Below are 288,358 nucleotides of genomic sequence, written 5' to 3'. Positions count from 1 at the left end.
GGTGCACCCCAAGGCCTGGAGAGAGAGGGGCCACGGTGTGAGGAAGAGAGTGTCACACCTGAGTGGAGCTAATACCCAGATGCGTCCATGAGGAGGCACCACTAGTGGTGAGTCAAACCTGTCTCTCACAGGCTTATATATCTGGAAATTTGCCCCCTCACCTTGGCAGCTTAAGCTTTGTGTAGGCAGCTTCTTTATTTGGTCCTGATGACACTTCATGCCTAGAAGCTACAGGGGTGATTTTTTTAAGTCAGCAAAACTTTGCAGCAATTAACTGCTGTGTCTCTGTACCCTTGCAAATCCTCTGGCATTGTCTGAATGGGAGGGAGGAGAGAGAGATGTGTTGCACTCTTGGATGGATGCCCGTGGGGGCACTTCAGTGCTGGCAAGAACTAATAAGAATGCTGCAGTAGCCAGAGACTTCGGGGGCTGGGGGAGGAGGAAGTGGCTGAAAACAGAGTATTGTGACAGGGTCGGGCCAGATGGCTACAGGAAAGTGATAAAAGGCAGATATATTAGCCCCAGGTTAAGTAGGTCCCTTTTCCCTGGGTAAGGTAAACAGGGAAGGTTCCAGAACAATCAGGAACCTTCTGGAAACAATTAAGACAGACTGGCTGCAGGTGTTCTAATCAGCCTATCAAGAGGCTGCTAGAATCAATTAAGGCTGGCTAATCAGGGCACCTGAGTTTAAAAAGGACCTCACTTCAGTTTGTGGTGTGTGCGAGGAGCTGGGAGCAAGAGGCACTAGGAGCTGAACGTGAGAAGGCGTACTACTGGAGAACTGAGGAGTACAAGCATTATCGGACACCAGGAGGAAGGTCCTATGGTGAGGATAAAGAAGGTGTTGGGAGGAGGCCATGGGGAAGTAGCCCAGGGAATTGTAGCTGTCACTCAGCTGTTCCAGGTGGCACTCTACACAGCTGCATTCCACGGGGCCCTGGGCTGGAACCCAGAATAGAGGGTTGGCCTGGGTTCCCCCCCAAACCTCCCAACTCCTGGTCAGACACAGGAGAAGTTGACCTGGACTCTGGGTTCACAAAAATGGCCAAACTGAGGGCTGCCATGAATCTCCGAGCGAGCAAATCCACCAGTAAGCACAAGACCCACCAAGGTAGAGGAGGAACTTTGTCACAGTATATTAAGCTGACCTTTTAGGGGCTATTGGAAAAAGTACCCAGCTAATTTTTTCATACACACATGCACTCACAACTTTGGAGTGCATCCATTCTGAGCCTCCAGTGGCAATTTGCCCTCTTCTTTATCTCTCTTCAGGGTGTGCTCTGATGAGTTCTCTTTGAGTTCATTTGAGCTTTTATGAAATGGAGTTGGAGGGAAAAGTAGCTAAAGCAGAGAACAGTTGGGATTATTTTTTCAACATGCATTACTTTGCACTTAGCATTGAATTTCATCTGCCATTGTGTTGTCCAGTCACCCAGTTTTGTGAGATCCCTTTGTAACTCCTCACAATCAGCTTTGGACTTAGCTGTATTGAGTAATTTTGTGTTACCTGCAAATTTTGCCACCTCACTGTTCTTACAAGGGTGTTAAATTTAATTACATTATGATTGCTGTTTACTGAGTGGGAGCAAGTCTGAAGTGGAGCACCTCTTGAACCAGATCCTGTGCTCCACTTCAGACTAAATCAAGAATTAAATCCGCCCCCGCCCCCCCCGGTTGTGAGTTCCAGGACAAGCTGCTCCAAGAAGCAGTCATTTCATGTGTTTAGAAATTTTATCTCTGCAAAAAGCTCTAGCACTGGTATGTTTGTGGGACACAATGTGAGAGGCCACCTGAACTGAAATGCAAACAAATATTCAGGAAGGAATTTTCCTGTACCCACTCTGTTCTAACTTATACAGTTTTGTCAACCTGACTCAAATGCTGGTAGATCTGTGCACTGGGTTTGCCCAGTGCCAGGATTCTGAAACAATGGCAACCCTAATTCTTGGCAAGGGTTGACCTGGTATTTCTCAGAGGTCGCTGTTCCAGTCCTTGCAGACTGTCAAAGGGCAATGCCGACTTTTGACATCAGAAGTAGCCCAGGGTGGTTTCCTGCTGTCAACATTGTCACTGGTTGCTAGCAGTGGGACGGGTTTTCTTTTAAGAGGGGAATCCCTAACATTGCTATGTGTGTGAGGGAGAGATTGGGCCATGGATGGGGGCTAGCTGGTTTAGATTTATTCCAGATAAAATAGAGGAGAGCAATTGGAGGATATGGCACCAGTAATTTCTGCCCATTTCATCGGAAGGTGCACATCCACCATGTGTGGGTCAGCGACATCATTACATCTGGGGACCTGGTTAGACTCCCAGCTGCTACCAGTAGCCACAGCCAGGTTGGCTTTTATTGTTGTTTCTGATCTATATATCCATAGCACCTAGGAGCCCCAGTCATGGACTGGACCCCATTGGGCTAGGCACTTTGCTCCCCAGTTGGCAGCCAGATGGTAGGCACCATCACTTTTGGATGCAGACGGTGCCACTGTTACACACCATGTCTTTGTTACCTTGAGATTAGACCACCGGAAACATGCTCCACTTGGGGCCACATCTTAAAGCCATCTGGACATTGCAGAATTTGCCAACGTGCTTGTTAAGTGGCGCATCCGTCGGTGCAGCCATGTTAAACCTGGGCTCTGCAATCTGCCTGTTGATTTCCAGGTTGACTTTAAAATGATACTTTTTGACCATTTATAAAGCACTGGATGGCCTGAAACATGCCTCACCCTGATGGCAGTGTCTCCCGGGGAGAGCAGCAGAGCCTGTGTTGATATAAGAGTGGGGAGGATGCTAGCCATGTCCCCATTAGCATCCTGGATCTTTGTCCTTGCCTGCCCTCTTTCTGTGTCTGTCCACATTAGTTACCCTTCAGATGCTCCCCACCGGTAAGGAGACGAGAGTGATGGAAGGCTGGGAAGGAGGTGACTCAGGAGATCCTGTGGAGGGATATACATTAAACTTTTGGTCTATTTATGCTGTTATGGTCTGGGGTAGACGACAGCTTGTTTATTTTAAGAAAAAACAAGGAGGAATCCTTGTGGCAGTTTAGAGACTAACAAATTCATCTGGGCATAAGCTTTCGTGGGCTAAAACCCACTTCATCAGATGCATGGAGTGGAAAATACTGTAGAGAGGTATAAACACACAGCATATGAAAAGATGGGAGTTGCCTTACCAAGTGTGGGGGGGGGTCAATGCTAAACAGTCAACAAGAAGGTGTGAGTATCAGCAGGAGGAAAAATAGTTTTTGTAGTGACAATGTTTGAAATGGGCCACCTTGATTACACTGAACTCATTAGCACTACAAAAGTGATTTTTCCTCCCTTCTTGTCGACAGTTGAGAATAGCCTACTTCCACCTTAATTGAATTGGCTCATTAGCACTGACCCCCCAGTTTGGTAAGGCAATTCCCATCTTTTCATACGCTGTGTAATTATACCGCCCTACTGTATTTTCCACTCCATGCATCTGATGAAGTGGGTTTTAGCCCACGAAAGTTTATGCCCAAATAAATTTGCTAGCCTCTAAGGTGCCACAAGGACTCCTCTTTGTTTTTGCTGATACAGACTAACATAGCTACCACTCTGAAACTTGTCTTTATGTTAAGATATTACCATCTTCTTTGGCTAGAGTGACAGAAATTGAGAGATGGGTGAATAGATGTTTTGTTTACTGACCTTGTCTATAATTTTTCTGAGGTTGGGATGCTTTTTTGATTAGTTAAAGAGAAATTGTCTTTGACTGTTGTTCAGAATCCCCAGGCCTTTAGCAAGGGAGTGGGTGCTTTACAAATAAAGCTGCTATTGTAATTATTATTAAAATGTTAGTGCTTGGCACTCTCCCAGAGAGATCCGGAACAATCCGTTTATCTTAAAACTGAGGCTCTGGGAGGGAATTCCAGTTTTTCTAGCTCTAGAATTCACAAGACACTTCCCTGTTTATGCCCAAGGCAGTGAAGCTGAACAGAAACCTCCCAGCTTCAGTCTGCTAGCAAAGTGGATTGATAAGGTCTTGATCCTTGGAAGATTTGCATGTATTCAATAAGGACAAATGCAAAGTACTCCTCTTAGGAAGGAACAATCAGTTGCACACAAACAAAATGGGAAACGACTGCCTAGGAAAGAGTACTGCGGAAAGGGATCTGGGTGTCATAGTGGATCACAAGCTAAATGAGTCAACAGTATAACATTGTTGCAAAAAAAGCAAACATCATTCTGGGATATATTAGCAGGAGCATGGCCAATCAGAGGTGGGGCCCAGGAGGGCCATTTGGCCTGGGCCTCAAGCTCAAAAAGGGCCTCAAATTTAGACACTTGTTAATTTTTTGGCATTTGATAAGTTTCACAACTTGCTTTTATGCGTATCCCTATCAGACCAAAATGTGACACTCTCTCAGCTTAGAGAGGCAAATTTAAGCAAATAAGAGATGTGATTTGGTAAGACACCATTTTTTTGTTAACTGATATAGATTTTGTTAGAGTTAAAAATGTTAATCAATATTAATAAAAATATATCGGTTTTGATGGCACAAGATTAGACCATGTGTCGTCATTTTTAATTTTTATTATGACTAGGGGCCTCAAAAGCTGGAAGGGGCCCGGGCCTCTCTGGACCTCTGAGAGGGCCTGAGCAGTAGTATTGTAAGCAAGACACAAGAAGTAATTCTTCCTCTCTACTCCACGCTGATTAGGCCTCAACTGGAGTATTGTCCAGTTCTGGGCGCCACATTTCAGGAAAGATGTGGACAAATTGGAGAAAGTCCAGAGAAGAGCAACAGAAATGATTAAAGGTCTAAAAAACATGATCTGTGAGGGAAGATTGGAAAAAATTGGGTTTGTTTAGTCTGGAGAAGAGAAGACTGAGGGGGGACATGATCACTGTTTTCAAGTACATAAAAGGTTGTTACAAGGAGGAGGGAGAAAAATTGTTCTTAACTTCTGAGGCTAGGACAAGAAGCAATGGGCTTAAATTTCAGCGAGGGCGGTTTAGGTTAGGCATTAGGAAAAACTTCCTAGCTGTCAGGGTGGTTAAGCACTGGAATAAATTGCATAGGGAGGTTGTGGAATCTCCATCATTGGGGATTTTTAAGAGCAGGTTGGACAAACACCTGTCGGGGATGGTCTAGATAATACTTAGTCCTGCCCTGAGTGCAGGGGACTGGACTAGATGACCTTTCAAGGTCCCATCCAGTTCTGTGATTCTATGATTGTTATGTTTCAGAGTAGCAGCCATGTTAGTCTGTATCCACAAAAAGAAAAGGAGTACTTGTGGCACCTTAGAGACCAATGCATCCAATGAAGTGAGCTGTAGTTCGCGAAAGCTCACGCTCAAATAAATTTGTTAGTCTCTAAGGTACCACAAGTCCTCCTATTCTTTTTATGATTGTTATGTAAGCTTGGAAACTGTCAGGAATTGATGTTCTAATGCTGAGACCTCCAAATCAGCCTATGGGATTTGGATGCCCCATCTCCATTTAAAAGAATCAGGCATCCAAATCCCTTAAGAGACTTAAAGGGGCAAGTCAGAGATCAGACAAGCTGCTTAGCTTTCTTCTCACCCCATTCCTAGTGCATAACAAACATTCAATGGGACCAATTTTGCCACCATAACTCAAAGCAATGTCCTTGCTCACAGGGTAAGGTGCTACTTCGCAGGAATAAGGATGGCAGAATCTGGCTCAGTATTATTTAAGGGTAGTCAGCATGGCTAGATCCCAAATTTGTGCTGCTTTTTATTTTTTTCTCATCAGTTTTCCCATCTTTCTATATGAATGCTCTCAAAACAGCTTATTTAATGGTCTCCCCCATCCCCATCTGTCAAGAGGAACCCTACAATAACAAAGGAATGAGAGGTAGGCTTTCAGGAAGAAAACAACCCCCTCCCTCTTCCAGTTTCTAAACAAGGATTTGAAAGAATGATGGTCAGAACAGTCCAACCCCAGGGGGCTGTTCCCCCTTCTCCCACATTATCCTTCCCGGAGGAGCTGCAGTGTCTTTGGAACGAGTGCTTTCTCCCTGTTGTGTGCTTTGCAGGTGCATTGCCTTTTTCCTAACCTCCAACTTACTCAGCATGCAATACAGCATCAGAAGGACTTATGAGCAGTAACCCTTTCAGTCCTGGGGGGAGACAGAACTGCTGTTTGTGCTGTTGCATCTCAATAACCCCAACTGCCAGTCTCTAGGGTTAACAGCCTAGCATGAAATTGACTGGCAGTGAGTAGGCGAAGAAGGAAATGCTGGATATACCATGCAGAGAAAGGAAAATAGTGCCCTCCTATTTAATCATGACATCGGCAATTAGTTAATCAAAACTGGCCAATGAAGTGTGCCAGATGCAACCCTCCCTTGCCCTCTTTCTCTAGCTCCTTACTGCGATGCACACTGCATTGCTTATCAGTCTTGCACCTGCACTGCTGCAGGCTAGGTCTTCACATAAAGCAAAAGGGAGCGCTCAGAAATGAAATCACTCCTAAATCTAGCCCCAGCAATTCATTTTTTCCCCAAGTATCAGAGGGGCAGCCGTGTTAGTCTGTATCCACAAAAACAACAAGGAGTCCAGTGACACCTTAAAGACTAACAGATTTATTTGGGCATAAGCTTTCATGGGTAAGAAGTGTGTGTTTTACCCACTAAAGCTTATGCCCAAATAAATCTGTTAGTCTTTAAGGTGCCAACTCCTCGTTGTTTTTTCCCCACTATGCTTCTTGCAGGCGGAATTTAAACCTTTTCAGCTGCAATCCAATGTCCTTTTCTATAAAGAAAAGTAAGCAGGATTGCATTGCTGGCTTTATTTTGGTATTGCTGGTCTCCACCTGTGCATATTTGGGAAGTCACTCTTTAAATTGTAAATGGCTAAAAGATTAAAGCCTTTGACTCTGCTTGATTGCAGACATAAGCCTAGGAAGAGAGCTATAGTGTATTGCACTGGACCTTCAAGTCCAACAGACCCCTCTCCCTCGATGGTAAAACGCAACAATTGGCTCTTCAGTAGTTTTTTGTTCTTTCCACTGAGAGGTCCCAACAGGGAGTGCAGGACCATTGCTCATATTCTCAAGGATTCTTACATGCAAGGACCTACAGGGTTACACACTATTATCTGTGTTAGGTATGTGCATAGAGCCATCATGGGAGATGGCAAGAGACTTTTATGAATTTGTTCATTATAGAATCATAGAGTTAGAAGGAACCGCAAGGGTCATCTAGTCTAACCCCCTGCCAAGATGCAGGATTTGTTGTATCTAAACCATCCATGACAGATGAATGTCCAGCCTCCTCTTGAAAACCTGCAGTGAAGGAGCTTCCACAACCTCGCTAGGCAGTCTGTTCCATTGTCCTACTGTTCTTACAGTTAGGAAGATTTTTCCTGAGATTTAATCTAAATCTGCTTTGCTGTAGTTTAAACCCATTGCCTCTTCACCTGCCCTCTGTGGCAAAAGAACAACTTTTCTCCATCTTTTTTGTGGCATCCTTTCAAGTATTTGAAGATGGCTGTCATGTCCCCCCTTAATCTCCTCTCTTCCAAACTAAACATACCCAGTTCCTTCAGCCTTTGCTCATATGGCTTGTGTTCCATCCCTTTGATCATCTTTGTCACTCACCTCTGGATCCTTTTCAGTTTCTCTACATCCTTTCTATGCAGTGGTGACCAAAATTGGACATAGTACTCCTGCTTGGTGCTGGTTAGGCCTCAGCTGAGCGGTACTATCACCTCCCTTGACTTGCATGCTGTGCCTCTGTTAATGCAACCTAAAAGTGCACTTGTTTTTTCACAACAGCCTCTCATTGCTGACTCACGTGGAGGTTGTGATCCACCACAATTCCCAGATCCTTCTCAGCAGTACTGCTGCCAAGCCCATTATCCCCCACTCTGTATTTGTGCATTTGGTTTTTCTTCCCTAAGTGTAGCACCTTACATTTATCTTTGCTGAATTTCATTGTGTTGTCTATAGCCCACTTCTCCAATTGATCAAGATCCCGCTGAATGTTAGCTCTATCCTCCAAAGTGCTTGCAACCCCCTCCCAGCTTTGTCTCATCTGCAGATTTGATCAGTGTGCTCTCTATTCCTACATCCAGGTCAATAATAAAGAAGTTAAACAACACTGGACCCAGAACAGATCCCTGTGGAACCCCACTTGAGACCTCCCACCAATCTGATATAATTCCATTCATAGTTATTCTTTGTGGTTGTTTAACCAATTATGTATCTACTTAATGGTAGTTCTGCCAAGCACACATTTCTCCAGCTTACTTATCAGAATGTCATGTGAGACTGCATCAAAAGCCTGGCTGAAGTCCAAGTATATGATGTCCACTGCATTTCCCCCTGTCCACCAAACCAGTTACCCTGTCAAAGAAGGAAATCAGGCTGGTTTGGCATGGTTGGCTCTTAGTAAATCCATGGTGGCTGCTAGCAATTACCCCATCATCCTCCAGGTATTCACAAATGGAGTGTTTTATACATTTCTGTAATAGCTTCCAGGTATCAAAGTCAGGCTGACTGGTCTGTAGTTTTCCAACTCCTCCTTTCTCCCCCTTTCTAAAGATGGGCACTACTTTAGCCCTTCTCCAGTCTTCCACGATCTTTCCTGTCATCCATGAGTTTGCAAATATTATTGCCAGTGAGTCTGAGATTTCTTCAGCTAATTCCTTCAGTACCCTCAGGTGACCTTCTTTACTTATCCCAAGCTGCATCCCTTCCCCTTCATTGTCTATGATAACTTTGCTAGTCATCTGGTCATACGTTGTTTTTTGTGTGAAGACTGAGGCAGAGCTGCTCAATGCCTACTTTGCTTTTCTAACATCTTCTGTTACCAGCTCATCTTCTTCACAGAGCAGTGGACCATACCATCCCTGATCTTTCTTTTTTGTCTGACATATTTGAGGAACCCCTTCTTGTTGTCTCTAACATTCCTAGCCAACTGTAACTCATTCTTTGCCTGGGCTTTCCTGATTTTGTCGCTACATGGACAAAATCCATGGAAGAATTAGGTAAAATTCTTCCACCATCTCATTCAAACATTTCAGCCTAGGAATTATTTGTGAGCTTCAACTGTTTGTGTTCACGAGTTATTGCTCACACTGTGTGATTAGTTATGTTGATCAAATAGTATTGTTTCTTTTCCCTGATTGGATGACTGAAATTGCTGTAAACCGGAGTACGGCTAGAACAAGTCACTTCCACTCTGAGCTTTCATATGAATATGTATTAGGGCAAGTAACAAACCCACTTGTCTGACCTGATCCATGAAGATTTGTTTTTTCAGACATACCACTGAAGTAGTTTCAAGAGTTTTTTGTTTGAATTGTCTACCCCTCTGCCAAATGAGAGCAATGTCATAAGAATGGTCATGATGGGTCAGATGGGTCCATCTAGCCCAGTATCCTATCTGACAACAGTGGCCAGTGCCAGGTGCTCTGGAGGGAATGAACAGAACAGGTAATCATGGAGTGATCCATCCCCATCATCCACTCCCAAGTACTGACAATCAGAGGCTATGGGACACCCAGAGCATGGGGTTGCATCCATTTGACTAATAGCCATTGATGGACCTAGCCTCTATGAACGTATCTAATTCTTTTTTTAACCCCACTATAGTTTTGACCTTCACAACTTCCCCTGGCAATGAGTTCTACAGGTTGACTGTGCGTTGTGTGAAGTAGTACTTCCTTATGTTTGTTTTAAACCTGCTGCCTAGTAATTTCATTAGGGGACCCCTGGTTCTTGTGTTATGTGAAGGGGTAAATAACGTTTCCTTATTCACTTTCTCCACACCATTCATGATTTTATAGACCTCTTATCACATCCCCTCTTAGTTGTGTCTTTTCCAAGCTGAAAAGTCTCAGTTTTTTTGATCTCTACTCAGATGGAAGCTGTGTATTCAAGGTGTGGGCATACCATGGATTTATATGCCAGCATTATGATATTTTCTGTATTATTTATCCCTTTCCTAATTTCTAAAATTCTGTTAGCTTTTTTGACTGCTGCTGCACATTGAGCGGATGTTTTCAGAATAATATCCACAATGACCCCAAGATCTTTCTTGAGCGGTAATGGTAATTTAGATCCCTTCGTTTTCTATGGGATTGGGATAGTTGGGATTGTGGTTTCCAATGTGCATTACTTTGCATTGATCAACATGGAATTTCATTGGCCATTTTGTTGCCCAGGTGCCCAGTTTTTGAGACCCCTTTGTAGCTCTTAATTAAATGCAGAGCAAACTTCAATCTTGAGTAATTTTGTACAGTCTATAAATTTTGCCACCTTACTGGTTACACTTTTTTCCAGATCATTTGTGAATATGTTGAACAGCATAGTGCCAATACAGATTCCTGGGAGACACAGCTCCATTATAAAAATTGACCATGTATTCCGACCCTTTCTTTCCTGTCTTTTTTAATTAGTTATTGATCCATGAGAGGACCTTCTATCTTATCCCATGACTACTTACTTTGCTTAAGAGCCTTTGGTGAGGGACCTTTTCAAAGGCTTTCTGAAAGTCCAAGTACACTATATCCACTGGTTCACGCTTGTCTGCATGTTTTGACCCCCCCTCAAAGAATTCTAATAGATTCGTGAGGCATGATTTCCCTGTGTGTCTGTTCCCATTGCAGGAGAAATCAGTGATGTGAAGTTAAGTATATTTTTATTGTAACTTGTTTGTTTACACTATGTATACCATTCCTGGAACAGAGATGCTCCTAAACATCATGCAGGCAGTCCTCTGTTTCAGGAATCTCTGCCTGAACACCAATGCCTGAGTTCTCAGGGAGGAATTCTGCCCCAATAATTGACTCTAGTTAGAAAGATTAAGGCAGAGGGAAAACTCTGTTGCTCTTTGCAACAGCTTCCCCACTGAAACTGCATCACAAAACTAACAATATATGATTTCTTTGAGGACTCTATGCTGTTCACACACAGAGAAAAGAAGTGCAGCCTGTAGAAGTATGTGTAACTGTCGTCTGGTGGCACCTTCCAGAAGAGGGTGACCAATTACGGAACAACTTCTTGTGATTGCCCAGATCTGCTTGGTACTCTGTCACTGTTGGAAATGAAATCTGGATTAAAGTGTAATACGGGCAAAGTTCAAGGGTTGGAATTTTTGGTCTGCAGTTGAATAAGATCCTCAAACTGCTTAAATTTCTTGAATCTGCAAAATTTATAGATTCCAAGTCCAGAAGGGACCATTGCGATCATAGAACTTCCCCCAAATAATTCCTAGGGCAGGTCTTTGAGAAAAACATCCAATCCTGATTTTAAAATTTGTCAATGACTGAGAATCCACTATGATTCTTGGTAAATTGTTCAAATGGTTAATTACTTTCAGTGTTAAAAATGTACGCCTTATTTCCAGTCTGAATCTAGCTTCAACTTCCAGATATTGAATCATGTTACATCTTTCTCTGCTAGACTGAAGAGCCCATTATTAAATATTTGTTTCCCATATAGGTACTTATAGACTGTAATCTAGTGACTCCTTAACCTTCTCTTTGTTAAGCTAAATTGATTGAGCTCTTTGAATCTATCAGTATATGGCATGTTTTCTAATCCTTTAAGTAGTCTTATGGCTGTTCTCTGACACTGGACCCAGTATTCCAGCAGTGGTTGTACCAGAGCCAAATACAGCAGTCAAATAATCTCTTTACTCTTCCTGAAAAAGATTCCCCCAAATCTTTTTCAGAGTAGCTGCTTCCCAGGATATACCCCTCCCCCTTTGTGTATGTAGCACCTAAATTGCATTGCAGACTCCTGGGAACATCTTTCTAATAGTATTCAGGGATTTCATTATGCAGTGTAGGCTGGAACCTAGCCGTTCAGAGGTAGGCATAATTGCAAAATGTAGCTGGAAGTTTTCATCAAAATTTTAATAAGGAGCAAATGAGCCAGACTCTTTTTTTCTTCTTTTTTTTTTTTAACCTCAAACTGTTTTTGGTTTAGGCTTGAGTGCAGGTTTAGGGAGATTCTTATCCCACCCCTAATTAATATTGGTCTTAGATCACAGGTGTAGTAAACTAGCTAGTTCTTCTGAAAATTATTGTCAATATCTGATCATGTGAATCAAGGAACTAGAACAGCTACAGGTCTGCCAGTTATGGCATTAGAAATATGCAATATGGGTGAAGGGAGGATTAATATCACAGGGACTACTTAAAGTCAAAGGGCTCCCCTTACTGCATAGAATGCAGTGTGGCCTAATGGATAAAGCCTAAATGGATATAGTTTCATCTCTGACCCTGGCCTGCTGGATGACCATGGGTAAATCACTGTGCCTCAGTTCCCCAGCTCTTAAATGGAGATGATAATACTGACCTCTACTGTAAAGTGCTTTGAGATCTGATAAGTGCTCCTTAAGAGTTTGGTGGTATAATAATAATTCCCATCTTTTCTTTTAACTCCCAGAATGCTGAGTGGCCAGTGTTTTTTCCTATATTTGATGTCCTAGCTCAGCTACTTTCCATTCTGGTATCTAGCCAGATTGATGAAAATTACTATGGACGTACCTAAGCGGCTGGTTTTTCAGAATTTCCTGATGGTAACTCTTAGCATAAAAGAGTAAACAGCAGCTTCCCAGGACCCTGTAAAATGAAAGCTCTAGCAAAAGAGAGGAGCATATGGATCTCATCCAGATAGCAAGAGCTCTCGAGCAAGGGCCAGGCTAATAAAAGGAGCATTTTTACTGCGCCATTTGCAATTTGATTTTCAATTGCAGGCAGTTTTAAAACTGGAGCAAAATGAGATCAGGCAAGAACGGTGCCCTGCTGAAGGCATGTATTATTACTGTTTGTTTATTACATGACTGTTTATTATTTGTAGAACTGTAGTGCCTCCGAGCCTACAGTCCTGGACCACGACCCTGTTGTGCTAAGTGCTGTACAGACACTGGCTAAGATTTTCAAAGCCGCGGAAGGAATTTGGATGCTTAGGTCCCATTTTCTCATTCTTATAACCTTAACATGTCAAGCAGACCAGGAGGAGTTGGCTTCTGCAGGTAATTTCCTTGTGCCAAGAAATGATGAGCAATAGATCGCATTTCAGCTACATTCTGAAATGTTTGTCCATCTGAAACCGGCAAAAGAGAAAAAACCCACCTTCACTTAATAGATTTTGTAATATTTTAGGGCATGTTTTTTTAAATCTAACACTCTTTTCATCCCCAGGGAAATCATGTTCCCCCAAATTATATGGGGTTCCTTATGAACATTTATAGCAATGACTATATGTTGAAGGTGAGAATGTTTCATCCAAGAGAAAGGTGTTCCTAGCAGAATACAAATACAGTCCTACAGACAGCTCATCTCTCTCTGTTTATTTTGTGACTCAAAGAGGATGCATGGCACATGGAGAATCTCTCTGAATGAAAATGTATGGAAATCTATGCACAGCTTCTGGGCTTCCATTCTCCGGAGGTTGGGGCTTGGCAAACCACCTGCTGTGTTTTGATTTGAATTTTGTTTTCACCAAAGTGAGACTGATCTCCAATGTGATTTTACTGGGGTGAGGATTAAGCCAGCAGGGCCAGCTCTACTGTTTTTGCCCCCCCAAGCAGCGCACTGAATTGCCGCCACCGCGAGCAGCTGAAGAGATGGGAGCTGCTGCTGAATTGCTGCCGTGGGCACTGAAGATAGAGGCTGCCGCAGAAACATCCTCACGGTACACGGACTGCTGCCTCTTGCAGATTGACATCCCAAGCACCTGCTTGGAATGCTGGTGCCTGGAGCCGGCCCTGTAAGCCAGGCAAAATAGCAGGACACCCTGTTTTTGTTAGTGGTTTCAATCTGAAACCCCCAGGAGATAGATTGGGTTTGCATGAAATGGAGCCCAGGCTCAACAGGTTTTTGAACCTGGTCCATCTTTCAGGACTGTAGCTATATGCAAAAAAAATTGGCACAGTGACTCACTATGGCAGTATCTGACCAGTTGCCTTGACACATGATTTCTGCTGGAAACAATCGTTCCAAGGTGAACCGATCCCTCGTGAGATCATTGACAGGATAGCTCAATGATTGATTGGGACACTGATCGTGGTAACCAGATCTTTAAAGTTTTGGATCCAAATGTTCAGATGCTTCTCTGTACCTTCAACTGATACAGACCATGGAGTCCTCAGCACTGAGCTAGAAACTCTTCCTGCTTCTGGTCAGGCCAGAAAGAGTGTGGGAAAATGTCTTTCTTGCAGCTTTCCAGCACTTCTGGTCCATGCCAAGAACAGGAAACTTAGGCCCAACTGGAAATAGATGCTGCCCAGGCTTCTGAACCTTAGTGGAGATTTGGATTCCTGATTTGGGCAATGGCAGGGATCAGTCGCTCTGGGGATCAGTTCTTTCATCTTAGCCAAAGTGGCTCATCCAGCCCTACAAACAAATTGTGCTATAGGACCAGCATGAGTTCCTTAGTTGGGGTTGGTCCTGCTTTGAGCAGGGGGTTGGACTAGATGACCTCCTGAGGTCCCTTCCAACCCTGATATTCTATGATTCTATCTGGGTGGTCTATTTGCAGGCAGCTCTTCCAGGTAAGCAGTAACAGAGGCGTCTTACTCTATTGTTTCTTTTATGGATCACTGAGTGCTGTGGTCTGCGGGGACTGCTGGTGTTGCTCATACCGTTATCAGCACTAGCAGTCCAGTCGCAGTGTATTAACAAGGGAGATGCCCCTAAAGACAGTTTTTAAATCAGTCTCTGCTCTTTCCCTTCCTCTTGCTGTTCACCTGTCCACCCCCGCCCCTCCTTCCCCCTTCCCCAGAGTCTCTCCCCCGGGGCAGCGAAGGGCAGATTCTGAAATGCTGACTGTGAAACTTCTTGAAAGCTGGCTCTGCGGCCCTCTGAGAGTGAAACAGACAAATGCCAAACTGTGGCTCAAATTACCTGCCAGAGCAAAGTCAAATGCCACAGGCAGGGATCACTCTGACCGGGCTGCTGCTAGCTGAGATTTGCTTTTGGTGAGCAGCCAGTGAGCTGCCAGTTCAAGGGGGGAAATAGCTTTATTCAACTTCAGGCTCTGAATTCTGCATTCTGTATAAGCAGAGGGGATGAAATCCTGGCCCCATTAAAGTTGATGGCAAAATTCCCATGGACTTCAGTAGGGCCCGGGTTCCATCCCTGGTATCTTTCAAGTGTCTCCCTGAGTAGCACGCGTGATGGCTGTGGCAGCTAGAGATGGAAAGCTGCCAAGGTGCGCATCTGAAAGGAAACAGTCAGATGAAAACTGAAGTGTGATAAGATCAGTGAGGTCAGACTAGATAATTATAATGGCCCTCTTCTGGCCCTACAATCAATTAATCTATCTCCTGGCAAAGGCCTCTTGCCCTAGGTGGCCAAACGGGAATTTCCTGGCTGTGTGAGTTTCAGTGAGATCTTTCATGTTCTTTTACCATAGTCTTGGGTATGTGTTTAGGGTGACCAGATGCCCGGTCGAAAAGGGGACCTGACAGTGTCCAGTCAGATCAACTGACTGGATGCTCAAAGTCTGGTTACTGTGGGCAGGGGAGGTGGGGAGGAGCCGAGTCACCACCTGCACCATCCCCTACTCAGCCGGGGTTGCCTCCTACCTGCATCAGGCAGCTGCAGCTCCCAGATCCAGTTCTGCAGGTGAGTCCCTCCCGACCCGGGTAGGGGAGAGCGAGGGGAAAAGGAGTGAGTGACAGGAGGAGAGGGGAAGAGGAATGAATGGGGGTGGGGCCTTTGGGAAAGAGGCGGGGCAGGAGTGTGGCCTCAGGGGAGAAGAGGCACGGTGAGGGAGGTTCCAGCACTCCTGCTGGAATGTCCATTTTTTAAATATTACAAAGTTGGCAACCCTATCTCTATTATACTGCAGAGCTTCACTTATCCATACTAAGAAGGCACGTGGACTGAAATAATACAAAGCTGTGAAGATTTACTTCTTTCCCAGCCCAGCGAGGAAACATGCCAACGATTGGCAGGAGTTGGTTTCCAATCAGCTACCACATGCCTCTAGATCCGGGGGCTGTGAGACTGAATCCTTGTACCAGGGGACTGGAGGAGGCAGGGTGCCAAACAGGGAAATGAGGGAAGGTAGAAATGAATGCCAGAACCCCTCGGTCTGTTCAAAGTGTGGGTTCTTGAGGAAAGCTGAGCCTGGACTGTTTGGGGTTTTGATGGCATTCACTCTGCTGCCTTTCCATGAGGCCTTTGAACAGAGCAACTTTGAGGAGAACAAATTAATTTTCTTTCCTCCTCTGGGAGCTACTTTAAATCTCTTGTGCATTGTACAGAATACAGTGGGTGTATTGTTCCATCCTGCCCTGAGGGAAAATGACAGAACCTTTTATAAATCCTAGCACATTCTTTCATGTGCAGTCTGTGATTGGCCATTTCTAAGTGAAGAAATAATCCTTGCAACAAACATTCTTTGGTGCAAAGCAGCTGCTTGGGACATAACTCTTCAAAAGCAGCCATTGTGCTGGAGGTCTCTGTGCTAATGGAAAGTGGGTTAGATGTTCTGCCTGGGGATGCAGCTCCCTTGATTATCAGGTGTCCCGACTTGTCTGAAAGTGCACATGCAGAGTCATTGCTCTGAACCGTTTGGAGGCACAAGGACTCTCTTGTTCATAAGCCTTATTTTGGCTGCCACCTTTGGGCACACTGCTCTGTTTCAGTCACCAGTGGCACATGGCTCAGGGAGCTGAATTGTGCACGTCTTCAAAGTTAACCTTTGACCCCAGATGTTCAAAGGCAGGCCATTCTGACAGGAATTCAGTCTCCATGCTGAGGTAGCTTTGCACTGTGCCCCGCATCCTTAGGAAGTGTGGCTTCAGTGACCGTCTTCTGTGTCCTGACCAGCTCAAAGCAAGTTCAGCCACCTCATGTAGACAGGATTTTCTTATCAGGGGGGCATGAGGCCCCAAGGCAGGCACAGGATTGGATTTTAGCAGAGTTGCCGTGGGGAACTCCATTCAAAGGCAATCCTCCCCAGGGAACTAGAGGTCACTGTGTCAGTGATGAATGATGTACATTTTGCATTGATACAGGGTTACTTCAGCATCCTATTTAAAGGGCTTTCTTCACCAGTTTGGCACTTGGGCATAAAATATATAAAGTTGATTAGGATTAATATTTTTATTTACTATAGTAAAATAAGTATCAAAATACCCTTCCTAAGCCATCAGGTGTAAGTAGGACCCTACCAAATTCACAGTCCATTTTGGTAAATTTCAGTCACAAGATTTAAAAAATCATAGATTTCATGATTTCAGCTATTTAAATTTGAAATTTCATGGAATTGTAATTTTAAGGGGTCCTGATCCAAAAAGGAGTATGTGGGCAGGGTTGCAAGGTTACTGTAAGCGGGGGTTGTGATCCTGCCACCCTTAGTGCTGCCTCTGGAGAACAGCGGCTGCTGGCCGGGAGCCCAGCTCTGAAGGCAGAGCTGCTTCCAACAGCAGCGCAGAAGGATGGCATGGTGTGGGATTGCCACCCTTACTTCTGCACTGCTGCCTTCAGACCTGAAGCTGGAAGAGGAGACTGCCTGAGACAGTGTCTGGACAGCTTGTCCGATGGGACTTTGTTATCCCAGAAGGGGGAACTCTTAGTTGCCCGTGTACTTTATCTGTCCATTTGTGCAACACAAGTGAGTTAGGAAGTGTTTGGGGGTGCAGCTGGGAATCAGAGTAAATGCTCAGAAGAAAGACCTGAAAGAAGAGGATGGAGTGGGGTTTTCAGAAGCAATTCAGCCTTGACTTGAGCTTGCTTCCATTGACCTCAGTGGGAGCAGAGTTAGGCAAATGCTGAGAGCTTGTGAATATCCACCTTGAGCTGCCAGTGAGACTCACAGAGGCTGTGTCTACAATGAGGCCTGTCAGGAATTCTCCCATCATTGGCCTGGCAATCTTGGCCATGTGAGCGTAGACCAGCCGCCTGCCTTGTTACCCCCATGTCACCTGATTCTGCTCAGAGAAGGTCGAGACCAACAGGTAGTAAGATCACTGGTGGCCCATCTAACTAATGCTTGTACTGTTGCTAATACCCATGGAACTGCACTGGAGTGAGACCAGTGGTGGGAGAACTCCTTCAGATTCACAGCAGACATGACCCAGCCCAATCTTTGTTTGCATTCATAGGAGTAAAACATCAGCCTGAGTGGGGTTGGGGCTGGGAAGGAGGGCAGAACAGTAGGTCTCCTTGGTCCTGGCATGTGAGGAATTTTGGAACTGCAAGATTCAAAACACAGACAGGCCGAGACTGTAAAGGGGAACTGAGGAAACTCTCTTGATCTGGGATTTAAGAGCTAAGACTTTGCTGAGACTTAGTCTGGATTTGCTGGAGCTGTACTTGTCAATCAAAGGATTCTCTGACTGCTGCATAGGAGCTGGGGTACTTAAATGTGAAATGGATTACCCTGAAACTTGAGATGCTGATTTTTCCTTTTAACTAGGTCAGTTATTAAAGCTGACAGTGCTGTAACCACCTTGGAGATTTGGCTTCTACTAGCAAAGGCAATGCTAGTAACCCTAAGAGGCAGTCTGCAGTTGGCTATGTACAACATAAAGCCCCCAGGTTGTTAACCAGACAGTCACTGAATGAAAACAGTGCAGCTCTGTAATGGACTCTTGTTATTTCAACTTGCATGAAGTATCTGGGAGTTCCCAAAATAGCAGGCCTTCGGGAATTTCTTCCCATCAGCAGCGTTTTGTGTCACAGATGAACTTTCTGCAAATTCCACTTGGAGAGACTTAGGTCTCTTATTTTCTTTCACTATCCAGAACTAATTCCATAACAGCTCTGCACTGCTGTTTAATCCTTGCTCATCACAACCAAGTGGTCTTCTCGTCCATCCTCCCTGTGGAAGGAAAAGGCCTGGGCAGAGACCATTGAATCATGGAAGTCAACGAATGGCTACGCAGGTGGTGTCGGAGAGAAGGCTTTGGATTCTTTGACCATGGGATGGTGTTCCAAGAAGGAGGAGTGCTAGACAGAGACGGGCTCCACCTAACGAAGAGAGGGAAGAGCATCTTCGCAAACAGGCTGGCTAACTAGTGAGGAGGGCTTTAAATTAGGTTCACTGGGGAAAGGAGACCAAAGCCCTGAGGTAAGTGGGATACCGGGAGGAAGCAGAAGCATGTGAGAGGGCAGGGCTCATACTGAGAAAGAAGGACAATAAGCGAGTTCTCAAGTGCCTATACACAAATGCAAGAAGCCTGGGAAACAAGCAGGGAGAACTGGAAGTCCTGGCACAGTCAAGGAATTATGATGTGATTGGAATAACAGAGACTTGGTGGGATAACTCACATGACTGGAGTATTGTCATGGATGGATATAAACTGTTCAGGAAGGACAGGCAGGGCAGAAAAGGTGGTGGAGTTGCACTGTATGTGAGCTCTGAGCAGTCATACTGCTCCCTTAAGTATGAAACTGCAGAAAAACCTGAGTGTCTCTGGATTAGGTTTAGAAGTGTGAGCAACAAGGGTGATGTCGTGGTGGGAGTCTGCTATAGACCACTGCCCTCTGTGGAGAAAGAAGTGGTTCGGGACTATTTAGAAAAGCTGGACGTGCACAAGTCCATGGGGCCGGATGCGCTGCATCCGAGAGTGCTAAAGGAGTTGGTGGATGTGATTGCAGAGCCATTGGCCATTATCTGTGAAAACTCATGGCGATCGGGGGAAGTCCCAGACGACTGGAAAAAGGCTAATGTAGTGCCCATCTTTAAAAAAGAGAAGGCGGAGGATCCTGGGAACTACAGGCCAGTCAGCCTCACCTCAGTCCCTGGAAAAATCATGGAGCAGGTCCTCAAGGAATCAATTCTGAAGCACTTAGAGGAGAGGAAAGTGATCAGGAACAGTCAGCATGGATTCAACAAGGGCAAGTCATGCCTGACTAATGTAATTGCCTTCTATGACAAGATAACTGGCTCTGCGGATGAGGGGAAAGTGGTGGATGTGTTGTTCCTTGACTTTAGCAAAGCTTTTGACACTGTCTCCCACAGTATTCCTGCCAGCAAGTTAAAGTAGTATGGGCTGGATGAATGGACTATAAGGTGGATAGAAAGTTGGCTAGATTGTCGGGCTCAACTGGTAGTGATCAATGGCTCCATGTCTAGTTGGCAGCCGGTATCAAGTGAAGTGCCCCAAGGGTCAGTCCTGGGGTCGGTTTTGTTCAATATCTTCATAAATGATCTGGAGGATGGTGTGGATTGCACCCTCAGCAAGTTTGCAGATGACACTAAACTGGGAGGAGAGGTAGATATGCTGGAGGGTAGGGATAGGATACAGAGGGCCCTAGAGAAATTAGAGGATTGGGCCAAAAGAAATCTGATGAGGTTCAACAAGGACAAGTGCAGAGTCCTGCATTTAGGACAGAAGAATCCCATGCACCGCTACAGACTAGGGATCGAATGGCTTGGCAGCAGTTCTGCAGAAAAGGACCTAGGGGTTACAGTGGACAAGAAGCTGGATATGAGTCAACAGTGTGCCCTTGTTGCCAAGAAGGCCAATGGCATTTTGGGATGTATAAGTAGGGGCATTACCAGCAGATCGAGGGACGTGATCATTCCCCTCTATTCGACATTGGTGAGGCCTCATCTGGAGTACTTGTGTCCAGTTTTGGGCCCCACACTGCAAGAAGGATATGGAAAAATTGGAAAATGTCCAGCGGAGGGCAACAAAAATGACTAGGGGACTGGAACACATGAGTTATGAGGAGAGGCTGAGAGAACTGGGATTGTTTAGTCTGCAGAAGAGAAGAATGAGGGGGGATTTGATAGCTGCTTTCAACTACCTGAAAGGGGGTTCCAAAGAGGATGGATCTAGACTGTTCTCAGTGGTAGCAGATGACAGAACAAGGAATAATGGTCTCAAGTTGCAGTGGGGGAGATTTAGGTTGGATATTAGGAAAAACTTTTTCACTAGGAGGGTGGTGAAACACTGGAATGTGTTACCTAGGGAGGTGGTGGAATCTCCTTCTCTAGAAGTTTAAGATCAGGCTTGACAAAGCCCTGGCTGGGATGATTTAGTCAAGGATCGGTCCTGCTTTGAGCAGGGGGTTGGACTAGATGACTCCTGAGGTCTCTTCAAACCCTGATATTCTATGAACCATATGCTGAATGACAGTGTGGCATGGAATAAGAAAGCCAAGCCAAATGCATGCGAGCAAAGAGTTCTGAGCTTGGGGGGGCCCATGTTGGCCAGTCTCACTGTTACGTTTCTTCTGAGGGTCACTTCTTCCAAGAGTTTAGGATGTACTGACTTAGATGCAGGTCTGGTCAGCCAAGTGCTGCTGCTGCTGCTGACCAATGGACATCTGACCTCTGAGGGTTTGCAGTGACTCAGATGCTGTGGCTTGTTTATGCAAGACAGGCTGTGCATGGGCAACCAGATTTTTCAAAGGGGAAAAACGAGGCCTCCCTATAGTGGGGAGGTGGAAAGGGCCATGGGTCAGTGGTTTTGGTGGCGGTCAGGGACAAGTAACAAGTAGAGACATGCTGACTCCTCCCTCCTGCCCTTTCTGTCTTTTCTCCTTTACTGCACCAGCCTGCCTTGCTGTCTGTATTTAACCGGCTGCTTTCCCTTGCCATGGCTGTGCTGTTTGTAAGCCCACCTCTCCCCGATCTACCAGAGGACTGAGCCAGCCTCTGACTCCAGCCAGGTTCACCTCTGGGAAGGGTTGGCTCAGCCTTTGGGGAAGTCGGTGGGAGACCTCGGGGTAAAGTGACAACATGTAACAGCCCTAGTGAAGGATAGGTCTGGAGGCCCACATTCACTCAGCCACCTGCTGTCAGTTTCACCAGGCAGTGACTCCCTCGGATGGCCAGTCTGCAAACGAGCTGGTAGAAAACACTGGAGGGTTCCCAAACCTCCAGGAATCCCAAGACAGGCCCTGAAAAGAAGGGCCATGCCAGGTCTTCAGGGACTCGTGGTGACTGCCCTCTCCCACTCCTTCACACTTCCCAGTGTGGGTGGGGGGTGTGGCTGGAGTGCTCTGACTTTTCTGGGGGACACAACAACCATAGCAGCTCAGGGGAAGGTAGCGGGAAGTCAGATTTGCCTCCAAGTCTCTACAGTCTGGCATTGGTTAGGCAAGTGACTTCTGCTTTTCTGTGCAGCTCTGTTCTTTTAACCTCATCCTAGCAAACCACCTCCTCTCCACCCGTCTGGTGCAACATCTTGGACATGTAGACATGCACTTGTCTGTACAGCACCTAGCACACTGGGGTTTTGATTTTTGATTGGGGACTATGGTCCTATAAATCATGTGATCTTAAGGGCCTTCCCTCCCATCCCCTCAAAACTACTATGACCTTTACTTGTGACTACAGCTGGAGGAAAGTCAGGAAAGGGAAGAAGCTGGTTCCTCAGAGTTGTGCTGAGAGATTGCTCAAACCCGGGGAAAAACCGAGAAGATCCATAGCTTTTAAAGCAAGCAGGATGGGAAACAAATCAAATCTGCTGCTCTATTCTCAGGTCAGAAATCCAGGTAGCATTCTGAGGACCACCGGAGCTTCTCCAGCAAAATTCTCCAGCCTTCTTTCTTCTGCCAAGCACACGTGTCTCTTCCTCTTCTGCAGCAAAGGACCCAGAAATGCAGGCGCCTGAAATCTCTGCTTTTTAGTGGGTATTAAAGTGTCAGTGAAGAAATCCACAGAACATGCTTTGCCTTCTGTTCCTTCGCACACTGTATTCTTAGGGGCAATCTGGGCAGCAGTGGAATTGCAGTGATCTGGTTTGAAAATGCTCTGACTTTCATAATCTTCTTTTGTGCTCCCACCACGAGATCATCATTTCTTTTCTAGCTCAGTTTTGTATTAAACTTAGACGTCCATCTTTTGTTTTAGTCATGTGCCCTGTAATCTACTGGCGCCTGCTGCAAGTATATACTGTTACGTTCTAATCCAACTGCCTCGAATGCAAAGCAAGAGAGCACTGGCAGGCAGTCAGGAAATGGCACTTTTGTTTCTGTGGCAGAAATCAACGCTAGTTCTATGCAATACACTCCGAATGCTCTGCCTTTTATTCACCCAGGCAGCTGCATGATCCTAGTTTGGAGATGGGCAAGGACATGGCTGCCAAGTTCTGCACAGCTCCGTGTGTGTCATTCTATGCCAATTAGTCCATGAGACAATTTGCATAATTGTCAGTGATTTGCATGAAACCCTTGCATGAGCTTTGTGATGTGGATTTAGCACTGATGAAAGGCACTGGCTTCAGAGCCCTGATGAGTGAAGTTCTCTGTTTATCTACAAGGCAGCAGGATGGCAGGCTTCTCACACACACTGGCCTGTCAGGACACCCAGTCATAAGAACATAAGAATAGCCATACTGGGTCAGACCAAAGGTCCATCTAGTTCAGTATCCTGTCTTCCAGACGTGATGCTTCAGAGGGAATGAACAGAACAGGTGATCATCAAGTGATCACCATCCCGTCGCCTATTCCCAGCTTCTGGCAAACACAGGCTAGGGTCACTTCAGAGCATCATTTTGCATCTCTGCCAAGCCTGGCTAATCACCATTGATAGACTTATCTAGTTCTTTTTTAACCCTGTTATAATCTGGACCTTCACAACATCCTCTGGCAAGGAATTCCACAGGTTGACTCTGCGTTGTGTGAAGAAATACTTACTTTTGTTTGTTTTTAAACCTGCAGCCTATTAATTTCATTTGATGATCCCTCATTTTTGTGTTAGAGAGTAAATAACACTTCCTTATTTACTTTCTCCACACCCCTCATGATTTTATAGACCTATATCATATCCCCCCTTAGTTGTCTCTTTTCCAAGCTGAAAAGTCCCAGTCTTATTAATCGCTCCTCATATGGAAGCTGTTCCATACCCCTAATCATTTTTGTTGCCCTTTTCTGTACCTTTTCCAATTCCAATGTATATTTTTTGAGATGGGGCGACTACATCTGCACACAATATTCAAGATGTGGGCATACCATGGATAGAGGCAACATGGTATTTTCTGTCTTATTATCTATCCCTTTCTTAATGATTCCCAACATTCTGTTTGTTTTTTTGACTGCCGCTGCATATTGAGTGGATGATTTTGGAGAACTATCCACAATAACTCCCAGGTCTCTTTCTTGAGTGGTAACAGCTAATTTAGACCCCATCATTTTATATGTATTGTTGGGATTGTTTTCCAATGTGCATTACTTTGCTCCGTGCTGATCTGGGGGGCATCATTCCTCTCCCACGCTCTCTGCTCGATGACCATCGCTAGTACCAGGACTTGCTCCAGAGGGTAGCAGCAGACTTGGGGCTTCTATTAGAAGAAGTCCAGGACCCATAACAGCAGCTCCTGGACTTTCTTCAACCCCAGGAGCTCACTTAGGTGGCTCTATCCATTCTTCAACTGGTGCAGGCAGTATGGTGCACTCCTGCCTCCTGTGCCCCCACACCAAAGAGGGTGAAGAGGTGGTATTTCATGCCTGCGAAACAGGCAGATTTTCTCTTCACACACCCACTCCCAGCTCTCTTGTTATTCACGTGGCAGCAGAGCAGGTACGCCAGCACCCACAGAAGTCTACTCCTCCAGACAGGGTGGCACAGAGGATGGACCTGCTAGGCAGAAAAGTATATTCCTCAGTGAGACTACAGTTCTGGATTGAAAACTACCAGGCTCTGCGAGCCAAGCATGACTTTAATAATTACAGTAGGCTAGTAGAGTTCAAGGACAACCTGCCACCGGATCAACAGCAGCAATTCTAGGCGCTGGTAGAGGAGGGGTGAATGGTGGCCAGGTTGGTCCTCCAGGCTGGTGGGGATGCAGACAATATGTCCTCTTGTTCTCTAGCCACTCTGGTCATTATGTGCTGAGACTCATGGCTACAATCGTCCGGCTTCCCCAGGCATGTCCAAAATACAGTCAAGGACCTGCCCTTTAATGAGAACAAGTTGTTCCACGAGAAGATGGACAAATCCCTTTATTTGCTGAAGGACTCCAGGGCTACACTATGGTTCCTTCGTATGTACACCCCAGCCCCAAGATGCAGGCAGCAGAGACAACCATTCCATCCATGACCACACTCTCCCTACCTGGACTACTACCAATGCCAACAGGAGGTACCACGTATGCAGAATGGTTCAAAATGGCCGTACTTGCCCACCTCCACCACAATCACCTCTTCGACTCTTTCCCAGCAGCAGCCAAAACCTCAGTTTTGACATGCAGGTTGAGACCCATGAACCTTCCCCGATGACACCTATGGTGCCCTGTATCATCTTTGGGAGCCATCTTCCCTATTCATCCACAACTGGGGAGAAATTCCCATGGAGAGTTGGGTACTGGAGATCATCCACCACAGATACTCCATAGAATTCCTCTGGTTCTCACCTCATCAACACCCCACCCTGGACTTCCCCAACAAGAAGTGGACACTCTGCTCTTCCAGGGGGCCATAGAACCTGTCCCACCTCAATACAAGAGAAGAGCCGCCTTCTCACTCTACTTCCTCATCCCAAAAAAGGGCGGAGAGCGCCACCCCATTCTAGGTCTTCGGATGCTAGACACCTTTACCAGAAAGTCCAAATTCCATATGGTAACACTGGCATCGATTATTCCCTCCATCCCCCAGGGAGTCTGGTTTGTGCTTCATATTGAAAGGCACACTTACTTCCATGTAGATGTTCATCCTGCCCACTGCAAGTTTCTCCATTTTCAGGAAGAACACCAACACTACCAGTTTTGGGTCCTTCCGTTTGGTATATTGACATCTCAACAAGTGTTCAAAGAGGTCTTCTCTGTGATAGCAGCCCAAATGTGCCATTTTGGCCATTCAGTATACCCCTACCTTAACAACTGGCTCCTCCTGCTGCTATCGCACCAGGAAGTAACCTCTGCGATCCTCGTCCTTCACACGCTATTAGCATCAATGAAGAAAAATCAGTATCGAAAGCTATACAGATGATACACGCGCCAATAAAGTGTCTCGACTCCATCGTGGTGAGAGTTTTCCTTCCAGCAGACCACTTCACAACACTGACGTCCTGCATCGAAGACCCTACACCATGGTCCGCCACTGTCTCTCTCTCCTTGGCCATATGTCTACCTGCTTCTATGTGACACCACACTCAAGTCTCCATATGCGTTGCCTCCAGATGTGGCTCCTCTGTCTACAGACCCAGCACAGACCATATGCAGACCAGAATTCCCCAGACCGGGCTAGCCTCCCTCACGTGGTGGGCAGATCCTTCCAAGGTCATGACCGACACCCCCCTTGTCGCTCCCACACCACAGGTCACTATCACAATAGATGCCTCCCTCATGGGTTGGGGAGCCCACCTGGACCCGCCACATGACCCAGGGAGGGTGGATGCCATGGGAGGCCAGGATGAACATAACTATGCTAGAGCTCTGAGGTGTCCAGGTGTCACCAGGTGTCCTGATTAGTCTGCCTGTCACAATTGATTCTAGTATATTCTTAATTGGCTCCAGGTGTCTTAATTAGCATGCCTGTCTTAACTGGTTCTAGCAGGTTCCTGATTGCTCTAGGGCAGCCCCTCCTCTAGTCACTCAGGGAACAGAAAACTATTCCTCTAGTGGCCAGTATATTTGCCTTCGACGAGACTCCTGTACCCTACTGGTCTGGTCTGTCACAAGTATAATCAGTCTGAAAACCATTAGCCATCATTGTTTCATGATCAGTTCTACATTTTCAAATATATTTATTTCAATTTCAACACAGAATACAAAGTGTACAGTGCTCACTGTATTTCATGTAGAGCTGATCATGAAATAAGCTTTCTAAAAGTATACCTTAGCTATGATAGTAATTTAAATGTTATTACACAGTCTGCATTACAGTCTGAATTTACTTAGACTGTAAGTTCTTTGGGGCAGGGATCATCTTGGGGAAATGGTAATACGAATAATAATAATTAATAAACAGCTGCGTATCATCAGGGGCCTCATTTCAGAAAAATTCCTCGGGGCAGTAGAAGTTGTGTCAGCATGTAGAACATGCTTAACATTATATCCTGCAAAGTTGGGGCACTGGGCGGGGGGAGAGGGAGACAAAAAGTGGAAGACATAATGGATCATATAGACTAGGGGTTCTCAAACTGGGGGTCGGGACCTTCAAGGGGTCGTGAGGTTATTACATGGGGGGATCACAAGCTGTCAACCTCCACCCCAAACCCCGCTTTGCTTCCAGCTTTTATAATGGTGTTAAATATATTAAAAAGTGTTTTTAATTTATAAGGGGGGGTTGCACTCAGAGATTTGCTATGTCAAAGGGGTCACCAGTAAAAAATGTCCTGCAGCATTCTAATCAATGGGAGTTTTACAGTTCACTTCAATAGGCACAGGATCAAATTCGCACAGTTTCAGCCTCTTAATATAGCAACTCTGAGAGCAAAAGTCCTTTGGAACACAGATCAAATCATTTAAGATTAAAACTAGCTCCCATAAAGTTTCTATAACCTGGAAAATCTGACTGTTGCTTCACTGTGGAGAGTGCACAAAAAGAACCAGAAGCAGAACAAACTAAAGACAGTACTCCAAACAGTCAGTAACATGAGCTGTTCAGTTGACACCACCATTGAATCAAGTTGACTGAAGGAGGTCTGATTTTTCTTGGCACCCTTGCAAAGTGCAAATGTTTAAATAATAGCATCAAGAAGCTAAACGCACATTGTTTATAGAGAAAGCAATCCTTTTGTGTGACTTGAAGCTGTATTTTTTTTTCTTGTACGTGCTGGCATTTTTAACACCAGAACAAAGCAGTCATTAATTGATCACAATTTACCAGAAATAACTTTCTCTCAGGGTATTATGGATTTTTCTTCCTCTTTTCTTTCCATACAAATAAGGTAATTATTTTCTTTAGACCAACCAGGAATCCTGCATTCTTTTGCCAGACATAGAGTATTCTGCATGCTGCTCCTCTTGGAGATTACAAAACAAGGCTGAAATATTTCTCACTACTCAAGTTGCAGGTGGCCTGTACGTTACTTGGGTAAAATATATTACAAGTAGAAGCAGAGCAATTCCTACAGTCACACACAACTCCTGCTGACTTCACTGGGACTTTACCTGAGTTAGGAGTGAAGGATTTGAGAAGAAAATGCAGGGTGCTGGTGACCAAGACTTGATATTTTTAATAGCTGTCTATTTAGAAAGTATAAGCCATTTTACAAATCATTGCCAGGCAGGTTCCATGAATGCAATATTAACAATGACAAAAATGAACATATCACTTTTTGAGGAAGAGACACACAATGCAATGACATTGCCCAGTGTCTCTACAGGACATGGTAATACCACATTAGAGGACTGACTTCTTTCCATCACTATGGGGGGCAAAATCCTGGCTCTGTCGAAGTCAATGAGAGATTTGCCATTGATTTCATTAGAGCCAGGATGTCACCCTTTGTTTCTAGGAATTTTCTTAAACTGCAAAACAATTCACTCTTTGCTCATTAACAAACTACAGCAGGTCTATTATAGTAATCAATTTTGCAAAAAGACAATCCAATGCAATTGGTGGAGGTTTTTCACAGATGAGTTTGCAATATATCTGAGCATTGTATAAATGGCAACCAAATATCAGTATCTCTGTCTATTTTGGTGGGTGTACTCGATGAATGAATATTATTTTTACCATAACCACGATCTTCCATATTTTTTGGAACCATTCCTCTAATGTGGGGGATTTTTGCTTTGCCATTGAGGAGCCATCAATTTAATTTTTCCTTTTTAGTATATTTCTTGTATTTAATTGCCGAGTACAGAGCTAAAGGTGAAGTTAGCAGGTGATACGAATACAATTAACAGAAGCTGTGAGTATTTGTACAGATTAGCTCCATGTTAGAAGCTTTATCATCTGCCCTTGGAGAGGTAGGTAAGAGTGCAGTCTATTTGCCAGTGCAATTTTCACCTGGGTGAGTGCTGTGTTAGGATAAGTTGAAGGACATTTAGAACATTAGCACCATTTGGCTGGAACCAGGGTGAAATCAGATGTGAACGAACTGTGGTCCCAAGTATGAGACAGGTGGGAACCATGCTATTGTTGCCTTGAAGTTGTGTCAAAGAATTTGCACATTTCTAATAAGAGGGAGAAAGCAACTGCAGATACCACAGACGTAAGGGTAGGGGTCCCACATAGATCGGAGGCCTCGGAGGCAAGAGGGCACAGGGCAGGGAATACTGTCTCCTATAATGGTTATTTCAGCCTCAGAGGTACCCAGCATCCACCCTCCCTGCTCCCACAGTCCTTATGTTAAACCACAGTGGCCAATGGAAAGCTTTATTAACGTTTATTTATATACAAATACCCATATGCATACATTTGGGGATAGCCACCATCTTGGATAGCAGCAGGGATTAAATCAGGGGCCTCTGGAGCTAAATGTCTGATTCGCTTCAGCTGGAGCTAAAAAGCCAGGCTCTTCAGCACAGAGTTGTAGCAGACTCAGACTCTGTATGATTCAGGCACACAGTCACGTGCACAAGGACCACAGTTCTATTTCCACAAGTATTGATGGTGGCAGTGTTTGCCTGGTCATTTGTGGGGTGGGGATTACCTGGGTGAGTGTGCAGAAACAATAACCTAACAGCAACCTATCTGACCAGCCACCCAGTGCGGACGGAGTACTCAGAGCACTGACTGTGACTGTAAAATGATGAGTCATCCCTGACCTAGAGCCTGATTAAGACACATGCACTGATGAGTCATGCTGTGCTGGGTTCCAGCCAATCCACAAGCCAGGAACTGGCCTGGTGACTCTTAGGGCGAGTATAGAAGCCTCACAGCAGCTTAGTTTGCTCAACATCACTCTAGGGCTTGGAACGCTTCCTTGTTTAACAGTGGCAACAGCATCCGCAAGCCTTGCTCTAGCCCTGTTCCTTGTCCTGCTCCATCCTAGCTCTCACTCCGGCCTCATTCCAGCCCCGCTCTAGCCTCCTAATTCTGGCTTTGATCCCTGACTCCAACTGCAAGGCCCGACCACCCCCATCATGCTTTCTGACAGTGGTAAATCATTAGTTCAGGAATGATCCAAAAAAGGGGTTTTTGTCAAGTAAATTGTTCACTGCAATTCAGTTGCCGATCTCTAAAATAGGCACTGATTCAGCAGAGCACTTAAACCTGTATTTAACACCCATTGAAATCAACAAAACTTAATGAGATGCTTAAATTAGTGCTTTGCTGAATCAGAGCCCAAAGACTCACCTTTCTTTAAAATCCCCCGTCATGCCCCTCGATCTGTTTTGCCCCATGGCTGTCAGCCCCGGGCGGCTGGGGGTTCAGTTAATACAGAGAGCTGGATAATGGAGGCTTGAATAATCTGGGTTCTACTTCTTTATGTTTTTATTTTTTCATAAAATGTAAAAACTAATGATTCTCTGTAAAAATGGAAATTCCATGTTTTTCTGTGGCAAATGGATTTCTAGGATCCCAGGTAACAAGTTCACACACAGTCCTGTAGTGTTCCCCCATGTCATGGACCTATGCACATACACAGAAAATATTGTTGTGCACCCTATGGGACTGGATCTCTTCTTTCTTTCAGGCAATCAATGGATTTGTCATTGCAGTCACGGCAGACGGTTCTGTCTTCTACGTCTCGCCTACAGTTCAGGACTACCTGGGATTTCATCAAGTGAGTAGCATTTTTTTCCTGATTTAAGAAGAGCGTGGTGTAGTTTAAACGTGATCAGTTGCTAATGTCCATTACTAGCTGAGAGGCTGTTTCTTCTCTTGGAAGATCATAAGATATAATACACACCCACACACACATATGTATATTAGAGCTGTTGATTAATCACCATTAACTCACACAATTAACTAACAAAAATTAATCATGATTAAAAAAATTAATCGCGATTAATCGTAGTTTTAATTGCACTGTTAAACCATAGAAGACCAAATGAAATTTATTAAATATTTTGGATGTTTTTCTGCATTTTCATATATATTGTATTTTGTGTTGTAATTGAAATCTAAGTGTATATTATTTTTATTACAAATATTTGCACTATAAAAATGACAAACAAAAGAAATAGTATTTTTCAGTTCCCCCATACAAGTACTGTAGTGCAATCTCTTTGTCATGAAAGTGAAACTTATAAATGTAGATTTCTTTTGTTACGTAACTGCACTCAAAAACAAAACAATGTAAAATTTCAGAGCCTACAAGTCCATTCAGTCCTACTTCTTCTTCAGCCAATCAGTAAGACAAACAAGTTTGATTACATTTACAGGAGATAATGCTGCCGCCTTCTTATTTACCATGTCACCAGAAATTGAGAACAGGCATTTGCATGGCATGTTTGTAGCCAGCATTGCAAGGCATTTACATGACAGATATGCTAAACATTCGTATGCCCCTTCATGCTTCAGCCACCATTCCAGAGGACATGCTTCCATAAGGATGATGCTCATTAAAAAAATAATGTGTTAATTAAATTTGTGACTGAATTCCTTGGGGGATAATTATATGTCCCCTGCTCTGTTTTACCCGCATTCTGCCATATCGTTCATGTTATAGCAGTCTCAGACGATGACCCAGCACATGTTCATTTTAAGAACACTTTCACTGCAGATTTCACAAAACGCAAAGAAGAACCAGTATGAGATTTCTAAAGACAGCTGCAGTGCTCAACCCAAGGTTTAAGAATATGAAGTGCTTTCCAAAATCTGAGAGGGATGAGGTGTGGAGCTTCCTTTCAGAAGTCTTAAAAGAGCAACACTTTGATGCGGAAACTACAGAACCTGAACCAGCAAAAAGGAAAATCAACCTTCTGTTAGTGGCGTCTGACTCAAATAATGAAAATGAACATGTGAAAATGAACATGTTATCGAGTCCTCAGCATGAACGTATGTCCCCTGGAATGGTGGTTGAAGCATGAAGGGACATATGAATCTTTAGCGCACCTGGCACGTAAATATCTTGCAACGCCGGCTATAACAGTGCCATGAGAACACCTGTTCTCACTTTCAGGTCACATTGTAAAGAAACAGGCAGCATTCTCTCCTGCAAATGTAAACAAAATTCTCTGAACAAGTAGGACTGAGTGGACTTGCAGGCCCTAAAATTTTACGTTGTTTTATTTTTGAATGCAGATTTTTTGTACATAATTCTACATTTGTAAGTTGAACTTTCATGATAAAGAGATTGTACTACAGTACTTGTATTAGGTGAATTGAAATATACTATTCCTTTGTTTTTTTACTGTGCAAATATTTGTAATCAAAAATAAATATAAAGTGAGCACTGAACACTTTGTATTCTGTGTTGAAATTGAAATCAATGTATTTGAAAATGTAGAAAACATCCAAAAATATTTAAATAAATGGTATTCTATTATTGTTTAATAGTGTAATTAATCGTGATTAATTTTTTTAATTGCTTGACAGTCCTAAAATAAATATTTGTGTGTGTGTATGTATGTGTACACACACACACTAAATATTTCCCTCTCATACTGTTTAAATAGGTAAATAAAATGATGAGTTCACACTATTGTGGCTCTTTTGGGTAATGTTGATGGCTAATTTGTCTCTGGAAGCACTGAGGTCCGAGTATCACTGCTACAGAATTTAAAAGTATGTAATTATAGCATTAAACTGCACTTCACTTGCTGTACATTTTGCCAGATTCATCATTTTCCTGTGCAAAGTGAGTGTGCATGCTTTGCACTGGTGGAAATGACCTAGGTCAGGTGTAGGGCACCAGCAAAGCAGCTCTGTTAAGTAAAGCAGAGTAATAATGAACATTTGCTGGTGTGTTTGTAGCCCAGCTAAGTGGGCTTCAGGGTGAACTCAGCCATCCCCAGAATTGCAGTTAAGGAAGGGGGGATAACTCAGTGGCTTGAGCATTGACCTGCTAAACCCAGTGTTGTGACAGCCCTAAAATAAATATTTTTATGTATATATGTGTGTATATGTATGTATGTGTATCCTTGAGGGGGCCATTTAGGGATCTGGGGCAAAAATTGGGGATTGGCCCTGCTTTGAGCAGGGGGTTGGACTACATGACCTCCTGAGGTCCCTCCCTATGATTCTAAGGCAGCATTTCAAATCCAAATGCAGATGTGTTACCTTCATACTTACAGAGTGAAATCCTGGCTCATTGACTTCAATGGGGCCAGGATTTCCCCCAGGGCATTATTTGAGAAAAACAACATGCTTATGTCATTAAAGATGGTGTTGTAATACATATGCATAAAGGGACAGAAATAAAGGTGTACAATGAAGCCTTCAAGTTAGCAATTGTATGGAGTATACATGTATATTCTCTTTACACAATTCCTTCTTCTGAAAAATATATTTTGTTTCCTGCCACAATGTAGTTATAAAAGCACTATCCAAAGGTAACATATTTTTTCCCTGTGTCGGTTTCTGAAATAAGCCGTCTGCTTCATCTCAGCTGGAAAAAAGCAACAACCTCAGTCAGATTTTTTTCTTTTTTTCTGTAGTTTGTGAAATGCCAGCTCCGATCTTAGTGCCTATTATGTTTCCCAACATAAACAGAGGTAGACAAATACATTGTTTGTTTGTTAGCAATTCTCTTTCTCATCCACACACATACAATCCCAAAAACCAATTGTTTGGGGTCAAACCAAACCCAACATTGTTCAAATTTGTCAGGAAATCAATTAAAAAAAATATTGTGGGTGAAAATAAATATTTCATTTGACAAAATAAAAATGTTTTGTTTGGATTCCAACCATTTACAACATTTTTATCATGTTTTTGAATGAAAATTAAAGGACCTTCTGAACCAAAAAGTTGAAACCTTTTTGTTCAGAAAATGTTGAAACAAAACATTCCATTTTTTCAGAACTTAAGTGTTTTTTCAACTGAATTAATGTGTTGAAATCAACATAAATTCACAGAATGTTTCCATGTTGCCATATCTGCATTTTTCTCTGGAAAAAGTTATTTAAATTGCAAAAAATTTCACCAGCTCTGAACATAACTTGCTTTTCCCCTCCCCAGAAGCAAACAATTTTTATTGACTATTCTTAGCAGTAGGTGCAGTGTATTAACACCCTACCTCACTTCATTTTATTCTCCAAAGCGTTTCCTTCCTTGATTGGCATTTATGTCAAAAATAGCTATCAGATATCAGTATGTAGTACTTCAGGGGTTGAAGAATGGCACGCTCCTACTTATTCTCTGCCCCATCTCTTGTCACTATCGTTTAGCATGATTAGGTTCTGTTTACAGTAAATCCATTTTCTTCCCATTCTGTTTGTTTCCAAGTTTGCCACTGCATCATGCTTTGAATGCTAAAGACATAGTAGCAAGTATAAAGGATTTTTAATTTGAGTTCCTATACAACCAGGGAGAAAAGTGAGGTCATCTTAGGTTTAATTAACTTGTCCCACATTTTGTAAGACAGCTGAAGGGTCTTTAAATACAAGCCAGCAAGCCAAAACACTGGATACACTGCATACATGAAGCCTGGTAAATATTGTGAGGTGCTTAGATACTACAGTAATGTGACTATATAAGTAGCTAAGATGTGATGGTCAGCATAGTTTTAAGTCTCTTTAAGTCCCAGCATAGTTTTAGTCCCTTTCCTAGCCCCAAACAGGGCAACTCTGAAAAGACCTCAGACCATGTTGAGGCTGTTAATATCAACAGTGGGGCATTCCCTGTACTCCAGCTGGTGCCCTCTTTCCCCAAAAACCCGTCCCATGGATTGGTGTGTGGGAAGGGACAAGAATCTCCTTGCCAGCCCCTGAAGACCGAGGGGTTAGGAGGTACAGGCCAGCCAGTTATCCCCTAAAAGGGGGAGGGCACAGGAGATCATTTTTTTGTCCCCTCTATCCCCAATCCAAGGAGACACACAAGGAGATCAATCGTGTGGCCAGAATTTGAGGAAGGCCCCTGACCCTGCATCTGTCAAATGGGAGCTGCTTTGGGGAAAGGATGGTCCAAGACTGGCCTTACGAGAGTTTTGAACGCCACCCCCAGCAATTTCAAATTGTTCCCTCTTGTACTTTCTCATTTGGCTCTGAACGTTTAGCACAGCCCCTCACCATACTGTTGGGGACACTGGGGCATGGCCACTAGGTAACTCGAGGGGATGGAAGACCACGAGTGTCGATGAAGCCCCCTCGCACTAGGCCCCGGTGTCCTTGCCCCCCCCCCCCCCTGCCTGGAGGCACTCGCAGCAGCTCTGCGTACTAGGCCCAAGTGTCCTTGGCCCCCCTGCCTGGAGGCACACACAGCAGTTATGCTGAGAATCTGCAACAGTATGTTGCAGAGTCAGACTGCCTGAAACTAAGCAAGGCCAAACAGGGGAGATATGGAAGAACAATGCTGAATAAAGCAGCTTTATGTATAGTTTAACAAATGATACAGAGAATCAGGGAACTAGCTGGGAACTGGATTGGCTGGCTATATGGATACTTGGGGCAGCTTGCTATTGGATAAGTATGCTGAGAAAAAGGATGTATAAAAGCCTGTGTAACTTCCTGCTCTGTTGTGCAGGATTTGAGATTTTATTCTCCCTGTACCTTTTTGCAGCTGCAAATAAACTTTTCTGCTTCTCCACCCCGTTGTGATTATTGGGTGTAGCACACCGGGTAACGAACCACTCAAGCTGTTGTTCAGCCTCTCGGCACTGGGTGCCGGCAACAATACAACCAGCATACGGGTCATTTTAAAATTTTTAAACATGTCTGTCTTGCCTTTTGATGGAGGGAACAACTCCAAACCAGTTGGGGTGTGCTGCTCCGTTAGCCCATGCATATGGAATCCTTCATACATGTTATGAAGTGGGTTCTAGCCCACAAAAGCTTATGCCCAAATAAATTTGTTAGTCTCTAAGGTGCCACAAGGACTCCTCGTTTTTTTTTCACATAGCAGAGTCTGGAACAGAATCCTGGATCTTAACACTCCTGACCCTGGGAGAGTCTCAACCTGAAAAGGCACTTGGTGGCCTATGCTAATAGGTAGTTTTAAAGATTGCTGTGTAAAGTTTTTGCACAGCACATGGCCTGGGAAGATACTATGGACCAATCGTTGAACATGGTGCCAGGAGGGAAATCAGGTAGTGTTTGGAATGTTTATATTTATTTTTCTGTTGCTATCCTTTGGCTTTCAGCTGAAACTGTTAATTCTTTGATGCTGAATTAAAAAGTAACCCTAAAAGCCACCCAAACTGAACTTCATGAATGCCCTCCACCATGGCCTAAGCAGTGGGAGAAGGGGAGAGATTCATTAAATGGAAGAGTCTGTTTGATTTCCAGGAGGCGTGGGAGGAAATCCTCAGGCACCCTGGTTTGAAAGTCGTTTTATATTTTGCATAGCCTGATGGATTGATTCAGTCCACATGTCCCTTGTACGAGGTCCAGGAGACTGTTTTCTCCTTTCTGGTGGGAATGCTTCCCAGCCAGGTGGCCTCTGGCTTTGAATGCCACAGTAATACAAGTCATAAGATTATAGTCCCACTTTCAGAGCCTTCATGTCTTAACAACCATGTAAAAGAAGCGGTGAGAGATAAAAAGGCATCTTTTAAAAAGTGGAAGTCAAATCCTAGTGAGGTAAATAGAAAGGAGCATAAACACTGCCAAATTAAGTGTAAAAATGTAATAAGAAAAGCCAAAAAGGAATCTGAAGAACAGCTAGCCAAAAACTCAAAAGGTAATAACAAAATGTTTTTTTAAGTACATCAGAAGCAGGAAGTCTGCTAAACAACGAGTGGGGCATCTGGACAATCGAGATACAAAAGGAGCACTTAAAGATGATAAAGTCATTGTGGAGAAACTAAATGGATTCTTTGCTTCAGTCTTCACAGCTGAGGATATTAGGGAGATTCCCAAACCTGAGCTGTCCTTTGTAGGTGACAAATCTGAGGAATTGTCACAGATTGAAGTGTCATTAGAGGAGGTTTTGGAATTAATTGATAAACTTAACAGTAACAAGTAACCGGGACCAGATGGCATTCACCCAAGAGTTCTGAAAGAACTCAAATGTGAAATTGCGGAACTATTAACTGGTTTGTAACCTGTCCTTTAAATCAACTACTGTACCCAATGACTGGAAGATAGCTAATGTAACGCCAATATTTAAAAAGGGCTCGAGAGGTGATCCTGGCAATTAAAATGATCAGTACCAGGCAAATTAGCTGAAGCAACAGTAAAGAATAAAATTGTCAGACACATAAAAGAACAAAAATTGTTGGGCAAAAGTCAACATGATTTCTTTAAAGGGAAATCGTGTCTTACTAATCTGTTAGAGTTCCTTGAAGGGGTCAACAAACATGTGGACAAGGGGGATCCAGTGGACATAGTGTAATTAGATTTCCAGAAAGCCTTTGACACAGTCCCTTACCAAAGGCTCTTACGTAAATTAAGTGGTCATGGGATAAGAGGGAAGATCCTTTCATGGATTGAGAACTGGTTAAAAGACAGGGAACAAAGGAATAAATGGTAAATTTTCAGAATGGAGGGGGGTAACTAGTGGTGTTCCCCAAGGGTCAGTCCTAGGACCAATCCTATTCAACTTATTCATTAATGATCTGGAGAAAGGGGTAAACAGTGAGGTGGCAAAGTTTGCAGATGATGCTAAACTTCTCAAGATAGTTAAGACCAAAGCAGACCGTGAAGAACTTCAAAAAGATCTCACAAAACTAAGTGATTGGGCAACAAAATGGCAAATGAAATTTAATGTGGATAAATGTAAAGTAATGCACATTGGAAAAAATAACCCCAACTATACATACAATATGATGGGGGCTGATTTAGCTACAACTAATCAGGAAAGAGATCTTGGAGTCATGGTGGATAGTTCTCTGAAGATGTCCACGCAATGTGCAGCGGCAGTCAAAAAAGCAAACAGGATGTTAGGAATCATTTAAAAAAGGATAGAGAATAAGATGGAGAATATCTTATTGCCCTTATATAAATACATGAATACTTAGAAGTAAATACAAGAAGTAAATCTTGAATACTGTGTACAGATGTGGTCTCCTCATCTCAAAAAAGATATACTGGCATTAGAAAAGGGCAACTAAAATGATTAGGGGGTTGGAACGAGTCCCATATGAGGAGAGATTAAAGAGGCTAGGACTTTTCATCTTGGAAAAGAGGAGATTAAGGGGGGATATGATAGAGGTACATAAAATCATGAGTGGTGAGGAGAAAGTGAATAAGGAAACGTTATTTCCTTGTTCCCACAATATAAGAATTAGGGGCCACCAAATGAAATTAGTGGGCAGCAGGTTTAAAACAAATAAAAGGAAGTTCTTACACAGCGTACAGTCAACCTGTGGAACTCATTACCTGAGGAGGTTGTGAAGGCTATGACTATAACAGGGTTTAAAAGAGAACTGGATAAATTCATGGAGGTTAAGTCCATTAATGGCTATTAGCCAGGATGGGTTAGGAATGGTGTCCCTAGCCTCTGTTTGTCAGAGGGTGGAGATGGATGGCAGGAGAGAGCACTTGATCATTACCTGTAAGGTTCACTCCCTCTGGGGCATCTGGCATTGGCCACTGTCGGCAGACCGGATACTGGGCTGGATGGACGTTTGGTCTGACCCAGTATGGCCATTCTTATGTTCTTATTCTCCAGCTAGTCTGAATGACTCGAACATGTGGCTGATTTAACCACTTTGCTATGCACTTGTCTCAGTGGCAGTTGTCAAAGGGTCTGCCAGCTACGCTTAGTCAGTTTGGCAGTGCTGAGGAAGCCAGACCATGCACAGGTGTTGAGCCACAGACAGGGGATACGGGCTGCAGAGCAGTGCTGCTGCGATGAATTAGTTGTGCCTTTCAGTTCTTGCTCCATGTGGCTCCCAGCTGAATGGGTGTTCAATGGTGCATTCCCTTTGATTTCTTTTCAGTCAGACATCTACCAGAGTGTACTGGGGCTGATCCACACGGACGATCGAGCCATGTTCCAATGCCAGCTGCATTGGTCCTTAAACCCACCTCCATACAAAGAACTGGAGCAGGGCACAGACGGTGAGTGACCAGGGCTGAGGGAACACAAGACTGTTTGTGCAGTGAGATCCATCTTCATGACTACTGCTGCCTGAATGAGCTCTACGGGAAAAGCCCTATGGAGACTGACAAGCCCGAAGCGCTGAGACGTGCTAAAGCAAACAAAGGGCTGTAAAGCACAATGGGAATTGTAATCCCATTGGGAATCCTGTCCTTACATTAGAGCCCAGCTCACGAAAGCCAGGTGGTGGGGGAAGGCAATGTAATTTGTGGCTGCTTTGTGCTGGATGCTGTTCTGTTGTTCTAAGTGGAAGAATCAAAGCTGTTTTGATGGGCAATGGAGAGCCAGACCAGTTAGAAAGGCCAAGGAATGGAGGAACCAGAAAACTCACCCCAGTGTGTCTAAGCTGTGTCTACCAGCTTATTTAAAATGGAAAAAAACCTCTCTCTAGAGAGAGTGCCAAACCCACTCTTCCCTTCTCAAGGTGGTACAGGGTTTCCATTCATGGCCTCCCACAGAATGGGAAGCTATACCTCCACATATGCCTCTGAGAAGAGAGGGGCAAGAGCCAAGATATAATATCTGCTTGGCTCCATGCCAGACCCACTGCCCATCAGAGTCAATGGGAGTTTCTATCCCAAGAAAACCTTGAAAAAATCATGTGGCTGCAGCACCTAGATCTGATGCATAATATTGACTTTCCATCAGCATGAAGGTGGTACTGCTGCCACCCAGAACTTCTCATGGCCTTTCCCAGCCCACCCCCATACACAGCGCAGATCCCTGTGAGCCAAAGGAGCCATTGCACAGCTCCACCTCTGGCAGCTCCCACAGGGAACAGCCACTGCGGCACCGAATTATAGGTTTAAGGCCAGAAGGGAGCACTATCTAGTGTGACTTCCCAATGTGGGTATACAGACACGCGCCAACTCTGTTGGAGATGGCACGCTAAAAATAGCAGTGTGGCCATGGTGGCACGGGCAATGGCTTGTGCGTACCACCTGAGTACAAACCTACCCCACCCTGGGTACATATTAGGTGACTATACACCCTTGGAAGCACCCTTCCAGCTGGGGTGTAGACATGCCCTAAGACAGTAGAAAAGGCTAGCTGATGTAGCCATACTGGTATAACTATATTGACAAATCCTTCTCGTGTAGATGCAGCTTATACCATCCAAAAGAGTGCTTTTGCTGGTATAGTTTTTACTGTATTTACACCAGGACTTTTGTCAATGTAGATATGTCATAAAAAAATCACCTGCTAACCCTGATTACTGTACTGACAAATATCTAGTGCTAGCCTGGCCTTACTCTGCGTTTCCGATGCTTGTGTAGATCAACACCGTGAGAGAATTTACTCCAGGGGTCTTTTTAGAATTGAGGCTCTCTTTATTAACAAAAAGGAGAGAACAACAGTGACTATGTGTTCTCCCTCATTGGCATCGCTCTGTTAATATGTGGTATATGCCTGCGAGGCAGGAATTGCTCCCTGTCTGCCTTTAAAGCCATGTTTATTACAACACTGATGAATTAGTGTCTAAATACTCTTTGAGATGCCTGCTAAAAATGCTTGCAGCACTAGCACTGGGACTGACTTTAATCATGTATGTTTGGCCATATTTTTTTTGAAATAGGGAAAAATTATCACACCATATGCTAATATCTCTCATCTCTCATATCTCTCATCCATATGCTAATCTCTTCTGACAGATTTCACCGCCTAATTTAAAGCTTCTGGATTCACATAAGCAAATAAGCAGTCCACTGGATGTCTAGAGCTGATGTAAGAAAAAACAAGTCTCTTGCCTTCATTGGCTGGCATCCACCTACCCTAGCTTAGATCATAGCCTGTAGGCCCATGTCAAGGTTCCTTCCCCACTCTGAGCTCTACGGTACAGATGTGGGGACCTGCATGAAAGACCCCCTAAGCTTATTCTTACCAGCTTAGGTTAAAAACTTCCCCAAGGTACAAACTTTTGCCTTGTCCTTGAACAGTATGCTGCCACCACCAAGCATTTTAAACAAAGAACAGGGAAAGAGCCCACTCTTCCCTCAAAATATCCCCCCCCCCCAAGCCCTACACCCCTTTTCCTGGGGAAGGCTTGACAATCCTCACCAATTGGTACAGGTGAACACCAAACCCTTGGATCTTAAGAACAATGAAAAATCAATCAGGTTCTTAAAAGAAGAATTTTATTTAAAGAAAAGGTAAAAGAATCACCTCTGTAAAATCACGATGGTAAATACTTTACAGGGTAATCAGATTCAAAACATAGAGAATCCCTCTAGGCAAAACCTTAAGTTACAAAAAGACACAAAAACAGGAAGACACATTCCCTCCAGCACAGCTTATTTTACAAGCCATTAAACAAAAGAACATCTAACGCATTTTCTAGCTAGATTACTTACTAACTTTACAGGAGTTGTAAGGCTGCATTCCTGATCTGTTCCCAGCAAAAGCATCACACAGACAGACCAACCCCTTTGTTCCCTCTGCCCTCCAGATCTGAAAGAATCTTGTCGCCTCATTTGCCATTTTGGGTCAGGTGCCAGCAGGGTTACCTTAGCTTAACCCTTTACAGGTGAAAGGATTTTGCCTCTGGCCAGGAGGGATTTTATAGCACTGTATACAGAAAGGTGGTTATTCTTCCCTTTATATTTATGACAGGGGCTGTCATAAATATAAAGGGAAGGGTAAACCCCTTTAAAATCCCTCCTGGCCAGAGGAAAAATCCTCTCACCTGTAAAGGGTTAAGAAGCTAAAGGTAACCTCGCTGGCACCTGACCAAAATGACCAATGAGGAGACAAGATACTTTCAAAAGCTGGGAGGAGGGAGAGAAACAAAGGGTCTATGTCTGTCGATATGCTGCTTTTGCCGGGGATAGACCAGGAATGGAGTCTTAGAACTTTAGTAAGTAATCTAGCTAGGTATGTGTTAGATTATGATTTCTTTAAATGGCTGAGAAAAGAATTGTGCTGAATAGAATGACTATTTCTGTCTGTGTCTTTTTTTGTAACTTAAGGTTTTGCCTAGAGGAATTCTCTATGTTTTGAATCTAATTACCCTGTAAGGTATCTACCATCCTGATTTTACAGGGGTGATTCCTTTACTTCTATTTACTTCTATTTAAAAGTCTTCTTGTCAGAAAACTGAATGCTTTTCATTGCTCTCAGATCCAAGGGTTTGGGTCTGTGGTCGCCTACGCAAATTGGTGAGGATTTTTACCAAACCTTTCCCAGGAAGTGGGGTGCAAGGGTTGGGAGGATTTTGGGGGGAAAGACGTGTCCAAACTACGTTTCCCAGTAAACCCAGTTAGAGTTTGGTGGTGGCAGTGGATATTCCAAGGACAAAGGATAAAATTAATTTGTACCTTTGGGGAAGTTTTAACCTAAGCTGAAAAAAGTAAGCTTAGGAGGTTTTCATGCAGGTCCCCACATCTGTACCCTAGAATTCAGAGTGGGGGAGGAACCTTGACAGCCCCCATCCTGCAAAGACTTACGCACGTGCATGCTGACTTCAGTGGTCACAAACAGTATATAAAGCTAAGCAGGTGTCTCAGTCTTTGGAGAATCAGAGTCTTAGGGTGCATCTGTGCATACGCATGATATATTATTCACAGGCATGAAATTTTAAAAGGGCTGAATTAGTTTTCAATGTAATCAATTTCAGCACCTTATTCTATTCTGGGTGGAGACAATGCCTGGCAAGCTTGATTCCAGATCATCCCTTTAAAGCCAAGTGACAGACCCCAGAAAAGAAGCACTTGTGCTGGGAATGCCAACAGACCCTCACACACTGCTATAATTAGAGGTCTGCTCAGCTTCCAATGTGCTCGTGTGTCTTCTGAGAAGACGAATGGGAGCTCTGCACATGTATGGAGGGGAGAACCAGCTCCAAGAGGCTCGTGCATTCCAAACAGCATTACCCAAGCCTTTCCTCCATGCCTGGTGGACATTAAGGACTCAGCATAACAGGAATGTTCTGAAGCGGTTTCAAACCAGATGAATACATCCTCTCTTGTTTTGGTTTGGTTTCTCAGCCATGCCTCATGTAGGCAGCAGCACCACCACCATGGATGACCCCCAGCACCTGCCACCTGAGAATTCCTCTTTCTTAGAAAGAAGCTTCATCTGTCACTTCCATTGCTTGTTGGACAACTCCTCAGGATTCCTGGTAATCCACACAGCAAGGCATTTGGGCTCAGATCCCCAGAGAGATTTAGGCACCTACCTGTCGATGGGAGTTAGGTGCTTAAATGCCTTTGAGGATCTAGGTCTTGCTTCCCTGCTGCACTTGCCCCATGACAGCCACACCTCAGGGAACAGACTCTGAGCCTAGCTTCTGCTATGGGGTGGTGCAAACCTGACCAGAGATGATGGGAGTTGATGGGGAAAGGAATATTTCACTCCATGCCACTCTGTGGGGAGTCCACAGAGCTCTGCCAGGCTCTGAGCTTCCTCTGGACAGTTGGGGTTTTGGGATGATATACTAGAGAGGAAGGATGGCCTGGTGGCTAAGGCCCTGCCCTGGAACTCAGAAGAACCATGTTCAACTCTCTGTGTGCCCTGGGGCAAGTCTCACTGTGCCTCTGTTTCTCATGTGCCCAATAGGTATAATGGAAGGATGATGAAACAGGGATAATTTTCCCCAGCTCACGGGGGATATATTCAGTAATGTCTGTGTGGTGCCCATATACTACAGTGGTGAGGAGTTGAATGGAGAGATTCTGATATGAATGATCCATGTCACTAGTGTATATGTTTGTCATCCCCACTTTTTCCTTCTTCCCCAAAGGACTTGAATTTCCATGGCCGTTTGAAATTCCTCCCTGGGCAGCAAAAGAGAACAGAAGATGGGACCCTCGGGCCTCCACAGCTGGCTCTGTTTGCCATCGCAACTCCACTCCAACCGCTTTCTATCCTGGAGCTTCAAACCAAGACCTTCATCTTCCAAACAAAACACAAGCTGGACTTTATCCCCATGGCCTGTGATTCAAGGTATGGCACAGAATAGGGGCCGAGATGCCACTTGCTCACAGCTCTTGTTAAGTTTGCTGAGGATATAGGCAGGCATCATGCTACAGCAGATGTGAAATGCGAAACAAGAGCCACTAGTACTGCTGTTGTAGAAATAGAAAAAACAGTAGATTGTAACCCTGGCCAAATGCTGGATTAAGTGAATAGAGAAAAAAAATCTTCTATGAAAACTTTTTCCGTTGCATTACAAATAACCAGCATTAAACATAAATACATTCAAAGGGACATCATCAGGTTAAAACCCACTCTGTCTCAAAACATATTTCCAGCTAGTGGTATACGCTGGGATTATCACAGCAGCATAAAGGATTTAGGTACCTGTCCGTGGGCCAGCTGCCTCCTAAGTGCTCCCTCATGGTACGTGGTCATCCCTGCTTCAGTTTCCTTTTTCTTCAGTTCTGGGCCAATAACTCAAACTATCAGAAAAACTCTACTCAAGTTCAGCAGTTCTCCCTAGACTCCCAAAACAGAGTTCTCAAATCTTCCACATGTTCCCACTCCTTGTCTTTCCCACCAGGGCCTCCCAGACCTTCCCTGCCTCAAGTCTTTTCTTTAAAGACTCTGGGTCCCCTCCCAAGCCTGCTCATGCTCAGCAGCCTCTGTAGTCTTTGCCATTTCCCACTGTAGTCTCTCAGTTCCCACCTGCTACTCCTGGGTTTCCTGCTGGAGCCTATTTACACCCCACAGCCATTCCTTGCCTTGGCAGGCTAAAATCTCTCCCTCCAGCCTCACTCTTGTTATTTCCCTCCCTGACTGAGCAAGCTAAGCAAGCATGCGGACATGGAACCCCCTGCTTCCTGCTGCTCCTTATAGAAGAATCAACTCCTCCAAACCCTGCTGGTTCTACTAATGAAACCCCATGCCGCATCCCAGGTGTGAAAGGCAGGGCTAGCTGGATGGGCCTGGCCAGCTCCAGACCTCTGGCAGTTAAAGGGGCTGGCCACCCCGTTACAGTGCCCAGCTCCCACTGAAATGCAGTGGGAGTTGGGCAGCTAACTTGGGCTCCTTTGAAAATGACAGTCATGGTTACTTAAGGGCATTAATTTTACTTTACAATTATTATTGCTCTTCTACCTTTCCTTCCATGTAGAAGGCATCTTGCTACAAATTCTCAGCTTGGAGAATATCCAGAAACACCTTTAAAGCAGTGGTCCCCAATCTGTGGGGAGCGCCTCCTATGGAGGAACATTTGGGGGTGGGTATGTGGTGGGCCAGCCCCTACAGGGGTAGGGAGGGAGCACCATGCTTCTGTCCCCACTCTGCTACTAGACCAACTCCACCCCCAGCCTCGCTCCTCCCCCAACCCTGTTCAACCCTCAGTCCTGCTCTGTATCCAGGCCTGGCCAGCCCTCATAGGGGGTGGGGAAGCAGCACCATGCCTCCAGGCCCAACTCCGCCTCCAGGCCCGATCTGCCCACAGTTCCGCTCCACCCTCAACCCCATCTCCACTCCAGCCCCTGCACCGCCCACATCCCGGCTTTGCCGCCATTCCCTCTCCACCCCAGACCAGCTCCGCCTCTAGGCCCACCGCTAGCCCCAGCCCCTTCCCTAGCCCCAGTTCCTCCCCCAGCTCCGCCTCCAGCCCCCGCCCCTCTGCGGAGGGAGCCTTGGCTGTGCAGTGACGGTGGCAGGGGAGCAAAGACAGATTCCATTACTGGTAAGGGAGGCACAACTGGGAAAGTTTGAGCACCATTGCTCTAAAGACAGAGGTGCAGGGAGAACATACTGAAGATGACTCTTCCCAACTGTTTTTTTGTGAAGAGAGCAGTGAGTAGAGTTGGATGGAGCTTTTTGACTGGAACGTTTTTCTGCTGAAAAATGCTGATTTGTTGAAATCAAAACATTCTGCAGGAACTTGACAAAATTCCAGTAGAACCCAGCCAGGGTTCAATCCAAAACTTGGTACACACCAGCTCAGAGGTCCTGCTCTTCAGCAGCCAGTCTGCTGGGCTGAATGGGAGCTGAGAGGCTCGAAACCCAAGCTCATATGTTGGCAGTTCCTTGGCAGCCCAGGCTTCCAGGATCCCCAGTCTGGGGTAGCTGGCTGGGCAGGTTTCCAGCTGGGAACCAGCTGGGGGGCCGGTTTCCTATCTGGGGCAGCTCCCTGAGGACCTGGACAGCCCAGCAGGCTGGCTCCTTGGGTAGGCAGGTTGCTTAGTTTCCCAGCTGAAGCAGTCATTCTGCAAGAAATTTTGAGTTGATTTTTCTTTGGTTTGTTTTATCCTACTGGGGACTGAAACATTTTCCCAGAATTCCCAAAAATCCCAGAATTTTTCACAGAATGGAAAATGCCTCTTCACTCAGCTGGAGGGATAACTGTGGGTGGGCTAAACCCACCATAGTTTTCCCTGTTATCAGATAACTGCACAGATTAGGTTAAACCCTAGCTAATGGACCGACATAGCTCTGTTCTGCATTCATCCTTGGTCCTAAAAGTTTTGTGAACTCTATTTCTTTTTTGTTTGTTTTATTTTACAGACGTAAAGTTGTGCTGGGATACACAGAAATGGAGCTCTGCATGAGAGGCTCTGGGTACCAGTTTGTCCATGCAGCAGACATGATGTACTGTGCAGAGAATCATGTGAAATGTGAGTTAGGTGTCAAGTTGTTAGATCAAAGATCCCAACTCAGCTAACGTGATTGTATTGTCCTATTTTATGCAGGGCTTGTCTACTCAGGGAAAATTACTGGCATAATTATACCAGCATAATTATAGTTCTTCTTTGAATGCTGGTCCCTTTGCGTATTCCAGATGTTGGGTGTGCATGCGCCACACAACTGAGCCTGGAATTTTTTCCAGGCAGTGTCCAATGACCTGCATGTGCACAATATCTTCCCTCATACTCCCCAACAGACAGTATAAGGGGCAGTGCGGGTCGACATCTCTCCAGTTCCCTCTTTCGGCCGCATGGCCTGAATCAGAATCCTGTTCTCCTTTGCTCTTGCAAGCTCAAGAAGAGTTATATTTGCTGCAAATAATTATCCTGTAGTTTAGAAATCTTAGTTGTACGTCATATAGTTTAGAACAGCTTAATAAAGCCCTCCCCCAAGTCAGGGACCGTCTTTGTCTTGGGGACTATGCCCAGGTTCCCGGGCTTCAAGAACTGCATCTCCTGCCTCCCCTCTTTTTCCATCAGTGACGATCATCCACGGTGCCCCTACCATCTGGGTGAGGCGCATAGTCTGAGAAGTGTCCTTCCCCCCAGAACCAGAGAGGCCCAAGGAAGGGCTTAGGCTGAAGAAGCACCTAATGGAAGAGGCTTGGAGGCCGTGCTTTGATCCAGGCCAGAGGGACCTCCCTGTAATTTGGCCTCAGCTGACCAGCAATGCCCGTCCAAGCATGAGCCATGGAGTAGAGCCGCTGGCACCAAAGCCCAACAACTCAGGACACTGGGTTCCCCATGCTAATAAGAAACACACTTATGGGCATAAAGGCAGATCCCTGCAGTTGACTGCCCACAAGGAACATGTTTGCTTCCCAAGCCACGTCTGGTCAGGCGAGACGTTGTGTACAGATCCCATGGAACTGGTGCCAAAGCCCCTTGGGCTGGAGGGTAAGGCAAAGAAGAAAAGGGATCCATCAGTTCCAACAGTGAGTGCAGTACCAGGTCAGAAAGACAGGCCAGTCCCATCCATGAGTGCAGGTCCAGATGTACCATCAGTACTGCCTCGGCAATTCAGAGAGTGACCAACTCTGATGGATGAAGTGTGTCCCTCTGGTTCCTTAGTGGGAACTCTGCAGACTTTGGGCCATATTGAGAATTTTATGACACCAGAGGATGTCTTTCTCCCCAACCCACAATCTCCACTTCTGTTGGGCCCTGCAGTTCTCAGGGAAGTTCTTAGCCTGTTGCTGCTGTCAGAGGAGAGACCCCATCCCGATCCATCGGACAGGAGCGTCTCAGTACCAACAGTGCCACCATTTCCAATGGAACCATCTTCAGACTCGGAGGAGTCAGAGGCAAAAGCTCCACCGATATCTATGGGAAGGCGCAGGAGCCCAAACAGACAGCTGTAGCACCCCGATCCTCTTGACTGTGACTCCACCCTGCCCAGGGATACCTGGTCATTTCCCGTGGGGATCACCACAACCAATAGATTCCTCCTTCTGGCTGTACTGGGGCCCTTGGGATCCTTATAGCAGACGCCCGTAACTTTCGCAAGGGTCCTACCATTCGTCCCCGTCTCGTCAGCCAGCTCCATCCGTGTGTGAGGAGAAAGAAGCAGTGTCAGCAGCTCCACATCTTACCGGAGCCTTCTCATTACCGGATAACATGGCCATCCAGTTGCCACCCTCTCTTCAAGATCTATTCCAAAGGGTGGCCGATGACTTGCAAATCCCACTGGAGAAGGCCCAGGACCCCCAATACCATCTCCTGGACATCTTACAGCCACAGGGACTATCCCTTCCAATAATGAGGCCATCCTGGGACCAGCTAGAATGGTTTGGCCCACTCCAGCATTGTGTGGCCCCACCCTGCAGTGAGCCAAGAGGGATTGTTTTGTATTGTCTTGTGAGATGGTGGGGATCCCTGGACACCCCCCACCCCAGGTCCCACTGTCTGTGGTTTACCTTCTTTTCTCTCCAAGTTGGTAGCACTTGGGGGAGCTCTATTAGGCAACTGCACATGTGCAGAGGGTTGGCTCCTTTCTCTTCCCTTCTCCTTGCAAAAGAGGAGGATCTGTCTCTCAGACAGTCCCTGGATATTCAGCTGTAAGGGGTTAATCTCCTAGAGTCTATTGCTTCTCTTGCTCCTTCACAGGGTTTACCTTCTACCACTCTTCCAGAGCCGTACTGCTTTCCTGTCAGTCAGGGCAGCTTTGGGAGTGGTGCGTCTCATGGCTGTTTCCTCCTTGGCTAGAACCAGCAGTCTTTGGGTGGAGCAGCCTTATTCCTGATCACTGCCCCTTGATCACTGCCCCATGGTAAATTCCCCCTTTTAAGCTCCTCCTTCTCCAGGCTGAACAAGTTTTGAAGGTGCATCTTGTTACCACAGAACAGGCCCATAAGAGCTCGTTAGTTTCCTTCATATCAGAGTGAGGGTCTGTCCCTTCACCTACCCCACCCCTCAAGATTGAAAGGCCATTCAGGGTTCGGTTGTCTCCATCCCCGATCTCCTGTGAAAAGAAATTGGGGGTTATGTGGTGCTTTCCCGCCCAGGGTTGTCCTCGGAAACTATGGTGTTATAGTGCAAGCTACTATCTCATCATAGGAGGGTTCATATCCCCCGTTGTCTGAATCCAGCGTAGAGGCATGTAATCGGTGATCAGGGAAAAGGGGCTACACAAGTAATACCTGAAGGTATCTACTATCCATTGGAAAGTTAATACCTCCTTGTCAATAATTGAGTATGACTTTTCCCTAGGGAATAACTTCCTACTTAGGTACTGTATAGGACCAGATGTTTTTCTCCTTCACCGTCTTGTGAGAGGATGGCACCAAGGCTGACATTTGAGGCAGCTGTGTGTAGTATGAATTCCTGAGAAAAATCGGGGCTGAAGAGTACAGGTGCCCAGCATAGTCATATTTTCAGTTTGCTGAATGCTTCCATGCATTTCCTATCCGAATGGATCTTCTTAGGATCTTCCCTTATGGATCTTCATAAGTGGGGCCACAAGTGAGGTGAGTCTGGGGATACACCTCCAGTAATATCCTGCAAGGCCAAGAAAACATCTGACTTGCCTCTTCGTGAGGGCTTGCACCTTATCAACCACTGGCTTCACAAGGCTACCTCCTACACAGTACCCCACATGGGTTACTGCACTCACAGCCAAATTACATTTCACCAGGTTGGCCGTAAGTTCTGTTTCCTTTAGGGGTTTTAACTCCGCCCTTATATACTGTAGATGGTCTTTCCAGGTGAACTGTATATGACAATGTCATCGAAGTCAGCTGCTGTATATTGATGGTGGGGGTTGTGGATCTTATTCATAAGCCATTGGAAGGGTGCAGCAGCCCCGTGGAAGTCGAAAGGCATGATCTGAAGTTGGAAGTGCTGGTCCCAGCTGTTCTAGTAACTTGTCCATTCTTGGTATTGGGTAGGTGTCAAATTGCATTGACCTTCCTGAAGTTGATGCAAAACCAAACCGTACCTCTCTTTTTTGATGAGGCCAATCTGTTCAATGAAAAGATGGATGAATCTCTGCATTCCCTGAAGGACTCGAGATCCACCCTGAGGTCTCTGTGAATTTCCACTCTAGCCCCCAGAAGAAAACATCCATAACAGCCCTTCAGACCACAGCTTTCTTCCTCCTGTCCTCATACTATCAATGTCCACCTGAATCTCCTCACAAGTGACCCAGATCTCAGAGAACCTGTTTCCAGGCTCCAACCCCTACCACAGGGGTAGCCAATTATTTTTTGTCAAGGTCCAAATTTCTTGGTCAAGGTATAGTCATGGTTCAGACTCCAGAGAAAATAACAATAATGATAATAATTATAATAAGTAAATAAAAAGATTTGAGGTCTATTCAAAAGAAGTGAGCGGTCCAGATTTGGCCTGTGGTCCATTTATTGAGTACCCCCATCCTGCCACATCGTCCACTTACTTCCAAATGCAGACCAAACGCCACTTTTTACATACAGGTTGAGACCTGCATACCACCACCGATGCCACCTAATGTGCCACCCATCATCTTTGGAGGCTGCCTTTCTTTTTTCATCCACAGTTGGAACAAGATCACCACGGACAGTTGGATTCTAGAGATTATCCATTATGGATACTCCATAGAGTTCCTTTCCTTCCCTCCTCACAAACCTCCCATCTGCCCCCCCCCAGGAGACCCCTCCCACAAATTGATTCCTCAACAAGAGGTAGACTCCCTATTACACTGGAACACAATAGAAAGTGTCATGCCTCAATACCAGGGAAGAGGGTTCTGTTCCCTATATTTCCTCATCCCACAAAAGGGCAGAGGGCGGAGACCTATCCTGTATCTTTGACAGCTGAATATCATTATCAGGAAGCTGAAATTCAGGATGATTACACTGGCATGAATAATCTCCTCCCTTCAGGAGGGAGTGTGGTTCAGAACTCTTGTCATGAAAGACGCATATTTCCATGTGGACATTGACCCATCGCACAGGAGGTTATTACGGTTATGTCTCCTCCCCTTTGGTCTTGCAACATCACCCAGGCTTTTCACAAAGGTGTTCATGGTAGTAGCAGCCTAAATGCAATACCAGTGACATATGGTGTTCCCATAGTTGGACCACTGGCTTTTGGTGGGACAATCCCGACAAGTAGTTGTCTTTGCAATAGAGACTCTTCGGTGCCTCCTTGCCACCTTAGGTGCATAAACAAAGATGAGTCCACTTTGTCACCCATACAGACAATACATTTCATAGGAGCAAGGCTGGACTCAATCTTGGCACAAGCTTTCCTTCCCATGGAAAAGTTTTGCATGATGAGCAAATTCCAGACCCAGTCTGATTTCCCACATTACCCACAAGCCCCAAACTATGGTGCATTGGTACCTTTCCCTCTAGGGCCATATGGCCGCAGACACCTCTGTGACACCTTTTACCAGGCTCCACTTGCGGGGCCTACAAGCTTGGCTCCACTTGACCTACTGGCTGACCAGGGACCACATTGACTCCCTAGTCACAGTTTCCTCAGGATTTCTCGCCTCTCTTACTTGGTGGTCAAACCCAAACAGTGTCATGGTGGGGACCCGCCTCACGCCTTCTATACTGAGGGCCACCATTGTGACGGACCTCTCCCTTACAGAATGGGGTGCTCATTTGTATCACTGCACAGCCCAGAACACATGGACACCACAGGAGGGCCAGACTACATATAAACTCACTGGGACTCAGAGCAGTCTGCCTGGCCTGCAAAGCCTTCCTTGCCCTCATTCGCTCACTCCATGTGCAAATCCTATCAGACAATATAAACAAACAGGGAGGAGCGAGATCTCGTCCCCTCTGTCTGGAGGCAGTCAGACTGGGGAACTGGTGTGTCAGAAATCAGGTTACCGTATGGCTACTTACTTCCCTGGCACTCAGAACTCCCTAGAGGACAAACTAAGCAGAAGTCTCTCCACAGACCATGAATGGGAAATACATGACACAGTTCTGGCCAACATCTTTACGCAGTGAGGTACTCCCCTTATGGGACCTCTTTGCATGCCAGACAAACAGAAAACTTCCCATGTATTGCTCCAGGGGAGCCAGAGGCAGTGACTCACAAGGTGACACTCTCCTGCTTCCCTAGACAGGTGACCTCAGGTATGCCCCAGACTGCAAGTTCTCCAGAAGACTCACCAAGACAGAATCTCCTCCTAGCTCCCTATTGGCCCAGACAATTCTAGTTTATGGATATATCATATATAACTCCGCTGGTTGGAAGGCATGAGATGTGATGTCCTGAGGTTGGGGGTTCCACGACCACCACTCCCAAGAGGAGAAGGCGGGTGGTGGTGGTCGGGGACTCTCTCCTCCGGGGGACTGAGTCATCTATCTGCCGCCCTGATCAGGAAAACCGAGAAGTCTGCTGCTTGCCAGGGGCTAGGATTCGCGATGTGACAGAGAGACTGCCGAGACTCATCAAGCCCTCGGATCGCTACCTCTTCCTGCTTCTCCACATGGGCACCAATGATACTGCCAAGAATGACCTTGAGCAGATCACTGCGGACTACGTGGCTCTGGGAAGAAGGATAAAGGAGTTGGAGGTGCAAGTGGTGTTCTCGTCCATCCTTCCCGTGGAAGGAAAAGGCCTGGGTAGGGACCGTCGAATCGTCGAAGTCAACGAATGGCTACGCAGGTGGTGTCGGAGAGAAGGCTTTGGATTCTTTGACCATGGGATGGTGTTCCATGAAGGAGGAGTGCTGGGCAGAGACGGGCTCCATCTTATGAAGAGAGGGAAGAGCATCTTTGCCAGCAGGTTGGCTAACCTAGTGAGGAGGGCTTTAAACTAGGTTCACCGGGGGAAGGAGACCAAAGCCCTGAGGTAAGTGGGAAAGCGGGATACCGGGAGGAAGCACAGGCAGGAATGTCTGTGAGGGGAGGGCTCCTGCCTCATACTGGGAATGAGGGGCAATCAACAGGTTATCTCAAGTGCTTATATACGAATGCACAAAGCCTTGGAAACAAGCAGGGAGAACTGGAGGTCCTGGTGATGTCAAGGAACTATGACATGATTGGAATAACAGAGACTTGGTGGGATAACTCATATGACTGGAGTACTGTCATGGATGGTTATAAACTGTTCAGGAAGGACAGGCAGGGCAGAAAAGGTGGGGGAGTAGCACTGTATGTAAGGGAGCAGTATGACTGCTCAGAGCTCCGGTACGAAACTGTAGAAAATCCTGAGTGTCTCTGGATTAAGTTTAGAAGTGTGTGCAACAAGAGTGATGTAGTGGTGGGAGTCTGCTATAGACCACCGGACCAGGGGGATGAGATAGATGAGGCTTTCTTCCGGCAGCTCACGGAAGCTACTAGATCGCATGCCCTGATTCTCATGGGTGACTTTAATTTTCCTGATATCTGCTGGGAGAGCAATACAGCGGTGCATAGACAATCCAGGAAGTTTTTGGAAAGCGTAGGGGACAATTTCCTGGCGCAAGTGCTAGAGGAGCCAACTAGGGGGGGGCGCTTTTCTTGACCTGCTGCTCACAAACCAGGTAGAATTAGTGGGGGAAGCAAAAGTGGATGGGAATCTGGGAGGCAGTGACCATGAGTTGGTTGAGTTCAGGATCCTGACGCAGGGAAGAAAGGTAAGCAGCAGGATACGGACCCTGGACTTCAGAAAAGCAGACTTTGACTCCCTCAGGGAACGGATGGCCAGGATCCCCTGGGGGACTAATATGAAGGGGAAAGAAGTCCAGGAGAGCTGGCTGTATTTCAAGGAATCCCTGTTGACGTTACAGGGACAAACCATCCCGATGAGTCGAAAGAATAGTAAATATGGCAGGCGACCAGCTTGGCTTAATGGTGAAATCCTAGCAGATCTTAAACATAAAAAAGAAGCTTACAAGAAGTGGAAGGTTGGACATATGACCAGGGAAGAGAATAAAAATATTGCTCGGGCATGTAGGTGAAGGGTTCATGTTTAGCTATTCCACCTGGAAGCAGGCAGGGCACACCCTGACTGTTCTGTAGAAGCAATGCACACATTGCTCTATCCAAGGACAAGGGCTAGATATGAACCATGAGAACTTGATTGTTGGGACAGCAACTGTGGGAGGCTTTCTTAGCCTGGGCTCAAGGCCTGAGAGCCAGGATTGTAGTAGATAAAGGATGGCAAATAAGTATATTAATCAACGTCATACATTCCTTTGTGTATCTTTTTGCGGTAGCAGTGTGTAATACTTAGGGGGGAGAAATATAATAAAAGGAGAAGGTGGAAGGCGGGGGGGCAGAACAGCCCATCTCAGCTGACCAGCCTGCTTGCTTGCATAAAGCTGTGTTCTGTCTCATCATTGAACCGCCACAACTGGCGCCCAAACGTGGGGCCCTCAGCACTCACCTCGCCCAGCAAGGGTTTCAGACGCATCACTCATCCGCTTCGTGGATCCCGGTGAGTATTTTTCATTGTGGTAAGTATGGGAAGCTCCCTCTCTGCTTTGCAAGTGCAACACCGCAATGAGCTGCAGTATTTGCTGCGTAAGGCTCAGCATGACTGCCCGGCTCGAGCACTTACTCTCCTGCTACAGGAGGTGTGTGCCCAGTGCCCGTGGTATCCTGAAGCCGGAAGCCTTAAGGTAGCGGACTGGGAGCGATTGGGCCAGACATTGCACGAAGAGCCTCGGGCGCCCGTGCAGGCTTTACATGCCTGGCACCTCTGTCACGACGCGATACTGCGTGTCACCTCGGATAGGCCCTCTTTCACGAGGCTGGTGATCTCGCCACGCCCGTCGGCTCCTGTAGCCATCCCCGTTGCAGCTCTCCCCCCTTCTACTGATGCAACCCAGCGTGTCGCTTCGGAAAGACCCTCTCCCGTACCCACAGTCCCCCCTCTCCCTGCTTTGCCCCCAGTGTCTTCATTACCACCGCCTCCCTTGCCTTCCCCACCGGAGCCAGTGTGTGATCACCCTCCCTCCGTGGGGCCCCATGCTCTGGGCCCCCCCGGAGGGTCATCTGTATCTGCTCAGAAGCTTTCGCTGGTGCAACAAATGGTTCACGCAGCGAAAGCTCGATCAGATTTTACAGCGGAGGAGCTGGCTGATCTGGTCTCAGTTTGCCCGGTGACCTGGCAGAATGATGACCAGGGCAACCCTGTGGGCACCTGGACCACTTTGCCATACTCGGTGATTAGAGAGGTAAAGAAAGCAATTCGTGAATTTGGCCTGACTAGCACCTTTGTGCGTGGTCTCATTGAAGGGATAGGTACTGGGTACTCCCTAATCCCTGAGGATTGGAAAACGCTGCTGCGCATGATGTTGTCACCCAGTCAGTATGTTATTTGGCTTAGTGAGTATCGGCAGATGGCAGAACGCCAAGCTCAGGTACATAGAGAGCACGGTATCATTTATGAGCATTTGGCAGGGGAGGGCCCGTTTGCTACTATTGAGATGCAGTCTCAACTCCCTCAGGCCGTCTTCCCCATTATTTCCACCTGTGCCCAGCATGCTTTCAAGAAGGTCCCGGATTCAGGCAAGCCTACGAAAAGCTTTGTCAGTATCCGTCAGGGCGCCTCAGAGTCCTTTTTGGATTTTACCAACAGATTGCATGAGGCTATCCTCCGACAGGTGGATAACACTGAGGCAGCTCACGAGCTCCTGTTAAAATTGGCAGTTGAAAATGCAAACGAGGATTGCCGCCGTGCTCTCCAGGCAGCACAAGCCTCTGGTATTTTAGAGCTCTCAGACATGCTGCGGGCGTGCCAGAACATTGGCACACAAGCCCACAAGGCTGGAGTTCTGGCTGCCGCCCTGAGAAAAACTGGGAAGGAGGGGAAGCGTTGTTACCACTGTGGTAAGGAGGGTCATTTTCAGCGGGAGTGCCGCTCATCTAAGGCACCAGCCCAACCCTCAAAGAAGTGCCCCAAGTGTGGGAAAGGTTATCCCTGGGCTAATCAGTGTCGTAGCGGGTCGGGAAACCGCGCGACGGGTCCCCCCCGAACCCAGGGCCAAACGGGGGTGTTTCCCACTCAGACAACCGCTCCTCTGCCTTAAAATCCGTAGACTCTATGAGGGCGGCGACTGCTGGAAGTGCAGGGCTTGATTTGATCATGCAGGAGGACACTGACTTTCGGCTGCCAGGGGAGGTCTGTGCCATACCTTCACAGGTGACAGGACCTCTCCCTGCCGGCTTTGTAGGTCTTGTTCTCCCTCGCTCACATGCTGGGAAACAGGGCTTTTTTGTCATTCCAGGGGTCATTGATGCTGATTACACTGGCATTATTAAGGTTCAGGTGTGGACTCATCTTCCACAGTCGCTCCCGCGTGGACGGTCAATTGCACAATTGATTTTAGTCCCCTATCAGGTGCCAGCTGCCGAGGATCGAACTCGGGGCGGAGGCGGCTTTGGATCGACATTGTCTCACTCGCCGTCTCACAGCGCGTCTTCTCCACTTGTTGCTCTGACAATGTCAGTCCGCCCCTCGAAACCTCAGTTAACACTTCTCTTAAATGATGTTCCTTTTACAGGGCTGGTGGACACTGGAGCTGACGTTACGGTGATTCGTGATCTGGAGTGGCCAGTTAGTTGGCCTACGGTTCCTTCTAAAGAATTGTGGGGGATCAGGGGTAGTAAACCCGGGCACCACAGTTTGTCTTGGGTCACAGTCTCTAAACCGGGAGGCCGTACCCTTGCTACTATCTGCCCTTTAGTACTCCCTGTCCACCTCAATATTTGGGGCCGTGATTTACTTACAAAGTTAGACACCACCTTCGATATTAACATCTGATGGCCCAAAACCCTCCCTCACCCACCATGCCCTCCGCATTACCCTTGGTATGGCAATCCTTAGAGCCCGTATGGATTGACCAGTGGCCCCTCCCTCTAGAAAAGCTAAAAGCACTTCATTCGCTTGTGCAGCAGCATTTGCAAGCACAGCGACTGGAGAGCTCCACTAGTCCCTGGAACACCCCGGTGTTCGTTATTAAGAAAAAATCGGGTGCTTGGCGGCTGTTACATGATTTAAGGGAAATAAATAAACGCATCCAACCTATGGGCCCCTTGCAATTTGGCTTACCAAATCCAAATTTAATTCCTCAAACCGATCAACTTTGTGTGTTAGATTTAAAAGATTGTTTTTTCACCATCCCCCTTTGCCCTCAAGATCGCGAAAAATTTGCATTTACGGTGCCACAATATAATAATCAGCGACCCTCTCATAGGTATCAGTGGAAGGTCTTGCCCCAGGGAATGCAAAATAGTCCAACCTTGTGTCAGCTTTTTGTGGATCGGGCCCTTGCCCCTTTCCGTGCCCGGTACCCTTCGCTAAAGGTCTACCATTACATGGATGACATTTTGCTAAGTGGTCCCCGGGTCACGGCACAACAGCTTGAATCTTTATCTCAGATTCTCGGCCAAAATGGCCTGTTAGTTGCACCAGAAAAAATCCAACGCTCTTATCCCTACCACTACCTCGGATATAAGGTTTTACAAACCTATGCTGCTCCGGTTCGTCCGGAATTAATTCTACCTCAACCCCTAACCCTTGTTAAATTACAACAGATTTTGGGCCATTTAAATTGGATTCGGCCCTACTTTCGTCTCCCCACTTCAATGCTGCAGCCGTTGTTTGAGCTCCTGCGTGGAGCCCGGGCACCGGGTGCAGTTATTGCCATCACTGAAAAGCATACTGCCTGCATTCGACAAATCAATGCAGCACTGAGTCAGCAGTTTGTGGACAGACTCCCAGATGTCCGTCCCTTGCGATTGGTTCTTCTTGCCACCCCTCATACGCCAACTGTGGCTCTGTTTGTACCCCGTACAGACACAGCCGTCTCTATTATAGAATGGCTATACCTTTCATCCACCCCTCCTCGAAATATTTATCCGTATTTAGATGCCCTATCTGATCTTGTTCGTAAAGCCCGCCACCGTGCAGTGCAACTCACTGGCACTGATTTAGTTGCCATTGTGCTCCCCTTGTCCCGTACTGAATTTGACTCTTTGTGCCACACCTCCTTGGCCTGGCAGGTTGCTCTTTGTGATTATGTGGGAGAGATTTCTTACAATCCTCCAAAAGATCCTCGGTTGGTTATTACCCAAAAGGTGCCCCTAGTTGTTCATCGTCTTAGCCGCTCTCAACCCATTGTTTCTGCTGTCACTCTTTTTACTGATGGCTCTCCCCACCGAGGTGTAGTCACTTTTCAGTTGGGTGACCCCCCTCGTTGGCATTCTCGTTTTACACTGCCTCAGCGTTCTGCACAGCGTTCAGAATTAGCTGCTGTTATTTTGGCCTTTCAACTTTTTGCTGATTGTCCCTTTAATTTAATTGTGGATACCCATTATGTTTATCAGGTAATTGATCATTTACCCCTTGCCCTCATTACCCCTCAGGTTGATGCAGACCTCCTTCGCCTGTTTTTGTCTTTGCAGCACCTTCTTGCCACTCGTCATTTCCCTTACTTTGTTGCTCATATTCGCAGTCATACCCCTCTGCCTGGGCCACTCACTGAGGGCAATGCCCACGCCAATCGTGCGGTGCGTGGTCAGGTAAATTCCCTTTTTTCTGACCCCATTGAAAGCCATGCCTTTTTTCATCAGTCTGCCTCTGTTTTGGCCCGGCAGTTTCACATTCCTGCTGATCATGCACGTTTCATTGTTCGTTCCTGCCCCCACTGTGCTGCTGCTGCTCCTACTTTTTCTTATGCCGTTAACCCCCGAGGTACCGCAGCAAATCAGCTGTGGCAAATGGATGTTACTCATGTGCCACAATTCCGCCCCTATTCATTTTTACATGTTTCCGTTGATACTTATTCAGGCTTTCTTTGGGCAACCCCACAACGTGGGGAAGCCACTAACAAAGTTATTCACCATTTGCTGGCCTGCTTTTCTGTTATGGGTCGCCCCTGCCAAATTAAAACAGATAATGGCCCAGCCTACTGCTCTGCAGCCCTCTTCACCTTTTGTGCCCGCTGGGACGTCCGTCTTAAACACGGAATCCCTTATAATTCCACGGGCCAAGCCATTGTTGAACGTGTCAATCGCACACTCAAAACCTTGCTAGATAAACAATTAAAACAAGGGGAGCTGCGTCTCCGAACCTTAGGAGACATTCAACAACAAATGCATATCCTCTTGTTTACTTTAAATAATTTAACACTGAATGCAGATCAGCAGACCCCTGCAGATCGGCATTTTCACAAATCTGAGGTACTGAAAAGACCGCGTGTCTTTTACCATCAGCTGCCTGATCCACAGTGGCTGGGCCCAGTACCTCTAATCACTTGGGGTCGGGGATATGCTGCTGTGTCTCTCCCTGCAGGACCGCTGTGGGTTCCAGCTCGGTGTGTGCGACCGGCACTTAAACAACATGGCATGGCACCAGGGGCTGTCGAATCCCATACCAGAGTTTCAGCTGACCTTGGAGGAGACCGCGTTGCCCCCCGAGTCGACAACGACGGGACGGAAACGGAGGAGGCGTAGTGTCCCAAACCGGCCCGTGACATGGGGAGCAGTAAAAGCATTGGTCGCCGCGGCCCAACGAAGACTGGCAGCAGATCAACAGCCAGAGACTCCTGAGACTTTGTTTGTGGCGATTCTCGCCCAAATCACTGCTAATTCTGTGATGATTGTGTGCCTTTTGTGCCTGCTATTTCCTGTAGGGGTTGGCTCGGAAGCGCTTCCCCCGTTACGAGCCCGAATGGCATATAACATATGGGAAAGATTGGCTTCAATAGCAAATGTTACCCACTTTTGTCTATCTAATTCTGTAGCAGCCGGAGATTTGTTAGGTACATGCCTTATTCCAGTATGTCATCACCCTGAGGAGATGGAGAATAAGACACTGTTCTCTGCTTATGCGAATCTTTCCTCCCAGTACTCTAGCATGGCTAATTGGGGCCCGACCAACTATACTCTGCCTCGCACGGCTATATCCCTTCACACACCGTACCCGGCCGGAGCTCACAATGTCACCTGTGCACGTGTAGTTAACTGCACTAGTACAAAGGTGCCCTTGGGCTGTCGAAAAATTTCTCAACCCCTTTTAAATTGTTCCCATGCTGTTAATGTTTCATATAATTATGGCCATATCATCCTACCATCAGGATGGTTTTTTACTTGCGGTTCACGCACCTTTAATTATATTCCTGCAAATTTAAGTGATGGCACCCTTTGCTGTCTTAGTAGAATGACACTTAAATTGCCTTTTGCTGGTCAAAATCGTAGTAAAAGAAGTGTACCCCTTTCAGATGATTGTATTGCAGATGTTGAGCTTTTTAGTCGTGCTGAGTATATTGCCTTAGCGGCCTCTATTGTTGGGGTCCCCGCGCTTGCCATGTATTCAGCCAGAACCTTAAATAACCTGGCATGCTTTGCAGCAAAGGCAATTAATACAACATCCCAGGCTATTGCCTTACTTAACACAGAACAACACGAATTAAGGGATGCAATTTTGGATAACAGAGCAGCCATTGATTTTCTGCTCCTGAAACACCATCTAGGCTGCTCCACATTTCAGCACATGTGTTGCTTTAATTTAACTGATAATAGTCGCTCCATAGAAACTAGACTGGCTGAATTGGCCAGTTTTACAACACACATACGCCAAGATCTGGGGTTTGAGGGGTTTTGGAATTGGCTTACAGGTTGGCTGCCCTCTCTAGAATGGCTGCGACAGCTTTTTGGTTATGCTGTGTTTGTAATCATTGGGCTTATTTTTTGCTGCTGCTGTGTACAATGTATTCCTTCCTTGTTAAGACTTTGTAAAATTTCGCCCTGGAAAGCTCCCCAGGTTATGTCCTTGTCTGTCTGGGAGTTAAATAGCATGACAAAACAAATTGATGGCTACCATGAGATGGCCAAATATCATTAAATAAAAAACGGGGGGATGAAGGGTTCATGTTTAGCTATTCCACCTGGAAGCAGGCAGGGCACACCCTGACTGTTCTGTAGAAGCAATGCACACATTGCTCTATCCAAGGACAAGGGCTAGATATGAACCATGAGAACTTGATTGTTGGGACAGCAACTGTGGGAGGCTTTCTTAGCCTGGGCTCAAGGCCTGAGAACCAGCATTGTAGTAGATAAAGGATGGCAAATAAGGATATTAATCAACATTATACATTCCTTTGTGTATCTTTTTGCGGTAGCAGTGTGTAATGCTTAGGGGGGAGAAATATAATAAAAGGAGAAGGTGGAAGGCGGGGGGGCAGAACAGCCCATCTCAGCTGACCAGCCTGCTTGCTTGCATAAAGCTGTGTTCTGTCTCATCATTGAACCGCCACATGTAGGAATATCAGGAGGGCCAAATCGTACCTGGAGCTGCAGCTAGCAAGAGATGTCAAGAGTAACAAGAAGGGTTTCTTCAGGTATGTTGGCAACAAGAAGAAAGCCAAGGAAAGTGTGGGCCCCTTACTGAATGAGGGAGGCAACCTAGTGACAGACGATGTGGAAAAAGCTAATGTACTCAATGCTTTTTTTGCCTCTGTCTTCACGAACAAGGTCAGCTCCCAGACGGCTGCGCTGGGCATCACAAAATGGGGAAGAGACGGCCAGCCCTCTGTGGAGATGGAGGTGGTTAGGGACTATTTAGAAAAGCTGGACGTGCACAAGTCCATGGGGCCAGACGAGTTGCATCCGAGAGTGCTGGAGGAATTGGAGGCTGTGATTGCAGAGCCATTGGCCATTATCTTTGAAAACTCGTGGCGAACCGGGGAAGTCCCGGATGACTGGAAAAAGGCTAATGTAGTGCCAATCTTTAAAAAAGGGAAGAAGGAGGATCCTGGGAACTACAGGCCAGTCAGCCTCACCTCAGTCCCTGGAAAAATCATGGAGCAGGTCCTCAAAGAATCAATCCTGAAGCACTTGCATGAGAGGAAAGTGATCAGGAACAGCCAGCGTGGATTCACCAAGGGAAGGTCATGCCTGACTAATCTAATCGCCTTTTATGATGAGATTACTGGTTCTGTGGATGAAGGGAAAGCAGTGGATGTATTGTTTCTTGACTTTAGCAAAGCTGTTGACACGGTCTCCCACAGTATTCTTGTCAGCAAGTTAAGGAAGTATGGGCTGGATGAATGCACTATAAGGTGGGTAGATAGCTGGCTAGATTGTCGGGCTCAACGGGTAGTGATCAATGGCTCCATGTCTAGTTGGCAGCCGGTGTCAAGTGGAGTGCCCCAGGGGTCTGTTCTGGGGCCAGTTTTGTTCAATATCTTCATAAATGATCTGGAGGATGGTGTGGATTGCACTCTCAGCAAATTTGTGGATGATACTAAACTGGGAGGAGTGGTAGATACGCTGGAGGGGAGGGATAGGATACAGAAGGACCTAGACAAATTGGAGGATTGGGCCAAAAGAAATCTGATGAGGTTCAATAAGGATAAGTGCAGGGTCCTGCACTTAGGACGGAAGAATCCAATGCACCGCTACAGACTAGGGGCCGAATGGCTAGGCAGCAGTTCTGCGGAAAAGGACCTAGGGGTGACAGTGGATGAGAAGCTGGATATGAGTCAGCAGTGTGCCCTTGTTCCCAAGATGGCCAATGGCATTTTGGGATGTATAAGTAGGGGCATAGCGAGCAGATCGAGGGACGTGATCATTCCCCTCTATTCGACATTGGTGAGGCCTCATCTGGAGTACTGTGTCCAGTTTTGGGCCCCACACTACAAGAAGGATGTGGATAAATTGGAGAGAGTCCAGCGAAGGGCAACAAAAATGATTAGGGGTCTAGAACACATGACTTATGAGAAGAGGCTGAGGGAGCTGGGATTGTTTAGCCTGCAGAAGAGAAGAATGAGGGGGGACTTGATAGCTGCTTTCAACTACCTGAAAGGGGGTTCCAAAGAGGGTGGCTCTAGACTGTTCTCAATGGTAGCAGATGACAGAACGAGGAGTAATGGTCTCAAGTTGCAGTGGGGGAGGTTTAGATTGGATATTAGGAAAAACTTTTTCACTATGAGGGTGGTGAAACACTGGAATGCGTTACCTAGGGAGGTGGTAGAATCTCCTTCCTTAGAGGTTTTTAAGGTCAGGCTTGACAAAGCCCTGGCTGGGATGATTTAACTGGGAATTGGTCCTGCTTCGAGCAGGGGGTTGGACTAGATGACCTTCTGGGGTCCCTTCCAACCCTGATATTCTATGATTCTATGATATCCTAAGGCTGTCCACATGCCCACCCATCATGACCCACCCATTCCCAGATCTCCTAACCCACCCTGAGCTCACTCCACCTCACGGCCTGTGTTTGGATTGGCATTGGAAATAGAATGCTCATGCTCCGCCTCGGTCCAGGAGATCATTAACCAAAGCAGAAAAGATTTGACCAGAGCATGCTACCAGGCTAAGTGGCATAATTTCTCAAGTTGGATGCATCACCACCACCAGTCCCTCGGCACAGTAGGCATTTCAGTTAGCCTCGACTGTCTCCTTGCCCTAACATCAGGCTAGCCTTTAGTTCCCTTTGTGTACACCTAGCAGCGATTAGTGCCTTCCTTCCCTGGATGGAGGGACGCTCTAGCTTCATGCACCCGACTACAGTACGCTTTATGAAAGTCTTGATCAGGACTTTCCCACCAGTCATCAAATCCATACCTCAATGGAGCATTAGCCTCATCCTGTCAACCCTCACAGGCCCATCCTTCAAACCCATGGCAACATGTGCCATGACCCACCTGTCCATGAAAGTGGCATTCTTCATAGACATCCCTTTGGCCAGAGGGGTCAGTGAACTCACGGCGATGATGGCACACCCACCTTACATAGTATTCCGTAAAGAGAGGGTCTTCCTCCAGGTACACCCCAAATTCCTCCCCAGGATTGTGTCTGAATTCCATACCAACCAATCAATTCACTTACCTCTATTTTTTCCAAAACCTCATGCTTTTTCTGGGGACAAGAAATTGCACTCCCTTGACATCAGATGCGACCCAGTGTTCTACCTGCAGAGAACCAAACCCATTAGAAACCTCTGAGGTTCTTTGTCGCCATGGTGGAAAGTCAAGGGGCCAAGCCATATCCTCGCAGGGAATTTCTAAGTGGGTCTTAAGATGAGTATTAGAATACTATATGACTGCAAACCTCCTCCTCCTCGGGTGTTACAGCTCACTCCAGGCAAACACAAGCAGCCTCCACGGCATCCTTATCAGGGCATCCTATTGCAGGACATTTGCGAAGCCACAATTTGGTGATCAGTCCACATGTTTATGGCTTACTATACCCTGACTCAAGTAGCACTGCAGATGCATCAGTAGGAGCAGTTTCCTCTTATCCACCTCTGCACTGATCACTGCTCGCAAATCACCCACTTGTGGAATACACGTAGGGACCAGCACTTGAAGAAGAAGAGGTTATTTACTGTAACTTGAGGTTCTTCAAGATGTGTAGTCCCTATCTGTATTCCAAGCCCCCTCTCCCTTCCCCTCTGCTGCAGACTCACTTGTATTGTGGTAAGAGGAGGAACTGGAGAGGCGTTGACCTACACCGCCCCTTATGCCCTCGGTTGGAAGCACAAGGGAAGGTATCATAGAATCATAGACTATCAGGGTTGGAAGGGACCTCAGGAGGTCAACTAGTCCAACCCCCTGCTCAAAGCAGGACCAATCCCCAATTTTTGCCCCAGATCCCTGAATGGTCCCCTTAAGGATTGAGCTCACAACCCGGGGTTTAGCAGGCCAATGCTCAAACCACTGAGCTAGCCCTCCCCCCTGCAGGTACTGCACATGTGCAGGTCAATGGACACTACTTAGAAAAAATTCCAGACCCAGGCATATGACACACGTGTGCCCACATGTGGAATCCAGATAGGGACCGCACATCTCAAAGAGCCTCCCCTTACAGTAAGTAGCCTCTTCTTATACAAGTGTAACTTCCCAAAGAGTGCCTCTGAGTATGAGCTAAACCAGGTAGTTATACTGGCATAACTATGGTGGTACAGTCAGACTGGTATAGTTATGCTGGTAAATTTCCACATCTAGACAAGCTCTGAATTCCGACTTGCAGCAGCCCATGTTAGTTTAGTCCTAACCTCCTATCCAGAAACTGCCCGTTAAGCTGCGCTGTGTTTCTGTGGTGTAAACAGACATCCACTAGGAATCTGACTGAACCTTCTGAAATCACTCATTTGTGATCCAGGTTTGATTTGACCACAGCCCTCCAGATATGAAAAGCTAACGGACAAACATGTCACACCACCAAGACTCAAACATCCCAAAGTCACAGAGAAAATTCATAGGAACATAGGAATAGCCAGACTGGATCACCCCTGAAGTGCATGTAGCCCAGTATCTTGGCCAGCACCAGATGCTTCTGATAGGCAATTGTGTGGTAATCTGCCCAATGAAGGTCTCATTCTCATCCCTAGTAGTTATAGGTTGGTTTAAACCCTGAAACATGAGGTTTTATGTCCTATCTGAGGTTTTATATCCCAATGCTGATCCCAGGCAATGAACCCAGGACCAGTAAGGATTTCCTTTAACATTATACACTTTGCCAACTAAGGCCAGTGTGTGGCTATACAAGTCTCACTGTAAAGGGTTTGCCTGCATGGTTTGTGAGTTGGACCGTGACGTGGTTCTGCAGATCTCTGTTGGTAATTTTTTTCTGGATGTAATAGACAGGAGCAGGCTGAGGGCTATTTCTTGCTGCATTTTGCTGAGCTTAGACTGCTGTCCTCTTCTGTTTGCCCTAGTGATGAAAACCAGAGAGAGCGGAATGACCATTTTCAGGCTGCTGACAAAGAAAGGAGGCTGGGTCTGGGTCCAAGCGAATGCATGACTGGTGTATAAAGGAGGCCAACCGGACTGTATCATTTCCAGGCAGCGGGCCCTGTCGTAAGTGTCCCTGCAGATGGCAAGCGTGAAATCCTGCCCCATTGAAGTCAATGACAAAACTCTTACTCAGTTCACTCAAGTCAGGATTTCACCCCACAGCACCCATTTCCTCAGGGCTTGGACAAAATCACCTGCCTCGCTGAAATGCAGCTGTGTTGAAATTGTTCCTTGTCACAAGCCGCAAAGATGGCATCCAAGTTTCCCCAAAGTTTAGGGGTCTTCAGATCTGGGGCAGGTCTCTAGAACGTAGTCTGGAAAACTGTCCGGTGTTCTGCAGGTCAGACCAGCTGCTCATAATGGTCCCTTGTGGTCTTAACATCTGTAAAACCAAAACCTATAAAAAACAGAGCTATGTAAGCCACACTGACACTCGGCACAACCTCTGGCTCCATTTATCTGAGTTGGGAGCATTTCCCATTTCAGAGCAAGCCAGACAACAAAGCAACTTGTCCAACCCCATCCCCCAAAAACAAACCACCACCCCCCAATTGTAGGGTTTTAAATAGATAAAACACCCAGACTGATGCCAACTTGTTGGCTCTTGTCTCACTATCTAGCAGCTGTTTTTTGCCCAGCCCTGTGTATTTCATTGTCTTGTCACCCTCTTCTTAATGTCCCATTCATATACCTGCAGGAATGAAGAAGGAGAGGAGCATTTGTGCAAGCGGAGCCTGCAGCTGCCTTTTCACTTTGCCATGGGTGAAGCAGTCCTGTATGAAAACAATCCACCAGGGTTCCTGGACTCCTTGCACACCAAGAAGGTCTCAAAGGCAAAGAGAGACACCCCTGTGGGGCAGGGTTCAATAGATTCCAACTTGCTCCTAGGGGCCATGATGAACCAAGACAAATCCGTATACATCTCACATGCCGATAATATGCCACAGTTCTCCCTGGCAGATATTGTTGATGTGCTGGAAGAGCCATGGCTGGATTACGGAAACAAGAGAACTGTCAAAGAGAATGACTCACTTCTAGCCGTCATTGAAACACTCTTTGAAAAGAGCAATGTGGATGGTGACATCTCTAAGACTCTGCAGAGCCTGGAAATGGATGACCTGGAATTAAAGCAATGGGAGGAGATCTTGCGCAAGATGGACACCAAGGAGCCTGTGGCCCAGGCTTTCCAGGAGAGGCTGAATGATGAGGTGACCTCCTGTGTGGAGGAGATATTGTTTAAAAATGATAATGGAAAGAATCTGGGGTCCCCATGGTATGATGTGACGGCTTCATCTCAGGCCCTTATTCAACAAATTCCTCTGGAACAAATTCCACAAAGCACTCAGCTAAACAGACTTCAAAACCAGCTTGTCAATAATAGGAAATGCAATCAGCAAAGCAATCCTCTGGTGAATTGTCACCATTTCTGGGGGACTAATTCAGCAGCCTCTACACCATCTGGATTCCAAAATCCAATGTATACTCCACAGCAAAATTCACTAGACCATGATCCTCAGGGTCCTTTAGTCACCAATATGTCCCAGGATATCACTTCTAAACCAGAAAAGCAAGCACCTTTTGATCAAGCAAATTTGCTAAGTGGGAATATACTAAGTACCTTGGGTTCCAATAACCAGTGAACTACGGAAATTAATCTAACAAATCCTGTACAGGTATTTCAGCCAAAGGCTCCTGCATCAGTTTCCTGGGGGAATGTTATTCCTAAAAATCAGATACATCAGGGCTCAACTCTGATTGACTCAAATCATCCAGCTCCATTAAAAATTAAATTCACAAGAGAGTCATTGGCCAGACCCATTGGTTTCAATGAATCCAGTCATCAGTTTCAATCAGAATAATTCTCCAAGAGGTGACTCGTTAGATGTTTGGAAATCTGACACTCCAAATCAGCTGGGAATCAAATCAATGGAGATAGAGTCACAAACTCTACTGGCAACTAACCAACAGAATCTTTTTGGATCACAAGTAACAAATCCATGGATTTCTTCATTACACTAACTAGGGCATGCAAGAATTCAGCATAATGCAGGTGTCTCCAGTGCAAGCTCTACAGAATGAAATAGCTGGTTCTCTTGTGCAAAAATCTAGTCCATTAGAAGCTGGCCACCTGTCTGGAAGTCATTCCTTTCCCCAACATACATCTTCGCATGGACCTCACTTAATGCCACATTTTTACAATAAAGAGCAGCAGCAGATGCTTCAGAACAAACAGTTGTCAACACAGCAGCAGCAACTGATGCAAGCAAGGATGCATCCTCAAGCTCATTGCAGGCCAACTCAAATGCAACACAATGGACTTCCACTGGCCAGCTGCTTGGAGCCAAGTAGCTGGTGTCACACTTGCTCCCGGGTGGGAAACCAGCAAATGGACAATGTTCTTGAAAACTCATTGAAGTCCTTATCATGTAGCATGTTATCTAGTAATGTCATGTTAGCTTCATGGGAATATGAGAACAGTGGCTTATCCTTTGAAAATGATGTTACATTTCCTAAAGCCACTCACGTGACATCCCTTCCCCAGCAACAAAATACCATGCCCTGTCATGGTGAGAGCAATCCAAAACTGTGTAACTACCAAAGGCATAAGGAACCCATTCTGAGTTCCTCAGTGACTCCTCCCATGGAAGCTGGTTTGAGAGGATTTTTCTACCAGTTGGAACCAAATTTTCCTCCCATGTTATTAACAGATAGGAAAATGAAGAGTCAGCAGCAGCTCTTCACTTACAATATTTAAGTTCAAGGTGAGGTGAGGGGGGCATATGTTAAGGTGTGAAAACTGGACAGACACAAGAACAACCAAGCTGTGCATGTTAAGTGATAAGCTGAGACATATGAACATTATATAAGGTTTGGTTTTGTAATTATTGTAGTTATATCAACACAATGCAGATGGATTTTGAATATGTGCAGATTCATTTTGAAATTTGCAACTGAGAGCCGAAAGCTTCCAACCCATTTAGGAAGGAAAATGTCTGGTATATCAGTATTGTTCTATAAAAATGGCTTTAAAAATGCAAACAAGCCCACTTTTTACCTTAACAATGCCATTTCAGCATATTCTTCTTCACAACCCCTTACACAGACAGCGTTCAAAGCAGTATTTGAAAAGTCTATTATAATAACAATCCTTGAGCCAATAGCACAAACTATTTTTGGCCTACGAGCCAAATTTTGAGAAGTGGCTAGAATGTAGGCCATGCTTACAGGATGGGGGAATGCTATCCTGGGAAGCAGTGACTCTGAAAAAGATTTAGGGCTATGGTAGATAATCAGCTGAACATGAGCTCTCAGTGTGATGCTGTGGCCAATGGAGCTAATGTGATCCTGGGGTGAATAAAAGGGGAAATCTTGAGTCGGAGTAAAGAGGTTATTTTACCTCTATATTTGGCATGAGTGCAACTGCTGCTGAATACTGTGTCCAGTTCTGGCACTCACAATTCAAGAAAGATGCTGGTAAATTAGAGAGGGTTTAGAGAAGAGCCATGAGAATGATTTTAAAGGATTAGAAACCATACCTTATGGTGATAGACTCAAGGAGCTCAATCTATTTAGCAGACCAAAGAGAAGGTTAAGGGATAACTTGATCACAGTGTATAAGTACCTACATGAGGAATAAATATTTGATAATGGGTTCTTCAGTCTAGCAGAGAAAGGTATAACACGATCCAATGTCTAGAAGTTGAAGCTAAGACAAATTCAGACTGGAAATAAGGTGTAAATTGTTAATGGTGAGAGTAATAAACCACTGGAACAATTTACTGAAGGTCGTGGTTGGATCCTCCATCGCTGACCATTTTGAAATTGAGATTGGACATTTTTCTAAAAGTTCTGCTCTACGAATTATTTTGGGGACGTTCTCTGGCAAGTGTTATACAGGAGGTTGGACTAGATGATCACAATGATGCTTCTGGCCTTGGAATTTCTGAATCCTCCCCTTTCATCACTCTACTGAGATGCTGATGGCACTGCTTCTCCTTCTTTCCTTGCCTGATTGTGATTCTAACTCATCTCTCCTTTTTCTGCTCAGCAGTCTCACCAAAATGAAGAGAATGCCTCCGTGGAATTTACTCCTACAATCACTAAGGACTGTGTGGGTTTCTCCAAGTACTGAGAGCGAATGTAGCAATAGAGAAAGAAAAGACCCTGCTCCCAGCTGTGGACTGATTTCATGGCCTTGGATTGGCAAGCCTTTTTTTTTTTTCTTTTACTGATGATGTGTGAATATTTCCATATTATTATAATTGTTGCGGCTGGAGGCTTTTTCTAAGTGAACACACACACACTCCTGAGACACTCTCCTGTAGGTTCCACAGAGACGGACTTGAACGCTCAGGCATTTTGTACTGACGAAGCTATAACCCTCTCAACCAGTTGTCTTCTGCTCATTCTTCTGAGCAGAACCAAGGAGAATTAAGCACCAATAATTAGGGTTGGATTAGGCACTAAAGTAACTGAGCCACAATAAGCTTTAAAAAATCAGGAACAAGTACTTGGAGTTTCCAATGAGTTTTCCAGGTCAGGTAATTAACAAGACAAAGGACACAGATGTCAAAAAGTGGCTGAGATGCTGCAATAGAAATTCCATAAGACTCTGTCCGATCTCCGGCTTGAACACTATGGCCCAGCGTTCTAATTAAAGGGGGAGAAGATATGGTTGCAGTCTTTGCAAGCATTATTTGTTCATTTGCTCTTGTCCATTGGGAAGTCGTGTGTGATACCATCTGGATAATGAATGGGGGCACTTCTAAATCCAAACAGCATCTACCCTTCGAGTGACTGTACATGACTAAATGACTGAAATCAACCCAAGCGTATCAGTGCTAACAAAAATGCCTATATGCCCGTTACTGACTTATTTTACTTTTCCGGCGGGTTCTCAAATTTCCTTGCACCATGATCCCCTTCTGACAACAAAAATTACTATACAATCCCAGGAATGGGGACCAAAGCCTGACCCCGCCCAAGCCCCACTGCCCTGGATGGGGGGCCAAAGCCTGAGCCCCACCACTCCAGGTGCTGGGGTCAGGGAGGGGCAAAGCTGAAGCCCAAGAGCTTCAGCCCCAGGCAGGGGGCCTGTAACCTGAGCCCCGTCGGCCAGAGCTGAAGCCCTCAAGCTTCGGCTTTGGCCCAGGGCGATGGGACTCAGGCTTCAGCCCTGGGCCCCAGCAAATCTAAGACAGCCCTGATGACCCCATTAAAATGGGGTCACGACCCACAGTTTGAGAACCACTGCTTTACCTGTACTGGCCATACAGTTGTTTTCCCCACATAAATATAGCGAAGGCTTATGGTAACTTTTCTATGTACTATTCTGACTTATTTGTCAAAAGCCATGAGAGTCAATAGATAGGGTAAGCTGCATATTGTGTTGTCTTATATTTTATGCAGTATCAATGACTTTGGTGAAGTTGCACAAGTTGTAGTTCATCCCAGAATTTGGCTCAGTTTTTATATAAGGACACTGGGCCAGATTCTCCTTGTTTCCCCAACCCAAACCCATTGAAAAGTAAATGGGAGAAGGATTTAGCTCAATGTGTTATTTGCTGGTGTGTGATGTTCTATACAGTGGCTGGGTGCTGCCAAATCCCTGAACCTGATTGGAATATAGTTGACTTAGAGCCATTGCTCCATGTGGCTGCTTCAACACCCTATCTAATCATTCCATATAAATATATAATGTGTGGCATTATGATGTGGCAGGGGATAATTATCAATGTAGCAATGTGCTATTGCCTGGCAACAGGCTTATTTGTATACTAATGTGTGTTTTATTTGTCTATCCCTATCTGCCTACAAGATACTTGAGCATATCGCCTTAGCCCCTATTAGGGCGTGCAGAGAAAATACCATATTGAATACTGTATACATTTGTAACTTATCCCTCTGGGATTCCAATTGAACTCAACTAGTGACTCAGAAGGCTCATACAGAGCAATCTACAATCAGGGATTGAGTGCATGTCTTTTTGATCACTCAGCTCAGGAAGATTTTACCCAATCCGAATTCATTTTCAATGACCCACCAAAGGATTTTTTTGTTTTTCCCCCCTTGCCTTTTTCTAGTTATGAAATATGGAATCTTAAAGCCAGGTGTCACTTAGTTCAACAGTTTATATTTTTGGCATGTGTCATAAATATAAAGGGAAGGGTAAACCCCTTTGAAATCCCTCCTGGCCAGGGGAAAGCTCCTCTCACCTGTAAAGGGTTAAGAAGCTAAAGGTAACCTCGCTGGCACCTGACCAAAATGACCAATGAGGAGACAAGATACTTTCAAAAGCTGGGAGGAGGGAGAGAAACAAAGGGTCTGTGTCTGTCTGTATGCTGGGTCTTTGCCAGGGATAGACTAGGGAGTCTTAGAACTTTTAGTAAGTAATCTAGCTAGGTATGTGTTAGATTATGATTTCTTTAAATGGCTGAGAAAAGAATTGTGCTGAATAGAATAACTATTTCTGTCTGTGTATCTTTTTTGTAACTTAAGGTTTTGCCTAGAGGGGTTCTCTATGTTTTTGAATCTAATTACCCTGTAAGATATCTACCATCCTGATTTTACAGGGGGGATTTCTTTATTTCTATTTACTTCTATTTTTTATTAAAAGTTTTCTTGTAAAAAACTGAATGCTTTTTCATTGTTCTCAGATCCAAGGGTTTGGGTCTGTGGTCACCTATGCAAATTGATGAGGCTTTTTATCCAACATTTCCCAGGAAAGGGGGGGGTGCAAGTGTTGGGAGGATTGTTCATTGTTCTTAAGATCCAAGGGTCTGGGTCTGTAGTCACCTAGGCAAATTGGTGAGGCTTTTTACCAAACCTTGTTCAGGAAGTGGTGTGCAAGGTTTTGGGAAGTATTTTGTGGGGAAGGACGCATCCAAACAGCTCTTCCCCAGTAACCAGTATTAGTTTGGTGGTGGTAGCGGCCAGTCCAAGGACAACGGGTGGAATATTTTGTACCTTGGGGAAGTTTTGACCTAAGCTGGTAAAGATAAGCTTAGGAGGTTTTTCATGCAGGTCCCCACATCTGTACCCTAGAGTTCAGAGTGGGGGAGGAACCTTGACAGCATGTCATTGATTATTCATTATATCAAACTTCTGGATTTTCACAAAACTTAATACATTAGTGCCTTCACTAGGGTTCTGCCCCCAAGCAAAGTTATCTATGTCCCAGTACAAATCTGTTGTCCTTTTTCTGGCCCCAGTTCACCAAACAAATTACCCACACGCTAAAGTTAAGCATGTGTTTGTCTGACCTCAATACGACCTAAGCACCTAATTAACTTCAGCATGTGCTTAGCTCCATCTCTCTTTAGAAAAGAACTTAAATGCTTTGCTCAGCCAAGTCCTCTGTATTTAAATGGAGCCACAATGACCCAACTACTGTAAGTTAAGTGGGAAAAATATTGGGAAGTTTTGTGTATGTTTGGGCTGGTCAAAAATTTTCTGTCGAACTGTTTTTGATGGAAAATTGGGGTTTTGACAAAATTCAGCTTTACATTGAAAGTGTTTTGCTTTCCATTGAAATTTTTGATTTTTCATTGAATAACCAAATGCCAAACAAATGAAAAGTTTTCAGATTTTGGCCAAAAATTGAAATATTTTATTCAGCAGTACCTTATGGGAGTCGTAATTTGGGTGACTCATGTCTCCATTCTCCTCTATGGACTATGCTCCCCAGCCAGATTTTATCACCCATGATGCACCATGCCCATGAGCCTCCCATGATGTATCCTGGGTAATGTAGTCCAACCAGGGAGCCAGGCCTGTAGACGAGAATGGGAACACCAGGTACCAGAACTACAGTTCCCAGGAGACACCACGGTGGCATTTCTAAATGGAAATATTTGGGGAGTTGATTTTTACACCAAAAAGTCAAAATATTTCATACTTTGAGTTTACTTACAATTCCTAAATTCACCCTCCCCTTGGCAGGTCAAAGCTGTGTCAAGGGTCTGACTCCCTCCCCGCTGTGTGTGTGTGCCTACCTCCCTTTACTACTAATAGGAACGATGTCAGTTTTGCCAAAGCACTCAGCATTGGGCAAACTCTGCTCCTATTGAAGCCAACAGGAGAAGAGTTAGGGCAGTCCGGACTTTGGGGATGTGCTTTGTAGAGTGCTGTAAAGTCTTGCCCTCTAGCTGCCCCAGGTAGACCCTACTGGTGTGAACTAAAAGATATCTAGTTTGCATTAACATAGTTCCATACTAAGCACTTTTTAAAACCCTTCCTTCCTTGTACACCCCATGGCTTTGTCTATACATAATAGTTGTACCACCAACTATGCCAGTCTAGTTAAAGCAATACAATGCCCCTAGTGTGGGTGTAGTTATACCAGTATGAGCACATTTATAACTTCATCAACAGCAGAGGTTGGACTGGTGTAACTCCTTGGTATAAAAATCAGCCCCCTAGTTGACATAATTATACCAGTACAAAAACTGTGTGGTGCAAATCTAAGAGAAGAATAGAACCCTAAATTCTGTAGGAGTTACAATGAAGACAATACCTCTTTTAATTAAAAGTTCTGTTCATCACCCTATTGCAGCACACGTGTGCAGCCAGAAAGAGACTGTACTGTTGATCAGGGTTCAGAGAAGATACTTTCTGTGTATCCAGTGCCTAGCTCTGTTACTTATGTCTTGCTCTATATATGTTATATATATTCATATGTATATGAAATGTTGGGGTATACTTTGATTATTTTATGCTTCATGATTTCCTTGCATGTTGCAGGGAGATGGATGAAATTTGGAGAAAAAATGTTAACCTACTTTGTTATACATTAAAATGCAGTTTGCTTTTTGTTGTTGGTTCAAAGCATTCACAAGAGAGGTGCATGACTGAGAAATGCCAGAGAGACTGAGCTGTGGTTCCAAGGAGCTGCTTGTTTTGTTAATATCCAATGAGTCCAGTTAGCAGGTATCCATTTACTTCACCAAATACTGAAATCATTAGACCTATTAAATTGACCCCTGGTGGATCGATCACCGTGTGTTGATCCCCTCATAAGTGGAGACAAGCCATCAGTTGGCAAGTCCATTGATCATGCATAGCCCCAAAGAATCCAACCCCCATCCCATAGCTGTGTTCATTTTTCCAGTGCTAACAAATAAAAAGTAATCAAGATTTAAGCTACGTCAATCCAGTCAACAGCTATGACTCTGGATACTCACAAGGAACAGATTTGTTGTGCGTGAAGGGGCCAGGCCAAGAGCGTCCTTTGGCGCACCATAAAGGATGAAGCAATGGTGAGGCCAGGCTGCAATGCGGGAAGAGGATACAAAAAGCATATGCAGAGCTTCCATCTTCTCTTGGTAGCTTTTCCTGCTATGTTACAGCTTTCCCACCACTTGTGAGGAGTATGTTACACTCTGAGGCTGCCTTCATGCTGTGTCACTCCAGTGAGATGAGACCGTCCCCTCTCCTTTCACTCCCCATAGCTGGGTATGATAAGGACGAAAGAGGGACTTCCCCACTCCAGCATGGAGGGTGGTGCCAGCACAGTCAATGCTGACCCTCAGCCCTCCTCTCCAAGACCCTGTGAAGGCCCCTGGGAGTCCAGGAGGCAGCAGGAAAAGGTGGCAGAGACAGGGCAGGTAGAGGGTGGGCACCCGTTGCCCTTCCTCCAGCCACTGGTACAGCATGATGGTACATTATGTGTTGCCACCCTGGCAGACTCAGGAGCAACTGTGACTAGGGAGCTAGGGGGTCCAAGGGAAGCCAAATGCCAGGATCGTGTGCCCATTGTACACATGTGCAGATGAATACAAGTATGGAGAGCTGTGAATTAAGGACCACAGAGTACTGGGTGCAGAGACACAAACTAGCTCCTCTGTTTGTCATCCTGGCCTGTACCCATCTGGCCAAACATCTGCTACACATACTCATGGTGTTTGTCTTACCTCTAGGTCGTTGTGATGTACAGCATAGGGCTGGGAGGGCATATTTCTACAGGCATCTGCTGAAAGTCTGGGACCATTAAACTGAGCTAATGGACAATAAACAGAATTCCTCCAGAATGCTTTCAAGTCAATCTTGCTGCAGGAACAATCATTGCATGAGTGTGTGAGAGACCTTTGGACCATCTCCTCACTGTCTTAAAAGTCATGGTCAACTTTCATTTAGCCAGGTTCCTTAGGAAGGCTCCCTTAAATCTTTGATTTATTGGCCATGTGAATGCATTTGCCATGAGCTTAACCTTCCTGCCTTTCTGAGTATATTAGGAAATTTGTCAGGGATGCAAATAAAAATATCTTAACAGGACAAAGATTCTCTCTCGCAACCCATATTTAATTCCCACATCCTGTATAGCAGAGATCCCTGGCTGCTAATGGAAAGCAAGAGTTTCCTAGAGCAGAAAGCAGATCTTGGCAACATCCAGTCCAAAGGGACAGAGAGAATATTTACACCACTGTTTCTATTGCCGAGCTCTGAGCTATGAAGCTTGAGCTGCAGCCAAAGTCAGGTGCGGTGAGATCACTGAGGTATTAAGAGCCCAGCAGCCAATTTCAGAGAGAAGGAACATCTTCCCCAAATGTGCTGGCAGAACACAATGCGCCTCTGGCAGAGCCTGGCAAAGCAGAGCCATCTTCTTATAAGATCCCTGACTGCTTGGTCTCCATAGAAAGTCTTCATCTCAGCCACAGGATCAGGCAAGAGCAGAACATTCTCTTCTAGGATGATGCAGGGAGGAAGTTCACCAAATGGCCTGCCTGGCTCAGCTTGCACAGGAGTTCCCACTGGCGCTCACTAGTTATGTCCTGAAAAGTTAACATACAAATGGACAGCAGGGATGGGCCTGGAAGCTGAGACAGGGCACCCAGCAGTTCTCATTGAGTTTGTTATTCTCATGCAGCCTGGGTTCATGCTTGCTAGAAGTCACCTTATGGCAGCTCTTCGATGTCTTATATGAAATCTCTCAATGTGATTCTAGTGGACCAGAGTCCACAAACCTGAAGCCACCCTGACTGCCATGACTTGGCTTTCCTGGGGGCCATCTCAGTAATGAGGCAAAGGACTGACCGGAACTGGATAGCCCCTTGGAATAAAAATTTTGGAAAGGAAAAGATGAACCAATAACAAATTACTCTAGGCAGGAAAGTTATCCCCTCTTCTGCCATCAGAAGCATGTGAATTGCCCACATAACTAGTGTGACGGGGTCAGTCCAGATGGCTACAGGAGAGTGCTCCTATTGGGTCCCAGGAAGAGGGAAGTACAAATATTTGCACTGTAAAAAACAAAAGTAGTAGTTTTCAATTCATCTAATACAAGTATGGTAGTGCAATCTCTTTATCATGAAAGTTGAACTTACAAATGTAGAATTATGTACAAAAACTAACTGCATTAAAAAATAAACCAATGTAAAACTTTAGAGCCTACAAGTATACTCAGTCCTATTTCTTGTTCAGCCAATTGCTCAGACAAACAAGTTTGCTTACATTTACAGGAGATAATGCTGCCCACTTCTTCTTAACAATATCACCTGAAAGTGAGAACAGGTGTTCACACGGCACTGTTGTAGCTGGCATCCCAAAATATTTACATGCCATTTGCTCTAAAGATTCATATGTCCCTTCATGCTTCAACCAACCAGGCAAAGTACTGACAAGCTTCAATAGGGCTTTATTTTCAAAGTGGAAACCTCTTTACCAAGCTGCTGCTGCACCCTCTGTAGCTCTCTCCCAGCCTCTCAACTCCTCCCCACTCCTTCATGTTTTCTGTCCTTTCAGACTCCCAAGAACCAGTGCTCCCAATTCTAACAATTACAAGCAACATCTAAACACCACATTCCCTCCTCGCTTAAGAAACTCTCCCAATTAAAATAAACATTATTGTTCTAACCACAGGAACAAATATGAAACAAGACACTATACCGTTGGCAGAAATATTACACTGAAAACACTGTAGATACTACATAACATAGTCTCTAGTCCAGACAGGTGGTCGTCTGGGTCTGACGGGTCATCTGTCAAGCCCCAGTTCCAGTGCAATGTCTTGTTGTGTTGGTACTACAGTGAAGTCATCCAATGCAGACTGGGTGTTGACATAATCTCCTCTTGGTGCATAGGCAGGTGCAAGATAAGAAGCATTCCATACCCACCCATGAGAAAGTTGATAGGTGTAAGGTCCCTTCTTCTCTATGATTTTAAGAGGAGCTGTGAATTTATGGTCCCCTTTGCATAAAATTCCAGGTTTTCGTATTCTAACAAAGGAACCACACTCAAACTTTGGTTGCTTAGCACCCTGCCACTTGTCTGTGAAAGCCTTAGACTTCGCTTGGTTTTATTCAACTGTTTTTCTCACATCATCCTCGGTTAGGGCAACAGGTCGTGCCTTCAACAATCCAGCAATGTTTAGTTTAGTATTCATCTGTTTCCCATGCAGTAACTCTGCGGGTGATCTTTGCATTGTGGCATGTCATGTAGCCCGGTATGCTTGCAAGAAATCAGTAGTGAAGGGTATCCAAAATCGCCCTTCCAGTTTAGCCGTTCGCAAACACTCTTTCAAACTTTGGTTAAACCGTTCGATTTCCCAATTGGCTTGAGGGTAATATAGGGATGACCTTCTGTGTAAAATGTTCCTCTGTGCTAGAAAAGTTTCAAACTCCAGGGAAGTAAATTGACTGCCATTATCTGAAATCAGTTCTTTGGGGTTACCGTCCCTGCTAAAAACCGAAAAGAGGAACTTAATTCCTGTTGCAAAAGAGATTTGCAATGTAAACGCTACCTCAAGCCATTTACTGAAATAGTCTATTAAAGTGATGGCATAATGGCAGTCAATTGGAGCAGTATCAAAGGGTCCTACAATGTCAATCTCCACTCTTTCCCATGCAGACTCAGGAAGAAGAACAGGCTGTAATGGAGGGGTACATATCACTGCTGTCTTATCATGCATTTGGCAAGTGACACAGGATTTTATGAGTGCTTCAATTTGAGAGTCCATTCCTGGCCACCAATACATATCCCATAGTCGTTGTTTGGTTCAGACAATTCCTTGATGAGTATCGTGTGCCAGGTGTATGAGTTTTGATTATAATTCTTCTCACACAAGGAGCCAGTGTGTATCTCATAGCACACAGCCATCAAGCAAAGAAAGTTCATCCCAAACTCTAAAATAAAGCAGCAAAACTGGGTCAAGGTTTTTAGGGTGACTGGGCCATCTCTTTCTCAGAAATTCCCGTAGTTTTCGTTGAATTGGACACGCTGAACAAGCAGCTTGAAATTGTTCTTTTGTAACTGCAGTGAGAGTGCTTGTAATAAGCGCAACCACTACATCCTCATACTCTGGTGGACCATTTGGTGAAGGCAAAGGCAGGTGAGAAAGGCAATCAGCTACCACATTTCAGTTTCCAGGCTTATATTCCATTTCATAATTGAAAGAGAGTAGTCTTGCAGACCGAGCAATACGATATCCTGCTCTTCTCAGTCCTTTCATGGTGAGCAACATTGTCAAAGGGCTGTGGTCTGTGCACAACTTGAAGATGCAGCCCCACAGGTAAGTTCTCCATTTTTCAGTAGCCCAGACACAAGCAAGTGTTTCTTTTTTAACTGTAGAATATTTTCTCTCAGCATTACTTAGTGTCCTTGAAGCAAATGCAACAGTCCTCTCTGAGTTGTCCTCATGAAGTTGTGTGTGAACAGCCCCAAGTCCATAATCAGAAGCATCAGTAGCTACAATTGTGGGCAATGCAGGACTGAATAGTGCAAGTACTGGACTATGTACAATCCAGTCTTTCACCATTTCTGTCAAGGTTCCTTCCCCACTCTGAACTCTAGGGTACAGATGTTGGGACCTGCATGAAAGACCCCCTTAGCTTATTCGTACCAGCTTAGGTTAAAAACTTCCCCAAGGTACAAACTTTGCCTTGTCATTGAACAGTATGCCGCCACCACCAAGCAATTTAAACAAAGAACAGAAAAAAACCCCACTTGGAGATGTCTTCCCCCAAAATATCCCCCCAAGCCTTACACCCCCTTTCCTGGGGAAGGCTTGATAATAATATCCTCACCAATTGATACAGGTGAACACTGACCCAAACCCTTGGATCTTAAGAACAATGAAAAATCAATCAGGTTCTTAAAAGAAGAATTTTATTTAAAGAAAAGGTAAAAGAATCACCTCTGTAAAATCAAGATGGTAAATACTTTATAGGGAAATCAGATTCAAAACATAGAGAATCCCTCTAGGGAAAACCTTATGTTACAAAAAGACACAAAAACAGGAATACACATTCCCTCCAGCACAGTGAATTTTACAAGCCAAAAAACAAAAGGAAATCTAACACATTGTCTAGCTAGATTAAGCTTACTAACTTTACAGGAGTTGGAAGGCTTGCATCCTTGATCTGTTCCCCGCAAAGGTATCACACAGACAGACAAAAACTTTTTTCCCCCTCCAGATTTGAAAGTATCTTGTTCCCTCATTGGTCATTTTGGGTCAGGTGCCAGCGAGGTTACCATAGCTTCTTAACCCCTTACAAGTGAAAGGATTTTGCCTCTGGCCAGGAGGGCTTTTATAGCATGGTATACAGAAAGGTGGTTACCCATCCCTTTATATTTATGACAGTTTCGAAACTAGCTTGTGCATCCGTTGTCCACACTAAGGTTGAACTTCTCCATAGTAATTCCCGTAATAGTTCAATGACAGAAGCATAATTGGGAATAAGGTTTGCAGATCTGTTGGAGGAGGAGCATTTGAAATTGCCAGGATATGATCTGGATCAGGTTTTAGACCAGCCTGTGAAATTGTATGCCCCAGAAAGGAGAGTTCAGTTTGTCTAAATTTGCATTTGGATCGATTGAGCTGGAGGCCTGCTCTGCTGATGCAGTTTAGTACAGACTGCAGGTTATTTTCATGCTCCTCAGAAGTATTTCCAAACACGATAATATCATCCAGATAGCACTGAACTCCATGTTGATTCTTCAGAATCAATTACATCATTTTTGGAAGCAATTAGGGCAGATGCGAAAAGGTATGGAGCACGTTTAAAACAAAATAGTCCCTCATGTGTAATAAATGCTGTGAAGTCTCTGCTATCTTCATGCAACATAACCTGGTGGTTGCACTCTACAAATCAAGAGTAGAAAACATCTTTGCTCCATGGAGTTCTGCAAATACTACTTCTATGTGAGGAAGAGGATGGCTGTCAATCACAATAGCTTTATTTGGCTCCTTTAAGTCCACATAAAGGTGAATGCCTCCACCCTTCTTCTGCATCACTGCTATAGGTGAAACCCATTCCAAGGAGTCGATCTCTTCAATAATGTCCTTTTGAACAAGTTTTCTAAGTTCCTCTGAAACAGCTTCCCTGACTGAAAATGGTAAGCGCAGTAACTTCTGTCCTACAGGCATCACATTATTCTGCATTTTAACTTTATGCAGAAACCCATAAGCACAGCTGAGTTTCTCCTCAACCTGGTGTTGTGTCCCAGCTGAAACTGGTGTGTGTACTGCAAGAGTGCTTTGCTGAGGAAGATCAATTCATCCATTAACTACCCTGAGATTTAAAGCAGCCACTAAATTTCTGCCAAGGATAGGAGTGCCTTTGTGGACAATGTAGAACTCTGCAGTTACACAGCAATCACCAAAAGTAACTATTACTGGCAGACAGCCATGTACTGGAATATGTTTTTTCAAATAGCACACCAAGTTAAGTTTGGGTTCAATAAGAGGTACATCTTTAAAATAATGCAGATAGATGGAATCAGGTAGTATAGATACTGCTGAGCCAGTGTCCAACATTAGCTGAATAGAGTGTAGTTTGCCTGAGGGTATGGCAAAAACATTTACAGTGCACTTTATCTGTTCTGGAATATGCGCAGTAGTGATTTTGTCCACGCTCAGCACAGTAACCTCTGGTATTGTAACTGCATGCACCTGTTGATTGAACTGGCTGCTGTGACATACTTTAGCAAAATGTCCAATCTTTCTGCAATGATTGCACTGAGCTACTTTTGCCGGACATCCTGTGTAGCTTGCAAGGTGTTGTGGGGATCCACAGCGAAAACATGCTCTTACTGTATTTTGAATTTGCTGATTCGGTGGTTTTTCATTAGTTTTCCTCTTGTAATCATTTGTCTGCAGCAATAGTGAACTTTTCTGCAAAGGAGTCACAGCCTTGACTGTGCTTCCTATATCCATGCTCATTATTTTGGCTTCAGCTGTAGCTGACTCAATCTGAGTAGCAGTGGTTATTGCTTTTTCTAGTGTAAATTGTGATTCTAGAAGTAAGCGTTCTCTTACACGAAGCATGGTTTTTTCTCCATAAACTGGTCTCTAATCCTCTCATCTGCCAAATTCCCAAAGTCACAAATTACAATCAGACTCCTCAGGGAAGCAATATACTGCCTTATAATTTCCCCTGGTTTCTGCTCACATTGGCAAAATCTGTAGCAATTAGCTACTACATTCACTTTTGGCACAAAAAAAATTATTTAATGCCATGAGTTCAGTCTCATATTTAGAGAATCTGCAAGGGGAAAAGTGTAAAATATATGCTGCCCTTCTGCTCCAAGGCAGTGGATTAGCAGAGCACGCTGTCTTACTTCAGAAATCTCTGTAGCACTGATTGCAAGCAGATAAGTCTCAAACATATGGATCCAGACAGTAAAAGCAATTGGAGGCTCACCTGGGCTTGCAGAAAGGGTGCAGGTGGGTTCAGAGGCAGAAGATCCATCCTCATCACCAAAATGTTGTATCAACCAGGCAAGGTACTAACAAGCTTCAACAGGACTTTATTTTCAAGTGGAAACCTCTTTACCAAGCTGCTGCAGGACCCTCTGTAGCTCTCTCCCAGCCTCTCAACTCCTCCCCCCTCCTTCCTATTTCTTGTCCTTTCAGACTCCCAACAGCCAGTGCTCCCAATTCTAATAATTACAAGCAACATCTAAACACCACACACCATTCCAGAGGACATGCGTCCATGCTGATGAGGGGTTCTGCTCAATAATAATCCAAAACAGTGCAGACCGACCTGTCATAAATATAAAGGGAAGGGTAAACCCCTTTGAAATCCCCCCTGGCCAGGGGAAAGCTCCTCTCACCTGTAAAGGGTTAAGAAGCTAAAGGTAACCTCGCTGGCACCTGACCAAAATGACCAATGAGGAGACAAGATACTTTCAAAAGCTGGGAGGAGGGAGAGAAACAAAGGGTCTGTGTCTGTCTGTAGTCGTCTTGGCCGGGGACAGAACAGGAATGGAGTCTTAGAACTTTTAGTAAGTAATCTAGCTAGGTATGTGTTAGATTATGATTTCTTTAAATGGCTGAGAAAAGAATTGTGCTGAATAGAATAACTATTTCTGTCTGTGTATCTTTTTTGTAACTTAAGGTTTTGCCTAGAGGGGTTCTCTATGTTTTTTTAATCTAATTACCCTGTAAGATATCTACCATCCTGATTTTACAGGGGGGATTTCTTTATTTCTATTTACTTCTATTTTTTATTAAAAGTCTTCTTGTAAAACACTGAATGCTTTTTCATTGTTTTCAGATCCAAGGGTTTGGGTCTGTGGTCACCTATGCAAATTGGTGAGGCTTTTTATCCAACATTTCCCAGGAAAGGGGGGGTGCAAGTGTTGGGAGGATTGTTCATTGTTCTTAAGATCCAAGGGTCTGGGTCTGTAGTCACCTAGGCAAATTGGTGAGGCTTTTTACCAAACCTTGTCCAGGAAGTGGGGTGCAAGGTTTTGGGAAGTATTTTGGGGGGAAGGACGCGTCCAAACAGCTCTTCCCCAGTAACCAGTATTAGTTTGGTGGTGGTAGCGGCCAGTCCAAGGATAACGGGGGTAATATTTTGTACCTTGGGGAAGTTTTGACCTAAGCTGGTAAAGATAAGCTTAGGAGGGTTTTCATGCAGGTCCCCACATCTGTACCCTAGAGTTCAGAGTGGGGGAGGAACCGTGACATGGTGGCACAGTGGTGGGATTAACCTGAAATCATTTTGAGATCCAGTTGAGATTTTTTGAACTAGAAATACAGATTTTAAAAAGGAATTTTTAGGAAGTCCAGAAAGCAGCTTTGAAACTGAAAGCAGCTTGGTTTCTCTCTGCTTTGTGGCCAAGCAGAGACAAAAGGGGATTATCCTGTGAATGGCAGGTTTTCTTTGCCTGGAGGCAGGGTACTTAACTCCTGCAGGGAAATTCACAGTCTTCCAACCCAGAGGTTTTTTTTTTCTTTTCTTCCTAAAAGTAAATAGGGGGTGTGTGCTCTACCCATTTGCCTGGAGACAAAAGTGGCAGGGTTTTTTTTAGGATTTTGATTTTTTTTTGTTTTACAAGGAGCACAGGTTTGAAAAGAATTTTTTTTTTCTTTGGGCTGGGTAAGCAGGTTTCCAAGTAGTTGGAGGTTTTTTGCTTTAATTTGGGCCCAGAGCAGAGACAAGGGAATTGTCTTTTTCTGTAGGCTGACAATCACTATCAGAGAATAGGTATTCTATTCCAGCACAGCAAAATTTTACAGCCACGTTTTGTTTGTTTATTTCTAAACCTCGGGTGTAAAGTTAGTTAAAAACAGAGAGGTTAGAATGGCCAAATCCTCGGCTCGACTACAGCTGGAATTAGCCAAATTTCAGGCTGAGGAAAAACAAAGGGAACATGAAAGACAGATAGAACTCATGCGGCTGGAGAAGGAGGTACAGGAGGCTGCCCACAAGAGGGAAATGGAGGCAAGGAAGCATGTGGAGGAGATGGAGAGGATAAAGGCCCAGCAGAATATACCAACAAACCCTAGCAATCCTTCTCCAGGTACCACTTCCCATCCCAGAAAGTTCCCCACCTACAAGGCAGGTGATGATACTGAGGCCTTCTTAGAAAACTTCGAAAGGGCCTGCCTTGGGTACAACATCTCTACTGACCAATACATGGTAGAGCTGAGGCCACAGCTCAGTGGACCCTTAGCTGAGGTGGCAGCTGAAATGCCTAAAGAACACATGAATAAGTATGAACTGTTTAAATCCAAGGCGAGAGTCAGAATGGGGATAACACCCGAGCAGTCTCGTCGGAGGTTCCGAGCCCTAAGGTGGAAACCAGACATGTCATTTACCCGACATGCCTACCACATTGTGAAACATTGGGATGCCTGGATATCAGGAGCAAGTGTTGAATCTCCAGTAAATTTGCCCTTCCTAATGCAAATGGAACAATTCTTAGAGGGTGTTCCTGAGGAAATAGAAAGATACATCCTAGATGGGAAACCCAAAACTGTAATTGAGGCAGGAGAGATTGGAGCCAGATGGGTGGAGGTGGCAGAGAAGAAGAAAACTGGTCGCAGTTGGAGCGGAGACCAGAAGGGACCACCCCAGACCACACCCTATTACCGGGGGCCGCCCAAAGCCCCACCTACCTCCCAAAGAACCCTCCAGACCCCTTATCGTCCCACCACCCCGTTCTCCAGCAACCCACCTCGCCCCGGTGACCCGTCAGCTGGACGATGTTTTAAATGTAACGAGCTGGGGCATGTAAAGGCCAACTGCCCCAAGAACCCCAACAGATTACAGTTCATTGCACTGGAATCACACCAGAGGTCCACAGGCCCAGATACCTCCCAGATACTCTTGGAGCGGAGGGAAACTGTGAGTGTGGGCGGGAAGAAGGTCACCGCGTGGAGGGACACCGGAGCACAAGTGTCAGCTATCCATGCTTCCTTAGTGGACCCCAATTTAATCAACCCAGAGATCCAAGTGACGATTCAACCCTTCAAGTCCAACTCTTTCAATTTGCCTACAGCCAAGTTGCCTGTCCAGTACAAGGGCTGGTCAGGAATGTGGACTTTTGCAGTCTATGATGATTATCCCATCCCCATGCTGTTGGGGGAAGACTTGGCCAATCACGTGAAGCAGGCCAAGAGGGTGGGAACGGTCACCCGCAGCCAGGCTAAACAAGCCGTGGGGCCTAGCTCTGTTCCGGAAACTTCTATCAGGGCCCGGTCAGAGGTGATGGACCCGGACCCCAGGCCAATGTCTGCAACAGCAGTAGTGGATCCAGTCCCAGAGACCCAGACGGAACCAGTCCCAGAACCGGAACCAGCCGAACAACCAACACCAGACCCCGTGCCAGCACTGAATCCAGTACTTGCAACCTCAACACCAGAGGGCCCCACCGAACCTGAACTGGCAGCAGCCGATAACCCTACACAAGAGGCTCAGCCGGAGCCTGAATCCCAACATAGTGCACCAGCGGAGAGCGGTTCACAGTCAACAGAAACAGCTCCATCCCCTATATCGCTTCCAGAGGGACCAAGCCTATGTCCCCAATCCAATGAGGAACTGATGTCTCCAGCATCAAGGGAACAGTTCCAGACCGAACAGGAAGCAGATGAAAGCCTCCAGAGAGCGTGGACGGCGGCACGGAGCAAACCACCGCCTCTCAGCTCTTCTAATCGATCCAGGTTTGTGGTAGAAAGAGGACTTTTATACAAGGAAACTCTTTCTGGGGGACACCAGGAAGACTGGCATCCTCAGAGACAGTTGGTAGTTCCAACTAAATACCGGGCCAAGCTCTTGAGCTTAGCCCATGATCACCCTAGTGGCCATGCTGGGGTGAACAGGACCAAAGACCGTTTGGGGGGGTCATTCCACTGGGAGGGAATGGGCAAGGATGTTTCTACCTATGTCCAGTCTTGTGAGGTGTGCCAAAGAGTGGGAAAACCCCAAGACCAGGTCAAAGCTCCTCTCCAGCCACTCCCCATCATTGAAGTTCCATTTCAGCGAGTAGCTGTGGATATTCTGGGTCCTTTTCCGAAAAAGACACCCAGAGGAAAGCAGTACATATTGACTTTCATGGATTTTGCCACCCGATGGCCGGAAGCAGTAGCTCTAAGCAACACCAGGGCTAAAAGTGTGTGCCAGGCACTAGCAGACATTTTTGCCAGGGTAGGTTGGCCCTCCGACATCCTCACAGATGCAGGGACTAATTTCCTGGCAGGAACTATGAAAAACCTTTGGGAAGCTCATGGGGTAAATCACTTGGTTGCCACTCCTTACCATCATCAAACAAATGGCATGGTGGAGAAGTTTAATGGAACTTTGGGGGCCATGATACGTAAATTCGTAAATGAGCACTCCAATGATTGGGACCTAGTATTGCAGCAGTTGCTCTTTGCCTACAGAGCTGTACCACATCCCAGTTTAGGGTTTTCCCCATTTGAACTTGTATATGGCCGTGAGGTTAAGGGGCCATTGCAGTTGGTGAAGCAGCAATGGGAGGGATTTACACCTTCTCCAGGAACTAACATTCTGGACTTTGTAACCAACCTACAAAACACCCTCCGAACCTCTTTAGCCCTTGCTAGAGAAAACTTACAGGATGCTCAAAAAGAGCAAAAAGCCTGGTATGATAAACATGCCAGAGAGCGTTCCTTCAAAGTAGGAGACCAGGTCATGGTCTTAAAGGCGCTCCAGGCCCATAAAATGGAAGCATCGTGGGAAGGGCCATTCGTGATCCAGGAGCGCCTGGGAGCTGTTAATTATCTCATAGCATTCCCCACCTCCAACCGAAAGCCTAAGGTGTATCATATTAATTCTCTAAAGCCCTTTTATTCCAGAGAATTAAAGGTTTGTCAGTTTACAGCCCAGGGAGGAGACGACGCTGAGTGGCCTGAAGGTGTCTATTACGAAGGGAAATGTGCTGGTGGTGTGGAAGAGGTGAACCTCTCCATGACCCTTGGGCGTATGCAGCGACAGCAGATCCAGGAGCTGTGCACTAGCTACGCGCCAACGTTCTCAGCCACCCCAGGACTGACTGAACGGGCATACCACTCCATTGACACAGGTAATGCTCACCCAATTAGGGTCCACCCTTACCGGGTGTCTCCTCAAGCTAAAACTGCTATAGAACGGGAGATCCAGGATATGTTACAGATGGGTGTAATCCGCCCCTCTGAAAGTGCATGGGCATCTCCAGTGGTTCTAGTTCCCAAACCAGATGGGGAAATACGTTTTTGCGTGGACTACCGTAAGCTAAATGCTGTAACTCGCCCAGACAACTATCCAATGCCACGCACTGATGAACTATTAGAGAAACTGGGACGGGCCCAGTTCATCTCTACCTTGGACTTAACCAAGGGGTACTGGCAGGTACCGCTAGATGAATCTGCCAAGGAAAGGTCAGCCTTCATCACACATCTCGGGCTGTATGAATTTAATGTACTCCCTTTCGGGCTGCGAAATGCACCCGCCACTTTCCAAAGACTTGTAGATGGTCTCCTAGCGGGATTAGGAGAATATGCAGTCGCCTACCTTGACGATGTGGCCATATTTTCGGATTCCTGGGCAGACCACCTGGAACATCTACAAAAAGTCCTTGAGCGCATAAGGGAGGCAGGACTAATTGTTAAGGCTAAGAAGTGTCAAATAGGCCTAAACAGAGTGACTTACCTTGGACACCAGGTGGGTCAAGGAACTATCAGCCCCCTACAGGCCAAAGTGGATGCTATCCAAAAGTGGCCTGTCCCAAAGTCAAAGAAACAGGTTCAATCCTTCTTAGGCTTGGCCGGTTATTACAGACGATTTGTACCGCACTACAGCCAAATCGCTGCCCCACTGACAGACCTAACCAAAAAGAAACAGCCAAATGCTGTTCAGTGGACCGGAAAGTGTCAGAAGGCCTTTAACAAGCTTAAAGCGACACTCATGTCTGACCCTGTACTAAGGGCCCCAGACTTTGACAAACCGTTCCTAGTAACCACAGATGCATCTGAGCGTGGTGTGGGAGCAGTTTTAATGCAGAAAGGACCTGATCAAGAATTCCACCCTGTAGTGTTTCTCAGCAAAAAACTGTCTGAGAGGGAAAGCAACTGGTCAGTCACTGAAAAAGAATGTTATGCCATTGTCTACGCTCTGGAAAAGCTACGCCCATATGTTTGGGGACGGCGTTTCCACCTGCAAACCGACCATGCTGCACTAAAGTGGCTTCACACCGTCAAAGAAACTAACAAAAAACTTCTTTGGTGGAGTTTAGCTCTCCAAGATTTTGATTTCGACATCCAACACATCTCAGGAGCTTCTAACAAAGTGGCTGATGCACTCTCCCGTGAAAGTTTCCCAGAATCAACTGGTTAAAATCGTCCTTGAGATGTGGAAAATATTGTTAGTCTTTATGTACTTGGTAGTATATTTAGAGATGCATGTGTCTTATTAACTCTGTTTTCCTAGAGCTCCAGGAAGAAATCCCAGCCAGTGTTTCACCCTAGCTGAGATTTGGGGGGCGTGTCATAAATATAAAGGGAAGGGTAAACCCCTTTGAAATCCCTCCTGGCCAGGGGAAAGCTCCTCTCACCTGTAAAGGGTTAAGAAGCTAAAGGTAACCTCGCTGGCACCTGACCAAAATGACCAATGAGGAGACAAGATACTTTCAAAAGCTGGGAGGAGGGAGAGAAACAAAGGGTCTGTGTCTGTCTGTAGTCGTCTTGGCCGGGGACAGAACAGGAATGGAGTCTTAGAACTTTTAGTAAGTAATCTAGCTAGGTATGTGTTAGATTATGATTTCTTTAAATGGCTGAGAAAAGAATTGTGCTGAATAGAATAACTATTTCTGTCTGTGTATCTTTTTTGTAACTTAAGGTTTTGCCTAGAGGGGTTCTCTATGTTTTTTTAATCTAATTACCCTGTAAGATATCTACCATCCTGATTTTACAGGGGGGATTTCTTTATTTCTATTTACTTCTATTTTTTATTAAAAGTCTTCTTGTAAAACACTGAATGCTTTTTCATTGTTCTCAGATCCAAGGGTTTGGGTCTGTGGTCACCTATGCAAATTGGTGAGGCTTTTTATCCAACATTTCCCAGGAAAGGGGGGGTGCAAGTGTTGGGAGGATTGTTCATTGTTCTTAAGATCCAAGGGTCTGGGTCTGTAGTCACCTAGGCAAATTGGTGAGGCTTTTTACCAAACCTTGTCCAGGAAGTGGGGTGCAAGGTTTTGGGAAGTATTTTGGGGGGAAGGACGCGTCCAAACAGCTCTTCCCCAGTAACCAGTATTAGTTTGGTGGTGGTAGCGGCCAGTCCAAGGATAACGGGGGTAATATTTTGTACCTTGGGGAAGTTTTGACCTAAGCTGGTAAAGATAAGCTTAGGAGGGTTTTCATGCAGGTCCCCACATCTGTACCCTAGAGTTCAGAGTGGGGGAGGAACCGTGACACGACCCATATTCATTTTCATCATCTGAGTCAGATGCCACCAGCAGAAGGTTGATTTTCTTTTTGGTGGTTCGGGTTCTGTAGTTTCCACATTGGAGTGTTACTCTTTTAAGACTCCTGAAAGTAAGCTCCACACCTCATCCCCCTCAGATTTTGGAAGGCACTTCAGATTCTTAAATCTTGAGTCAAGTGCTGTAGCTATCTTTAGAAATCTCACATTGGTACCTTCTTTGCGTTTTGTCAGATCTGCAGGGAAAGTGTTCTTAAATCGAACATGTGCTTGGTCACCATCTGAGACTGCTATAACATGAACTATATGGCAGAATGCGGGTGAAACAGAGCAGGGGACATACAATTCTCCCCCAAGGAGTTCAGTCACAAATTTGATTAACGCTTATTTTTTTAACGAACATCATCAGCATGGAAGCATATCCTCTGGAATGGTGGATGAAGCATGAAGGGACATACGAATATTTAGCATATCTGGCACATAAAACTTTGCAATGCTTGTTCTCACTTTCAGATGACATTGTAAATAAGAAGCAGGCAGCATTATCTCCCATAAATGTAAAAAAACTTGTTTGTCTTAGCAAAGAAGTAGGATTGAATGGACTTGTAGGCGCTAAAGTTTTACATTGTTTTGTTTTTAAGTGCAGTTACGTAACAAAAAAAATCGACATTTGTAAGTTGCCCTTTCACGATAAAGAGACTGCACTACAGTACTTGTATGAGGTGAATTGAAGAATATTATTTATTTTGTTTATCATATTTACAGTGCAAATATTTGTAATAAAAATAATATAAAATGAGCACTGTACACTTTGTATTCTGTGTTGTAATTGAAATCAATATATTTGAAAATGTAGAAAATATTTAATACATTTCAATTGGTATTCTATTATTTAACAGTGCGATTTAATCACAATTAATTTTCTTAATCACGATTACATTTTTTGAGTTAATCGCATGAGTTAACTGCGATCAATAGACAGCCCTACTTTAAATCTTATTAAATTATGTAGAATCTGTTTGACCCACACAAGGTTGTGCTTAGGTGTCGTAAGGTTGGGCACCACTGCGCTAGAAGATTGCTGTCACAAGGTAACTGTCCCTTTCAGGGTATGGATCACAGCTCCACCAATGGAATAGTGAGCTCTCCTCTCCCCAGGGGTGGGAAATGATGTCATGTGACTGGTGGGTCATGTGATTCCAGAAGGGGAATCTTGTTTTAAATAGTTTAGTCTGTGAAGAGTTACTGGGAGAGCCAGGAGACAAGTCAGGGTGGGGTGTTGTAGGACCACCTCAGGGGGAGCTTTGGAGGCAGGGTCCTCACCACAGCTGCTCTGGTGCTGTGAGGCTGAGTCCATTAATGCTTGTCATGCATTTTGCGATCCAGACAGAAAGCCCTGAAGCATTTGTATTTCAGCAGGGACTCATTTCAGGGAAGTGTTGTGGCAAGGCCTCGAGACAGGATGCTGCTGACACAAGTTTGTGGCCACACTAGTTGCCCCACGTGGAGCTGACACATTCCTTGGAATGGAAGCTCCACACTGGAACCAAGTTCTTTTGTCTGATTTTTCTTATCAGGCCTGACCCTGCCCTGTGTGATCCTCAGTCCAGTGGTCATGTAGTTATTCCCAGGGAGAATTATAGGATTTATGCAATATAAAGGCGGTGAAGTGAAGGTGTAGTTAAGAGTGGACTGTCCACTCAGTTCTTGCCTGGAGCAAGACTACTATGGGCACCTGCTGGAACATGCTCACTGGAACGAGCCTCTCACTTTTGAATTTGCAAGCACCTGAGTTACGCCGCAAAACCTGGACAGAGAGAGCATGTTGATTGGGGGAGGGGTTGTCTGCACAGAGGAGAGAGAAACTGCAGACATTGTCCATTTCTCTGTCTGAGCTCCCTCTTCAAAGACACTGAACAGTATGACACAGGCTCTTCCAAACACAGTTCTAGTATCTGTTCTTGTTGTTCAGTGCTACAATGCACTGGAATCTAAACAGTGTTGCTTTCTTGGTCTTATCTCTACAATTATTTGATTCCAAACTCTTCACTCCTCAACTGTCCTTAACAGATTGCACTGATGATGATACTGAGAGGTGGGAAATGATGTAAAGGCAAAGTCTGACAATTTAGCAAGTTCCCACAAGGTACAGTATATCACACAATACAATGTTTTATGTACTAAATATTTTCCCTCTTAAGTAGAAGGATTTAGAGAGCAAAATGTGATATCTTGAGATATTTAAGGCATTATAGGTTGTTGTTGTTTTTTTAAACGCACAGTTTTCAAATGTGGTCCCCAGAGAAAGCTGTAAATTGAATTCAAGCACCAGGTAAGTGACACCAGAAAGATTTTTGCTCCAGGTGATCAAAATATTGAGGGAGATACTCAGAACAGGGATTCATTGTGAAGGCAGATGAAGCTGCAGAACTGACATAGCTGGTCTGTGGGGGAGTCAGCACTCTAAGCATGAACACCTCTGCCAGCCATGGGATTTGCTTGCTATTGATGCAGATAGTTTCTCCTTAAGAAAGGGAGGGTGGGGAAAAGGTGGAAAGGAGCAGTAGCTCTAAGGTGTGTGTTACGGGTGCTGATCCCTGTACAGATGTGCACTTATTTATGCATAAGTACGCTGTTCAAAGTGGGGTTCTGGAATAGAATGATGATCCAAAGCCAGCTAAAGTCATTGGAAGTCTCTCTACTGACTTTAATGTGCTTTGGATCAAGCATGTCTTTCATAGATGCATGTCATAAAGATGACAGCCCACCAAGGGGTTTGTTCCATTACAGGATGTTCAAAATGTATTTGCAATGCATTTTTTCCTTTATTTTTCTGTTTCAGTTAGATCATAAGCACTTACACCGGTCTCTGGGTGCTTGTCCCAAACATGAATATATACAGAAATTACATACAAGGACTACATACAAAGAATGTTACTCTGGTTTCAAAATTAAGAATGTAAAAGATGGGGAAATGCCAGATTTATAGTTGCCCAGGTGTCCTTAATTCAGCTGCCAAACTCTGGAGTCTGGGTCCTGTGGAAAAAATATTGTACAAGGGGGCTGGATCAAGGCTGCATGGTTCGCAAAAGTTGAGGATGTTTTAAAAGTGCCAGAAAGTTGTTCTTTTTCTTTTGCTACCTTGCAACTTTTCCAAAGTTGGAGAAGGTTTGAAAAGTTAGAGAGGAAGAAGGAAAAAGTTGGAGGGACATTGCCTGGACATTATTAAGTTTATTGCACTCAGTGGCAAAAAGATGGAGAGAGGGGAAAATTAAAAAAAATCATTTTTTCAAAATAATATTTTGTGAAATGTCTTGAAAACAAAAAAAATTCCTTTTGCACAAGCAGCCAAGGACTGTGCTTTCAGTTCAAGCAATGAAGAGAATAGGTCTCTAATACAGAGCGATCTGGACCACTTGGCCAACTGGGCACAAGCAAACAACATGTGTTTTAATACCGCTTTGTGTAAATGTATACAGCTAAGAAAAAAGAATGTAGGCCAAGAATAGGGGTCTCTATCCTGGGAAGCCATGACTCTGAAAAACATTTGGGTGGATAGTTGAACATGAGAGCCCAGTGCGATACTCTGGCCAAAAGGGCTAATGCAATCCTGGGGTGCATAAACAGAGGAATCTTGAGTAGGAGTAGAGAGGTTATTTTACCTCTGTATATGGCTGCTGGAACACTTGGTCCAGTTCTGGTGCGGAGAGGATTCAGAGAAGAGCCGCAAGGCTTAGAAAACCTGCCTTAGGGTGATAAATTCAAGGAGTTCAATCTATTTAGTTTAACAAAAAGAAGTTGAAGGGGTGACTCAATCACAGTCTATAACTAGCTCTGTGGGGAACAAATATTTGATAATGGGCTCTCCAACTTAGCAGAGAGGGGTCTAACATGATCCAAGGGCTGGAAGTTGAAGCAGGACAAATTCGAACTGGAATTAAGGTGTACATTTTTAACAGTGAGAGTAAGTAACTGCTGGAATAGCTTACCAAGAGTCGTGGTGGATTCTCCATCACTGACAATTGTTAAATCAAGACTGCTGGAGGAATGATGTTGGGGCAGGTCTGTGGCCTGTGCTATGCAGGTCAGACTAGCTGGTCACAGTGGTCCCTGTGGCTATGAAAAAGCATTCTTGCATCCAGTCCTAATACAGCGTTCAGCCAGGGGCATTATTTTCAGTTGGCTGGCTTGCCTTTTTTCCATCTCTCGCCTGGCACAAGTGTGTGTGTGGAGGGGGCTCAGCTGGCAACCAGCCCTTTCAGGGACTTTCAGTAGCAAGCGAAACACTCCAGTCTCCTCTCCTAGCCTCGTTGCGCTGGGACTTTGCTCTTGCCCCCGCAGCCCCAGCGCAACAAGGTTCCTGCTCCGACCTCGACCCGCCTGCGCCAACAGCAGCCAAGCCTGGAGGCTTCACTCAGCCCGAGCCGGAGCCGCCGCCTGCCTTCCCCGCCTTCATCCCTCCTCCTCCTCCTCTCCTGCTCAGCGGAGAGGGAGGCGCAGCCCGGCTCCCAGGAGATGCCCGGCGGCCGACTCTCTCCTTGCTCCCATTGGCCTACTGGGGGTCGCCTAACGTGCTGCGGCGGCGGCTGGGTGCGCTAGCCGCTGGGAGCGCACTTGCAGGGGGCGACAGGCGGGGCCGCTTGGAGCAGCAGCATAAGCGCGGCTGGCTGGCGAGGGAGTTTTGCAGCCCGGCGGCAGCGACCGTGTCTGCGCCCTGCCCAGCGATGAGCAGCCCGAAAGTCCCGGCCCGGCCAGAAGCGGCTGCGGTGCCCCGGAGCTAGGGCTGCCTTGCCCCCTGGCCAGCGGCTCGGAGGTCAGCAGCAGCCGGCCGCGGAGAAGATGCGCCCCCGGCTGGCACGGCCCCTGGGCGCCCTGGGCGCAGCGCGCTGAGCCAGGCGCAGCCGGCTGCTGCCCTGAGTGGCTTGGTGCGGGCGGGCCGGGGTCCCCCGGTTCTTCTGCGCTGAGCCGGCAGGCAGGCGGCTCCGAGGAGACAGGGACAATGTACGCGGGGCGCAAGAGGAGGAAGCCCGTGCAGAGGACGTAAGTAGGGAGCCGGAGGGGGAGGCTGGAACCTGCCTCGCTGGCTCGACCCCCTGGCAGGGAGCTCTCCCTTGGGGGCAGCAGCACAGGGCTGGCGGGGAGGTGGGTGTCTGGAGCTGGGGTGCACGTTCGGGGTGGGGGCGAGGTGGCATTGCTCTCCAGGCAGCACTCTGCCCCTTTAGCTCCCAAAACTTGACAGAGCATGTGTTGGGTTGGAGGGAGAATGAATCCAACCCGCCTGCCAAAGGACTCTGCCTCCCACCCCAGTGCCTGCCCCGGAGCTACCGGCGGTCTGCCTCCTGCGGACTTTCCCCCCATTGCAGCATTCACAAGCCGACTTCTCTCTCTTTTTTTCTTGAAACCCCTCGTTCATTTCATCGCTCCCTAGCTCCGCTGCTACGGATTTCCGCTGGGCAGCGGTTGAAACTAGATTTCTATGTGTATTTCCCAGCTGTGGATGTTCCTTGCCAAGGAGGAAAAGCCAGAGTTTGAGCCTGATGAGGCCCTGTGATGCAATGCCAGCACGGTGAAATTGCCTTGGTAAAATGGTGCCAATGAACTCCCTCCCCAACCTTAAAAAAGTCCTTTTCATGAGAACCTATGCAGGATATTTGTTGAAAACATAGGCACGATCTATGGTCTGCGTACATTTGCATGTTGTATGGTCTGCATACATATGGCTATTGCACCATATGTCACATCTTCCGTACAAGATAGGCTGGAGCTATCACCCACAGTTGGTCTGGAAGTTTTATATAAAGGTTTCAAAGACTTCACATGGGGCATGTTATGATAAAGAACTCTTTAAATTATCAGTAGCCTCCATTTGAAAAAGATACTAGTGAACAATAGTTGTCCTTTCAAGGGCTGACCTATTTTTAGTTGATAACCTTCCCAAAGATTAATGATGGAAAGGGTGGCTTTTTAAGTTGTCCCATTGACCAGATCGGATCCTGTGAACATGCCCTAAAAGAAGTTACCATGGCAGATATTTGGAATCAAAAGAGGTGCCTTAGTTATTTTATTGACTTTAAAAAAAAAACAAATGTTCTTTTTGTAACTGGAGCGTGTGGATTTCAGGTTATCCCTTGCCTTTTCTCGTGGTGAGACTCCGAATTATTTTATAATTGATAAAATAATGTGGTACATCTTCAGAAGGCTACAATGAACTTCAGGTTTGTGCTTTCTACCCACATGTGTACATATGGCCCTTGCCCTCCCGCTGCCCTTCCCCCCCACTATTGGCAGGTCTTTGACTGGGATCATGAAGAACAACTGCAGCTCATTCTTGTTTTGATGCAAAGGGGTTAATTGTAAGTGCTTGGGGCAGGGACCATATGTTATTCATCTGGGGATCAGGGTGCACGGTGCTAGAAACATATGAATAGCAGGAATGAATAAGGGCTTGAAGTAAGAGTTCCCATTCTGTTAAGAAATCAAGAGTGGAGGTCGGCAGTCTGGCAGCCCTCGCAGGAATGCCAATTGTCATAGTCCCTTCTCACACCCTTGCTGTGTGCTGGAGAGTGCTGTGAACTCTGCAGGTGTGTTTGTGATGTGTCTTCCTTTGCTCCTCCCCCCGGCAGAGTGAAGCCGCCACCCCCAGAAGGTGTGAAGTTGAACCCCTCCAAGCGCCATAGGGATCGGCTGAACTCGGAGCTGGAGCGGCTGGCTAGCTTGTTGCCTTTCCCCGAAGAGGTCATCTCTACCCTGGATAAACTCTCCATCCTGCGCCTCAGTGTCAGCTACCTCAGGGCCAAGAACTTCTTCAACAGTAAGAGCAAACTGTGGGAGGGTGGGAGACTGGAGTGGGCCCTTTCCTATTAAATACACCATTTTCCCTTCAGCACTGCAACAGGACCAGCAAGGTACACACTGCAGGGAAATCTCACCCTTTGTGTTAACATGCTGGCAGAAGAAGATTGTTTCATTGCATAAGGGAATGGTTATTGTGAAAATCTGATTCCTGTATGTTGCCGGCACCTTTCACTCACCCCCACACCTGCAGACATTAAAACGGACTTTCACCACCAACACAATGTAATGTGGATCTGCCACTTCACACTCATATTAAGGGAAGCTACTGGGAAGGTAAAAAGCCCTCTGAAACTTCATGCTTATCTGGTGCTACATTTTCCTGCATTGGAAAGCAGAAGTCCCAGAAGACTGAGCATGTCCCTTCCATCAGATCTCTTATATCTGTTCTGTATTTAGCCTTTTATTTGAAATATGGCACATGGAATCTTGTCTAAAATCAGTTAGCTCCAGGATCAGATGTGTTTTAGCTTGATTGAATTTTGGCGAGAGAAGCACTCCCTGTTTCTGAGGACAGCATGGTAATTCCCTGGCAGTACAATGGCATCTCCTGCCGCAATAGTCTTCAAATTGGGCTTGTCCTCTTCTTACTTTTCAGTACTAATTTTTATCTCTTGAGCCGAAGAGCTCAGAGGAGCAGAATCTGTTCCCATTCAGAATACTATACTGGAACGAGAGGAATCAAATCTATTAGGAAGCCTAGATAGCAGACTAATAATACCAGATCTCAGTGCTCAGGATGCATCTAATTGAGCAGCGTTGTCATAGCTGTGTTGGCCACAGGATATAAGAGAGTCAAGGTGGGGGAAGTAATATCTTATTGACCAGCTTCTGTTGGTGGAAGGGACCCGTTTTCAAGCTTTGCAGAGTGCTTTTTCAGACCTGAAGAGCTCTGTGGAGCTCAAAAGCTTGTCCCTTCCACCAACAGAAGTTGGTCCAATAAAATATATTCCCTCCCCAACCTCGTCTCTAGTTTAGTAGTCAATTTATTGCCTGTTAAAGTCAGAGTTCCTGATCAAAATGAGTGTAGTTTTTGATGCATTTGTTTACTTAGGGTGTGTCTACACTGCAGCATAAGCCCATGTTTAAGGCCCGGGCTCAGGCATAACTCCCCTGGCGTCTACACTGCAATTGTGCTAACCCAAGGCTTGGACCCAGGATCCCAGTTAAGCTGGAACCCAGCATCTGAGCCCTATTGCTTTGCAGTGTAGATGCAGTCCCGCTTGACTCGGGTCCCGGGAGTCAGTTGAAAATATCCCACAATTCTATGGGACAGCTTCCTTAGTCCTCTCTATCCCAACAATCTGCGATCCACTCTTTTGAAAATGGAAGCCACCTTCCTTTGCTAAGAGCAGCAGCTCAGGGCAGCATTAACCCATTCTCTTCTGATCACCGATCTGCAAGCACAGATCTGTCAGAGAGCCTCCTGAGTTTGCAATGGAGAGCAAACCCATCAAGCCTTTTGCAAAGTGAGCTGCTTCCTGATAACGTGCAGGGCAGGCAGTAAAGTTTCCCCACAGTGCACCATCATCCTAGGGCTAGAGCAGCTATATTTTGAGGGGCACTAGGGACTCTGCAATATGGTTACTTGGCTCTGTGCATTATAGTGTGGGTGCCAGAGTCCTAGGTTCAAACATGGGTTAGAAAAGTCTTAGCATAGGGTTAAAATACAGTGTCGACACTCATACCCAGGGTTCCCTAACTCAAGTCCCACTAAACCTGGGATTACATTGCAGTGTAGACATACCTTTACACACACATTTGATACTACTGATGGCCAGAGGTGAAAGTAATTTAAAGGACTTACCGGTACTCCGGAGCCCTGAGCAGGGGGTGTGGCCTTGACCTGAAGATTTAAAGGCCCCAGGGCTCCAGCTGCAACTGGGAACCCGGGAGCCTTTAAATCACCCCCAGAGGCAGCTGGGAGCCCCGGGACTCAGGGGCGATTTACCACAGCGGAGCTCAGGCCCTTTAAATCACAGCTGGAGCCCTGCCGCCACTACCCCAGGGCTCCGACAGCAGGGCTCAGACGGCGCTTTAAAGAGCCCAGGGCTCTGGCCACTGCGGGGAACCCTGAGCCCTTTAAAGAGCCAGCCTGGGGAAGCCGGTCCGGCACAGTGTACTGGCTCTTGCCGGTACGCCGGACCAGACCAGCTTACTTTCACTTCTGCCGATAGCACTTAAACAGTTTCAGATTAAAGGTTTCAGGTTTTTTCCCTGTTATACTCTTTAAGTGACCAACTTAATCCTGGATACTGAACATAATTTAGCTGTCTCTGCATCGATTGTTTTAAATTAGCACTATGTTTTTGTAGCTTTTAAACTAAACTGCTTCAAGATAAGTTTCATGGCCAACAAAAGTGTAGCCTTAGTCATTCTTGTTTAAAATATCCTCAGTTGCTTTCATTTTATTTGGCACTGTTGGCCCATGCCGTTAAAATACACATAATAACTGATTCTCAGTGGCATAGAACATAGGTGTTTTATTAATGGAGACAAATAGAAATGCATACAGAATGTGTTTTATCTTTTCCTCACAGTATATTTTTGAGATACTATTTTATATTAAGATTTTTCATTGTTATGCCAATGAGAAAAAAATGAAGTGTGTGAGCTGTTCATTTGCCATGTTTTGACAGAAGCATTTTAATACCAAAGCACATGATTGTTTGGAATTGCAGGGCTCTTTAAAAATTGCATTGGTTTTGTTTGAGGGTTTGTGATGGGGTGGGTGTCCCCATCCAATGCAGGGTGAGTTCACCCTGACCCTCCAGCTGTCCTTTACCTTGAGGTGGTAAGACCAAAGGACTGAAATTTATGGGGTAACCCTGGTTTGCAGGGCAGCCCAGCCTAACAGCCAGGTGTAAGTGTATTTGGGACCAGTTTGGTTTAGAGGCTGGGACCAGCTCCCTTCAGAACAGGGTCTGACTACATCCGGAGTCAATCAGAGCCACCATGGGTGTTCCATTTACATGCACGGGAAACCCGAGCTTCCCTGGGGCCTTCTTCTGGGCCCGTGGGCTAATTACCCATCCCTATCTGCCGTTATAATCTATATAGGGGCAATCCCTTCAGAAAATGCCTCTTGTCCACACTCATAACAACGGTCTCAGGTCCACTTTCACCATGCCAGTCCCTGCCTGGAGGACTTCACCCTGCCAGGGCAGGACTCAAGTAGCTATCAGCCTCTGTGTCAAGTCTGAGTGATTGGTGGGGGTTCTGGATGGGCGTCAGTATCCTCTGGGCTTGTTCCAGCCAGTTTATCTCGTACCACTGACACTTCAGGCTTTCAGTATCGTGGTTCCCCACTTCTGCTGCCAAGTAATCTTCCATCAGCCCTACAGCATCCATACGCGTTACAGACTGGTGTTGTCGCACCCATTCCTTGCCCCTGCAGGGATCTGGGTGAAGTGCAACAGGACTATGGTTTCTGCTACCTGGGCCCCAGACCACTTGTCAGGTTCCAACCACCGCCAGGCGATACCTCTGAGGCGTTGGCCCACTGCTCTTGGTCTGGCCCCAGAAGGATAACACTCTCGACAGAAACACTGTCGCTATGTTTCATGTCTGATGCCAGTTTGGTTGGGATTGCTGCCTTCACCTTATCATCATCTAGTGCGTCCAAGTGGTCAAGATTGCGATAAACTGACGGGGCAGGCCCAGTGTGGGTGGCCCAGTGCCCTGGGAGCCAATGTGTGGTGGTGGGCACCCACTCAAAGTCACTAGGAACACTTCAGGGTCATCCCCAGGTCCCATCTTGGTAAGCTACAGCAGGAGTCCAGATGGCATGGAGCCAGGGTTGGATTCTGCTAGTATGGTGGTCGGAGTGCCCCCTGGCTGCAGTAAAGCCGCCATCTGCTGCACAAGACTCTCCTGCTGGGCTTGATGATGGGGGGCTAGTCTCCACATCATTTGTGGTTGTTGATTGGCAGCTGTACCTGTTGCTATTTGTGTGCTTTTTGTTGTTGGCTCTCCAAGAGCCATTTCAATACTTTCTTTGACTCCATCTCAAGGCCTAATATTCCCCAAGTGGAGAGGTACAAGTATCCATGGTGGAAATGGTGTCTTCCCTCTTCCTGGGCTTCTCAACACAGGCCTCTCAGCAGGCCCTCATCACTGCCTGCATTCTCCACCACGTGCAATGGGGTGGGTGTCCCCATCCAGAGCAGGGAGAGTTCCCTCCCATCCCTCCAGCTGTCCTTTACCTTGAGGTGGTAAGACCTAAGGACTAAAATCAACAGGGTAACCCTGGTTTGCAGGGCAGTGAGACTTAGTGGCTGGGGTCAATAAAGTACCCATGATTTACAGGGCAGTAGGGCCTAGTGTCTGGAGTCAATACAGTTACCTGGCTTCTCAGGGCAGTGGGGCCTAATGGCCAGAGCCAATAGGGGGAGGGATAGCTCAGTGGCCTGCTAAACCCAGGGTTGGGAGTTCAATCCTTGAGGGGGCCATTTAGGGATCTGGGGCAAAAATTGGGGATTGGTCCTGCTTTTGAGCAGGGGGTTACTAGATGACCTCCTGAGGTCCTTCCAACCTTGATATTCTATGATTCTATGAATAGAGTTACCCATGTACACAGGGCAGTTGGGCCTAATGGCCAGAGCCAGTAGAGTTACCCTGGTATGCAGGGAAACCCAGCCTAGCAGCCAGAGTCAAGGGGGTTCACCCTGAGTCACAGGGCAGTAAGGATTACTGGCGAGAGTTGGTAGGTTGCCATCTGGCGGAGCTAGGGTAGGGGGACCTGGGCTGACCCTGCTCCACCGGGTCCCAGTCCAGAGCCCTAACAGTGGCAGAGTGTTCCACCACTGAGTCATTGGGGCTCCAGCTGAAACACGCCAACTTATAGCCACAGGACTATAGCTAGTCCCCCCTGGGCCACTTCCTACCATATCTTTTGGAGCTACAGTTGAGGCATCGTCAAGGTCTCCAGGTTTTTCAGCGTGTGCATTTCCCGGTGACTCTGATCCCTTTCGGACGTCTGCATGCACCTGGGCGTTGGGCAGGGTCTCCATGGCTCTGGCTTCCACAATCAGGGGTTCCTGCTGCTCCCGGGCTGGAGCCAGCAAGGAGCGTCCTTCCTCCCCAGTGGTCAGCCCAGACTGAGCTAGGCTGCTCCCTTTTATACTAGTGCTGCATCTGGAACATGCATACTAGTGACATGGGAACATGGCTTCGTCAGCCCACAATGAGGAGTTAACCCTTCCCCATCCAGTGTGGGGTGAGTTCATCCTGTCACAGGGTTCCAGAATATTGAAGTTTAGGTTTATGGGTGAGAGGCTATGTCTGTGGCAGACACCTTTGTGGACAAGTAAAGTGTTATCTAGCACAGATTAGATTTGATAGTTTCAAAGTGACTTATTTTTTTCTCTATCGTCAGATGAAAGGGAAGTACTCTTACCTGTTCTGCTTACAAAGAGTACTCGTTTGATATTGGTACATCTAATTAAAGATATTTTAAAATATGTTAAAGAATTCATCTATCATGCCATTGTAATATAACATTCTTAGTTAATATATTCCATTCTTGTCCCTCAAACTCTGACTGCCAGATGCTGGGACTGGATAACAGGGGATGGATCACTTTATAATTGCCCTGTTTTGTTTTTTTCCCTCTGAAGCATGTAACACAGGCTACTGTCAGAAGACTAGATGGACCATAGGTCTGACCCAGTATGGCTGTTTTTATATTTAGAATTTGCTTAGACTTCTTCTATACAAACAGCATCAGTTTGAAAACGATACTCGTTTGACTTACTATAGAAACATTTGCAAGAAGTTTTATTTGAATTCCATTTAGTTTTTCTCTGTTAAAAAGCTGCTTTAAACATGATACAGTGCTTATAAGAATGGGAAGGCTGGTGAAATGGAAAGCTAATGTTATTAGAAAGCAGTTATTTTACTCTGCAGTGCCAAATCAGTTGACACTGAGTTGATAACTATTTCTAATTTATTTTTAACTTCGACTTTTCACTATTAAATAGTTCCTATATGTGAGCCCTCACTGTACTGAACATATCAAATGCAACATTTTTAGCAGCAGCATTGTAGGCAAAATTCAGATCTTCAGAGGTTTTCCACCTCTATTATAATCTTCTGACTCTCTGAAACAATGGCAACAGATTTAGAGAAATATAACTTGGTTTGGGTTGTGTTTGTTTGTAAAGGTTTTCATATTGCAGAAAAATGGCTTGTTTTGACAGTGAACTGATGATGTCTGCTGAAAATCAATGGTGCGATGCAGGCATTGCATTCTCTTGAAGCATTAATAATTTAAAAATCTCAGCTTAAAGAAATTATAAAATGGAGGCATGGGAGCCACTCTTTAAACCTTTAGCCTTAAAATGGCTGGTCTTGTCACAAAGAATCAAAACCTAAGTTACAATGCTTAGAGACTCCTTGTCTAAGAATTTCAAACGAAATTCTGCCAAGATACTGCAGAAATTGAATTTGGAAGAAGAAGACAACAGTCCATGTCATGGGGAGAGTGTGCACTTCATGGATTATAGACACCCAGAAACTTGCATAACTATTTGTTCATTTTACATTTCTGGATCCCAGTTTTTACGTTCTTGGTGCATTTGGGCATATTGGCCTCTCTATGTTTGCATCAAAGGAAACCGTAAAATGCCTTGTTTAAGGTTCCTAATATATTCTTGTGTCTCCCCTGTACTGGAATTTAATTTGTTTTTTAGCTACCAGCATTCAAAATGCTAAGCATAAAATAGTGTACTCTTCTTGAAGAGCACCTAGGGTTTTAGAAGTATACCTCCCTCCATAAAGACAACAGCTTAGTTTGAGGAAGCATCCTTGGTTATGTGACTGGCTCAGTCAGATTAAATCAGCATTAAGGAAACAAAAATCCTTATAGATGAAAGTGCTACCACAAACCTAGAGATGTGTTTCTTAATTAGTCCTGCAGCCTTTAAAATGTTTAGTATTAAATAGTTAGCTTTGGACATTGCTGCAGCAAGTACTTCTGAGCAACTTAAAGAACCCATATTTAAAGAATTTTCCAGCATTATTCATTATCTCTGGTCAGATTCAGCTCAACTGCAGTGTGGTTTGTTTGTGAAGATTCTTGTACTCTGGTTTTATACCCTCTTCCTAAAGATCATACTGAGAATGCCTTCTGCAGAGAAACATTTCTAGTTTCCATATTTTTACTTTCACAAGCATTAAGCTTCTCTTCGCTTACCCCTAAAGTGTACACTGACCCATACAAACCCAGTATTACCTACTTTTATTATTAGTCTAGATTATGTACACTAGAAATACTGACTCTTACAAGTAATGTTATTTATATTAAAAGAGATAATGTGACATTACGCTCCCTACCCTTGTGTTTTTCTTGTGCTCTTGAATTTGGGTCCGTTCAATGTCTGATCTTGGCTGAAGACTGTGGATGCTAGTTTTTGACTTTGGATCTAACCCTATTCCCATTGAAATCAATAGTGTGTAGCAAAACTCCTTCTGCACATTTAAGGAGGTTCTATACAGCAAGGGTAGTGGTTAGTAGCATAAGCTGCTCTGCTTCAGGATGTGGTCGTCTCTGCCTACGTGAGCTTTGGATCTGACTGGCCCCCACTGATAGCACCCGATAAGGGTCCCTGCTCAGAGTAAGGAGTGATGGCCAACCATGGATCCAGTGGATGTGGGCCAAGTTCCCCAACGGCAGTGAATGTGGACAAGCTACGATGGTGGATGTGTGGACCACACAGGGAGGAGAACAGAGAGATCTTTGAAAAGGCTATCCAGGCCCTACAGAACCAATGGCGTCTGTCAGAAGAATTCCTGGGGAAGGGGATGGTGTGTGTGGTCACCCCAAAAACAAGATACCCTCTGCACCTCCCCAATCCCAAGGAAGAAAAGTGAAATGAAGCACCATGACAACAGCACCAGGGTTAGCACCCCTGCTACTGCCAATTCCTGGAGGATGGGCATGTTCCGCATGATCAGGACAGGTGTGGCCTAAACCACTCTCAGAGAAAGCACATCCCTGATAACCCCAACTTCCTGGAAGTCCAGACCAGACCTTAGTCATGTTCTGTCTCGCCACATGGAATGTGTTTATACTGAACAGCACTGGCTGCAAGACAGCTCTTGTCAAAGAACTCACTTGCTACAAGATGGTAATCGCTGGCATTGAGGAGGCTTGCCTGCCACAAAGCGATCAAGTTGCTACGGAAGGAGCAACCTTCCTCCACTTCGGTGGTCCACACCATACTTGAGGTGTGGCACTTGTCATGAGACAGCCTCTAGAACAGACTTTAACCATATGGAACCCCATTTCTCTACACTTATTTTGTGCTCGGCTTCAATGCCATCTTGTCATTTGTGGCCTTCGTGCCAACATAAGATGTATCAGCTGCAGAAAAAGACACCATAACTATCTCTTCATTATACATTGCGTTACTGGGCTGTTGGCCACCAGCTAGCAGCAAAAATCCATTCTATTCTACCACATGACACACTGCTAGTGCTTGGAGATTTCAATTCTGCAATCAAACTGGGTATGAAACTGTGATGGGTTTCCAAACGCCAGCACCACTCGGCTTCTGAACTTGTGTGCCACTGAGGGCTTGTCTGTTATGGGCGCCTGGTTTTAGGTGCCACAATAACCATTGCTGGACCTGGATCTCGACTAGTGGACGTGCCATGGAAGAAACTGATCACATCCTTATCAGAAATTGCTGCATAGTGAAATCTCACCGGGTCTTTGGCAGCAGAGAAGCACCAGCATACACAGACCTTGGACTAGTTGTTGTTCATCTTTCACTCTCTTTTCCAACTCTGCGCAAGCCTGAAGTTCACCAACAATACAATATTCAGCATTTGTCTGAGGATCGTGTTGAAGCCATGAAATACATAGGTCTTTGAGGATCACATACATAATCTCAGTACCCTCTCTGACTACTTGGAGATCACCTGGATTGGTATACGTAACACTGTCATGCACTGCCACCGAAACAGTCAGTTTCAGATGGTCACGTAATAGGGTTGCTATGTTTCTAATGGCTGGTAACATGGTAATGGCTCCGCCCCCAGCTCCACCTCTCCCCTTGAGGCCCCGCCTCCTTCTCCAGGTCTTCCCCTAGATGAAGAAAAAAAAAAGACATCAGGGCTTGTCAAATGGCATCCAGACACACAAGCTGACACCTGGACTGTCCAGATGAAAATCAGATGGGTGTAGGCCTCCCACCCCACAACACCCAAAGCAATAGGGACAGCATCCATGTACATTTCCCCTCCAAAGTTTTGCTCTCCAGGTGCAAAGCTCTGGCTGTGAAATGAGTGGATGAACCGGGATTAGATCTGGAGCAGTCTCTTTAGAAAAGTACTGAAGTGTGTGTGGGGGAGGTCAGCTGCATCCTGGGCACCCCCTCATGGCCAGGGTGCCTCTGCAGTGATTTTCTCCCTCAAAGGGCTTCTTAAACAAATGCCACCCAGGCTTTTCTTGTCCATCCCCAATCCCTTCTCAGGGGCCAAGTTTATTCACGAAAATAATACTCCAAGTCCCAAACACAGTCCATTGGTTTTACCCTCTTGCTGGTTCACTCCCAGGCCTTTCCTGCCTGCAGTCTCAGTAGGGAAACCCCATGTCAAGGTTCCTCCCCCACTCTGAACTCTAGGGTACAGATGTGGGGACCTGCATGAAAACCTCCTAAACTTACTTTTACCAGCTTAGGTTAAAACTTCCCCAAGGTACAAATTAATTTTACCCTTTGCCCTTGGAATTTCTACTGCCACCACCAAACTTTAACTGGGTTTACTGGGAAACGTAGTTTGGACACGTCTTTCCCCCCAATATCCTCCCAACCCTTGCACCCCACTTCCTGGGGAAGGTTTGGTAAAAATCCTCACCAATTTGCATAGGTGACCATAGACCCAAACCCTTGGATCTTAGAACAATGAAAAAGCATTCAGTTTTCTTACAAGAAGATTTTTAATAGAAGTAAAGGAATCACCTCTGTAAAATCAGGATGGTAGATACCTTACAGGGTAATTAGATTCAAAACATAGAGAATCCCTCTAGGCAAAACCTTAAGTTACAAAAAAGACACACAGACAGGGATAGTCATTCTGTTCAGCACAGTTCTTTTCTCAGCCATTTAAAGAAATCATAATCTAACACATACCTAGCTAGATTACTTACTAAAAGTTCTAAGACTCCATTCCTGTTCTGTCCCTGGCAAAAGCATTATACAGACAGACACAGACCCTTTGTTTCTCTCCCTCCTCCCAGCTTTTGAAAGTATCTTGTCTCCTCATTGGTCATTTTGGTCAGGTGCCAGCGTGGTTACTTTTAGCTTCTTAACCCTTTACAGGTGAGAGGATTTTCCCTCTGGCCAGGAGGGATTTTTATGGGGTTTACCCTTCCCTTTATATTTATGACACCCCACCTCCCAGGGCTTTCTACTGGAGCTTGCTTATTCCCAGCAGTCTCTAATTCACCCTACTCCCTGGCCTTCCTGCCCAGGGCCTTTCCTGCTTTGGCCGGCCACCCGCAGACCCTGCCTGGCCTCCCTGACCCTCCCTATGTCAGCTGATAACTATGCATCATGGCTTGTTACAGATAGCAGCTGCTTCCATTGGTGAACAAATTCAACTTTATTTCCATGCAACAGAAATAGATATTTCCTTTTTCCTTTAAAAAACAAACCCATTCAGCATTATACAGGGCTTTCATTTTCAACAGGGCCTCACTAGTTTCAAGAGCTCTGGGGCTTGCTGCTTGCAATTTGTGGGAAGCCATTGACTATTATCACCACTCATAAAAGAGTATTTAAAAACAAAAAACTAAAATTTATTTTAGCTTTTGTTTGGCGAGGGCTCAGCCTTTCTGTAAGGCTGTTCCCAATAAGCTAGACAAGAGTTATGGAGAGCCAGATTCCAAGGTGACGCATGCATCTCCACTTCCCATGAAAAAGCCACTAGTAAAGGAAATAAAAGACCGTGCTTATTTTAAATGTCTTTTAATTGCAAAACAGGGAGCAATAGCCTAATGCTGCAAATAGGGAGGGGGGGAAACAGGCTAGAAATCAGAACAACTTTTAGCTGGTGGAGGGTGATAAAAGATTCCAAAGCTCCGTAAGAGACTTAAGGATGGAATGGACAGGGTAAGCATGGGGGAAGTGGGCAGAAGAGTCCACTGGAGCACATACCTCTACAGAGCCTGAAATGGAACACAAGATCCCTGAGTTTCACCATTCCTCTGCTGTTGGGAAATATCTCTGAAACCACTGGCAAAGCGTCTCCTCCCCCTCTAGTGCTGATCCACAGAGGAGATGACAGCCTACCACTGCGATCAGGTCTGGTACTTCATCAGCTCAAGTGGCAGAGATCCATGTGGCAGGACCCATGTGGGTGTCAATGTGATGGAATATCAATGCACTCAAAAGTCAGGAAATGTCAGGATTAAGTTTGCCTCTGCAACTTTAATTTGTCCCCCTGTATCTGTTATAGTGCAGTCTTGAATTCCATACTATTTTTTTCACAGGACCCCTGCCTCATTCAGTGCACAGGATGGTTCTGCTCAGGGGATGAATCAGGGTGTGTAATGAAGGAGACTGTTGTCTGTAGGTTCCTCAAAACTCTATTCTGCCCTCATGTCTACAAAAACTTTGACAGCAGTCAGGCTGCTGGTGTGCTGAGAACACTGCCTGGCATCCTGACCAATATTGTCTCATTGTTTCCTGTCTGTCTGTATGCAACTATTGTCTCTTGTTTAATACTTAAATGATAAATTTGGGGGGGGGGCAATGCCTAGCACAGTGGGGTCCATGTCCATGACTAGGACTCCTAGGTGCTATGATAATGCACATAATTAATTCATAATCTGTGCCTCATTTGTTGCTGAGGTTGGAAGGTATGTAATGAATGAGGCAGAGGCTAGCAGGAAGAGCAAGGATGGTCTTGGGGTTAAGACAGTTGACTGATGCCCTGGAAAATTGGTGTCTCAAATTTGGCACCCAAAATTAGTGGATACTTTGGACTTTCATCGCTTTGTACCTCAGTTTCCATCTTCAAAATGGGGATAAGTCCCTCCCCCATCTCACAGAGGTGTTGGGAAAATTAATTAAATTACTGTTTGTGAAGTACTCAGATTCTATAGTGATGCACACCATAGAAAGTCCCTGAGAAATTAATAATTTTGTCTTCAGAGTAGGGTTTGAATAGCATGAAGGAAATAAGGCCTGAGGCCGAACATTGGCTAATGGGGATAAAACAAAACATTCAATCACCTCTCATTCAGTGAGCATCCTGTGCACTGAATGAGGCAGGGGTCCTGTGAAAAGATAGTATGTGATCATGGAATTAAAGACTGTATCATAATGTACATGCAAAAGGGAGTCGAACTAAGGTTGCACAGGCAAATTTAAGCCTGGCATATCCTAACTTCAAAGTACGCAACTGGTAAATTGGAACTGTTTGTCCGAAATCGAAGGGCTGGGAGTTGGGATTGTGCTGCTGGTATGGCAGAGCCTAAGGGCTCGTCTATATGGAGAGTTAGTGAGCAGCAAGCAGGGTTGTTAATCTACAGTGTGCTAGCCTGCCGCACGTTAATTGGCTGTGTGGACCTTGCTACTGTGCACTAACTGTTGCCTAGTACACTTTGACTTACTACAGAACTTTTAGTGCGTGGCAGCAGAGTCCACAGGGCCAATTAGTGCATGTCAGGGTAGAATATAGTAGATTTGCTCCCCAGGTTGCTGTGCACTAACCCTCCATAGAGACAAGCCCTAAGTCACCTCCTACAGCTGAAAAGCAGATGTGTAATATGCCTTTCACTTCGCTAACATGTACCACAGAAGGCTGCTACATTCACGGCTTTCTCCTGGAACCTAAAATCCTGTAATAAGCAGGACTTGATGGAGAGGTTAGCACAGAAGTTATGTGCTCTTTATGATGTTGGACATTTTTGGAAAACCTTGTCTGGGAGAAGCCATCATTAGAGCAGTGACGTGGGCTTTCCATCGCAGCCATCAGTCTGCTCCAATAACATTAGTCCCAGTTAGGATGAGATTTTCTTGTACTGTCAGGTCAGAGAATTACTATTACTACAATTACAGTGCTGTGTGAAAGTTAAGGAGCTCAGGCAAGCCTACCAAAAGACAAAGGAGGCAAACAGTTGCTCCGGGTCAGCGTGCCATACATGCCACTTCTATGATCAGCTGCATGGCATTCTAGGGAGGGACCCTACCACTACCCCACCACTGTCCATGGACACCTGCAAGAGGGGAGTCTCACGCAACAGAGATGAGGATTTTGTGGATGAGGAAGAGGAGGAGGAGAATGCACAGCAGGCAAGCGGAGAATCCGTTCTCCCGGGCAGCCAGGACCTTTTCATCACCCTGAAGCCAATATCCTCCCAAGGCAGGTTCCCGGACCTTGAAGCCGGAGAAGGCACCTCTGGTGAGTGCACATTTGTAACTACACTACAGGGTTTAAAAGCAATTGTGTTTAATGTTTGATTTTCCCTGAAGAATCAGGATGCATTTGCGGCCAGTACAGCTACTGAAAAAGTCTGTTAACGTGTTTGGGGAGGGAGTGGGAATCCTCCAGGGACTTCTCCATGAAGCTCTCCTGAAGGTAGTCTGAAAGTCTTTGCAGAAGGTTTCTGGGGAGGGCTGCATTATTTCGTCCTCCACGGTAGGACACTTTACCATGCCAAGCCAGTAGCAAGTAGTCTGGAATCATTGCAGCACAAAGCATGGCATCAAATGGTCCTGGGTTTTGGTTACATTCAAGCAACATTCGGTCTATATCTTTCTGTGTTATCCTCAGGAGAGTGATATCATTCATGGTTACCTGGTTGAAATAGGGGATTTTTTTAAGAGAACAGTAAAAGGACCCCGTTCATGCTGGGCTGTTTGCGCTTGGCTAAAAGGGATCATCCCTGAGAATAGCCACGTGGTGGGGGGAGGGGTGAAGGGATCATCCCAGAGAATAGCCATGCAGTGGGGTGCGGGGAGAGTTGTGCTGCACATCCACCCGAAAATCGCAGCTCCTCCTTTTAAATGCCGGTTGGCAAACCCAACCAGCATTGCTTGCTATGGGAAAGGAGGGCACTGCAGTTTGAAACCATTCCCACATGTTATGAAAGCGGAAGAAGCCAACCCCACGTACCATACTGGCAGGTGCTCAATATAAAAGGCAAAATGTGAACTTGTACCTAAAGCACATGTGCTGTCTGCTGTGAATTGCTTGATTCACTGTGAAAGAGTCTCCCTTTTGTTCTCAGAAATCTATCTTAAATTCTACTCTCCCTTTTTATCCCCCCCGCAAGTGCAAATGTTTCTACGCTCCCCCTATCATCTCTGTCCCAGAGGTTATCACAGATTAGAAGGTGAAAAAAACGCACTCGCGATGACATGTTTTCTGAGCTCAAGCAGTCCTCCCACACTGATAGGGCACAGCTTAATTCATGGAGGCATTCAGTGACAGAGGCCAGGAAAGCATTAAGTGAGTGCAATGAGAAGAGGCAGGAGGCGATGCTGAGGCTAATAGGGGAGCAAACGGACATGCTCAGGAGTCTGGTGGAGCGGCAGGAAAGGCAACAAGAGCACAGACTGCCGCTGCATCCACTGTATAACAGCCTGCTCTCCTCCCCAAGTTCCTCCTCACCCAGATGCCCAAGAATGCTGGGGGGAGGCTCCAGGCACTCAGGCACTCCACTCCAGAGGATGGCCTAAGCAACAGAAGGTTGTCATTCAAATAGTTTTGATTTGTAGAGTGGCTACAATAAGCAATGTGGCCTCATCCTTCCCTCCTCCCCTACTCCCCCACCGCACCTGGGCTACCTTGTCAGTTATCTCACTTTTTTTTCAATTAATAAAGAAAGAATGCATGGTTTCAAAACAATAGTGACTTTATTTCCTTTGCCAGCTGTGATCGAAGTGGGGAGGGTGGTTGGCTTACAGAGAATTAAAATCAACAAAGGGGGCAGGTTTGCATCAAGGAAGAACACACACAACTGTCACACCGTAGCCTGGCCAGTCATGAAACTGGTTTTCAAAGCCTCTCTGATGCACAGCATGTCTAGCTGTGCTCTTCTAATCACCCTGGTGTCTGGCTGCTCAAAATCGGACACCAGGTGATTTGCCTCAACCTCCCACCCCACGATAAATGTCTCCCCCTTACTCTGACAGATATTATGGAGCACACAGCAAGCAGCAATAACAATGGGAATATTGGTTGTGCTGAGGTCTAACCTGGTCAGCAAACAGCGCCAGTGAGCTTTTAAATGTCCAAAGGCACATTCTACCATCATTCTGCACTTGCTCAGCCTACAGTTGAACTGCTCCTTACTACTGTCCAGACTGCCTGTGTATGGCTTCATGAGCCATGGGAGCAAGGGGTAGGCTGGGTCCCCAAGGATAACTACTGGCATTTCAACATCCCTAACGGTAATTTTCTGGCCTGGGACATAAGTCCCTTCTTGCAGCTGCTCGAACAGCCCGGAGTTCCTAAAGATGCGAATGTCATGCACCTTTCCCAGCCATCCCACGTTGATGTCGGTGAGACATCCCTTGAAATCCACCCGTGCTTGTAGCACCATTGAGAAGTAACCCTTACAATTTACGTACTGGTTGGCAAGGTGGTCCAAGATAGGGATATGCGTTCCATCTATCACCCCACCACAGTTAGGAAACCCCATTGCAGCAAAGCCATCCACTATGACCTGCACATTTCCCAGAGTCACTACCTTTGTTAGCAGAAGGTCAGTGATTGCATTGGCTACTTGGATCACAGCAGCCCCCACAGTAGATTTGCCCACTCCAAATTGATTCCCGACTGACTGCTAGCAGTCAAGCGTTGCAAGTTTCCACAGGGCTATCGCCACTCACTTCTCAACTGTCAGGGCAGCTCTCATCTTGGTATTCCTGCGCTTCAGGGCTGGGGAAAGCAACTCACAAAGTTCCAGGAAATTGGCCTTATGCATGCGAAAGTTTTTCAGCCACTGGGAATCATCCTATACCTGCAACACTATCCGGTTCCACCAGTCTGTGCTTGTTTGCCAGGCCCAGAATCGGCGTTCCACTGTATCAACCTGCCCCACTGCCACCATGATGTCCCAATTGCCACATCCCATGCCTTCCCGTGATGTCCTCCTCACAATCGTCCTCATGCTGGCGGCTCCTAGCCAGGTTCTGCACATACTGCAGGATAATGCGTGAGGTGTTAACAACGCTCACAACAGCAGCAGTGAGCTGAGCGGGCTCCATGCTTGCCGTGCAATGGCATCTGCACAGGTAACCCAGGAAAAAAGGTGTGAAATGATTGTCTGCGATTTCTTTCATGGAGGGAGGGAGGCAGGGAGTGGAGACTGACGACATGTACCCAAAACCACCCGCGGCGATGTTTTTGCCCCATCAGGCATTGGGAGCTTAACCCAGAATTCCAATGGGCAGCGGAGACTGCGGGATAGCTACCCACAGTGCACGGCTCCATGAGTCGATGCTAGCCATGATACTGAGGACGCATTCTGCCGACTTAATGCACTTAGTGGGGACATACACAATCGACTGTATAAAATCGCTTTCTAAAGATCGACTTCTATAAAATCGACCTAATTTCGTAGTGTAGACATACATTCAGACACAATATCCCTATTCATTGTTCTGTCAACCTTATCTTGTACTAGATTGGGGTTTATCTGTACTAGCCTTCTGAAATATATCTATGAAAATATCTAGTGCCTAGTATGCTAGCAGCAACTTTGCCAAGTTCATGTACTGGACAACGAACTTGTAAGCATCTGCTTTAATACATGGCCTGACTTTGGTTCACAGCTTCTGGTTCAGACCTGAGGTCCTGCACCAGGCCCAGTGCTCCAGGCTCTCTCTCTCTCTCTCTCTCTCAACTGCACCCCAGTTCAAGAGGAATGTTGATAAATTAGAGGGCGTTCAGAGAAGAGCCACAAGAATGATTAAAAGATTAGAAAACCTGATTTATAGTGATAGACTCAAGGAGCTCAATCTAGTTAGCTTAACAAAGAGAAGGTTAAGAGGTGACTTGATTACAGTCTATAAGTACCTCTAGGGGGGACAATATTTAATAATGAGCTCTTCAATTTAGCAGAAAAAGATCTAACACAATCCAATGGCTGGAAGTTAAAACTAGACAAATTCAGCCTGGAAATAAGGCATACATTTTTAAACAGTGAGAGTAAATTAACCACTGGAACAACTTACCAAAGGGTCGTGGGGGATTCTCCATCACTGACCATTTTTTAATCAAGACTGGATGTTCTTCTAAAAGATCTGTTCTAGGAATTATGCTGAAAGGAACAGGGCCACTGGAGCAGCTGGTGATGGTGGGGTCTGAGGTGCTACTTCTTTGTACATGTCAGAACCTGGTGGGTGGCAATCTAGACATGGTGTCTGGAGACCTGGTTTTGGGGGAAGAGGGAAATGTCAAAGAAAAAACAGTCAAAACAGTCACCCAGGGAGAGGACAGGAAGGTCTAGATGAGGATTTCAGTAGAAGTGGAGTCATGGCTGCTGCTTGAATACTAGAGCAAGGGGGGCCAGATAGATGGCTAGATAGAGTGACTCCAGTGCTGCTAACAGCTACGTGGCTGAGATCAGAATCTGGTCCAGGGTGACCAAGAAGGAGAAGACAGATGAGAGCAGAGACCAGAACTGAAGCCGTAGATAAGGAGTCTTGGGGCAGGGTGGAGTCACTGCCTAAGGCAGAGAGTTCTGATAGGTAGGAGTGGAGCTGTGAAAGGAGATGCTAAGATGCTTCTGTAGCTATAGATCTAGTCCAGGAGGCTGGAGCATCCCATAGCATCAAAGGCTGAAATGAGATAGAAGACGATGAGAGAAAAGTAGCAGAGATGTGGCAGAGGTAACTGAGCTGCTGGTGTCCAGAGCAAGGAAAGGGAGACAGTTCCACACCATTGGGAGGGATGAATGCCAGGAGAAGAGGCAGTTTTCTTAAGGGAACACATAATTGCAAGGATCCTGAGAGCCAAGGGACAGGGAGAAGATGCAGAAAGGAAAATGAGACCCAAAGATTTGTGTATATGGCAGACAAGGTGCCATCACAAGTTAGGACAATTTTAGCCTAAAAGGAAGCCATGAATTCCTTGAACCAAGCCAGGGCAAGGACATACATACATATTACTACAATTACAGTGCTGTGTGAAAGTTAAGGAACTCAGGCAAGCCATAACACAACCCATGAGCAAAAAACCCACCCCAAGCAAATTGGGGCATGCCCTTTCCCTTTTGTTCTTGAGTCCAGCAACCCCAAATCACCCAAAGTCCCAAAAGTCCAATGACCCAAAAGTCTCTGTCCCTGGTCAGGGCAGCCCCAGAGTTCAAAAGTTTATCTACAGAGCTTTACCTCCCAACCTGGGTGGAGATGGGGATGGAGGTAAGAGGCACCTTACATGATCTGAAGCTGACCACCCCACAGCCCCATAGGCCTTCCCTCCGCTCCACCAGCCGCCCCACAAACTGTTTCACTCAGCTCCGCGGCCCACACGCAGCTCCCGCCGTCCCACAAACTGCTCCGCGTCCCACCAGCAGCTCCCGCCTCCTATGAACTGCTCTACCAGCCTGTCCACAAGGCACTCCAGCCACCCCACAAACTGCTCCACACTATATCTTCAGGCTCCCCCACTACTTAACACAACGCTCAGTGATTTCAGCTCTTAGTCAGTTCAGCTCTTTGGTGAATTCAGCTTGTAGTAGGGGAGCCTCAGTGCTGGTGCACCCTTAGCCCAAAGTGAGCTCAGCAGCCTGTAACTAGACTCCTAATGAAATCAAAATTAGCTCTGATATTCCACAGTGGAGAGAGGAGGAAGTGCAATTAGCATGGAAGGCCCTCACTAAGGCACCTATACCACCAAACATTGATTCTTCCCCCACCTCTTTCAATTCACAGAGTTTTGGAACCCATGACCCTTGCCTAGCGAGTGCCACTTAGTTGATGGTGAGTCCCTCCATCATAACAAAAGGCCAAGTACAGTTCCAAGCACAGTTCCCATAATCAGGGTAATAACAATTTATTCTTCCTGCCCCAATAACAGAGACACTGGGGATCACACAGCAGCCAAAGTGACCATTTGGGCAGCTATGGCCTCATTCTAGGCGGGGTGGGTGTGTCTATGCAAATGAGATCGGCCCCTAAAGTTCTTTTCCACAACTTGCCACACCTCACCACCAGATGTCAGGGTGGAGCTCATCCTGACACTGCTTACACTAGCATGCTGTTGAACATCTTCTTTTTGCTACATAAAGCTGGTAAATCAATTCTAAAGAGAAATGCCTGGCCCATTCTTTCATGTGTGGAGCATCTGCATATCTTGGAGGATTCCGGAGATGACTCTGAATGTGCTTCAGACTTGTTGCACACTTCATAGAATCATAGAAAATTAGGGTTGGAAGAGACCTCAGAAGGTCATCTAGTCCACCCCCCGGCTCAAAGCAGGACCAGCACCAACTAAATTATCCCAGTCAGGGCTTTGTCAAGCCTGACCTTAAAAACCTCTGAGGATGGAGATTCCTCCACCTCCCTAAGTAATTCCACCACCTCCCTAGGTAGTGGTGGAATTACCTTCAAATTCTTTCACAGCAAGGGATTTTCTAGTGATAGTCTTTTCCTTTCCCACCATAATCTTTCTAATTGGTTCAACCATCTTTTAGCAGCGTAGTGCTCCAGCAAAGAGACGGTGGACTTGTTGTGGAGATTGTATATGTTGTGACAAGCCTCTCTATTTACTTTGGTATTATTCCATAAGGTGTTGCCTTTTTTCTCCCACTTCCGCCTCAAGCTTATCATTGCACTTGTGTACCTTGCAACCCTGTGGAGAAATATGGAATTTGATTATCAGCACATTTCTTTTCAGGCAGGATCGCAGTTTTGTCACTGATTGCACCTAATTCCTGATCTTACTTCCATGAGTTGAATTACAGTGGAGTTACTTGTGATTGCGCCTGTGTGAATCAGTACTTGTGTGTAAGCAGAGTCAGGATGAGCTCCACTCTGACATCTGGTGGTGAGGTGTGGCAAGTTGTGGAAAAGAACTTCAGGGGCTGATCGCATTTGCATAGGCACACCCACCCAGCCTAGAATGAGGCCATAGCTGCCCAAATGGTCACTTTGGCTGCTGTGGGATCCCCAGTGTTTCTGTTATTGGGGCAGGAAGAATAAATTGTTATTACCCTGATTATGGAAATCAAGGACAGTGGAACTGTACTTGGCCTTTTGTTATGATGGAGGTACTCACCATCAACTAAGTAACACTCGCTAGGCAAGGGACATGGGTTCCAAAACCCTGTGAATTGAGAGAGGTTTGAGACAGGTATTAGTAAGGGTGGTATGGGTCCCTTTGTGAGGGCCTGAAACACCAATTGTACCTCTCTTCCCCCCCCCCCCTCCACTGTAGAATGTCAAAGCTAATTTTGGGTCTACTAGGAGTCTTACTACAGGTGCTGTGCTGATTTCACTTTGGCCTTGGGGTGCACCAGCCCTAAGGCTCCCCCTACTATAAGCTGAAATCACTAAGCACTGTGTCAAGTAGTGGGGAGCTAGAAGATCTAGAGTGCAGTAGTGCTGTTCGTGGATAGGCTGGCGGAGTGTTTGTGAGATTGCGGAGCCAAGCTGTGCAGAGCGGAGCCGTTCGTGAGACGGGGGAGCGCAGCAGAGCAGAGCCATTGTGAGATAGCGGGGCAGAGCGGAGCAGAGCCGTTCGTGAGATGCCGGGGCGGGGTGGACCGGAGCGGAGCCGTTCGTGAGATGGCGGGGCGGAGCAGAGCCCTGTGGAGCTGTGGAGTAGTCAGCTTCAGGTCATGTAAGGTGCCCCTTACCTCTTTCCCCCCCACACACACATTTTTAGCCAGACTGGGGAGTAACACTCTGCAGATGAACTTTTGAACTCTGGGGCTGGACTTTTTGGACTTTGGGTGACTTTTTGGATTGCTGGACTCAAGAGACGTTTGGGTTGTGGGACTCAAGAACCCGAGGGAAAGGATGTGCCCCAATTTGCTGGGGTGGGTCTTTTCTCATGGTTTGGTTAATGAACACTAGTTGTGGTGTTTTCCCAATTTAATGCTGATGTCGTTTACCTCATGTTATTAAAGATTCTCTGCTACACCGAGACCCTGTGCTTGCGAGAGGGGAAATATTGCCTCTTTGAGGTGCCCAGGGGGTGTGTAGGATTTTGCATTTGCTTTGATGAGAGGGAACCCCTGTGTACTGAACCCAGCCCTTGCTGCTATCAACTTGGCCTGGCAGAAGGGTTACATGTGAAGAGGGCATAAACATAGCTTGACTGAGCAATATATCATTTTTTTAATTGATGATTTCTAGTCCTTACAGTATGAAACAGGAAAGTGAAGCACTGCTGGTTTGTGTGTGGCCCCCTGAGCCCAAGATTTAAAATGCAGAGAGGTTACAGTTCAATTTGAATTGAGCAGTCTATTTTTAAGCACTTACTTTGAGCCATTTATAACTCTTTCAAGTGTCCCTGGAGCTAATATTTTTTCATGCTGGATCTCAGATCAAAGGTGAATTATTCTGGAAAGTCTGAGCAAAATCCGTGCAGCTGTTTTTGAGTTCTGGGTGGAGGGGAGAAGACTTCAAATGAGAGGAAAGGGGTGAAGATGGGGAAGGAATGAAGAATCAGGAGGAAGTGGGTAGGACTGGTACCTAGATCTGTTGCCAGCTGTTCTGTTTGGCAAGGGTTGTCTTGGGCTTTAGAAATGCGTCCAAGGATCTTCCCATTCCAGCCAATGTGCAGGGGTCCCAAGCCAGGGCAGATCAGTGAAGACAGGAGGCCAAAAATTGCTGAGCAGTTGAGAGCTGCTTCATGCCCATAGCTGGTCATTGCCCCATTGTGACTGGCCAACACACATCTGTTGGCATGACCACCCAGGACTTGTGTGTCTCAGCTGTGTGGCTTTTGCCTGTGAGGGACACCTACTCCAGCTGAGTTTTCCTGTCTGCAGAGGAAGTTTCCAGCACTGCCTTGCTTTCGGCAGCCTGCCATAGTCACTGAACTCAGGGTCCTGATCTCACTCCCTTGGCTGGCGTGGAATCCGGAAATGATCAGAGGACACTGTTCATCCACCAGCGTATCTGCCATTCAGATCGGTCTTCCACTACAAGAAGGATGTGGAAAAATTGGAAAGAGTCCAGCGGAGGGCAACAAAAATGATTAGGGGACTGGAACACATGACTTATGAGGAGAGGCTGAGGGAACTGGGATTGTTTAGTCTGCGGAAGAGAAGAATGAGGGGGGATTTGATAGCTGCTTTCAACTACCTGAAAGGGGGTTGCAAAGAGGATGGATCTAGACTGTTCTGAGTTGTAGCAGATGACAGAACAAGAAGTAATGGTCTCAAGTTGCAGTGGGGGAGGTTCAGGTTGGATATTAGGAAAAACTTTTTCACTATGAGGGTGGTGAAACACTGGAATGCGTTACCTAGGGAGGTGGTGGAATCTCCTTCCTTAGATATTTTTAAGGTCAGGCTTAACAAAGCCCTGGCTGGAATGATTTAGTTGGGGATTGGTCCTGCTTTGAGCAGGGGGTTGGACTAGATGACCTCCTGAGGTCCCTTCCAACCCTTCCAACCCAATTCTGTGATTCTGTGAGGTCATAGGGGACCCAATAGCTCTCTTTCCACTCCTGACTCCCCAGGAAGATACTTCAGCCCCCAAGCTCATAGCCTGAATCAGAACAACCTTCTGGCTGGCCAGCTCTAAAGCTGCTACTCCCAGAGCCAGCATAACTGCAATGCCCTCCCCGCCCTACTCTCCAGCCAGAGGAGTCTGGTAAGAAAGTAGCCAGCTCTAGACAGCCAGCCATATCCCAGCTAGTGGAGAAGGGAAAATGGCTTTTCTGATTTTGCAGCTTGATTCTTCCAGGTGTTTCACAGCAAAGGAACTGCCCTGCCTTTGCAATATGGCTTTGTGCGACTCCCCCACACTCTTCTTTCTTTGCCGATGGCAAAAGACTGGCCAGAACTCCAGTTCTACTGAAATCTTCATCCGAACCTTCCTGTCCTCTCACTCTGTGACTGTTGACTCCTTTTTCTTTGACATTTCTCTCTCCCCCAAAACCATTCCAGGAAGACCTCTAGCTTGCACCCCACCTGATCCACAGAGGGCAGATGTCCTTGGTTAATAGTAGAACTGGGTGGGAAATGGTTTCCCTGTTTCTTGAATATTTTCAAGAGTTCAATTTTTTTCCCTTGAATCAGGATGAAAAGTCAAAATCTCAAACTTTTGTGAATTGAAAACCCCAAAACATGTTCAGCATGAGTCCATCAAAATATTTTGTTTATTGAAAAGTTTTGATGTTGACCATTTTTTCTTTAACTTTTTTAGTCTAATCAATTTAACTTCAGGAATGAAAAGTCATTCCAAAATGGAAAAGGAGAATTTTTCATTTAGCAAATGTCAATTTCAAAAAATTTTCCAATGTTTTTTTCAGTTGGGAGAATTTTTGAAACTGACCTTGATTCACAAACAGTTTTGGTTCTGTTTTGTTGAAAAATTCCTAACCATCCATAGTTGATGGTGACCTTATGCTTTGGCCATTTCCTCGTAACACTTTCGTCTTCCCACCAGCATCTAAATTTGATCCAGGTGCTTTTAGTGCTCTAACCTGGTGATGATGTGGTCTGTGTTTGATGTGAAGGGCATGCAGGATGTGGGGGAGATTGTAGAGGAAGGTGGGGAAATGAAGGTCTGTAGGAGAGCAGGGGAAGGGAAGTGGCTGGAACCAGAGGCCTGGGGAAGGGAGGAGATCATGTGGAGTAAAGATGGAATGGAACAGGGGACCAGAAACAGATAAGACGGAGATGGGGAGTGGAATAGGATAGAAAATGAGAGAGAGGAAAATATACAGAAGGGAAAGAAAGAAAAATAGTTGGAGTAAAGGAAAATAGGAGCTGGAAGGAGAAAATGAGAGAATGCAGATGTTTACAGCTGAGTAACAACTTGTTTATTCTGCCACTGGTTCTCTCTGTATCCAGCCAAAAACCATCTCTAGGCGTTTTCTGTACATCTCAGTGTTACGTTCCCTCAGCTGGGCTAAGCATCATTTTCTAGCTCAGCAATTCCTTATGCCCCTGCTTGTCTCTCATTAGTTTGCTCCTTGAAACACACCCAGCAGCCATTTTCTCTCTCAAGGAAAAGGAAGCAGCAGCAGTTGCTGTAGGTTGACAGGCAAGGGATCTCTACAGACCAGGCACCTACAGTGCTCTCCTGGGATAAGAGTTCATCTTGCCATCTCATCAAACAAACAAGGGGTATTTTCAGCTGCATTAAGCTATAGGCGCTGAGTTCCTGTTTACAGTACTGGATTGTGTTTCAGAGATCTGTTGTCCCCTGTTCAGATCTATTGTCCCCTATGTTGGTCTGTTGTCCCTGGTGTGGATCTCTCCCTTATAGGATAGAGGAGGCTGAGTTTCCATTCATGGAATTTATTGCCTTTTCTAGCAGGAGTGTTAGGAGGTGGAGCTTGGCCTTCCCATTCCATGGGAGATCCATATGGCTTCCAGGGGATCTGCAGAGGCTCTGTGCCTCCACGCTGTTTTCTAGCTTCCTGAGTGTCATTCCTGGAGGATCTGCACTGCTAGGAAAATCCCCTGCTGTATATACCCCACATCCCACTCCTATTCTCTGTAAGATGGGCAGCATCCAGCAGAGGAGGGGAAAAAATCTCTTTACAAGCTCCACGTTAACTTACCTGCCAAAGCCATGAATGTTTGGCTGGCCTCTCCTTGTGCCTTCCCCAGCGATAGATCCAGACCTCTGCAGGCCCCAGCAGAGGGTCATCAGAAGCAGGGAATGATGTCATGGAGGCAGCCTGCTCCCTTCTGCTCCCTCCTCACTTGCTTCTTTTTCCCTCCTGCCAGGGCTGCAGAGGAAAGATGGTGCCCTACATGTTAACTCTATGGGTTAAATTTCCCAAAGTATTTAGTTCTTGGGGGCACAACAGTAGACCCCCTTCAAGGAGCTGATGTTTCAGGAAGTGTTGAACACTGGCTCTTTTAGCTGAGCCCCAAGCCGGATACCCAGATCTACAAGCCCCCTTTGGACGATTTAGGCCCAGCTGCGTTAATATTTCAAGGGCAAAGAGCCCATGGAGTTGGCAGCGTTTAAAAACAGTGGCGTGCTGCATGGAGCAGCTAGCAAATACCCGTACGCCCACCCACAGAAGGACATGTGAATGGCTTGCGTTAAAACCACATAATTAAGTAGCTGCAACTGAGAGATGCTGGCCCCATTCCAAAGTCCTGCTGCTCCACAACATCATTACAGCAGCTGAGCCTCCCCCCCAGCCTTATTGTCTGCTTTTCACAGCAATAACCTCGTTTATTTTGGCTGGATGTTGGGCCCTTCTCCCCCTGTCCCCACCCCTTTCCTTTTCTGTGTAGAAAATTAGCTGAAGCATTAGAGGGACGCTCAAAGAGTAGCCGGCCCCTTGCATGAGTAGAATCCAGCCAGGGAAGCTTACACAACATAATTGGTTTTCCAGTCTCTCTTAAGTAAACTTTAGACAAACCAGCTGAGTGAGCCAGTGAAAGGGCTCGATGGTGAAACGGAGCCCCAGCCGTCCCTTTGCCGATTGCTCTTCCTATCGCATGGCAGCGTGCGGTCATGGACTGGTCTGCCCCTCCCCCGGAAGGAAGAACGTAAAGCAGCTGAATGTACAACCCTGACATTTCTGTTAATGAGGGCTGTTTTTTAGGTAACCAAAGGCACCCATTTCAATGGCAGCGCTGTTAACCTAGAGCCTTCCCTGCTTTCCTGTTTGTTTGCATCCATCTCAATCAGATCTGGATGCTGTGGGATAAAAGGCTCTTTGCCAGAAAATGTGGTGTTTTTTAATCAACCAATTTCTAATACAATCAACTTGGAGCTCTTTCTTTCTTCCGATGCTCCTGTGGTTTTTGTCACCTCCGGTCACACCAAACTGCATTCTTGCCAATACAGTTTTTTTCAGGTTCTCTCCCAACCTCTCAGGATATCAATGAGTGTGCCCAGTAATCGGGGCTGGCATCTTGGAGCTGGTATCTGAATGGCAGGGGCATGGAATGGGTTGTGCTGCAAAGAAATGCTGAAATCTTCCCCAGCCAGGGGGCCCAGTACCTCAGTCTGGGCAGGCATAGCCCAGCAAGAGGATTTCTGCCTGCTGGGAAACCTGTTAACTGTTCAAACTGAAGTAAACTCTAGTGGGGGCACAGGCTGGAAGGCTGCCAAGACTACTTTATACTGGCGGTGAGGGGGTAGGTGCTTTACACTCAACTTTCCATTGCAGCCCCATCGCAAGGCTTCTCGATTGAACTGCTGAAAATGCTCTGTTGAGCGAAGTCCCAGCCTCACCATCTTGATGTAGAATCCAAGGCAGTGAAGCAGGAGGAGCATGGCCTCTACCTGAATCCAGATTGGTGTCTGAATTTCTGTTTATCACCATCAAATATTTGCATGTCTGAGACTTCAATACTGTGCCAGAAGAAAAGAGAATCCTTGAGCCTTTCCACTTCCTGCACAGTCAAGAGGCAAAGTTAGGGGGAGGGATAAGTCAGTGGTTTGAGCATTGGCTTCCTAAACCCAGGGCTGTCAGTTCAATCCTTGAGGGGGCCATTTGGGGATCTGGGGCAAAAATTGGGGATTGGTCCTGCTTTGAGCAGGGGGTTGGACTAGATGATCTCCTGAGGTCCCTTCCGACCCTGATATTCTATGATTTGCTGGTAAAACCAGAAGAAAATGAGTGTGAGGGATGTATTCTTATGGCCTGAGCCAACCCCTAAGGCAGGAGTAGACCCCTGATAGTTTCAACCAGTCTTCCTCTTCCTCCACTTTTGCTTGTCAATGGCAGAATCCCCACAGGACAATCCCTCTTGAAGAGACAAACGCATTACACTCATCTTCCCCTATGTACGCGTTATCAGCTCTGCTGTAAGTTTGGGCTCCTGCTTAGCTCTCCATGCCTTCAGCATTTTGCATCTCAGCCCTTGGCACAGTGATGGGCCCTTGGTTACGTCTGTACAGTTTGCTGCCTTCAGAGTTTCACAAAGTTTGAGGTGACCAGAGGGTCACCTGCTGTGACTTCATGCATAACACAGGCCACTAAATTTTACTGGAACACCTATGTTAAGATGAATGACTTCAGTTGGCCAAAGCCTTTCAGTCCTCACTGGGGTTGCCAAGGGCAGAATTTGACCCTGTGTCTATGAAAATCCAGTTAGACCATTAAGAGCCCTACAAATTATTTTTTACCTATCAACATAGTACTGGGGCTTGAATGAGAACAGAAACATTTCCCAGACATAGGGAACTAATTCCCATGATCCCTTGCAGCACCACGGCCCCAGTGTCCTACAGAAGGAAGGGAAAGAGACCTGTTTGGATCCCATCAGAGTTCTTGCTGTTATTGGTCTGGTAAGGGGGTGTCTCCTCTCCTGGCTGCTTCCCTGTGGGAGGGGCTGGTCTCATCCATAACGTTCCTAGTGAAGAATTTAACCCCCAAGGAACAGACGTTCCTCATTCCCCCTCCCCGTCCCACTGCAATTTATCGCTTAGCTAGAATGCTGTGACCAGTCTTTGTTACAGCCAGTTGTTTCCTATGCTGATCACACTGTATCTGTCCTACCAACAAAGTAGTTGGACGGCACCTCAGAGTTATGTGGCCCTCCATGCTCCTTTGCACACCAGCGAATGAAAAAAAGAATGCAGCACTTGTTTTCTGCCATCCCAGATCCTCCCTTTTCATAACATCTGTCTTGTTCTCTGTCCGCCTAGAGCCAGTGTTGAGGTTTGTACAATGTCTAATTCCAAATGAATACTGACAGATTAATCTGATTGTGCATGGCATACTGTTCACCGCATAATCCTTTCCCATTCTTTCACTTGACACCACACACCCTCTGCACAGTGGGCTCAGTAAATGTTGCTTGTTTACAGAGGGTTTTCAGACTCTTCTCCCTTCTTGCAAGATTTATCTATGGAGAATCTAACCCAGTAATTCCTTTATTTATTTTTTTAAGGAGCTGTTTTCTTTCTTTTCCCCAAACTGGCTGGTAAATTACATGATTATTCCTAGCCAAAGGAGCAATAAAAATTACTTGTATATGTCCATTAGTTGTAGAACCCATATATAATTAGGTCCACTTTAATTCCCAAATGGGCATCTTAATTGGTGGGCATTGTCATAACTTCAGTACATAGTCCAGTCTTTGATGAAATACCTTCTACAATTTGCTTGTAGGAATACACTTTGACAGTATTCTGGAAAACTTGTCTGGCCCATGATTTGTTATGTGGAATACATTCCTTTTTATTGTGAACCCTGTTATTTGTATAGTGTGTGGAATAGATCTCCATTACATATGATGTATTTAGAATATACAAATAGGTCACATGATGACACTAAAAATAGTTGGGCCAGATGCAGTATTCTTTATTAAGGACCTACTACAGTAAAGCACATGCTTAAGACCCACTGGACATTGAAAGCTTTGTAGAATCAGGGTCTCCATTCTTATTCAAGCCAACTCTCACTGTGGTCAATGGGATTGTGTCTGAGAGAAGCCAGATACATCCCTCTTTCAGTAAAACCTCCAGGCTGAGATCAGGAAGGGGAAAAGTCCTTGAGGTTCCTTTTGTGGTGTGTCCCTCTTGTTCCACTAGAGCAGCAGGGTATGCTCACCACAGGCTAGACAGTGAGTCCACAGAGGTCTTACATCTCTGCAGTAAATCTGGGCTCTCGGGGGTTTTGGCCCCAGTCCCTGGCAGACCAGGGTTTCCCCTGGGACTCTGCCCCTTAAAGGGGAAATTATCAAATATCCCCTTCACACACATAACACCAAGCAAGGAAGCCTGGTTTTTGTTTACAGACTTGGGATTGTCCTGTTTAACTATGGCGTGGAAGTACCTTGTTCCAAGTCCATCATCGCCACTTATTGCTGAAAAAAACAGGGTATGTTTTTAAAATAGATTTCTTTGGCAAGAGAGAACCTTCCAAATAAGTACTAAAGTATGAACCCACCCTTAAGAACTCATGCCGCATATCCATCCCTTCTAGCTATAATACTAGTGGCTTCATTTCACCTTTCAGATGGACAAAGGTCCCTCTTCATTTCAAGCGATTTTACCAAATACCAGGAAAAGTTCCCCGGTGCGTCAGGCACTGATATGTTAACATGCAGTAGTTCTGATGTTCCCAAACTGAATATTTCAGAGTAAATTATTATAATTCTGTACAAGATGTGTTTCAAAACCAGACTATGCTGATAGGTCCAATAGAAAGGCCTAGAGAGGGCTGACTATGTCGTTATTGGTTCTAGAAAATATTCACTTTCCATTTAAGTAGCTAGGGTTTTCAAAAAAGCTTTGCACACTGTGTGTTGAGTTCTTTTGAAATTCTGGCTGTTAGGTGTTGCAATGGAAGTTACTGGTTGCTCAGCATCTAGCCAGTGTGGATTGACTAAAATCAAAGTAATTGAAATCATAGATTTTAATCATGATTTAAATCAGCAGTGGGGAAACCTTGATTTAAATAATTGATTTTAATCTTGTGTTGTATCTGTACTTTTTAGTTATTTTCCTAAAGAAAGGTTGCTTCTCACTGGTTGGTAACCATTAAAACATGTTGATTTGCAACTATATATAGCCTTCACACTTGATTTAGTGCTGCTAAAATGGCTGCTTTTTGCAAACCATGAGGATATACTGTATCTATAATGAAAAGGAGTACTAGTGGCACCTTAGAGACTAACCAATTTATTTGAGCATAAGCTTTCATCAGCTACAGCTCACTTCATCGGATGCATTCAGTGGAAAATACAGTGAGGAGATTTATATACACACAGAACATGAAAAAATGGGTGTTATCATACACACTGTAAGGAGAGTGATCACTTAAGATGAGCTATTACCATCAGGCGAGCTGGGGCGGGAGAAAACCTTTTGAAGTGATAATCAAGGTGGGCCATTTCCAGCAGTTAACAGGAACGTCCGAGGAGCAGTGGGGGGTGGGGGAAATAAACATGGGGAAATAGTTTTACTTTGTGTAATGACACATCCACTCCCAGTCTCTATTCAAGCCTAACTTAATTGTATCCAGTTTGCAAATTAATTCCAATTCAGCAGTCTCTTGTTGGAGTCTGTTTTTGAAGTCTTTTTGTTCTAATATTGCGACTTTTATGTCTGAAATCGAGTGACCAGAGAGATTGAGGTGTTCTCCGACTGGTTTATGAATGTTATAATTCTTGACATCTGATTTGTGTCCATTTATTCTTTTACGTAGAGACTGTCCAGTTTGACCAATGTACATGGCAGAGGGGCATTGCTGGCACATGATGGCATATATCACATTGGTAGATGTGCAGGTGAACGAGCCTCTGATAGTGTGGCTGATGTGATTAGGCCCTATGATGGTGTCCCCTGAATAGATATGTGGACACAGTTGGCAACGGGCTTTGTTGCAAGGATAGGTTCCTGGGTTAGTGGTTCTGTTGTGTGGTGTGTGGTTGCTGGTGAGTATTTGCTTCAGGTTGGGGGGCTGTCTGTAGGCCTGTCTCCCAAGATTTGTGAGAGTGATGGGTCATCCTTCAGGATAGGTTGTAGATCCTTGATGATGCGTTGGAGAGGTTTTAGTTGGGGGCTGAAGGTGATGGCTAGTGGCGTTCTGTTATTATCTTTGTTGGGCCTGTCCTGTAGTAGGTGACTTCTGGGTACTTTTCTGGCTCTGTCAATTTGTTTCTTCACTTCAGCAGGTGGGTATTGTAGTTGTAAGAATGCTTGATAGAGATCTTGTAGGTGTTTGTCTCTGTCTGAGGGGTTGGAGCAAATGCAGTTGTATCGTAGAGCTTGGCTGTAGACGGCGGATCGTATGGTGTGGTCTGGGTGAAAGCTGGAGGCATGTAGGTAGGAATAGCGGTCAGTAGGTTTCCAGTATAGGGTGGTGTTTATGTGACCATTGCTTATTAGCACTGTAGTGTCCAGGAAGTGGATCTCTTGTGTGGACTGGTCCAGACTGAGGTTGATGTTGGGATGGAAATTGTTGAAATCATGGTGGAATTCCTCAAGAGCTTCTTTTCCATGAGTCCAGATGATGAAGATGTCATCAATGTAGCGCAAGTAGAGTAGGGGCATTAAGGGACAAGAACTGAGGAAGCGTTGTTCTAAGTCAGCCATAAAAATGTTGGCATACTGTGGGACCATGCGGGTACCCATAGCAGTGCCGCTGATTTCACATTTGGGGACAATGTGTACCTTCAAATCAGCGGCACTGCTATGGGTACCTGCATGGCCCCACAGAATGCCAACATTTTTATGGCTGACTTAGAACAACGCTTCCTCAGCTCTCATCCCCTAAAAAGACATCTTAGGAGCAGCCATTTTGGAAACAAGTGAAATTTGGTCCTCCAGTAGCTAGAAGGGTTGGGGACCAGCAACAGCCACAAGGCCTAGTAGGCTAAAATACAGAAGGGCCAGGGAGCTATGGTAGACTGATAGAGGGGAAATATATAAGCCCTAGGCTAATTAAGGCATGGTTCCCTGTAGACTAGGGAAGGTTGCTACAGGTTAATTGGAGCACCTGTAGTCAATTAAGACTCTGTCAGGAACCTAATAAAACCCTCTGCTTCAGGCAGTCAGGGGAGGAGGAGGAAGGAGAGAGGACTGGAGCTTGGAGGTGTGTTGTAAGATTTGAAAGACCAGAGAACTGAAGTAAAGGAGACCCTCTCCCCCAGCATCTAAGGTTCTCCACCCAAGGGGGAAGAGGGTAAGAACCCACAAGGGTTGAGAGGGGCTGGGGCTCAGAGTGAGGAGCAAACCCAGACCCCTCCCCCGCTTCTCTCCTCTACCACCTTCCCGGGCCACTAATGGGGACCTTGGCAGCCCAAGAGCAGGGGCAAGGGGTGGTGTCTGTGTTCCCCTGCCAAGAAAAGCGCAGGACCCACCATACTAACATTGGCCATCTTGCCACAACATGTATTGCTTAATACTTGGGGGGAGGGGAAGGGTTGTAATTAATTGAGTGTAATAATTATAAATTTAGATCTTTGCACAAATTGTCATAATCTCAAACTTAATTTTGAATAGGCTTATTTTTAAAAAGTGTTTAATTTAAATAAACCTCCGATTTAAATTTAAAAACAATTTTTTTTATATCCACCCTGCACCTAACTCTTATGTAGGTTACTAAGGCAAAACAGAGTTCATCTAAAATTCTGGTCGCTGGTGTGGGTGCTGAACAGTTGAAAATCTGTCCATGAGCACATGTGCGATCTTTACTCGCTTCCTAAAGTGGTTGCAGGTTTGAGTTTTAAAAGAATGGTTCATTAGAACTGGGAGCTATCTCCATAGCCTTAAATGTATCTGAGCAGTACAAATGAATCCTCTATTGTGCAGTCTTTATTTAACTGAAAAGTATTTTGGGAGGACACTAGAAAATATTATGTTTCCCATTATAAACATCTGGCCTTAAATGGGTACCAGCTAAATAGTATCTCATCAGATAGCAGCAAGATAACCTCTCAGTTTATGCCACATATAAATTTGAACTGAATGAAGTATGTTTAGAATATGGCAGTATTTATCCCTGCTTCCTCCAGGGTTTTTCCCATGAAAGCATTTATTTCATAGGAAAGCTAACGAAGCTAAACAATTTGTACTTCACGCATGCAGTCTTAAAATGAAGACATGAGGCTGTTGAGGTTTTTTTAAGTGTTTAATCTCTAAACCTGGATGGCATCTCTGGGATTAATATTAAATGTAATTTAGTTATTTTTAATCCCTTAACTCGGTTACAAACTTGAATAGCTATTACTACATACGTAATGATCTGGGAAGATTTTTGTTCTTTTTTCCTTGTCTCACAAAACAAAATCAAACTCCTTTTCAGCAAAGTGAAGCTTTCTAATATCCACAGTTAAAATGGAGCAGACATGGAATGATTCTTAAACAGATTTAAGAAGCACATAATCGACAAAACTCCCTTCTCACACCACCTGACTCTTCCTCAATATATCTTGAATATAGGTTTCCAATGCAGTCGCTGCTGACAATAAGCAGCCCTATTGACTTCTGCAATAAGAGCTACTTTCATAAGGAAGGGTTTCAACAGTGGGATTTAAATTAATAATCTGTTTGCATCTTTTGTTTATAAAATGCTAATTTTTAAAGGCTAATAATGGGTACTCATGAGCTAGCTTTATATGCTCTTTCAACTTCTAAGGTGTTATGAGCAGGGTTAAACCTTATGTGTTGAGTTAAAAACCTCCTCCAAACTGATGTTTGAACACACGCTTCACTTAAGGACCTGTCCAGAAACTAGCACCATCTGGGTGGGTGGCTTCCACTGGATACTGTGACCAGGTATTGGGGTGGTGCAGGAGAAGAAGGGGAGAGAGGACAGAGGACACACACAACTCAACACAGAACCAGGAGAGAGGCAGAGCAGGAAAGCCAAACAGTAGACATTTAGCAAGATGTGGCCCTGGGAAAAAGCTAGAGAGGGAGCTTTAGGGTCTGTTGACTAAAGAGGATTGAGGGTGGTAAGCTAAGAAACTGCTCCTTTTGTTCATGGGTGGTCCTGCAGTTGGAGAAACAAGGAATGTACAGAGTCCTGAAAACAAACAGGATTGTCTCAGAGAAATACTTGCCTGTCATCAGTTTCTCCTCCTCACAGGAATATCCTTGGGGCCCCAGACTTTGACTAGCTTCTCTGCTCAAAAGAGAGCAAAACTGTTTGTTTCATTCCACTTACCAAGCATTATTAAAATGACCTTTTGGGGTTTAATTAAGAAATTAAAACTTAACCCAACTCCAGCATTGCATTCATCTTAAACTTAAATCCAGATGATGAACCAAAATATTCCATGTTCATCACGTACTATAAAACAGAGGCACAATTTATTGACTGAAGTTGAAAACTCCCTCAGTATGCATTTTACCCTGTGAGAGAGAATTTCAGGTATAAATGGAGCAAACAAAGAAACCAGCACACAACATATGATGGAAAATGTCTCAGACTCGGCAGAGGGAGTGGCATTCATGCATTTCTAGAAGTGATGATTCCATTATCTGTGTAGGCTTTGACAGTGTAAATTGGAAAGGAAGGTAATGTATATATTCTATGGCATAATCCATGACTCCTTCAACTTCCCGCTTCTTCTTCAAAAAAAGGAGTACTTGTGGCACCTTTGAGACTAACAAATTTATTTGAGCGTAAGCTTTCGTGAGCTACAGCTCACTTCATTGGATGCATGCAGTAGAAAATACAGTGGGGAGATTTTATATACACAGAGAACATGAAACAATGGGTGTTACCATACACACTGTAACAAGAGTGATCAGGTAAGGTGAGCTATTACCAGTGGGGGGGAGGGGAAGAGAACCTTTTGTAGTGATAATCAAGGTGGGCCATTTCCAGCAGTTGACAAGAATGTGTGAGGAACAGTAGGGGGCTGCCAGGCCCTGGATTGTTTTGTGTGGCAGCCTTCTTCATTAGGGAGAAATCTGTGTTCATCCTTGGCTGGTTCTCAAGGACAATAGGGCCCCTGAGAATGACACCAAGAATGCTCATAAGGTCCCATATCACACAGAGTGTGTTCTCATCAGCCATCTGAACCCCAGTCATCAGGAAAATAGATTTTTAGAATACCAAGGCCTGAAAGCATCGGGCATTCTCTGATTGGAGATCTACAAGGGGTCATGCAGTCAGAATACCAACCGGCTAGGAAAAAGAGATCCACTCACACTACGAGGAAGGAAGGTTTGGAGCTCAATCCTGAAATGTGCCAAACAATCTGACACTGATATCACAAAGCATTTAAGCACATGCCTCACTTCAAGAAGGTAAATGGTTTGCCATTACTTGGGCAACTTCTGTTAACCGCAGTGGGAATTTGAATAAGGACTGAGTGAAAACATCAGGATTTGTTTAAATGGGAATCTTGCTTGGGGAAAAATGGAATAAGGCCTTCAGGATTTGTCTGTGTATGTAATAACTATTGGTACATATAGGGTAGAATCATAGAATATCAGGGTTGGAAGGAACCTCAGGAGGTCATCTAGTCCAACCCCCTGCTCAAAGCAGGACTGATCCCCAATTAAATCATCCCAGCCAGGGCTTTGTCAAGCCTGACCTTAAAAACTTCTAAGGAAGGAGATTCCACCACCTCCCTAGATAACGCGTTCCAGTGTTTCACCACCTTCCTAGTGAAAAAGTTTTTCCTAATATCCAACCTAAATCTCCCCCACTGCAACTTGAGACCATTACTCCTCGTTCTGTCATCCGCTACCACTGAGAATAGTCTAGATCCATCCTCTTTGGAACCCCCTTTCAGGTAGTTGAAAGCAGCTATCAAATCCCCCCTCATTCTTCTCTTCTGTAGACTAAACAATCCCAGTTCCCTCAGCCTCTCCTCATAAGTCATGTGTTCCAGTCCCCTAATCATTTTTGTTGCTCTCCACTGGACTCTCTCCAATTTTTCCACATCCTTCTCGTAGTGTGGGGCCCAAAACTGGACACAGTACTCCAGATGAGGCCTCACCAATGTCGAATAGAGGGTACCGATCACGTCCCTCGATCTGCTGGCAATGCCCCTACTTATATATCCCAAAATGCCATTGGCCTTCTTGGCAACAAGGGCACACTGTTGACTCATATCCAGTTTCTCGTCCACTGTAACCTCTAGGTCCTTTTCTGCAGAACTGCTGCCTAGCCATTCGGTCCCTAGTCTGTAGCAGTGCATTGGATTCTTCCGTCCTCAGTGCAGGACTCTGCACTTGTCCTTGTTGAACCTCATCAGCTTTCTTTTGGCCCAATCCTCCAAATTGTCTAGGTCTCTCTCTATCCTATCACTACCCTCCAGCGTATCTACCACTCCTCCCAGTTTAGTGTTGTCTGCAAACTTGCTGAGGGTGCAATCCACACCATCCTCCAGATCCTGGCTTTGCTGCAATCAATGGCAAACCTCTAAACCCTAGAAAGCAAATGGACTATGTTCCAAGTAGCCTTGTGATCATTTGTCTTGCGTACAGAAGTAAAAATAGAATATTGCCCAAACAGTTGGTATCTTGATACAGTGATTTTTATTGCCTGGTATTTAAAATTTGATTTCCCTGGATTAAAATACCTTGGATTGAATATGTTGTTTTGTGATGCATTCTCTCTATGCAGTGCTACCCTGGCCTAAATTACACAGATTCAGTTCTTGTACTCATTATTATACTACAAGTGACAACAGATTTGTTTTTGTTTGTTTTTTCAAGCTGTGAAACATGGTATATGGGACACCTTTGCATGTGCTGAATACGTATTTCTGTTTCTGCAGATGCATCCACATACTTGCAAAGGCCGCCAATAGTTGATCATACATTAAATACTTAATTTTGCTACATAACTGAGAACTGTGGTGAATACAAATGTTAGAACTCCACAGATATTTTAACATGAATTATTTTCACTAGCCCAAAGAAAGCTTTTAGATTATGAAGGACCGCTGCTGTCTCTGTCCTCTTCTGATGACCCCTAAGTAATGCAAAGTGAGTTTTGTAATAGGATGCCCATGCTGAATGTATACAAGTTTTACGAGAGCTACCTGCTCAGTGACCTAGGCAGCCAGGCCTAATGGTTAACATTAGAGTAGGAGGCTGGATCCCCACACCAGCCGGGGTTCAGCATTAGGAGCTGAGGTCAGAAACCTTGAGTCAGGGAATCAGGATGTCATTGTCATGAGACAAGAGCAGGTAGCACTTGGTGAACAGACCCAAACTGGATGGCAACCAGTTGTACAGACTTCCCCTTCCTCCCCCTGGCTTAAGTAGGGGGAGTGGGCCAATCAGGAGCTCTGATTTTTCACCAATTGGGGCCCAGAGATCGCATGGTCTATCTGAGCTGGACGTCTTGGCTCTAGGTGCTACCAGGAAGCCATCAAGTGGAGGGCTGGAGCATGCTGACCCTCAGGAATCCTCTGGCCCTGGGTTTGAGACCCATGGGTCATGATACTCAGAGCCTTAGTACTTTGGCTTAAATTTTAGAGGGCAATTGAATTAGACTAGATGAATCTTTAGAAAGGATTACAATTTTTGCAAACAGTATATTGAAATCATAGATTGAATCTGAACCTTACTGCAGATCTATAGATAATTACCTTTATGATCTGCTATATGGCATGGATTTCAGCTCCTAGAAGTCCAGTTCTGACTGTCCATATATACAGAATAATGGGTAAAATTCACCCTTCAATTCATTTCCAAACTGACTTCAGTGTGTCTACGCATGTGGTTAAAAACAGACATTCCAGAACAGGGGGGCATGGAGAAAATAAACTTCTTCATAAGGTGGATGAATAAGGGCTTGTCTACATGGGGAAACTTACTGGTATAATTATACCGCTCTAGTTATACCAGTGTGACTCCCCATGTGTATGCTCTTACTCCAGAATAAGGCTATGTCTATACTATGAAATTAGGTCTAATTTATAGAAGTCAGTTTTGTAGAAAGCATTTTTATACCGTTGGTTGTGTGTGTCCCCACACAAATGTTCTAAGTGCATTTAGTTGGCGGAGTGCATCCACAGTACTGAGGCAACCGTCGACTTCCGGAGCGTTGCACTGTGGGTAGCTATCCCACAGTTCCCGCAGTCTCCGCCGCCCATTTGAATTCTGGGTAGAAATCCCAATGCCTCATGGGGCAAAAATACTGTCGCGGGTGGTTCTCGGTACATATCGTCAGGCACCCCCTTCCCTCCCTCCCTCCGTGAAAGCAATGGCAGACAATCGTTTTGCGCCTTTTTTCCTGGGTTACCCATGCAGACACCATACCACGGCAAGCATGGAGCCCGCTCAGCTCAGCGTCACCGTATGTCTCCTGGGTGCTGGCAGATGCAGTACTGCATTGCTACACAGCAGCAGCTCAGTGCCTTTTGGCAGCAGACAGTGCAGTATGACTGGTAGCCATTGTCGCCGTACTCGAGGGTGCTCTTTTAGCCAACCTCGGTGAGGTCGGTCAGGGGCGCCTGGGCAAACATGGGAGTGACTCAGCCAGGTCATTTCCCTTTTAAGTTTCGTCTCATGGCAGTTCAGTCCTGCCGGCAGTCATACTGCACCGTCTTCTAATGAGCAGCCAGGAGATGACAATGGCCAGCAGTCATACTGCACTGTCTGCTGCCAGCAAGATGTATAAAGATAGATGAAGTGGATCAAAACAAGAAATTGACCAGATTTGTTTTGTATTCATTTTCTCCTCCCTTCTTCCTTCCCTCCATGAAATCAGCGGCCTGCTAAACCCAGGCTTTTGAGTTCTATCCTTGAGGGGGCCATTCTGTTTCTCCTTGATGCAAAGCCACCCCCTTCGTTGATTTTAATTCCCTGTAAGCCATGTTGTCAATTGCCCCTCCCTCCATCAGGGCAACGGCAGACAGTTGTTTCACACCACTTTTCAGCGAGATGCCATAGCACTGGGAACATGGAGCCCACTCAGATCACCGCGGCAATGATGAGCACTATAAACACCGCGCGCGTTATCCAACAGGATATGCAGAACCACAACCTGCAAGAAAAGCGAAACCAGGTGAGGAGGAGGCAACTGCAGTGCCGTGACGAGGCTGATGAGGACATGGACTTAGACTTCTCACAAAGTAGGGGCCCCTGCAATGTGCACATCATGGTGTCAATTGGGCAGGTTCATGGTGTGGAACCCTGATTCTGGGCCTGGGAAACAAGCACAGAGTGGTGAGACCGCATAGTGTTGCAGGTCTGGGACGATTTCCAGTGGCTGCGAAACTTTTGCATGCGTAAGGGCACTTTCACGAAACTTTGTGACTTGCTTTCCCCTGCCCTGAAGTGCAAGAATATCAAGACGAGAGCAGCCCTGACAGTTGAGAAGCGAGTGGCGATAGCCCTGTGGAAGCTTGCAATGCCAGACAGCTACCGGTCAGTCAGGAATCAATTTGAAGTGGGCAAATCTACTGTGGGGGCTGCTGTGATGCAAGTAGCCAATGCTATCACTGAGCTGCTGATATCAAGGGTAGTGACTCTGGGAAATGTGCAGGTCATAGTGGATGGCTTTGCTGCAATGGGATTCCCTAACTGTGGTGGGGCGATAGACAGAATCCATATCCCTATCTTGGCACCGGAGCACCAAGGCAACGAGAACATAAACTGAAAGGGGTACTTTTCAATGGTTCCGCAAGCACTGGTGGATCACAAGGGACGTTTCACCAACATCAATGTGGGATGGTTGGGAAAGGTACATGATGCTTGCGTCTTCAGGAACTCTGGTCTGTTTCAACAGCTGCAGCAAGGGACTTACTTTCCAGACTAGAAAATAATCACTGGGGATGTTGAAATGCCTATAGTTAGCGTTGGGGACCCAGCCTACCCCTTAATGCCATGGCTCATGAAGCCATACACAGGCAGACTGGACAGTAGTCAGGAGCTGTTCAACTATAGGCTGAGCAAGTGCAGAATGGTGGTAGAATGTGCATTTGGGAGTTTAAAAGCGCGCTGGCACCATTTACTGACTCAGTTAGACCTCAGCAAAACCAATATTCCCATTGTTATTACTGCTTGCTGTGTGCTACACAATATCTGTGAGAGTAAGGGGGAGACATTTATTGTGGGGTGGGAGGTTGAGGCAAATCGCCTGGCCGCTGATTACGCGCAGCCAGACACCAGGGAGGTTAGAAGAGTAAAGGAGGGCGTGGTGCGCATCAGAGAAGCTTTGAAAACCAGTTTCAGGAATGGCCAGGCTATGGTGTGAAAGTTCTGTTTGTTTCTCCTTGATAGAAACACCCTCCCCCCTCCGGTTTCACTCTACTTTCCTGTAAGCTAAGCACCCTCTCCTCCCCCCTTATATCACCGCTTGCAGAGGCAATAAAGTCATTGTTGCTTCACATTCATGCACTCTTTATTTATTCATCATACAAATAGGGAGATAACTGCCAAGGTAGCCTGGGAGGGGTGGTGGAGGAGGGAAGGACAAGGCCACACAGCACTTTAAAACTTATTGAAAGCCAGCCTCCTGTTGCTTGGGCAATCCTCTGGGGTGGAGTGGCTGGGTGGCCGGAGGCCCCCCTACCACGTTCTTGGGCATCTGGGTGAGGAGGCTATGGAACTTGGGGAGGAGGGTGGTTGGTTACACAGGGGCTGTAGCGGTGGTCTGTGCTCCTGCTGCCTTTTCTGCAGCTCAACCATATGCTGGAGCATATGATTTTGATCCTTCAGCAGCCTGAGCATTGACTCCTGCCTTCTTTCAGCAAGCTGACACCACCTACCATCTTCAGCCCGCCACCTCTCCTCGCAGTCATATTGTGTTTTCCTGCACTTTGAGATTGTCTGCCTCCACATATTTTTCTGTGCTCTGTCAGTGTGAGAGGACAGCATGAGGTCAGAGAACATTTCATCACAAGTTCGTTTTTTTCACCATCTAACCTTCGCTGGGAAGGAGAAACATATGCAGCTGGTGGAGGGAATAAAAAGGGAGAGGGGTAGTTAAAAAGACATTTTATAGAACAATGGGTACACTCTTTCATGGTAAACCTTGCTGTTAACATTACATAGCACATGTGCTTTCATTACAAGGTCGCATTTTGCCTCTTACTGAGGGTATGCCGGTTTAGCGTGAGAGATCACTCACGGAGGGCCGGGCAACATAATTCGGCTTGCAGGCAGCCATGGTAAGCCACAGTCTTTTGGCTTCTTTAACCTTCATAACATGTGGGAATGGTTTCAAACAGCAGCGATCTCATTTTCCATATGAAGTAGCTGTTGGGTTGGCCATTAAAAATGGGTTGGCAATTTAAAAGGAGGGACTGCAGTTTCTGGGTTCATGTGCAGCAGAAACCCAACCAACCCCCCCTGCCCCCCCGCCAACACACACACCCAATTCTCTGGGATGATGGCTTCACCCCCCCCCCCACCACGTGGCTAACAGCAGGGAAGATTTCTGTTCAGCCACAGGCAAACAGCCCAGCAGGAACGGGTACCTCTGAATGTCCGCTTACTAAAACCACCCTATTGCAACCAGGTGGCCATGAATGATATCACTCTCCTGAGGGTAACACAGGGAGATAAAGAACGGATGTTGTTTGAATGCTAGCAAACACCGGGACCATATGCTGCAATGCTTTGTTCTGCAAGGATTCCCAACTATGGGGTACTGGCCTGGCGTGGTAAAGTGTCCTACCATGGAGGACTGAATAAGGCTGCCCTCCCCAGAAACCTTTTGCAAAGGCTTTGGTAGTTCATCCAGGAGAGCTTTATAGAGATGTCCCTGGAGGATTTCCGCTCCATCCCCAGACACGTTAACAGACTTTTCCAGTAGCTGTACTGGCTGCGAATGCCAGGGCAAATGAATCATTAAACACGCTTGCTTTTAAACCATGTATAATATTTACAAAGGTACACTCACCAGAGGTCCCTTCTCTGCCTTCAGGGTCCGAGAGCCCGTCTTGGGAGGGTTCCGGGGCTACTGGGTCCAGGTCCAGGGTGATAAACAAATCCTGGCTGTTGGGGAACCCGGTTTCTCCGCTTCCCTGCTGTGAACTATCTACAACCTCATCATCATCTTCCTTGCCCCCAAAACCTGCTTCCATGTTGCCTCCTACTCCTTGGATGCAATCAAAGCATAGGGTTGGGGTAGTGGTGGCTGCACCCCCTAGAATGGCATTCAGCTCATCATAGAAGCAGCATGTCTAGGGCTCTGAACCGGAGCAGCCGTTTGCCTCTCTGTTTTTTTGGTAGGCTTGCCTGAGCTCCTTAATTTTCACGCAGCACTGCTGCGGGTCCCTGTTATAGCCTCTGTCCTTCATGCCATTGGAGATTTTTTCAAATATTTTGGCATTTCGTCTTTTCGAACGGAGTTCTGCCAGCACGGATTTGTCTCCCCATACAGCGATCAGATCCCGTACCTCCCGTTTGGTCCATGCTGGAGCCCTTTGGCAATTCTGGGACTGCATGGTCTCCTGTGATGATGAGGTCTGCATGGTGACCTGTGCAGGTGAGCTCGCCACACTGGCCAAACTGGAAATGAGATTCAAAAGTTCGCGGGCCTTTTCCTGTATACCTGGCCAGTGCATCTGAGTTGAGAGCGCTGTCCAGAGCAGTCACAACTGAGCACTCTGGGATAGCTCCCGGAGGCCAATACCATCGAATTGCGTCCACAGTACCCCAAATTCGACCCGGCAAGGCCAATTTCAGCACTAATCCCCTTGTCGGGGGTGGAGTAAAGAAATCAATTTTAAGAGCCCTTTAAGTCGAAAGAAGGGGCTTTGTCGTGTGGACGGGTGCAGGATTAAATCGAGATAACGCTGCTAAATTCGACCTAAACTCATAGTGTAGACCAGGCTTAAGTGTCTTCACGTGGAGAGTTATACCAGTATAATTATGGCAATCTTCCCCATGTAGACAAGCCTTTAATCTAGAGAAGTGATAAACCAAATATGATCTCTTGGGTTTCTGGAGGTAGATTTGATCGGTCAAATATGCAGGAATCATGATTGACTTTATGTTTAACAACTAAAGAGCTTTTCTCTTTAAAATTACAAAATCTTTGAGGGTATGTGGGGGGGCAGGGAACCTACTTACTGATACAGTTTATGGAGAGTCAGGGTATAATTTTCAAAAGTACATAGGATGTAAGCTCCTATGCGACCTATTTTCAAAGTGACTGAGAAGCCTAAATCCCACTGACTTTAGGTTCCTGTATCTAATGGGATTTTCAAAAGTGACTAGGCACCTTGAATGCCCAAGTCCCTTTTAAAAATTAGACTTTGGCTCTTAGTTGGGAACATTTGAAAATGATACTCTTTGTAGCTCCAAGCGAGACACTGAGGAGCAGAACACCCTCTCAGCACCCACTGCAATCTAGTCACTGGGAGATCAGTTCTCATGTTAGAGCTAGTTGGAAAAAATGCGGGGGAAGGGGATCACAGTAATTTTCATAGATACTAAGGTCAGAAGGGACCATTATGATCATCTAGTCTGACCTCCTGCACAACTCAGGCCACAGAATTTCACCCACCCACTCCTACGAAAAACCTCTCACCTATGTCTGAGCTATTGAAGTCCTCAAATCGTGGTTTAAAGACTTCAAGGAGCAGAGAATCCTCCAGCAAGTGACCCATGCCCCATGCTACAGAGGAAGGCGAAAAACCTCCAGGGCCTCTTCCAATCTGCCCTGGAGGAAAATTCCTTCCTGACCCCAAATATGGCGATCAGTTAAACCCTGAGCATATGGGCAAGATTCACCAGCCAGATACTACAGAAAATTCTTTCCTGGGTAACTCAGATCCCACCCCATCTAATATCCCATCACAGGCCATTGGGCCTATTTACCATGAATATTTAATACCAAAACCAGGTTATCCCATCATACCATCTCCTCCATAAACTTATTGATTTTAATCTTAAAGCCAGATAGATCTTTTGCCCCCACTGCTTCCCTTGGAAAGCTATTCCAAAACTTCACTCCTCTGATGGTGAGAAACCTGCGTCTAATTTCAAGTCTAAACTTCCTGGTGGCCAGTTTATAGCCATTTGTTCTTGTGTCCACATTGGTACTGATCTTAAATAATTCCTCTCCCTCTCCGGTATTTATCCCTCTGATATATTTATAGAGAGCAATCATATCTCCCCTCAACCTTCTTTTAGTTAGGCTAAACAAGCCAAGCTCCTTGAGTCTCCTTTCATAAGACAAGTTTTCCATTCCTCGGATCATCCGAGTAGCCCTTCTCTGTACCTGTTCCAGTTTGAATTCATCTTTCTTAAACATGGGAGACAAGAACTGCACACAGTATTCCAGGTGAGGTCTCACCAGTGCTTTGTATAACGGTACTAAAACCTCCTTATCCCTACTGGAAATACCTCTCCTGATGCATCCCAAGGCCGCATTAGCTTTTTTCACAGCCATATTACATTGGCGGCTCATAGTCATCCTATGATCAACCAATACTCCAAGATCTTTCTCCTCCTCCATTACTTCTAATTGATGTGTCCCCAGCTTATAATTAAAATTCTTGTTATTAATCCCTAAATGCATGACCTTATACTTCTCACTATTAAATTTCATCCTATTACTATTACTCCAGTTTACAAGGTCATCCAGATCCTCCTGTATGATATCCCTGTCCTTCTCTAAATTGGCAATACCTCCCAGCTTTGTATTATCTGCAAACTTTATTAGCACGCTCCCACTTTTTGTGCCGAGATCAGTAATAAAAAGATTGCTCCCAAAACCGATCCTTGAGGAACTCCACTGGTAACCTCCCTCCAGCCTGACAGTTCACCTTTCAGTAGGACCCGTTGTAGTCTCCCCTTTAACCAATTCCTTATCCACCTTTCAATTTTCATATTGATCCACATCTTTTCCAATTTAACTAACCATTCCCCACGTGGCACGGTATCAAATGCCTTACTGAAAACTAGATAAATTAGATCCACTGCGTTTCCTTTGTCTAAAAAATCTGTTACTTTCTCAAAAAAGGAGATCAGGTTGGTTTGGCACAATCTACCTTTTGTAAAACCATGTTGTATTTTGTCCCATTTACCATTGACTTCAATGTCCTTAACTACCTTCTCCTTCGAAATTTTTTCCAAGACCTTGCATACTACAGATGTCAAACAACAGGCCTATAGTTACCCGGATCACTTTTTTTCCCTTTCTCAAAAATAGGAACTATGTTAGCAATTCTCCAATCATATGGTACAACCCCTGAGTTTACAGAGTCATTAAAATTCTTGCTAATGGGCTTGCAATTTCATGTGCCAATTCCTTTAATATTCTTGGATGAAGATTATCTGGGCTCCCCAATTTAGTCCCATTAAGCTGTTCGAGTTTCACTTCTACCTCAGATATGGTAATATCTACCTCTATATCCTCATTCCCATTTGTCATGCTACCATTATCCCTAAGATCCTCTTTAGCCTTATTAAAGACTGAGGCAAAGTATTTGTTTAGATATTGGGCCATGCCTAGATTATCCTTGACCTCCACTCCATCCTAAGTGTTTAGTGGTCCCAGTTCTTCTTTCTTTGTTTTCTTCTTATTTATATGGCTATAGAACCTTTTACTATTGGTTTTAATTCCCTTTGCAAGGTCCAATTTTACTTGACTTTTAGCCTGTCTCACTTTATCCCTACATGTTCTGACCTCAATAAGGTAGCTTTCCTTCCTTTCCTTCCCATCTTCCACTCCCTGTATGCTTTCTGATTTTTCTTAATCACCTCTCTGAGATGCTTGCTCATCCAGCTTGGTCTACAACTCCTGCCTATGAATTTTTTCCCCTTTCTTGGGATGTAGGCTTCCGATAGCTTCTGCAGCTTTGATTTAAAATAATCCCAGGCCTCCTCTGCCTTTAGATCCATAAGTTCTTCAGTCCAATCCACTTCCCTAACTAATTTCCTTAATTTTTGAAAGTCAGCCCTTTTGAAATCAAAACCCTAGTTGCAGATTTATTTTTGTTAATCCTTCTGTTCAGTTTGAACTGAATTAACACATGATCACTTGAACCAAGATTATCCCCTACAACCATTTCTTCTATGAGGTCCTCACTACTCACCAAAACCAAATCTAAAATGGCATTCCCTCTAGTGGGTTCAGCAACTACTTGATGAAGGAATCCATCAGCTATCGCATCTAGGAAAATCTGAGCCCTATTATTATTACTAGCACTCGTCCTCCAGTCTATATCTGGGAAGTTAAAGTCTCCCATGATCACGCAGTTTCCATTAGTATTTACTTCATTAAAAACATTGAAAAGGGCTCTATCCATATCCAAATTAGATCCCAGCAGTCTATAGCACACCCCAAGCTCTATCCCAGGGGAGGCTCTAGTAGTTTTCTTCCCCAGTGTAATTTTTGCCCAGACGGGCTCTGTCTTATCCATTCCATCGCTTCTGATTTCTTTACATTCTACCTCATCCTTGATATACAATGTTACTCCACCACCTTTACCTTTATTCTGTCTTTCCTAAACAGCACATACCCTTCAATACCCGTAGTCCAGTCATGACGACTATTCCACCATGTTTCTGTTATCTCTATAATATCTGGTTTCACTTCCTGCACCAGTAGCTCTAGTTCCTCCATTTTGTTACCGAGGCTCCTCGCATTGGTGTACAAACATCTTAATTTTTGCTGTTTGGCCTCACTCACATTCTGTACCCTATTAGGCACGGACATTCTACAGCCAGTATGACCTATTAGACTGGTATCCACACTGCCCTTCGTCCTTATGTCCATTCTCCTACCCACGGCTGTATCCTTTCTTACTTCGTTTTCTTCCCTCTCAATGCTAAAATCAGGCGTGGAGATTACCTGGACATCTCCCAACCATCTCCCCCAAATTCCTAGTTTAAAGCTCTCTTAATCAGTTGTACCAGCCTCCATCCTAGAAGTCTATTTCCTTCCCTACTCAGATGAAGTCCATCCCGAGAGAACTGTCCTCTGTCCATGAATGCCTCCCAGTGGCCATACATCCCAAAGCCCTCCTTATAGCACCACTGCCTAAGCCATCTGTTGATAGTCAAAATCTTGTCACACCTTTGTTGCCCTTCTCTAGGAACAGGCAGAATCCCACTAAAGATTACCTGAGCCTCGATTTCCTTAAGCGTCTTCCTCAGCCTAGCATAGTCTCCCTTAATACTTTCCAGCAAGAATCTAGCCGTATCATTTGTTCCCACATAAAGGATAATTAGGGGATTCTTTCCCGCTCCCTTTAGGATCCTTTTCAACCTCAGGTCTACATCCCGTATCTTAGCGCCTGGAAGACAGCACACCCTTCTATTCTCTGGATCAGCTCTGGTTACAGGCCTGTCTATTCTTCTCAGTAAAGAGTCCCCGATCACATAGACCTGCCTTTTCCTGGTGATGGTGGTATTCTCCAGGCTATCCCCTGTTCCCTTTGGCTGCAAGTTCTTTCCATTCCTATTCTCCCTTGTAATCCTCTTCAACCTATCCTGTATCCTCCTGGGGCTCATATTTGGTGTAGTCTCCATTAACTCTTCCCCTTTTCCTATAGGACTAGCCACTCTTCTCTTCTTCCTTGCTCTTCCACCTTCAGTGATTACCTGCTGAGCCCCTTCTTCATTTTCCAACTCTGCAAACCTATTCTTGAGCTCTATTTCTCCTTCACTAGCCCGTCTTTTCCTCTGCCTGGTTCTTTTAGTCACATGCTTCCACTGACCACTTTCCTCACCCAGTCTCCCCTCAGAATTCCCCAGTCCTGCTTCCATCTGCAAGTCTGAGCTTTTCCCTTCAGATACCTCATGTCTTTACTCCATAATCTGCTCAAACCCCTTCCTAAACTCAATCAGACTTTCCACCTGCATCTCCAAACCTCGGATCTTTTCCTCCATCAGCTCTATAAGACGGCATTTCATACAGACAAAACTCTTTCCAGGTACCCCCTCCAGGATCATGTACATACCACAGCTTCCACATCCAGTCATCCTCATTGTGTCTTCCACTGCCTAGGTCACTCCCACTGCTGCCTCTGTATCTGTCATAGCCTTCCCACCTCAATCCTGCTAATCTGGGAAACACAAACCCCACCAAAACCCCACCACCCACAGCAAAACAAACCCCAAACAAGCACCACAAGACAAACTCCCACTCAGACTCCCCGGTTACAGCTCTGTTTGCTGGCTCCTGCACCGCTGCAGCTGTCTGTGCCGCTGCACGACTGGCTGGCTATCTGTATAGGACCCCTAGTCAGAGAATCAGAGCCAGCCTAATCAGGGCTCAGCTTCTCTCCCAGCACAAAGCCTCTACAAGCCTCTACACATACAAATACTACCAATACAAAACCAAACACAAATACCTTCTCCTCCAACAGAGCTCCCACTCAAACACCCCTGTTTACAGCTCTGTTTGTTTAAATCTTCTTGAAATTGATACTTGGATGAATTTTTGTCAAACTTTTGCCCAATTATATAGCTGGGTGAAGATCTTAAAGACAATACATTAACTTTTTTGGAATATTTTGACCAGCTCTACTTGTCTTTTTTGATAGACTGCTGGAAAAGCAAGCCTTATAGCTGGCATGTGATCTGTCCTATAAGTTCTAGGAGCCTATAAGAGTGAGCCTGGCTCATCCAGAGGTAAACCGTGCTTGACAAGTGTTCTGTTCCTGTTAGGATTTCAGATGTCATTCTTGTAGTGCTTGAGAAATAGCTCCATTGTCAATCATCCACAAACCTGCTGTAAGTTGCGTTGTGATGGCCCTGGATGCTCCCTATGAAGTCAGAAGGAGCTGCACGCATGCTAATAGTACGGAATGTGCTCTGGGCATATATGATGAGCACATGTACCAGATATACAAACCACCACTCCATCTTCTTCAGCATTAGATGTTCATGTTACTTGTTTCACATTCAGGGGATTGTGGCTAGGTCCCTGAAATATGGTTTGCTTTCCCACATTATGCCTACTGCAGTCGCCGCAGTCCAATTAGTTCAGTTCACACTAGCAACCTTGCTTCAATGGACATGTTAAGTGAATCTTCAGTTAACACATAATTTTTGAGTGTATATCCTCCCCAACCTCTTTTGTTTTAATGTTTTGTTTATAAAATCAGCTCCTGCTGCTTGGGAAGCTTTTACATTATTGTCTCAGTGATAACTGAAGGAACAAAAGAACCTATTTCCTGTAGCAGATCGTTCCAGGCATGTAGGGGTTAATACCAATAAAGCGCTGTGACAGGAAAAGTTGCTTGGGACACCATCCGCTGCCCGTTCTTTCGCAGGAGCAAAAAATAAGGGCTGTGCACCATGCCCTGAAGGCAAAAATTCTCAGGATCTGGAAGGCCCACAAGGGGACAGATTTTCCAGCTGTGAGCCTTCCACAGATATTGTCCCACCTCCCAGCCCCTGCAGTGCTAATTAGTCAAGTCTCATTTAAATTCATCCTGCCAGTGTATAGACTTACACTGCATTATTAATCATGTGTATTTCCCAGTTCATCAGACAATCAGATGGGCTCTGCTCTAGTCTGTGTACCAGAGGATAATAATTGACCTGCTGCTATGAAAAGTACTCCACAAAACATCACCAGCCTTAACTACCAATATGAGGAGCTGTGGGGTTCTAATTAACCAAGTTAATTAATCAAGTTGCAGTGGGGGAGGTTTAGATTGGATATTAGGAAAAACTTTTTCACTAAGAGGGTGGTGAAACACTGGAATGCGTTACCTAGGGAGGTGGTAGAATCTCCTTCCTTAGAGGTTTTTAAGGTCAGGCTTGACAAAGCCCTGGCTGGGATGATTTAACTGGGAATTGGTCCTGCTTTGAGCAGGGGGTTGGACTAGATGACCTTCTGGGGTCCCTTCCAACCCTGATATTCTATGATTCTATGATTAACGTGCCGAGAACTCTCGCTTCTAAATTTACTTTAGAGTTTCTTCTAGCCACATCATCTTCTGCCAGGCTGTAGCTGGTGCAGGTTCTGTGCAATGGATGTAGTTATCTTCCATTTATAATCACAATCAGTCTGTTGGATACTAATGTCTTTCCATATGCATTGTAGTGCCTTTGGATCCAGAGCTTCTTCATGTCTGATTTAAGAAGCAGTGGTATTTTTCTTCTAATTTTAAGGCTGCATTGTAGAACACAGTGTGATTTCTTATGACCTATCCAGACAGGACTTTCCAAGATCTAGGTAAACACACACAGGTAATCCTTCTTGCAAAGCCCGCACTTCTGTGTGCAGTTATCTGATTTGCTTGCTCACATGAAGGCTGTGCAAATGGAGTTGCTCTGTCCATAGTATTGCTAGCAGATGTAAGAGAGGGCAACAGCTCAGACATTCAAAAAGGAAAAGCCCTTAGCTAAAGCCTAAAGCACGGAAAGATGCATGTTTTTGACATGCAGCTCCAATTGGGGTGGTATATAGTGTGTACCCTCACCAGGCTGGTCAATGAGGGGGTGAACATCCTTTACTGGGAGGAGGCAAGAAAACTTGCCTCCCCCTCCTTACAGATTCTTGTAACTTTCAGCCATTGATGAGTGAGTCTCCAGATGTGGCTTATTTGTGCCAGGTGATCAGGAACCTGATGGGAGCTGCTAAGAAGCAGAGTTTGGGGATGGTTTTGCATCCTGTAGTGCCTGTGTGCCCTGAACCCAAGTGACTTAGAGGTGCCTTACCAGAAAAGGGAGCTGCTTATTTTTTCTGAGTTTCTACATGGAGACACCTGGAAACTGCACAGCTCCCATCTCAGCAGAGTGCTGCTCTTCAGTTTCATGGAAACCTTTGGTGCTGGATGGGCAAAGAGTCAGCTAAATAAATGATCACGAAGGTCTTGTAACCTGCTACGCAAGTGAAGGTTCATGTCGCAGCATCACAGTAATGTCAGTCAACCATTCCCAGTATTGCTAGCATTCCTGCTAAAGATTAGATCTTACAATCTATAAACCATGAGTAAAATTTATCATTCGTTTCTATCTGTGGGGTTACTCCAGGGATGGATTTGGCTTTGGGTGTACAGGCTGAGGTTGTCAAAGGAGCCTAAGGGGGAAGCTAAGGCATCTTTTAAAGACTAGCTAAAAGGTATAACATGTCACATCCCAAAAGTGATCCTACTGTTTGTATGGTGTCTACTACAATGGAGTCCTGGCCCACGAATGGGCCTTCTAGGCACTACCAGTAAATGTACAGCGCCTAGCGCAATGCAGTCCTGCTCTGTAAGTGGGGCTCCCAGGTGCTACCGCAGTAGAAATAATAATCATAAATAACCATACCCTGCTCTGTCTTTCAGAAATAAATGGCATATATTTCTTTCTACTTCTGAATGGGTTTGATTCACCCTCTGTATTTTTTAATACTCATTGCTAAATTTTGCATAAATGTACCGATTTAAAATGTGTCATTAAAGAGACTTACAACAGAGAGTAATATACAGTCTAAACATCATTATTTAAAAATGCAATTATATATTTAAATATAAGCAACCATAATTAACAAAATACACATTAGCAGAACTTGGGATATATACAGACACCATTCAGACAAGGGATTAATAATTCATTTATTGAATGAAATTCATGTCAGTGCAAGCTTAAGATTAACACGCCAATAGATGTGGAGGCTATTGTGGAAAACAATGAGTAAAAAAAAAACCAAATTATTAATTATAGCTGAACAAGGAGAATGTAATTTGTATTGTTTTCATGAAATAGTTGCAGGCTGCTGGAAAATGGAGGCGGCACGTTATAGTGGTGCAAAATGAAATTATATGCATTTTAGAAAGCTGGATAAGAGTTAGTTTTACTATTTTGTTTCAGCAAATCTTTACATATTTCACTTCTGCACTTCCTTAGCCTTTTGTGTCACTGCATGCATACCTACAAAACAATAAGCTCGTTGCACGTCAAGTGTTCTATTATTGAGAATATCAGGTCTACCCCATTTTTTTTCTTATAAAAATAATGATCTTCAGAGTTCAGTGCATTAGTTGTCTGAGAAGTGGAATAACTATCTGTGAATAGTACAATATTCAGTGTTATGTAGATTATACGTGTGCCCGAGGTGCAAAGAAATACATAATTATGTACTGAATTGATGTTCAGTGCCTTTTAATATGCTCTTGCAACTTGCCTTACCCTTCTAAAATATGTATATTAAATCATGCAGGCATTTTCATTAGAAATGAACACAGGCAAAATACTAAACTCAGTGGGTTCCACCTGATGATGCATGCAGAATCAGATAATTTAACTGGATATTGGGTTCTCTGGCTTTACAGACAAGGCTTTGTTTTTCTTATTGATTGTACCATCTTCAACTAGAAGTAAAGCAGCGGGTGTATGCCAAGTTACATAAATTGAATAGCCCAGGTAAGAAGTGATTAAATCTTATGGACCGTATTCTCAGCTAGTGTAAATCAGCATGTCTGAGGTAAGTAGAACTCTGCTGACTTGCCCCAGTATGTTTTAACTAGCATCAGACTTTTTTGGGGAAAAAGATGGGACAACTGCAAAAAAGTCTCATTGAAAGATTTTTGTTCCAACTATTACAAAAAAGAAAGTTGATTTTTACTTTTTCCACTAGCCTCATTCTCGGAGATCTAAACTAGATGGCTACATGCAATATCTGGGAAGTTCTGCCTGTACTAAGCATGGCCCTTTATAGAAATTACTCTTCCATGCTGCAGATGTATCTTCAGTACATATCATATAGCACAACTCAAGAAGCGAACACTGTGTTGTTGGAACTGGCTGAAGTCAGCTCCTTGGTTCCCAATTCAATATCTTGTCTTTTGGGCACGTTTAGACCTTTCCACATGGACATGGTTTTACTTCAATATAAAAATATATTGACTTTGCCTGGATATGCCATTTCCGCTATGGTAAAAGTCCCAGGATGAAGCTCATAAGAACAATCATAGTGGGTCAGACCAATGGTCCATGTAGCCCAGTATCTGTCTTCCACCATTGGCCAATGCCAGATGCTTCAGAGAGAATGAACAGAACAGGGCACTTATTGAGTGATCCATCCCCTGTCATCCAGTCTCAGCATCTGGCAGTTAGGGACACCCAGAGCATGGGGTTGCATCCCTGCCCATCCCAGCTAATAGCCATTGATGGACCTATCCTCCATGAATGTATCCAGTTCCTTTTTGAACCCTGTTATACTTATTGCTAGGGGATGTTGTGAAGATCAAGAGCTCCACAGGTTGACTGTGCATTGTGTGAAGAAGTACTTCCTTATGGTGGTTTTAAACCTGCTGCCTATTAATTCCATCAGGTGACCCCTGGCTCTTGTTATGGCCCCTTCACATAACACCTCCTTATTCACGTTCTCCACACCATTCATGATTTGCAGACCTCTATCACATCACCCCTTAGTTGTCGTTCTTCTAATATGAACAATCCCAATCTTTTTGATTTCTCCTCATGTGGAAGCTGTTTTCGCCCTTTTCAATAAAAAAAGACATTCGAATTGGAATTGAGATGGGGCAACCAGAATTTCCCACAGTATTCAAGGTGTGAGCATACCATGGATTTATATGGGTGGCATTATTGATATTTACTGTCTTATTATCTATCCCTTTTCTAATGGTTCCCAACATTCTCTCGGGTCTTTTGACCACCGCTGCACATTGAGCAGATGTTTTCAGAGAATTATCCACAGTGACTCAGATCTTTCTTGCATGGTAACAGCTAATATAAGTCCCATCATTTTGTATGTATAGTTGGGATTATGTTTTACAATGTGCATTATTTTGCATTTATCACCCTTGAATTTCATCTGCCATTTTGTTGCCTGGTCACCCAGTTTTGGAAGATACCTTTGTAACTCTTTACAGTGAGCTTTGGACTTAACTATCTTGAGTAATTTAGTATCCTCTGCAAACTTTGCCATGTCACTGTTTATCCTTCTTCCCTCCCCCTGCCCCCAATCATTTATGAATGTTAGACGTCACTTGTTGCTATTTATCTCTCTCAGTTCTGAAAACTGAACACTTATTCCTACCCTTGTTTTCTTGTCTCTTAATCAGTTACTGACCCATGAGAGGACCTTCCCTCCATCCCATGACCTGCTTACTTTGCTTAAGAGTCTTTGGTGAGGGACCTTATCAAAGGCTTTCTGAAAGTCTGAGCACACTAGATCCACTGGCTCATCCTTGTCCACATGTTTGGTCCCCTCAAAGAATTCTAATTGGTGAGGCATGACTTCCCTTTACAAAAGCTGTGCCTCTTCACCAATAAATCATACTTATCTATGTATCTGATACTTCTATTTTTCACTATAGTTTCAACCAGTTTGCCTGTATAAGTAATAGACATCCTTCCATCTCGAGAGACCATGGGTATGCACCCCTGAAAGGTAAAGAATTTACTCGGTTGGTTTTATGGCAGCCACGAGTGTGGCTGAAGAGACCCACTCGAGAGAGACAATCTCTGCTGCATCTGCCACATTTAAAGGTGATGTTTTGACCCTTTGGGCTCTGCCTTCTGTGACCTAGTTTCTCCTCTGCTAAGCTGGACTGCTTCCTCTAGGAACTCCAGAGACCTTTGTTAAGCTCTTGTTTCCAAAGGCTGCAGTCTTGAGTGTGATCTTCCCAGTTATCCACATCCATGTCCATTTCTTTGAGGTCTCGCTTGCACACATTCTTGAAACACAATTTTGGGTGTCCTTTGGGTCTTTTTCCAGATGCTAATTTGCCATAGAGGATGTCCTTTGGGATGTGCCCATTGTTCATTCGGCACACGTGCCCAAGCCAGCGAAGGCATCTCTGTTTGAGGAGTGTTTGCCTGCTGGGTATGCTGACCCATTTGAACACCTCAGTGTTGGTGACTTTTCCCCTCCAGGAGATTCCAAAGATTCGACAAAGGCAACACATACGAACGCTGTTGAGCCTCTTTTCCTGATGAGAGTATAAGGTCCATGTCTCGCTCCCATACAAAAAAGTGTGCTGATAACACACGCATGATACACACAGATCTGTGTGTGTTCTGTCAGTTTGTTGTTTTGCCATACCTTCTTGTTCAGTCTAGACATTGTTGTGGTGGCATTTCCAATGTGGATGCTGAGCTGCCAGGTATAAAAGCTAAGATTATTGTTCTGTAATTGCAATCCAAGCACTTCCGACCTTTCTGGGGGTGTGGACAGCCCAAGTCATTGTAAGGAGAGGTAATGTACCCATCCCAGCACCAGTGGATCTGTCCAGTGGAGCTGGTCAACATTTATGAACCATAAAACCTTCCTGAGGAAAAATGGCATTTTGTTGCAAGGACGATTCTCACAAAAGATTTTCCTTTCTGTTCAAAACATAAAGGTAATTTTAAAACAAATGTTTTTTTTTTCCATTTCAAATGGAAGCTTCCATTTAGGTTTTTGAAAACTGAGAAGTTTTCAAGTTTTAGACCTCCCCCCCACACACTTTTTTCTCCTCCTCCTGCAACTCAGGGCAATAAATTGAATAACGTCCCACAGGGTTGGGGGGTCACTTTTGCCAACTTCTTTTTCTTTTGCAAACTTCTCCAGCTTAGAACAGGTCACCAAGTGGTAGTTAGTGTTCCATTTTTATCCCTTGTACCAATGGATAACTTGTATCTAATGTCTCAGATGGGACTGAACAAGGGCAGCTAACTCCTCATGCTGGCATGAACAGCAGGGCTTCACTGCTATTTTTAACACACTCGCTCAATCACAGCCAGCACAGGTACATCTCCTCGAGCTGGAAACTACCTCCATTTTTCACTGTAGTCGGACCCTTTGTGTCAGTGAAGTGGCCAGCACAATGGGACCCTGATCTCATTTAGGGCCTGTAGATGTTATCATAATACAAATAGTAGAGCACCTTCTCCTGTTTGCTAAACTGGCCACACTCTGAGGAGGCTGAAGAAACTGGTGGAAAGTCCAGCTGATGGGTACGCATTTGGCAGGAGTTAGGCAGCCCAAATCTTGGGGTGAGTGGGTTGCTTTGTCCTTGCTGACAGTGCTCTGAAATAAATACACTCCAGGTTTTAAAAGCTTTCAAAATAGAAGTTAAAGTTTTGCCATCTTGCACTCAGTCCTTGCCTCTTGGAGAGAGACTGATCCCCTGTATCTGTTAGCACTGCAGTACCCGGCTTCTGAGATGAAGGGCATAATTAATGGTGGTCCCCTTTGAACTACCCCTGCAGGGCTGTTGAAGGCAGATAATCTGAATGACCAGATTCCTTGCTGGCAGTTTGTGCTCAGACCTTTAGTATCCTCTCCCCTTTAATCAGAATTATTCAGACTACTCTGGACTGGTGTGACCCATCTGTTATCTTGAAGGAAAAAAAAAAAAGACATCTGAACCTATTCTGATTCTTCTAATGCTGGTCCAAATCTGGAGTGCATGGAGATACTCTGATAAAACCAGAGTTCAGAATAGGCCCTTTGTTTTCATTCTTACTGTCTTAGAAATGTTGCTGAATGGTAGGCCCATGAGATGACCTGGTGGCAGTTGGGGGAGGAGCTGCATGTGTATGTCTGGGAAGTAAAGGGGTTGCGCAGAGGGGGGCGGAGATCCTCTCAAAAATGTTAATACCAGATTTTTAGTACAGAGAATTCTCAGGTCTAAAGCACTGTAGGTTCAGGAGTTCAACAGCAAATTTGATAGCAAGTGAGGTGTCAGTTTGCTGCCATGTGAAATAGCTTTTCAAGCTTGGAGCTTGCATAGCACAGTTCTAAAATCAAAAATGTATAAACTAAAACCCCTCAACTTGAACACTCACACTTAAGTTAGACAGTCTCCTACATTAACAATTTGAGCTCTTTCTACAAAGCTAGAGAGTAGAGACTTTAAATGCTGGGCCAGAACCATACCTCCTGTGGGTTTGATGCATGAAAACCTCTTGTTTATAACAATTTTCTGACTTCTAGAAGTAGAAGTTAGTGGACTTGGCTTTCAGAATAGCTCGTGATCAGATTTAAATCCCTGACAACATTGATAAACAATAAACTGTATGCAGATATTACAGCAGCACCTCATAAACATGTCTGTACACCTAACATATGTAAAATGCCTCTGGGAAGTTCCACCTATTTGAAATGGAGTCAGAATCACTAGCTATCTGATTGGAGAACTTCCACCAAGAAATCCTGGAGTTGAAACCCTATTAAGAATCATACAATATCAAGGTTGGAAGGGACCTCAGGAGATCATCTAGTCCAACCCCCTGCTCAAAGCAGGGCCAATCCCCAATTTTTGCCCCAGATCCCAAATGGCCCCCTCAAGGATTGAACTCACAACCCTGGGTTTAGCAGGCCAATGCTCAAACCACTGAGCTATCTGTCCTGCCCCCACCTCCCCAAGAGACTGTAACTGCTTTATAAAGGAGAAATCATTCTTAGAATATCAGTTTCACATTATGCAGAGAAGCTGCCTGGCTTCCACCTTTAGTTCAGGTCACTATTACAGAAGACCTTGCACCCCCTATTTCCAATATGCACCATGCATCCCTCATTGCCCAGCCCAGAGCTAACACCATCCTGGCTGAGCACCAAGAGAAGTGGTCTCTTAGGTAGAAAGCTCTTTTTTTCCCTTACTACCTTGCCCCCGCACCTGGTGTATGGAGAGTCATGGGTTATGGACCCTTACCACCCCTGGCAACTGGAGGCAAGAACCTTCCCCCCGCAATCAAGGTTCCTTCCCAACTCTGAACTCTAGCGTACAGATGTGGGGACCTGCATGAAAGACCCCCTAAGCTTATTCTTACCAGCTTAGGTTAAAAACTTCCCCAAGGTACAAACTTTGCCTTGTCCTTGAACCCTATGCTGCCACCACCAAGCGTGTTAAACAAAGAACAGGGAAAGAGCCCACTTGGAGATGTCTTCCCCCCAAATATCCCCCCAAGCCCTACACCCCCTTTCCTGGGGAAGGCTTGATAAAAATCCTCACCAATTTGTACAGGTGAACACAGACCCAAACCCTTGGATCTTAAGAACAATGAAAAATCAATCAGGTTCTTAAAAGAAGAATTTAATTAAAGAAAAGGTAAAAGAATCACCTCTGAAAAATCAGGATGGTAAATACCTTACAGGGTAATCAGATTCAAAACAGAAAATCCCTCTAGGCAAAACCTTAAGTTACAAAAACAGCAATACACATTCCATTCAGGACAGCCTATTTTACCACCATTTAACAGAAGAAAATCTAACACATTTCTAGCTAGATTACTTACTAACTTTTTACAGGAGTTCTGAGCAGCATTCCTGATCTGTTCCCAGCAAAAGCATCGCACAGACAGACAGACCCTTTGTTCCCCCCACATCCAGCTTTGAAAGTATCTTGTCTCCTCATTGGTCATTTTGGTCAGGTGCCAGGAAGGTTATCTTAGCTTCTTAATCCTTTACAGGTGAAAGGGTTTTGCCTCTGGCCAGGAGGGATTTTATAACACTGTATACAGAAGGGTGGGTACCCTTCCCTTTATATTTATGACCCCCCCCCCATCTCAAGCTACCTCTGCTCAATGAGAGGGGTGAAATTGCTGCTGACTGCAGGGGTGTTTGAAATAACTCAAAGATAACTGGGCCTGGGAGCTGTCTACTTGGCCTCTGACATTGCTCACTGGAGCAAATCCCCTAGGCTGTGCAAAGAGGAGAGGCCTCTTTTGCAGCTCTGAGCAACATATGCATTGCCAGAGTGGATCAGACCAAAGGTCCATCTCACCCAGTCTCTGACTGTGCCAGCACCAGCTGCTTCAGAGGAAAGTGTAATCACATTAGAGATAAGTGGCAGAACTGGGAATAGAACCCAGGTCTCTTAGCTCTCCATTTAATCTGCCATGATGTTAGGTCACTACAGTCTCCTTCCTTGTGCTTCTTTTTGGCCTGGTACAAAGGACTGGCCTTTTCCTGGGTAAGGAAAGACCTTGGGAACCATAGGAGCCCTGGATATCTTCAGGTCTGTTGGGCAGGAGATATTGAGCAGGCCTGTAAGGAGCACCCCTTCTTCCCAACAGAAATCCTATTCATGGCTCTCACTTGTACCAGTGAATGAGAATGTTTCTAGTAACCTCCATTGCTCACCACATGGTGCTGATGACCTGCTGTCATGGCATAGCTGGAACAGACAGCACAGCCCTATGGCGGCTGCAATCATTCCTCTCCCACAGGGTCTAGATTCATGCTGCCTCCCCTCCCCCTCATGATGATGCTGCCTGGAGAGGTGGTGTAGCGACTCTGGCTCCATGGCCAGTCAGCTGTGCAGCTCTGCTTCTCCAGGTGCAGCGAGCACTGTGCTAGGAGCATGGCACTGTGCTTGCCACAGATCTGAAGAGCACCTGCCTCCAACTCAGTCCAGGCAAGACTGAGATGAAGCTGGCTCGATGGACGAACTGGCACCCGTGGTCCTCTTCCACTGAAGGCATCTGCCCCACATGCAAAGACTCTTCACTTAGCCTGAATGGCCAAGCAGCAGCAGAGATAAGCCTCCTTCCCCTTGCAGCTTGCTAAAGCACACTGTCCTCTGCTCCCAGCTAGTGATCTGGCCTCAGATCTGTGCCTTTAACTCCAGCTTGGACTGTTGTGACTAGCTGTACCCGAGCCTTAATGTGGATGCAATGCTGAGACTCCAGCCAGTGCAGAATGCTCCAAAATGCTCCTCAGCAAGACAAGCCACTGCAGTCACATCACCCTGGGGCTCCAGTCTGTTGACTGGCTTCCAGCCTGCTTCCACTGCCACTGCAGGACCTTGCTCTGGATCTTCAAGGCCAATGGGCTGGGGGAGGACGCTGGGCCCAGCAGCATCAGTGCCCACACCTCTCCCCATGACCGATCAAGACAGCTGCCAGCCTCTGAGCCAGATCAACTTCAAGGCCCAGGATGAAGAGATCAAGCATTCTTGATGAAAGGAATCCAGCTGTGGCAGATGTTTGCTGAGCAGGTCAGACTTAACCAGGATCTGACTCCCACAAAACACACTGTAAAAACCCTCCTTTACGAAACTTTCATCTTTTCCCTCAAAGCCTCAATCAGCAGGAGAGCACTACCTTGTTCTCAGCTCCATAGCCCTGGAGTATGATCAGTCAACTTCACATTGGCATCGGTGGAGCCCCTATACTCTGAGGGCCTTCTGGAGGTTTAGCAGCGTTGTCAGAGCCAGCCCTAGCACTCATTTACATGGCACAAACAACTTTTTTACCTCTCTGTTGAGCTGCATGCCGCTAACACCCACCATACGCAGGGTGCAATCACATGTTTTTTCCGATTTGTAACAGGTCTCTGTCTTGCTTCCAAAGTCCTCTCCATTTGCAGCAGTGGAACTGTAGCGCCCCCTCTCCACCTGGTTACCTCCTTTAATGCCAATCCGCTTACAGGTTTTGATGGACAGGTCTGGGCTCTTTTGGATCCCGCCACCCACTCAGCAGGGTGTATCTTCTTCCTTTTTTTCCTATGAAATTATTTTTTTCCTATGAAATTATTTCCTTCCTGGCAGGATCGCCAGGGCAGCTTAGGCAGAAAATTCTAACTACAGAGTAATCCCCACTTACTTGCCAGATAGTTGGAGACTTCCAAGAAATAACACAAACGCAATAATTATATTAAACAGGAGACAAATACAACATAACAAGGTAAAACACTATTTTTAGGGTCACCAGTGCCCACACCACAAATACCAGTGACTTGATGTAGCAAATGTAAAATTAGCGTCCCGTTGGTATGCATACTTTGCTGGGGTCCTTGATGACCTATAACCACAAAATTCTTCTCTGCAGTGGTTTAGCAGTCTGGCTGACTGGGTTCAGTATAGCCCAAAGGACTCACAAGTGGGAGAAGGTGGTAAATCCCTCCACAGATGTAATATGCAGCAGGTTATAAAATCCTCAAACCCTTACTCATTAGCTTGAGGACACAGTTCAGGGAGTAGGGGGTCCCCAAAACAAATTCCCTGACTAACTAACTCAACGATGGTGCACTCACAAACTCCATGCACGATCCTCCGGTTTGAAGATGTCTCTGGACTCCTCAGTCACTGCAGAGGGGCTGCTCTCTGCTGGCAAGGATCCTCCTCAGGCAGCAATCAGGCTGCGGGGGTCCCAGGATTTCCCCTCACCACAAAGGGGTGCAGGGCTCAAGGAGTAGGTTATAAAACTACACTAACATGCAAACGGTAGCCTCCTAGCCCAGCCTCCAGTCACACACTCCGCAGGCAGCTTCCCTGGACTAGCAGACAGAGCAGAGCTGACCATGTGGTGACTGGTCTCACTGAGGGAGTTGGAGGGTGAACTCAGCCTGGCTGGGAAGTTTCCCAGCAAACGCTACAAACTGGGAATCATCAGCGTGGAAGGAAAAACCCAGCAGAGGGATCTGCTGTCAGGTCCCTAGAGGCCAGTTCTCAGGCGGAACCCTGCATGCAGGCCGGGGACTCACCAGCTCCCCACACAGCCAGTCCTGCCCTTTTCCTTGCTGGCTCCAGACTGACTCCAGAATGGCTTCTCCCTGGGGGGCCTTCTCCCTCCCTATTGCTTGCTGGGCAGACTCTGAGTCTGCCTTGGCTCCCTCTCCCTACCAGGGACAGTGTGCCTCTCCCTGAGCTGCCAGCAGACAGCGTCCCAGGAATCTAGGTCATCTCCTTGGGGGTTACATAATGAACACAGTGAAGGCAGCATCAAACTGCTAGTTGTGAGCGGAGGTGTAAAAACAGAAATGCATGCTATGTCCTGAGAATCCACCCTACATACCAATCAGAGATATTCTCCCTCTTCTGCTGGCGGGTGGTGCTTTTGGCTGGAAGGAAATGCCACATGTGCAGTACAAGGTATGTGGTGGTGTTGGTGGCTTTGCAAAATGGCAGCAAGTCGCCCATAGAAGCTGCTTTTTTATTTGGGGGGGAAAATAAGTGGCACCCATGCAAAATGTCTTGCATTTAAGTGTTCTCGCTTCTGCTTTTGCTGGTGATGACAAATATCTGCCAATCCCAAATGCAGCCACAGAGGACCCCCCCGCAAAAAAAACAACCAAACTATAGGAGGGAACGAATTTCTCCATTTAAATCCAGACTACCCACTTTTTCCCACCAAAAATCTTCCACTGGTGGTATGGTTATTGCTAGTAACAGGTCAACAGAAGCTCCTGACATCATGCTGAATTTAGTTTGTGTGTTGCCCCCTTACTAACATTCAGTGGGGGTATTTTAGTTGCTAGCTCCCAGTACTAAAAGGGGGAAAGGGTTGATGGGAAATCAGGACCTTGAGACTGACAGTCCCCAGGAACAATGGGGAAAGGCCAATGCTCCAGGTCAGCCTGAATGACGGGGCGGGCAGGCTAATCAGGGAGTCAGGAGGCCAGGGAGGTCCCGTCCTCCGTGTGAGCTGGAATTGCCTGGGTCAGACAGGGTGGGGCCGAGCTAAGGAGAAAACAGGGGCTCAAGCTGAGCTGGGGAGCAGAGCTGGGCCAGATCCAGAGGGACCAGAAAAGCAGCCCAGAGAGAGCAGACCCTGTCCTGGGAGCAGAGCTGTAGCAACCAGAGCCAGAGGGGCCAGCGAAGCAGCCCAGGGAGCTGGAGGCAGAGCAGCAGCCGTGCTGAGATAGAGTGGAGCTGGAGCAGTCCAGAGCCAGGTGTGGTGAGCAGCTGGGGAGAGCGAGGGGGGGACCCTTGGCAGCAGGCCCAGCACAGGGAGATGCCTCAGCCAGGAGGCTCTGCAGGCTGGACTCGGAGAGGGATTGGTAACCCCAACAGGGCGGGGGCAACGCTGGGAAGAAGGGCCCTGCCACCTAAAGCCTGAGAGCCTGTGGCCACCACCAGAGCGAGTGTCCAACCCACAGCATCCCTGCAGCACAGCCAGGGCCTGAGAAGGAGGCCTGGGATTTACAAGAAACAGACTGAACTGCCCTGATGTTCCAGAGACACTGTTTGTGATGTTCCCTGCCATAGAGCAGGGTGATGTGTTTCCTTTAACCTTTCCCATTTTCCTTACTCTTTTTAAAATTAATTGTTGGTTAAATAACTTGCATTTGCTTTAAATTATATGTAATGATCAGCGGGTCAGAGAAGTGCTCAGTGCAGAGAGAGTAGCTCAGAGTGGGGACACCCCAGTCCCTGTTCTAGGTGACCGCAGCAGGGTTGGGGGGTCGAGCCCCCCAGGAATCCTAGGCCCAGCCTTGTTGGGGTTACAAGGACTCTGCCAAACAGGAGAGTGGAAGGGGAGTCCTCAAGGGCAGGGAGGCCTCTGGGTAAAGGAAGTGGGAGCAAGGACTCAGATCCTTTCACTAGCCCACTTCCCTGGGGTAGTGCAGAAGCCAGGAAAGTTCCTCACAATAGCGGGACTATTCTCCTGCTTACATGTAGCCAAGTGCCTTGTCTGAAAGGTCACTTTATTTCAAGTAATAAACTGTTTCCCTTCTTAAAGTAACAGCGCTTAGACAGGATAGGCTAAAGTAAAGCTGGGGTGTGGAGGATGCCATTATCAGTTCTCCAGCTTGTCTTCACTCTGTAGGCTTGATATGGTGTGACAGTTCTGCTGATTTAGTGACCCAGGGGGCTGCAGAAGGCTATTCATAGAGAGAGACAAAGACTGAATAGACAGGAGGGCTGGTTTAAGATCTCAGTAGTAAAGAGCAGGACTTCCTTAGTTGTGTTTTGACGTTCTCAAACTTTTCAATAAGAACATATTGTTCAGTCAAGGTCAGAGAAATGCTCTTCAGAGTATTGCTGTGAACCATGTCTGTGGCAAATAGACTCTCCCTTTAATTCTCTTAGTTGACAAAATCAAAGGCCTGCATTTTCCAACATCGGCACCTAACGTTGTGGTTTGTAAATCCTGAATCAAAGAGTCCTGATCTTCTAAAGTGCTGCATGCTTGTGTAATGCCGACGGACCCCAGTTGTCAGGATCGAACCTGGGACTTCTGGAGCTTAGTGCTTGAGCCTCTACTGCATGAGCTAAAAGCCAACTGGCTGTTAGCAAAGGCTGTAGAGCAGACTCATTAATTTCTCTCTCTAATCTAAGTGACCTTGGTGCCACTAGATGGGACAGAGCACCACACCCAGGAGGTGTATAGGTTACACTTGCTGCTCCTAATGACTTCAGTTAGTGAAGTGCGTAGTGATGGTCACTAGCCATTGGAACAGCTTTCCAAGGGAAACAGTAAATTCTCTATCGCTGGAAATCTTTAAATCAAGACACTCTCTAGTTCACCCACACGTCATGGGCTTGATGCAGGAGTCACTGAATGAGGTTCTCTGGCCTATTTATGCAGGAAATCCAGGCTAGGATCAGATAAGTAAGCTGTGAGTTCTGGGTGCTCAGCGTGTGACTTAGGTCAAGTTTCAGGCAGCCCTTGTGAACAAAGGGCAAAGGACAAAAGGCCAGATTTTTAAAAAGATATTTGAAATTAGGTGCCCAGATACCTTTAAAAATCTGGCATTAAATCCATTATCTGTTGGTCATACCTCTACTGTTAGCATGTGGCAGAGATTAAAATAGATGTGCCAGGGAAATCAAAGCCATTAGAACCAAACTTCCTTTGTCTATCTTGATGCAACACTTTGTGCCTTTCCTCTGTCATTCTATTTTGATTGTGCACCTTTTGCAGTATTCCATTGCAGTATTCCATTTTTTTTCAAGCCTTCCTAGACCTAAAGAAGTTTAATTATTCATATTTTCTATGTTTTACTAAGAGTGCTCACAAAAATGAAGCAGCCTGTTACTTGAGGCAGATGCTGTGTATGGGTTTCATCCCGTGTACTGCAAAAGTTTGCACAGATTGTATATGCATGTTGCTTAACATTGCACTATCTGGTATTTCAGCAATATTCAGGGGTGCGTCTGTGTTTTAGTAAACACTATGGGCCATAACCTACCTCAGCTTTCTTGCAGAACTGCTCCTCACTTTTCTCAATAGGCAGTTATGCTTAAACACTGATAGCACAACTTGGGCCTGTGATGTTTAGTTGTATTAAAGCTGTACTGGCCTGAAATGATAAGTCCACAATAGTTTTCTTTTTAAAAACAAACAAGTCACTTTTGTTATAGAACCTCCACTGTGTATTATCTTTCACCAGATCCTAGCTAACTGCTTGCTTTCTACAGGTATAAACAATGTTATCCATCTCTTCTTGGGGAGCAAAAATATACAGGGGTAACTACAAAGAAGAAAGAAAGATGGTCTTGTACTTACAGTGCCAGATCGGGATTTAAGAGATCTGAGTTCAAGTGCCAAATCTGCCGCTGACTCCCTTTCTGACCTTTGTCAAGTTGCTTAAAATTTCGCTATGCCTCAGTTTTCCCTATCCTTTCATCATGCTTTGACTGAGATGTCTGTTTTAGATTATAAGATCCGTGTCAGGGTGGAATGATTTAAATGAAAGGCAGTTGTATCACTGACTTTTAGTGATGATATAAATTAGTAAGCAGGAAGCCTTGCTTTTTAAATCTTCAGTTGTAATCTTGTTTTACATTTGTACTTCTTAGGTTTTTTCCTAAAGAGGCTGATTCTCATTCAGGGGTGCTGGAACAATTTGTATATTGGGGGTGTAGAGAGCCACTGAACCACACTGTAAACTCTGTATATAATGGAAACCACTTCAAACCAGGGGGTGTGATAGCACCCCTAGTTCCAGCACCTACATTCTCATTGGTTGGTATAAACACTGAAATGTGTTGACTTACAACTAATATAGCCTTTACACTCGTTTTGGTACTTTTTTGCTAACCAGATGGGTACAATATAATGTATATTTAAGCAGCCGTATAGATAATTATGAGATTCTTTTTTATTGTACTAAAATGTACAGTTAGAAAATGGTGAATAATACATTGCTTATTTACTAGATAATTAACTTTGCTGCTGACTTGTGTCAGGCTGAATGAGGGTGGTAACTGGAATTTAATTAAAACACACAACAGCATACAAAATCAGTTACTAAACAAAACAACCTGAAATGTTTTGGATATTGTGACAGGGTCAGACCAGATGACTACAAAAGAGTGGTCGAAGGTAGATACATTAGTTCCAGGTTAAGCAGGTCCCTTTTCCCTGCGTAAAATAACAGGGACTATTCCAGAACACTCAGGAACTTTCTAGAACTAATTCATAGAATCATAGAATATCAGGGTTGGAAGGGACCTCAGGAGGTCATCTAGTCCAACCCCCTGCTCAAAGCAGGACCAATCCCCAACTAAATGATCCCAGCCAGGTCTTTGTCAAGCCTGATCTTAAAAACTTCTGTGGAAGGAGATTCTACCACCTCCCTAGGTAACACATTCCAGTGTTTCACCACCCTCCTAGTGAAAAAGATTTTCCTAATAGCCAACCTAAACCTCCCCCACTGCAACTTGAGACCATTACTCCTTGTTCTGTCATCAGCTACCACTGAGAACAGTCTAGATCCATCCTCTTTGGAACCCCCTTTCAGGTAGTTGAAAGCAGCTATTAAATCCCCCCTCATTCTTCTCTTCCGCAGACTAAACAATTCCAGTTCCCTCAGCCTCTCTTCATAACTTATGTGTTTCAATCCCCTAATCATTTTTGTTGCCCTCTGCTGGACTCTCTCCAATTTTGCCACATCCTTCTTGTAGTGTGGGGCCCAAAACTGGACACAGTACTCCAGATGAGGCCTCACCAATGTCAAATGGAGGGTACCGATCACGTCCCTCGATCTGCTGGCAATGCCCCTACTTATACATCCCAAAATGCCATTGGCCTTCTTGGCAACAAGGGCACACTGCTGACTCATATCCAGCTTCTCGTCCACTGTCACCCCTAGGTCCTTTTCTGCAGAACTGCTGCCTAGCCATTCGGTCCCTAGTCTGTAGCGGTGCATGGGATTCTTCCGTCCTAAGTGCAGGACTCTGCACTTGTCCTTGTTGAACCTCATCAGATTTCTTTTGGCCCAATCCTCTAATTTGTCTAGGTCCCTCTGTATCCTATCCCTACCCTCCAGCATATCTACCTCTCCTCCCAGTTTAGTGTCATCTGCAAACTTGCTGAGGGTGCAATCCACACCATCCTCCAGATCATTAATGAAGATATTGAACAAAAATGGCCCCATGACCGACCCCTGGGGCACTCCGCTTGATACCGGCTGCCAGCTAGACATGGAACCATTGATCACTACAAGTTGAGCCCGACAATCTAGCCAACTTTCTATCCACCTTATAGTCCATTCATCCAGCCCATACTTCTTTAACTTGCTGGCAGGAATACTGTGGGAGACAGTGTCAAAAGCTTTGCTAAAGTCAAGGAACAACACGTCCAATGCTTTCCCCTCATCCACAGAGCCAGTTATCTCGTCATAGAAGGCAATTAGATTAGTCAAGCATGACTTGCCCTTGGTGAATCCATGCTAACTGTTTCTGATCACTTTCCTCTCCTCCAAGTGCTTCAAAATTGATTCCTTGAGGACCTGCTCCGTGATTTTCCCAGGGACTGAGGTGAGGCTGACTGGCCTGTACTTCTCAGGATCCTCCTTCTTCCCCTTTTTAAAGATGGGCTCTATATTAGCCTTTTTCCAATTGCTGGAACTTCTTCCAATCACCACGAGTTTTCACAGATAATGGCCAATGGCTCTGCAACCACATCCACCAACTCCTTTAGCACTCTCGGATGCAGCGCATCCGGCCCCATGGACTTGTGCTCATCCAGCTTTTCTAAATAGTCCCGAACCACTTCTTTCTCCAGAGAGGGCTGGTCACCTCCTCCCCATGCTGTGCTGTCCAGTGCAGTAGTCTGGAAGCTGACCTTGTTCGTGAAGACAGAGGCAAAAAAAAGCATTGAGTACATTAGCTTTTTCCACATCCTCTGTCACTAAGTTGCCTCCCTCCTTCAGTAAGGGGCCCACACTTTCCTTGACTTTCTTCTTGTCGCTAACATACCTGAAGAAACCCTTCTTGTTACTCTTAACATCTCTTGCTAGCTGCAACTCCAGGTGTGATTGGCCTTCCTGATTTCACTCCTGCATGCCCAAGCAATATTTTTATACTCTTCCCTGGTCATTTGTCCAATCTTTCACTTCTTGTAATCTTCTTTTTTGTGTTTAAGATCAGCAAGGATTTCACTGTTAAGCCAAGCTGGTCGCCTGCCATATTTACTATTCTTTCTACACATCAGGATGGTTTGTCCCTGTAACCTCAGTAAGACAGGCAGGCTAATTAGAACACCTGTAGCCAATTGGGAAGCTGCTAGAATTAATTAAGGCTAATCAGGACACCTGGTTTAAAAAGGCTCTCACTCCATTTAGTGAGGTGCGCGTAAGGAGCTGGGAATGAGAGAATGCACTGCTGGAGGACTGAGGAGTACAAGCCATGAGGAAGTAGACCAGGGAATTGTAGCTGTCGCGCAGCTTTTCCAGGAGGCACTCTAGACAGCTGCAGTCCACAGGGGCCTAGGCTGGAACCCGGGGTAGAGGGCGGGCCCAGGTTCCACCGAAACCTCCCAACGCAGGAGGTTCCACCAGAGAGGAAGGTCTCTGAGCTGTTCCCCAACCCACATAGTGGATCAGCAGAAACTGCAGGGATTGTTCTTATTCTTTTTTCCCCATGCTGGCCAGGGATGAGGTTGTCTGAGTGAACGGCAGATTTGAGCCACGAAAGTGGCTAAACTGAGGGCTACTGTGAATCTCTGAGGCGAGCAAAATCCGCCAATAAGCGCAGGATCCACCAAGGTAGAGGAGGAACTTTGTCACAATATATAAACGTCACTTATCAAAACATGGTTCATATGTGTAACTGAATGATGTATTAAACAGAAGGATTAACTAGTCAGTGAGAAGATCAAGAAAAGGAGAAAAAAATAGTTAATATTTTGAAATGTGAAGTATTAAATATGGCATTGTCAAGGTTCCTTCCCCACTCTGAACCTAGGGTACAGATGTGGGGACCTGCATGAAAACCCCCTAAGCTTATTTTTACCAGCTTAGGATAAAACTTCCCCAAAGTACAAACTGTTTGACCTTTTGCCCTTGTACTTTATTGCAGCCACCACCAAGCGTCTAACAGAGATATAACTAGGAAAGAGCCCGCTTGGAAATGTCTTCCCCTACCCCCCCCCAAATCCTCCCCAAACCCTACACCCCCTTTTCTGGGGAAGGCTTGATAAAAATCCTCACCAATATGCATAGGTGAACGCAGACCCAAACCCTTGGATCTCAAGAACAATGAAAAAAGCAATCAGGTTCTTAAAAGAAAAATTTTAATAGAAGAAAAAGTAAAAAGAATCACCTCTGTAAAATCAGGATGGTAAATATCTTACAGGGTAATCAGATTCAAAACATAGGGAATCCCTCTAGGCAAAACCTTAAGTTACAAAAAAGACACACAGACAGAAATAGTCATTCTATTCAGCACAATTCTTTTCTCAGCCATTTAAAGAAATCATAATCTAACGCATACCTAGCTAGATTACTTACTAAAAGTTCTAAGACTCCATTCCTGTTCTATCCCCGGCAAAAGCAGCATACCAACAGCCACACACTTTGTTTTTCTCCCTCCTCCCAGCTTTTGAAAGTATCTTGTCTCCTCATTGGTCATTTTGGTCAGGTGCCAGCGAGGTTACCTTTAGCTTCTTAACCCTTTACAGGTGAGAGGATTTTTCCTCTGGCCAGGAGGGATTTTAAAGGGGTTTACCCTTCCCTTTATATTTATGACATGCCCCCCAAATCTCAGCTAGGGTGAAACACTGGCTGGGATTTCTTCCTGGAGCTCTAGGAAAAACAGAGTTAATAAGACACATGCATCTCTAAATATACTACCAAGTATATAAAGACTAACAATATTTTCCACATCTCAACGACGATTTTAACCAGTTGATTCTGGGAACCTTTCACAGGAGAGTGCATCAGCCACTTTGTTAGAAGCTCCTGAGATGTGTTGGATGTTGAAATCAAAATCTTGGAGAACTAAACTCCACCAAGGAAGTTTTTTGTTATTTTCTTTGACAGTGTGAAGTCACTTCAGTGCAGCATGGTCGGTTTGCAGGTGGAAACGCCGTCCCCAAACATATGGGCGTAGCTTTTCCAGAGCGTAGACAATGGCATAACATTCTTTTTCACTGACTGACCAGTTGCTTTCCCTCTCAGACAGTTTTTTGCTGAGAAACACTACAGGGTGGAATTCTTGATCAGGTCCTTTCTACATTAAAACTGCTCCCACACCACACTCGGATGCATCTGTGGTTACTAGGAACGGTTTGTCAAAGTCTGGGGCCCTTAGTACAGGGTCAGACATGAGTGTCGCTTTAAGCTGGTTAAAGGCCTTCTGACACTTTTCGGTCCACTGAACGGCATTTGGCTGTTTCTTTTTGGTTAGGTCTGTCAGTGGGGCGGCGATTTGGCTGTATTGCGGTACAAATCGTCTGTAATAACTGGCCAAGCCTAAGAAGGATTGAACCTGTTTCTTTGACTTTGGGACAGGCCACTTTTGGATGGCATCCACTTTGGCCTGTAGGGGTGGTAACCAAGTGATTTACCCCATGAACTTCCCAAAGGTTTTCCATAGTTCCTGCCAGGAAATTAGTCCCTGCATCTGTGAGGATGTCGGAGGGCCAACCTACCCTGGCAAAAATGTCTGTTAGGGCCTGGCACACACTTTTAGCCCTGGTGTTGCTTAGAGCTACTGCTTCTGGCCATCGGGTGGCAAAATCCATGAAAGTCAGTGTGTACTGCTTTCCTCTCGGTGTCTTTTTCGGAAAAGGACCCAGAATATCCACAGCTACTCGCGGAAATGGAACTTCAATGATGGGGAGTGGCTGGAGAGGGGCTTTGACCTGATCTTGGGGTTTTCCTACTCTTTGGCATACTTCACAAGACTGGACATAGGTAGAAACATCCTTGCCCATTCCCTCCCAGTGGAATGACCCCCCAAAACAGCCTTTGGTCCTGTTCACCCCAGCATGGCCACTAGGGTGATCATGGACTAAGCTCAAGAGCTTGGTCCGGTATTTAGTTGGAACTACCAACTGTCTCTGAGGATGCCAGTCTTCCTGGTGTCCACCAGAAAGAGTTTCCTTGTATAAAAGTCCTCTTTCTACAACAAACCTGGATCGATTAGAAGAGCTGAGAGGCGGTGGGTTGCTCCGTGCTGCCGTCCAAGCTCTCTGGAGGCTTTCATCTGCTTTCTGTTTGGTCTGGAACTGTTCCCTTGATGCTGGAGATATCAGTTCCTCATTGGATTGTGGACCTATGCTTGGTCCCTCTGGAAGCGATGTAGGGGATGGGGCTGTTTCCGTTGACTGTGAACCGCTTTCCGCTGGGACACTATGTTGGGGTTCAGGCTCTGGCTGAGCCTCTTGTGTAGGGTTATGGGCTGTTGCCGGTTCAGGTTCGGTGGGGCCCTCTGGTGTTGAGGTTGCAAGTACTGGATTCAGTGCTGGCAATGGGTCTGGTGTTGGTTGTTCGGCTGGTTCCAGTTCTGGGACTGGTTCCGTCTGGGTCTCTGGGACTGGATCCACTACTGCTGTTCCAGACATTGGCCTGGGGTCCGGGTCCATCACCTCTGACTGGGTCCTGATAGAAGTTTCCGGAACAGAGCTAGGCCTCACAGCTTGTTTAGCCTGGCTACGGGTGACCATTCCCACCCTCTTGGCCCGCTTCACATGATTGGCCAAGTCTTCCCCCAACAGCATGGGGATGGGATAATCATCATAGACTGCAAAAGTCCATGTTCCTGACCAGCCCTGGTACTGGACAGGCAACTTGGCTGTAGGCAAATTGAAAGAGTTGGACTTGAAGGGCTGAATTGTCACTTGGATCTCTGGGTTGATTAAATTGGGGTCCACTAAGGAAGCATGGATAGCTGACACTTGTGCTCCAGTGTCCCTACATGCGGTGACCTTCTTCCCACCCACACTCACAGTTTCCCTCCACTCCAAGGGTATCTGGGAGGTATCTGGGCCTGTGGACCTCTGGTGTGATTCCAGTGCAATGAACTGTAATCTGTTGGGGTTCTTGGGGCAGTTGGCCTTTACATGCCCCAGCTCATTACATTTAAAACATCGTCTAGCTGACGGGTCACTGGGGCAAGGTGGGTTGCTGAAGAACAGAGTGGCGGGACGATAAGGAGTCTGGAGGATTCTTTGGGAGGTAGGTGGGGCTTTGGGCGGCGCCCGGTAATAGGGTGTGGTCTGGGGTTGTCCCTTCTGGTCTCCGCTCCAACTGCGACCAGTTTTCTTCTTCTCTGCCACCTCCACCCATCTGGCTCCAATCTCTCCTGCCTCGATTACAGTTTTGGGCTTCCCATCTAGGATGTATCTTTCTATTTCCTCAGGAACTCCCTCTAAGAATTGTTCCATTTGCATTAGGAAGGGCAAATTTACTGGAGATTCAACATTTGCTCCTGATATCTAGGCGTCCCAATGTCTCACAATGTGGTAGGCATGTCGGGTAAATGACACGTCTGGTTTCCACCTTAGGGCTCTGAACCTCCGACGAGACTGCTCGGGTGTTATCCCCATTCTGACTCTCGCCTTGGATTTAAACAGTTCATACTTGTTCATGTGTTCTTTAGGCATTTCAGCTGCCACCTCAGCTAAGGGTCCACTGAGCTGCGGCCTCAGCTCTACCATGTATTGGTCAGTAGAGATGTTGTACCCAAGGCAGGCCCTTTCGAAGTTTTCCGAGAAGGCCTCAGTATCATCGCCTGCCTTGTAGGTGGGGAACTTTCTGGGATGGGGAGTGGTACCTGGAGAAGGATTGCTAGGGTTTGTTGGTATATTCTGCTGAGCCTTTACCTTCTCCATCTCCAGTGCATGCTTCCTCTCTTTTTCCCCTCTCCTCCTCCTTCAGCTGCATGAGTTCTATCTGTCTTTCATGTTCCCTTTGTTTTTCCTTAGCCTGAAATCTGGCTAATTCCAGCTTTTGTCAAGCCGTGGATTTTGTCATCCTAACCTCTCTGTTTTTAACTAACTTTACACCTGAGGTTTAGAAATAAAGAAACAAAACTTGGCTGTAAAATTTTGCTGTGCTGGAATAGAATACCTATTCTCTGATAGTGATTGTCAGCCTACAGAAAAAGACAATTCCCTTGTCTCTGCTCTGGCCCCAAATCAAAGCAAAAAACTTCCAACTACTTGGAAACCTGCTTACCAGCAGCCCAAAGGAAAAAAAAATTCCTTTTCAAACTTGTGCTCCTTGTAAAAAAAAAAAAAAAAAATCAAAATCCTGAAACCTGTTACTAAGTTTTAAGACTCCATTCCTGTTCTGTCCCCAGCAAAAGCATCACACAGACAGAGAGAGCCTTTGTTTCTCCCCGCTCCAGCTTTTGAAAGTATCTTGTCTCCTCATTGGTCATTTTGGTCAGGTGCCAGCGAGGTTATTCTAGCTTCTTAACCCTTTACAGGTGAAAGGGTTTTTCCTCTGGCCAGGAGGGATTTTAAAGGTGTTTACCCTTCCCTTTATATTTATGACAGGCATCTATTTTAACATCTCTTGTACTCTATCCCTTTAGCTGGGCAGAAACTTTCCCTTTAGAGGAAACCCCCCATGCCCCTCTGTTTTACAGACTTTGGATGGTACCAAAAATGTTGGTAATTGTCCTCTTGGGGGGTGAGGGAAGAAGAAGTAGATGAGCTGCTGATGTTAAAGTTTAATCCCTCTTCATCTCAGGTGGCATTTGGGATTCATCTGGAACTGGTAGGGGTGGTGATATCATTTGGGTCCCCATCTCAGTATAGTCAGGACACCTCAGGATCGGAAGGACAAAGGTCTGGGGTCCCAGGAAAAGGTGCGGGTGGCAGCAGCTCATTCTAGTTGCCTCTGTCTGTTCTTCCGTATTCTCCCCCCCACACACACACAAGTCTTTGGGTGGAACAGCCCATCCCCTCATTATTTTGCCCACCAGTTAGGCCGACTAGCCGACACACCAGTTTTGGTTCTTCAGTTTCTGGGTGCACATTTTCTCGTTCTTACTGAGCCTAATTTTAACATGGTTTTGAGTTCTGTCAGGAGGCCTTTTTGTTTAGACTCATTCACTTTTTTGGTCTCCTTTCCTAACTTTCCTATCAACACTTGTGGTTTTTGTTGGTTATTGTGATATTTTATGAAGCTTTACATACTCTTTAAAGTTGAGCTGACAATTACGGTTAATTTGTCTCAATTATTACAATAGACCTCTGGCATGAACAAAAAATAACCTTGAAATTGTGGGTGCAAATGTAAATTTTGTGCTCCTATAGGAAAGGATTGATAACGACAATCAATGTTGCTTGTTTACTCTTATTTTCTCATCTGTTGGTATTGATTTTTAGAGTACAAGTCTCCTCTGAGAAGTGACTTTGTAGAAATGTCCTCCATGGGACAGTATGCATATTGTGTCTGTTTACTTCCTGATCAAACTTGCTCATTTTACAATTTAAAACATTTTTATTTACTTTAGCTGCAGCCCTGCAAACTCAACTATGGATCTGAGTCAAGCTGGCTTCTTTCTGGCCTGTGGATCCCCACCAATAATAAAAATCCATGCAGAGCAGATTGAGCCTTCAGCTGTATGTGTGCAACCCCATTATTGCCAAATTTAGCCCAAACCCACTCTGACCCCTCAGTCCCCCTCTCCACTCCTCCCCTGTCCTCATGTAAGCTATGCAGATGTGCCGTGGAGACCTAGTTTGTAATATGTAGGGGGTGTGGAGTCCCCAGGTATGCAGAATCTCTGCAGCTGTGATTCCCAACCCCCACAAAGCAGACACATACCTTTTTTTAGCTGCTTTTGATCCTGACCCAAAGCCCACTGATGTCAACGGGAGTCTTTGAATCAGGCTGTTGAACATCGTATGTTCCTGCTAGGAATCCAAAATGTGGCCAATGTTATTGGGGGGGCCCTTGAGTAGGGCTTTGAAAATCTACTTGCCTTGTCAGGCAGGTGCCCTCCATGTCCGCAGAGCTTAAACTGCATGTACTTTAATGTTTTTTAGCTTGTAGCTGCACAGGGAATTGTCCATTTTCACTGCAGCTCTTCAGAACCCCCAGGGTACAGTGAAACTGACAGGAATTCCTTCAGTTTTGCTCTGCTGCAAATTGGGAGATTTGTGAATACGCTGGAGTGGGGCAAAGGAGCAGAGAAACCCATCTGGCAGCATTGAGAATGCTGTGAGAGGCATAAAGCAGCTGAGTCATCTCCCCTCCTCTCTCTCCCCTCCCACCCCCCATTGCAACAGTCAGGATGGCAGAGAGATACAGGAACAGACACCCATATACAGAAGACTCTCTTGGGTAGGGGGACGCAGAGACCATGCTCCTTGCTACGAGCAGCCAGGCAGAATAAGGTGGGATGGGGACTTCAAATTCATCAGAGACCTACTGGCTTGAAGCTGATAAGAAATGGAATACCCTGGCCTTGGTGGAATGAGTTGGCTTCTCACTTGGGTGTTTACCACAGACAAATGGTTCCTCTATCCTTTGGGCTCTTACAAGTGAGGTATCAATTTTGCTGCATTCTCTGGTTCTCTTTGTTTGCAGCTATAGTCTCTCCCATGGGCTCATCTACAGGTTTGTGCTCTATGAGCCAATCTGCTCCTGATTCACTGATTCCAAGGCCAGAAAGGGACCACTGTGATCATCTAGTCCAGGGGTCAGCAACCTTTGAGAAGTGGTGTGCCAAGTCTTCATTAATTTAAGGTTTCATGTGCCAGTAATAAATTTTACATTTATAGGGGCTCCTGATGGAACCCCAGACCAGCCGCGGGCTGAGCAGCTCAGCCGGTCTGGGGTTCCATCTGCCATTGGCGCCGCCGGTCTGGGGTCCACACTGCCGGCCTGGATGGACATAACTGGGGCCAGCAGCTGGGACCCGGGCTGAGCGGGGCCGGCGACCGGGACCTGGGCTGAGCGGGGCTGGCCCGCTGCCAGTCTGGGGTTTCGTCCGCCAGCCCCTGTCAGCCAGGGTCCTGGCCTGGATGGATGGAACCCTGGGCCGGCAGTGGGCTGAGCGGGCCCGGCAGCCAGGACCCTGACTGGCAGGGGCTGGCAGACAGAACCCCACACTGGCAGCAGGCTGAGTGGCTCAGCGCACTGCCAGTCTGGAGTTCTGTCTCCCACCCGTGCTGCCAGTCTGGGATTCTGTCCGCCGGCCCCGCTCAGCCTGGGTCCTGGCTGCCGGCCCCAGTTACGTCCATCCAGGCTGGCAGTGGGGACCCCAGACCGGCAGCGCCAGTGCAGATGGAACCCCAGACCGGCTGAGCCGCTCAACCTGGGGCCGGTCTGGGGTTCCGACCGCCGGCACCTTCCCTGCTGGGGTTCCGGCCGCCAGCCCCGCTCAGCCCTCTGCCAATCTGGGGTTCCATCGGGGGACTCCTGTAAATGTGAAATTTATTACTGGCACACGAAACCTTAAATTAATGAAGACTGGTTTGGTTGAAAATACATCTTGGTACCGGTTGATCATCTCAGTTACCTCCTTCTTCTGGTTCAGTGTCAGATCAGGGGATATCCTGATCTGCTCATGTAGGTTATTTCCCTGAATCGGGGCCTCTTGGGCCACCACACATGCCTCTTGCTGGTTCCAAGGTTTCAAGAGGTTAATGTTATAAATTTGTTCTTGTTTCCAGCATCCTGGCTGCTGCACCTTGTAGGTTACTTCCCCCACAGGTTCAACCACCTCATAGGGCCCCTGCCATTGGGCCAGAAGCTTGCTTTCTGCTGTGGGTACCAAAACCATCACCCAATCCCCTGGTTGGAACTGTCGGACTTTTGCCTGGTGATTGTAGTGGGTACGCTGGGCCTCCTGCGCCTTTTCCAAATGTTCCCGTACAATAGGGGTGACCCGGGCTATCCGGTCTTGCATCTGCAATACATGTTCTATTCTATTTCTCCCCTCATTGGGTTCCTCTTCCCATATCTCTTTGGCAATATCTAGTATGCCACGGGGGTGGCGCCTGTATAATAACTCAAAGGGGGAAAACCCAGTTGAGGCCTGAGGTACCTCCCGGACGGCGAACATAAGGTAAGGTAGTAGGGCATCACAATCCTTCCCGTCCCAACTTAGCACCTTCCGTATTATAGCCTTGAGGGTTCGGTTAAACCTTTCTACCAGCCCATCGGTCTGCAGATGATAGACTGAAGTTCTCAGGGTATGTATATGGAGCAGGGTACAGAGGTCCTTCATTAACTTCGACATAAATGGGGTTCCTTGGTCTGTTAATATCTCCTTTGGTAGCCCCGCTCGGGCAAAGATCCCCACCAATTCTTTAGCTATTGTTTTAGAAGCCGTGTTCCGCAGGGGGACGGCTTCTGGGTAGCGAGTAGCATAGTCCAAAACAATAAGTATATATTGGTGGCCCCGGGCTGTCTTCTCCAGGCTTCGTCCATGGCTATTCACTCAAAGGGGACCTCTATGATGGGAAGGGGTACTAAAGGTGCCCTCAAGTCGGGGCGGGGACTGTGGTGCTGACACTCTGGGCAGGACGCACAGTACCTCCGCACTTCCTCATATACTCTGGGCCAGAAGAATCGTCGTAGGACTCCTGCCGGGGTCTTCTCTACCCCCAAATGCCCCCCAAAAAGATGACTAGGGGCAAGACTTAATACAGCATTCTGGTGTTTTTGAGGTACTAGGATCTGCTGTACCTTCTGCCCCTGTACTGGTGCAACCTGGTATAAGAGATCCTTCTTCATTATGAAGTAGGGTCCTGGACCCTGGGTTTTCCCTTCCACGGGAACCCCATCTATTTTGGTCACCTCTTTCCTAGTCCTTGGGTCTTCAGCCTGGTCCTGTCCAAAATTTCCTCTCCCAGAGCTAATCTGGCCGAGCTCTAGGCGGCCAGTCTCTGTTGCCTCTACTGGTTCAGAGGCATTAGGGTGGGGGTCAGACTCGGGTGCTTCTCCCTCCTGGGTGGCCTCCTTTTCAGCTGCTCGGGTCCGCCTACCGATGAGAGTGACCCTCTGGCTTTGGGTCAGTATTTGGGTTCCCAAGGCCTTAGCTGCCCTCCTTGCCCTTTTTGACTTTCTACCCTGTCTGGGAGTGGAGAACAAATCTGGGGATATTTCAGAGAAGATTGGGGGTTGACAGTCTACTGTGGATGCCTCACTGACTTCAGGGTTTCCCCTTTTCTCCAATTCCCCTACAAGGAGTAAGTCTCCAAACCCTGGGAAGTCCGTCCCTATGAGCACCGGGTATGGGAGTTTAGGGACTACATCTGCTGCTACCTCAGTAATGTTCCCCTGAATCTCGATTTTTTTACTGGGATGGTGGGGTAATAACCAACTGTCCCATGGACGCATGTTATCCCCATATGCTTAGCCCACAGCAGCTGACTACGCTTCACGAGCTTCCCCGGGACAAGTGTGATAGCACTCCCCGAATCAACCAGTGCTGTGGTCTCTACCCCATTTAGCTTCACTAGTCTGGTGTACATATGTGGGGTTAGTGATACCCCCACGAGGTGGATTAGGGAGCATGGGTCAGCCCAGTTCCTCATGTTACACTGCATAGGCTCCTCAGCATTGGGACGCTGTGCAGCTATGTGTCCCCACTCCCCGCAGGCATAACATTGGTATGGAGCCCTAGGCATTCCCCAGTCTCTTGGTTTGGGCAGTCTAACATCTTCTCCCTCAGTGCTCCGACTCTTTGTGGCTTCTGGTGGGCCTTCAGCTGCTCTCTTTTTCCACCTGGGCTCTCCTGGTGGCCCAGTCACCCGAGCTCTAGGGCCTGGTGCTGCTAGTTTAACCCGGGGTGCCTCTTCCTTAACTGATCGGGTCAGCTCCCTCGCCGTCCTTCACCTCTCTACCAGTGCGACAACCTCATCATAGGTGGAGGGTTCGTTCTGGCTTACCCAGGCGCGAAGGTCTGGTGGTAGTCCTCTCATGTACCGGTCAATGACCAGAACCTCTTTTTTTTTTCTTCCCCCACCCCCTTCCCCAAGAGGGACAATGGATCCCTCTAAACAGAGGCCAGAGCTGGGCTGGGGGAATCCTTTTTAGCCAAAGGACAGATTTCGACAATTGCAAGCCAACTGAAAGCAAACATACCTTTAAAAATAGTAACTGTTTGAAGTTAGTGTTAAATGTCATCATGTGTGATAAGTACTTGGACACTTCTCTCTAGTGGCCTATGGCAAGGCTTTAGCTGCTGTTTGCACAGGTCTTGTTAAGTGCCTCTTGCTTTCATGGTATATACCTCTACCATAAACACTATGAACAGCAAAGCAAACAGCTGGCAAGCAACGCAGGCTTCCTTTGAAGAAGCAGCACCTAATCAAACTGTGAACAAATTGTTTGAGGTAAAAGAATCTGACATTCACAGCAGTGATTTTGTAAAAATTATTTCAGCACTCACATTGCTTTACTTTGCTTCATTGCAGTTGCCCTGAAGAGTCACTGCTCCAAAGGGGGAACAGAAAGGAATGGTGACCATGACAATGGGAGGACCTTGGGACTGGATGACAGAATCATACCAGAGGGTGAACTGCTATTACAGGTTGGTGCTTCAGGCATTCTCTCTACAATCAAGTCTGTCTGCAAGGCTTATCTGGGCACTTCCTCTCTCTCTCTCTCCTCTTCCACCTTGACTCCCGTGCATTTACTTTGTGGTAGAAACAGACAAATGTTTGGTTCAAAATGTGACTGACAAAAAAAAAAAAGACCATGCAGCCCCTGGTTGCCTTGTTATTTCAGCCTGCAGAAATCAGTCCAGCCTCTTATTTAACACCTCACAGTAGAGCATGGTGTAAAGATACAGAGCTTGATTCTCCACTGCTTTGCACCTTTTGTAGTCACTAGCACTGGTGTAAAATGGAAGTACTGGTGGAGTATTACATCCTGTTTGAACACGTATAAAAGGCAGTGAAGAGTCATTTACAATTTACTATTCTTCCCACTCACTTCCACGGGAGTTGACTTAGATCATTTCAAACCATCTGCAGCTAGCTGCCATAAATGGGCGTTTAACCCACACACCTCCTGGATATGATGTTCTGTCCCATGTAGTGGCACTGAGACCACTTAGAGAGAGAGAAAGCAATTAATGAGTCTGCTCTACAGCCTTAACTACCAGTCAGTTGGCTTTTAGCTCATGCAGTAGAGGCTCATGCACTAAGCTCCAGAGATCCCCAGTTTGATCCCACCCACCAACGACCGGGGGGTGTTGGCTTTACAGGCGCACAGAGTTTTCTGGGTTTTTTTAAGACAAAACCCAGTGTTGTTGTTGAATGGTCCCTATTGTATTCCAGTGTGGGTTATGCATGCACACCTAGTTGGAGAATTTGGAAGTAGTGTTTGTTGGTCTGTGCATGTGCCCTGACTCGCCTCAAGCTTCCATTTAAGGCAATAAAGGGGCGGGGTGGACCACCACATCTCCAGATCTCCTTGCTGCCATATAGTCCAGGTTCAAACCTTCCGTGTCCTCTTCTCTGGAGTTCTAATTATGGTTGTAAATAGCTTTACTAGTTTTATTTCTTTTCTAGTTTTTAACAGTTTAATCTAGATTTCAGGGACTTTCCCCATTACCCCTATCCCATACCCCTGTTCAAGTACCACACTATGCCCAGGACTGCAGGCTTCAAACTCTGCGCCTCTTGCCTGTGATCCTTTTCAGTGAGCTGTGACCATCAATGCTGCCTCTATTGCTTGAGTGGGAGAAGCTCACATTGCAGCTAGGTGCAGTATTTGCCAGTCCTTTCCCAGCCATACCTGAGAAGGCTCAGCACTTTGTCTCTGCACGTATCTCATGGAGATGGCCATGAGACCACGTCAGACCCAGGCCAGGAACTACCCCAGACATCAGTCTGATTCAGCAAGGAGTGCACCTCCCACTGCTACATCTGACTCTGGTACTGGCAGAAGGAAAAGATTAAATGCCCCTTACACCAGGCAGATGCTGATCCATGACTGCACCCCAAGAAACCTGACTGGATCTAGAGTCTCCTCCTTCAGGACCCTCCACTTCCAGAGAACTCACATCCTGCCATGGGCTATGCCTGCTATACAGATTCTCATGCTTTCCTTGCATGTTATACGCCAGTCCATCAGCTCCAACGGTACCATCATTCAAACCAGAGTCCACCTCTTCCCATGAATCGGAACCTAGGGAAGAACCATCCTTACCATCCTGCTACTATGAACCATCACAGAGACCAGCACGCCCCAGGCAAAACCATAGAGCTTTAATCATCAAATCCAACACCTAGAATTGCACTAAGAAATGAACTGGAAGCTAATGCAGTTTACTTCTCATGTCTTGCTTACAACACTCCTGCCGAGACATCATAGAATGATGTTCGCTTTTTTTGCAACGGTGTTACGCTGTTGACGCATATTTAGTTTGTGATCCACTATGACCCACATCCCTTTCCGCAGGACTCCTTCCTAGGTAGTCATGTCCCATTATCTGTGTGTGCAACTGATTGTTCCTTCCTAAGTGGAGTACTTTGCATTTGTCCTTATTGAATTTCACCCTATTTACTTCAGACCATTTCTCCAGTTTGTCCAGATCATTTTGAATTTTAATCCTATCCTACAGAGCACTTGCAACCCTTCCCAGCTTGGTATCGTCCACAAACTTTATAAGTGTACTCTATATGCCATTATCTAAATCATTGATGAAGATATTGAACAGAACAATATGGACCCAGAACCGACCCCTGCAGGACCCCATTTGTTATGCCCTTCCAGCATGACTGTGAGCCACTGATAACTAATATCTGGGAACAATTTTCCAACCAGTTATGCACCCACCTTATAGTAGCTCCATCTAGGTTGTATTTCCCTAGTTTGTTTATAGGAAGGTCATGCGAGACAGTATCAAAAGCCTTATGAAAGTCAAGATATACCACATCCACCGCTTCCCCCCTATCCACAAGGTTTGTTACCCTGTCAAAGAAAGCTATCAGGTTGGTTTGACAAAATTTGTTTTTGATTGCTTAATTATTTGCTCCATTATCTTTCCGGGTACAGAAGTTAAGCTGACTGGTCTGTAATTCCCTGGGTTGTCCTTATTTCCGTTTTTTATAGATGGGCACTATATTCGCTCTTTTCTGGTCTCCTCCTTCTTCATGAGATTTCCTTTGCTGCCTGAAGACATGGCTTCAGTCCATGTACTCAGCAAACTGTCACTCTATGAACTTCATGCTGATAGTCCCATCCACAGTACTGTTATCCCTCCTATAGTGGACAGACCCACATCACATGTGCATGGGAGTCCCCTTTCTTCCCTCTTCCCCCAGACAAAACTAGCATCACTGTTAGGTGGGGGAGCATATAGAGACAACCCGTATGACACAAGGGATGTGGCCACCTCAAGAATCCAGGCTGCACATCAAAATCCTAGAACTTAGAGCAGTAAGATTTGTGTGTGAATCCTTTCTTCCACTCATCCACTTGCATCATGACGAACAACACCAACACGGTCTTTAATATGGAAAAACAAGGGGGAGTGAGATCTGTCGCTCTCATGTGCAGAAACAGTCAATCTCTGGAACTGGTGTTTCAGCAATCAGAGCACCCTATCTTCCAGGGACGTAGAATGTGGTTACTCAGCAGATACTTTGCAATCAGTGCTACATGATATCTTCACACAATGAAGGATCCCAACTAGGGACCTATTTTGCTTCTCAGACAAACAGCAAGTGCACCACATACTTCTCCAGCAAAGCTCCTTGTTATCACTCCCAGGGTGATGTCCTCCTTCTCTCCTGGTCAGACCAGCTCAACTACGCCTTCCCTCCTCTACTGCTCCTTTCTTGAGTGCTCCACAAAATCTATTGAAACAAGGCAACCGTCATTCAGATTTGCCACCTTCTGGCCCAGACAATTCAATTCTGGTTCCCCAATCTCCTGCGGATGTCAATCCACGCACCAAGCCCCCAACCCAAACTTCCCTTTGACCGGGTACAATGGTGAGATCAAGCACAATCCACATACAGTCCGCCTCAGGGCATGGTAGTTGGATGGGCATCACCTATAGAATGGGCATGTTCCTCTGCAGTACAAGACATTCTCCCTAACAGTAGAAAAATTCTACTAGATAATGTTACTATACTAAGTGGAGACGTTTTTCATCTTGGGCACAACATAAAGAGGTTTTACCAGAAGCAACAGAGTCCCCTAATCGTAATCACGTTCTATCCTTATAGACATTGGGGCTCACCCTCAGCACTTTGACGGTGCACGTAGCAGCAATCACCACATTCCATCCTCCTGTGCAAGGGTACTCCGCTTTTAAAAAACACCTGCTAACCGCTAGATTGTTGGGTGTTTTTTTGAAAGGCCTCCTCAACTGTCCCACCTCTCCAAACGATTGCACCTCAATGGGTCCTAAATCTGGTACTCTTGGTATTCATGAAGCCTCCCTTTGAGCCAATGGCATCTTGCTCCATGAAGGTCACCTTTCTCATGGCTATTACTTCAGCAAGAAGGATCAGGAAACTCAGAGCTATGAGGGCAGAGCCACCATTTGCAGTTTTCCACAACTACACCCAAATTTCCTACCTAAGGTGATCTTCCAGTTTGACATTAACCAATTCATTCACTTACCAGTTTTTTCCCCGAATCCGTACACATCTGCAGAAGAACATTGCCTTCATTCCCTCTTCATCCAAGCTCTGGTTTTCGTTCTCTGCAGGTAGAAGACCAATCAAAGTCCCCTAGACTGTTTATTGCGGTAGCAGAGAGACTCAGAGGAAAGGCCATCTCCACCCAGAGAATGGATTTCTAGCTGCATTAAACTCTGCTACCAGCTGTTGAATCTACCCCCATCCCTGCCCTCCACATAGGTACAGGCTTATTCCACTAGAGTTCAAGCTACAATCATGGCCTCCCTTCAGGATGTGCCTCTCATAGGCATACATGGAGCAGCCACGTGGAGTTCTGCCCACACCTTCACCACATACTATGCCTTGGTGCAGGACTCACTGGCACACACATCCTTTGGCACAGGTGTTTTTTTTGCACGACCCTCTTGCCCTCTATCCTTGCACCCTCCTGCAACTCAGGTACTGCTTGTCAGTGGAATACAATAGAGACCATCACTTGAAGAGGTTACTTACTTGTGACTGGATGGTCTTCAAGATGTGTGGTCCCTATCAGTATTCCACTTCACACCCTCCTTCCCCTCTGGTTGGATCTGTCAGATTCACTGTTGGAGGAATTTGAGATGTGGTTGGTCCGTCCTGTGCTTTATTGCCTCAGATGGAAGCATGAGATGAGTTAGGCACATGCATGAACCAAAGGACAGTACTTTTGAATTCTCTAACTAGGGCATATGGCACGCATGCATAATGCACCGTGGAATCCAGATAGGGGCCACACATCTCGAAAAACTCCAGTTACAGGTAAGTAACCTCCCCTCTCCCAGTAACAAGAGAACATAATTAAATATGGTGTCAGAACAAAACAGAAAGCTCTGTTGAATGGATGTGGATGAAGAAAACTAAGACTGTTTTTAGAAACTTGGTCAAAGTGAGTTATTGCTGAGTAATCACTGTGTTTTTTGGAATAAGCAAGGAATACTTATTCTCCTTGTTTCTTTGGATTTGTAAACTGGCCAGCTCTACTGCTAAAAGTATGGTCTGACTTCTTCAAAATCTGAAACTTTGCCAACATTTTTATATACACTTCAAACTCTGACAAATGGAAAGGGAAAGAAAATGTAGTGAAAATTTTTTTGACCTGGGCTACACTTACATGTAGAATATATAAACGCCATTTTGCAAATGAACACAGTGCAAATAAGACTCCAACTCTCCCTGCCAAAGAAACATAACATGAATCTGCACCTGAACAAATACTCTTTCCAGTGTGTCCTCCTGCAGCCTAGTCCACTTTAGGCTTGGAGTATGGCGATGAGGTCCAAGTTGGGGCTACTTGCTGAAATGTATCGCAGTCACGTACAGGCAAGAAAAAACAGACGTGAAAAAGCAACTGGGATGGCACCTTCCAATAAACAATGCATTCTATTCATTGCTGCATGCTGACTGGCCACCTACAATAGCTGCTTCATCCACTCACAGAGGTTGCTGCATTTTAACCACTGGGGAAATCATTTTGGTATGTCTACTGCATGAAGCCAAAGCATGATCATAAGCAAAACAGCTTTGCATGAAGTAAGCCTATGAGGTGCAGGGAGAGGAGAGGGAGATGCTAACCTCGAAATAGGATTCAGCATCATTGCTACAACCTAGGGTTGGGGTAGTGGCCATGGCCCTCTGTCATCTTCTCTCCATGCAAAGTTTTTTGAGTCGTCAGATCTGGGCTGTGTGTTTGTGACCCACTATTCTCAGCCTAACCCTCTCCCCTGCCCCTACCCCCACCCCCAGCACATAGGAGTCCGCCCTGTACTGCCAAGACCCCTTGCAGCAGAAAAACAGCACCACCAATGTAGGTTGAGCCTCAGATTCGTATGTAGGGACTGGAATTTGCCAGTTGTTTCTAAAGCACTTTAAGATCCTTTTGTTGAAAGGCCCTATGTAAATATATTTGTGGAATGTGAATCTTTCCTTGTCAGGGGTGATCACACACTGAAATGCTGTATTTAAGCCAGAATTCCTCACTGAGTCCTTAATCTAAAGTTGGGTTGTTGTTTAAGGTAAATGTTAATGATCCTCGCTCTAAAATCACCAAGCTCGTGTAGCCAAATAATGCTCCCCCCCCCCCCCCCCGTCCCTGGAATCTCCATTTTTTCAGACTTGAAAGAAAAACTCACCTGGGGACTTTGGAGACACTCTCAGTGCAGGAAGTAATTTGCAAAGGTCTGAACACCTACACATTGGGCTTGTCAACAAGTGGCCTTCGCAGCCATAACAGTAACGCTGCCTCTTCTGTATCTGTCTGCTGCTCACCAGTGCATGGGGCCCTTCACTGGTGGCTCAGAGGCAGTAGGGCTTCTATGCACAGGGAGCCACCTGCTCTGCTTTAGGACATTCTGCCCCATGCATGGAGTCTGAGATGTCCTGCTGCTTTCCCCAGTTCCCTGCAGTGTTTTTTAAGAGGGGCAGTTTTCCCCGAGGGAGAACTCCTTTGTCTCTGCCTTCCCTCTTCTGAGCTTTCTTTCTCTGCTGTTCCTCTGCCGCGATTTGCTTGCCAAGCTAAGTGAGCTGCTGTGAAGATGGCTGAAAGGCTGCACCAAGAATAGTGTATAGTCAGGTAGAGCGCTACAGGCTGGAAAGCCCCTTTGGCTGCTGGGGAGGTCTAGACCTGCTGACTCCTATGGAGGAGGAGAAGCTAACGGCTGTTAGAAACAGGGGTGGGCATGGCAGAATGAGTAACAAAACTCACCCCCATCTGCAAAAATGCCATTTTTCAGCCAACCTCCCCCATTTCATTTGGCAGCTGTGCTCATGGCCTCCATCTTATCAGAGGCAAGAGAAGGGGAAGGAGACAATCCTATGGTCTTCAGGAGTGCTTTTGAAGCTCACAGAGAGCACCCAGCCATCCTCTGGTCCGCCCCCAGTGCTGCTGGGAATGCCCCCCCCCCTTCCTCCTCAGCAATGCCCCATCTACATGGACCTGGACTGGAGCAGCTGGAGGAGTTCCTGACTGATCCTTCCCTCGGGGAGTTGGGCATACACTGGCAGTGAACTCTCATCTATGCATAGGGAAGTGAGGGGAATGGGTGTGCGAGAAGGCCACTTTGCCACTGGAGGAGCATGCCCTGCTGCCCTTCTCACACTGAGACTCCACAAACACGGAGAGCTGGGATGGAGACTCTGCTTCCCGGTACCTGCTTGCATTTTTCTCCAGTGCTCTGCCACAGTCCTTGTACCTCCCATGGTGGCCAGGCCTCCTGCCTGGTGCCTAACCAATGGAGTGATCTGCATGCATGGGGAGGGGTCTCCCCTCCTTCTTGGATGACGAAGGAGAAGGCTGAAGGGACAGGCTGCATTGCAGAGGGCACCAGGCACATACCTGCAGCTGCTGTAATCTTGCCCTATGGCTTCAATGAGGAGCTCTCTGGGCAGCCATGAGGATGACAGAGGCTGGAGAGAACGGTGTGCTACATGGGGGGCACTAGGAGCCCATTACCTAGCTCTGCACCCTAGAGATTGCTATCTGCAGCAGGGTCAAGAGGAGCAGCAGCCCATGTCCAGACAAGGGGGCTCCCGGCAGAAAAGGCTTTCCTTGTTGAACAGGGAGGGGAACCCATGGACACTCTCATACAAAGCTGGCTATGCTTTATCATGAGTAATCTCCTTGAGTCTATCCATTTAGATTAACAAGAGAAGGATAAAGGGTGACTTGATCACAGTCTAAAGTACCTATATGAGGAACAAATATTAATAATGGACTTTTTGATCTAACATGATCCAGTTGGAAATTGAAACTAGATCAATTCAGATGGGAAATAAGGCATAATATTTTAACAGTCAGGGTTCTTAACCCTGGGAACAACTTCAGGGCTTGTGGTAGATTCTCAATCACTGGTCACTTTTTTAAAATTAAGATTGGAAGTTTTTTCTAAAAGATAATTCCTGGTTGGACTAGAATGTAATGTGGGGAAGTTCTCTGCTCCGTCGTACAGGAGGTCAGACTAGCTGATCACAGTGATCCCTTCTGGCCTTACCTATGAAGCACTGTGTGTGCTCCTGTGCTTTCCCCATCACTGCTAATTTCTGGGCCTTTTCTTTGTAGTCCGACCGCTATAAGTATTCACTGACTTTTCAATGTTATGGGACAAATTCTTTGCTTAAACCCGCTGTTAAACAGCTGAAAGCAGAGTTTGGCCCTTCATGGTCTGTCCCTCCACGTAATTCCCACTCGTGCCAATATTTTTGATATAAAATGTTCTTATTTCACACACGCCCTAGAAACTTACAGAAATAAAAGCAAACTGAATTGGTGTAATGATCTCAACTCTAAAGAGTTGATCTCAAACTATGTAGAAACTTCCCTCTCCGAATCCACTCCCTGGTAGAAACCTCTGTAACCGGATGGCTTTGCATTATGTCCTGAAGGTCAGCAAACTCTCTGGCTCTACTAGACCCATGGAGAAACCAAGACCCCTCCACTGAGAATACTCTGCCACTGGCCACCATGCAGGGCCGTCCCTAGAGTGGTGCGGGGCCTGGAACAAATCAGCCTGTATGGGCCCCCCAGGAAGCACGGAGTGTGCTGGGTCTCCCGCAGGGGCACTTGGGGGGCGCCGGGGCTCCAGCTGCTCCATGGGACATGGGCCGAGGAGGCTTACCTGGAGCAAGGGGCACCCACTGGTAGTCGGCGGTGCCTGTCTGCTGGGTGCCAGTGTGGACTGGGACCCCCACACTCCCTGGCCTCTGCATTCAGATGGGGATGGGGCCGGGGTGGGCGCACAGGGCGGGGGAGCTGCATGTGGAGCACCCTCCTGCCAGCGCTAAGTGGTCTCAGTGCCGCTAGATCATAGAATCACAGAATATCAGGGTTGGAAGGGACCTCAGGAGGTCATCTAGTCCAACCCCCTGCTCAAAGCAGGACCAATCCACAACTAAATCATCCCAGCCAGGGCTTTGTCAAGCCTGACCTTAAAAACCTCTAAGGAAGGAGATTCCACCACCTCCCACCATTAATGAAGATATTGAACAAAACCAGCCCCAGGACCGACCGTTAGGGCACTCTGCTTAATACCGGCTGCCAACTAGACATAGAGCCATTGATCACCACCCGCTGAGCCCAATGCTCTAGCCAGCTTTCTATCCACCTTATAGTCCATTCATTCAGGCCATACTTCTTTAACTTGCTGGCAGGAATACTGTGTGAGATCGTATCAAAAGTTTTGCTAAAGTCAAGGAATGACATGTCCACTGCTTTCCCCTCATCTACAGAGCCAGTTATCTCATCATAAAAGGCTAGGTTAGTTAGGCTAGTTAGCTAGGTTAGTCAGGCATGACTTGCCCTTGGTGAATCCATGCTGACTGTTTCTGATCACTTTCCTCTCCTCCAAGTGCTTCAAAATTGATTCCTTGAGGACCTGTTCCATGATTTTTCCAGGGACTGAGGTGAGGCTGACTGGCCTGTAGTTCCCAGGATCCTCCTTCTTCCCTTTTTTTAAAGATTGGCACTACGTTAACCTTTTTCCAGTCGTCCGGGACTTCCCCCGATCGCCATGAGTTTTTAAAGATAATGGCCAATGGCTCTGCGATCACATCCGCCAACTCCTTTAGTACTCTCGGATGCAGCGCATCCGGCCCCATGGACTTGTGCTCATCCAGCTTTTCTAAATAGTCCTGAACCACTTCTTTCTCCACAGAGGGTTGGTCACCTCCTCCCCATACTGTACTGTCTGGTGCTGGTCTGGGAGCTGACCTTGTTCATGAAGACAGAGGCAAAAAAAACATTGAGTGCATTAGCTTTTTTCCACATCCTCTGTCACTAGGTTGCCTCCCCCATTCAGTAAGGGGCCCACACTTTCCCTGACCACCTTCTTGTTGTTAACATGACTGTAGAAACCCTTCTTGTTACTCTTAACATCCCTTGCTAGCGCAATTCCAATTGTGATTTGGCCTTCCTGATTTCACTCTGCATGCCTGAGCAATATTTTTATACTCCTCTCTGGTCATTTGTCCAAGCTTCCACTTCTTGTAAGCTTCTTTTTTGTGTTTAAGTTCAACAGGGATTTCACTGTTAAGCCAAGCTGGTCGCCTGCCATATTTACTATTCTTTCTACACATCAGGATGGTTTGTTCCAGCAACCTCAATAAGGATTCTTTAAAATACAGCCAGCTCTCCTGGACTCCTTTCCCCCTCATGTTATTCTCCTAGAGGATCCTGCCCATCAGTTCCCTGAGGGAATCAAAGTCTGCTTTTCTGAAGTCCAGGGTCCATATTTTGCTGCTCTCCTTTCTTCCTTTTATCAAGATCCTGAACTCGACCATCTCATGGTCACTGCCTCCCAGGTTCCCATCCACTTTTGCTTCCCCTACTAATTCTTCCCTGTTTGTGAGCAGCAGGTCAAGAAGAGCTCTGCCCCTAGTTGGTTCCTCCAGCACTTGGACCAGGAAATTTTCCCCTACACTTTCCAAAAATTTCCTGGATTGTCTGTGCACTGCTATATTGCTCTTCCAGCAGATATTGGGGTGATTGAAGTCCCCCATGAGAACGAGGGCCTGTGATCTAGTAACATCTGTTACTGTTAGATGGGACAGAACACCACACCCAGAAGGTTTGTGGATTACACTAGCTCATGTCGACAGACGCATGCTACCTCTCATCAAGCTAACATGCTAAAGATAGTAGCAGAGCTAGGGTCACACCAATAGCGGTGGTGTGGGCTAGCCACACCGTACCCACGGACTCTGGGAGGGCACGTTCTAGCCCGTGACAGCTCTTGCCGCTGCCTATGCTACCCTGGCTCAGCTACTATTTTTAGCATGCTAGCTCAATGAGAGGTAGTGTGCGTATCTCTGTGCGAGCTAGGACTGTCACCCCAGCTCCTAGTGTAGATGTACCCTTACACACACACACCCCCAAACAGCACTTGAGTCATGTAAAAGAGCTTAAACTTAATGTGACTTAAACCCACTTTAAGACCCCTTTTTACTGACAGAGTAGTGAAAAGAGGTTTCAGCATAAATGAGAATAGTTAGAACAGGGACTGCAATTATTTGTTAAAATGCATCACTGTTCCTTGTATCACTATGAAATGTAGACCATGAGTGGGGTTAATATCTTGCTCACCAGAAATGAAACCAATCTGCAATCAGTGTGATTAACAAAACACAATTGAAACATTGGGGGAAGTGGTCATTGTTGTCATCATCTAGAAATGTTTCTGCCTGGAGCCTGCTCTAAGGGTTAAAGGTAGTGCATTCAGTGGCATTAATTAACCTCTGCCGTAGATTCCCACACAGTGAGATCTGCTCTGAAAATAGAGAGACCATTTGTGTCTAGAATAAAGGGGGGGATGAATACAGATCTGGACAATGAAAAGGGAATTGGCAGCAACAATAGCTGAACTTGGCTAAGAATGCACACCAGATTCTAATTACTTCAGACATCTGTACATTAGTGAATTGGGAAGGCAGTCCAGGGTTGGATGTCAAGGCTTCGAATTGCCAGCAGTGGTTAAAGTGACAGAACCACTATTATTGGTTTATTAAGACTTCTGGGGCAAGCCTGAGAACCTTTTAATACAGTAGGATTTGTGCACAGGTCTGAATCAGACTTGACATAATGATGCCTCTTAATGATTGCTGTGGATTTCTGCTCGCTCTTTTGCAGTCTCGGAATGCATGCTATCTCGGGTATCGGAGAATAGCTAACTCTGGTTCTAGCTGCCTGCATCCCGGGTTACAGGATTTGGTGTTCACACACGCTTCTGGGTATTAGTGCAACTTAGATCATGGGTTTTTGGAGCTGCACGCTTGCTCTAGTCACAGTTTAGCTTTGCAGATGCAGATTTAGAAGTGGGTGCCCCCAGAGCCTAATGCTGTCTGAGAGACAGGGAAACGCTGGCAAGTGCTGGCTGCTGCACTACTTTCTATCCGAGATTTTTGTGCTCTGCTGCCCTCCCTCACTCCTTTGAACCAGACTGCAGTCCCTGGCCATCATCACACAAAGCCTTTTGTGATGATGTAAGTGGAGTCTACTGAGCATGCCCCAGCAGGGCCAGTCGTCAATTCTGGAAGTACGGCCTGACTTGATAGGGATTGTGGTCACTAAAGCCACAGTCACATTCAAAAAGGGAAACAAATTAGATGGCCAAAAGGCATGGTGTCTCAGTTACACCAGACAGGACTTTTCCCACTAATCCTTCAGAATGTCACAGCCAGGCTAACACTGGGTATGTGCACTTAGAAAGGACTCTTCATCTCTAGGTGCTTTACATCGCACAGGAGCGATCACTTCTCGATGGAGAAACTGAGACTGAGGGATGACCTCTGCCCAGTGTTGCAGAGCTAGGACTAGAAACCACAGTTCCTGATGCCCAAGGCAAGGTCCTTGCCCTTAGACCATGCTGTACATTCTTTTTTCTTTCCCAAAATTATTCATGATGGGTCTATGCTCCCTATCACAGTTAGACAAGGTGAGGAGCTGGTACTAGTGGCCAAGTCTCTGAAGCAGCAGAAATAAGGAGTGTGATAGAGTGCAGGGAGTGAGTAGGTAAGCCTGCACTCTGATCACTTAGAGGTTAATTAGTGCCCCAGGGGAAGCTGACTAGGGTTAATGATCTAATCAGGCTGGTGGTCTGGATGAGGTAATAACTCATTTGGCCCCAGCAGCTGAGGGCTGATAAAAGAAGCACAGGAAGGGAATGCAGGGAGAGAGGGGGGGGAACTGGCCTAGGTGGGGCTAGTCACACAAAGGGCTCAGAGTAAGGAGACCTCCATTCCCATTCAGGGCCAAAAGCTCAGTTAACATTGTAAACAGACTGTTACAGGGGGACTGTGGTGACATTGGTGGAGGGAACTAGAAATAAAAGGTCACACCTGGAGGAGCCTCTGTAGTTTCTGCAGGGAAGGAGACTGTGTGGAGCGGGACCCTGTTACGGGGATCCAGGCCAACATGGCCTGCTCACATGTTGCTCAGCAGTCTCTGGATGTACCCAAGGCTGGCTCTGTGGTTGGAGTCAGTGTGGTGCAGGCAGAGACAAGGAACAGCTGCCACTTGACTCAGGCTGCTCCTCTTGGACGCTGGTGGAAATTCCCATGGCTTTGCCACTGGGTGCATTGACTCCTGTTCCCAGCTGTCCTCTGCTCTGCAGTGGGAATATAAAGCAAGGGCAGCTGGAATAGTCAATGACAGAAACCATGCTTCCAGGTTGGAGGGGAGCCACAGAGAACAGCGTAATGCGGAAAGCACCTCTGCAGCGTAGAGCTTCTCTTCCCCGGAGATATCCAGGGCTTGGAAGAGAGCACCCCAACCTTGCAGATTTCTTTGAGACAGCCCTGTGGGTATTAACAGACATGGGTGTAATATTGCCCTGTATTAGGGCCTAAATCAGGATCCAGTATAGGTCATATAATTTGCAAGCTCAGCAGGTCATCGTGTCCCAGAGCTGAGATCACCAGACAGTCATGACAGCTACATGGAGCATCACAGGGATATTCAGATGCTGATGTTGTCAGTTCTGAGAGGATATTTGCTAACTCTTATCTGCTTAAGCAAACACAGGGGTTCCAGTAAAATCCTAAGGTGACAGCTGCACTGTGAATTCAGACAAATGGCTATATTCACAGATCTGAAGGGACCATCATGATCATCCAGTCTGACCTCCCATATAAAATAGAGAACTTCCCTAAATAATTCCTATTTGAAGTAGTGCATATCTTAACACACACACATACACATATATATATATATCTCCAGTGTGCCATGGAGATACAAGACCAGTGGTGTTGATCTTCTACCTCAACTTCTGCTTGGACTCTGAGAAGATGTTAGCTCAGAGCTAGCCACCCTTTCAATCATCAGCTAATGACTGTTCAAAATCCCTAGCAATACATAAATAGAGCCTGACTCAGGAAACTGCACTGCAGAAGGGTTTGTGATGAAGGAAGCGTTGCTTCTGGCAGCTGCTCATTAAAGACAGTGCCTCATTTCTGAATGGCCTCTCATCTTTTATTTAACACCCAGCTGTGCTGTCCTGAAGGCAACACAGGGACCTCCTCAGACCAACACAAGCAAAGACTACTGAGAAGGTTTGAAATTAGTCTCCCCTGAAGAAAAGGGGTTGGAGGCTGGATAAAAATATACAAGCCAATGCAAATTCCTGCTTGGGAATATAGACATTCCCCTTCTACTATTGATTTTTCTGTCACTGATGAGGGTGGAAAGCCTTTGAACCGTAAAGTCTGAAAGTTGCGTACCATTAAAAATACATCTAAAATTTTATATTGGTGGCTGCATTAGCTGTGCTGTCCTGGGAATTCTTTGTGCTCTGTATTTCTCACAGGTGAAAGAACTTAAGTGTTTATTTTATAAAAACAGAACATACCACTCATCTAGTTAGTATCACTGTGTTTGGGTTCGGAATGCGCCTGAATGAGCACACATATTTTACTATATGGCATTTGATATTGGGTAGATAGCTCTATACCAATATAGACAGTTGTATTCATAGGGACACAGTGGGTGGCCGTAGCTCTTATGTGTGTGTATTGTGTATTGTTGTTTGCTTATACATGCTCCCCAACGGAATCCTGTGAAATTAGCTCTTCTGTATTTACATAAAAATCCTGTTCCAAAATGCTTATTGTAGCATGTAGTACCAGATGATGCAAAAGAAAGCATCATAGTAGAAAATTATTATTTTTTCCTATTACCTGTCTTTTACAAGGCTGCTTACACCCTGGGATCAAGAGATTTTATACCCCTTATAATGTCTTATTTTCTCTCTGTCACTGTGTATATTCTCATGTACATTCAGATTCTTGAATCCTAATAAGCCCTTAACATCAGTGAAACCTTGTGGCAATGAGTTCCACAGGTTAAGTATGTATTGTGCATCTTCTTTCAATGACATTTCTAACTTACTGATTTTCAGTTGAAGAAAGTCCCTTTCTTCTTGTATGAAGAGAGAAGATAAATAGGAGTACGCAATTTGCCCTCTTTCTTATTCCATTCATTATTTTATATGCCTCTATCCTGACCACCTGTATTTATCTTCTCTCTAAATTAAACAGTTCCAATCATTTCGGTCTCTCTTCATATAAAGTTTGTGTGACTCTGGGGCCAAAAAGAGCAAATATGATCCTGGGATGTATAATCAGGGGAATCTCAAGTAGGAGTGGAGAGGTTATTTTATCTCTGTCTTTGGCACTGGCGCAATTGCTGCTGGAATCCTGAGTCCAGGTCTGGTGCCAACAATTCAAGAAGGATGTTGATAAATGGGAGGGGTTTCAGAGAATGATTCTGTCACAGGTATCTTTAGTAAAAGTCAGGGACAGGTTGCAGGCAATAAACAAGAATTAACGGAAGCCCACAACCTGCCCCTGACTTTTACTAAAAATAGGCTGGGGGAGTGGGGACAAACAGAGCGCTACCAGGACTTGCAGCTGCTCCAGCCCTGCCACTGCTCCTATGGCAGGGGCTGACGGTTGCTGCTCCAGTCTCAGGGGGGCTGACCCAACCCCAATCACCTCCAGGTAGCTGGGGACCGTTGCTCCAGCAGGCCCAGGGCTGGCCACTGGTTAGCTGTTCTGGCAGCTGCTGCACCACATCCCTGGGGCAGGCTGCCAGTCCGCTGCTCTGGCCCTTACCCAGAAGAAGTCCCGGAAAGTTCCAGAATCCATGACCTCCATGACAGAATCGTATCCTTAAGAATGATTAAAAGATTAGAAGACATACTTTTATAGTGATAGACTCAAAAGCTTAATCTATTTAGCTTACCAAAGAGAATGGGTGACTTGATTATCTATCCGTCCCTACATGGAGAACAAATATTTAATAATGGATCTCTTCAGTCTAGCAGAGAAAGGTCTAACAGAGTCCAGCATCTGGAAGTTGAAGATAAACAAATTCAGATATGAAATCAGGTGTAAACTTTTAACTGTGAGAGTAATTAACCATTGGAACAATCTACCCCTGACAATTTTAAAATCAAGATTGGGTGTTTTTCTAAAAGATCTGCACTGGGAATTATTTTGGGGCAGTTCTCTGGCCTGGATTGTACAAAAGGTCAGACTAGATGGTCACAATTGTCCTTCTGGCCTTGGAATCTGTGAATTTTTGTCTGCAGTGGGGTGGACATCCGCTCAGGCCCAGAAGGGTTTAAGAGAGCCCTTAGAGAGGGCTGGGGCAGGGGAAGAGTGGGCTGATTGGCAGAGCAGCTGCAGTTGGGGGCCATGCCCCAAACAGACCCAGTGGGCCTTATAAAAGCCAGAGAAGCAGAGAGACTGTCTCTCTAGCTCTGAGAGGGAGGGACCTTGCTGCAGGGACCTGAGCAGGGCTGGGGAAGGAGCTGGGGAGCTCCAGCTAGGAAAGCCCCAGGCTGCGGCCTAGTATTAGGCCCAAGAGGTACTGGGGTTGCAGGGGACAGCCCAAGGTTAGGCAGAGGCAGCAGGTCCAAACCCAACCTTGCCTGGAATGAGTGGCTCATACTGCATTCTGGCTCAGGGGCTAGCTGGTGATTGGCAGGAGCCTATGACTGAGGCAAGGTAGGGATAGTGGGTGGGGGGTTCCCCTAAGAGGGGGAGACCCAGATCTGTGGGGTATTGCCAGGGGGCAGCACCCAGTGAAAGGGGCACCGGGGTCCTGGGAGGGACACGGGAGCCAGCAGCAAGGTGAGACACTGGCCTGAAGAGGGCACTCCGGAGGCTGGAAAGCTAATTCCCTGAGACGACCAGCAAGTGGCGCCACCGGTGAGGCTGCGCCCTGGTTACAAAGTGGTGGAGAATGCGGGCATGAGCGGTCCACCCCTGATACAAAGGGCAAGGGCACGGACTGTGGAACGATTGCCCGAATCAGAAAGGAGAACTTGAAGGTGGAGAAGCAGGGACGATGGATCCCAGGTACACCGGGGTCTTCTATGGGGAGTTCCCGGGTGTTGTCTCTGGGTGGGGCCCAGTGTCAGCAGCTCACTGGAAGGGCGCTGACGGCCTGAAGGGGGACCGGGAGACCCAGGATGGCTTATGGGAGGCGCAGAGGGTCCTCCAAGGACAGATGGCCCAGCTGGTGGGTGAACAGCAGGCCTTGCAGAAGCTCCTCTGGCCCGTGTTCAGGAGAAACCGCTGAGGCCAGAGGGAGGAGCCTGGCGCTAGGACCAGGAGGCCTGGTGCAGAAACAAGGACTTCTTATGCCTGTGCCAGGCGTGGGCACTGGACAGGACTGTCCCTATGGGGCTGGGGGCTGAATGCCTCAACCTGGGACAGGACGGTGGCAGGTTCCCTCAAACCATCTTCTGGGTAAAGGAAGGAGTCCGGGCATGTTGGGACTGTGGGCAGCAGGGGCACCTTTGGCGAGAGTGCCCTGGCCCAAGGAACACAACTCAGGGCAACCCAGGAAGGGCTGGCCCAGTGAGGGACAACAGGAAGAAGCAGGAGGCCCAGGCAACATGGAGGCAGGGAGCCTGTTGGCGTTGCTGGGAGCCGGGCCACCTACGGAAAGACTGCCCCCTAGGGGGAGGGAAAATACAGCTGGAGGCGGCTGAGAGAGTGGCTGACCGGCCAGTAGGCCACCCAGGGGAGGTAGCAAAGATCGCAACCAGGATGGTGAGGATCCTGCGACCGGGTAGGACCCAGACCATCGCCAGGGAGGCCTGTGACAGGGAAACCCAAATGGACTGGGCCCAGCAGGAGGCTGGGACCCAGGTTGGGGTAGGACAGGGAATAGCGGGGACCCAGACCTAAGGGCGCAACTTGAGGCTGTGGAACAGGCCCGCTGGAGGGCGGAGACCCATGTCTGGGAGATGTCCCAGCCTGGGAGGCCTCAGAGAGAAGGTGTGTGAGCCTGGAGGGGTGAGCCTGGACGGCTAGTTCCAGGAAGCCCCAGCTGAGAGGCGTGGGGGTTTTGAGTGGGGGTGTAGCGGGGTGGACACCCGCTTGGGCCCAGAAGGGTTTAAGATAGCCCTGGGAGAGGGCTGGGGAAGGGGAAGAGCTGGGCTGATTGGCAGAGCAGCCGCAGCTGGGGGGCCATGCCCCAGACAGACCCAGTGGGCCTTATAAAAGCCAGGAGAAGAAGAGACTCCCTCTCTCTCTAGCTCTGAGAAGGAGGGACCTGGCTGCAGGGACCTAAGCAGAGTACCTAGACTTGGAGCAGGGCTGGGGAAGGGCCTGGGGAGCTCCAGCCAGGAAAGCCCCAGGCTGCAGCCTAGTATTAGGCCCAAGAGGTACTGGGGTTGCAGGGGATAGCCCAAGGTTAGACAGAGGCAGCAGGTCCAAACCCAACCTTGCCTGGGATGAGTGGCTCATACTGCAGTCTGCCCCAGGGCACAGGGGCTAGCTGGTGATTGGCAGGAGCCTATGACTGAGGCAAGGTAGGGATAGTGGGTGGGGGGCTCTCCTGAGAGGGGGAGACCCAGAATTGTGGGGTACTGCCAGGGGGCAGCACCCATTGAAAGGGGCACCGGGGTCCTGGGGGGGGACACGGGAGCCAGCAGCAAGGCGACACGTGGGCCTGAAGAGGGCGCTCTGGAGGCTGGAACGCTAATTCCCTGAGACGACCAGCAGGAGGTGCCACCGGTGAGTCTGCGCTCCGTGACATTGTCTCATAGTTTACTTAGATTCTGCTCCTTTGGGCCAGATTTCTATTTTCTGAGAGCGATCCACTTTGCCTGAATAACCTCTTGGATCTTGCCATTTAAATACAGGGGCTTGTTGGTTTTACTTTCCTGACCACATAGGCTGTCAGAGCAACCCTTCCCAGTCCAGCACATAGAGGAAATGGGAGCATGGAGTGTTTGTGAGTACCTCTTTAGTGCCCCTCATAAAGAAGTGGGTGTCCGGTGTTCTAGACAAATATTTCTCTCCCTTCTACACAGGCCTGCTGCGATCTCATTACTGTCGATTTAGTCCCATCAGAAATGCTGAATTACAGAACACGGATCACAAATGAGGCTGTTCAGGCTAAAGAACTGATCCTGGACCACTTTCATCTGCTCTCACTAGGGCTGTCAAGAGATTAAAAAATTAATCTCTATTTTAAAAAAAAAGTATCGTGATTAATCCCACTGTTAAGCAATAATAGAATATCATTTATTTAAGTATTTGTGGATGTTTTCTACATTTTCAAATATATTTTTCAATGACAACACAATACAAGGTGTACAGTGCTCACTTTATATTTTTTATTACAAATATTTGCACTGTAAAAAAACAAAAGAAATAGTTTATTTCAATTCACCTAATACAAGGATTGTAGTACAATCTCTTTATAATGAAAGTTGAATTTACAAATATAGAATTATGTACAAAAAATAACTGCATTCAAAAATAAAACAATGTAAAACTTTAGAGCCTACAAGTCCACTCAGTCCTACTTCAGCCAATTGCGCAGACAAACAAATTTGGTTACAATTTGCAGGAGATAATGCTGCCCACAGCTTGTTTACAATGTCACCTGAAAGTGAGAACAGGTGTTCGCATGGCACTGTTGTAGCTGGCATTGCAAGATATTTACATGCCATATGCGCTAAAGATTCATATGTCCCTTCATGCTTCAACCACCATTCCAGAGGATGTGCATCTGTCATAAATATAAAGGGAAGGGTAAACCCCTTTAAAATCTCTCCTGGCCAGAGGAAAAATCCTCTCACCTGTAAAGGGTTAAGAAGCTAAAGGTAACCTCGCTGGCACCTGACCAAAATGACCAATGAGGAGACAAGATACTTTCAAAAGCTGGGAGGAGGGAGAGAAACAAAGGGTCTGTGTCTGTCCGTATGCTGCTTTTGCCGGGGATAGAACAGGAATGGAGTCTTAGAACTTTAGTAAGTAATCTAGCTAGGTATGTGTTAGATTATGATTTCTTTAAATGGCTGAGAAAGGAACTGTGCTGAATAGAATGACTATTCCTGTCTGTGTGTCTTTTATGTAACTTAAGGTTTTGCCTAGAGGGATTCTCTATGTTTTTAATCTAATTACCCTGTAAGGTATCTACCATCCTGATCTTACAGAGGGGATTTCTTTACTTCTATTAAAAGTCGTCTTGTAAGAAAACTGAATGCTTTTTCATTGTTCTCAGATCCAAGGGTTTGGGTCTGTGGTCACCTAGGCAAATTGGTGAAGATTTTTACCAAACCTCTCCCAGGAAGTGGGGTGCAAGGGTTGGGAGGATTTTGGGGGGAAGGACGTGTCCAAACTGCATTTCCCAGTAAACCCAGTTAGTTTGGTGGTGGCAGTGGATATTCCAAGGACAAAGGGTAAAATTAATTTGTACCTTGGGGAAGTTTTAACCTAAGCTGGTAAAAGTAAGCTTAGGAGGTTTTCATGAAGGTCCCCACATCTGTACCCTAGAGTTCAGAGTGGGGGAGGAACCTTGACAGCGTCCATGCTGATGACGGGTTCTGCTCAATAATAATCCAAAGCAGAGCGGACCAATGCATGTTCATTTTCGTCATCTGAGTCAGATGCCACCAGCAGAAGGTTGATTTTCTTTTTTGGTGGTTCGGGTTCTGTAGTTTCTTCATCAGAGTGTTGCTCTTTTAAGACATCTGACAGCATGCTCCACACTTCGTCCCTCTCAGATTTTGGAAGACACTTCAGATTCTTAAACCTTGGGTCAAGTGTTGTATCTATCCTTAGAAATCTAACATTGGTATCTTTTGTGTTTTGTCAAATCTGCTGTGAAAGTGTTCTTAAAATAAATATATGCTGGGTCATCATCCAAGACTGTTATAACATGAAATAGATGGCGGAATGTGGATAAAACAGAACAGGAGACATACAGTTCTTCCCCAAGGAGTTCAGTCACAAATTTAATTAACGCATTATTTTTTTAATGAGCATCATCAGCATGGAAGCATGTCCTCTAGAATGGTGGCCAAAGCATGAAGGGACATATGAATGTTTAGCAAATGTAAATGTAAACAAACTTGTTTGTCTTAGCAATCAGCTGAACAAGAAGTAGGACTAAGTGGACCTGTAGGCTCTAAAGTTTTACATTGTTTTGTTTTTGAGTGCAATTATGTAACCAAAAAAAATCTACATTTGTAAGTTACTCTTTCGCAATAAAGAGATTGCACTACAGTACTCGAATTAAGTGAATTGAAAAATATTTCTTCATCATTTTTACAGAGCAAATATTTGTAATAAAAAATAACAGTATAAAGTGAGCACTGTATAATTTCTATTCTGTGTTGTAATAGAAATCAATAAATTTGAAAATGTAGAAAAACATCAAAAATTTAACTTCAATTGGTATTCTATTGTTTAACAGTGCGATTAATTGCGATTAATTTTTTTGAGTTAACTGTGATTAATTGACAGCCCTAGCTCACACTAATAATTTTTTATGCTTCTATTTTGGGCCTTTGTCCCCCATTATATGCCATGTTTGGGCTTTAGGAGGTTGTGAGATCTCTGGGGAGAGAGAGAAAGAAGGGAGTAATTCTGCTATCAGTGCACTTAAGTCTATCTCTACTGCTGTCCACTTACAAGAAAGAGAAGTATGAGCGTCCTAATCAGAATATGTGAAATACAAGCTGAAAATATTCAGCTTTCTGATATTGTGCATTTGGAAAATTATTAATGTATTAATTATTGAAGTTGCTGAAAACTTGGTTGTCACAAAATTGAAATTTCCCCCAGAAAACTTTGATTTTTGTTAAAGTTAAAAAAAAAAAAACTGGCCCCAAATAAGTATTTCTTTATCTCAGATTGAGACATTCTAGCTTGTTGAGAACCAAATTGGAAACACTTCATTTCAGGTCAGTTCAATATTAATCTGTGTCTGCTTGAGGTGTCCTGGTTGATTCACCCTGCACCCTGATGCACCTCTGGCTTAAAGTGCTCTGTGCCTCATGTACATACCAGGGCCACATTGTATCACAGGAGATGGGAAAATGGGGAGAGTGAGGAACCTAAACTACAGCTCCCTTGAGGCACTGTGACAATTCAGGCATAGTTCAGTGTTGAACCAAGCTGAAATGAAATAGTACTTCAACTCAGGAATGTCAAAATGTTTCACTTCAATCAGAAATGTCAAAACAAAACAACTTATTGTCTCGATTCAGGATGAAAACAGTCATTGAAACATCTGAATTTCCTGATGTTTGATCAGATCTAATTAGGATACAGTTAAGCAACTAGACAGAATAGGTTCATAAATGTGACAAAACACAGCAGAAGGCACTTTCTGTGTTTGCTAGGTCAGCACAGCTCTGCCAGCATTGGAAAGGCTTCAGCACTTGTATGTGTGAAAAGGCGATGTGATAGGGCAGCTGCCCCTCACTGGCAGAAAAGGGATTAAAAGCATCCCTAGGGAGGCTGCACTGGAGGCAGCCAAATAGAAAGGGGCTGAGAGGAGTAGCCAATCACAGCCCCGTAGGCTCATATAAGAAGGGCTGCAGGGCTGAGCAGAGTTAAGTAGCTGACTGGAGAGAAGTAGCTTGAGGGGAGAAGGCCAGGCTCCTAGCAGGAGGAAGGACTGCCAGTACCTAGGACAAAGCCGTGCTGCAAGCAGAGACCAGGGGAGCTAGAGAGCTCCTGGCTGGCTGCTAGGGCCTGTAGGCTGAGGCCCGGAGGTAAGGGCAGAAGAGGGTGCAGGAGCCTCATGGGAAGCAGCCCTGGGACAATGCACTGCATTTGCCACTGAGGGAAGTGGCTGGACAGAGATTGCAGGTCCCTCAAAAGGGGGAAACACAGAGTGTGGCACAGCCGGAGGGCCGTGTCACTGAAAAGGATGCTGCAGTCCTGGGCGTGGCGTGGGTCCTGGAACGAAAGTGACAGCGATGAGGCACCACCAGAGATTAGCGCATTAGCGAACAGAGCTAATCTCCAGGACAGCCAGCAGGAGGCGCCTCAGTAGTGAGTCGCACGCCGTCACAGGCAGGATTTGTGCCTGCTCAGTAAATCTGGGAGAAAGGAAAACAATGCTTCATTTTGAAATACTGCTTTATTTGGCCTCCTGAAGACTATTCCAGACATTCTGTTTTCAGTTCTCTCCCAGAGTAGTCAGCTACCATATTACATGAAACTCACACTTTATAGATCTCGGCTCTCAGATCACCACTACTTTGTTTTGTTTGTATCTGCTTGCTCAGTTTTGCTAATGATTCGCGATTCACAATCCGCCTCTTAAACTGTCTCTGTAGAAAATGAAATCCCAGTCTCTCCTCTGCCTCATTTGCAGTCAGTGAGGGGTGGCTCTGGGACTCAGAGCCCACCGTGACCTGACAATGGTTTTACCTCAGGGACACCATTCTCCCCAAGGAGAATGCTGCAAAATCCAGACAGATTCAAATCAACCCCCAGGAAATAACTAACGTGAATCTAAAATCCCCCTGGTAGGGAGACCCCCTAGGCTGTTCTACCCCATTGCTGGTGCACCAGCAGTGGTCTGTGAGGTCCTTATTTTATTAGCCATTCCTCTGTCATATGCAGGATGCCACCAGTGCACCCCACAGAAAAGGACCTATTGCTGATATCATAGCAACAGGCAGCTGCCACAAGCTGGGAGTTCTGTGTAGGATTGCCAGCACCCCAGGATTGTCTGGGAGTCTCCAGGAATTAAAGATTATGTTATGTGATGAAATCTCCAGGAATGCGTCCAACCGAAGTTGGCAAACCTAGCTCTGTGTCATCGGAGCTAACCTCCATACAAAGATTCTTTGGCATGGAATGCCTTCCCCAAACTAGTCTACCCTCCTCCAGGCCCACTCCTACCAGGGTGCTCCAGTAAATGGCCAGCTGATAGCAGCCAGCCAGTGGCTAGCCTTGATTACCAATGTCACTAATATCTAGTTCATGTATAGTGTTAACAAGAGATCAAATCCTGCACCTTTCTGCATGTAGCTAATCTCCATAACCTTGTTTCCCTGTGGCTGACATTCCTTGTCCACCCGCCCTCTCAGATTTTCAGAAAACACCTCCTTCCCCCTTCCGATCATTTGGTCCTGACTATAAATCCTTATTTCCCTACGTCCCTAGCTGCAACTTTTCCTCGGGGTCTCTCACAGCTGTCTAAGCTGTCGTCCTACCCCCACTACTTTCTTATCCCCACCAGCAGCTGACCATCAGAAAGCTGACAGGGGAACCTGACCTCCAGACAGAATGAGATCTCTCCACTCACTTGGATTCCATCCACATGCAGTGGTGTTGGGTTGGGAGCTGAGTTCTGGTGCTCACTCTGTCCCCCTCTCTCCTAGGCTCTTCATGGCTTTGTGCTGGTGGTGACGTCTGAAGGGTTGATATTTTATTCCTCGCACACGATTCAAGACTATCTTGGATTTCATCAGGTTAGTAGGATGTTCCATAACTTTTTAACGTGGTTTCTCTTTGGCCTGTGACTTTCTTTTTTGGTTTAGCTGGTAAAACATATCCTCTAACCTGGGAAATAGCTGACAGCCAATGGACCCCAGGCTCCTCTGAAATGAGTGGATGAGATTTGACCAGATGTTTCTGCTCCTAAAAGTAATGTGACTCTTCTGGGCTGATTTCACAACCACATTCATGGCTCCCCTGATCTGAGGCCAGCAGAGGGAGGAGCAGAAAATTGCTCTTGGCGCTGGAAATAGGGCTGAGCTGATAAGCAGAGCCAAGCAAGAGACTTGAGCTCCCATCTGCAGAGCATGGGCCAAACTCCGCTCTGTTCCAGCGATGTAAGCGTGCAGTAACTCAGCTGAAGCCAATGGAGTTACTTTGAATTTACACCCATATAGATGAAAGCAGAATTTGACTCTCTAGAGAGTCTGCTTGTTGTCATTCTGACAGTGGCATGGCAGGGTATCACTGCCCCTTTTAAGATCACTTAACATAGGGACTACAGAATTTAAAAATGACAAATATCAGGGAGCGGGACCACAATACATGTATTCCTTTTCCCTCTCTGAATACAATCCCTTGTTACTTCCAGATGTGGAATGACTTTGCCACACTGAGGAAAGTCGACTAAGGAAGGAAAGACAAACATTTCTGGTAGAAAAGACTCATTTGTGGTCTCTTGCCACAGCCCTGCACTGGGAACAGTGCTGGACAGCTGGTCAAATAACAATGTTGAAAAATGTCTCTTTAGCTGAATGGAATCCTTCCCAGAAGCTGCAATTTCTTCTGATTTTTTGCAACTGAAAAACATTTTCTGGTTGTCCACAACAGAATATCAAATTTTGGTTGTTGAAAACCAAAAAAATTGTTGGGTTTCAGGTTTTTCAGTGAAACTCTGAAACATTTTGCAAAAACTTTTGACAAAAAATGGAAAAACTTCTTATGTTCCCACAAAACATTTTGAAGAAAACAGAACAGCCCTACTGGGTCAGACCAAAGGTCCATCTAGCCCAGTATCCTGTCTTCCAACAGTGGCCAATGCCAAGTCCCCAGAGGGAATGAACAGAACAGGGAATCAAGTGATCCATCCCCTGTTGCCTGTTCCCAGCTTCTGGCAAATGGTGGTTAGGGACACCATTCCTGCCCATCCTGGCTAATAGCATTGATGGACCTATTCTCCATGAACTTATCTAGTTCTTTTTTTGAACCCTGTTATAGTCTTGGCCTTCACAATATCCCCTGGCAAAGAGTTCCGCAGACTGACTGTGCGTTGTGTGAGGAAAAACTTCCTTTTCTTTGTTTTAACCCTGCTGCCTATTAATTTCATTTGGTGACCCCCAGTTCTTGTGTTATGAGAAGGAGGAAATAACACTTCCTTATTGATTTTCTCCACACCAGTCATGATTTTATAGACCTCTATCATATGCCCCTTAGTCATCTCTTTCCAAGCTGAAAAGTCCCAGTCTTATTAATCTCTCCTCATATGGAAGCTGCTCCATACCCCTAATTATTTTTATTGCCCTTTTCTGAACCTTTTCCAATTCCAACGTATCTTTTTTTTGTGATGGCGTGACCACCTCTGCACACAGTATTCAAGATGTGGGCGTACCGTGGATTTATATAGAGGCAATGAACATTCTGCTCGCTTTTTTGAGTGCCACTGCACATTGAGTGGATGTTTTCAGAGACCTATCCACAATGACTCCAAGATCTTTCTTGAGTGGTAACGGCTAATTTAGACCCCATCATTTTATATGGGTAGTTGGGATTATATTTTCCAATTTGCATTTATCAAAATTGAGTTTCATCTGCCATTTTGTTGCCCAGTTTTGTCAGATACCTTTGTAGCTCTTTGCAGTCTGCTTTGGACTTAACTATCTTGAGTAGTTTTGTATCATCTGCAAATTTTGCCACCTCACTGTTTACCCCTTTTTCCAGTTCATTTATGTTGAATAGGACTGGTCCCAGTACAGACCCCTGGGGGACACCACTATTTACCTCTCTCCATTCTGAAAACTGACCATTTATTCCTACCCTTTGTTTCCTATCTTTTAATCAGTTACCAATCCATAAGAGAACCTTCCCTCATATTCCACGATAGCTTACTTTGCTTAAGAGCCTTTGGTGAGGGACCTTGTCAAAGGCTTTCTGAAAATCTAAGTACACTGTATCCACTGGATTTCCCCTTGTCCACATATTTGTTGACCCCCCTCAAAGAATTCTGGTAGATTGGTGGCATGATTTCCCTTTACAAAAACCATGTTGACTATTCCCCAACAAATCATGTTAATCTAGGTGTCTGATAATTCTGTTCTTTACTGTAGTTTCAACCAGTTTGCCTGGTACTGAAGTCAGGTTTACCAGCCTGTAATTGCTGGGATCGCCTCTGGAGCCCTTTTAAAAAAAATTGGTGTCACATTAGCTATCCTCCAGTCATTTGGTACAGAAGCTGATTTAAATGATAGGTTACAAACCACAGTTAGTAGCTCTGCAATTTCACATTTGAGTTCCTTCAGAACTCGTGGGTGAATGCCATCTGGTCCTGGTGACTTATTACTGTTTAGTTTATCACTTTGTTCCAAAACCTCCTCTAATGACACGTCAATCTGGGACAGTTCCTCAGATTTGTCACCTAAAAAGAATGGCTCAGGTTTGGGAATCTCCCTCAAATCCTCAGCCATGAAGACCAATACAAAGAATTCACTTAAGAAAGGAAATTAGTTTCCTTTCCTATTCTGTCCCAGCCCAGCAGGCACTCCAGTCTGCCTAAGCGGGAGACTTTTTTTTGTATTTTTCATGACATTTTAGTGGCCAAATACCATATTTCCTTGTTTTGCAGAGGAAGCCTTCATAAATGGCCCCCTTTTTGATAGTGTCATTCTCACCAATTTGCTTCCTCCAACTAAGCCACAGTCACCAGTTTTCACCCACATGTACGAAGACTCTGATCATTTATCAAGGCTTGGAAACAGTTGACAGTTGCTTGCAGAAAGAGTTGGCCACCACGTTTTATTATAACTTAATTGGTCTCCTCAAAGAATGATGGTTTCCTTGCAGCTTTCACTGATCAGAAATGAACTTCAGTGATCTTAATGTTAACAATTGTTTCCCTATAATTAGCCAGGATGGGCAGGGATAGTGTCCCTAGCCTCTGTTTGCCAGAAGCTAGGAATGAGCGACAGGGGATGGGTCACTGGATGATGACCTGTTCTGTTCATTCCCTCTAGGGCACCTGACATTGGCCACTGTCGGAAGACAGAATACTGGAGTAGATTAACCCTTGACCTGACCCAGTATCCCCATTCTGATGATCTTATATTCTTAAAGGTCTGACTGATTTGAAATATTTCCCCAAGGGTGACAGCCCCTCTTAAATGGGCACTTAAATGTGGAGGGCCAGATTTTTAAACAAGGCCAGATCACAACTGCATGTATAAAAATAAATGCAACTGCTCAACTAATTTGCATATTTAATAGCCTTAAGCACAGGATCACATCATGTAATTGCACATTCAACTCTCCAGCACTGGTCTTTGCCGTGCACAGATACCTGATGCGTGCATGCAATTGCAGTAACTGTGTGTGGAAAGTAGATATTGACTTGCCTGCCTTAACCTGTAGGGAAGTCAAAGTACTTCACTCTTATATAGGGCTTTTCATTCTCTATATATCCCAAAGTAAGCATCATTAGCTCAATTTTGCAGATGGAGAAAATGAGCCAGAGGGGTGAAGTGATTTGCCCAAGGACACTCAGTAGCAAAGCCGGAATTAAAACTCGGGTCTCTTGACTCCCAGTCCTCAGTTGTATCCACCATGGCACAGTGTCTTGGCCTCTATTTTCTAACAGCATCTGCAATGTTTTCTTTATGAATTTCAAAAATAAGTGAAGCTGACATCTATTAATAGCTCTGCATTATTGCAGGCAATGGAACAGATTTAGTGCTGTTTTTCTCCTTTTGAAATGTTTTTTTCTAATAGATTCAAAACTACTGGAATCCGGATAGTCTAAGTACTGTACAACATGTGCATAAATCAGCTGCTGAGGTGTCAAATTGCTTTAAGAATGTTTCTTCCAATATGCAGAACTTCCTTTCATTTAAAAAAAAATTATAATAAACTGAAATATAACCAGTACAAAGCTCCTAGCATTCTAAACCTTATTTATATTTCATAGTTCAGAAGTTTTCATATTTTAAATGTGAAGATCTTGAGGATTAATTTAGTTGGCAAATTGCAGCAAATTATAGTGAATGACTGAGAGTCAAAGCGCCAGTGAGGGCAGTGTTTGTGATTTTTATTATTCTGATCTGCTCTTTGTAAATCATGTCTGTCTGTTCTACTGACTCATTCAGGGAAATGAGGTCAGATCTTTGTTGTGAAGTGTGACTTAATTACAGACCTTTTTTGGCTTTTGTTCTTATTGGAGCTACCCTATTAGTCATTGCTTGCTTTTTCTGCTTAAACATACTTCATCTTGCCAGCAAACACACCGCATATTAATTACACTGGGGTAGCTTGTGACTGCACACCTGTGTAGTGAAGTCCAAAGCCACAATCTCACCCTTTAGGTGATGACCAGGTAAAGGCAGAATAAATCATGGTGATCTGTTTTGTTGGGATTCTTTGAGCAGATTGGGCTTGATTCTGCACCACTGACACTTGAATCAGTTTCTTCCACACTGACTCACTCTTATGCCCCAAATGGTCCCACTAAAGAAACCAGGACCTCTTCCATGGTGAGTAAGGATGGCAGAATTGGGTCCATTGTGTAGTTCTGGCTCCAACAGGTAGCTCCATTGCCTTTGCAGGGGCTGCTGTCTATGCCATGGAGGTGAGGGATGCAGGCCACCTTTACCCACCCTGGCTTGACCCAGCTCCCATCCGCAGAGTGTGCTCAGGCCTGGGATATGGAACCTTACTCCCCGGGGAGCCCCACTGATCTCAGTGGGGTGAGACTCTTTGCAGGCCCTGGCACTGCCCCTGGGAGTGAGGGTGATGAAATCTGGTCCACTGTGTGTGTGGCAGTTCCGATGGCGAGAGGCCAGGCTGTCCCCAGCTGTGCGGCAGCTGCAGGTGCCTGGGATAGACAGTTGGACTCACCTATCACTCTGCTTCCTTCCAGACAGATGTCATGCACCAGAGCGTGTTTGAGCTGATCCACACCGAGGACCAACAGGAGTTCAGGCGCAACCTTCACTGGGCCCTTAACCCACCTCCCACTCCCGAGAGCAAACCATCGCCTGATGGTAGGTGCAGGAGACTAAAGAAAGGGAGGTGGCATAGAGCCTGCTAGGGGCCCGGCCAGTTCTGTTAGCAGCCCAAAGACCACCGGGAATGTCCTGCAACTCTTCACTGTTTCCATAAGATAGTTGCTTTAAAAATGCTGTTGTATTCCTGTTAGTCCTGGGCAGGTCCTGTCAAGAGGAGTTTGGTCCTGGCCCTCAATGGCGGAGACAGATCGTCCACTAGACCTGCTGCCTACAGACACCACTCGGTTCAAGCCTCAGCTGCAGTAATGTGCAGAAACAACGAGGAGTCCTTGTGACACTTTAGAGACTAGCAAATTTATTTGGGCATAAGCTTTCGCGGGCTAAAACCCACTTCATCAGATGCATGGAGTGGAACATACAATAGGGAGGTATAAATACACAGCATATGAAAAGATGGGAGTTGCCTTACCAAGGCAGGTGCAGGTCTCTCAGATGGCAAATCCTTCATTGAGGCAGCTGTGAACTGAAATATTCTCTGTGCAGTGTCCAGCTTGTGCACTGAATAAGGCAGAGGTCCTATGTCAACGATAGAGAGAGATCTTGTAACACAGGGCTGCACCCACAGCAGGCCATTGGAACTTTCCTGACTTTTGAGTGCTTCACTTTGAAACAGTCCTGTTCTTCATGTGCATGCAGGTTTTTGTAGGGGGTGTTTAATTAGAAAGAAGGAACCAAGTGTGTCCATCAAGAGGAGATTTTTTGCAATACCTTCAATAGATATAGCTGCTGATGCACGTTGTCACCTTGTTGGGAGTCTCCGCACTTCCGTGTGTGTTAATTTGGGCTCTCCTTTATCCCACATCCTTTAGGTGAAACAAGTATCAGCTCCTCCATTATCACTTACAAGCCCAGCCAGCTGCCTCCCGAGAATTCCTCTTTCCTCGAAAGGAGCTTTGTGTGCCGATTCCGCTGCCTCCTGGATAATTCATCTGGGTTCATGGTGAGTAAGAACCTGCATCAGCCTCTCCTCATTAGTGTGACATTAGTGCAGGACTGCTCCTTTAGTATTCTCACCCTCACACACACACACCCATTGGTGGCAGAGGACCCTTAACACAGCTCTGCCAGGGCAGAATTCTCCCTACCAGAACAAGGGGGCTGTTTCTATGACAGGCCTGTTTTTTCCTTTGAGCCTTCAGTCAATCCTTGACCATCTGGAACAAAGGCCTTCTCCACACCAGCCTTTGTTCTTCAGTCCCCCTTCCACTTCTAGCACATCTCTGCCGGTGGGAGCACTAGTCTGGACAGACCACTGGCATTTTGAGCACCTCGTGCTCTAGAAGTGTTAGGAACATGGTCAGACAATGTCCTCATACACACTAGCTCTTCCTCTGTGCTACCACCAATGGAGCTGCACTGGTGGTGGGACAATGTAAGAACAAGGCAGCTAAAGTGACATACTTCCACTCCTAAATTCATTGGGGGCAGAATGTGGCCCCTGATCTATCAGGGCAAACCTGCTGAACACCAGTGAATCTCCGTCTAATCGCCCTGGGGGTCAGCAGCTTTTGGAATGGCCCTTATGGGGCACAGGCAGCAGCTCAAAGCGGGACATCCAGTGAACAGCCCTGTCCTTGGCTGACGCCCGGATCTGGAGTGGAGGATGTAAACTGGCTTAACTTCCCCTTTGGCCCTGCTCCCCCCCCCACACACACACACAAATAATACATAGTGTGGTTCACCCACAGACCAGGGTCAGGACAATTGTTGCCTAAATAGAGGGGTTTGTCTGGATTCTGACAGGAGAATTTGCTTGTGTTAAACTTCAGCAAACAACAAAATGGCATTCAGTTTTTGGTGGCATTCTGGAATGGTGATTTTAAAAGTGACTTTCAAAATGGAAAAAAAGGTCTGATGTTCCCCAGTGCCTGCGTTCTCCAGGGGAGGACCCAGAAATGCGGCTTGGGAGCTCACTCAACCCTTAATGGAAGGAGCAGAGGGACAGACTCTTTAAGAACCATGCTTTTCTCCAATCTGTTTGCCAGACATCTGAGTTAAATATCTGTCACAAAAACAAAGATGCTTGAGAATCACTTCCAGGAAAATAAAGCCTTTTTTTCTTTCCCCCTAGGCCTTATTATTACATCATAAAGCTTCTATCAAGTGCACCAACTCCATTACTGTTATGTTTTCAGCTTTTTAAGTGATTGGGAGGAGATTTCCCAAAACAAGGACTTTGCACACACAAAAGCACCACTCTGGGTCAGTTCTGCATGAGGGTATGGCTCTAGGTGATACTGCCTGGCAGCGAAAGTATGAAGGTTGGTGAATGCCTCATGCAAAATGCTAAGAGGGCTGGTTGGCTCAGGGGACTGGTAATAGGTTGAGAAGCTTTTCACGGCTTGATCACCAATTCAAATGCAGCTGCTGTTGGTAGTGACCAAAAGTCATTCAGGCCTCATAGCTGTGTGATGTCTAAATGCACTTCACAGTGTGGTTTCAGCCCGCAAGCAGGTGTGAAAAGTCACCCTCACAGCTTGTGGCTAAGTGGAAGCCAGAGACTGAATGGACATGGTAACTGTGCTATCCTCAAAAAGAAAAGGAGTGCTTGTGGCACCTTAGAGACTAACCAATTTATTTGAGCATAAACTTTCGTGAGCTACTTCATCGGATGTTACTCTGAAACCTGTGCTATCCTCTTAACCCCTAGTGGCCTGAGACATATTAGTGAAAAGCTGGGTTAGCTTGTGCCATCTGCTCTGTGGAGGGTGGATGTCAAATACCAGTGTTGTTAGTCCGGCACAGTTCACCAGCACTGGCTTCAGTTGCACTAATAATACTCAGAGCTCTGTTGGGGTGATAGTTGCATCATGTGGGTGGTGCTTTTTCCTGGTGTTCCCTTACACCTATTCTCCCAGTAAACCAGACTGCTGTGCCCAGGGGCATGTGCATGTGCACTATTCCTGAGCCTGGAATGGCTTTTTCCTCACCCAGCACGCAGTCCCTAATCCTTAGCAAGGTGCTTTGTAGAAAGGTTTGGATGCCTACTGTGTGAAAAGCACTCTGTTTGTTAAAACCACCTTTGGAGCCAGCCCTGTGACGTTTACATTAGATAGCCTGGATTTTCAGCTACAGGAAGACATGGCTGAGGCCTTTATTTTAGAGCAGTATTTTCTGACCATGCAAGATCACCACAGCACGGGTCCCAAAGGACTGGCTTTAAGGATGTCGATGCTTTGGTTGGATGTGTGTGTTAGCCAGCCAGAGGGGGCACGTGTGAATGGGAGGAAGCACAGATAGGAAGCTGTGCGAACTTTATTCCTCAAAGAACAGACCACATGACTGCCAAGGAGACTAGCAACAGCACTGCAGGAACACACCAGATCCCATTGGCAGCCTGAAATGTTGCCATACCAGGGCTCAGCTCGCACAGAACAGCCCAATAAGGGAAAGATGGGAGCAGTGAGGAGCATGGTTCTGCTCAGTAAAGTTAAGGTGGGCCTGACTCAACGTCCATTGAAGGCAATGGAGGGTTTCTGATTTCCTCCAGTGGTCTTCGAATCAGGCCCTGTAAGAAAGTGACATCAAATTTCCCCCTGTGTCTCTACAAAAGCCTATCTGCTCATTCATTAGAAACAAAGCGATACAGAGGGACTAAAGAGATTTAAAAAACTCGCCTCTTTTGGTGACTTTTCACTGCATTGTCTCACTTTCCTTTGCCCTCCTATTACAAGAAATCTAGCACATGCTTAGATTGGTGCTTTGGCCACATGGCTGTGCCTCATGTTCTGACTCCTAGGGTATCAGTTGTACAGCAGGGGTGTTTGTCTGTATGATGATTTATTACTTTTAGCCATGAGGGAATATATGGGCATCAAGGCAAACCTATCAAATTTTAGTTTGATAACAAATCTGCTGCAGCACAAACACTGTCATTGCCAAGGAAGGCTAAAAAAAGAGGAAGAAGTGGGCAAAAGGAGACAAGGAGCTGAAATTGTACCTTTTTCTAAGGCTATGTCTACACTACAACTCAACACTCAGGGCTCATGGATCTCAGGCTGCAGGACTATAAAGCTGCAATATAAGCATTTGGCTCTGGGACCTGCTGGGTTTAGACACCGCTACACTCTGTGTATAATAGTTACTGTCCTTGGGGAATAGATGTGATGTTGCTTCGCAACTGCTTCTTGGGGATTACCTAAAAAGTAAACTATTTGAGTGAAAGTTAGGACACAACAGAATCTGCTGTTTGAATGAAATTAACCAAGTATTTTAAACGGATGCCTCTAGGAGAAAAACGAAAATCACATGCACAGAGTCTGAGTAATTGCATGTGGTGATGGTTTGGTTTTTATATTCAGAATTGATTTCATTTTAACAAGCACATTAAAATACAGGCTGCATTTTTTTTAAAAAATAAAACCCTAATAGGTCTTGGGGCACTACAGTAAAATCAAATGACTCAACAGAGTAAAAAACAATCATATTTTTAAACAAAACAATTATTGAAATCCTACGTGTGGTTGAAGACGTTACGTTACCAAAATGGAAGTGAGTGGTGACCCAGATTCCTGCTAGGCACTTCCCTCCAGCTGACAGGTGATGTCACTTCCTGTATTTATTTCCAGTAACTTTTCAAGGGCAATAAAATGTGCAGTCAGAGAACTAACTGAGGTCCATCCCTGCCTCTCAGACCTCTCAAACAGCTGAGCAGCATGGCTACTCCCTCTGGTTTTGCATTGGATGAACATTTGATGAAGGTGGGGTACGGATTGCTTTTGGGTGTTTGTTGGAGATGGGAGAACTGAAGTGTGTAAGCCACAATGCTGCAGGCAGCGGGAGGGGGGAAGGGAATTCGTAAGTCTTTACTTCTCAGTTCCCGACTTGTAAGGTTTTGGGTGGGATGGGTTGTGTCCTGCCACCACTGAAACTGTCTCTACTGTAATTTTGTTTGTGAGCTCACATGAATAGAGATCACAAGAACAGGTCCTACCTATGTCCTGACCTTACAGCATGGGTCTAACCTGGTTTATGGCATTGTTGCCACAGGGTACAGCTACACTGCAATAAGACAGCCACAGCTGGCCTGGGTCAGCTGACTCAGGCTGCGGGGCTATTAAATTGCAGTGTAGACTTTCAGGGTTGTGAGGGAAGAGGGGTCCAGACTCAGTGCCAGGGGATTTTGTGCTCCAGCAGCACCTCTGAAAATCTCCTCTGAATAGCATACAGTCCCAATGATTCAGTGTTCATTGGCTTTTCTCTCCTTCCCCTAGGCTTGTCTTGTTCGTTTGCATTTACTTATTAACAAATGCTGTATTTGCTTTAAACAGGCCTTTTGTTGCTGAAGTTAACAGCCCCATTCATGTTCTCGAAGTGACTCCTCTTTTTTCTTTTCAAGGCTTTAAACCTTCAGGGCAGGTTGAAATTTCTCCACAGCCAGAATAAAAGGTCTGAGGATGGGTCCCTGCTGCCACCCCAGCTGGCTCTCTTTGCCATCTCCACTCCCTTGCAGCCCCCCTCCATCTTGGAGATCAGAACCAAAAACTTGATCTTCAGAACCAAGCACAAACTGGACTTCACCCCCTTGGCATGTGATGCCAAGTAAGTACAGAAGTTGGGACTAATGTTGGCATGTGCTGTTAAACAAGATTTTCCCCAAATACTCTTATAAGCAAGACTCATGTTACATTCAGCATCTTTCTGTGGTGTTCCATGTTTGTGCAGCTCCTGGCACGGGGGGGTCCTGGTCCATGATGGGACCTCTGAGGAGCTACTGAAATACAAATAAATTAATAATAATAATTAATTACTTAGGAAAGGTATCTATTTGTTTTTTAAAATGTGGTTAATACAGCTAGTTGAAATATTTTTTTTAACAAAAAGGGTTTTGGGGAGGAAAGTGACTTGGTTTTCTGCAAAAAATTGTTAGAATGTTTTTCTGGGAGCAGGGTACTCTTTATCAACCACATTGAAATTATCCAAATGACTGTTGAAGATTTTCAGTTACTGGGAACACAATTTTTGGTAAATGAAAAGTATTGTTAACCAGGTCAGTAACATTTTTGATTAAACACAATTGGATGGGTGGAGAAATTAAAAAAATAGTTAAATAAAAAGGGAGGGGGTCCATTTAGAATCCTTCAGCATGGAAACAACATTTTCATTTCCAAAACCTTTCCAAAACTAGTAGTTCATTTTTCAGCTAACTGTAGTAGTCAATATCCTTGCTTATGGAAGTGAAAGATTGGTCCCATGGGTTAGAGTCAGGCACAGATAGCAAGTGGCTGGCTAGGCTTCTCTGCAGACTTCTGCCAGTGCACCCTAACCTGGACCTGCAGCACAAGTTCTTGAAGCAGGAATCAGCAGTTGTGTGGGGATTATGGCCCACATCCTCAAAGATATTTTGGTGTCTAGTGCTCATTGAAATCAGTGAGACGTCGGTGCCTAAATACACTTGAGAACATAGGCCTATGTGATTTGGCCCTTGATCCACCCTGGCTTGAGATAAGACCTATCCCCCAATTTATGTCACTCGTGACTGAAGTACTAGCTGGATCAAAACTGTCCTGTGTCAGTGGTTCTGAACCAGGGGTCCACATACCCCTGGGGATATGCAGAAGTCTTACTTATCTAGATATTTGCCTAGTTTTACAACAGGCTACATAAAAAGCACTAGTGAAGTCAGTACAAACTAAAATTTCATACAGGCAATGACTTGTTTATACTGCTCTATACACTGAAATGTAAGTAGGATATTTATATTCCAATCAATTCATTTTATAATTATATGGTAAAAATGAGAAAGGACGCACTTTGTCAGTAACAGCATGCTGTGACACTTTTGTATTTTTATGTCTAATTTTGTAAGCAAGTAGTTTTTAAGAGAGGGGGTATGCAAGGTAAATCAGACTCCTGAAAGGGGTACAGTAGTCTAGAAAGGTTGAGAGCCACTGTCCTATGTAAAGGCTACAGCCAGCCTTTGCTTCCATTGACAGTATTTGAACAGCCATTGGCATTCCAGGCCTCCTTAGCCTTGCTGTGTCTGTTTTGTTCCCGTTGTGCTACTCTTTAAAAGAAGAACATCCTGCTTCTGGTCTCTGCCCTGTCACACTCTTCACAGCCCCAAGGAGCTGTGTACTCTGTTAGCCTCTGGCTGCTCATAATTCAGATATTTTTTTTTAATTAATCCTTGTGTGGGGAACCCTCCCTGGGCACAGGGACCATGCAAAGCCCTAATTTAAATGGTTAAATGCTGCTTAGGCTTCCTGGGACCTTCTGCACGGGGGTGAATTCCAGCCAGTTTCCTGAAATCTTGCTCCTTCTTAGTCTGTTGGGATCCATTCCACTCTTTACAAAGCTTCCCACTTTAACGGTACTGCCCCAGGTAACACAGTTAGCTGAGGAGGCCTAGCTAGGCCTCTCTTTGAAGGGGTTCAGAGGGCAGGAGGGGACTCAGGGTTGGGGCACGGGAGGGGGTTTGGGGTGCAGGCTCCAGGTGGCACTTACCTCAGGTGGCTCCTGGAAGTGGCAGCTTGTCCCCCCTCTGGATCCTAGGCAGAGGCGCGGCGAGGCGGCTCTGTGCACTGCCCTGTCTACAGGCACTGCCCCTGCAGCTCCCATTGGTCACGGTTCCCGGGCAATGGGAGCTGTGGAGCCAGCACTTGGGGCGAGGGCAGCACGCGGAACCCCCTGGCCACCCCTGCTATTAGGAGCCAGAGGGGGTCATGCCGCTGCTTCCGGGAGCTGCGCGGAGTCAGGCAGGGAGCCTGCCTTAGCCCTGCTGTGCCACCGACCGGACTTTTAACAGCCTGGTCAGCAGTGCTGACTGGAAACGCCAGGGTCCCTTTTTGACTGGGTGTTCCGGTCAAAAACCGGACGCCTGGTAACCCTGCTCTCTGCTCTGGTGCACGGGTGGGGTAGTACAGGGCAGGGCGCGGAGGAAAGCCATTCTTCACCCACCAGGGAGGGAGGGAGCAATGCTGCTATCTCCTGTGTGCCCAGATCCAGGGTCTGGGTGATCCTGTCCGGGGGCTCTTACTGACCGCCTGCCCCACGGATGAGGCGATGTCTCCATTGCAGAACTGTAAATAAGCTGGGAATGGAGTGTTGCTAGAAGCCTTTTCCCCTAGCAGCTGGATTGTTGAGGGCCAGGCTGCTGACCTCTCTGTAATCGTGGTGCTCTGCTCTTCTACCCCAGAGGGAAGGTCGTGCTGGGCTATACGGAGGCAGAGCTGCGGGTGCGTGGTACCGGGTACCAGTTCATCCACGCCGCTGATATGCTGTACTGTGCTGAGAATCACGTCCGAAGTAAGACTGTTAAAAATCTGCAGGTTTGGATAGTTAATCTGAATGCAGTGTGAGTGACAGTCCAGAGACACAGCTGGAGGTGTCTTTGGAGGGAGATGGTAGAAAAGTGTGGAGCCTTCTAGGGCTCTGACAATGTTATCGAAAAGATCTGCTGTAGGCATTATTTGGGGGACGTTGTCTGGCCTATGTTATACTGGGGGGGAGTCAGAGTAGATGATGGCAATGGTCCCTGGGCATGCTGACCTAGAACAAGCTGGCCAGGGTCAGCTGTCCAGCCAACAAGCCTCTGTCTGTGCTGTGTTGTGCATTATACAAAAGTCTGGCTCTGGTGTGCTGGAGGGACTCTGTCTAACTTAGCCAGAACTCCTGTCAGGGGCTCCACAGCAGCACATGCTCTGCCACCTGCAGATGCTGCCCCCTCCACCTGGCCCTTTCAGGGATCGCCCTGGCAGCACCACAGCAAGTAACCCTCTTAGCCCTGTCCATCCCTCCTGCATCCCTGTGCAAGGCTGTGGGCACCCTGGCTGGCTAACCAGTCCTAAGGGCTTCAGGAGAACAGAAATTAGGTAGATTCCCCTTTAAATTCCATTCCTGGCACCAGCTGCTGTAGTCACATGGGAGCAATCTCCACGGGAGCACCACCTGCAAAGCCCTGTTACTCGGGCTTGGTACAGGCTGCCCAGAACATCCCCCAGAAAGAACTGGTGGGAGATAACATCCAGGAGTGCAGGCCATGTCTCCGCCTTCCCTTCTTGTAGAGGTTTTCAGTAAACCCTCCCTTTCAAACAGACTGCAAGGGGGGATGCACTGGGGCTACTGCGGTGCTGCACAGTGCCACCAAGGCTCTGGCGAACACGACTGCTGGGTTACTCTTTGACTCATGGGGCAGGAGCCGAGGGGAGCGGTGCCTGGATCCTTCCTTGTCCCCTTGTGAATCCACACAGGGCTGGGCCCAGTGTGGCCCAGGAACTTCTCCATTGCACACGATGGGTTAGGGGTTTCTACAGATAATTCTCTGCCCATCAGCAGGACCTGACCCTGTGAGGTGCTCAGAAGGGCATTGAGGGTGCTTGGCACCTGCTCAGCCCTTTGTAGGGTAAGAGCTGGCATGAGGAGCTCCAGCGTATGCTGGTGCTCAGGGTTCACCCTCCCACATGGAGTGGAGAGCATCTCTATTTCCCCAGCACAGTGGTGCTGGAACCCTAGGTCACAGCCAAATGTCCCACGTCGGGAAGGCAAGCAATACAACCTGGCTTTCGTAAAGGCATGAGCAATGCCCAATTAATTACTGAATGAAGCATTTCTGAAGGGATGGTGTTGGTGTTAAGGATTGTGAATCTGTTGGACAGATCATGGCTTTGCCTCCTGTTTGTCTGATTAGGAGCCTATGGGGCGATCCACAAACTGAATCGCAGCGATGTTGGACACAATTGCTGCTTCAGGTTCCTGACCCTAAAGCCAGCTTGGTTCAGTTATTTCACCCAGCATCACTAAGTGACTTGAGCCCCTTTCAGTGGTCCTTTCTTGGTGCAACATGTCATACTCACGCTACAGGTGATGGATCTGACCCAAAACACATTGCATGTAACAGAAAGGGAGCCAAGTAAAAAACCCCACACACAGTTTAGCCATAGAAAAAAAGGGGATTCTGTAAAAGCAGCCATATAGAGTTAATTGTTGTTTAAATGGCCTCATTAAACAAGACACAGTTAGTGTGACCCTTATCTGCCCCTGCTGTCAGGTCCCAGCCCCGCTCACATGGGCATTCTAATTTGGGTTGGGGGGAGGGGTAAAATTACCTCTGGGTCTTGTCTGACGTAACCTCTGAAATGGCTATCTTTTTTCTAACATGGCTTTTATAAAGAGCATGGGCCAGATGTTCAGCTGGTGTAAATCAGAAATGCCCATTTACTCCAGCAGAGGATCGGCCCTACTCCTTTATAGGGATAACTGTTCTGCCCCCCTCCCTTCCTAGATAACTTAACACCACAGTGTCGGCAAATAAACGAACACATATGCAAATATTACTAGCATACGTGTCATGAATGAGAAAAATGAAGAATTGTCCTTGAGTGGCATTTGACCAGATTGGATGGGCACAGCTGGGACAGTCTGTATCGAAGGGCTCATGTGCTCCAGGGCGCTTTGTTCTTGCAGAAATCGCAGTACCTTGTGACACCAAGGCTCTGCATCCCTGGATCCATCTCTGCAGATCGGGTGTCGCTCACTGCATTGTCTTGGCATCTCTTTTCCAGTGATGAAAACGGGCGAGAGCGGCCTGACTGTGTTCCGTCTCCTGACAAAAGAAAATCGCTGGAAGTGGGTCCAGGCCAATGCTAGACTCGTCTACAAGAATGGCAAACCCGATTACATCATTGCCACGCAAAGGCCGCTTGTGTAAGTGCCGGGGTACGGGCCTGGAGTGGGTCTAGCCTCTGGAACCCAGGAGAGGTTGTCAGTCTCTTAGTTTCATTTAGTAAGGAAGCTCTGACAGAGTAGGGTAGGTCACTTGCTTCATCTTTCTAGTACGCTGTCTTGCTTGTTGCTTCTCTCAGAAGGAGCAGCATGGATCCCAACTGGGCACTGACTATAATGAAAACAATGTAATAATAATGCCTTGCTCTTATCTGCAAAAAGAAAAGGAGTACTTGTGGCACCTTGGAGACTAACCAATTTATTTGAGCATAAGCTTTCGTGAGCTACAGCTCACTTCATCGGATGCATACTGTGGAAAGTACAGAAGACATTTTATACACACAGTATGTATCCGATGAAGTGAGCTGTAGCTCACGAAAGCTTATGCTCAAATAAATTGGTTAGTCTCCAAGGTGCCACAAGTACTCCTTTTCTTTTTGCAAATACAAACTAACATGGCTGTTACTCTGAAACTTGCTCTTATCTAGCACTCTTCATCAGTAGATCTCAAAGTGCTTTACAAAAGGCACTATCATTATCTCCACTTTACAGATAGGGAAACTGAGGCATAGAGCAGTGAGGTGACTTGCCCAATGTCACCCAGCAGAACCAGGAATAGAAACCAACTCTCCTAAATTCCAGTCCCGAGCTTGAGCCACTAGGCCATGAAATATACGAATTCTTTGAAACTCTCCCATTGCTTGGGATGGCATCCAGGGACAAAAACCACTGTATTATTCTAAAGAACGAGAAAATATTCTGGGTTTGATTCTGATTTCACACCACCTTACATTGGTATACTGGCTAGAGTGGGGAACTTGTGGTTTACTGCCGTGTTGGAACAGAATCAGGCCGTTGTAAGCCTGGGCTCTGAAATTCAACAGTCCCCTCTGGCCTTCGCTAGGGCTACCTCATCCCTTCTCTGGCCGCTTACTTATGGCAAGAGATGATCGCATACCCCTGCATCTTTCTCAACCCTCACACACTGGAATGAGGAACATCACACTTTTTTATTGAACACATGGTTTTTGTTTTAAAAAAAAAAATACTCTCATGCAAATAGCCAGAAACTTCTTATATGGACATACAACATGATCCTGTGTACTACAAGCATACTGCAGATGCTAAGGTGGGAATTATGAAAGCTTGTGTCTTTTAGAGGCTAGTCTTCAGTGATAGCTGTTCTACCTTTTAACCGGGAATGTCACAGGTTTTGCTAGAGCAAAATGTTAAAGACACTTAAAATAATGCAATAAAACAATAAATAATCTTGGGGTTAACCCGTCCTTTAGGATTACGCTCTGAACTGTGGAGTTAGCTGACCCGACCCGGGGGAGGGGCGTTGCAACTCCAGCTTTCAGGAACCAAGTTTGCAGCTGTGACGGTGTTCGCTCACAGTGCCTCCTGCTGACTGTCCCAGGGATTAGCTCTGCTAGCCAGTGCACCCTCTTCTGGCGGCGTCACACCACCATCACTTTGCTCTAGGACCCACGTCATTCCCATGGCGTCCTCTTCACGCCACCACCCTCCAGCCATCTCATGCTCTATTCTCCCCCTTTCCGGAGGAATTGCAGTCTGCTGTCTGGCCACTTCCCTCAGTGGCAACTGAAACCAGTTGTCTGGCCACTTCCTCTGTGGCAGGTGGGGGGACCCTGGCCCTCTCACTACTCCAGGTCCCAGCTCAGGGACCCTGTAGATGGCCACCACTTGCTGCGTCCCCTCTGACTCCTCCATTCATTTCCCTGGGCCACTTCCCTGCAGCCCCCAGCACCCTCTTCAACCTTGCCTCAGGGCCCCAGCCTGTGAATCCTGCAGCCAACCAGGCACCATCTTTAGCTCCACCCTGCTCTGTCCAGGATACTAGTTCCCTTCTGCCTGGTCAGGAGCCTGATCTTCTGTCATCAAGCTCCAGTCAGCTTCTGAACTTGCTCTGCCCTGCAGCTCTTCTCATATGGGCCTGCCCAACCCTGATTGGCTGCTCCTCGCAACCCCTTTCCTATTGGCTGCTTTTCATGCAGCCATCTGATTAACCCCTAACAGTCCAGTGTGGGACAGTCACCCCATCACAGCAGCTCGCAGAAAAGGGGCATGGGTGGCTCCATGCAGGGAACTGCATGGGGCTTTACCCCTTGCTGCAGGGAAGAGCTCAGACAGGGGAATCACCTCCCCAGTGGAGCAAATTTGCCTGCGTGCTACCTCCTTGCAGCTGTAGATGGTTTCCCCAAAGCTGTGCTGGGAATGCGCTTCCCCCTGGGTGAGCCTGCAGTGCGAGCCCCTGGAAAAGCCTGGCCAGCCCAGCTCCAGGACAGGCAGCTCCAGGCCCAGCTGCTTGGGAAAGTAGGTGACTTGGGAGCAGCTCAGAGGTGTGATGCAATTACTTCACTGCCCCTTCCTTGGCCCAGGGGCAACACGGACACCTGGAGGAGTGTAAGACATGGTGTTGTCAAGCACCAAGCCATGCAGCTCACAACCAGGAAAACTTGCCAAGCAGCTGAACTGATACTTTGTGATGGTGGCATGGGGCTGTGGGAGAGCCTTAAAAATTGGGGCCAGATGCAGGATGTTCCACACAATGTGGCACACTTGAGCCGCATTATGCAACAGGCCAGTTATTAAGACAAGCCAACGATACTCTCTGCGGCTGATCCTGGAAACCTTTTCTCCTGCAAATAGTCCTGACACTTGTGTGTGGTCTCCAACTTCTATGGAATTTCTCCCGTGCATGGGAACTACCTGCAGGAGTGAGGACGTCTCCCTTCACCCCCTATCTCCCCTTCAGCAGTCATGAAAACACCACAAACACAACTTCAGAGGGTTTTCCCTCAGACTTTGCTTTGATCATGGGCTGCATTTTAGGGAGGTATATGCTTGAACCCACATCAATGAACTCCCTGGCAAAAGTCCCATTGACTTCAATAGCACAAGATTGTGGCAGATACCCGGATATCACTTATATCATCAGCTGGGCATATGTGAGCTTGCTGTTGATGCACAATCCCTAGCCTAGAACATCCCTCTACCATATGGGAATATCCCTCAGCGAGACCTTACCTGCACGCAAAACAGCTGATAAATGCTATTGGGGTTTTTTTCAAGTCTTGGTTAGTGTCATTCTTCATTCTGTCCGGAGTTTCTGTTTCTGTTTTGTCCAGGATGCAATATGAACCCGGTGCAGCTACTTGACTTTGTACATGCACCAGAGAACCCTACACAACTCCCCTGTTTTAAGAACCCTATGTTAGTTCTGCATCAGATTCCAAAATTAAAATCAAGGTTTTCCAGGAGCATAGGAATGGCCTGACTGGGTCAGACCAATGGTCCATCTAGTCCAGTATTCTGTCTCCAACAGTGGCCAGCACCAGCTGCTTCAGAAGAAGAAACTTTGGAGGAGGCAGTGATGGAGAACTTTGGCAGGCTGGATTTTGTTACTCCTTGCAACATAATTATCAGCAATGGGGTGCTGGTGTGTGTTTAATGGAAAGTTGATTTTGAACTACATTCCTTTCTCTTGGCAGTGTTAAAATCCAGTTTTGTACGAGTGCAGCCTTCTGAAAGGATTGTATGTGAGGAAGACTTCAGACTATTTAATATCTCCTTTACCTTCTGTGCACTGAGGTCACTTGCCTCAGTTCCCCTCCCTCACCCCACATAGAAGGTGCAAGCTTCCAAAAAAGATCTTTGATACCAGTGTTGATTATGTGAGCACTAGGGGGAATCAGCAAGGCGATATTAACCTCTGTGGTGAGTCATTCTAGGTTTCCTTGTGGGTATGTGTCCATAACCAATCTTGTCTTTGTTCTGTGCAGAGATGAAGAAGGAGGGGAGCACCTTCAGAAGCGTTCTATGCATCTTCCTTTTACCTTTACTACAGGAGAGGCACTATTATATCAAACGCCCTACCCACTTCCTGGCTTCCCTGACCCTTTCAACAGCAAAGGGGAAAACAACAGATCCAAAAAGAATTCTCACGGTAAAGGGGGAAGGTCCCAGAAGGACAATGTAGACCCAAACTCTCTTCTGGGAGCCATGATGAGGCAAGATGAGGCTGTTCATGTCTCCCATCCAGCTTCTACTCCCAAACATTCCTTCAGCAGCAATCTCTTCAGCCACCTGGGAGAATCTGGTTTATTTGGGACTGGAGGAGACAACTGGAATGCAGTTGCTAATCCATTGTCCTTTGGGGAAAATAGTCCCAAGCAGGAGCTGGCTGACTTGAGGCAAGGGGACCCACTGTTGACCACGCTGGATTCTCTCTCGATTAGCAGTGATGAAAACTGTTCAAATAATGAGCTGTTTAATGCTTTGGAGGGTCTGGGGCTGAATGCTGAGGATCTGGAGCTCTTGCTGTTGGATGAAAGGATGGTGAGGGTAGAAACGGACCTAGATTATATTCCTTCTCTGAACGATCTATTAACAAACAATGAAATCCTCTCCTATATTCATGGTTCACTTGTAAACAAATGTGAGGATGAGCCCACTGGGGAGCAGCAGGCCTGTTCCTTGTCAGACCCAGGCCAGAATCCAAGCAAAGATGCAGTGGTGTATCCATCTCAGATGCCAGAGAAAGGATCCCAGTGCTCACACCAGTCCCTGCCACAAAACCAGCAATCGCTGATCTTGCATCTCCCTCAGCAAATGCAGCAGCACATTGTGACCCAAAACCAGCAGAGCAGTCAGCCATGGGAGCAGCTGTTGCCCTCAGTTCTCAGTCAGCCAACGCCCCTGCTGATGAAGCAGGCTGATGAGGATAAGCAGCAGTCTAGCAGTCTACAGTGGAGGCCGCCAGCAGGAACAGCTGAGCTCGGGCTGTCTCAGTTTGTACAGTCACCTCTTGGTAATCAGCAGCAGAGTCCACAATGGGTCAGACCTCATGGATCAAACCATCTCCATCAATCCATAGAAATCCCTTACAAACATCAGCAACATGGGCAGCAGCTGGAGAGCAGCCTACACTCAGTGCAGGGAGCACATCAACCATTCCTGCAGCAAAGCCAGCCCTGCATCCAACAAAACCAGATCCAGGCGCGCACAGAGCCACAGCTGAAACAAAAACCCAACCAGCACTGGTTAGTGAACGGCCTGTGCAGCCATGCCTCCTCCAACCAACCAACCCTAGGGAGTAACACGTGGCAGGGCTATAGCTACAGGCCTGAAAGTCAGCCACCCAGGGGCCTCCCAGCACAGACCAATATCTATGGTGTCAAGCAGGAGCTGAGCTCCCAGCTCCGCCCATCTCAGATGCCAAACACGGGAGTGTCCACCATTCATTTTTACCTGAACAGGCTGTCCAACATGGAGATAGGAGATAGAGAAGCATCCCAAGAAGAGATGACTCTGTGTTCGGGTTTTCTCCCCCCTTCCTCATATCAGGTCATTTCTCCAAAGCAGCTGACCCCTGTTCCTTCAGTGTCCCAGTACCTGTGTCCAAATTCAGCCTTGGAACACTTTGTGAATATCCATGGAGAACGGGATGCCTCCATGCACTCCTACAGCACACACACATCATTGTCACACCAGGGTAATATCCGTAAGGTGAGCAGCTCTTTTACATTGAGCTAAAGATTCCCTGAATCTGTTACGTGTTTCAGGGAGTGCCTCATCTAGTGCCGATTTTATTAATTCGGGGACTAACTCTCCTCCCATTTACACCATTGTAAATCAGGAGCAACTCCCCTGGAGTCCATTGACTTACACCAACGTCAAGCAGACATCAGAGGAGGACCTGCCCCATTGGCCAACCCTTCTGAAAAGTGACTAATGGGGTGAGGTGCCTCACGTTTCGGATGTCCCACCGGAGGTACCTGAAAGGGGCCCACTGTTCAGAGGGTGGGAGTTCAGCAGTGTCTAACAGTTGGGCCCCTTTAAGGAGTCTCAAGATGGGCACCTGAAATCACTAGCCCTTTTTGAAACTCTAGGCTTCTCCTTTAGTCTGCCAATACACACACATTAAGTTAGCCTGCCAGAGTGTCCTAGTGAATTGTGGTGAAAAATAGGCCTTTGTTAACCCTTTCTCCTATGATGAATTAAAGAACAAAAGAATGGAGAACATGCTGCATGGATTCCTGTCCTTAACAGGTGAACACCCCTGGCTCAAACTTCCTTAGGGATCATGGCACACAGTGTGTGACAAAATCCTCACCTCTGTATTTATGGACAGAAATGCCGAAAGAGTGACTGTTGCAATATGCCCATTGTTATTGCTCTTGCAAAACAAAGGTGAAGGATTGATTTTTGCAGCAAAGATGTCAAAGTGCCTTTAGAACAAAGCCTTCTATAGGCCAGTTATCTGACAGTGCTACTCACATGTAATATCTGAGCGCTTCACGCTCTTACGTGTAAGTCATCTCATGTGCCCCCTTAAGGCAAGGCAACGCTGTTATCCCTGTTTTACAAACTGAAGCACAGAGAGACTAAAATGGCTTCCGCAGGGTCACACCGCAAGCCTTGGGAGAGCAGCGAGTAAAGCCGGGTCTCCCATGTCCCAGGCAAGCCCCCTGCCCACCTTCCTCTCCTGTAGTCAGCCTGTGCCGCAGCTCTTCGGCTGCAACTGAGTGGGGCACAAGACAGTTTGGAGAGGGGGATGCTGTGCAGAAGTGTCCTTCGCACTGTATGTAGCCTCACCCCCACCCCCGTGAGGCTGTTATCCTCCTTGTACAGATCAGGGTGCAACCAGAAATGTCCTAAAGAGGGGTATGTCTTTACCGAACCCCCCCCCCTCCTTCTGGAGCGGGCCCGGCACAGGAGGAGATGGGGGAGGCAGCGGGAGGAGATGGCAGCCTGGGGTTCTGGAAAGCAGTGCAGAGGTGGCTCGGGTTAGAGGGGGGCTCAGCCCCCACCCAATCTATCTCTGCCTCTGGGGCACAAACCTGAGCACCAGGCACAGTGCTTAAAGTGCCAAGGATCATGGCGGGGAGGGGTCGCAGCCCCAGAAACCACTTTGCATCCCTGGTTCAATCTTACAGCCTTTTAGTAGAGCTGCTGTGCTGCTTCCTCATCAACCCAGGCTCCACTCTGCCTCTTGCCACCCAGCTCCACTCACTGCCTCCCCATTGGTGAGCCATTTGGGAGCTGAGAGCCAATCAGGTTCTAAACAGCTCTCTCCCCTGCCCCAGCAGTGGGCAAGGGTAGGGCACAACTCTGCCAATGGAGAAGCAGTAACTAGAGCTGGGTGGTGTGGGGCAGAGCCCCTCCCCTACATGAGTGGTGGAGAGGTGGTTAGGCCAGCAAATGGCATTTCGACCCGTCCTGGGCTGTGGCTCCATCTTATGCTTCTTTCCTATGTTCAAGGACTGGCCCTTGGTGAGAGAGAAGCCAAGACAGGCCAGGACTGGGGCCAAGAATGGATTCTCCTTGTTGCACCCCAGTGAGGCACAGGGACAGGAAATGACTTACCCCAGGTCACACAAGAAGTCTGTGGCAGACCAAGGAATTCCTAGATTCATTGATTCCTAGATTCCAAGGCCGGAAGGGACCATTGTGACCATCTCATCTGATCTTCTAGATAGCCCAGGGCAGAGAACTGCCCCAAAATAATCTCTAGAGCAGATCTTTTAGAAATTGAATCTGTCTCTCCCGGGTCCCAGATGACACTTTCCCCACTGGCCCATCCTTCCTATCAGTAAAGCTTACATCTTTACCTTCAGTGTTTAAAACATTAAATCCTCCAGAACCCCTAACGTTTTCTCTCTGTCCTCCCTCAGCCCGAAAATGATTGTGTTTTGACCAACGCTAATGTGGGATACCCCAGAGACTGCCTCCTGCCCATCAGAAACCCTGCTTCCTCAGATGAGCTGCATTCCTGCACAGAACTGCTTCCAAATCATTCTAATCCCTCCAGCAGTGGCTTTTATCTTTAAGAGTGGGCGATTAGATTGGCCAAACCAGGATTATTCAGACCATATGGAGAAATGGTTGTGTTTTAAGTTATGGAAAACAAGCAGCTATTTTTTTTCTGGCTATTTTTGTCTCGTCTTTCCTTTTATTGTTTTTATCAACCTCACATGATAGTGATTTTGACAGACAGGGCTTGGCCCTGAGTGAGAAGGAACTTCACGTGGTAGAGTTTAATTTTCACAAAGATATTACTGATCTGAGCATTAATGTTCCATCTACAAATGTGTAGTAGGGAAACAACTTTTAATTCTTCACAACCCCTCTGTAATGCATTTATAAAAATAGCCGGGGCTTGAGCTATGTACACAAAGTCTCATATGTCCGATTATCTTGGAATGGCTGAGAGTTTTTTGTGTTCTTTGCTTCATCAGTAGAGAGTTTCCAAATGTCAGGGCCCTATCTGTTTTCCTTTCATGTTTCCCTGGTAGGGGTATCGATTGCAGAAAGGCAGAGCCATCCAGCTACAAAGGAAAATCAGCTTGGAAATATCTTGATCTAGCCTCATATCTTTCTTCTGTAGCAGTCTTTTAAATTGAATACAGAACTACATTTTAACATCAACAAAGACTACCCTGTTGAAGATGTGACATTGACATAAATCTTGCACTTTGATGAAAAGAGTTCTCTATTGCTCTACACTCATTTTTAGTTCTACTGTTACTTAAGATTGTTGGGTTGGGGGAAGGGGGGAGTTTAAACACATTTTACCGGTCTCTACAATTTAGGACATTTTTGTTTCTGTCGTTGAGCTCAGAGGTTCAACAGTGTAGATATTGTTTTGGTGAAGCCGCACCACTGTAAAAAAGGCAAGATGTAGAATTTCACTAACTGTGCACAGATTGTAATTAATCTCTTCCTGCTGGGTTTGCCAAAGCTTTTTGATTTGTTACAGTTTGCTTTTCCAAAAAAAAACACATTTCCCTAATGACATGGTTGACCATGAAACCAATTGCATTCATCAGCAAGTTACCGCCGTGAATGAATACATGAGCTGCTGCTTTTCCAAACATCGCTCTAAAGTCACATTCCACTAAGTCTGCAAACAACTGACCTATATTCTCATATTACATGGGTCCTTTCACAGTCAGGCTTCAACATCCATAAGAGACATTGTCATTAACTGATTCCACAGATTAGAGCGTTAGGTATTGTAGTAAATATCACTGATTGTCATTTTGTTGTCTTCTGTATAATATGCCCAAATTGGTTGGTTTTGATTCTCAGAGTACCTAGCATGTATTCTGTCTGAAAGTTGATCTAAACCACCAAGATTATTCAAAGCCACAGGAGCTCATGTGTAGGTACTTAACTATAAAAAATTAGGAGCAGACTGGCATATAAACCATATGTTGTATCTGTGCCTAAAAAGATTGCAAATAAAGTAGAGGACTTGACTAGTTCAGAGGAAGAGTCAGATTACTGTACAGAGAAGTTTGCAATATGATAAAGAAAATAAGTATAATGATACTTAATTTTAAATGCTTAACATAGTGATATTTTCCCACAAAAGAAGTACAACCCATACATATGTATATAATGTGAGCCCACAGATATATTTTTATGCTACTCCAGCAGAGAAAAACATATCTTCCCAAGGTATTCAAGTAACATCCTTTGGAATGAGAAAAATAAGAGTGTTCAAAGGATCAGAAATTCTTCTTCGAGTGCTTGTTCACGTTCATTCCACATTAGGTGTGTGCGTGCCGCGTGCATGAGTGTTGGAAACTTTTTCCCTTAGCGGCTCCCAGCGGGGCTCCCCGAGTGGCACCACTGTGCCGTGCATATATACCCCTGCCGGCCCGACCCCCTCCAGTTCCTTCTTACTATCCATGGCTGCGTTGGAACAACCTCTCTCTCTCTCTCTCTCTCTCTCTCTCTCTCGTAGAAGAGCAGTCCCTTAGCCTTCAGAGTAACTGTTATCAGTTAGTTAACATACCTTTATTGTGGACACTTAAGTGATCAGGTACTTGGAGGCTTCCAGCACCCGCCGCAGGCCCACGGCTTCAAAGCTTGCGCCACACGCCGCAAACCTATGCCAGTTAGTGACCCCCACGACTTGTGTCTACGTTGCCTGGGGGATGGACATCAAACTGAATGGTGTAGGCATTTAAGCCAAGAAGGAAAGAAAGAGACTTCAGTTTAAAGCAGCTGTTGATGGAGGCTGCATTGCAGCCACTGGGCCCAGAGCGCCCAACACCAGCTCAGGCTTCCTTGGTGTGTAGTGCCCTGCAACCGTTGGGAGACCCAGCACCTGCTCAGCACTGTAAACTGTCAGCCCCAGAGCGCCAGACTAGGCCTTAGCACCGCTCAGCCTGCCCCGTGCGGCCCCCGGCGCAGCCGAAAGGAAGGCACGGTCGTTCCCCTCACAGGAGGCTGGTGCCTCCCAAGGCCCCGAGCGCTGATAAGAGCAGGAAGGTCGCAGTACCGGCGCCAACACCAGCGGTCCCGGCAGCGCAAGCCCCCCCGAGCCCAGACCTAAGTGAGCTCAGTGCGGACAATGGGCTCAAGGGCATAACAGATCAGTCCTCCAGGCCGGGCACCTTTGAGGCTGCAAAGGACCGCATCAGGCTGTCGGCGGCGAGCCCCTTCCCGTATGGGGAGAACCCTCCAGCACCTATGCCTCGGGTGCCGTCGAGGGGTAAGCCGGCAATGATGTGCCGCTCGAGGACACCATCCCAGCACCACTCCCGGAGTTGGCCCCGGTCGAGCTCTGACTCCGCGGACTCACAGTTGCCAGCGGTCCAGAAGGAGGTCGTGGCACCGGGAGTGGGTCGACGCAAGGAAGCACCAGAAAGGGCACACCGCTCTCTGGCACCACCCAGAAACCAGCACTGCGAGGAGTTGAGATGGCCCTCGCCAGAGGACTCTCACAGACGGTCCTGGTCCAGGGAACGCCAGCACCAGTCCTGGTCCAGATTCTGGTCCTGGTCTTGGGGATACCGGTACTGCTCCCGCTCAGCCAGGAGCCGCTCATTCTCCTGTCGGAGCAGATCGTTGGCACCACCATGGCCTTCACAATCGGCGTCGCCGTAGTCCGGCACCGACACCGGCCACTATAGGTACCTGCACCGGGCCCCAGACAGCAGGGACCCTCAGGTGGGCTGGCAACCCACGCCATTGGCCCTTCTGGACGCCCGGGCCTATCAGGAGCACCAAGGGGCCCCATCCAGGGCAAGTTACTTGGTGCAGCAGTCCTGGTGCCTGCACCGACGCCAGACGGTGCCGGAGGCTACAGTATCGAGGCCCCCAGCATCCCCCCAGGATAAACCGGAGAGACCAGCACCGAGTCCGGTGCCGTCCCATGGATTCCCGCCCCAGCCTGAGCCGGAGGCCCCTCCCACAGGAGAAGGGGAGCAGGAGGACCAACCAGAGGGGGTCGAGCAGCAGCTAACCTCCTCGTCATCCCCGGATGAGGCGGTGGTGGGTACAGATATGTCCAGTCCTCCACCGATAGACCATAGAGCCCACCAGGAGTTTCTGCGCAGGCTCACCCAGAACTTGGGGTTCCAGGCCAAGGAGACGGTTGAGCAGGAGGACCCCATGGTGGACATTTTGAACCCCGAAGGTTCATCCAGAATAGTGCTCCTGCTCATTAAGACCATTCAGTCCAAGTATAAGACCATATAGCAGACCCCAGCCTCCAGTGCTCCAATGGCTACAGAAGTGGAGCGTAAATACTTTGCCCCATCTAAGGGCTATGAGTTCCTGTTCTGCCACCTAAGTCCATGCTCCCTAGTGGTCTCAGCGGTAAACGAAAGGGAGAGCCATGGACAGCAGGCCCCGGACCCTAAGGCCAAGGAGGCAAAATGCCTGGACCTTTTTGGCAGAAAGGTGTACTTATCTGGGGGCCTTCAGTTGAGGATTCCAAACCATCAGGCCATCCTCAACCAGCACAATTTCAACTACTGGGCGGCAGTGGGGAAGTTTAAGGACAACCTCCCATAAAGTTCCCAACAGGAGTTCACGTCCCTGGTGGACGAGGGCAAGGCAGTAGCCAAGACCTCTCTAGGCCTCCTTGGATTCGGCTGACTCGGTGGCTAGAACAATCGCGTCAGGGGTGGTCATGGGGTGCTCACTGTGGCTCCAGGAGTCAGGCCTGCTGCCCGAGGTCCAGAATACACTCCAGGACCTCCCCTTTGAGGGGTCCGGGCTCTTCTCGAACCAGACAGACACGAGGCTGCACAGCCTTAAGGACTCGCGAGCTATGCTTAAGTCACTGGGTATGCATGCCCTGGCGACCCAGAGGAAGCCCTTTCAGCTGCAGCCTCCCCCTCAACGCCAGTACCAGGCTCGCCATAGGCATGAGCCTTACCATAGGCAAGGCAGGGATAACAGGAGATGGTGCAACAACAGTAACAATAATGTGCCGGGCCAGAACCAAGGCCAGCACAAACCCCAGCCGGGCACTAAGCCAGGCTTTTGAAGGTGCGCTCAAGGACAGTGTACCAGACCAGACATAGAACCATAGATTATCAGAGTCGGAAGGGACCTCAGGAGATCATCTAGCCCAACCCCCTGCTCAAAGCAGGACCAATCCCCATTTTTTTTGCCCCAGATCCCTAAATGGCCCCCTCAAGGATTGAACTCACAACCCTGGGTTTAACAGGCCAATGCTTGAACCGCCTGTCCCGTTTCTCCCATACATGGTCCACCATTACATCAGACCATTAGGTCTTACGCACGGCGCGGAACGGCTACTCGATGCAGTTTGCCTCCCTCCCCCCTCCTCCCATCCCCCTTCCCCGTCCCTCTTCAGGGACCCCTCTCACAAACATCTCCTAGAGAAGGAAGTCCGCTTGCTGCTAGAGGCGAGGGCGGTAGAGGCGGTGCCGCACAGCCTAAGGGGAAAGGGATTCTACTCCCGGTACTTCCTCATTCCCCAAGGCCAAAGGGGGCCTTCTCCGCATCCTAGACCTGCGCAGGCTCAACAATTTCCTGGTCAAGGCCCGGTTCCATGTGGTCCCTCTGGGCACCATCATCCCTTCCCTGGATCCGGGGGACTGGTATGCTGCCCTTGACATGAAGGATGCGTACTTTCATATCGCCATTCACCCAGCACATCGGTGGTTCCTACACTTCACTGTGGGCCAAGAACATTACCAGTTTGCGGTTCTCCTGTTCGGTCTAGCCACAGTCCCACGGGTGTTCATGAAGTGCATGGCGGTGGTGGCAGCCTTTTTATGGAGGCAGAGAATCTGGGTGTACCAGTACCTCGACGACTGGCTCCTGGCAGGCCGATCCGAGGTGGAAGTGCGAGGCCAAGTGGAGGTGGCCCTGAGATTGTTCCACAACCTGGGGCTCCTGGTCAGCGTCCCCAAGTACACGCTCGTACCCACACAGAAAGTGGAATTAATAGGGGTGGTCCTGGACACAGGCCAGGGCAAGCCTTCCAGTGTCCCAATTCCAGGCTATCCAGCAACCGATGGCCTCCCTGCACCAGTTTCCAACGACAAAGGCCAGGTGCTGCCTGCGGCTGCTCGGTTACATGGTGGCATGCACGCACGTGGTCAGGCATGCCAGACTGAGACTCAGGACTCTGCAGATGTGGCTCGGTCGGGTGTACCGCCCACACAGGGACCCCCTGGACTTGGTAGTGACAGCCCCAAGGGATGTGCTGGACTCCCTGCTGTGGTGGCAGTCCCAGCCTGTGGTTTGCAAAAGCATCCCCTTTGCCGCCCCACAACCAGACCTGATGCTGGTGGTGGACACATCAGACCACGGATGGAGGGCCCACCTGGGGGGACCTCATGATGCAGGTGTTGTGGTCTGGAGCAGAGTGGTCGCTCCATATCAATGTGAAGGAGCTCAAGTCAGTTCATCTCACCTGCCAGACCTTTCATGCCACTCTGAGTGGTCACAGCATGATAGTTCTGACCGACAATACTGCAGCCACGTTTTACATAAATAAACAGGGTGGGGCTCGTTCCTCGCCACTCTGTCGCGAGGCTCTCCTCCTCTGCGACCTCTGCATAGCCCATGCAATTCACCTCGAGGCGTCGTATCTCCCAGGGGTGCGGAACGAGCTGGCGGACTCCCTCAGCAGGTCGTACCACATGCACGAGTGGATGCTCAGGGCGGAAGTCATGCTTTCGCTCTTCCGCAGGTGGGGGTTTCCCCGGGTAGACCTGTTTGCCACCAGGGCCAACGCCCAGTGCTCACAGTTCTGTTTGTTCCAGGGCCGCAGCCTGGGCTCACTTGCAGACGCGTTTGTGATCCTGTGGAGAGGGGACTTGATGTATGCCTTCCCCCCCACTCCCTTTGGTGCACAAGGCCCTACTCAAGGTGCGCAGGGACAAGGCGGCGGTGATGCTCATTGCCCCAGCCTGGACCTGCCAGCACTGGTACACATCACTCCTAGAGCTGTCGGTGGAGGCCCTAGTAGTCCTGCCCCTACACCGGGACCTCATTATGCAGGACGGCAGGTGGCTTCTCCACTCCAGCCTACAGTCACTGTACCTGATGGCGTGGAAGCTCTGTGGCTAAACATCCTGGCGAGCCAGTGCTCCCTTCCCGTGCAGCAGATTCTGCTTGGCAGTAGAAAGCCCTCTACCAGGGCGACCTATATGGCCAAGTGGAAAAAGTTCTCATGTTGGTGTGAACCATGACAGATGCGGCCGTGCCAGGTCCAGTGCAGGCCAGCCTGGAGTACCTCCTGCACTTCAAGCAGCAAGGGCTAGCCCCATCCTCACACAGAGTACACCTGGCCAGCCATCTCCGCCTTCCATTCGGGGTTCTCAGGGGACTCAGTGTTTTCCCACCCAATGGTGGGACAGTTCCTTAAAGGGTTGGAGAGGGTGTTTCCATATTCCCCCCCCCCCCCCAGTCCCTCCATGGAACCTTAACCTGGTCCTCTCTAAACTCATGGAACCCCCTTTCAGGCCCCTTGCTTCCTGTTCTCTCCTCCACCTTTCCTGGAAGGTGGCATTTCTGGTTGCCATTACCTCGGCCAGAAGGGCGTCCCTCACCTCTGAGCCCTCACCTCTGAGCCACCGTATACAGTATTTCACAAGGACAAGGTGTAGCTCCAGCCACACCCCAAGTTCCTCCCTAAGGTGGTCTCCCAATTCCATTTGGGCCAGTACATTTGTCTGCCGATGTTCTTCCCAAAACCCCATACAGACCTGAGTCACCGCAGCTTGCACACTCTGGATGTGCGTCGAGCGCTGGCGTTCTATTTGGAGCGCACCAAGCCCTTTCACAAATCCACGCAGCTGTTTGTGGCTGTAGCCAAGAGAATGAAAGGCCTCCCAGTGTCAGCGCAGCGGATTTCATTTTGGATTACAAGCTGCATCCGGGCATGCTATGAGTTCGCAGGTGTTCCGGCCCCGGCGGTCACGGCCCACTCAACCAGGGTGCAAGTGACTTCCACAGTGTTCCTGGCACAGGTCCCAATCCAGGAAATCTGCAGAGCAGCCACCTAGTTCTTGGTGCACACCTTCACGACCCACGGGTCAACCAGCAGACCAGAGAGGACACGGTGGTTGGCAGAGCGGTCCTCCAAGCAGTTGTTCCATGGCTCCTACCCTCCTCCAGAGGTAAGCTTGTGATTCACCTAATGTGGAACGGACGTGAACAAGCACTCGAAGAAAAAAACGGTTACTTGCTTTCTCCTAACTGTTGTTCTTCGAGATGTGTTGTTCACGTCCATTCCACCACCCACCCTCCTACCCCTCTGTCGGAGTCGCCAGCAAGAAGGAACTGGAGGGGGTCAGGCTGGTAGGGGTATATGTGCATGGTGCAGTGGCGCCGCTCAGGGGGGCCCCGCCGGCCCAACGGGAGCCGCTAAGGGAAAAAGTTTCCGACACTCGTGCACACGCACACCTAATGTGGAATGGACTTGAACAACACATCTCGAAGAACAACAGTTACGAGAAAGTAAGTAACCGTTTTTTATGGCCACCTGTTGTCAGAAACCTAACATAAAATAACATCCTTTCTGTGTGATCAGCCTTGGTTTTGCATTAACGTTACATTCTTTTTATTTCAATAAATGGTTTTGGGTCTTAGCACTTCTGTGATTCCCTTCCTTGATGTCCGCTCTTGTTATTTATTATAAACAACCACAGTGAAGTTCAACTTTCACTTCTTGTCCTTTGTGTCATTAGAGCCCTGATCCTGTAGCCACACCATTCCACACGTGATGAGGGGTTGATTTTTTTTTTCCTTTAAACATTACCAGTGTAATTTTATCATTGGCTTCAATAGGAGCAGAGGAAATACCTGTGTATGGGTGAAGACTTGTAAAGAAATTTGTCCACTGGATTTGACTTGAAACGTCAGATCACTGTAGTGCAAGACACTGTACAAACACAGTGAGAGAGTACTTGCCTCAGAGGACTTCCACAGACTAAATAGACAAGGGTTGGGAGAGGAATGGAGAAGTGATTCACCCTAGGTCATAGATCAGGTCAATGGGACAGTTGTAAATAGAACCCATATCTTCTGGTTCCCAGGCTGACACCCTATCTGCTAGGTCACACTGCTTCAGGAATTGCTACCCGCAAAATTGGTCCAGCGTGTCAGGCTGCTAAGTCATTATAAACACTTCTTCCCCACACCAGTGTTTAAATTATCTCTTGTTTATTGCTGATTAAAATCTGAGTATCAGCAGCTCAGACCTCACAGGCAACCCTCCAATAGCAAACTAGTATATGTACACAAAGGAGGAAAAACAACCATCCACACTAAGCTTAGAAATAGGATGTCAGGGGCTTGATTTCTTTTTAAACCCAGCCTACAGTTGTGCACAGGAGAAATTAATTGCTGGAGCAAATGTGGGTCAGCAGACATCTAATTACTAGAGCTGATCAGGAATCTTCTTCCAAAACCATTAATCTTGTTTTGCTCTCAATCACTTGTGCTTGGCAAAAGAAATATGTGACAAGAGCGGGCCAGATGACTACAGGAGAGTAACAGAAGGCAGATATATTAGCCCAAGGTTAAGTAGGTCCCTTTTCCCTGGGTAAGGTAACAGGGAAGGTTTTTTTTTTCTCTCCAGCCCTCGTACCCCCCGGCGCGTACTTCAGGAGGTGAAGGCCGCCTTGACCCCCGCTGCTCGGGCTTATGTTAACTGAGTCTTGCGTGAGGGCGCACCCCGCCCATCCTCTACCCCAGGCCTGCCGGACCTTTCCATTGGGCCCCTACCCTGCCGATCCTAACAAACCCCTCACCCTTTCACTGCAAGCCGGCTACATGAACTGCAGCCGGTCAGTTTTCAAATCGCACCACGGAATTATTTATACACACTCACGCTTCACACCCTTCACCGGGGTCAAATCTAGGGCCTCAATCTCCGCATACACGGAGGAGAGGCCAACTCCTGCTACCCCGGGGGTCTCTCCTCTAGGGCCCGCCTCAACGGTCGCCTCGGGGTTCGCGGGGGGTTGGAGTAGTATCCGGGCAGAAGGAGCTTCCTCAGGGGTCTCAGAGGGGAGGGTCTCTCATGGAGGGGGGATTCTGCCCTCCAATGCCAGTCTGTCTTCCCCTCCCGACACCAGCAGATGGATCTCACTCGTGGCCGTAGCAGAAGGCTCAATATCAATGCTTCCCTTCCTGGTCTTCCGGGGGGCTTCCACATCGGATGGGTGCAGCGGAGCTCGAGCCTTCTGCTTGCCTCGCTTCCCCTGGACTAGGGTCCAGCCCTCCATAGTGTCGTCTGGGGGTTGGTTAGCAGGGGTCATGTCGGGGGGCGGAGGCGATGGTTCGGGGGGGGTGATGGTGAGGCAGCATGAGGGGCGGGGGGCTATCCTTGGGGCGGGCCGTCTCCTATACCCGGTAATATCTTGGCCACACCCTTCTCCATAGGCTCTGCCGGGTTGGTAATAGCAAAGGTGGGACTCCCTTGCTCGCCTGGGTGTTGTAGGGAAGGTGTTTCTTGGGCCCGGACGGAAGCAGCGGCGAGTCGAGTAGGAGGAGGGTTGGTTTCAGGTGCCGGGCGGCCAGGGGCGTCGGCAACGACGGCGCCAGTGTCCTGCCGGGTCTCGGGTGCCCCTCCCCCCTGGGCCAAGGGGCAGTTTCTGTGGACATGCCCCGCTGAGCGGCAGAGGTAGCACCGGGCCTCTCCGGTAAAATAAAAGACCTGATAGCGGGCTCCCTGGTAGGGGACTAGAAAGGACCCCTCGAGCGCCTCTTCGTCACGTGCCCCTGCCGGTGGTAGAAGCTGCACTTGCCGGCGGAACGAAAAAATGTGACGGAGGGTGGGGTCCTTGCAGCCCAACGGGAGAGGGCTGATAACAGAGACAAGTTTCCCCAGAGTGGAAAGAGCGGGTAACAGGGCAACATTGGGTAAAAAGGGAGGAATGGAGGTAAGGATGAGGCGAACGCCCAGGTCTTCTAACGGTTCTTGGAGGACAAACACCCCCCCCCACCGTCAGGCCCACCGCCTCCTGGGTGGCATCCTCCGAGGCTAAGAAAAAAAACGACCTTCCCATACATCTTGGAGGCCGCCACAATAGCCGTGGGTCCTACCACCTTCGCCAACGCCTGCACGTATGTCTCCACGTGGGGCGAGGCAGGCACCAGGAGGCAACGGACGCCGTGCTTCCTGGTCAAGGCGGGGAAAGGGCCTCGGCCGCTAGTGATGGTGGCGGAGGCGGGGGGGGCGAGATGACGAGGCGGCAGGCAAGGGGGAGTCTGCTGCCGCCCGGGCATACGTCCTGGGGGCCGGGGGAGGGACAATCGCAGAGCTGGTGGAGGGAAACGCAGGGAGGGGCGCCACGGTCGATGACGAGGCCACAGCGGTGGGGGCAGCCCCTGCCATGGAGGGCTTAGTGGTTTTAGTGGGGCCCTTTCCTTTCCACCCGCCCTGGCCCTTCCGGTGAACCACGGGGGGTTCCTAGAATCTGCGGGGGCGGTGGGTGCAGCAGCAGCAGCAATCACCCAGGTGCCTCCTGCTACCGGTGCCCCAGCAGGGGGGGTGGCAAGTATCTTGACAATAGTGGTGGGGGGGGACCTTGGGGGTCGGGCAGGGGTGGTGGTGGGGGAGGGACAACTAATTTTGTTGAAGCAGTCTCACCCCTCTCGTTCCCCGCCATTGTGAGCAGGGAGAGACAGGGAGACACCGGAAGGGGGGGGGGCAGAATAGCCCCTCCCTCCGCTGGCTGCGGACGGGAAGGGAAAAAATGCTGAGGGAGGGGGGCTGGGAGGAGGGGGGGAACAAAATCGGGGTCCAGTAAAAGGGGCAAGTTGTGGGATAAGCAAGCCGGGGGGGGGGGGTGCAGACCCACACACGTTTGTCCAAAGAGTCTCGGTTGGTCGGTTGTTAGGTCCGGTCCGGAAGGCAAAGTTCAAAGCAAACAGCTGGATCCGAAGGGAGATGGCAGATTGCCAGCAGGGACAGACTGCGGGGGGGCCGTGACAGTTGTAATAACGATGGGGGGGGGGTAGGGGCACCGATGGATCGGGGGTGGGGGGCTCCACGCCACACCCCCTGTGCCGCCACAAACGCAAGTAATCACAGTCAAACTCCCCCCCACGAGAGTATAATTCAGAAAGTTACTCAATCTTACGGCCTCCGTCACGATGATTTATATTATTTCTTCTGTCCGATGAAATCTCCGTCTCCGGCCGTGTTGGCTGTGTTCCAAGTCCTCCGGTATGTTAAGAATGTTAGAAGGTCCGAGCCGCTGGCAAAACGGCTGGGTCTGGGGGTTTCCACTCCCCCCTCCGGACAGCAAAATCGGCAATCTTCCCCCCCCTCCTCCGGGGGCTCAGCTGAGGCAAATAGCTGCGCCCGAAAGCAGGCGTGGGGGGGATGGCCGGCAAAGGACGTAGATGGGAAAAAAAACAAAAAAATGGAAAGAAAAAACAAAAAAGCGTCTGGCCCGGTCAGGGGGGGACTAAGGCAGGTGCAAAAAGTAAGAAAAATCCGGGCCAGGGGGCTTTAGGAAAGAACAGAAAGCAGATAGCTGAGGAGCAAGCAAAAGACGTTCCGTTTCCTAACAGGGAAGGTTGCAGAACAATCAGGAACCTTCTGGAGACAATTAAGATGACAGGCTGATTAGAACACCTGCAGCCAATCAAGAAGCTGCTAGGATCAATTAAGGCAGGTTAATCGGGGCACCTGGGTTTAAAAAGGAGCTCACTTCAGTTTGTGGTGCGTGTGTAAGGAGCTGGGAGAAAGAGGTGCTCAGAGCGAGAATGCATACTGTTGGAGGACTGAGGAGTACAAGCATTATCAGACTCCAGGAGGAAGGTCCTATGGCAAGGATAAAGAAGGTGTTGGGATGAGGCCATGGGGAAGTAGCCCTGGGAGTTGTTGCTGTTGCACAGCTGTTCCAGGAGGCACTCTAAACAGCTGCATTCCACAGGGCCCTGGGCTGGAAAGCAGAGTAAAGGGCTGGCCCAGGTTTTCCCCAAACCTCCCAACTCCTGGTCAGACACAGGAGGAGTTGACCTGGACTGTGGGTTCATGAAAACAGCCAAACTCAGGGCTGCTGTGAAGCTCCAAGGCGAGCAAATTTGCCAATAAGCGCAAGACCCACCAAGGTAGAGGAGGAACTTTGTCACAAATATCTGCCAAACAAGTGTCCAGTGTTGAAGACAGCAAGAGATGGCTTCCCTTGGTAGCTTGGTTCCAATGGTTAATCATCTGTACTGTTTGAAAATGCATGCCTTGTTTCTAACTTAAATTTGTGAGGCTTTGACTTCCTGTCAGGGCTCCCTTCCCAGTCTGAACTCTGGGGTACAGATGTGGGGACCCGCATGGAAGACCCCCCCTAAGATTATATTCCACCAGCTTAGGTTAAAAACTTCTCCTTTCCTTGTCCTTGGACAGTATTGCTGCCACCACCAAGTGATTTAAACAAACATTCAGGGAGGGGCCACTTGGAACCCTATTTCCCCCCGAAACAAAATCCCACCAAGCCCCTTCACCCCCTTTCCTGGGGAGGCTTGAGAATAATACACCAACCGATAGGTTTACAAAGTGAGCACAGACAAAAACCTTGGTTTTTAGGACACTGAAAATCAATCAGGTTCTTAAAAGAAGAATTTTATTTAAAAAAAAATAAGTAAAAGAATTGCACCTGCAAAATCAGGATGGAAGATAACTTTACAGGGTAAATAAAAAGATTTAAAACCCTGAGGATTCCCCTCTGATTCTGCTTCCCAGTTACAAAACAGGAATAAAATTACCTCTTAGCATAGGGAAAATTCACAAGCTAAAACGAAAGATAATCTAATGCATTTCCTTGCTATTACTTACAATTTTTGTAATTTTAGATGTATCATTTCAGGATCTTTTTAAGAGATGTTTTTTCCTGCACTGGTCCCTCTCTCTGTCCGAGAGGGCACACACAAAGAGAGCACAAGCAAAATCCGCCCCCCCAACAGTTTTGAAAGTATCTTCTTTCCCATTGGTCCTTCTGGTCAGCTGCCAACTAGGTTAATTGAACTGATGAACCCCTTACAGATAAGTGATTCTGTACCTCTGGCCAAGACGGATTTTATATTACTGCATACATAAAGGTTGTTACCCTTCCCTTTATATTTATGACACATCCATTGGTTCTAGTTCTGCTTTTCTCCATTAGATTAAAGAGCCCTTTCATTTCCAGTGTTCTCTCCCTGTGAAGCTGCTATCCCCCGTAATCAAGTCACTTCAATCTATTTAGCTTATCAAAAAGATTAAGAACTCTTTCAGTCTCTCACTTTCATACATTTTCTTCAGCCCTAGAATAATTTTGGGGGCTCTTCTTTGTACCCTCTCCAGTTTTTCAACTGTCTCTTTGAACTGGGGACTTTAGAACTGTGCTCTGTATTCCAGCGTCAGTCTCACCAGTGCCATAACCAGACTAAAATCACCAATCAGAGGGATAGCTGGCCTAATACTGTGAAGGGAAACAGTTTTCTTTAATGTGCAGCATAAAGGTGAAGAAAATAGCAGCATTTGACAGTAAGTACATTGCATTAGCCGTTTGCCACAGAATCACATTTGAAGTGCCCGTTAGCCAGGATTTCAACATTTGTGCACCTGCATAAAAGCACAAGCCTTTCCACTGCTCCATTATGCATGACCGCATAATTCAAGGCTCATTTTGGCTCTCACTTACCCCAGCGTACGTTCAGCGTAACTGGAAGCAGAACTGTTCTGCCTTCAAATGACTATAGAATTTTTCAGACACAAAAGAAAGATCAATAAGTGGGTCTCAGTTTTTTTCCCTCTGCCTCTCAATTTATTGCTAATAAGAATGTTTTGCATTTACACAGTTCCTTCCATCTCAGAGGGTCCTGAAGTGCTTTACAATCCTGTGATAACCTTTTGCACTCTCCTGTATGCACAAAGATACATACCATGAGGAATGGATTTTTCCATCAGGAAAATAGAGCCATCGCTGAAGTGGAATGTGGCAGCAGCTATTTTAAACAAAGCATAATGTAGTGATTGTGATGGAGCACTGGCCCCACCCAGGTGTAAAAAAGGGTTAATCTCAGTAGGGCGTAGTCGAGGTGAGTTCTTAGAGAGGCTGCGTGGGGTGCAGCCAATAGGAGAGAGGCTGCAAGGAGCAGCCAATCAGGGCCCAACAAGCTTACATAAAAGGAGCTATGAGGCAGAGCAGAGGTTAGTTGCTGCTGGGACCCCAAGGGGTGCCTAGTAGGCTGAAAAAAAGCTAGCACCACTGACACGTCAGTTGCTTGCAGGGACCAGGGGATCAAGAGAAAGCTTCTGGCTAGCTGAAGGGACTGAGCAGTTGTGTGCCCTGAGATAAGGGTGAAGAAGATGCTGGGGCTGTGAGGAAGTGGTTCAGGGGACTGTAGCAGCGGTGAGAGGAGTTAGAGGAGAGTCTCCACCACTCACCCCTGGAGAATTGGCATGATTCTTGGACTGAGACACTAGCCCCCAGAAGCAGGCAACACAGATGGGAGGGCTGAATCGCGAAGAGGGTGCAGCAGTTCCTGAAGCTGCAAGAGGCGCTGCAGGCAGCTGCAGAGATTGAGTGATCATGTGCAAGTCATGGACTAGGGGCATCGGCCTCGAATTCATCCCCAGAGTGACCAGCAGGAGGCACCAGTCCGGGAGCGAATGATACACCCTGTGACAGTGATACCTAAAAAAACTAATAATAGTTAGGACAGGAAAACCCAGTTGAGACGCACAAGAGCTTTTCACCGCTTCTTTAAAAATGGACTCATTCTATTATCTCCTTGCAAGAGCCATTTTTCCCTAAACTTTTCCCCTCATTAAAAATGAAAAAATCAGAGTGCAAAGTAGGCATACCGTCGAAGTGGGGCCCAGCCAGTGGAAGCAGAAAAGTGAAGCCTTCCCATTTTACTCTAGCCATTGCTCACTGTTTCTAAAAATAATTAAATATAATAGTTTGTACATTAATTCTTCATTCTTCTCCTAACTTCGGAGGAGGGACAGGGTTACAATCCTAACTCCATTGGTGCCATGCTACATAACTGTGGCATCATCACCCTGACGGAGCAGTGAGGGGCAAAGCCAAGGAGGTGTGCTTTACAGCATATTCTATGTGCATTTCCAGTTGGAAACCTGCCCGAATTCCTACTGGCTGAAGCTTCTATTCTCTTTTGGTTCTTATATCTCTCCCATCAGGGTGATATTTTTATAGCTTTTAAGGCCAGAAGGGACTATTTTAATCACCTGCATAGCAAAAGACATAGAATGCCACCCCGCATTCTGGCAGCAAGCCCCTATCTCGTGGTTGAGCTGGAGATTATTTGTAGAAAAGCATCCAGTCTCTGAGCACCTCAGTAATTTCTCATTGGCAGCTGCACAGACCTTTTTGTGTTTTTGAGACACCTGCATGGTAACTTTGCTCCTCAGAGATCCCTACTTCGGGGTGGGTATGTGTGTGACATGGGTATGTGTGTGACCCAGGGACAATCTGAACTGTGTCCCCCTCAGTTCTCCAACTTGATATGGAAATTGTGCACATAAAAGGAAAAGAAAACATGATGGTAGATGCCCTGTCCAGGAAAGAGGGCCCCGACCTAGTGCCTCTGGGTAAGCCAGTGGCTAACCCTCCTGCAACTTTGTAAGGGGGGCGTGTGACAGACAGTGCCCTTATGTTCACCCTATTTACGAGACTATAATACATTTTGGACAAAGTATGCCTTGTAAGAGATCATTTGAAAACTCATAATCTGCTGAATATTATCGTCCAGTTAAAATGTGTGCCAATATTGCATGTAAAGTTATAAGATTCTGTTGTATGGTGTTACTGAGATATGTTGCAATTCTAGAGAACACCAACAGACCAGATCCTCAGAGAAAATACGCAAACTGGCACCTCAGCCAGGTATCAACAAGATCAAATGGACTATTCCCTGGTTAAGTGCCATTTTTTGGGTTTGGGTGCCTGTTTACACTGCTTCCCACACACTCCAGCATGTAAAATATTCCTTGATACACTGCAGAGCAACACCAGCAAATTCCTTGTCCCAGACTTTCCCCCCAAAACTTATGTCCTGTACTGTCCAGCACTCGCCTGGACAATACAAGTTCATATAAAGTCTGTCATTTTATTAATAGAAAATGATATGCAGAAGCCTTGTTATCCCAAATGGAGTTTCCCACACACTTCAATCCAAACACACCGGTTCTGATCAAACAACTTTATTAGCTACAGAAAGATAGATAGATTTTAAGTGAGTACAAGTAATGCAGTATAAAAATCAGAATTGGTTAGAAATAAATAAAAGGTAAAAATGCAACTAACCCCTAACTTTAAAAGCTAAAAGAATTTAAAGCAAAGGTCTTTCTCTCACCACATGCTCTAGCAGACTTACAGGCTATATTCCTTCAGCCCAGACCCCTCCCCACAGTTCACTGTTACTTTCCTTGTCAATATCTTTCCAGGTATTGAAATTAATCTGGTCTGCAGTTCCCTGGGTCCTCTTTGTTTCCCTTTATAACGACACCTTGTTTGCCCTTCTCCAGTCTTCCAGGACCTCACCCGTCCTCCATGACTTCTCAAAGATAATCACTAATGGTTCTAGCTTCAGCTAATTCCTTAAGTACATAAGGATGAATTTTATTAAGTCCCGTTGACTTGAATACAGCTAAATTAGCTAAATATTATTTAACCTGGACTTTCCCTGTTTTGGTTTGCATTTCTTTTGTTCGTATTCAATGTAAATATCTGGTCACAATTAACCTTTTTATGTTGAAGACTGAAGCAAAGCAGACATTAAAGTGCTCTGCTTTCTTGATGTCATATTGTTAGCTCGCCTCCGACACTAAGTAGAGGGCCTACAATTTCCTTTGTCTTTCTCTTGTTTTTAATGTAGTCATATTATAATACTAATCCCTTTGAGAGCTAGTGGAGAAAAGCACCATATGAGAACTAAGTATTTATTGTGGTATCACTACGCGCCATATGACTCTCTCTAGTAGTTGGAATTTTAATCAAGAAATTTTGCTTTTAGGGTCTGATCCAATGGTCAGGTAACTCAGTGGGAGTCTTCCGATTGACTCGAGAGTTGGATTAGGACCCAAGTTTAGGTTATGCCGTTCCTGTTAATTTCGAAGAGGCCCTTGCTTTACCCATGGACTTCTAGTGGGCTGTGGATTTGCCCTAAAATGAAACTGTTTTTCCAGAGAACTGGGGCTTATTTCCAGTGAGCTTTCCTGCTGAATAAATAAACTGCCCAGTACTTTGGTACAAAGAATGACAGTAAAATGGGGGAGTGGGAGTTCAGGACAGAATGTTAGACTTCCTCTGGAATGTCCCATCTCGTGGTGTTTGCAGCATGTTTTCTTTTCATGCCTAGTACATTTCCCCCCCCACCCCATAAACAAATCCAATGCAGCCTGAAGTCTGCGCTGTCAGAATTTTGCAAACCTTTGAGGAACAGCTGAGCAGTGATGAGGGCAGTCAGCCTGGCTGCTTGCATGCTCTGTAACTCAAATAGATGTTAAGTGCTGTGTAGTGCAGCTCTGTCAGTCCCAGGGTATTGGAGAGACAAGGTGGATAGGAGAATAGAAATCAGGAAGCAGGTCCCTCTGCCCTATTCTTACCCTTACCACTCCCATCACAGAGCTCTCCTTCTGTCTACCATTTCGACCTCACGCTTCAGACATCCTATTCTGTGGAAGCTTGGCCTCTGTTACTAAAGCAAAGAAGCTCAGGATCAGGGATGGTTTACTTTTTCACTTTACTGCTTTCTTTCTGATGAAATGCCTTTGCAATATCACCAAAATCCACCCACCTCCTTGTATTTCACACACATTTTCTCCTGAGTCATGGATGCAGATGCAGTGTCCTCAGATTGCACTTCATGAAACACTCCTTTAAGTGCACCGTTCTGCAGGCACTGATGTTAAGAGCTCCCTGTCATGTGTGGGTTTTTTCAATATAGGCTTCAAAAGTACAAGGGGCGAGATACCAAGATAGGTGTGTAGATATAGGGAGAGACTGATCTCTTCTGCCAGCTCCTGATGTTCTTCCATGAGTCTGAAGCTACCATGAATTAAACTGTCAACAAAACTTTTGTGCATGAATTGCGTTCATGCAGAGAATTGAGTGGTTACTGGCTAGGTAAGCGCACCATCCATCTGCAGTGGCCTGTATCAGGGCACAATAGCCAAAGGTGTTCTACAATGCATTCTATCATCCCCTGTCGAAAGGTGTTGATTTTTTAACCCAGGTGAGTGACTGCTACTTATTGGACAACTACATATTTGGATTGGGTGGAAGTTGTACCTGTTTATCTTCCTGCCTCAATTCAGTCAAACATCTCTATTGAGAAAGGCACTAAGGCTTGTGCTTAAATACAATAGGTTTCAACACGTCTGATGTTAAGCAAGTGAGCAAATGGTTTGCTGAATCAGGGTGTAAATGCAGAGATCTGGGCCAATGGCTGCTCTACATGTACAAACTCGCTTTTTTTCTTTCTTACTAATTCGGGCAGAGGAGTAGTTGTTTGAAATTTTTACAATGACTTCCGAACACGACGTGATGTTGATGAGGGAGAATAAATAACTTTATTGAGGGAGAAACATCTCTGATCCAGCTCGTTAGCAGCATCCCTGGTTTCAAAAAGTAGTCGAGCCAGTGCTGAATTCATGCCAGCCTTAATACATCACTTTATTCACCCCTTTTTTAGTGCCCATTAAATAAGACAAGGGAGATGGACTCTCTTACTGTAACAAAATATTGCTAAAGAGTCATATATGCATATATTTGCATGTGTATATATGCATGTCTATTTTATTGTTTGTACAAATGATCTCTAAAATGAATATATAAATAATATATAGCTTAATCTTACTATAGACATACGTGTTTATATATATATATATATTTACATATCTAACACTTCTGCCATTATGTTTCCAGTGTCTCAGTACAGGAAGTACTCCCTACAGGAAGTAGGAGCAATTGTAGAGAAAATACTGCTCAGCCCTAGCAACCCCTGGGGTAGAGCATGCTCAGTGCAGATATAGCCAGTGGAGAATAATGCTGCCAACTTCCCGCCACATACCCCGTCTCCCTCAGACCTGTAGCTTGGTGCAATTTGGGCATGTGACAGGAACAGGTGATGCCCTGACACCACATTGAACCCTAGTCCCCAGCCCGGTGCCAATTTTCCAAGCACCAGCTTGAAAGCGTGAGGGCGCTATAGCTTCTAAACAAAAACTTGTAATACTCTTTTTTTTTAATATGGCCAAAATAATGAATTTTTTCATAGATTTAACAATTTTCGCTGAAGCTTTTCCAAACAAGTCACACCCTGAAACATGGAAAATTTCAGCTTGAATGGGTACAATCTGGTAGAATGATAAGCAACGGAGAAATAATGTCTTGAAATGGCGTGTTGGATAATCTTAATATAGGTTTTGCTCCCAGCTCTGGCTATAACACAAAGTGTGCGTAAGAATCTATGTGTTAATGTGTGTGTGTGTATATATGTTATTCTCATCATATAGTTCTCTCCACTAACATGAATAGAAGAAAATTAACTTGAAAAACCCACTTCGACAGGAAGCATAAAATGGGGAGCTGTGTCCTGCAGCATGCTCCACGTCATTGGGACACCAGAGAAAAGCCTTCTTCTAAGATCGATGAGGCTGGAGTTCCACCAAAATTTGGGAGCCAGAGGGATGGAGTTGGGAGCAGTCATATCCCACACACATTGTTGTCGTGGCCCACAGATAGCTTAGTCAGAATTTCATAACTTCGTACTGCACAGCTGAAGCTTCGTACTGCCTGAGGAAGAGGCAGCTGGTGACAACACAGCTCTGGGCACAGTCTAGTGGAAGATGGAAAAGGCATTTTCCACTCCTCTGGGCAGAGGCAATGTATGTGTGTATGTGCGCGCGCGTAGCAGGGAACGCAGTGTCATCCATCCCCCTCCAGATTTGCTTTTTGCCTTGCACTGACCATGTTCACACAGACTAAGCATGCTCAGAATCACAGCTGAAACCAGCTGCCCTCATTCTGCCTCGCGCAACTGTCACCAGGCACAGGTCATCGCTGGCTCAGGGACATAATTGTCCAGAGACCACAGTGTCCCGGGAGCCAGAGCATTGTTGCCATCTATAAGGGGTTAAGTAAGCCTCACAGACAGCTTACTTAAGCCATCTGCCTTTTATCATTGTACTTATGCCTTTAAAGGGATGGCTGGATGGTGGCGTGCATCTCCTTAGAAGGAGACACAAAACTGTGTATACGCAACATACTCACAGGTTGTCACATTATCTTTCAGACCCAGGTAGATGATGCGGAGCGGAGTAAGGATTGATATTATGTTTAAAGGCTTATCTCAAGGTAGAAGATGTCCCTTATGGCTTTCTAGACTAAGTGAAGCTGGTCAATTGCTGGGCACCCCACTGCGGGTCAATTCGGACTGCATTAAAAGCTAGTAATAATGCTGATAATACCAGGGTAAACGTCTGTCCACTATTGCTACTAAATCCATTTCCCTACCGCTTTGTTTACTTCTCACCAGGCTGTAGTGTAATGAAGAAGAATAAATATAATAAATGTAATAAAAATAATAAAGAAGCTCAGCTGGTCTGTGCTCCAGATGTAATTTCTATGAGAAAGGCATGAACATAAGAGAAGCTGTGACCCGAAATCTACCTCACCCCAAGGTAACTGTGGAAAAAACAGTGCGCCGCAAAATTGAAAACAGCCGGTCCAGTAGTCTCGTTAGACGTATATTGTGTCTATCATAGATATGATGTCTTATACTAGGATGCCACAGATAGCAGGGAGTCGGTGCCCAAATGGGATGTTACCCGTTAAGATTTTCATGGAAAACCCTGTGTTTCCCTTCATAATTGAATAGGCAATGAAGTATCCTGGACCTGAAACTATAGACCTCTGTCTCTTACCTTCTAATTCCATGAGTATGGTAAGCATGATTATAAATGGTATTTCAGAGATTAGGAAGCTGGAAGGGACAATGCCATTAACCAGTCTGCCTTCCTATATAAAACAGGCCCGTGAATCAAACCTAAAAATCTAGTAGTACTCGAGCAGATAGTATAGAAAGACCAAGCCAATCGAATCAATTCTCTGTTCAATAAATTAAAGACACTGAGGACTTTTAGTCACATTTATATGCCATGTTTTCTATTTCAATATTTTTTAGCTCCTCTTTGAACTAGATCGTCCTACATTTTAATGTTCTTTCCTCATTTGTGGTGCCTGATTTCAGCATGCTGCGCAGACTGTATTGCTGTACAGACTGTACAGCAAGAAGTACACCTCAGGGTGTAAAGGCTTAGCAGAGCAAGGACGAGGAAGCTCATTGTGGTGGGAGATGTGCTTTAGCCACAATTGAAGCAGGGCAGCTGGCTCAGACCCATCCCCCCCACATCAGCAGAATTTTACAGCACGCTGGAAACAGCTCTACCAAAAACACAGGCCTGCAACTGAGAGGCACACATGCTTTGATGTCTTAATTTACTTCAGCACATTACAAACGCCTTTCTGAAGGAAGGCATCATTATTATTGCCACTTTACTGTTAGGTAGAGCAAAGACAAGCGATTGGCCTTTTGGGACCAGACCCACGTACACTGACTCTCATTCCAGCACCCTTTTTCATATTTCCGGAGCGTCTGCTTGCCAGGTAGCAAGGGAACAATCTAATAGTGACGTCTTCGGAGGAAGAGACGTGATAGAGCAAGGGGTGAGGGTCAGCAAGTCGAGTAGACGAAGCACTGTGGTCACACTGATCGCTAATTGCATATGAAAAAAACCATTTCCGTATGCAAATCAAAGAGCTGTAAGTGAAAGGTAAAGCAAGTGGCAAGCTGAGGCTAAAATTTGAGATTTGAAAACCGACACTAGAGTTACTACTCTTGGGGTATGATTACCAGCTGCGTGAGTATACTCTCACTCGCTTGCTGGCCTGCTGCGATCTAAAATAGTAGCATGTCTACCGTGGGGGGGGGGGGGTACTCAAAGCAGCTAGTCTGTGCTGCTACATTACCATTTTCAACACACTAGCTTAATTAGAGGTAGTGGAAGTGAGCTGTAGCTCACGAAAGCTTATGCTCAAATAAACTGGTTAGTTTCTAAGATGCCATAAGTACTCCTTTTCTTTATGTCTACATAAACTGCCAATCGCACCGGAGCTCAAAGTGTAGAAGTAGCCTGGGGTGAAATTCTGGCTCCATGAAGGTCATTGAAACTCTAAGGACTTAATTCTAATTCACGTCAGGTCCCTCTTTTATGTTCTAGTCCCAGAGGCAATTTTAAATAAAAAGGCTTTCCAAAGCTGTAAGTAGATATTTTATCTATCTTTTTTTTCATAATTTTTTCCGCTCCATTTCTCTGCCCCTGCAGCTTTGCACCTTGGGCACCTGCCACCCTGGTTTCAGCCCTGGGGGTTTCGAATAATGTAATGTAGTCAGCCCATTAGAAAAGAGAACTTTCTCTTTCCCCAGCCTTCGAAGCCTGGCAAAGCTTGCTGGTCTGACGGCCAATAGACCAAGAGCGAGGAGGGACGGAATTTCCAGATTCTGGGCCCAGCCAGCAGCGCCTTCCAGTGCACGTACTTTGACTGTCCTAGTATCACACAGTAAAGCCGTGATTTCCATGAAGGGTAGGACCCACCTAGGGCTTTATAGCTATGCCTACACCTTGAAATACACCCAGCAGTGAAATGGAAGGTCAGTGCAATGCATATGCTCCAGGAACATAGGTGGCTGCACTGTGCACTAACTAAAGAGCCTGGTAGTTCTGTGGTGTATCCTTGTGCACAGTGCATTGCATTAATTCCATCTGGAGCAGGCAGCTGTCAGAAAGTCAAAAACTCCAGAGTAGTACTCCTAGAAAAGGGGGGGAACAAAGTCCCATACAAGCTGTCTTTGAGAAATGGGCAGTAGAAGTGGCTGAAATGGTATGTTAGATTCTAGTTTAGCTTTCATATCTGTACTTGTTTGTTAGCAGGAACATTTACCTAGTAGCGTTTCCTTTGCTTTTCACATTTGAGGACTCAAAGCCTAAGGCGAGACATAGCCTTTTTTAATTAATGTATAACAAATTATCTTTATGCTTGTTTAGCATTTTCCAGCCAGAACACTCCAGGCATTTCCTAGTGTAGACTTACAGAATTTCAATTTTCTACCAATTTAAATTTTCGCAGTTACTTGAAAATATGGGGACAATTATTTATTGACAATAGAAACTGAGATTAAAAAAGTCCATTTAAACACAAATTGCCAAAATCAAATGTCAAAACATACAAAATAAATATCCTTAAATAAACAAATCATACCTGTTTTTACTATTCATTTTCGGGTCTATTTTTAATAAGCATGGAAACATTTATTTTATCATTTTGTATGTTTACAGTGAAATCGACCTTAATCGACATATAAAATCGTTTCAAGCCTACGGTTATTTTAGCACTTTCCCCAGAGTTTTACAGCTTCAAAAGTTTGCTATTGATAGTTGATTACGGAATTTCACCACTGCCTTCATTCATTTGGGTGGCAGGGTGGTGACAAAAAAATTAATCTAGTATTGTGTGAACTAGCGCCCATAGATGTCAGGTTTATATTATGCTTCTACCGATTCCAGAACAAATCTATAGCTGTCCCTTTAATTAACACTTGGGACATACATTCAAAAAAATAATACACTATCCATTGGTAATCTAGCTGTGAAAACGTTGGTTGAAGTGACTCGCCCAACCTCACAGAGGAAAGCTGCAGCGCGTGTAGCAGAATCCAGTTCTCCAGATCAGCAGGCAACTGCTTTAACCACGAGAAGCTCCATGTTCTTCCTGCCAACCCCTGCCTTAAATCACTACCCACTTGCCAACTTTTGCAACTAATCAAGCAGTTGCCCTACAGAGAGCAGTATTCCTGACATTTCTTGTAGATGAGTGTTTGACTTTGCAACCAAAATCATGGACTTTTAATTTAGTTTTTTATGCAATATGTATATATAATGTGTGTGGGCATAGACATGTAATATTTCAAGCAGGGGGTTGGACTAGATGACCTCCTGAGGTCCCTTCCAACCCTAACCTTCTATGATTCTAAGTGTAACATACTCTCACAAATCTTGGGAGACAGGCCAGTCCTTGCCTACAGACAGCCCCGCAACCTGAAGCAAATACTCACCAACAACCACATACCACACAACAGAACCACTAACCCAGGAACTTATCCTTGCAACAAAGCCCGTTGCCAACTGTGCCCACATATCTATTCAGGGGACACCATCACAGGGCCTAATAACATCAGCCACACTATCAGAGGCTCGTTCACCTGCACATCCACCAATGTGATATATGCCATCATGTGCCAGCAATGCCCCTCTGCCATGTACATTGGTCAAACTGGACAGTCTCTACGTAAAAGAATAAATGGACACAAATCAGATGTCAAGAATTGTAACATTCATAAACCAGTCGGAGAACACTTCAATCTCTCTGGTCACGCGATCACAGACATGAAGGTCGCTATCTTAAAACAAAAAAACTTCAAATCCAGACTCCAGCGAGAAACTGCTGAATTGGAATTCATTTGCAAATTGGATACTATTAATTTAGGCTTAAATAGAGACTTGGAGTGGCTAAGTCATTATGCAAGGTAGCCTGTTTCCTCTTGTTTTTTCCTACCCCCCCCCCCAGATGTTCTGGTTTAACTTGGATTTTAACTTGAAGAGTGGTCAGTTTGGATGAGCTATTACCAGCAGGAGAGTGAGTTTCTGTGTGTATGGGGGTGGGGGGATGTGAGAACCTGGATTTATGCAGGAAATAGCCCAGCTTGATTGTCATGCACATTGTGTAAAGAGTTGTCACTTTGGATGGGCTATCACCAGCAGGAGAGTGAATTTGTGTGGGGGGGTGGAGGGTGAGAAAACCTGGATTTGTGCTGGAAATCACTTTAGATAAGCTATTACCAGCAGGACAGTGGGGTGGGAATAGGTATTGTTTCATATTCTCTGTGTATATATAAAGCCTGCTGCAGTTTCCACGATATGCATCTGAGGAAGTGAGCTGTAGCTCACGAAAGCTTATGCTCTAATAAATTGGTTAGTCTCTAAGGTGCCACAAGTCCTCCTTTTCTTTTTGCGAATACAGACTAACACGGCTGCTACTCTGAAACCAATACTTCACCATTTCTTCCAACCTCCACTGCCATCTTCTGGACAAGACGCGCAATTGGCGTCTGCATTTATTTAGTTGGGACATTTTATAAGAAAAATGGAATAAAAATTGCCATTTCAGATTTTCATAGCACTTTTCAAGCATTCTATCATCTGTCATTAGACCATTGCAACGTACTGTAACCACGTCATGATTTTTGTCATAAATCGTCAATATTTGTTGTTTTTCTTAGTATTCCTCTCTTAGAATAATATTATAATGGGGAAATCTCAGCTGCCATTTTTCATAGATTCCAAGGCTGGAAGGGACCATTGTGGTAATCTAGTCTTACCTCCTGTGTTACAGTCCAGAGAAGTGCCACAAAATAATTTCAAGAGGTAGTAGTTTAGAGAACCACCTAATGTTAATTTATAAGTTGTTAGTGATGGAGAATCCACCATTACCCTTGATAAATCGTTCTAATGGTTAGACTTTTACCTCGTTTGTATTTTGAATTTGTCTAGATTCAGCTTCCAGACGTTATCAAATATTGTTATCAAATATTGTTATCAAATATTTTATGTTATCAAATATTGTATGTACAAATAATGTAAGTATGTTATCAAATATTGTTATCAAATATTTGTTTTCCAGGTATGTACTTATAGTTTATAATCAAGTCAGCCCTTAGGATTTTCTTCCTTGAACTAAGACTCAAGAAAGTCACACGATCAATAATGCTGGTTTTCTAAACTTTTTAATGCTCTTCCACGAAACATCCCAAATTTATCAATTTATCTCCAATTTATCAATTTATCAAATTCGGGGGGACAGGCAGATGCAAGATATTGGAATGCTTTAGATTGGCAATACTGTTTGATTATTCTATATCTTCATCTAGGTTACACAAAGAGATCAACTTTGAGTCGTAAAATTAAGCATGTACATAAGAGGTGATTTTTCAGAAGAATTGGTTACCCACAATGCCCATTGTGTTGCCCAAGGTCCCACAGCAAGTCAGAGGCAAAACTCGGGATTAGGATTTGGGTGGGCCTATTTCCCAGTATTTGCTCACGCCAAGCGGTGGCGCTAAAATGACATGTGACATACATATTATGATGGGGGAAAGACTAAAATAAGTACAAAAATGACGAGAGAGAGAAAAGTGCCCTAGACATAGAGGAATTACAGCGAAGATAGCAGCTCAGCAAAATTCCCCACCAAAGTGCCTTAATCTTGGCTCGGAATGGCCAGGGTAAGGAGGAGATGTTTGTCTAGTCTCAATGCACAGACAGGCCATATCCTCTCACCTGAAAGAGCCAATCACTGTGAGAAAGTATTTCTCCTTTCTCTCATCTCCAGGTCGGAAGGCGCTTTTCATGGGAATAAGGCACATCCTGGGTCATCGAATCGAGGGCCTGTTGTATAATCCCATTAATAACTATATCAAGCTCCCTCTTCCTGTCCCAGTGCCTCTCAAACAGGGACTGAATTGTGCTGGGTGGGTGAGAGAAACTGCCTAGTGCGATTCTTTCATGGGACTTGATCACTTGGTCCAAATGGGTCACAATGAGGAATTCTACTGGATCTCTGATCCTTGCTTCCAACATAGTGGTGGTAGCCAAAGATGCGTTTTGTCCATCTCTACTTGGCAAGGTTGATGAAATGATGATCCAGGCCTGTCATTTTCTTGTAATATTTTTGAGGCATCTCAGGACCTCTCCATTCCCTAGCTTCTGCCTATTTCTCCTTTGTACAGGTGCCTTGGTTGGCATCAGGGTAGGGTTAATATTGTTGGCACCAGGGTACGGTTCATATGTTCTGCGGTTCCTCTACCTGGCTGCCCTGGTCTGTTAACCTGTTGGTTGGGAAGTTACTTTGTCGCCCAACCAACATGTAGTTGAGTCTCTGCTTTCTTTTAATCTCTGATTTAACTCTGATTTAACTCTTAAGAGGTAGAATGCACATAAAAAAAATATCCATATCCGGCGTTGTCTTAAGAATGGGCAGCAAAAATCTTGGGACGCATATTAAACATGGTACGTCAACCATAATCTGATTATTCCACATCTACTATTGTGGATTTCTTACAAGTCAGCTGATGCTGGCCACTGTTAGTGACAGGATACTGAGCTAGATGGCAATCCCTGTGTTCCTAACAATGTATGTTCCTTTCTCTGCATTTTTAACTGGGCCATGTGTCAGTGTTTCCATGATGAGAGGAACTGGACAGTCATAAGTGCCGCCTTTGCAGATATCGAAAAAATATAACGTCAGGGACTGGAGTGCAATGGGTTGATTTAGCCACAAAACCAAAACAGAATGCAATAACATTTATCCGATAGATCGACTGTTACAAGCGAAGAGAGTGGATTTTGGTATGGGAAATTATTACCTGCATCTCAATACAGTATTGAAATGAAGAGCGGATTGTTTTTTTTTAATACAGATATTATTATCCATTGTGCAACATATTTGGAAACACTCCATTTTTCAAGGCACTTTTTACTTAATCCTCACAGCGAGAGGATTTCATTTTAATCCGGATTTCAGATTTAGATTGATAAGAATTACTGTCTGTTTTTCCAGAAGGGAAATGTGCCTTCCACAATTCATGGAACCGATTAAAATGGACATGCATGTCTCCTAATCATGCAGGGAGAAGTAAGTAAGATTTTTCGTTCTTATTGAACATTTCAGATTACCAATGGCTATCTAATGTAGCTGTAGAATATATAACACAGTATTTTCTTGCTGTGAATTTTCTCATTTTGCATTTCACATGCTTCATCTGAGGAAAAATGAACCCTGAATCTGTTTTAATTTCGATAATGGTCCTTTTTTTAAAAAAGGAATTTAAACGTATGTATTCCATATATTTGTTCTGTGTTGAATGGTATGTTTGAGTGATCGTTTTAAATGTATAACTAATGTTGAATTGAACAGTGCTTGTGCTAATTAAAATCTTACGCGATCGCAAAAGAAATGTGAGCAATCTCACATTATAAATCCTATATATAATCACTATGCATGGTATAAGCACATTAAAGTCTAGGTACATAGTTCGTACGCTAATAGTTTAATATGTATGTGTATATGTTCTAAGTATATAAATATGTGCTATAATAGTTGTGTATCTGTATACCTACATAAAATATATAAAATATTGCACATAAAAACTAAATTAAGAAGGCCATGATTTTGGTTTCAAAGTCAAACACTCATCAACAGGAAATGCCAGGAATATGTTTTTCGGTGCAACCTTAATTCAAGTTCCTTGCGCATATGCGTAACGAGACAGAACTTAATTACATTTTTCCACAGGACCCCTGCTTCGTACACTGCTCTGGATGGACCCGCTCAGGAGATGAATCAGGGTTGTGTTGTGAAAGAATACTGCTCTCTGTAGGGCATCTGCTTGGTTTGTTTCAGAAGTTGGCAGGTGGGTAGTTAATTAGGCAGGGGTTGGCAGGAAGAAAATGGAGCGTCTCGTTGTTAAGGCAGTTGACTGCTACACGCGCTGCAGATTTCCTCTGTGAGGTTGCGCGATTCACTTCCACCAAACTTTTCATAGCTAGGTTACCAATGAAGTTTTCCTCATTTTCTGTTTCTGACTGGATATTTCCGGGCTGATTTCCAGAAGTGCTGAACATTCACAGCTGCAACTGAGCTGCAATGTGAGCTGTGGCATGAACATATAAAGTGTCATATAATGCTAACCACGCTGAAAAATCAGGTCCTAGCCGTCTCAAATTGGCCATCCACAGTTAGTAGAAACTGTCACCTTCATCTCTGCCTCAGCGCCCCACTTAATCATATGCATGTCTCTCACAGCGGTGTTGTGGAAATGAGTTCATTAATGCTTGTGTAGTATTCATATACCATTCTGATAAGCACCATAATAATAATGCTATACTCAAAGGATGCCTTGAATAATGTGTCCTACATAAGGACCACACACTAAAAAATGAGGCTCAAACGACATATCAAATAGCTGTTCATTCATAGAGCATTTATCCATCCTGGGCACTGAAGGAGGCACGCCTCATACGGCTAAAATAATATTTGAATTAACGACCCACACACAAAGAGTTTGTTAATTATATTGATAGAGGCTGCCTGAATTGTAGTATTTTTTCTAATATTTGAGTGCTTGACTTTGCCATGTTAATAATGTTCCTTTGACACATAATATGTTGCTTTTAACTGCTACACTTCAACGCCAGTCTTGAATGTTCCATTCCATATCTGCCTCCAGGTTCTTGGGGTTTTTCGTTTGGTCAAAACGGCTCTGCTGTTTCCAAAAGCGAACTTAGGGAATAATCTATTTGTGTGCGGTTTGTGCCTCATCTGCTGTAAAATCACCTGGGGGCATACTGATCATCCCCACCTCCCGGGCTTTACTACACTCGAATCCGCTTTTATATATTTCTTCTGAGTTCGCCACCAGTAAGGGCCTCCTATGTTACCACAGCAGGCACCCCTCATAGCACGGTTCTCTTGGGCGCACACGCGGGGGGGGGGGGGGGTACCTGTACCAAGGCTACAACCTACCACCCATACTCGGTATATTTCCAAAGCAAAGTTTTCACAGTATAAGATGTTTAGAATATATCAATACAGAATTGCACTCAGTTATTTTGCTGTGGGACAGGAATTAGCCAAAAATCTGTATTAAACTCTAATCTTTTGCCATATGTCTCTTCTAACTCATGTTCTAATACACTCCTGAACCCTTGTATGATGTTCCAAATGCCAATGAAGTCAGTGCCATGGTATATAACATAGAGGTGTGATCTGTACACTTAAAAGGCTCAGACAGTCTTTTTTTCTGCCTGGTTGTCAACTCTGAAATCCTCTGGTGGCAGGTATACTTATATATGTATATTTTTGAATTAGGTTGTCTAGAAGCTGCTTGCATGACTCACGTTATGAGGAAACATACACTGTAGAGCCAGAGAAAATGACTGGAAAGATCTGAAATTCTATGTATAGTCAAATCTCACCTCTTTGGTGAGGAGATGGAAGTAGTGTGCAGGGAGCGGCAGGTGGCATGCGTCAGTTTCCTGCTTCCAGCTGTCTGAATTATTAAAAGTTTCCTTTCTAACCAACCCCTTCTCTCATACATATAGACTTCAACAGGTGTCTGAATTATTAAAAGTTTCCTTTCTAACCAACCCCCTTCTCTCATACATATAGACTTCAACAGGTCTCTGAGTACAGCAGCACTCAACACTTCCACCGTTCACCTCTGTTTTTTCCATCAGCTCTCCCTCCTGGATGAAAGACGGCTGACAGAGGCACAGAAAGCAACTAGAAAGGTAAGAAGAAGTACTTGTGGCTCCGTAGACTAACAAATTTATTTGAGCATAAGCTTTCATGAGCTTTCATAAGCTCACGTCATCCAATGCATACAGTCGGGAGATTTTATATACACAGAGAATATAAAACAGTGGGTGTTTCCATACAAACTGTAACAAGAATGATCAGGTAAGGTGAACTATTACCCTTGAGGGGGGAAACAAACCTAAGCCTTTTGTAGTGATAATCAAAGTGAGCCATTACCAGCAGCTGACAAGAAAGTGTGAGGCTGGGGGGCAATAAACATGGGGAAATATTTTTACGTTGTGTAATGACCCATCGACTTCCAGTCTTTATTCAAGCCTAATTTAATGGTGTCCAGTTTGCAAATTAATTCTAGAATGTACGAAGGTGGGGTAAAAACACAAAACATATATGTGTGAAGGATGTGGTTTACAAGGCAAAGATTGCAGATCCAGAGGAGGCTCTTTAATAATCCTGATTATTATCTCTAATGAGGAATTATATTTATTGTTGTACACAAAAGGGGCTAATTATTTAATTGCTGTTCCTACATGCCATAATCTTCAGACGACATTGGAAAAGCAAAAGTAGTGTGTCTTTTTATTTATGACAGTTATTTGTAATGTCTAGCCGTAAATGTTGGTTGAGGGACAACATGTGTACCACCACAGATTTATTTAGTAATCATACACGTGTGAAATATTTTCTGTGGGGCATGAAGTCCTTTGACTTCATGAGACACTAGGCTGGTAAACTTTAAACTGTGATCCAATGGGGGTGGCATCATGAATATTTGCATTACAGCACACCTAGAGACGCCGATTTACCTCGGGCCCCTTGGTCTACATGCTGAACGGACCAGACTGTCACTTGCAGACTCAGAGCTTACGGTATATATATACCCACAGTACGCATCGTTCTTTCTATTCCCAGAATATAATTGTTACATTTAGTTTAAAAGCTCAAGCTGAAAAAGTGTTAGCAACCATCGCAGTTTCAGCTGCACAAAATGGGGGCCTTCCAGAGTATAGTCGCTTTGAGCTGGTAGGACTTTTCTTGTGGAAGAGAGTGAATGTTGCAGAAGAGCTACCATATAGATGGGGCGAGAACAATTATAACTGAGTGTAACAGTTAAAAAACAAAGTATGAAAGTCAGTGGAAACTAGCCTGTGAAATATTTATTTTACGAAGTTGGGAACAACATTTGATTATGAGGCAGACCGAGCCCGCTTGCCTTTCTCTTCTTTTTAGCCTCGTTGTTATGGAAATAAAAGAGCAGTATACTTAATCCTTCTGTTTTTCCATAAATCATAACCAAATGGGACGTTTCTTATTTTCTGTAAGTTTACCATGCCCATTCCTATGTTCCTGGGCCTTGTCTCCTTCAGTACATTTTTTTGTCTTGTCCAGCGAAGTCCTAAGTAGGTGAACGAATGAGGTTTCTGCTATTTCATTTGTGGGACTATTCTACATTGTAATAACCCCCAGATTGGGAGCGCTTCTGAGCAGTGAATTTTGAATGCCTGTCTGGAAAACACTTCCCACATTGTGGGCACTACCGTAAACAAATAGTAATCACCAACAATAGCTGTCAGGAAGGTACGGAGATAGCCGAGCTGATACTGAAAACAATACATCTCCACAACTAGGAAGAAAGAGATCCCAAAACCTTCCTCTGAAACCCACCCTCTGCAAAAATTGTTAGCTACATTTAATCATGCCAAGACAGTTGGCTGAGACGTAGAAAATTAAGTTATTTTCATTCACATTGCCAAATACCTCTCTGTGTGATATACTGATTCAGCGGCAATGTGAATGAAAATAACTTAATTTTACTAAGCCTTCATTATCTGTCTCTTTCTTTCCAGCTATACTTTCTCTGCTATTCAGTTAGAAAATGCTCTTGATCTGGTTGTTTATGTGTCTGGAATCTTTGTGAATTCACTATAGCTTTTGTGACGTGCTGAGTTGTGGACTCTAGAGGGCACATTCTCATTTGTAGTAAGGCCCCTTTACACCATTCTGGCAGCGTAATGGGCCCTATAACTGTGTGTGACATATTTCCCCAGGGTGCAACTTGGAATTGGGGTACCGCTGAGCCCTCTTTCCTCCCAATCTCGGCCGCCTCACACTTTGAGGCTATGACCAGCTGCAATCCTCTCCAGCTCTTGCATTTACACAACCCCAAACAAGGAGTGACACCCAGCTGTAGTTACATGCCTGCTTTCGCTAGCCACTCATGAACCAACAATAGTCTCCAGCCAGTTTCCCTCTGCTCCCCAGCCTAGGACCCCAGAGCTGTACAGTCTTGCCCTGGTCAACAGCCTGATTTTTGTAAGTTTGTTACCCAGTCTACCCGTCCCTCAGTGTGTAGAGGACTATTCACGATTCCCTATTCCTGAACACGATTCCCTGTTCCTGACTTACTAAGAAAACTTTTTCTGATCCTGAGCACTCCAATGATTCTGGATCCATAGACAGTGAATGCAGAATGGTAGAAGGAGCGGTGACTGTTGGAGCTTGTCTATGCTGAGCCCCAATTAGCTCAAGGGGGTCATTGTTGACATAAGGCATCCTTGCCTGGGGTTAAACACTGCATTCCCCAGATCCCTCTAGCTGGGGGGGGGGGTGAGAAGCCATGGGATTGGGAGTCACAGTTCCCTAATTCAGCACTGGTCCCCAGGTCTGATGTGCTGACTACCACCTATGATCTGCAGGTTAGCTCTGGTCTACACTACAACTTTAGGTCGAATTTAGCAGCGTTAGATCGATTTAACCCCGCAACCATACATACATGAAGCCATTTTTTCTCAAATTAAAGGGCTCGTAAAATCGATTTCTGTACTCCTCCCTGATGAGGGGAGTAGCACTGAAATCGAAATTGCGAGGTCTAATTTGGATTAGTGTGGATACATATCGATGGTATTGGCCTCCGGGAGCTATCCCAGAGTGCTCCACTGTGACTGCTGGGGACAGCACTTTGAACTCAGATGCACTAGCCAGGTACACAGGAAAAGCCCTGGGAAATTTTGAATTTCATTTCCTGTCTGGCCAGCGTGGGCAACTGAGCAGCACGTGACCTTGGAGCCCCCCCAGAATGTTTTTATGGTCCCCCTTCATCTCTGTCCCTGAGTTTATGGCAGATTAGAAGGTTAAAAAAATAGCACTCGCTATGACATATTTTCTGGGCTTATGCAGTTCTCCTGCACTGAGAGGGGGACACACCTTAATGCGTTCATTAGTGGAGGCCAGGAAACAGCTGAACAGCAAAACTATCAGGCCTCACTACCGATCCGGACTGAGCCAGGTCGCTGTGTGAAAGCACTCCGCGCTGTCAGTCTTGGGCGAGGGCATGACTGCTTTGTGAGCAGGAAGGCCACAGAGCTAGACATTGCATTAGGTAACTTCTGTAGTGAGAGAAAACATTCCTCTGCATTTGGCAAAGTCTGTGGCAAAAAAAGAAAGCCTTGTGAGACACCAAACTATTAATACTACATAACAACAGGTTACATAAAGTATAATAGGGAACACATGAGGGATACATTCAAGTCAGATTTCTGTATTGTAGTGGTTATCACGTTCACCAAAACATGTGAAATGCTCCCCGGTTTGAGACTGCGTGGAAACAGGTCCGTATTCCTTTTTTGGACTCCCCCCTGCATTTTAGTCTTAGAACAGACTACACTGTGAAATTTTACTTTGAATTATATAAATTATAAGTTAAATAATACGGAAGCTCTTGCTAAATTAGTTATAGTTCCACGGTCCTTACTATTTCAACTGCTCTGATAAATTAACATTTTTGTTTGGGACGAAGGAAAATTTTCATGAAGACTTTTTTAGGGACTAAATGCTATCTAGGACTCTGAAATAATCTTAACGTGGCCCATAGAGTGCAATCTTTCGTTCTGGATTTGTCATTCCAAATGCTACTTACTACTGTCCAGGCTTCATGAGCCGTGGGAGTAAGGGGCAGGCTGGGGTAGATGCAAACGCGCGGTGCTGATGGCTGGGAGAGTAGCCTGAGGCAGAAGCCTCTAGCTCGCATGATATTCCAGGTAGAATTGAATCTCCATGAGATGAAATTTAAAGAAGCGAATGACCTGGAGTCAGACCCATTCGAGGATAGCTATGTCTGTCCAGGTGCCCCTAATTGACCTCACCAAGGTCTGTCAGGAGCACCCTGGAGATGTATGACGTCTATGAGTCCTACTGCACTGTTTGCTGCGAAGGCAAGGAGCTGCTGCTGTGTCGCAATGCAGTACCAAGTCTGCCAACAGCACCCAGGATACGTAGAGTGACGGTTACCTGAGTGGGCTCCATGCTTGTTGGGGTAAGACCCTGGCTTTCAGGAGCCGACGGACAGAGTTCCAGACTGGCAGCTCAGCCCACTGCCGCCTGGGGCTCTACCCGCTTTCCCCACTCAGCCTGCTGCCTGCTTGGGGTTCTGATCATCCAGGCAGGCAGCGGGCTGAGCGGGGCCGGCAGATGGGACCCCAGAAAAAAAGCGTGAAACGATTGCTGTTGCTTTCATGGAGGGAGGGGAGCTCCCGACAAGATGTACCCCGAACCACCCACAACAAAGTTTTTGTCCCATCAGGCATTGGGAGCTTAACCCAGAATTCCAATGGGCAGCGGAGACTGCAGGAACTGTGGGATAGCTACCCACAGTGCACCGCTCTGTAAGTCAATGCTAGGTACCGTAGTGGGGACGCACTCCGCCGACTTAACGTGCTTAGTGTGGACATACACAATCAACTGTATAAAATCGAATACTAAAAATCGACTTCTATTAAATTGACCTAATTTCATAGTGTAAACTTGGAGCTATGACTACCGAGGTACTGACCCTACCTTGGAGCTCTTTCAGGGAGCTAATACATGATTGTTTAAGACCTTTTTCTCAAACTAGAAGCCAGCTGTTTATAGGGTGCTGGCTTGTCTTAACTGCATTAGTTAAGACATACCTAAAAATATATGATACATAAAATGAACTGTTTTCCTGATGTTATTTTCCACGTCAATAGTTGTTGCAGTTCCCAGAGAAATGTTATGTGAGGAAAGGCGTTCTGTGGGGTGGTGACTTGAAATTGTGATGATCTTTGAGAATTCCTGGTCCACAACACTGTAGCCTTGTGCGTGACAGTGCAGTTAGCCCCATTAGGCCTACTGATTCTTACACCAAAGTTGTTAGGGTTGCCAGGCGTCCAGTTTTTGACTGAAAAGTCCAGTCAAAAAGGTTGTCTGGTGACTCCAGTTAGCACCATTGGCCGGGCATTTAAGTCTGGTCGATGGTGCAGTGCGGTTACGGCAGGCTCCCTGTCTTCTCTGGCTATGCACGGCTCCTGGACGCGGCCAGCATGTCCCTGTGGCCCCTAGGTGCAGGGCCAATCAAGGAAGCTCTGCGCACTGCTCCCCCGCCCCAAGTGCCAGCTCCACAGACCCCATTAGCTTCAAGATGCATCTTGGAACAGGACTTGCTGGCTGCCTCCGGGAGCCACACAGAGCCAGAGCAGGCAAGGAGCCTGCCTTAGCCTTTCTGTTCCATGGACCGGGAGCCACCTGAGGTAATTGCTGCCTGGAGCCTGCACCCCCTCCCACAGCCTAGCCCCCTGCCCCAGCCCTGAACCAAGTCCTGCACCCAAACTCCCTCCTGGAGCCCGCACCCCCTCCTGCAGCTCAAGCCCCTGCCCCAGCCCTGCGTCCCCTTCTGCACCCTGAATGCCTTATTTCTGGCCCCAACCCTGAGCCAGAGCCCTCCCCCCCCTCCCAGATCTCAACCCCCCGCCTCAGCCCAGTGAAAGTGAGTGAGAGTGGGGGAGAGCAAGCGATGGAGGGAGGGGGACGGAGTGAGTGGGGGTTGGCTCTCCTCTAGGCCTTTTCCAGACTCACATTATCTGATTCTTCCTCACTGGAAGTCCAATATCCTGGACAGCTTCCTATCAGTCTACTGCTGACGGAATCTTATCTTCTAGTGCTTCAGTCTGTCTGGTAGTTGTCCCTCCCCTCTGAGCTGCAGCCTTCTTATCCTCCAGCTGTTGCTGGCCCAGAAATTAGCTACAGCTGAGGAGATAGCCAGCCAACCTGATAACTCCTGCATGGCCGTCATAGAACAGGTTCTACGCATCCCTGACAGAGGTGTAATAGTTTTATCTTAGCAAAGGTAATGGAAGCCAAGTGGAAGCCTGTAACACTGAAATATGTGTTTTCCTTCCTATATTATGCCCAATACACTACATATAGTTGTAAAATATGCTTACATTTTTTATTCCTCTTGTACAGATACACTAGAGTACATGCAAGGAGGCAGAAGATGCATGTCCACTACTTAATCTGGATTTGGATTAACTTCTCCTTTGGTGACTCTGAATTTCTTTACCTATGTCAGAAAATCTGCCTTTGCAAAGAAGGGGCCAAGTTTGTGAACTGCTCTGGAGTCAATGTGACTGACAACTTCATCTTCCCGCCTGAGACCAAGCACTTGGATTTGTCCATCAGTAACCTGTATTCTGTTCCAAGCAAAGCTCTGAGATCCCTGTGGAAGTTACAAGTGCTACTTCTGAGTGGGAACTACATCACCAAAGTCGGAGAGAGTGCATTTAGCTCTCTAGAGAGACTCCAGAAGCTTGATATCCATAGAAATGAGATAACAGTGCTTGGAAATAGTTTTTCCACAGGGCTCAGTTCTCTCAGAGAGCTGAATTTGTCCTATAATAGGCTCCAGAAACTATATTACAGGAACTTCCAGCATTTTGAGAATCTTCAAACGCTCAACTTCCAAAATAACAATATCTCCTCCATAGAAATAGGAGCATTCCGGAGTCTGACCCGCTTGAGGCAGCTTCATCTTCAAAACAATCACCTCTTGAACCTCCACAATGGGGTCTTATCCATGCTGCAGCATTTAGAGGTTCTGAACTTGGAGGGCAACAGGATAAAGCTGATTGCTCCTGGGGTCTTTACCTCCTTGAATCACCTTACGGTACTTAACTTGGTGCGCAATGAAATTGAACATATCCGATTCAAAACCTTCCTAACAATGCAGACCCCTGGGACACACATCTTGCTCTCCTACAACTCCTGGTTCTGCAACTGTGATCTGCAGAGAGTCTTTACAAAGCTGCACAGTGTCAAGTGGCTGATCTTGGATGACTACGAAAACATGACATGCATGGAGCCGCAAGTCCTGAGAAACCTGTCCCTGTCATCGGTTGACACCCAGCTCTGTATTGCAGAGACTGTGACGGTTCTCATCATTACCTTCACAGTGTTCACTACTGTGGTGGCAGCCATTGTGATGGCTGAGAGGAACAGGAAGAAAAGGACAGGCAAGCACTGGAGTGAAGACAGTGACATCTCTTATGAATCACAAGACTGCATTTAGAGACTAATAAATTTATTTGTGAATAAGCTTTCGTGGGCTAAAACCCACTTCATCGGATACATGCAGTGGAAAATACAGTAGGAAGATATATACTGTGGCAGAGCTCCAACCTTTTCCCCGTGGGTCTCGCGCTTCCAAGTGGTTTATGCTAGCTTCAGAGGCTCACTGCAACCCGCCATGTAGCCCTTCTCTCTCTACGGCCAGGAGTACAGTCTACTGAGCCCTTTTCATCATAAGCCAGCAAGGAGATTGGTGAGAGAACGCCCACCGTCTCTGTTGGTCCTATGGCCTCATAGCAAAACAGTTTAGCGTCCTGTCCTGACACGGGCCAGTTTTCCCCTCCCAGGAGATGTTTCTGCATTGGCGGGTTGGGGGAACCCGGGCCCGCCCTCTACTCCGGATTCTGGCCCAGGGACCTAATGGTAGCAGCTGTTGGCAGCCAACCTTTCACTGCCAGAGTTGCTACATTTCCCTGGGCCACTTCCCCACAGCTGTCCTGTTTCTCCCTTCTTCACCCTTACGAATACTTGAGAGTGTCTTCATTAACCAGCCCTTCAGATGCACTTCCTCTCCCCTGGTTCCCCTCTGCCTGACTGGAGTGAGCCCTTTTATAGTATCAGAAGGGTCTTAATTAGAGTCAGGTGTTCACATTAACTTAATGTCCTTACCTGACTCTTTAAAGGCTAATTGGGGTCAGGTGTTCTCAATAGCCTGGAGCAGGCCCTGCTCTGGTCAGTCAGGGAACAGAAACCTGTTAATTTACTGGCCCATGGACCTGCCTTCGGCTCCTCTGCTGAACCCGACTGCCTGGAGGGTGGAGGGAGACTGCTGCTGCTGGGCCTTGGGCTCTTGCTGCTCCTGCTCCCCTGGGTGGGTGACCACCGGTGCCGCGCGGCTGGGACCCGAGCCCCACGGTCTGTCCCTCGTAGGCGTGGGGCAACCAATCTCCTTCCCGGGCAGGGAACCCACTGAAGATGCTGCCTTCACTACTACGCCAGCCGTGGTGCTGGAGCCCAGAGTCACAGAGGGCACCCTTCCCAGCCCCCAGCTCCCTGAGCCCGATCGAGGGCGGCCTTATCCTAGGGGCCTGGCTATTGGGGCCGCGGATCCTGCCTTTTCCCCTCTCCCTGATTCTGCACCCAACCCCTGCCTTGCCCCTACTCTTGGTCCCTGCCCTGCCCCTGATGTCAACCCTGTCCCTGTCCCCTCCACCTCCCTTGATATCATTGCTGCACCTGGGGCCGTCATCTCCTCGCTCCTAGAGGATAGCCCCCAGGGAGCGGCCTCTGTATTTCCCAGTCCCGACTCACCAGGGGCTGCTATCTTCCCTCCGCGGCCCCCAATTCAGCCGGAGTTTGAAGGGGGGGCCTGCGTGGTGCCAGCCCATTGGGCGCCACGTCGGGGGTCCGCCCCTTGCCTGCCCGTTTCGGTGGGCCACAGGGCTGTGTCAGTGGTCCCTCCAGAGGCAAGCCAGGGGCTAATGACCCCGGCCCCCCATACGCTGCGAGAGGAGCTGCGGGAATTCCTTGAGGACATCCGTGGCTCCCGTAACAAGGTGCAGCTCGGTCTCCAGCGATGGAGGGACTTCCATCAAATCCTCTGGACCGCGAGGGCCCTCATGGGGGAGGGTAAAAGGACCGGCAGGCCGCCGCGGCCTACCAGTGGGTCCACCTCTTCTGTGACTCCTTATTCACCTACGGGGTAGGTCACGGATTGTTGCGCGGCCTGTTGGGAACCACAAGCGTCCCTGCCGGTGAGCATCCCCCCCAGCCCTCATGGCACCTCTCACCATCACAACGTTGAACACCTGGGCCTGTAGGATGGGTCTCCGCTGGTGCCAGGTGCTCTCCTTCCTTGGGGTGGGGGGTACTCTGCAGTTATCCTACAGGAGACCCATACGGATCCGGCCGCCGAAGATAGCTGGAGGCTGGAATGGGGGGACAGGGTCTACTTTAGCCATCTCACAGTTCGTACGGCTGGAGTGGTGACCCTGTTCTCCCCCGACCTATGGCCCGAGGTGCTGGAGGTCGCCGAGGCTGTTGCAGGCCACCTGCTGCACCTCCGGGTCCGTATGGAGGGGCTTGTGTTCAATCTTGTCAACGTCTATGCCCCGACATTGGGCCCGGAGCGGCTGCATTTCTTTCAGCAGGCGTCCGCCTTCCTCAGCACCTTGGATCCTCGCGAATGCCTGGTCCTGGGCGAGGACTTTAATACTACCCTCGAGGAGTGGGACCGCTCGAGGACCGAGCAGTGCCCGGCCGCCACGGATGTCCTCTGGGAGATAGTCTAACACCACTGCCTGGTGGACGTCTGGCATGACCACCACCCAGACAACATCTCGACGTTCACCTTTGTCTGGGTGGAGGCCCATCAGTCACGCCACTGCCGGTTGGACCGCATCCACTTATCATGTTTCCACATTTTAGGGGCCCACTGCTCCAGCATCCGGCCGGCCCCGTTCTCTGATCATCATTTAGCCACCGTGATGGTCTCTCTCTGCACAGAGAGGCCGGGGCCGGCCTATTGGCATTTTAACAACAGCTTGTTGGAGGATGTGGGCTTTCTGGCGACCTTCCGGGAGTTCTGGCTGGCCTGGCGAGGGCAGCGGCGTGCCTTTCCCTTGGCGCGGCGGTGGTGGTACCTGGGGAAAGTGCGCGCCTGGCTCTTCTGCAGTGACTACACCCGGGGCGCCCACCGACAGAGGGATGCAGCGATAGAGCTGTTGGAACGGGAGGTCTTTGAGCTGGAGAGGCGTCTGGCCACCAGCTCCAAGGATTCATCCCTCTGCGGGGCGTGCCGGGAGAAGAGGGAGGAGCTCCAGGCCCGGGGTGCCTTTGTTCGATCCCGCATCTGCCTCCTTCAGGAGATGGATTGCGGCTCCCATTTCTTCTATGCCCTGGAGAAAGAGGGGGGCCAAGAAGCATGTCACCTGCCTCCTCGCAGGGGACGGCACCTCCCCTCACGGATCCAGCGGAGATGTGCGGGAGGGCCAGGGCCTTCTACACAGGCCTTTTCTTCCCAAATCCAACCGATCCTAATGCTTGCAAAGTGCTCTGGGACGAACTCCCAACGGTCAGTGCAGGTGACCGAGACCGGCTAGAGCTGCCTCTCACTTTGGCCAAGTTCTCGGAAGCCCTCCGCCGCATGCCCACCAATAAATCTCCGGGTATGGACGGGTTGACCATGGAGTTCTACCTCATGTTCTGGGACATCCTCAGCCCAGACCTAGTCACCGTCTGGGCCAAGTCTCTGCAGAGTGGGGTCCTCCCTGTTTCATGCAGGCGAGCTGTGCTCACCTTATTGCCAAAGAAGGGGGACCTCCGCGATTTATGAAATTGGTGTCCTGTCTCGCTCCTCAGCACGGACTACAAGGTCGTAGTGAAATCCATCTCGCTGTGCCTAGGGTCCTTGCTGGCGGACGTGATCCACCCAGACCAGACCTACACCGTCCTGGGCCGCACCATCTTCGACAACCTGTATCTGGGCCGGGACCTCTTGGAACTTGGGTGTAGGGATGGGCTGTCATTCACTTTCCTGTCACTGGATCAGGAGAAGGCATTCGACAGGGTAGATCACGGGTATCTCCTGAGCACTCTGCGAGCGTTTGGCTTTGGACCCAAGTTTGTGGGTTTTCTCCAGGTGCTGTATGGCTCAACCGGACCCTGACCGAAACGATCAGCTTCAGGCAAGGAGTACAGCAAGGGTGCCCCCGCTCAGGTCAGCTGTACGCTCTGGCGATCGAGCTCTGTCTCCTCCGCAAGAGGTTGACGGGGTTGGCACTGTGGGATCCGGAGCTGCGGCTGGTCCTATCAGCTTACACCGACAGTGTGCTCCTCGTGGTCCAGGACCCGGGTGATTTGGCGTGGGTGGAGGCTTGCCAGGCCGTTTACTCGGCAGCCTCCTCCACCCGGGTCAACTGGGTCAATCGCTGCCTAGTGCAAGGGTGGGCAAACATTTGGCCTGAGGGCCACATTGGGGTTGCGAAACTTTATGGAGGGCCGGGTAAGGAAGACTGTGCCCCCCCCAACCGCCTGGACTCTGCCCCCTATCCATCACTTCCTGCCCCCTGAATGCCCCCCTCAGAACTCCCGACCCATCGAACCCTCCACCCCCCACCCCATTCCTGGTCCCCTGACCGCCCCCTCCTGGGAGCCCTGCCCCTAACCCGCCCCCCGCAGGATCTCACCCCCTATCGAACCCCCTTGCTCCCCGTCCCCTGACCGCATCACCCTGAACCCCTGCCCCATCCAACCGCCCCTTGTCCCCGGACCCAATGTACGTCCTCAATATAGCAGAGAAGGAGAGCTAACAACTGATGACATCAAGATGGCTGAGGTGTTTGATGCCTATTTTGCTTGCCTTCTTTAAAGAGTTAATAGTCACAAGAATGATAAAAGATTTTAAAAACCTCTCCTGTGAGAAGACATTAAAAAAACTGAGCATGTTTGAGCTTGAGAAAAGAAGACTGAGGGGAGGCCTGATAGTCTAAAAATAAGTTCAGGGCTGTGTTAAGGAGGGCAGGGATCAATTGTTATCCATGTCAACTGAAGGTAGCACAAGAAAAAAAGGGCTTAATCTGCAGCAAGGCAGATTTAGGTTGGATATTAGCAAAAAGAAAGGAGTACTTGAAGTGAGCTGTAGGTCACGAAAGCTCATGCTCAAATAAATTGGTTAGTCTCTAAGGTGCCACAAGTACTCCTTTTCTTTTTGCGAATACAGACTAACACGGCTGCTACTCTGAAACCTGTTGGATAGTAGGCAAACTTTCTAACTAGAATGGTAGTTAATCGCCGGACTAGGCTTCCAAGCGGGGTTATCGAATGCCCCTCATTGGAGGCTTTTTAGAACAGGTTGGAAAAACACCTGTCAGGGATGTTCTAGGTTTACTTGCTCCTGCTGCAGCGCAGGGAGCTGGACTTGTTGACTTCTCAGTCCCTATATTTGTATGATATTTATAAGAAGAAAGCATGGCACTATAGAGCCAGTTTTTCAAACAAGCTCCAGGCCAGGTCTACCCTCCCACTAGAACCTCTGGCAAGCCAAAGTCTTCACACAGAGACAGGCCCAGGCTGTCAGACAGCTCCCCACAGGAGCAGCCTGTCTCCTTTCTTCCTCAGCCTACCTCCGTTGCTGGGCCTTCCTCCTCTAATGTCCACTGGGGATTATAACCAGGGCAGGTGGGGCAGGCACCCAGGGTGCAAAGCTGTGGGGGCAGAAAACTGTGGTCATGTTGGTGTCCCCCCAATTTCTGCATTCCATTTAGCACAGAGGATTCACACTCTGGGGTAAGCCCCACTAGGGGTGCACTCCCCACAGTTTGAAAACTGTCACCTCCTGCCAGGAACCCGTGCGTAAGTAGCTGCTGGGAGCCACTCGCAGTAGTGGCCCCTGACCCCCCAACTCCATCCCTGGCAGAAGCCACAGGATGGCAGGGTAAGTCCCCACATCCAACCCCATTGTCCGGCAGAAGCACGGGGCGGGAGGGGTGGGAGAAGGCCCAGAGCCCCATCCGCTACAGAAACGCAGAGGGGTGTGGGGCAGCCTCAGCACCTGGATCCCCTCTGCAGCCCTGAGACTGGAGGAGCTCTCACTCCCTACTGTGAAATCCTAACAAGAACAACAAGTTTGCAGAATAGACTAAAGAAGAAAATAATCCAAAAAAAGTAGGAGAAGACATGTTTTGTTTAGAATATGCGGTTAAAAAACAATAAGAGAATAGTGAGACTACAAGATTTGAAAGAACAGTGCACAATAGTTCCCTGAAGGTATATTTTCGATCATAGACTGACAACAACAAATAGATTCCTTCATCTTACAATATGTTCCAGAATAATTTTCAGTCTAAAAAATACCTCAAAGGTGACTAAAAAATGACTTTGCTGCAATTACACTAGTTTGCAGCCACTATATTTTGCATGATTGAATCTTTCTCTAATGGTTGTAAATTCCCCTAAAACTGAATAATATTGTATTGTTTTATTTGACATGAGGATGATAAATGCATGTTAACAAACTAAAAATAACTTACAATGTTCTCAGAAGATACAGTTTACAAACGATTTATCTTTTTGTGTTTGTAACCGTCACTGATCAGTAAAATTAACGCTGAGACATGAACAGGGAAAAGCTGGCCCTGGCATACACTGTCTTGCAGGTTTAGCTTCAATCCATAGTAAAATAATGTAAAAAATGAGAGAAAATTCGCCAAACCCTGAAAGGCAATGACGACCATAAGGTATAACTAGCACAGGTTTCTAAAGAGCAAATCTCACCAGGCAAGCTTATTTTATATTTGTAATAGAATTAAAAATTGGAGGTGACTATAAGATATGTCATAAATCTATCTAAGCTACTTTTATTGCCTTCCTATTATTACAGTATTATAGTATTTAAGCATCACAGTTGGGCCCGGGTGCACAAATATCCTTCCTTGCCCCAGGTGGTAAAATGCCTGTTACGGCTTCTGATGTCAATCACCCTGTCCAGGTATAGCAAGGTGGAGCTAACTGAACAGGGGTGACGGGCCGCATGTCTTCTGGCCCTGAAAGGGGAAGGATGCCCTCTTACAGGATCCATAGCTCACCTTTGAACAACTCACTGTTCTCACCTTTTTATATAGTCACTTCACTTTATTGCATGTGTGTTCTGGGACTCCGTTTAATTTTAACTTATATGGTACTATGAGTAAAGTTGTGTAGAAGCTTGGAAACCCCTATCCTACTTGAATATATTGCATCTCAACTTATTATTTTTACATTGTAGGTTTAGACAGTCTCTCAATTCAAGTCATTATAAGGTCATTGCAAGGAAAAATCCCTGTTAGCTTCAGCACTAATACTAAAGGATAAATATGGATTTAGTCATAACAAAAAATCCAGCACCTGGAAATAAGACTCCCTTTCGGCTTTTCAGCATAGAGAGCTTTATGTAACACCTTAAGACATTGTAATTTAAATGTTGATTTATTTCACGCTTAGCTTTTAGCCATAGAATTTTCAATCTGTGTAACCTAAACTGAACCTCATTTCCCTTAGTTTAAATGAGCCACAGCTGTGTTGCTATTGCATAGATTATCAGTGACTAAACTCCCGTTCCTTCATATTGTAATAATTGAAATGGAAGTACAACAAACGGATGTACTCCTAAATAGCTATTAGGCATTTAATCATATTTTCTATTTTGTGTAAACCATGGGCTGCTTTTCCTCATATTGCTTATTTTGGGGATGGGGAGTCTTTTACTTTGTTGAGAGCTTTGCAAAGAGTCAAGATTATTACTAACTGGCCCTCTGGAACATTCTCCCAACATGCTTTTGGCCTACTAACACCCTGGCATTTCAATCCAGGAGCCCCGATAGGTTCTGTCAATGCACGTCAATCACAATCTAAAGTGGCTGCTGCTCTTCCAGTGACTGATTGCCACACAACTCTCCCAATGCAGTACAGTCCTGATTTTCAGTGCTCCCTATTAGTCCAGCTTTTTCTCTTCAGAAAGTGCTTTCAACAGACTATAGACCCGATCTGTAGCAACCCATCCTACTCCACTCCCATGTCACTACACTGCTCTGCCAATGTAGTTCAGTCTCGTCCCCTGCATTTTCTGCTACTCCAGTTCACTTTTGCTTCCCCTACTAATTCTTCCCGGTTTGTGTGCAGCAGGTTAAGAAGAGCTCCGCTCCTAGTTGGTTCCTCCAACACTTGCACCAGGAAATTGTCCCCTACAGTTTCCAAAAACTTCCTGGATTGTCTGTGCACCGCTATATTGCTCTCCCAGCAGATATCAGGAGGATTGAAGTCGCCCATGAGAACCAGGGCGTGTGATCTAGTAGCTTCTGCGAGTTGCCGGAAGAAAGCCTCGTCCACCTCATCCCCCTGGTCCGGTGGTCTATAGCAGACTCCCACCACGACATCACCCTTGTTGCTCAGGCTTCTAAACTTAATCCAGAGACTCTCAGGTTTTTCTGCCATTTCATACTTGAGCTCTGAGCAGTCATACTGCTCCCTTACGTACAGTGCAACTCCCCCACCTTTTCTGGCCCCCCTGTCCTTCCTGAACAGTTTATACCAATCCATGACAGTACTCCTATCATGTGCGTTATCCCACCAAGTCTCTGTTATTCCAATCACATCATAATTCCCTGACTTTGCCAGGACCTCCAGTTCTCCCTGCTTGTTTCCCAGGCTTTGTGCATTTGTGTATAGGCACTTGAGATAACTCGCTGATCGCCCCTCGTTCTCAGTATGAGGCAGGAGCCCTCCCCTCTCACACACTCCTGCTCGTGCTTCCTCCTGGTATCCCGCTTCCCCACTTACCTCAGGGCTTTGGTCTCCTTCCCCCGGTAAACCTAGTTTAAAGCCCTCCTCACTAGGTTAGCCAGCCTGCTCGCAAAGATGCTCTTCCCCCTCTTCGTAAGATGGAGCCCGTCTCTGCCTAGCACTCCTTCTTGGAACACCATCCCATGGTTGAAGACTCCAAAGCCTTCTCTCCGGCATCACCTGCGTTGCCATTCATTGACTTCCACGATTCGACAATCCCTACCCCGGCCTTTTCCTTCCACGGGGGGATGGACGAGAACACCACTTGCGCCTCATACTCCTTTATCCTCCATCCCAGAGCCACGTAGTCCGCAGTGATCCGCTCAAGGTCATTCTTGGCGGTATCATTGGTGCCCAGGTGAAGAAGCAGGAAGGGGTAGCGATCCGAGGGCTTGATGAGTCTCGGCAGTCTCTCCGTCACATCGCGAATCCTAGCCCCTGGCAAGCAGCAGACTTCTCGGTTTTCCCAGCCAGGGCGACAGATAGATGACTCAGTCCCCCTGAGGAGAGAGCCCCCGACCACCACCACCCGCCTCCTTCTCCTGGGAGTGGTGGTTGTGGAACCCCCAACCTTAGGACAGTGCATCTCATGCCTTTCAACTGGTGGAGTCTCCTTCTGCTCCCTTCCCCCAGACATATCATCAGGGCCACTCCCCGCAATGGTACCTGTGGCGAGAACATGAAAACGGTTACTTACCAAAATCTGCGTTGCTGGTACATGGACGTTTCCCCTTCTTCTTCTTCTGGAGGTCACCTGTTGCCAAATTTCTTCACCATCCTCCTGTCCCCACTGCGCAGCCTGCTCTGAATCTTCAGAACCTTGTGCCTGTAGAAGTCCGTATGTGTTCATTGTTTATTATGTTTTATTATGTTTATTTATGTTTATTACGTTTTATTATGTATTATGTTTTAAAGCACTGCTGTCAGCATTCTGCATCTGACTGGCCATTGCATGCAGAGTGTAATAAATTAAAACAGTGTTTAATTGTATAGTAGCGTAATAGTAGGCATTTGGATATGCATATAGGCTGTTAGAATTTGTTTGTATACGAATATATACTTGTTACGTTAAAAAGGTTTTTGGTTTATTCTTTTAGTATACGTTAATTTATTTAATACAAAATATTCCCTATTTTGTTTTCAAAGAAATTACTGCCTGTGTGTTAATCCTTTGAATGGACGGCTGTATCCATGTTCTCCCAAGGGGTAACAGAGCTAGTCTGTTATGGGGAGTCCTCTGCAGGTCAGAGACAAACTCCCTGGTAAAAGTCAGGGCTTGATGAGTCTCGGCAGACTCTCCGTCACATCGCGAATCTTAGCCTGAATGGTAGAATATAGAATTATTCTTTATTCCTCATGACAGCAGTAAAACAAAATCGACACAAATATAGTGCTGCTCCAAAACTTTGAATTGCTGAGCTACAGCAGGACCTGGGGACAGATCCTGCAACCCTCATGGGTTCAATAGGATTAAGTGTCTGAGTAAGGACTCCTTGCTGTGTAAAGGTTTCAGGATCAAACCTTAGGCTCCTGCTGATAGGTTTCTGCATGCTCCCAAGAATAAAGTAAAGGAAGGTGAGAACCCAGGCAGATGGAGTGGGAGATAGACCCATATCAAACTAGTGCAGAGAAGCTGAGAGATGGTGGTAGGCGCTGTTGAGCATGATTTCAGGCGTCTAATCTGAGACGTATGTGCAATTATTTGTAAAATACACAACAATAAAAACGAATAACCCCTGCTGCACCTCTTCTCCACAACGCCTCCTGCTGTTACCCCAAAATTCAGCCATACGGCACCCCACAAGGGCCTTCCTATCCTAATACCGAATTGTACACAGTTTTGTTATGTAACAGGAGGTGGCCTGCCCTAGAGGAATTGCCTGACTTTTACCTGTCCCCGCCCCCGGGGAAATGACCCCCCTTGGGTCTGCCAGCTGGGCAGGGCGCAGGAGAGGAGCTGCTGGGAGACATGGAGGGAAAGGAGCCGAAGTGAAGGGAGGGGGCAGTAGTATGGGCCACAGGGTAGGGACATCAGACTGGGGGTGGTGCAAGTTGGTACCGAGGGCCAGAGCCTGATCCCAGTGGGAGTGGCAGGGTTCAGCATTTGGCCCCATCTTTATACGGAACCAAGCCCAGAGCCTAAAGACTGTAGGGGGGTCACATGATTCCTGTGATGGACCCCCCTGGATACTCCACCCCTGGAAGGAGCCCTGCTCTTCCATTGGGCCACAGATGCAGCAAAGGACTCGATCACTGCACTGCCACCAATGGGAATGGAAGGAAACAGGCACCAAAACTGGAATGACAAGTTGGACCCATGTCTCTCTGTCCCCGAGGGCTGAGCATCCAAGAGGCCAGAGAGCTGTGGAGCCAGAACAGGCCCCAGGAGTGCTGGCTCCTGACCGACGTGAACACAGCCAAGGTGGGGCAGCTGAGGGCACTTAGCCAGGGAATTGTATGAGCTCAGCACAGGAGCTCCCTGCAGCAGCTACATCCTAGATCCAGGACGGAGTCTGCTACTTATTCCCAACTTGTGTAGTTCCTCCTTCAGCTCTGGAGGGAGGCAGGTACGGAGGGGCCCAAGTTGCAGTCTCGCTAACGGCTGAGGTTTGTGTGGTGCATGGGTTCACTGCTGCTAGGTAGGCGTAAAAAGAATCCCTGGGAGGGTGAGTTAATGCAGGATCGTATCTCTAGGGTCTTGGGTCCTTGTGCAGTCTCCATGACTGATATGTGACTGTCTGAGAAGGGTGCCATTACTGCTCCATAGGCTGGGTTGGCCTTAGGGGTGGGCAATGTGGGCAACTGCCCAGGGAACCTGGTTGTGGCGGGGCAGGGGGAGACGCCATAGGTGTGTGCTGCCGGCAGGCAGGGGAGACCACCGGACCAGGGGGATGAGGTGGACGAGGCACAATGAGTGACAGCAGTGAGTACTGCATAGAGGCAGAGTTGGGGGACATGGGACCATTGCCCCCCTAAAGTCACAGCGGCAATACATGGGGGGACACCCAGATTTCTCCCTGCTTCCTGCCTGTGGAGGACTAGTCATAGACGGGAGAGGTGAGCGTTAAAGACGCAGAGAACCAAGTGCTCTGCGCATCCCCAGGTCACTTTCCCCACCTAGGCTGTGCTGCTCTCCTGCTCTCCCCTTATGCAGCCAACCTGGAGAAACTGACCTGGCTGTACAGGAGTGCCCGGAATTGCTGCTTGCTCCTCCCCTCCCAGCCCCCTCGAGGGGCACGGAGGAATGTTCGACGGCAGCTGAGCAGCAACGCCGGGTGCTCGGGGTGTCAGTTCACTTTCCCCACGTGGGCACAGAATGGGGTGCAGAAGGGATTGGTGGAGAAGGAGCCCCAGGAAGGGTTTGGGAGACGGGGCGCAGTGATTCAGAGCATTTTTCCGGTGCTCTCTCTAAGCTGAAAACGCTGTTCAGCACTAGGTGCTGTCCAGTATCAGTGTCGCTGATCTGTCACCATGAGCTGATGCAGGGAGAGATCGAGAGTTGGGCCTGTGTAAATTACTGAAATTGGAGTGGTGACAGTGAAATAGCATGATAAGGTGATTATAAATATGTAATATGTTTGGTAATTAGAAGATGTTAATAGTTAATATAATTTTATGCGGTTAGAGTTAGGGAAAACAAAATGATGGCTGTAAGGAATCAGAGCTGTGAAAACCAAAATGGAGGCCTTAGAATGGTTTGACCAATGGCAATCGGGTAGACTGGGGTGAAATAAAGATCACTCCAACACCTGAAGGGAGGGGTCAGTCAGGTGGAACACAGGTCTTCAAGTAGATCCAGCTCTAAAGGCGCAGGTTTTCAACCGGGTCCAGATTCTAAAAGGCTTGAAGCTGATTAGTGGGTTAACTATATACATAAGGCAGAGAGCTGACAGGCTTCAGACTGTCCATGTCACACAAGTGGAGGGCTCTGGAGTGAGTGAGAAGAACAGCAGAGGAAACGTTGGAAGAGAAGATTAAGAAGACGAAGAAGAAGAATATCTAAACGAGCTAAAACACTTGAAGAAGCAAAGCTGATACCAGCTGCAGGAGGCCGAACAGAAAGACCTAGACAGAGCAAAGGGAAAGAAGCCATCAGAGAAAGTAAGCATGATGATTTTAGTAGAAGACTGCAATTGAAACAGGTATTTGTATCAGACTTCGTAAAGCTGAATCACAGAATAACAGAGTTGGAAGGGTCCTCTGGAGGCCATCTAGTCCAACCCCCTGCCCACAGCAGGACCAATCCCAACTAAATCATCCCAGCCAGGATGTCAAGCTTGACCTTAAAAACTTCTAAGGAAGGGGATTCCACCACCTCCCTAGGTTACGCATTCCAGTGTTTCACCACCCTCCTAGTGAAAAAGTTTTTCCTAATAGCCAACCTAAATCTCCCCCACTGCAACTTGAGACCATTACTCCTTGTTCTGTCATCTGCTACCACTGAGAACAGTCTAGATCCATCCTCTTTGGATCCACCTCTCAGGTAGTTGAAAGCAGCTATCAAATCCCCCGTCATTCTTCTCTTCCATACACTAAACAATCCTAGTTCCCTCAGCCTCTCCTCATAAGTCATGTGTTCCAGACCCCTTATCATTTTTGTTGCCCTTCGCTGGACTCTCTCCAATTTCTCCACATCCTTCTTGTAGAGTGGGGCCCAAAACTGGACACAGTACTCCAGATGAGGCCTCACCAGTGTCGAATAGAAGGGAACGATCATGTCCCTCGATCTGCTGGCAATGCCCCTATTTATACATCCCAAAGTGCCATTGGCCTTCTTGGCAACAAGGGCACACTGCTGACTCATATCCAGCTTCTCGTCCACTGTCACCCCTAGGTCCTTCTCTGCAGAACTGCTGCCTAGCCAATCGTTCCCTAATCTGTAGCGGTGCATTGGGTTCTTCCGTCCTAAGTGCAGGACTCTGCGCTTGTCCTTGTTGAACCTCATCGGATTTCTTTGGGCCCAATCCTCCAATTTGTCTCGGTCCCTCTATATCCTATCCCTACCCCCCAGCGTATCTACCACTCCTCCCAGTTTAGTGTCATCTGCAAACTTGCTGAGGGTGCAATCCACACCATCCTCCAGATCATTTATGAAGATATTGAACAAAACCGGCCCCAGGACCGACCCTTGGGGCACTCCCCTAGATACCGGCTGCCAACTAGACATGGAGCCATTGATCACTACCCGTTGAGTCCGACAATCTAGCCAACTTTCTACCCACCTTGTAGTGCATCCATCCAGCCCATACTTCTTTAACTTGCTGACAAGGATACTGTGGGAGACCGTGTCAAAAGCTTTGCTAAAGTCGAGGAACAACATGGCCACTGCTTTCCCTTCATCCACAGAACCAGTTATCGCATCATACGAGGCAATAAGCTTAGTCAGGCAAGACTTTTCCTCGGTGAAGCCATGCTGACTGTTCCTGAACACGTTCTTCTCGTCTAAGTGCTTGAGAATTGATTCCTTGAGGACATGCTCCATGATTTTTCCGGGGACTGAGGTGAGGCTGACCGGCCTGTAGTTCCCAGGATCCTCCTTCTTCCCTTTTTTAACGATTGGCACTACATTAGCCTTTTTCCAGTCTTCTGGGATTTCCCCCGATCGCCATGAATTTTCAAAGATAATGGCCAATGGCTCTGCAATCACATCCGCCAATTCCTTTAGCACTCTCGGATGGAACGCATGCGGCCCCATGGACTTGTGCACGTCCAGCTTCTCTAAATAGTCTCGAACCAGGTCTTTCTCCAGCGGGCTGGTCGCCTCCTCCCCATGCTCTGCTGCCCAGTGCAGTAGTCTGGGAGCTGACCTTGTTCGTGAAGACAGAGGCAAAAAAGCATTGAGTACATTAGCTTTTTCCACATCCCCTGTCACTAGGTTGCCTCCCTCATTCAGTAAGCTGCCTACACTTTCCTTGGCTTTCTTCTTATTGCCAACATACCTGAAGAAACCCTTCTTGTTACGCTTAAGATCCCTCGCTAGCTGCAACTCCAGGTGTGATTTAGCCTTCCTGATTTCATTCCTACATGCCCAAGCAATATTTATATACTCATCCCTGCTCATATGTCCAATCTTCCACTTCTTGTAAGCTTCTTTTTTGTGTTTAAGATCAGCAAGGCTTTCACTGTTAAGCCAAAGCTGGTCGCCTGCCATATTTACTATTCTTTCTACACATCGGGATGGTTTGTCCCTGTAACCTCCATAAGGATTCTTTAAAATACAGCCAGCTCTTCTGGACTCCTTTCCCCCTCATGTTATTCTCCCAGGGGATCTTGCCCATCAGTTCCCTGAGGGAGTCAAAGTCTGCTTTTCTGAAGTCCAGGGTCCGTATTCTGCTGCTTTCCTTTCTTCCTTGTGTCAGGATCCTGAACTCGACCATCTCATGGTCACTGCCTCCCAGGTTCCCATCCACTTTTGCTTCCCCTACTAATTCTTCCCGGTTTGTGTGCAGCAGGTTAAGAAGAGCTCCGCTCCTAGTTGGTTCCTCCAGCACTTGCACCAGGAAATTGTCCCCTACAGTTTCCAAAAACTTCCTGGATTGTCTGTGCACCGCTATATTGCTCTCCCAGCAGATATCAGGAGGATTGAAGTCGCCCATGAGAACCAGGGCGTGTGATCTAGTAGCTTCTGCGAGTTGCCGGAAGAAAGCCTCGTCCACCTCATCCCCCTGGTCCGGTGGTCTATAGCAGACTCCCACCACGACATCACCCTTGTTGCTCAGGCTTCTAAACTTAATCCAGAGACTCTCAGGTTTTTCTGCCGTTTCATACTTGAGCTCTGAGCAGTCCTACTGCTCCCTTACGTACAGTGCAACTCCCCCACCTTTTCTGGCCCCCCTGTCCTTCCTGAACAGTTTATACCAATCCATGACAGTACTCCTATCATGTGCGTTATCCCACCAAGTCTCTGTTATTCCAATCACATCATAATTCCCTGACTTTGCCAGGACCTCCAGTTCTCCCTGCTTGTTTCCCAGGCTTTGTGCATTTGTGTATAGGCACTTGAGATAACTCGCTGATCGCCCCTCGTTCTCAGTATGAGGCAGGAGCCCTCCCCTCTCACACGCTCCTGCTCGTGCTTCCTCCCGATATCCCGCTTCCCCACTTACCTCAGGGCTTTGGTCTCCTTCCCCCGGTAAACCTAGTTTAAAGCCCTCCTCACTAGGTTAGCCAGCCTGCTCGCAAAGATGCTCTTCCCCCTCTTCGTAAGATGGAGCAGGTCTCTGCCTAGCACTCTTTCTTGGAACACCATCCCATGGTTGAAGACTCCAAAGCCTTCTCTCCGGCATCACCTGCGTTGCCATTCATTGACTTCCACGAGTCGACAATCCCTACCCCGGCTTTTTCCTTCCACGGGGGGGATGGACGAGAACACCACTTGCGCCTCATACTCCTTTATCCTCCATCCCAGAGCCACGTAGTCCGCAGTGATCCGCTCAAGGTCATTCTTGGCGGTATCATTGGTGCCCAGGTGAAGAAGCAGGAAGGGGTAGCGATCCGAGGGCTTGATGAGTCTCGGCAGTCTCTCCGTCACATCGCGAATCCTAGCCCCTGGCAAGCAGCAGACTTCTCGGTTTTCCCAGCCAGGGCGACAGATAGATGACTCAGTCCCCCTGAGGAGAGAGCCCCCGACCACCACCACCCGCCTCCTTCTCCTGGGAGTGGTGGTTGTGGAACCCCCAACCTTAGGACAGTGCATCTCATGCCTTTCAACTGGTGGAGTCTCCTTCTGCTCCCTTCCCCCAGACATATCATCAGGGCCACTCCCCGCAATGGTACCTGTGGCGAGAACATGAAAACGGTTACTTACCAAAATCTGCGTTGCTGGTACATGGACGTTTCCCCTTCTTCTTCTGGAGGTCACCTGTTGCCAAATTTCTTCACCGTCCTCCTGTCCCCACTGCGCAGCCTGCTCTGAATCTTCAGAACCTTGTGCCTGTAGAAGTCCGTATGTGTTCATTGTTTATTATGTTTTATGTTTTAAAGCACTGCTGTCAGCATTCTGCATCTGACTGGCCATTGCATGCAGAGTGTAATAGATTAAAACAGTGTTTAATTGTATAGTAGCGTAATAGTAGGCATTTGGATATGCATATAGGCTGTTAGAATTTGTTTGTATACGAATATATACTTGTTACGTTAAAAAGGTTTTTGGTTTATTCTTTTAGTATATGCATTAGACTTATTACGTTAATTTATTTAATACAAAATATTCCCTATTTTGTTTTCAAAGAAATTACTGCCTGTGTGTTAATCCTTTGAATGGACGGCTGTATCCATGTTCTCCCAAGGGGTAACAGAGCTAGTCTGTTATGGGGAGTCCTCTGCAGGTCAGAGACAAACTCCCTGGTAAAAGTCAGGGCTTGATGAGTCTCGGCAGACTCTCCGTCACATCGCGAATCTTAGCCTGAATGGTAGAATATAGAATTATTCTTTATTCCTCATGACAGCAGTAAAACAAAATCGACACAAATATAGTGCTGCTCCAAAACTTTGAATTGCTGAGCTACAGCAGGACCTGGGGACAGATCCTGCAACCCTCATGGGTTCAATAGGATTAAGTGTCTGAGTAAGGACTCCTTGCTGTGTAAAGGTTTCAGGATCAAACCTTAGGCTCCTGCTGATAGGTTTCTGCATGCTCCCAAGAATAAAGTAAAGGAAGGCGAGAACCCAGGCAGATGGAGTGGGAGATAGACCCATATCAAACTAGTGCAGAGAAGCTGAGAGATGGTGGTAGGCGCTGTTGAGCATGATTTCAGGCGTCTAATCTGAGACGTATGTGCAATTATTTGTAAAATACACAACAATAAAAACGAATAACCCCTGCTGCACCTCTTCTCCACAACGCCTCCTGCTGTTACCCCAAAATTCAGCCATACGGCACCCCACAAGGGCCTTCCTATCCTAATACCGAATTGTACACAGTTTTGTTATGTAACAGGAGGTGGCCTGCCCTAGAGGAATTGCCTGACTTTTACCTGTCCCCGCCCCCGGGGAAATGACCCCCCTTGGGTCTGCCAGCTGGGCAGGGCGCAGGAGAGGAGCTGCTGGGAGACATGGAGGGAAAGGAGCCGAAGTGAAGGGAGGGGGCAGTAGTATGGGCCACAGGGTAGGGACATCAGACTGGGGGTGGTGCAAGTTGGTACCGAGGGCCAGAGCCTGATCCCGGTGGGAGTGGCAGGGTTCAGCATTTGGCCCCATCTTTATAGGGAACCAAGCCCAGAGCCTAAAGACTGAGGGGGTCACATGATTCCTGTGATGGACCCCCCCTGGATACTCCACCCCTGGAAGGAGCCCTGCTCTTCCATTGGGCCACAGATGCAGCAAAGGACTCGATCACTGCACTGCCACCAATGGGAATGGAAGGAAACAGGCACCAAAACTGGAATGACAAGTTGGACCCATGTCTCTCTGTCCCCGAGGGCTGAGCATCCAAGAGGCCAGAGAGCTGTGGAGCCAGAACAGGCCCCAGGAGTGCTGGCTCCTGACCGACGTGAACACAGCCAAGGTGGGGCAGCTGAGGCACTTAGCCAGGGAATTGTATGAGCTCAGCACAGGAGCTCCCTGCAGCAGCTGCATCCTAGATCCAGGACGGAGTCTGCTACTTATTCCCAACTTGTGTAGTTCCTCCTTCAGCTCTGGAGGGAGGCTGGTACGGAGGGGCCCAGGTTGCAGTCTCGCTAACGGCTGAGGTTTGTGTGGTGCATGGGTTCACTGCTGCTAGGTAGGCGTAAAAAGAATCCCTGGGAGGGTGAGTTAATGCAGGATCGTATCTCTAGGGTCTTGGGTCCTTGTGCAGTCTCCATGACTGATATGTGACTGTCTGAGAAGGGTGCCATTACTGCTCCATAGGCTGGGTTGGCCTTAGGGGTGGGCAATGTGGGCAACTGCCCAGGGAACCTGGTTGTGGCGGGGCAGGGGGAGACGCCATAGGTGTGTGCTGCCGGCAGGCAGGGGAGACCACCGGACCAGGGGGATGAGGTGGACGAGGCACAATGAGTGACAGCAGTGAGTACTGCATAGAGGCAGAGTTGGGGGACATGGGACCATTGCCCCCCTAAAGTCACAGCGGCAATACATGGGGGGACACCCAGATTTCTCCCTGCTTCCTGCCTGTGGAGGACTAGTCAGTGACGGGAGAGGTGAGGGTTAAAGACGTAGAGAACCAAGTGCTCTGCGCATCCCCAGGTCACTTTCCCCACCTGGGCTGTGCTGCTCTCCTGCTCTCCCCTTATGCAGCTAACCTGGAGAAACTGACCTGGCTGTACAGGAGTGCCCGGAATTGCTGCTTGCTCCTCCCCTCCCAGCCCCCTCGAGGGGCACGGAGGAATGTTCGACGGCAGCTGAGCAGCAACGCCGGGTGCTCGGGGTGTCAGTTCACTTTCCCCACGTGGGCACAGAATGGGGTGCAGAAGGGATTGGTGGAGAAGGGGCCCCAGGAAGGGTTTGGGAGACGGGGCGCAGTGATTCAGAGCATTTTTCCGGTGCTCTCTCTAAGCTGAAAACGCTGTTCAGCACTAGGTGCTGTCCAGTATCAGTGTCGCTGATCTGTCACCATGAGCTGATGCAGGGAGAGATCGAGAGTTGGGCCTATGTAAATTAGTGAAATTGGAGTGGTGACAGTGAAATAGCATGATAAGGTGCTTATAAATGTGTAATATGTTTGGTAATTAGAAGATGTTAATAGTTAATATAATTTTATGCGGTTAGAGTTAGGGAAAACAAAATGATGGCTGTAAGGAATCAGAGCTGTGAAAACCAAAATGGAGGCCTTAGAATGGTTTGACCAATGGCAATCGGGTAGACTGGGGTGAAATAAAGATCACTCCAACACCTGAAGGGAGGGGTCAGTCAGGTGGAACACAGGTCTTCAAGTAGATCCAGCTCTAAAGGCGCAGGTTTTCAACCGGGTCCAGATTCTAAAAGGCTTGAAGCTGATTAGTGGGTTAACTATATACATAAGGCAGAGAGCTGACAGGCTTCAGACTGTCCATGTCACACAAGTGGAGGGCTCTGGAGTGAGTGAGAAGAACAGCAGAGGAAACGTTGGAAGAGAAGATTAAGAAGACGAAGAAGAAGAATATCTAAACGAGCTAAAACACTTGAAGAAGCAAAGCTGATACCAGCTGCAGGAGGCCGAACAGAAAGACCTAGACAGAGCAAAGGGAAAGAAGCCATCAGAGAAAGTAAGCATGATGATTTTAGTAGAAGACTGCAATTGAAACAGGTATTTGTATCAGACTTCGTAAAGCTGAATCACAGAATAACAGAGTTGGAAGGGTCCTCTGGAGGCCATCTAGTCCAACCCCCTGCCCACAGCAGGACCAATCCCAACTAAATCATCCCAGCCAGGATGTCAAGCTTGACCTTAAAAACTTCTAAGGAAGGGGATTCCACCACCTCCCTAGGTTACGCATTCCAGTGTTTCACCACCCTCCTAGTGAAAAAGTTTTTCCTAATAGCCAACCTAAATCTCCCCCACTGCAACTTGAGACCATTACTCCTTGTTCTGTCATCTGCTACCACTGAGAACAGTCTAGATCCATCCTCTTTGGATCCACCTCTCAGGTAGTTGAAAGCAGCTATCAAATCCCCCGTCATTCTTCTCTTCCATACACTAAACAATCCTAGTTCCCTCAGCCTCTCCTCATAAGTCATGTGTTCCAGACCCCTTATCATTTTTGTTGCCCTTCGCTGGACTCTCTCCAATTTCTCCACATCCTTCTTGTAGAGTGGGGTCCAAAACTGGACACAGTACTCCAGATGAGGCCTCACCAGTGTCGAATAGAAGGGAACGATCATGTCCCTCGATCTGCTGGCAATGCCCCTATTTATACATCCCAAAGTGCCATTGGCCTTCTTGGCAACAAGGGCACACTGCTGACTCATATCCAGCTTCTCGTCCACTGTCACCCCTAGGTCCTTCTCTGCAGAACTGCTGCCTAGCCAATCGTTCCCTAATCTGTAGCGGTGCATTGGGTTCTTCCGTCCTAAGTGCAGGACTCTGCGCTTGTCCTTGTTGAACCTCATCGGATTTCTTTGGGCCCAATCCTCCAATTTGTCTCGGTCCCTCTATATCCTATCCCTACCCCCCAGCGTATCTACCACTCCTCCCAGTTTAGTGTCATCTGCAAACTTGCTGAGGGTGCAATCCACACCATCCTCCAGATCATTTATGAAGATATTGAACAAAACCGGCCCCAGGACCGACCCTTGGGGCACTCCCCTAGATACCGGCTGCCAACTAGACATGGAGCCATTGATCACTACCCGTTGAGTCCGACAATCTAGCCAACTTTCTACCCACCTTGTAGTGCATCCATCCAGCCCATACTTCTTTAACTTGCTGACAAGGATACTGTGGGAGACCGTGTCAAAAGCTTTGCTAAAGTCGAGGAACAACATGGCCACTGCTTTCCCTTCATCCACAGAACCAGTTATCGCATCATACGAGGCAATAAGCTTAGTCAGGCAAGACTTTTCCTCGGTGAAGCCATGCTGACTGTTCCTGAACACGTTCTTCTCGTCTAAGTGCTTGAGAATTGATTCCTTGAGGACATGCTCCATGATTTTTCCGGGGACTGAGGTGAGGCTGACCGGCCTGTAGTTCCCAGGATCCTCCTTCTTCCCTTTTTTAACGATTGGCACTACATTAGCCTTTTTCCAGTCTTCTGGGATTTCCCCCGATCGCCATGAATTTTCAAAGATAATGGCCAATGGCTCTGCAATCACATCCGCCAATTCCTTTAGCACTCTCGGATGGAACGCATGCGGCCCCATGGACTTGTGCACGTCCAGCTTCTCTAAATAGTCTCGAACCAGGTCTTTCTCCAGCGGGCTGGTCGCCTCCTCCCCATGCTCTGCTGCCCAGTGCAGTAGTCTGGGAGCTGACCTTGTTCGTGAAGACAGAGGCAAAAAAGCATTGAGTACATTAGCTTTTTCCACATCCCCTGTCACTAGGTTGCCTCCCTCATTCAGTAAGCTGCCTACACTTTCCTTGGCTTTCTTCTTATTGCCAACATACCTGAAGAAACCCTTCTTGTTACGCTTAAGATCCCTCGCTAGCTGCAACTCCAGGTGTGATTTAGCCTTCCTGATTTCATTCCTACATGCCCAAGCAATATTTATATACTCATCCCTGCTCATATGTCCAATCTTCCACTTCTTGTAAGCTTCTTTTTTGTGTTTAAGATCAGCAAGGCTTTCACTGTTAAGCCAAAGCTGGTCGCCTGCCATATTTACTATTCTTTCTACACATCGGGATGGTTTGTCCCTGTAACCTCCATAAGGATTCTTTAAAATACAGCCAGCTCTTCTGGACTCCTTTCCCCCTCATGTTATTCTCCCAGGGGATCTTGCCCATCAGTTCCCTGAGGGAGTCAAAGTCTGCTTTTCTGAAGTCCAGGGTCCGTATTCTGCTGCTTTCCTTTCTTCCTTGTGTCAGGATCCTGAACTCGACCATCTCATGGTCACTGCCTCCCAGGTTCCCATCCACTTTTGCTTCCCCTACTAATTCTTCCCGGTTTGTGTGCAGCAGGTTAAGAAGAGCTCCGCTCCTAGTTGGTTCCTCCAGCACTTGCACCAGGATATTGTCCCCTACAGTTTCCAAAAACTTCCTGGATTGTCTGTGCACCGCTATATTGCTCTCCCAGCAGATATCAGGAGGATTGAAGTCGCCCATGAGAACCAGGGCGTGTGATCTAGTAGCTTCTGCGAGTTGCCGGAAGAAAGCCTCGTCCACCTCATCCCCCTGGTCCGGTGGTCTATAGCAGACTCCCACCACGACATCACCCTTGTTGCTCAGGCTTCTAAACTTAATCCAGAGACTCTCAGGTTTTTCTGCCGTTTCATACTTGAGCTCTGAGCAGTCCTACTGCTCCCTTACGTACAGTGCAACTCCCCCACCTTTTCTGGCCCCCCTGTCCTTCCTGAACAGTTTATACCAATCCATGACAGTACTCCTATCATGTGCGTTATCCCACCAAGTCTCTGTTATTCCAATCACATCATAATTCCCTGACTTTGCCAGGACCTCCAGTTCTCCCTGCTTGTTTCCCAGGCTTTGTGCATTTGTGTATAGGCACTTGAGATAACTCGCTGATCGCCCCTCGTTCTCAGTATGAGGCAGGAGCCCTCCCCTCTCACACGCTCCTGCTCGTGCTTCCTCCCGATATCCCGCTTCCCCACTTACCTCAGGGCTTTGGTCTCCTTCCCCCGGTAAACCTAGTTTAAAGCCCTCCTCACTAGGTTAGCCAGCCTGCTCGCAAAGATGCTCTTCCCCCTCTTCGTAAGATGGAGCAGGTCTCTGCCTAGCACTCTTTCTTGGAACACCATCCCATGGTTGAAGACTCCAACGCCTTCTCTCCGGCATCACCTGCGTTGCCATTCATTGACTTCCACGAGTCGACAATCCCTACCCCGGCTTTTTCCTTCCACGGGGGGGATGGACGAGAACACCACTTGCGCCTCATACTCCTTTATCCTCCATCCCAGAGCCACGTAGTCCGCAGTGATCCGCTCAAGGTCATTCTTGGCGGTATCATTGGTGCCCAGGTGAAGAAGCAGGAAGGGGTAGCGATCCGAGGGCTTGATGAGTCTCGGCAGTCTCTCCGTCACATCGCGAATCCTAGCCCCTGGCAAGCAGCAGACTTCTCGGTTTTCCCAGCCAGGGCGACAGATAGATGACTCAGTCCCCCTGAGGAGAGAGCCCCCGACCACCACCACCCGCCTCCTTCTCCTGGGAGTGGTGGTTGTGGAACCCCCAACCTTAGGACAGTGCATCTCATGCCTTTCAACTGGTGGAGTCTCCTTCTGCTCCCTTCCCCCAGACATATCATCAGGGCCACTCCCCGCAATGGTACCTGTGGCGAGAACATGAAAACGGTTACTTACCAAAATCTGCGTTGCTGGTACATGGACGTTTCCCCTTCTTCTTCTGGAGGTCACCTGTTGCCAAATTTCTTCACCGTCCTCCTGTCCCCACTGCGCAGCCTGCTCTGAATCTTCAGAACCTTGTGCCTGTAGAAGTCCGTATGTGTTCATTGTTTATTATGTTTTATGTTTTAAAGCACTGCTGTCAGCATTCTGCATCTGACTGGCCATTGCATGCAGAGTGTAATAAATTAAAACAGTGTTTAATTGTATAGTAGCGTAATAGTAGGCATTTGGATATGCATATAGGCTGTTAGAATTTGTTTGTATACGAATATATACTTGTTACGTTAAAAAGGTTTTTGGTTTATTCTTTTAGTATATGCATTAGACTTATTACGTTAATTTATTTAATACAAAATATTCCCTATTTTGTTTTCAAAGAAATTACTGCCTGTGTGTTAATCCTTTGAATGGACGGCTGTATCCATGTTCTCCCAAGGGGTAACAGAGCTAGTCTGTTATGGGGAGTCCTCTGCAGGTCAGAGACAAACTCCCTGGTAAAAGTCAGGGCTTGATGAGTCTCGGCAGACTCTCCGTCACATCGCGAATCTTAGCCTGTATGGTAGAATATAGAATTATTCTTTATTCCTCATGACAGCAGTAAAACAAAATCGACACAAATATAGTGCTGCTCCAAAACTTTGAATTGCTGAGCTACAGCAGGACCTGGGGACAGATCCTGCAACCCTCATGGGTTCAATAGGATTAAGTGTCTGAGTAAGGACTCCTTGCTGTGTAAAGGTTTCAGGATCAAACCTTAGGCTCCTGCTGATAGGTTTCTGCATGCTCCCAAGAATAAAGTAAAGGAAGGCGAGAACCCAGGCAGATGGAGTGGGAGATAGACCCATATCAAACTAGTGCAGAGAAGCTGAGAGATGGTGGTAGGCGCTGTTGAGCATGAGTTCAGGCGTCTAATCTGAGACGTATGTGCAATTATTTGTAAAATACACAACAATAAAAACGAATAACCCCTGCTGCACCTCTTCTCCACAACGCCTCCTGCTGTTACCCCAAAATTCAGCCATACGGCACCCCACAAGGGCCTTCCTATCCTAATACCGAATTGTACACAGTTTTGTTATGTAACAGGAGGTGGCCTGCCCTAGAGGAATTGCCTGACTTTTACCTGTCCCCGCCCCCGGGGAAATGACCCCCCTTGGGTCTGCCAGCTGGGCAGGGCGCAGGAGAGGAGCTGCTGGGAGACATGGAGGGAAAGGAGCCGAAGTGAAGGGAGGGGGCAGTAGTATGGGCCACAGGGTAGGGACATCAGACTGGGGGTGGTGCAAGTTGGTACCGAGGGCCAGAGCCTGATCCCGGTGGGAGTGGCAGGGTTCAGCATTTGGCCCCATCTTTATAGGGAACCAAGCCCAGAGCCTAAAGACTGTAGGGGGTCACATGATTCCTGTGATGGACCCCCCCTGGATACTCCACCCCTGGAAGGAGCCCTGCTCTTCCATTGGGCCACAGATGCAGCAAAGGACTCGATCACTGCACTGCCACCAATGGGAATGGAAGGAAACAGGCACCAAAACTGGAATGACAAGTTGGACCCATGTCTCTCTGTCCCCGAGGGCTGAGCATCCAAGAGGCCAGAGAGCTGTGGAGCCAGAACAGGCCCCAGGAGTGCTGGCTCCTGACCGACGTGAACACAGCCAAGGTGGGGCAGCTGAGGGCACTTAGCCAGGGAATTGTATGAGCTCAGCACAGGAGCTCCCTGCAGCAGCTGCATCCTAGATCCAGGACGGAGTCTGCTACTTATTCCCAACTTGTGTAGTTCCTCCTTCAGCTCTGGAGGGAGGCTGGTACGGAGGGGCCCAGGTTGCAGTCTCGCTAACGGCTGAGGTTTGTGTGGTGCATGGGTTCACTGCTGCTAGGTAGGCTAGGTAAAAAGAATCCCTGGGAGGGTGAGTTAATGCAGGATCGTATCTCTAGGGTCTTGGGTCCTTGTGCAGTCTCCATGACTGATATGTGACTGTCTGAGAAGGGTGCCATTACTGCTCCATAGGCTGGGTTGGCCTTAGGGGTGGGCAATGTGGGCAACTGCCCAGGGAACCTGGTTGTGGCGGGGCAGGGGGAGACGCCATAGGTGTGTGCTGCCGGCAGGCAGGGGAGACCACCGGACCAGGGGGATGAGGTGGACGAGGCACAATGAGTGACAGCAGTGAGTACTGCATAGAGGCAGAGTTGGGGGACATGGGACCATTGCCCCCCTAAAGTCACAGCGGCAATACATGGGGGGACACCCAGATTTCTCCCTGCTTCCTGCCTGTGGAGGACTAGTCAGTGACGGGAGAGGTGAGGGTTAAAGACGCAGAGAACCAAGTGCTCTGCGCATCCCCAGGTCACTTTCCCCACCTGGGCTGTGCTGCTCTCCTGCTCTCCCCTTATGCAGCTAACCTGGAGAAACTGACCTGGCTGTACAGGAGTGCCCGGAATTGCTGCTTGCTCCTCCCCTCCCAGCCCCCTCGAGGGGCACGGAGGAATGTTCGACGGCAGCTGAGCAGCAACGCCGGGTGCTCGGGGTGTCAGTTCACTTTCCCCACGTGGGCACAGAATGGGGTGCAGAAGGGATTGGTGGAGAAGGGGCCCCAGGAAGGGTTTGGGAGACGGGGCGCAGTGATTCAGAGCATTTTTCCGGTGCTCTCTCTAAGCTGAAAACGCTGTTCAGCACTAGGTGCTGTCCAGTATCAGTGTCGCTGATCTGTCACCATGAGCTGATGCAGGGAGAGATCGAGAGTTGGGCCTATGTAAATTAGTGAAATTGGAGTGGTGACAGTGAAATAGCATGATAAGGTGCTTATAAATGTGTAATATGTTTGGTAATTAGAAGATGTTAATAGTTAATATAATTTTATGCGGTTAGAGTTAGGGAAAACAAAATGATGGCTGTAAGGAATCAGAGCTGTGAAAACCAAAATGGAGGCCTTAGAATGGTTTGACCAATGGCAATCGGGTAGACTGGGGTGAAATAAAGATCACTCCAACACCTGAAGGGAGGGGTCAGTCAGGTGGAACACAGGTCTTCAAGTAGATCCAGCTCTAAAGGCGCAGGTTTTCAACCGGGTCCAGATTCTAAAAGGCTTGAAGCTGATTAGTGGGTTAACTATATACATAAGGCAGAGAGCTGACAGGCTTCAGACTGTCCATGTCACACAAGTGGAGGGCTCTGGAGTGAGTGAGAAGAACAGCAGAGGAAACGTTGGAAGAGAAGA

The 288,358-nt window shown here is 46.6% G+C and overlaps 1 protein-coding gene across 2 annotated transcripts; it reads left to right on the top strand.

Annotated features, from left to right (window-relative positions):
- Positions 1 to 94,388: 94,388 nt before the first annotated feature.
- Positions 94,389 to 225,402, top strand: LOC311528032 (aryl hydrocarbon receptor-like). 2 transcript variants are annotated; one of them, XM_084642629.1, is made up of 11 exons: positions 94,389 to 94,898; positions 96,482 to 96,669; positions 175,388 to 175,503; positions 199,729 to 199,818; positions 204,966 to 205,089; positions 205,923 to 206,053; positions 210,452 to 210,654; positions 213,251 to 213,360; positions 215,616 to 215,757; positions 219,582 to 221,307; positions 223,476 to 225,402. In XM_084642629.1, the coding sequence occupies exons 1-11, from the start codon at positions 94,858 to 94,860 to the stop codon at positions 223,629 to 223,631; spliced, it is 3,027 nt and encodes a 1,008-aa protein (XP_084498755.1). In that variant the 5' UTR covers positions 94,389 to 94,857; the 3' UTR covers positions 223,632 to 225,402. The 2 variants fall into 2 exon arrangements, with proteins under 2 accessions (XP_084498755.1, XP_084498756.1); XM_084642630.1 differs by lacking the exons at positions 94,389 to 94,898; positions 96,482 to 96,669; positions 175,388 to 175,503 and adding an exon at positions 194,044 to 194,107.
- The last annotated feature ends 62,956 nt before the right edge of the window (positions 225,403 to 288,358 follow it).

This window comes from Lepidochelys olivacea (assembly GCF_965140295.1).
Source record: "Lepidochelys olivacea isolate rLepOli2 genome assembly, chromosome: 11".
NCBI lineage: Eukaryota > Metazoa > Chordata > Testudines > Cheloniidae > Lepidochelys > Lepidochelys olivacea.
The sequence above is the reverse complement of the archived record's forward strand: the minus strand, read 5'-3'. Positions and strand labels throughout refer to the sequence as shown.

Excerpts from the sequence above, each read along its gene's own strand:
- LOC311528032 (XM_084642629.1), top strand. The coding sequence starts at position 94,858 with ATGTACGCGGGGCGCAAGAGGAGGAAGCCCGTGCAGAGGAC. Across the intron at positions 213,361-215,615 it reads TGCTGAGAATCACGTCCGAA|TGATGAAAACGGGCGAGAGC; the intron begins GTAAGACTGTTA and ends TCTCTTTTCCAG. Across the intron at positions 215,758-219,581 it reads GCCACGCAAAGGCCGCTTGT|AGATGAAGAAGGAGGGGAGC; the intron begins GTAAGTGCCGGG and ends TGTTCTGTGCAG.